Source organism: Phalacrocorax aristotelis, chromosome 8 (genome assembly GCF_949628215.1).
Source record: "Phalacrocorax aristotelis chromosome 8, bGulAri2.1, whole genome shotgun sequence".
NCBI classification, from domain to species: Eukaryota; Metazoa; Chordata; class Aves; order Suliformes; family Phalacrocoracidae; genus Phalacrocorax; species Phalacrocorax aristotelis.
Window position 1 is genome coordinate 10217991 of NC_134283.1, and position 288358 is coordinate 10506348.

Genomic DNA, 288358 nt, shown 5'->3' on the forward strand with positions numbered 1-288358 from the left:
CCCCAAAAACCCCACAAAAATTACAAAATAAAACACAGATGTGCAATATCCAAAGTCTTATATGGTCTTAAAGTGCCTGGGAATTAAGTTTTTATCACTCTCCATAAGATCTTATATGAAGTTGCTGGCTACTGCAAAGGACCCAATTAGATCTTTCATCGACTCATGCTGGGAGAACGTGGCAATCGAAATCGTGAGGGCTGAGACAGATAACTGCTATGCCCAAACCTTGCTTTCAGTTGCACAGATATCTACCTTATCATCAAGTCTCCAATACTGAAAAAGCATACTGAAAAAGACACACATATGAAAAAAAGAACACAATAAAGGTGACAACTTTGTGATGAAACATGTATGCACATATATGTGTATGAAACAATACCAATAATTCCGTTTCATAGCTATGCATATTCATATATTTAATAAACTTTAAAAAATGAGCAAAGTGATGAACAACTGGATAGTTAAAAAGGATCAGTATTCATTGCACAATAAAAGTCAGAGCTTTGGACACACTTGAATTGTGGCAGACTACTGCAGTTACTGGTCATCTGACATCGTAAACTGCACACTGACATAGTAATTTTTCAGATAATTATAGCATGGGTTACCAAGACCTTACATATGCTGTGTTAAATAAATCCCTGTCTTGACAGATGGGTGATAGACTGCTCTCTTTTGAAGCTAAAACGGCCAGTTCTGGACTCCTTGCTGACGGCAGCTCTGCCCTCTGCCAAGCCTGTCATGTGGCAATGCTGCACAGAGCACCACGTTGGTAGTGCAGGGCCACAGCACCGGCCTCTGTTTGAGAAGGGCAAACAAACAAGTGGGGAGGGGGAAAGACATGTTTGAGACCAAAAATTAAACCAGCTATGAAGAACAGATAAAAATGTAAGTATCAATTTCAAGGCCTGTTCTTCACAAACTAGACAGTCCTCCCATAAAACTATGCTGGTTATGCTTTAACTCCCACTCAAGTCAACAGTTCAGACAGCACTGCTTTCTACATTTCACATACTTTCTGTTAAAAAGAGAAAGTGGGCAAAGTGAACATGGAAAAAGCAGCTTACTGATTCCTCAACATACTGCCAATGAATTTTTAATGAATAAATTTTAAGTTTCTTCTCTATGTTGCAAAGCTCTCCCCACTCTCACCTTTTAAAATAAAAATAGTAATAATAAAAACCCCAAGCAAACAACAAAAAAACAAACCAGGAAACAGAATTCTATTATTTCCTACGACTTTAAATTATAGGAGAAACCTCTTTCACTTTGAAGTACTACAGATGCATATTATATTTTGAACAAAACCCTCAGATTTTATACCATTCCTTCTCATTTATGTTGTCAGATGCACCGTGGCATTAGGCTTAAAAGCTAGACAACATTACTGCTCCAAAGGCAGCGTAGCAAACAAGAAAAACAATTAAATTCTGTATGTTTACAAGTGAAAGTCTGCTGTAAATAACCATGTCAAGGAGATCTTGCTGTGGGAAGGTAGGATCAGAATATCGATAAGAACTGACTGTGAGAAGGAAGGAATAGCGATCAGCAACAGACTACAGAAGGCAGAGCTGAAACAAGAGAGAAACCTAGATTTAGCCAAGCTATGGGATAAAGAAAAATAAACAAAAGTAGTAAAAGCCAAAGAAATCCTAGTAAACTGGATTGGGTGTGGCAGAAGGTGATGGGGTAATAGAATAGATCACAATTCTGTGATTTTCCTGCTGCTCTGCATGTCCTCTATGTTTTTTTGATCTTTCTTCAAATGTTTGATTCCCCATTTGTTATCTCATTTGCAGTAGGCTGCTTCACACTGCAGAATACCCCAGACTGGAGGTGTCTAGCTCTATCAAGCTTTCTAATCTACAATGGGAGAAAAATTATGCATATGACTGTCTGCAAGACGCAAGAAACAAGAACAAAGCAAACCAAGACCATGTCTATTTTGTTCCATACTCTGCTGAATAATTGTTGTAGGACTAAGGGATATTTCCCCCTTAGGCTATGTTCTGGTTTCAAGTAGAATAAAGTTAATTTTCTTCCTAATAGCTGATACAGTGCTGTGTTTTTCATTTAGTATGAGAATAATGTTGATCACACAGTGACGTTTTAGTTGTTGCTAAGTAGTGCTCACACTAGTCAGGGACTTCTCAGCCTCCCGTGCTCTGCCGGGTACACAAGAAGCTGGGAGGGGAGAGAGCTGATCTGAACTGGCCAAAGGCATATTCCATACCATCTGACATCAATCTCTGTATATAAGCTGACGGGAGTTGGCTGGGGGGGCAGTGAATGCTGTTTGGGGGCGGGCCGTGCATCAGTTGGTGGGTGGTGTGCAATTGCATTGTGCATCACTTGCTTTGTATATTATTATTATTACTACTGTTTTACATTATTTCAATTACTAAATCGTTGTTATCTGAACCCATGAGTTTTCCCACTTTTACTCTTCCGATTCTCTCCCTCATCCCACTGCAGGGGAAGGAGTGAGCAAGCTGCTGTGTGGGGCTTAGTTGCTGGATGGGGTTAAACCACAACAGCCTAATAATCCGAAGATACTTTTTCTCTGACCATGCCCAATGCTGAAAAGCATGCTAAACTGCCAATATCCACCACTCCAGAAGTGAGAATGTATCAAAGTACTTTGAAGTCCTCAGGGAGAAAGTCCAACACAGCCAGCCCAGTCTTTGTGATGTTCTCATTTCTCTTTCAAGTGTCCTCTCTTCAGAGAAGAGAGGATCTGATCAGTGATGAGCGTGGCCTTATTAAGAGTAAGGAAACTATAAAGTAATAGGAAATAAACAATGCCGAAGAGGAGCCAGACTGCAAGGTTTTTACTTTGTTAACATATTCTGGCATTTAGAAATAATATAATTATACAAACAGTATTATTCATTACTAAATGTTTTGTCAATAAAGTCCTTTAAAATAATCACTTTTTACTTTTTTTTTTTTAATACTCATAAGGGCTTTCATGGCATAAAAAAATCCCCACCAGTTCTACCCAAATCTTACACTGTCCAATAAAAAAAAAACAAATTAAAAAAAAAACCCCTCTCGCCATGAGAAAAAGCTGGCCGTAACTCATTCTCAAATCATTGGGTGGCATTAAGAATTATGAGAAATCAATTATAATCACTATTAAATAAGGGGTCATCATCAATATGCCAGTAGTCTTGACAGAAATGTGTGTTAAGAGCACAATCACTAAATATAATTTCACACGGATATCTCTCCTGTGATCTATATACATGTGGAAAGCTAAAGGAGGAAGGAAAATGTTCACTGCATGTAAGACTACAACAATGAATAAAAGCTAAGTTGATTTAACAATGCCTAATATGACAGCATCACTGCAATTAAGATATTCTCCATAAATAAAGAGGAAAAATCACTGAAATCTATGTAATAATTTTTATAAGCTTGCAAATCAAAGTAATCCAGCAATTTTGATGCCCAGAATTAAACATCAAATGGCAGTGTCTAAAGCATCACACAGCTTTGGCCAGCTACACTTCATTGAGAAGTCTTAATTTAGCCGTTTAAATTTATGTATTTTTTCCTAAAACTTCACTAAAACAGATATTATGTATTATAATCTCTGTGTGTGTGTACACACACATCATGTACACACGTACTATATACCAACTGCTACTGAAATAAAAGAAAGGGTGACTGAAAAATACAAAAAAACCCCTGTGGCCTTTATTCCCCTACCTATGTTCCTCACCCACTGTCCCATATTACATTTGCTGTTAGGTTTCTTCACAGAAGCCAGGCGCTAAGCTTCTCCCCATTCACAGTGGAAATCCATATAATTTCACTGGTAAATTCAGTTTTTGTTCATCCTACTGTTCACAAAAACCTTAAGAAATGGCCATTCCAGAATATAAAACTATGTCAAGTGCCAACATTAATAAAATAAATTAGTTCATTTTAGTATCAGTCTTAGACTTTCACTGATATGCTACTATTTGAAGCCTTGAACCTGCCTCAATCCAAGAATGCACCTTCAGAAGAAAACAATGAAAACCAAAGAATTCTACAGACATAAAAAACTCAAGGGCTTTATGTCACTTCAACTTTTATTTCCAACGTACTGTTCTGAAATGTTGCTGGATTTTTTGCATTTGGGTTTTTCTTTTAAGAGTTGAAATGACTTATACAGATAATGAACTGAGCAAGTAGAAAGAAAAAGTCACAGATTTTAAGGAACATTTAATTCCTCTTTATATATGCATGTCAGCTGACTAACAGATCCTATGAGAAAGCCTCAATCCCTTTTTCTGATAGCAGGTCACCACAGTAAATATTTTTCTCCAACATATGACCCAATACAATCGTGCTGTTTACCCTCCTCTTGGTATTATACTGATGTGATAGCTGACACATGCGTAGTTTCTTCTCAAACTTATGTCCACCACTTTTCAAAACTTATTCTCTGGAATGAAATAATTGTTCATGAAAACCTAAAGGTACTTCCTCATACTCCTAAATGACAGAAATACTTTCTGCAGTTCTGCCATTTGACTCCTACATAAATTCTTGATATTATAGTCTTGAGATACAGTTTCATTTGTAGAAGAAACCACCCTCAAAAGGCAGCAATTTAATTGCAAATAGCAGCACTTGTAGTGCCAATCATCTTCTAAGAAAAGCAGGATTGAACCAACAGATGCTGTCCTCCTATTTGAATTCTGGCTCTTGAACAATTAGGATCTTAAAGAACTAATTCTTACAAGCTCCTCCTGCACAAAGAAACAGCAAAATACTTCTGTGCTCATTTGAATCTCAAAATGGAAGCATATTCGTTTATGTTCTGCAGCTGAACATTACATCTCCTTAGTATTTGACAACCACTGTAGCAGATTAAATGGTCTGTGCAACAAGACGTACCTGCATGCAAAGTCAGCAGAGGGAAGGATACAGGAAAAAGATAGCCGCAGGATGCAATGATAGCCAGACCTAAAGAATTCTGTGTATTTGAATTTTTTTCCAGCCATCTGTATCTTGTCTTTACAAAGTAGTACTATTGTATTGTTTGCCCTTGATGAGATATAAATTAAGAAATGTTGCTAACACACGTTCTTTTTAAACAATTGAGTAGATTCTCATTTCAAAGGACATTTTAAAACCATTCTCCCTTACAAAACATTAGCATATGCTTCTTACGTGCTTCTGAAATAAAATTTGTATCACTACAGTCGCATGGTGTTATTCTCTCTACAATAGCTAGTATCAGCTGCCTTGTTGTTGAGACTTGAATCAGAATTTCCTTGCTGCAAATGTTTTCTCTCAAGGGTATATAATTTCATCTCTCAGTCCTCCTGAAAATTATAAAGCGATCTAAAAGCATCCTCCACTCCTGTTCCTCATATAAGTATCTCTTTTTCACCAGCTCTCCTTCCAAAAAGAAAATCAGCATTAATTCAATAAATAGATTAAAACAAAACTCCCGATTTCTTTTCAGTAAGTAAAAAGTTTTATTTTTAATCAATCTTAAAAAGTAGTATTACTTTAACATGTTCAATAAAAGCAATGAGTTAACAGAACAAAAATGAAGGCATTACATACACATTATAATTTTGTTTTCATTTGTTGTCTTTTTTTATTTATTTTGATTGATTGGGGTTTTTTGGTTTTTTTGTTTTTTACAAGCCCTATTTAATAACAGTAAATCTTGAACTGTTATTGTGTCAACACACACAACTCGTGACCTTGAAACCTGTAATGTTTATCATGGCCTCGCTTTTAGAACTACCATCGCTACAAGCATGTGAGATCTTGTATTTAACTAAATCAACGGATCAGTGCAAAATTAACAATCATTTTGTTTTAAAATAACCTAGTGTTTCATGTTCCAGTATACAGTTGATTGATTAAATAAAGGTATCCATATTCATAATAGTACTTCACAAGGTAGGGATAAAACCAGGTATTTACATATTTTTAGACCAACCTCTATTCACCTGAAATGCCTATAATGGACTATGTTGGCTTGAATTAAACTTCCATTTCCCCAATAAGCTCCAGTTCAGGAGAGATTTTGTTTTCATATGCTGCAGAATTATGCACCTATAATTATTTAAAATTCTTACATAAATAGGCTTAATTTCAGAGTCCCAAAAGAAAACAAGAGCACATTATTTACCACATAGTTCAGCAATAAATGGAGGTAAGTGCAGATCCTGCTAATACTAATTCAGGATTCTGACAATTCTATTAAAAAAAAAAAAGGATATTCATTTAAAATAGGCAATCTCCCTTGGTTTTTGTGCCAACCATCAGAATGGAATGGATCTATTACAATAAAAGCAATGCTGAGTAGAGATTCCACCCCAAATTTAGGTTTAATCATACCTGACCGATTGAAAACAACAGCCTTGCTATTGAAAATAAGTGTTGGGGGAAGGGGAGGGACACAGCTGATAAGCAGAGGAATAATAAGGTAGTATCCTTCTGGGCACAGAAAATCATCTTTCTTTAGAATAAAGTGATTTTGTGCTGTAGATTTAGCCTGGATAGGAGAGTTATGCAAGACTTAGACTTAATAAATAGGTGTCTTTTATTAGGATGAAGAGACATGGCGTCTTAACCACACAGGACATGTGAGCCATTCCTCATTATCCACCATATGCATCATATATGCCTTTGAATCTGTCATGTGAAGCAAGCTCCTGCATTTCCCGAAATACTCCACTTCTACACAGTGCTATGGCCATATTGATTACTGATAAAACTTTGCAAGGAGAGTTAGCAGAATGCAGCAAATATAAATCAAATCAGCAGGACTACTTCTGATCCAGTGGAAAGATTCTAACTGAGCCTATTTTGCAACTAATAAGGCCTCATGTGAGTGAGGCTCCTCCTTTTTAATTTCACATTTAGGTAATGTACAAACAGACAAATTCTTTCATTCATGCTAGCGTATCTGCTGCCTCAGCAACATGCACACCTTTTCAAAATCAGAATTTGGAATATTGAGTTTATCTTCAAATACTGTTTTTCAAAAATAACCATATTTCAAATACCATCAACTTCTGAAGTATTTAATTACCATCACATTGATCCGTAAAGTCACTGGAATACCGAGGCTTAAATTCAAACGCTTTGGCACAACAGGAGAAAAAGTTTATGCCAAACTTGACTCATGAACAGGGCATATTTTTGAGAACACTACAAATGGCAGAATAAAGATATCGGAGATCCAAGGTCTATTCAAATTTCAAAGTGAATGTTAGAAAGTCTGCAGTTCTGCAGATGAGCGCACACATACAAGCCCAGAACGTGTGAGGATTCCTCCATGCTTCATACATGCCCACTCAGGTACACCAAAAATCTCTTTCTTTAATGATAGTGATCTCAGTTCTACAGTTTACAGTTTTATTCCACAAAAAATCAAGCAAGGCACCATACAGAGTAAACAACTGGTCATCTTGCTAGGACCTTAAATGTCTAAACCTTTGCTTTTTCTAATCCAGTTTCACTATTTTGCTGTTGGAAGACTCAGTTTTCATTTTTATAATTTTAGTCCAGATGGATTGCAGGCTTGGATAACAACGTAAAACTGGTTAATCAACTTTCATGCCATATTTATGCTGCAACAGGGAGATTTTACTGTTGCCTGCAGTTTACCCATGCATACTGTAGAATACAGCCAATGTTTTATGCACCCTTAAAATTGCAAGCTGCAGCCCATCAGTGACCCTAAGCCTGCTACTAACAACAATTTCTTTTCTTTGCTGAACATAGATTCAGTTAAATTTAATTAAAAAAATAATCACACCCCATCCAGCAAGCAGAATTATATTTCACCAATGAAATTTGTGACTTCTCAGTCCTACTAGCTATCTTGTGTCAGAGAGCCCAGCTGAAGTCAAGAAACACGTATTTTCAAATTAATTTGTTATGGCATCACTATCCCTGTTCCTAACAGAAGTTTTTGGCCAAATGAAGAAATTCCTTTTACAGAAACTGCAGTGTAACTGTAGCTCTGATCATCATATTTTGACAATAGTGCTGCTTGGTTTTACTGGAGTTATTTTCCCCAGTATGCTAAGGGACTTGCATGGAGAAAACTGTCAAAAGCTGGTATGGTATTCTGTGTTTTATAAATCACTTGTGGACATTTATGCAAGGCAAGGAACATAGTAATTAAAATCAAATTCTATGACTGTTCAGAAAAGTCAAGACTCTGGTAGCAGTCAATGATTAACAGCAGATATTTGAACTATACTAATTACATATAGGTTGCAATTGAGATTATTACTCATAAATTATAGTGTATAATGTATTTTTCCTAATCACATGATCAAGAAGCAGAGGAGTGGGAAATTACTCATATTTCAGCAACTAGCTTTACTGCACCATGATCACTGAAGCACTGGGACCAAGCCAGTTTACCCAAAATTACAAAGGCGATACCAGTGGACTTTAACCAATGCATTCAATTAAAGTTAGCCCTTAATAGCTCATTTCACCTATACATGAAATCTGGATGACAACATTAACCTATCCCACACTGTGGTTGTGGGGTTTTTGGGTTGGTTTTGGGCTTGGAGGTTTTTTCGCATAATTTTTTTTTGTGTTTTTGTTGCGTTTTGGGGTTTTTTTCTGGGGTTTTTCATTTGTTTGTTTTATGATGTAGTGTAGCACAAGTCAAGTTCCTATGGAGATTATATGTGGCAGATAATTAATATGTTATTTAGATTAATAAAAGTAGAATATCTGAAGGCTTCATGTAATACAGAAATACACTTTATTTATCATAAAACAAAGGTAGTTTATTTCATTAGTTTAAAACACAGAGACAATTGATACCTGTCACAGCAGGCAACACAGTTTCTTCTCCCAGTAAGAAGCATTCTGCCATTCCCAAGGTAAAGGATAAAACTAAAATATTATAGTTTAAAAGCAGTTGTAACATGGGAAGCTATAAGTTCATCAGCAAAGCAGGACTAAATATCATCTGCGGGTACCCTGGATTAGTTTAAGGAGAATGGAAAGGCACAAAAAAACCCAACCTACAAACATGTGGTGGGGGAGGATCATTTGAATTGGCTCAAAATTTGGAAACATTACAGTGAGTTCCAGCAGCAATGGTTCAGCAGAGTACAAATGAAGTGACTAGAAGAAATATCTTCTCGGACAATTACAAACTACTTTAATCACATGGCTCTGAATCTTGAGAGGGATACACTGCTATCTACAAATTGCTTAACCCCCATCCTACAATAGTAGTTCCTGAAATTTCATTTTCCTGCTCTTTTTCTTCGTCCATCAATCTCTTTTGTTGCACTTTTTAAAGCCAGACAAGGCCAGATCATAGTCTCTCAATACCTAATCTGAAATTTGTAATATTTTATTGTCACAACTAATTTTGGCCTTTGAGCTTTCCAAGAAGCTGCATCTGTTCATACCAAAACAGTTATTTTCATAACCTCACTACTTTTATTTTATTACGTTATGTTTCAGTTCAATACTTTTAAGTACAATTCAATTAATTGTTGATAATGCCTTTTAAAAAAAAATCTTAATTGAAAAGTTTGTTTCTTATTGAATAAACCACACTCTAAGTAATAATAAGCTGCTTTAAGTTTATCATCATGTCAGCCACCACAAGCAATATCTATTTTCTAAAATAATAAAACTATGCTGACCTCTCAAAACCATTCCACACTGTGTTTTCATTCCTTCTATAACAATGCACTCAAATGCACAGCAGCAACAAACACATCTGGGATTTAGTAGCATAAACTGTCCTACCACCTTTGTGAGAGGACTCGCCTGTAGTGCAGGTCCAGAGCTGACTTTAATGAAATGCAGAAATATGCAAGTTGTTTGGGTCCCAGGAACATGAAGGAGTTGAGTGTCATTTACCTTCCTTATAAGGTAAATAAGCATGATGTGTGTATGTGCGTACCTTGCTGATGTGCCTACCTTGTTACTGGTACTGAAGTTGATATGGCATTCATAACTGCTACACCAGTCGCTTTTGGGACAGTAATACAATGTCGAAATCCTCTGACACAAGCAAGAACTACAGAAAGCTTCAAAAGGGTGAAAGTAGTGTTAATTTAATCATGGAGAAAGGTCTGCTTTGCAAAAATACTGTACTGAGCCAAAAGGTGATCTGTTTGCAACAACATGGACTGGGATACTACTCATAGTGGGCTGAACACACAAGCCCCAATTTCCTCTTTTTAACAGTGACCTCAAAGAAAGGTACATAAACTCCCATAACAGAGCAGCTAGTCCACTTCAGCACGTTTTTGTGATTAGTTAATGACCAAACCAAGAACATTAATCATGCATTTATTATTAAAACAAAATACATTTTTGTCAGAGTTTGAGTGATGATGCTAGACCGAATTAGACACTACTGCCACATGAGGCAGTACTTTTGTTTCAGAGTATGTAGGCCATACCAACTCAGCACAATTCAGCTTCAAACAGGAACAAAAGTAATAAACATTTCTTCAAATCTCACCTCCCTCACCAGTCACACTGCACTTCTTTGTTGTAATTCTGTCTGTCTCTGCTTGTCCCTCCATTGGTGTTCCACTCTTCTTCCATGTGTCTCGCCTTAAAAACAGAAGAAAAAAAAGTCTTTCAGTCTTTTATAATCGAAGGTGTGTTATTTTCAGACCATAACAGGAGATATACAGTACTACCCTCCTTTTGTCTTAGCAGTTGAGATGGTTAGCTCCTTGCACTGAAGAACCTAAATTTGTGCAAACCCATCACAAGACCCTAATCCTAGTAACTACCTTCATGTTATTAGTGCATACTTACTAAATTTAGCGGCGTAATTGTGTTTAAATAAGGATTCACCTTCAACTCAAAAAATAAACTCATTAGATGTATCTTATCCTTGTCTGTGAAAGTTAAAAATATCAACTGTGTGCTCCTTTTTGAAGCCTTTTTGCTCAATGTTCAACAGCAAGGAGCTGATGAGAGACTTCCAATTCCAGACCAATGGTATTTCCAAGACTAGGATTTGCAGAATTGTTCAGCTTTTGATACAGAGAGAGGCATCCTTGCTGTCAGTTTTCATTTTTTACTGATCCACTGATACTAAGAAATCCTATTTGAAATAACAGAAGACACTGCCTTGCAAAAACCTGTTCTCCTATGCCCAAACATCCTAATTTCCACAACTGCCTCATTAAAGCATTTCATAACAAACTCTTTACAACCTTCCTGGGATAAGATTTCTCTGTTCCTCTGTAAATGAAATTCCTGGGTTTAACTAATATTGAAAAGAACGGGTTCCATCATTACTTGATAAGGAATGAGAAATGCTGTTTTTAAAGCTTCAGTAGAATTTCAACTATGGTATATGGTTGCTGCCAAAGTTTCAACCATGAGTAGGGAGAGTATGACCACCCTTAGTGCCACACAGATGTGACTGTCACAGCTGGTAAATGGCACAGTATATTAAATCTGGCACTACAGAAAACCAAAAGTCATATCTACAAGGCTCAGCAGAATAAGCCATCTTCCTTCTGTTAAAAATCTCTTTTGTAGAATTAGACCAATAAAATATACCTTAACTTCAGTATTGTGTATATCTTAAATTCTTTTTTTTTTTTTTTATTTCTGCTAAGATATTTCTATAATCATACAGAATACAATATATTTTGTGTACCTGAATGGTAAGAGAGACTTAGAAAGCTCTCTAAATCATATGTACCTCTAAGGAACCCTTGATATTGTAAAATGAAAATAAATATGATCCTGTAATTTTACAGGGGTTTCTCCAGTGATCCTTAATCAGCCTTGTAGTATATAAGTAGATTCACCAAAAAATTAAAACCTAAACTCATGTACCCAGGCTCCATTATGATAACTACTTTAAGTACCCAGTTACACAGTATTAAGGGTTGTTCCTCCTCCTCCTGTCTGAGGAAAGGATCAAGGCAAAAAAAAAGTAGCCATACAAGTAGGAAACTTAAAGGTTTTCAAAGCATGGTTCTTACAGGAACATCATATTAAGCCAAACAACTCTACAGGTACAGTTTCTTGAAATATCCTCTAAGAGTCTAGGTGCCAAACTTTTCCACTGAAATCACATGTATTCTGCTTTAGGTTCAAACTAGATTCAGGATTGAACTTTTTAATGGCAACAAGCATATTACAGGAGCATAATACCTAGTGTGATGCTGATTTCATTCATTTGAGCACCAGAAATGATACTTCAGTGTCGAGAGTGGAACACTGATGCACAGTCACACACAGAAATCTGAAAAGCAATGCTTTTTGGTTAAGCAGGTTTAGCAGCTCACATTTATAAGGAGAGAGAATTAGAACCAGAAAAGAATATAGGCCTCCCCAGTGGTGAGGAATAACCACAACATTTTGGGTGTTCTATAAAGCAGGGGAATTCATAATTAAACATCTCATAAGTTGCTTTAGAGCAAACAGGCTGCCATGGGAATCACTAAAGAACATTAACATGAAATGCTGAGACTTCTCTTATAATCCCATACCTCTCTAGGAGCTAAATAATTTATTTTGGGGTGCAAAGCAATTATTTTTTTTTTAAGAGTTATAATTCTGTCAGAACAATTTTGCAAAACAATGATGATAATGAAAGTATCAATTCCTTTTTATTAAATAACTGCTGATAAGTGCAGAGTGTATAATATTCAAATTCAAATTCCAACAATTACCCAATTCTAAGGTAGAGTATACTAAGCTATGCAGTTGCTTGAGTACCTAGGTTCTCAGTTTTTGATGCCAAATATTCTGCTATTTTATATAAGCTTCTCATCTATTCAGTAATTACTATGAACCAAGTTACTAATGGAAATGTCCTCCTTTCTCTGTCGGATTTCTAACTGAACAGAAAGCTTTTGCATAACACAAACCAGCTGCAAATGGATCATACCAGAGCCACACAATGACACAGCTCCCCATATAATCATTTCCTATATGAGTATGTCAATATTAATAAACCAAAGAATTTCAACTATTTATAACCAATTATTTTACCATGCTTTATAGTCCTTCCCTTGACATCAGTGCCACTGTCAGGCATTAACTATGTGGTAAGTCTTTTGAGATGAACGAAGTTTCCCTAAAACACCTCTGTTTTTAATTTTAGCTATTTATTACCACCTTCTTCTCTCTAGATCAGGTCTATCTTTGCTGAGAACATCGCACAGCTGTTAAGAAACACCGTGTAAGGTGATTGCTGTTTGCAAGTACAGAATCTGTATTTTAGAAGTTCAGCATACAGGTATGGGGTGGGTTTTAATACTTTTTTTCTGCTTATGTCTGCAGATGGGTCTCAGTGTGCTGCAGATATCCTAGCCCTCAGTTTCTTTGGAACAATCAACATGTGATAATCTGTGCTATACTTCCATTAACTATCCCCGACACAGTTCAGAGTTAGTAAGCACCAGATTTCTTTCACCATTTTAGCCAACTCAACTGGAAAAGAAATTCAGTCTAAACCCCTGCTTCACTGCCAAGTGATGAAACTTTCCAGAGGGTTACAGACCTAGAGCCTATTATAACTCTTCCATTATTGCTCCCAGTATTTCCTTCAATTGTTTTCCTCCTGGTATGATATACAATTCACAGTAGTGGGACTATTTTGAATGAAACATCTATTCATAGCTGCAAGGCCTCCATAAAACCAATGGTGACTTTTAGTCCTACTTGCCAATGTCCTAGGTTTTTACACATATATCTAGCTTGCTAATGAGAAGGGAAAATAAAATTGGGAAAGGAGTAAAATACAATGTTTTAGGATTTAAGCCATCATTAAGTGATAGAAGCATGGAGACAATCTTCCTTTTAAGTGGAAAGGCCCATATTACATATTCTTATAGAAACACTTCTGAACCTGCCCCTAAAGCACAGCTTATTCTTCTCAGCAGCAGACATACATGATTAGGTATCAGAAGACACATCCAGTGAGCCCTAAATGTCATCAGAATTTTTTACAACCCATCTGTCCTCGACATCAAACATATGAATGTCACAGGAATGACCCACAGATTTAAGACATGTAGTTTGGAGAAACAGGGAAAAAAAAAAAAAAAAAAAAGGTGGCCAAGCCTAAGTTGAGGCAAGACCTAGTTAATTCACATAGGAAAAAGGATGAACTTTTAAGAATTGCCTACAGCTATGGATGGCATCACCTACTGATTTTTGCCAGGCAAGAGTGATATTGAGGAGTTTGTGGTTTTTTAGGATCCTAATGTTATTAAAGATTTAATAGCTGTAGTTTCACATAATGCCTACTTCTATTTGTGATTCGTCAGAAAAATCTTCATTCCTCTGTCAGGAACAGCGATAACAAACTTTGGTGTTGATCAGAACACTGTCCTGACCCATGCTCACCCCTCAGGCCGCGGGAGATGCATTCTCTAAACATGGTGTAATGAGGCTGCAATTCAGCCAGAAAACAACCCTCATATTTTCTAAAAAATGATGAATATAGTGTTTTCTAACAAGTCACAAGGTATTTCCTTAGATACTGTGTTTTTAAGTGTAGACTTTCTACTGGCAGAGTCCACAGTTGACAGTGAAATTAACAGCCCTGTATAAATTTAAATTGCACACTCCTTTTAAAGAAACCAAAGAGCTTTGGATAACCTTTAAGTGTAGTTTCTTCATAAGAAAGAAACTAAAATTTAAGACATTTAGAGTGCCAAGCAAAACATAACCCATACACTTTCTCCTAAATATACCTTGTGTATTTTTACAAATCATGCTCAGACAAAAGAATATTGTACACTCAGAGGATGCATTACCTCCCAGAGCGGAGCACAGCAGAACAGACATGAGGCCTGGGTCTTTAAACAGCATTCCATCACAAACTCCTTCCATTCCCTGCGGGGAGCAATTTCCAATCTGCCTTAAGCACAGGAATGGAGTCTCTCTGACTATTCTATATATTATTTTTTCCAGTATAGTCAGGCTATGAATGATTGCTTAATATTTTTCTTGCACCTATCTATTTAGGAGATGTGGAAGTGGGGGAAGGTAAGGAAATCCTATTTTCACTAGAAGAAAGCTATTTTAGGTAGCATCACCAACATTCAACCACACAAATTTAATTTTATAAATATTTTTAACATCAGGCAGTGTATTCTGATCATTCCTATTCTCAATTAAAAAACAACAGCAGAGGGCTAAAAGGTTTCAAAACATGCATTTCACTGTGCCATGACGTCAATTCTCTTACCTTCTCTGTAAGAAAACTCACAGAACAGCTTTCAGAATATAAGATATCATTCTCTCACTCGTGTGGTTTTTTTTCCTTAGCTGAAGAGCTTCCACGACAAGCAACCTTAAAATAGGTACTTTTAGAAAGGTGCATCTTGGTGTGTACTTGTAGCTCCATAATTGTGCACAGATTTTCTTTTATTCTGATTGTTAATGATCACGGCAGTGCTGATAATACTAAGTATACAGCAGTGCTTGGGAAGTAGGTAGCTAGCATCTGCTATTAAGTACATTAAGATTTTCTGCATGTATTGAAAGAGTCATAAAAAGAGGTTCTAAGTCCCAATACCGGAACTATCTATACTTTATACTACCAGAGTATAAAGAACATACTTAATTTGCTTCAAAGGTATTAGTCATATGAATAAAACCTAAAACACCTAACTCTACAGAGCTTCTAAAATACTTCGAATCTCTGATCAGTAAATAAAATATATGTAGCCAAACCTCAATCTTTTCTTATTTTTCATACATATATATGGGATTTATTGGGGAATGTCTTTATTTGGAAGAATGTTCAGCAACTTAAAGGATTTCAGAAATAGAGCCATACAAAAAGAAAAAACCACTTTAGTATGAAATCAGCAGCATTTTCAAAAGTAATTTGAAATTCTACTTATACAGCTATGAAGCAAATACAGACATATTGGCTTTATGTTCTTATGACATGCATACCACTATGCATGAATGAAAAAAATCATGCCTTAATTCCACACACTCCCAAACCTACCAGTATTAGCAAATACATTTGCTAATTCAGATAACTGAAAATAGGAAGTGAGCACAAATTATCTGAAAACTGGTTTTAGGAGCACCTAGCTGTCAAGATTTTTGGTTTTGTTCTGTTGCTTTGGGTTTTTTTTTGTTTGGTTGGTTGGGTTTTTTTGTGTTTGGGTGTTTTTTGTTTTTTGTGTGTGTTGTGTTGTTTTGTTTTTTTTCTTAAACAGGAGTCTCGTTCATTAAAGAAACATACCTGACAGTACAATATACTTCATGTAGCACTCATGACAATTTTGTAATAGAAATCAGCTGCTATGATTTCCTGTAGAAAGCATGATTCATTCTGGATCAAGACCAACTTAAATACTTTCTGCTTTCAGTTAAGAGTTAGAAATTTCTAGCGCAAGATGTTTAAATTGATTAGTAGACTGTTTTACTGCACTTTTAACCCTTCTTCTCAAACCAAAAAGCCCTGAAAACTCAAGATGCCACCTACAAACCTGGTTAAATCTAATTAAAAAAAAAATATATATATCATAGGCAATGGGGCTTTCATAGCAAAGTTTATATTTCATTGGAGGTTCCAACACTAAGAGTTGTGTACTCCTATAGATGGCAAAACATACACTGCAAAATTTAAAAAGTACTCAGCTACAGAAAGGTTGTTTCATCCAGCCAAAAGCAAAAAGACAAAATGTAATTATTTGGCAAGGAATACACTTCATTTTTACCTTATGGTACTGAATGTTATTAAAAATGTTTTAAGAATCACATTCACCAGATTGCTTTTGAAAGCAAGCTATATAGCAGTATAAAACCTTTACATTTTTACACTCAGTCAATATTTAGCATTCAATCTGAGGAATCACACCCCCACACTTGTAAACTAGAAATTCAAAACTCTTGCCTGGTCAAAATCCAATGTAAAACTTGGGACCTCTTCCTTCAACTCCCAAGAGGAAACACGGAGAGCAAAGTGCCACAAACCCCTCAAAATTTGTCCCTATCATTACAGGGTCAGTGAGTGATTTTGCAAGTGGGTCTTCTAAAATGTTATTGCCATGTTACAGGTAAGAAAACAAAAGGCAATGAATGGACTTGCTGAAGATGAACATCTATAGAAGGAAAAAAAAAACCAAGAGATAGAGACCTACTAGCAAACCCATCTCTCTCTCAGATTGGTTTCTGGTTTTGTTTTTAATCGTCATGGCCAAAACATCTTTCACAGCAAATAAACTAATTATACTGCTTCAGGTTTCCACAGAAATATGCATGCATGATCCAAATATACCAAGTCTTCATCTACTAAGGACTTTACCCCTACTAACTGAAAATAGCTACTACACATGGGAAGAATTATTTCATTTTTTATGTAGAACTTTCTGGTTTAATATTTTCTATATCCCCTTTGATTATTTAAAAAAATGTATTGTTTTATCTTTTTCAACATTTATGGTTTTCTTTAGTATCAAAGGAAGCTGAAGTCTAGGGATCTGTATGAAAAGATTTTTGTTCTCACACAAGCATCAGTGCAGTCACAGGTTTCAGCTATAGCCCTGCTGTTTTTATTTATCACCTTTGATTAAGAAATAAATATGATATTCTCCCTTTATGCAGGTGGCAAATCTCTTCTGAAATCTGGAGCTGTGATGATGCAAAAGGAAACAAAAGCACTGCAAGTTTATTGTAAATAGACTCTGATTTGTGAGACAGTTCTCTCAGGTTTTAGAACTGTAAATTTAACCCACTGGACTCAATAAATTCTGAATAAGATTATGTTACAAGTAAAAATACATATGATTTGACAGATATCCATCAATCTGTAGAGTCTTCATTTCATTTTATTCTCTGTACCATTTAAAATATACTTGATTAGAAAAACTAAATTCTGCTTTTAGTAACAATACAGTAATGAATAAAACACTATTTATAGATCTTTAAAAAGTATTTGGAATTTTTTAAATACAATAAATACAAAAGAAATAGTATCTTCTTATATAAAGTAGGTCAAAGCCAATATTTTTTCCATCTTCTCTACTTTAAATATGCTTTGAATCCTTCTGGATTTGATCAAAGAGCGAAAATATCCAAGAAAATATTTGGATTTGCCCTCATAAATGAGTTTCACAAAATTAAACCTCCATCTTTAAAACGTGCCAATACCACTCAAAATATTATTTATAACACCTTTAGGAAACTTTTCATGGCAAACATATATGGTATGTAAGTTCACTGTTCACAAATTTGGTTTGTGGTTGGCATGCCCTTGTCAAATCTGGCATTCCTAATATCAAGTGAGTCTCTACAAGAGATACTCAGTGAAAGTCTACAGGAATTTCTCAATAAAACAGACCTTTGGTAATCATCAAGTTCTTCCCATTTCAACCACTAAAAACCCAACACATTTCTAAGTTGGCAAGAATTAGAAAAACTGGCCTTGAAATTAAGTATCAAAGCACTTAAGATCAAGACACAACAGTGTTTTGCATTTGTAGAAGTGAATCAGAAGAGGACTTAGGCCACACAATTTCTACACAAAGAGAAACTTCTTCTCAGCCAGAAGAAGCAGCCAAGTATCTGGCCTAGATTCCCCAAAACCACAGAAGAGGCATTGCTTTGATGATGAGATTCCATTATAAGATTCCTTGTGTCATAGGCTGAAATTAAGCTTTAAATGCTTTAATACTTGGTTTGATTTACACAAATGGATTTCCAGCTAACACCCCCTTAACTGGATGCAATAATACATTATCTTTGACTCTTCTTTCCCTGAACAAAATACAACATCCACTGTTTGGTAGCCACAGCTGATGAACACCTCTTTGTCAATAGGCTACTCATTTGTTGGTAACTGATGTTGGCCACAAACGATGAGACAGGAAAATTCCTCTGGCTGTGTCAAGAAATAGACTAAGAGCAACTCTTTTTTTGTGTGGTTTAGTTGGTAAACTCTTCGCATTATTCTATATAGTTTGGATTAGTTTCAAAGTCCCATTCAAAGGTTCCATCTATGTGAAGGAGGGAAACAAAACAGCCAAAAAAACCCAAAAGCAACCTTATTACCTTTATTTTCCATCATTGATGAACATTGACTTTTGGCCTGTACTTCAAAAACTAAATTTAAAAAAAAATTTAAAAAGTGTTCTTAGGTACTAAGAGTTATTACTTCTTTGTTAAGGACATTAATGTTTATTTAGGCTATGTAGACAACCTGACAGCCTATATACATATCCTAATGTTTAGACATCCCAAGGCATTGTAGTATCATAAATGAAATTAAATTTCTCCTCCTGTGTCTCATAAAAAGACCTTTGTTTATACCACTATCATCATAATTCTTTGTAAGCCATATTACTTGCCCAGAAATAACTACATAAGAAAGAAATGAGTACACATTTATAGTGAAAAGATTCTAGAAGCTTTATCTTAACATTTCCTCACATCATTTGATATGCTTGGCTGGACCTCTGAATAAAAATAAATTATCACTTTAAGTTTGAAGGTGTACTTTTGTAGTGGATTAGAATTCCTGCATCTTTTCATTTGATGACTGCTTCAGGCTTTCTTTTCAGGCAGCTTCAAAAGGGGGAATATAGATACACTTTTTTAATGCTGAGCTGCCTTTTTAAGCTGGACAAATAAGAGCTACAATGTGCTCCAAGGGAAACAAAAAAAGGAGCACATTAAAAACTGTCATTTGTATGAAGAAAATAACTCCTGAAAGAGACATTTCCACATTTCCAGGACAAATTCATCACTATCCCAAGCAGACTTTTTCAATATCTTATTAAGCTTGCTGTGAAAGTAAACCATCTACAAAAAATCCCACCTACTTTCAAGTTTAAATACCACTTTGTTAAACTTCTAACTCATTATTAAGATCTAATGACTTAGGAAGCTTACATAGTCATCGATTTTATCAACAGAAAAATTATTATTTCATTATGATTCAGCAGAATTACTGAGATATCCAGTCAGAAAATGCCTACAATCTTCAACTTTGTTCAGAATGTAATTCTGTGCATAATATTTAGTCATCTGTACCGACAGAAAGAAAGTTGAAGAGAATTGTTACATAGTATATATAGCTTCTAGAATCTTCATTTATTTTGCTAGTAGTGTGATTTTTCACTATAGTAGTGACATCAGTATAGCTCCTGTTCTGGTTCCGCCCCACTATCAGAATATAGTTTAGTCCTCTGAATTTACTAGAATATCACTCCAGCATAAAAACTTTTTCTATAGAAATTACTGTATCCAGGAATGGAAAAGATGCTACTTCAATTGGGCTGTTACCTGACAGGAACACAGACTATTATGTACAGAAACGGTTTGAGAACCTTGTGCCTAATCTTCAGGATTTCAATTTATGTCCTGCACAGGCACAGAGAATTATGCAAGGCATCAAAGAACCAGGGCCAATGACCAAATTCTCTTGTAACAAAATTAAACCCCACTTTGACAATTAGTTTGTGGAAACGTTTGGAAAGGTAGACAGGTCTGATTCAGTAGGGATTCATGCACATTCAGCAAAAGTATTAAGGTCTGTGAGGAGCAAAACAGGAGAAAAATTCTGAAGGACTGGACAATTGGTAGATAGATATGGATTCAGCAGAATTACTGAGATATCCAATTTCAAAATGCCTATAATCTTCAACTGTTATGCAATATTACTTTTAATGGCAACTAATAAAAATATTTTGCTTTTTCAGCAGACCAGATGGAAATTTATCATCAAATTGTTTTACAACTTTTTTTCAAAGCAGACTTTAGAATATTACACAAAATGCCATTTTACAAGACTAGGAAGAGCTGTTTCTTTCAGTGCTCTACAAAAAAAAAAAAGCCCCCAAAATATTAAAATAAATACATAAAAATACTATTAACTTCTACCACCACTCAACCCTGGTCTAAGTCCTGTTCAAGCAGACAGTAGGATTGTCTGATTTAAGAACTCAATTTTTACAAGCTCTTCAGAGGAATCACAAATAGATGGCATAGATATCTTACAACTACAGCAAGGGGACGGAACTATAACATGGTGTAGAAAACCGCTACATTCTGTAACTCTTTGGCTAAATGGAACACTTAGTTTTGTCTCTTTACTGGTGGGATGTTTCTAGGAAAATATTTAGCAAGACACAGGGGCAGAGGTTCTAGGAATCTCTTCATAGAGTTTTCCTTTCAGCAGAGCCGATGTGCAACAACCACGCAGCACAGAAAACAGAGAGCTGTGCAGAATTCCCATTGCTGCACATCTAGTAGCAATTACGAAACCTTAAGAAATTCCCAACAGCATCATTTAAAAATAAAATTTAAAAATATCTTTGTAATTACTGTGTTTCAATTCTTAGGAAAATAAGCTGCCTTCAACAGAATCACTTTACAGAAGTTGCAGTCTAAAAACTCCAACGAAAAGGATTGTTTACCATAGTCAAGATGCCTGATCCCGTTGTATCTCAGCTGCCAACAGCACACAAAGAGCTCATATAATTTAGCTGAGACCAATTCTTTGATCTGGCAGGGAATCTCCATATTACTTTTCCATCATCTTCACAGATTATGTGTAACATTTTGTTGTTTTGCTTATAGCTACTTATAAAATATAACAACATATAACTTAAATGTGCAAATGTTTATTACAACAATTACAGGTCTGGCCAAATGAAATACCTAATGCTGCAGTCATAGAATACATGAGCAGGCATCATAAATCTAGATTCAATTCTGTATGCTGGGTTGTGCAAATAAGCTCAGAACAAACACAAAATCCTCTGAAATTGAGAGATTCAGAGTAAATGAGGCTTTTGGATAACACTATAGTAGTTTAATGTTCTGATTTTATAAATGTTGACTAGCAGAACAGGGAGACAACTTGCTCCTGACTAATACATTATCCCAGGAGTAATGAAACAGAACTGACAGATGTGAAAGAAAGTCATGCTGATATTTTCTAAAGATGTATTGCTTTTTCCTTAGTAAAAGAAAAATAACAATGCTTTCCAGGGAAAAGCCAGTTGTATATAGCCATATTTTAACAAGGTTCAACCAGGACAAAATATCAATAGGACCCAAAAAAAAAACCAACAAAAAAATCCTAAAGCAGTGATAAGACAGGCATCTGAAGTTGATAAATTAGTTTTACCAGGCACAATAAAATTCTCTGCTCTGTACATCAGACAGTCATTTAGGGCCTACTCCACTGTAGCTCATTAAAAATTTCTATTGACTTCTGTGATCTTTGGTATAGGAGCTGAGATTTTTTTTAACTATAAAAGAAATCATTCCAGTTTGCACAGGTGCAAATTACAGTACCAAGCAGGAAAAAAATAATTGAGACCCTAATGTATCCTTTTATGGTATAAATAAAAATTTAAAAGGTTGATCTAGTAACACCATGCAGACAGCTGTTAAATGAGACCTTCTCTGGGTTGCTGAAGGTGAAGAGCATTGTGGAAAAGTCCAGGACTTGTCTCTCCATGCTGGAGACCGCAGTGTCAAATTGTAGGACAAACTTAATTTCACTGGCTCAAAAAGCACTGAACTCCTCTTTTTTGATATATTACCTTGATAATGGTACCACTACAATAAGCTATTTTAACACCCTTGTCTCATTTTTTTTAAATACATACTGTACATATTTAGGCCTAAGGGAACTAATTTTCTATGCTAGCTGCAAAAGCTAGTTTCAAATTTTTGTTAAAAAGTGCCAACCATATAGTGATGCACCTTTTTCTTATGGTGCGCAATGTTGGGCTCCTTTTTGCAGCATGACATATAGGCTAGAACTGCACTCCAAATCACAGAATCATAAAATCACGTAGGCCAGAAAATACCCACAGAGGTCACCTCATCCAGCCTCCTGCTGAAAGAATGCCCAGTTAGAGCTGCAACCGACCCACATTTTTCTTAGCCTTTTTCTTTTGCTGCCCATGTGCTCCTATAAGATATCATGGTTGCCTTTCACATCCTTCTTTTTTTTTTCCAGCTCCAGATAAGCTTTTTATTTCCTTATTCTACCCCTGCATGCTCAGGCAATGTCTCTGTATTCCTCCTGGTTAGCCCATTGCTGCTTCCACTTTCTCTGCACCTCCTTATTGTGTTCGAGCTCAAGAGTTCCTCACTTATCCATGCTGGCCTTCTACCATGCTTGCTTGATGTTCTAAACATTGCAATAGACTCTTCTTGTGCTTTGAGGAGGTTGTTTTTGAATATCAACCAGCTGTCCTGGGTCCATTTGACCCTCCAGAGCAGTCTTCCATTAGGTCTACCAAGAAGATCACTGAGTAAGCAAAAACCTGCTTTCCTAAAATCCAAGCTTCAGATTTTACTCTTACTTTATCTTACAGGATTTTAAATTTCACAGTCTCATGGTTACTGCAGGGAAGAATGTCCCTGACCTTTATAACTTTGACCAGTTCTTCGTTGTTTTTGAAAAGGAAATTCAGCAGAACATCTCCCCTACTTAGCCCACCATTCATCTGCCTCAAGAAATTGTCTTCTGCTTGCACCCAAGTCTATTATGCTTCCAACAGATTTTGAGGCAGTTGAAGTCTCCCATCAATACAACAGCCTGTGCCTTCCCTACATATGTGAACATTAAAATTTATTTTACTTTCACCAACAGTGCATCTCAGTGCCTATTGACAATACCACCACTATATCCACTATATGCAGCAGTGCTACCACCTGGCCCTGTTTGTCCCTGCAACGCTGCCACTCAGTTGGAGGATATACTACTACATATACCACCTCCTGAGAGTTACAGAGGAATGGTCCTACCATCAGGAATGAGTTGAACGATAAGCATAACAAAGTGGCAAATTAGTACAGTGCATTTTTTATTTTCTATTGCCTTTCACTGCTTATCTTCCTATTTTCACCGTTAGATTGTAACTATGCTCTGATACAAGATGCTATTACTAAAACCGAAAGTACCTTCTCATCAGCTTGACCCTCTAACTCCTATATCCAAACAAAGGTATACAAGTCACCCTATTTCACTGCGGTTACAAACAGTGTGACAACAACAATTCAGGAAAATAAATACCATAGGAAATTGCTGCCTTTGCTTTTAGAAGCAATCAAAACAAACTCCGTTTGCTCACAGAATTTTTTGAACAGCATAAACAAGAGACTCGCAAGCCACATGATTTTTCCTTTTCTTTTCAACTCAAATAAGGAACATTTTTCACGTCTCACTCCTCTTATCTCTTCATGATATAGTGACTTTTTCCTCCTTCATGCTTAAGCAGCGCAACTGAATGCTGATGAGACAAGACTAGGTGCAACACCAGACAGTCACTTCTAGTGTGATTCCCTGAGCTACTTATTACCCACCCAACTCAGGATGTTGCAGAATGAAGACAAAAATGATACGCAGTGAAATAATACAAAAGGGTGGGGGAGCAGGAAAGCAAAAAAACCAAAAGCAAATGGCCATGCTTAGCGCTCATTAAGAAGGTTTTTTTATTATCACAGTATATATATTTCTAATGCATATGGTTTAAAAATAAGAGGAGTAAGATTTGAAGAAACACTTCTAATTTAACATCTAGATATCAGTCTATTTAGACTGATTGATCATAAATAAGGAATGGAGTCTAAGCAAACTGTATCTTTTAGCTAGCAGCACAACTGTCTTTCAAATGTTAAATATTACAGGGAAAAAACTGACCATTTTATACATGGTGAACCTACCCAGCATGAATTCCTACAAGTACATATCAATCACCATGACCTTACTAACTCTTAAATGTATATATATGTCTATGTGTGTTTCTATGTAGCAATATATTAAGGTGTTCAATAGTCCAATTCCTAGTCAAACACTTCACCCACGTAATTCCTGGGGTCTGGTCTATAGGTCAGGAGTTAAGACTCATGTTCAAACGCATGCACAGCTGTCACACATTCTACACACTTCCCTGTTAAACTAAAATGGAAAATGAGTTTGGAAAAGGCCTCCCCTAAAGATGGGAAATAACACGGATGTCCTATTGCTTAACACAAATGGACTCATAAATTTCATATAAGCCAAGTGTCCAATGGTCTCACAGTAACAAGGCTGTGGAGGAGTAACACTAGTCGTCTTCTTGATGAAAATTATTTAGGAATTATCATCTGTACTGTATGAAGTTCAGCCAGATAGTTCCCTGTTACTTAAATTTCAAAATTTATGCCTTAATTAAGCTACATTCCTTCCAACTGGCCTTCTTCCCATGAGTCTTAGACAGGAGGGTATTTCTTTGCCTCTAATCTTGAACCAAGGCCTGAAGCAGCGCAAGATTCTTTAAGTATACTGTGCGTCTCTTCCGTATTTACCAGAATGTAAATGTAGTATGTATGTATCTGTAATATATCAGAAGACAGCCAAACAATTTTATCTCCATTTTCAGAAACACTATATGGCTGCTAAAAAAATCTTTCAAAAGACTTTCTATTGTTTAACAGCTTGCATGAGTATTAATAGGTTAAGATTAAGAAAAGAAGCTTGAAGAAAGTATATTTTAATTAACACTGATTAAAATTTAAGACATGAAGCAAGCGCATGAATATGAATTACAATTCATATGCGGAAGAGTTGTCCTTTGCTAAGTATGAATAATATACACAGAAAAATATTACAGGAGAAACACATATCACACCTTAGCTATTATGCAAAGTTAAGGACATGAAAATAACCTTTTTGGTTTGTTATGCCTTCCTAATTCAATTAAATGAGAACAAAATTAAGATGAGGATTACATTTGCAAAGACATTTAGCATCGTTAACAGTGTCTGCCGAAGAGCTTTTTTCCTTTTTATTTCCTTAAAGATAAAACAGGAGCATGGCCTTTGAAACTTTCTATTTTTTTAAAACAGAAAGGTTAGTACTTAATAGTGAAAGAGTAAAAGTGAAAATTTTAAGCCATAAACAGCTTATTAATTCCATTGATAAGGAACTCATCTGACATGACACCTGCTTTTCCACAATGGCATTAACTCACATTGCCAAAAGAAAAAACAAAAACAGTCTCAGTTTTAGCGCAACCATCTAGCAATGTGACAATTCCTCATTACCTTTTTTGTTGTTAAAACAAAACAAAAGCTTGCCCTCTTCCAATGACGTGTCCTCAAAACAAATACAGAATGAAATCCAGATTTACATTAATTTAGGGCAAATTTCAGCCCTCCACAGGTACAACAGACAACGCTCTTAAAAAAAAACATGAATATGAGTGCACAATAAACTATTACAAGTACACACAGCAAGCTCTCTACTCCACCATGCAGGGGGGTGTGTGTGTGCTCCCAAAGAGAGCTTAACACACTTCAATTTGTGCACTAACATGAGACATCTAAATCATCCCTTCTAGGAAAAAAGCAGTATGTGTGAGGAGCAGGCTTACCAAGCATGCTCAAAAGAAAGGCTAAGCTCATAGCACTGAAACAGAGCTGTACTGGTGTCTGTCTGCAAGGAACCAAACTTCTGTGTGCCAGTCTCAAACACAGCTCCTCCAAGCATCTAAAGCCAGTTGTGTAAACAAAACAAAAACAAACCCCAAAAACCCCACAACAACAACAAAAAAACACAAAACAAAAAAAAATTCTGTGAAATACTGTAAACAGAAACCTAAAACAAAAAAAAAAGGCAAACCAAAACAAACAAAAAAAAACCCCCAAAGAACCCACAACCACACACCACAACATCCACACAACTCCTAGTCACTGAAATGAACAATGTAATTTTTACTAGAGAGGAAAGAGCTGATAAAAGACTCCAGACAAAGAAAAAAAAATATAGTTTCTTGATCTCTAACTTAATAATTACACTACTTCCAAGTCTGAAATGGAAGCACTAGATCTTTATTTACACCATTTTTCTCTTACTGGCTTGTCACAGATTCTGTAGAAGAACATCTATCTGCATATCTTGTTAGCAGTACCCAGCACATTGTCTACAGACAGCTTTCCTGAGTGTCAGCTTCCACACATGAATCTGACACGAGCTCTCACTTTCCTTTTATTATACTGAATAGCTTAATTTCTACAGTGGTTTTCCCATTTGTTGAAGATTCCTGTAGAAACCATATTTATAACCCAGATACTTCAAATTAAGTGACATTACATTTCCATTCCTAGAGAACAGAGACAAATAAATAGCATCAAAGAATTTCCTTTTACATTATTTGCTGTTGTCTCTATCTTCATATTGATGCGCAATTCCTACAGAGTAGGTTGCATATTATGTAATAGCTATGTGTATTTGATAATGCTGTAAACAACCTGTAAAAAAACCTTATAAAACTTGGTCAGGCAAATCTGTTCTTCAGAAGGTTCAGAACCAGGCTGGTGACCCTGCCCCCCCACCCCGCCTGAAAAAAAATTTTAAATAGCTAATGGATACTTAGCCTTATTTTGCCACGCTTACATTATGAGCTAAAGGACATTTTCTTGTTATTTTATGTGAAAATACAATAAACACCATACCCAAACCATTCTGCCTTTTGATTCTCTTTAGACATTTCAACTGACTACAATGTGTGTTTTCAGACTTGCCAGGTATTTCTCATTACAGAAATTGCTAAATAAAATTTCATTTCCACTGATAATGAAAATCTGTTACAAACTTCATATTCCAGTTAGCATTGCCTACAGCATGCAGAGGCGTGTCCAAGCTAAACATAATATATGCAGCCTAGGCTCTAGGAAGATGATGCTATTGGCTGCCTGAAAAGCACTACTCTATTGTCCCACTCCCCGCCCGCCGACCCACGCACACACCCCCATTCCCAGCCCTGTCCTTTACTCCTCATTCACTGTAGGCATTTGTCTGCTGAGAAAATAGAGGCTGACAGGGAAGGTCATTGCGACCAATTGTAAGTCTCAGCATACAAATGTGCCTTTTAGCTGTTGGCTCCACAAACAGTGACCGTGTCGTATTATTGATAAATCCTTGAAAAGGCTCTAATGCATCTTCATTTCAGAAAACAACTGCCTTCAAGGTTGCTCCAAGAAAATAAGCAGCCAGAATGCTGAAGAATTCTCAAAGTTGGCATTCTCCTGAAGATTAAAAGATAATAACACTTCTATTAGAATCACTCTGCAACGCTGTATTGATCTCATCAGGGAGGCCACTGCAGGTCTAATATGAACAGAGCAGTTTTAGAATTAATCACAGGGGTTTTTATTACGGTTCATAGGGCTCCTCATTCAAATGGCATCGTTTGCAATATTTATGGCCTAGATTGGTTGCCATTATTAAGTGCAAGTGTGCCACATGGTGTCTGGCCTGCTGTGTTAAAACACAAAGTCATTCTTCAAAAGTAAATCTTATCTAAACTATGCACAAAAAGCCAATTACTTTTTGATTTACATTTTAATTTCACATTCAGCTTTCCCCTTATATACAAAACCCTTACTTAATCTTTGTTTTGGATTAACTAGCACAGGCATACAAGGTACACTTCATAGTTTTAAGTAGACCGTTACAGCATATTAATGCACTCTGCCCAGAAAGATATACATTTGGTCAATGACAAGCTACAATTTCTCTGTGAGAGAAACAAATGAAAAGGTGGAACAAATGTAGCACCTTGGAAAGTGGAACGGCCACTGATCTTCAAGATAAAACTGACTCATTAAGGCTCTCAACTAAGACTGTGTATTTGAAAATTAAGGACGTGTTCACCAATGTTATAGCAAGCCCTCACTGACCAGTTAGAGTAGTAACTTAAGGTACAGCTGTTTAATTTCCATGGTCCCTGCTTTTCTCTTTTTTTAAATCTTTGCCACTTCAGGAATGATCTAACTAAGCATTGGTGTTTACCCACCTCAAAAGTATTTTCTTTCCATGCTGATGACAGAAATTCGATCTGAACAAAGGTGAATGGCTATATGCACTCCTGATACAAAGTTAATAAATGACATGAAGTCACTGAGTGAAATGACTGAAGTCATTAGGAAAATGTTTGTGTGTGGTTTTGGTGGGGGGTTTTTTTGGGGTTGTTTTTTTGGGGTGGTTTTTTGTTTTGTTTTGTTTTTGTTCTATCACAGAATCACAGAATCCCAGGTTGGAAGGGACCTCAGGGATCATCTAGTCCAACCCTTCTGGGAAGAGCACAGTCTAGACAAGATGGCCCAGCACCCTGTCCAGGCGACTCTTGAAGGTGTCCAACGTGGCCGAGTCAACCACTTCCCTGGGGAGATTATTTCAATGGTGACTGTCCTCACTGTGAAAAATTTCCCTCTTGTGCCCAGTCAGAATCCCCCCAAGAGCAACTTGTGTCCATTCCCCCTTGTTCTCTCCATGTGACTCCGTGTAAAAAGGGAGTCTCCATCTTCTTTGTAGCTACCCGTTAAGCAAGAACCTTAGACAGCACCCTCCTTTTCCTCGCCAAATGCCAAGATGGTCAAGTGAGCTCCAGAAGCCTGCAAGCATACTAAACAAACAATTAAGCCCTACCATGCTCACTCAATTTGTTTTACATTTATACCCCTATGATAGGTTTAACTATCTCACTGTCATGTTCTTAAAATCATCCTGTACTAAAGCAAAGGATAGTCTGCTGCAAACAGTGAGACCGGGAGGTGAGGGAGCTGATTCAGGCTTGTTGCTGTTGGCTGGCAGGAAGGGTAGTGGTTTTGTCACTGACTTGGTATCTTCTCCAGCGTTTATAACCCCTCTGAGATGAGCAATGCCAGCATAGCAGAGCTTCATCTTTCTTTGTGGAAATTACACAAATTAGTAACCTTTGCATAGGCTTCCATGACTGGCAAAGCAAACTCTGCAAAGACTCTATTATAATGAAAGATGAAACACTTCAAAACACCTCTCTTACCATCACAGCTTCTCTGGGATGAATAATTCTGACATTTCAGCAACCGACTGGCCTACTAAGGATGCAAAGAACAGCCACACACAGAGTGAAGGGCACCTACTGGAAGCCGCCAGGGCCATGAGGGCAGCCTGAGCCTCACAGCTCCCTGAGGGGTGACCGACCGCCATCCTGACCCCACAGCTGGGATCCAAGGCTGAACTTCCACAAAGACTAATGGCGAATGTAATGCTTTGGTCAAGAAACACACTGACAGAAGGGGCTGAGGGGGGACGCCTTTTGGCTGCATCTTTTGTCAGTGAAGAAGAGAAGCAGGCCTGCTCGAGACCACACTTAGGTATCAACGTGACTTATTTACAAATGTATTCCCAGGTGCAGATTTAGGCTAAATCAAGTCAGAAATTGCATTATATGCAAACAGGGTCCTCTTTCACAACTGAATCCTTTTTGTCCCATAGAAACAAATCCACACTACCATCTGATTTTCCTCCTTTGTAGTTTTTACCACTTTCTCCTTTATTTTCTAATCAGAAATCTGACTGAAAACATTTAGCTTTTGGTTTTATTCTGTTTTAGCTTCAGTTTGATTCTGAAGATAAGCCTTACTGTATAACTACCCACTCCAAACCCAAAGTTTACATTGATGTTTCCATCACATCCAGCTGCACAGCGAAACAGGTTTGGAGAACATGGGAACACCTCAGATCTTTCCCCACAAAACACAGCATTTCTCTAACAACCATGAGCACTAACTGAATGTGCAAGACTGGCATATTAGGTTTTAACCATTACCAACATTTCACTAAAAAATAAAGTCCTTTCTGAAAAGTAATTATTTAAATAAATTGTGTTGTTCAAAAGGGTTTCCAACATTCCTGGTAAAGTATGTCAATAATTTGTGTCCTAAAGCTGAGTCCATTGAATTTTTAGTGATTTTTGGGCAAGAAAACTACACTGACCTTTGCAAGGCTATGTAAGGAACCTACACACTAATTTCCCATTAAATCTAATCATTAACCTAAAATAAAATGAATAAGAATTGCTTGTCTAAATATCTCTGTTGACTTTAAAATCCATCATATTTTCTTAACTCTGTGTACAAGAAAGCTTTCATTACGACATTCATTTCATTTAAGGGACAAATTTTATGTTGTAAGCACATATATAAATGCTTTAAAGGATGGAAACACATTTAAGGAACTTAGAGAATAATTGTATTAATGTCCTTAGTCAATGGAAAAGAAACAGGTATGCTGCTTCATGCTTGTTTTTCCTGAAATCACAAGGTATGAAGCAATAACACAGAAAAGACAAAATATAAATGAACCTGCAAGTGCCTCCCAACCCCATTAAGACTGCAAGAGGTGAATGGTTACAAGCTCTTAATTCTGTAGACAAAACCAATGCCAAGTTCTGCTGAGATACATCTGCTTTCTAGTCCAAACCTATTCACAGCATTCCCTGTCTCAGTTTAGTCCTTCCAGGATTTTTCTGTGAATCATCTCCACATATTTTTTGATTTTTCTAGACTAAATGACCTGAGAAACAAAGTAACCCCTATGACTTTTAAAACAGTAGCTTATGCTTGATTACACACACATGCACTTATTTTCATCTTTCACCTATACTGACCCACTCATAACTTCCATGAACAACTTGTACTCTAAACAACTCTCTTAATGGCTACCAATGAATACATTGGTAGCAAAGAAACCAACCCATCTGAATTTCAGCCTGATAACCAATGACAGTGTATCACAACATGCTATTGAAGCCATTTGCTTCAGCTTTCTATTTTCTACACTTAGTGGCTTATTCATATCCTTGTTGTTAATCACTGTACTATAAAGCCAACTGCGTAGTATATGATCTCTCCTACATATGCACAAAATGAAAAATGAGATTGGAATACAGAGGTCTGAACACCTTTCCTCTCACAACATCCTAGGGCATTCACTTATGCTCTTATTTTCATAGCTAGTGAAATATGTTGTTTTGTGGGGTTTTGGTTGGTTGGGTTTTTGTGTGTAGATTTTTGGGTTTTGGGGGGGGTTTTGATTTGGGGTTCTTTTAGTTGGTTGGGGGTTTTTGGTGTGTTTTTTGTTTGTTTGTTAACAATACATATTCCTATGTAACAGAACTTCTGAAAATGAGCACTTGCATCACAGCACCATCTTATCTACCCATCCTTACTGGCTAGGCTCCTGAAATAACATATTGACTATCACTCTCACCTATGACAGATTCAAGCCTAAGTCTCCTGGAGTGAAAGATTAGGAAGTTAATCCATTCTGAAACCTTGCTGCAAGCTATTAATGCTTTAAAAAACAAAAGTGATGGATGAATATTATTCAGGTCAAATAAAATGAGAGTGCTAAGAAGAGCTAGCCAGTTTTCAGTTCCATCAAACAGTGTTAAAAAAAAAAACAAACAACAAAAACCACAAACCAAAAAACCACACCACAACACACCACAGCCTACCCAAAACATAAAATAGGGCAATTAGAATCAAAATGTGAATTTAAAAATGGATATTATTACAGGTTTGTGTCCACTTAAAGGAGATATTATAGTATTAAATCAGTTATATAGTTATAATACAGTTTTTAATAAGTTTATTTATTGTCTGTTATAGCATGTTTTGGGGTAGACAGCTCTGGTAATAGCACTGTTTTCAGTATCTTCCCATAATGTCATTTTCAGTAAATTTGCAGCCTCTTCCACATGTGTATGTTTCTGCGTACACAGTGTGTATATCTTGATACACATATATATTAGTGCAGTATCTTTTCCACCATTAAATCCAGCTTTCTCATATATATGTGTGTATATATTTGTCTGGAAAGATAGCCTCCTGAAGACTCTAAGTGCTGTATTCAATACCTGAAATTCATGTTTCAGACTTTATTGCATTTATGCATTTTTTTAACTGAAATGGCCTATGCGATACTGTTCAAGTGGTTGTCATTAATTATACACTTGTATTTATGTCATAATTTAGTATGCACTTGAGAACCATAACTCAGATTCACTTAGATTTAGTTGCCCAGCTAAAAGGAATGAGACTAATTGATACATGAAAAGGGTGACACTTTGACTGGCTAAGATGGGAACTCCTAAAATAGATATGACCAGAAAATATCTCCAGAGGACATCAGGAAAGACTGGATATTTCAGGCTGAATACATGGAAACTGTCCAGAGAATATGAAACAGGGCAGCATGCCTTATTGGGGCGAATTACCCGGTTCCACCCAAGATGCAAGAATTCTCTGTGCTTTTACACATACTTAAGATGCCCATTGAAGATTTAAGAGGTACACTACCTAGGAGCCACTGCTATGCTTCCTGTAGCTTTCAAATGAAGAACAAAAAACAGGGAGGTAAGCAGGCAGGAGTTCCTGAAGAATGGGAAAAAGAAATACAAGCCAACGTTTTTTCTTACACCAAGTTTTAAATAATGCTGCACTGAAAGTGAATATATTTTGACAGAATTTTATTAAGCAGTAAAGAAGTCGGCAACCAAAAAGCCCAACTCAAAGTTTAACTCTTAGAAGAGAAATGTCTCTAGGAAGAAGTGAGCCTTGTGAATGAATAAGGTATGATGGGATACAAACTCTTGCTCTAAAATCCAAATTCTTAATGTCCTTGGGCACCCAATTACTTGAAAGGCTATGCAGACTTTTGCAGACAGGGACCAGCACCATTAATTTTACTGTTTAGCTCGCAATACAAAGCATGCATCAACAGCCTACAAATGCATCCCAGCTGTGACACAGCAACAAGTGTGAATGGCACTCTCTAACGAGAACTAATCTCCCCATATTGTGCATTTGCTTAAGAATCCTTATTAGTGTAAAAACATTAAAGATCAGCACCAGAATGTTGCTGTAGTTTGTGAAATATGACTCTCTACCATACAAAGGCATTTGTTTTGGAGGTTGACCCAGATACTATAATGCTATAGAACCAATCTAAAGAACAGGTATGTCACCATTTTTCCTTGAGTTTATTTTACAGATAAAATGGTAAGAAACTGCAGCACAATTATAGAGGCACCCCTTCAAAATACTTTCTTAATTTTACTTGTTTTCTATCACACGTACTGCACTAGAAACTGCATGTGACTTCCTTAGCTTGAGTAAATCCATACAGCTCTGTTTTCTATAATGATTTTCAAATCACCAACCAAAAATTACTTTTAGACAGAAGCTGACAGGCAAAAATCAACCCCTCATGGACACATTTTTATTTTACTGTCACTGAAAGAAGTAGGAACTTGATAGTAGTAACTGTTTAAATATGGCAGATAAACACAACTTCTCTTGCATAAAGATACCCTAAACCAGCACAAGTTGCTGACCTTCCATCCAGCATAGCCATGACTTACAGTAAGTCCACAGGTAGCAGCATCATCCTACAATGAATTACAAACAGTACAGCTATGTTTAAGTAGGAACGCATTCAAGACATACTTCTAACTCTCAAAGCTTGTTAGTTCAGGCATGCCATTCATGTGGCAGTATAACACAGAAATCCAAGCTGAGTCACAAAAATTCAGAACAAATATCTTCCCAGACCTTCTGGTTTTGCAACCACTCCAGAAGCAAGTCTGGGTTTGCTTGCTGTTACCAAATGTGTTCCCATGGCTCTGAAAATGTAATAGGGAAATGGTTTGAATCCTGCAACCAGCATAAAGCTTCGAAGTATTAGAGTGCTCTGATCCTAGGCACTGTCAAAACACATAACGAAAAGGCAAGGATGAGCAGATCTGCTGAAACATGCTTAAAGATGCATGTATATGCCAGTGCAATGATTAGATATTTTACCTGACAGTGTTAGCTACAAGCCAGCTCTGTAGCTCTAAATAGCTCAGGCCTTCCACACAACCGTGTAAGCAGTTCAGGCATAACAGGTACTATCACAATTAGGCCAGGCCAACAGTGACACACACAGTCACTGCTCAGCTGCCTCTGCCCACCTGTAAGCAGCTGGGAAACCAAAGGGCTCTCCAAAGCACAATACCACAGCCTAACTGCTTTGTCCAGACTGGCTATCTGCCTCTTCTGCGATCCTGTCCCCTGCCTCCTGCCTTTCTGGGGTGTACTTCGAGATCCCAGTTTCCACTTTTTGGCAAAACACCACCCCCCCACACACAGGAAAACACCTGGAGTTAAGGTAAAATTTCAAATGTGGAGTTAACCCCCAGTTTCTTCCCAGAAATGCTGTTTCAAGGAAGATATAAAATATTGCAGTAAAGAGCATCACACACATACATCACGCTCTTCTATGAGCTATCAGCTTTGATTTTGATGCAAAAAAACCCACAGTTGTAGACATAAGTCAACAACCACTTTTAGACATACTTAGAGAAGGAAGAAATCCCCCGAATAAGTCATCTCCAGTCAATTGACAATGCACCATTTCAGAAAAACAGTTTTAAACTCTCAATGATATACTTATTATATGCTTCACTAATTCTTCGGACAGAAGAAAGCCATGCATGACTACATAACAGATGTAAAAGGCAGATGATAGATGGACATCCTTTTGATGGCATCTGATTGCTGGATTGCTGGTTTGCATAAATATGAAAATATATTTTTGTGATACAAGCAAAGGCAAAAGGTGACTTCGCCTCCTAGTCTATTTGAAACTGCAAAGTTTTTTCACACTGAGAAAAAGCCTGGACTGTGCTTTGGGTGGAATGATGAACTAATGTCCCAAATCCCTATAGTGTAAGTTTGATTATATATTTCTAACTCCCGTTCAGGGCTTTAATATGGCAGAGATTCACTGGGAATTCATGGACTGAGATCCATTTTCTGGGAGGTGTTTACTGCAGAGAAGCTCACCTTTTTGTATTGCATGTTGACATTCCCCCTAATTATTTTTGATTCGCTATGCCCTCATCAAGTCCCTGAGATCTTCATCTAGGGACCACATCTAAAACCCCCCTCTTAATCTTTCAGATCAAAGTGTGGACTAAATACAATCGAAGTCAACTTATGGGATAATCTCTTTTCAAAGCTAGAATCATAAATAATAGACAGGAAGGGTATAGCAGGGGGAGGTTACATAGCACTTTTCACCTGAACAACATGAGAGTTTATATGTATGGCTCGTTGTTAACAGAGCCCACAAATAACAAGTCAGCTTTAGAGGGGAGAGTAGATACACTTGGAGATGGAAGAGGATTAGTTAGACTTATCTTTACCAACTCACAGAAAGTTTCGAAACAAGACTCAACACGTTGGCTTAGAAATTAGATGCTCTTTTACTTAGGATGACAGCCTGCCTATTCACCTTCCAATGAAGAAATATACTGGAAAAGATATTTTATTGCTTATTAAACTCTTCACAGTTTCCATGCCCAGAAGCCACTAAGAAAACCCAGGTTACTGCAGTACAATAACTATACGATACCTCCCCTGTGGCCCACCACACACCTTGCCACAGAGCAGTGACACCCAACATGTTTACACAAACAGCAAAGACGCTTTCTACACAAGCTGCTTAGTGGCTTGGAAATGTCTCTCCACAATGCTCTACTAGACCATGCAGGCGTGCCTAGCATAACTCAGGTTCAACTCATCTGAGGCCACTAAACCCATAGTGTTCATTACCCTGAGTAACTATCATCCAAGCTGAATATTAAGATGTTTCTACATCAAATCAACTCTCAGTCAAGCACAAACTAATAAAGTCTCCACTACCTGTAGTGGAGCTACACTATTTCTACCAGATACAGGTTTGGTGCTTCTGCTGTAATTATTATACTTTTTTTATATGCTCCCCAATTCACTCTCAGTGTAACCCTATTTTCAGAAGCCAATTATCATATCCTAACACATATTTCTAATTACTAGAGATGGGGAAATTGTTATACTCCATCTACAGTTCCTGACAACAGTACCACACCTACTTAATTTCAGCTGCCCATATTTGTCTGGTGTAATGAAAAGAATTCACACACAAGAAATGCTGCGCCTATTCAGTGCCTAGCTGCATATGTCAAATTATCAACTGCCAATTCATACTGGTTGAATTCCTTTCATCAGTGATAATGAATCACTTCTGTTAGCATATGGTTACACACCATGTGTCTGACTATACTTTTGCCCTCTGAAAAATTATCTGAAGAGCTATTTACTGAAGTTTTAGATATGAAGAAATTCAACATTAAAAATTATTGATGCCCACCATTATCTGTTTGCATACACAGTCGGCAGGCTGGGCATCGAATGTTCACATAGCAGCGGTGCATTAGTATTTTTAAACTATTTCTATTATTGACTTAACCACTTGAAGCTGCTGGAAGCAGAGTTCCTGTTACAGCTGTTAATGCAAAAGGCATTAGGGAAAATCCCTACTGTGAAGGTGTGCAAAAATGTTCACACATAAAATGGTGAGATTTCACTTTTCATCAGCATCATGTACAACTGAAAACCCCCATTTTTATTCAGCTCAGCTAGATAAGAAACATGAAAGGGGAAAAGCTACTATTTTCTTTTTCTCATTTACTTTAGACCTGTCTAAATACCAGATCCTGCAGTCTACCCAAACTGCGTAGCATTTTTTTCTTAAGTTGTTCCATTAAAGCTAATGCAACCACTTGCAGAGCAGGGCTATTCAAAGAGAAGAAGGATATCAGTGTAGCTCTGCGTGATCACAAATCCATTAACAAAATCCCTAAAAATAAAGAAAGTAGCTTTGTCAGAACTTGGAAGGGACCAGACCCTGCAACACTGTTACAACAGCTCTTTGCCAATGCAAATAGCAAATTATTTTCTTAATCAACATAAATTAAAAATTACTGAGTAAATAACTGATTTCCAGAACATAAATCAAGAAGAAAAAAATCCACTTATTTTTAAGTTTTGTCTTCTCTGCAGCTTAAAATTTATTCTGATTGTGGCTGATTGTCGAGTCATATTCCAAAAGCTACTAGAATAGTTCCATACTTGGCATGTCTTACTTTGAAAACTCACTCTCTTAATTAGCTATCCTAAAACAACTCCGGTGAAGACAAACTCTTACAAGGTTCATGAAGGAAACACTTCAAATAGTGTAATGATTTTCATAGTCACTGATGGACATTACATCCTTCACTTATTTTTCATGTTAGTGAAATCATTCATTGCCTTGATAATACTGCACTACAGTTCTGTAATCTGAAAACTAAAGAGTACAAAATTTTGGAATTTGGGCAAAAAAGTTCTAAAATACAAGTAATAGGCCTAAGTATGAAAGAACAAGCACATACCACTCTCACCACACAAATCCAGGTGTATTTCACTTGTGCAAAATAAGAAAGCAACGTAATTCTTATATGTAAGTGCAAAAACCTGCCCTATAACTAATTCAAAACACCCTTGCATACTGAATATTTGTGTGTCTGTACACTGTGATTAGCCACTGATTAGCGTGCTGAACTGCTTCAACTAGTTCACCAACATCTAAGCATCTGTAGCTCCGTTGACCTCAAATGGCATTCAAAGCATCAGTAGTCACACTGGAACAAGGGACATTCCATTACCTACAGACTTAACAAAGCACAGGGGAAGCACTGAAACAAGTTGCCTTTTTAAAACATTACTATTCTATTCTGGTTTTATAAACAAAATTCCTCTGATAAACTTAATGGTTCACTACTAAGCTACTAGCATGCTTTTTTTAACACACTTGGCCTATGGGTCCAAGTGGTACGTAAAAAGTGTCCATTGCTGCTTTCAAATACATATCTGGCAGAACTGTGAATTTGAGGAGAATTATTTTCTATTTGAATTGAAAACAGGCAAATGACAAAAAAAACCCAAAAACAACCCAAAACCAAACCCAAAAACACAACATCCCAGAGCAGAATGAGATAATTGCACAAATCCAGATTCTAATCAGGAAAATTATTATAAAGAACTTTGGCCTGTAAGAGATCCAAATGTCTAAGGATACAGCACAAGTTAAACACAAAAATTGTCTTGTTTGCATGCAATATTTCAGTGGTGCTGATCAAAAAACACTGCTTCTGAAAAGCAGTATGACTTAGATTTATAGTCCAGGAGAGAGGCGATAACGTACCCACTGAACCCATGGCTCTGCGGGTATATGCCACTGTTTGACACCCTGTTGATTATACTCATTTTCTACTTCAGCAAGCAGCAAAATTTTATGAGATCCACCCCTATAGATGTTTGTTCCCTGACACAATCTGGTCTACAGTTACAGAAGTTGCTAAATGTGATTATTGCCTGAGAAGCAAGGAGGAAACAGAAATATTATAACCAAATATGCTAATCCTGGCGATTCCTCTTCTGCCCTCCCCCGCAACAATAATGTCAATATGAGGCACTGTCAGTCAAACCCTGCAAACTCTACAGGGAAACAGAAACCAGTAAATTAAGTTAATGAGTAGAAAGACTGTCTGTTTAGTTATATTTGAAGATAGCACATCGATGATATTGCTTTATATCTTTCTCAAAGAGTAGTTGGGTTTTTGTCTGTTTTAAGCAAAGGTAAAACTGTAATTACCTAGCTGCCAAAGTGTTGCATGGCTGTAAATGGGGACAGACTATTCACTCCTGTTGGGACCCAAAGTTTATACCTGTAATAACAAGTGTCTGATACTGTACAGAATACAAAATAACTTTTGGTGCAATTCCTTTATTCATTATTTCTGTATATAATGTTTCTGAACAGTCTGGTCTCATCCTGTAAACAAACTTATTCTCTTCTTTTGCTGCTTTGCCCCTCAGAATAATTTAACTGAAAGCAGGGCACTGTCCCCTCTGCCCCACTTCCCTCCAGTTACTTCTGATAAATTTGAGGCATTTAACTCCCTGCATCAAGCAGGTGTATTTGTCAGCGATCATTCTCCCTGATGCATTAAATTGCATCCTTACACCAGCAAATATTACCAAACAAAACAGCATTCTGACAGTTTCTTATTTCCAAGCATATTGAAGGGTTACATCTTAGACCGATTTTACTGTTACAGACTTAGATTGAGTCTCCGTCTGTAACGTTGTCCCATTCCAGGCTGATGATGAAAACTGAGCTATCCATGTGCTTAATGGTACTCATAAATGGAGCTCTTAACAGTCTGTGGTAGTGATGGTGTTACAGTTGGTGTTTATGGAATTGTTCTCTAATTCCTTTTTTTGGAAACTGAAATATTTTTTCCTAGGACTTGCACACATTCTGACAGAGAATGGTATTTCTCATGAAATGTACTTGGCCTGCAAACAGCAGCAGAAGGGAAAGGGAAGGCAAATGAGAAACAATGGAATGAGGTAAAAGGTAACTATGTGCCCAGCCGGAGAGAATATTATCCTAAGTGTGATCTCAGACACAACCACGGTCAAGAAAAGTGGCATCAAGTTATCCGAGCACACAAGGAAGACGTCTGGGCCCATTTGTCTTGTGGTAACCTCTTTCCAGACAAACATTACCTGCTAAACTCCTTGCTGGGGCATATCCCAGCTGCCCAGCACCTGCAAGGTGGTAGGAGACAGTACACAAGCCACAAAAAGAGATCCACACTACACATTGCTCTCATTATCATGTCAGCAAGGGAAGGATTCAGTTTTGTGAAGAGACATGAAGAGGAAAATGTAATGATCTTTGTTCATGAAGTGATTCCTTTAAGGTAAATCATTCACATCTAGGATAATGCACTCAGGAAATATACAAATCTATATGGATACCAAAACTTTCAGCCATAATATTTATGCTTTCTTAATATTCATTGACATTGAAATCTTTCTTGACTTGTTACTTGCTTTTTAAACTTTCCCCTGGTGTACACACGATGTGTAATATCACCTATGCAATTTCTTAAAACAGCATTTCAACTGACACTTTGAAATTACATTCCCATTTCAAATGGGACTGAAATAATTTCAAAATGGCAACAAAGGTTCCACAAATAATGAAATAAACAATTCACTTAAGCTAAACCATTATGCCTCAGGTTAACCAGAAAACAAAACTGCTAAGTGGAAAAACTCCTGCTTCGGCTGGGGAAGGCAAGCTTGGAAGATATTGTTTATAACCAAATAAAGTGAGCATGACTGGGTGGCTTAAAACATTTTATGAGACCTTTTTTTTTTATGAACACTCTTGTCTGAACAAAGTATTTTAACTCTTGAAAAGCAGTCTTAGAATCAAAAATCTTTACTGAATTGTTTCATCTGATCGAAGTGCTGGTTTCAAAAATTAAAAAAAAAAATCTTCTTTTCCCTCTGCTGCACGGACTGTCCCCTTCCACCTCACTATACCAGAATACACTCTACAGAATTTTATCAATTTGGATGTAAATATGTTTTTTCACAGCTGATGATTTCTTACAGCATTAATGCTTTTTTGAAGTAAGATCTCTTAAACTATGTCTATGGCATATCTGATTCTGTTACATCTCTCACCACAAGTACCACTTGGCCAGAGGTGATTGGCCAGTAGTATTTTGCAACTATAAACACTAATATTAATAAAATTCTACTCTTGATTATATTGTGACACAGCTGACAGGAAGGTTATCTGATATTTGCAAACTGGTTAAAGCCCCTCACCCTGTCACTGCAACTGTGAACAGTCAAAAGAATATAAATATAGAAAGACCTTCTGTATGCCACAGAGAAAGTACTTTAATAATTTATAAGCTGGTCAATGGGGTTTAAAAGCGCTCAGACATGCTTTAAAATGTGTCTAAGACAGGAGCTTGAAGTCAATTTTCAATTGATTCTGTCTAGCAAATGCCGCTTAAGAACCTCAGCGTGAGTTGGGGGAGGGGGGATTGGTTTTAGTTTTTGGTTTGGGGTTTTTCTCCCCCCTTTTTTCTTCTTTCTCCTCCTCCAGAAAGCAAAAGGTTAATTAGAAGGATATCATTCTGGTTTACATCCCACAAAGTATGTAACTGCAACATTTCAATAATTATTTTTACGTGTGTACCATACTTGAAGTAACTTAAAGAATTTAATTCCCAACAAAGAGCTGAGAATTATGTAATATAGTGCACAAGGTAGATCATAAAAAAGCAAAGTTATCATTGTTTCACTTAAGTCTGTTTTACCTTACAGGTTTAATGCTCTTCTACTAAGGAAGAACAAGTTAGGGAGAATCAATTTCACAATTTTAGTTTATGAAGAAAAAAAATCTGCCTACACTCTAAGAGGTTGGAGTTGTATTGATTTTTCTGTTTTTCGAAGGAATGCAATATCAATTCTGTCTGCAATTATCTTGCATTACTAATCAGCTCATTACAAGCCAGTAAGACAATGTTAGTTTATGGTACAATACACTTGTGGTTCATTTGTCAATACTAATAAAATTTCACAATGTATCAGGTAAAATTTTTTTGTCATTTATGATATCTAGGGGCTCATCTGCATATCTGCTTTATTGATAATGATACATCTACCAGAGATGGTAAAACCATGTTGCATATGAGGAAATACAATATTTACAAAAGAGGAAATGTCTTCTTGACTGTAAACTGAGCATCTGTAAAGCAACAAGGAATATCCAATTAAAGGTGCTTAAATGGAATAAGTATTTAACTAGCAGCCTAGTTTTAGTAGTAACAGTATATGTCTTCACACTGGGTCCATAGTTCTATGATTCTATAATACAGAGATTAAAGTAAAAAAATGACATGTAAACCAGACTATCCCATCCAAGACAAGTAGGACTGCTACATGCACTCCACATTGAGTAGAACTACATGTATACCAAGCTCAGTTACAGTAAAGAAGACCAAGTAACATTGCTAATAATACCCAAACTGTCTCAAGCCAGATACAAGCCCCCAAAAACCCCAAACGCACTCATACACACCTGAAAACTCCCACACTTCAGCAGTCAAATTCCTCCTCTCTTCCAACAGGCTGCCTGCCCAGCTATTTTGCAATGTCTACTCTGCACTTGAAAGTTTTTATCTACATCCTGAAATAAGATCAAGTTTAAGTAGACAGTACTAAGAGTTGCAAAAGCTAGACCCTGGTAAGTTTCAAATCTCTGCTGAAAAGAACAGGGGCATGAACAGCTTTCAAGAAAAGGCCGACAAGCACCTATTATAAATAAATAAATAAATAAATAAGTTTTCCTAGCTTGGTCCTAAAAATACATCTGCACATAAATATGTCCATTCAGCTTAAGTTTTCCAGAATGGTTCAATCTAAGCCCATTCCCAAGCAGATGAAGACAGATATTTATCACGGGAATTGCACACAGACTCAGTAGAAGGCTTTTTTATCAGCACAGGCTGTTAGGTTTGTTTGAACCAGATTGGGTGAATGTCAGTAGTTTTGAACACTCACATAACAACTTAAGGTTTTATACTAAAATTACATTACCTTTTTTCTTTTATTTATTCCTTTGTCCAGCCTTTTTTTTTTTTAACACAAACACTTGCTATATTTCAGCATCCTGCTTGAACGAGATGTGTAGTGAGGAACATCTCTGGTTTTCCATCAAACTAAGTAATTAGAATGCCAAAACCATTTACCCAAGTCCAAACAAACATCCCAGCTCTTAAAAGAAGAAAGAAGACACAAACCACATCTTTTCAATCTAGCACATTGCTATTACAGTCTTCAGACAAAGCCACTAAATACAAAAGCTTAATAATAAAGTTTATCAACAGGCATTTATTTGGAATTTCTGATCATGTACCTTCCACTATTAAGATATAGTCTTAAATGGAACAATAATAGTAACTTCATGTTTTACATTATGGTTACATTTTTTTAACATCGTGATATTATCTGCTGGATATCATCCTTATTAGATATTAGGCAGTGTATTTATCATACTTAAATGCTTCACCCTGAGTGTATTTTTATCAATAGCTACAAGTGATAAGAAATACAGAGTACAGCAGAAATTCAGCTGAACACCAACATTACCATCCATCTCAAAGTTCCTAATATTTTTATCCATTGTGAAAGGTGATTTGCCCTGAAATGAAATGTTTATCTTGGATAGTCTACCTCACAGCAGTAGCCCTTCTAAACAGTCCTTGAAAATACTTTCAGATATTATCTCACTCTTATTCCTCCTTCTTCCTTCTTTCCTTTCCCTATTAGATTCTAGGCAGAAATATTTGTTCTTCCTTTTCTGTGCTCAGTGTGGGTAGACTGGTGGTGTGAAGAATTTCTGTTCTGTATATTATACCATGCAAGAGGCACCCTGATGTTTTTCTAACACTGAACTCCATTCAGCACAGCAGTACCAATAGACTAGCTAAAATACCACTGCTTAACCAAGAAAGGAAAGTAGGACTATGGTAACAGTTATGTTTAAATTTGTTTATGCTCAATAGACACAGAGAGAGAGAGAGAGAGAGAGAAGGATTCTACAAACAATCTAAGGAAGCCCTGTATATTATCTTATTAACTTGCTTTTAAGCAAAAGACAGCACCTTCATCTTTGCACAGAACTTAAACATTAAAAAAAAAAAAAAAAGCTGCTGCATAAAAAAAATGCCTTTCAAAGACTATTTGCATTGTTGTGAGGGAATGAAGTATTACATTTATAGTGGAAATAGATCTAGTCACTAAACACATGGCTAGTAACACCCACACTTACCAACTACGCCAAAAAAAAATTTTTTCCACACAGATTTTCACAGTAAAGGATATATTTGTAATTTTCACATCTTACTGACTATCTTGGACCTGATTTCTCTCACTGTCTTCTTTGCACTGTAAATCTTGGAGTACACATCTATTATTTAAAAGGCACAGGGCCCACAGGTTTTATACGAGAGGCCTATCCTCACTCACCTTGCCAATTCACATAAATATACCAAGATCTTGTTTGTATTACATACCTTAGGTCTTTATATGACAATAAAATAGTACAACAAAGAGACCAGAGCAACTGAGTTCATTCCAGATCTATGAAAGAAAAAGGTAATTTTAACTTGAGCATAGTACAGTATATCAACTGGAAAGTCAAAGTTGGTCAGGTGCAATGCTAACCAGACTTCTCTGTGTAGCAACCACAGAAAATTGGCACTCTTTAGACTGGTCTATGATCACACTACATGGTCAGAAAATAATGTTTTTCCATAATCAAAATAAAGACTACAGTCTAAACACAACAAGCAAACTCCCTGGGCAGTGGCATTTACCTTTGCTGTAAGCCTGTCTTATAATAAAGAGGAGACAAATTAATTTTCTGTTGAGATGTTTCTACAGGGTATTTCAATTTTAAATAAATTGGAATATCACAGTAGCTGCACCAATGCGATCCATCAGTGTGGCTAGCATAGCTAGAATCAAAAGAACAGACCATGCCTACGATCACACAGCAAAGCACTGCCATCAAACATGCACTTTTGTGAAAGGGTGAAATGTAGACAAGGAAGATCAAGTTGACACTCCCCAAAACATTCAGCCATACCACCCCTAAAGGCTCTCAAAAGAAAGCAAGTTGTCTTGGGATAAGGAAGTTCTCACAGGACAGGAATAAAGTGGTACATATTCTCAGTGGGAGGAAGAGTGTTACGACAATCAGGGCCAGTCAGCAATGTTCACAAGGAAACAGGAAAAGGACTGGTTAGGTAACAAAGTTCTCGAGAAGTTGCACACAGAAACTGCAGAAAGCCCTCCCAATACCTAGTGACTGTGTGATAAAATGGCAGACGAAATATGAAGTATAAGTAAATGAGGAAAAACCTTAATTTTACACTTAAAACGTGGGCTAAGTACAAATTCTAAGAAAAAAGCACTTGGACTTAAAACAGATCCATTCCATGTTCCACAACCATGACAAAAAGATAAATCAGAACCTTAGAAATGCGTAGTCATACCCTGAACACTGTTTATTGTTTTCTTCCTCCACCTCTAAAAGACTACAGATTTCCTAGACACACAAAAATGGACAAAGAGCAGGAAAACAAGCTAAAGATGTGAAACAGTTTCAATGTGAGGAACAGCTCTATGTGTACGTGTACGTATGTGAGCGTGTGTACATGTGCATATGTTGATATATACACACATGCATACAGTAGAGTCTTCTGACTAGAAGACAGAACTGAAGAAGGATATGACAAAGATCTGTGAAACTCCACCTAGTCTGAAGAAGCAATGATCAGCAGATCCTGTCCCTGCAAATGGAAGACTAGTGGCAACAGAAAAAATTTGTTGTGTTCAGCATTAACAAAAAATATTTAACTTCTTCACTCAACATACAGTTAAGTGGCACATTCTGCCCCTGGATTCTAGGAATGCAAAAAATTAAAAAGAAAAAAAAAACACCACACAAAAACCACACCAAAACCAACCAAACAAAAAAAAGCCCCAAACATATTCCAAAATACATTAAATCAGCAAAAGAAAAATCTGTCAAAGTCCTTTAAACACACATGCACAGTAAATCTAGCGTGGAAAGTCTAAGTCACAACACACGGGAGCCTGGGAGAACATTCTGGGGAATTATCGCTACATTTCTACCCTACTCTTCCACAAGCATCCTCTGTAAGAGAGCAGGAAGCTTTTGGTATAACACACAGCTGCAAGGTTAGAAATTTAACTAGTTTTCCAAGTCCAAATCTAGACAACCATTACTGTTTCTCCTTAATATATTTTGTGATAATTCAGGAAAACCGCTTCGTACAATTAAACATGGCTTCACATTCCATATTCTGTTTTTATTTACAATTCATATGTTCCTATATCTGTGCGGGCAGGGCTGCCCACTTCTTACCCAAATAAAGCAGAAAAATGGAAGGTCTAAAGCAATTAGTCAAACTACACTGCCAGTACTTAAATGAACCATCTGTTCAAAGGTATATAAGACCAGAGTGTTTTTGAGCCATAAGGCAGCTCTCTCATTTCTGCAATAGCTATCTGATGTGGCAATATTCGTCCTTGATTTGGAAAGGTTATTCGTGTTGCTGTTTTGTAATTAAACATTAAAAGGGCATTAATGCCATCCTCTTATGTCACACAAAGATATAATTCTGTCATAGGTTGGCTTGTGGGGACTTGTTTTTGGCAGAGGGAGAACGTGCATGAACATTTAGGGTGGGAAAAGCCACTCAAAAAAATTTTCAGAATTCATTGTGCCAACTGTCATGTAAAAAATAAGGTCAAGACAATGGACTTAACAGTATTTCACCGTGCCACAATGAAATTCCTCTTGAATGAAGAAATTTGACCCTGTCTTACTGCTCAACTAGAGCTTTTATTTTAGATGGAAAAGGGAAGCAAAGGGTAGGAGATTGCTTTTTTGTCTCCTCAGAGCAGATCTAAAGCACGACTACCTCCAGCATCCAATTCTAGAAGTATTTTATTAGTACATCACTGACATTTATATATGCCAAGACTGAACATGCTCATTATGACTGTTTATTAGACAAAAGGCTACTAGTAGAATGATAATTAATCAGTTGGCATTGATTGAAATTCTTGATGAAATGAAACATGAGCTGTTGAGAAATAATTGAATGTAATCATAAAATCTATGAATCATCCATAGAAAGCACTTTTATTAAACCAGAATTCATAACTAAGATATTTTATCTAGCTGTTTTTCTCCTCTTTGGATTCTCTCCTGTTGAATAAAAAAGCCAGATGTTCCTATAGCAAATCTGAAAAGAACAGACATCAGTTAAATATCCATGCACTAGTAGAATATGGGTTTTGATATGTGACTTATTAATGGACTCAAAGAGCTATTATGAAGCACAAAATTAAACCTGGTATTTGCCATAATTGTTCAGGAAAAGTGAAACACTTATGTTTAAAAAAAGTTGAAGGCTGCTATGGTTTTCCTAAAAGAAGTGACCAAAGTAAGTTTTCATTCTACTGTAACTGAAAAATTTAAAATCAATTCAGGACACATCTAGCTATTCTTTCTCAGTACCATTTTCTGATGGAAGAAATACATAATGCAATGTCACAATTTCAAAAGCATTGACAGAAATTTCGTGTACAAAGGGATACTAAGTTGCTGTCTGGTTGTTTTTTTTTTTTTAATCATTAAATGAGTAAGGCTCCCAGTATTAAAAATTGCAGACTATATTATCATGAAACAGATATTTAAGAATCAGGATTGAGTTAAGGCAACCTCATTTTCTGAGACTGTAATCAAGTAATTTTATATAAATTCTGCTTTTAGATGTCCTGAGTAATGATCAGCGCATCCAGTATATGAATTAACACCCCTTACACTCATTGATATTCAAGTAAAAACAAACTTTGCCCTGACAGAAGTTAAAATATTTGTATTACGAGCAAAATTGGAACCACTTAATCCTAAATTTTAGATTAGACAAGAATACATCCTTATTCATTTAACTTTATATTAAACAAACTAAAAATCTCAATGTTTTAATAGAAATTCAATAAGAATTTTTGCTTCTGCTCACTAAAATTAAAGTCTTTAAAAAAAAAAAACACCCCAATTTAAATGTGTGTTGTTACTATCATGAAGATGTGAACAAACACAAAAGGTACAGATATATCTATTAAATCACAGAAACCTGTACCAGAATATTGAGATACAGAAATATTTCTATTGCAGTGGATCATGCATATCAGGATTTCTTACTTATATCCTTTTTCTCGTGTCCACAGAGAGCAGAGAGTAGTTAGCAAGTCATAAGAACAATTCTTTCTTCAAACAGCAGGTAGTCACTATGTGAAACTGCAGGTGGGACTAACAGGTAAGCAATGACTAAAAACATCTTCCGATTTCCAAAAGCATTTCTTTTGGATGAAGAAATATATTCTTTACACAGCACTAGCACCCATGTTCACTACAGCTAATGCTATAAATTCCTTAGTTAGTATCACTTATTCACAGCTAGACCAAAAAGGAAGGCTAAATTATGCAGCACAACCTCTGAACTCTCTACAAGCATTATTTTAGCATCCATCTGGCCATGCAAACAGAGTACTGACCTAGTTCTCTGGGGGGGAAAAAAAAAGGAGGAAAAAAAAAAAAAAAAAAAGAGTAAACCTTTGCAAAAGTCCCTTTAAAAAAAAAAGGTAAATCTACATGCTAGTTGAATTAGTGGGAAAGAGCAAAAAAATCACATTGTACAAAAAATTCTGCAGCATATGATCCCACAGCCACCACCATCCCCTTTGCTATAGATATCAGCAATGCTCTAAAGGCATTCATCAAGGATGTGTCAAAGACTATGACCAGGAGTAAGATAAACTGGTTGCATTATCAGACTTTCAGCCTCTGTTTTCTTCCTAGTACTGTTTTCCTCTGCCAGAAGTACTTATTTAAGAAGTCTTGAGCTTACATATTATAAATGAAACTAATAGCAGAGCATGGGCAGCTTTTAATTATTACATTAAATACAAAAACCACCACAATCAATTCCTTTAAAACACAGCTGAACTCTACAGAGGTAAAATAAGACGCAAACTTAAAGAATCAGTACATCACCCAAAAATGCTTTTTAAAGCAAAGTCTTCTGCTTTTTTTTAATATACATTATGTTTACATCACTCAGCTGCATATTCTCTTGCATACCCTCTCAATTCTGATGTATGTATAAACCTTTAAATAGACAAATATTACCGTAATGACATTATTTTATTAAGGCACTCAAAAATACCTAAATTATACCCAAAATGTGACACCCATGGAACATAACTAAATTGTTAATTTTTGTTGACGTGGATTTTCAATCCCCAAAACTTTCCCAACAAAGAAAGAGTGATTACATGGAATGCAGAAATCTGATTTAAAGCATACTTGAAGGGAAACTACTGCTTTTGTGCCATTACCAAAACAGCTACAATGGCAGCAGAAGTAGTACAGCAATCACTGAAATTTTGATATCATTATGTTATTTAGATATTTCTCTGAGCAGAATGATATGACAGAGTGACTCTTGCTACCTCTGATAGAGCATCTATGGTAAGAAGACAGTACAAGATGGGCACAGGCACAGTCTGCATATTACAGATAAAGACAATACAAATGCAAGCTCTAATAATAACCTCTTGTAGTAGAATTTTATCAAATAGATTTTTTTCCATGAATTATTTATCCACACCTACATTTCACCAAAAATTGCCTCATTCAAATTAATTGAAGCTTTCCTATAGTATATTTGTTAGAAAACACTATTACACATACCCTGGTTTATGTTATAGTCCAGCTTTGTATCATCGCAGGTATCCAGTAATTATAAGTTGAGTTATTTGAAGTAAATAAATAGCTAATAAAGTCTTCATTTACTTGTTTAAATCATCAAATAAATGTGGGTTTTTTTTGCAGAAGTCTGAGTAACTAATTACAGCTTTTTTGGTTCTTTCTCTGCTATTATTTCTGAACTAGTGCATTTATTTAAGATGGAGTGTTCTACAATGTTAAAAAATAAAATTACTTCATTCAGAAATTAAAAATTTAACTTGCAGAAGATGCTGCTATAACTAGAAGCCATGAGGATTTAATGAAAGTCTCAAAATTCTTTTAGTATGACAACAGCAACCATTCCTTTTCTTCCTCATCAGTGATCTTCCCTTTACTTCCACATTCTGTGTATTAAACAAAGCAACCAGGGAAAAAAAGCCCTACAGGCAACCTCATCACAGCCTTAATGGTCCCTGTGAAACTCCATTGCTTAGCTCCTCTCAGGTTCCCTTCCTGCCCCACCACAGGCAAAAGATTAATGGCATTTTCCCCATGCTTTGAGTTTATTCAAGCCAGACAAATGACAAAGCTGCAAAGTGTATTCCAATTTCTGACCAGTCATACCTGATGTCCCTCAAGAAAAAAAGCTTCAGCGATGTCCAACATTGCTCAATTGTTTGGTTGAGCAAATTTGTTAGTCTCTGGTTGCATAGCAGGGGAAAGGAGGCAGCACTGCTGGAGTTTAAGGAATAGTTCTTGTAAAATTAGAACTGCTAAACATCAGATTAGAGACAGACATAAGTAAAAAAATAAATCCATGTTTACAGCTTTTAAAGAACCCATATTAGAATGAACTTATTAAATCATATATGACTTATGTTCATGGCTATGTTCTGATATCCTACAGTGCCACTGTGCACTACCTTAGATACTGCAGTTGCCTTATGCTTTGCTAGGAAGAGCGAGGAAATCTCTGTGGATATTGCTGCTTAGCTTACCATGTAAGGTGCAGCAGCATAGGAGGAAAGCAGGGAGTGAGTGCTCCTGTGGGTATGGCACAGACAGAGCACAGACGATTATGAGAAGACAAAAGCTGGAACAGGAGAAACAGAAGGGCTGCACCGTCCGCTAAGCAGAGCAGAGGGATGAGGCTCAAAACAGGAGGATGGGGTTTTATATGCTGTGGGATATCTTAGTATTATGTACATAACCTTTAACTGTAAGACACAAATGTTAGATATATTTTGCATGTGCATGGTTTCACAGTAGTATCAGAAGTGGGTTAATTTAAGGAAAACAGATTGAGGAGTTTTAAAGGTTTAAGGCGGCATTGGTAGGAGGTGACTACCACATAATGATTCTTCATAATGCCTGCACATGTGGAAATACTCTGCATTTATTGCCAGCGTTCCCCTCCCTGCAGCAAACATGCTGCCTTTACTTATCTTACTGCTTTTCCCCTCACTTCCTGCTCAACTTTTCTATACCCTCTGAACTACCCTTCCAGTATACAGCGCCATTTCTTCCTTCATTTCCTCAGGCTGCTCTAAAATGGTGCAGCATACATAGTGCAGGAAGAAGTGCTGCTCTCATTATACTATTTCCAGCCTGACTATAGATGTCTGGAACTGAATGGATCTACTGTAACATCAGTACAATACTTTGTGGTCCCAGTACTAGAAAGCTGTATGTATTTCCCTCTAAATAAGAGAACAAACTCCTACTGTGGACTTCCTACACATGAAAGCTAGCAGTTCTAGCCTAGCCCCCTCTGCTTTCACACCAGCCTGAACCATATTGTGACACTGCATCTTCCATACGGAACAAATATAACCCAAACAGTTTCAATTTTTATGCTTCTAAAAGGAATGGATCTCATGATAAATACTACATACATCTCACCATCAACAGTGGCAAATATAAGGTGTGTTACTTGTGTTTCAAACAGTATCTATACCCAGCAGGAGATCAAACAGTAGGAAAGGATGTTTTCCTTTGCTAGTTTGTTAAACCAAAATGGCACATAACATTGTCCAACTGAAAAAATATCACCCTGTGTTTTCTGGAGTGCATCCTGTAGCACTTACTCTGAAACAGCTCTCAGCTGCTTACAGGATGCTATCCCCAAACACAAAACATGGGCTTCTGCCACTGATGGTTATGAACGCAGACTTAGTAAGGTTTGTCTACCGTATCATCTTCCCATAGATGATTTGTTGCACAATGATTCAAGGTATTGAAGGAAAGTCCTGACTCCACGTTTACAGAGGTTGTGAAAGCTGCTGCCTCCTAGATAAGGGTATGGCCTCTAGGTGGAGGAATTATGCCTCAACCAATGTTGAGGTCCTACTGATCAAATAAAGGAATCCTCACTGTTCCTGAAGATTATCTACCTTCTGCTTAGCTCAAGTGAGGATTTAGTACCATCTTTACAGGTGTCTTACAAACTGGGAAAGAATGTTCCTTTACAGAATTGATTTTGATCACATTTTAAAAGTTTTTTAAAAGGAGGGGGGAGAGCAGGGGAGAGAAAAAAGCAGCCCCTGCATTCAGCAGTGACCGTGCATAACGAACAATGCTCTTATTTAAACAAGGTCAAAAGATGATATGATGTTAACCTTAGCAATATCAATGCAGTTACTATTTTTTCCTACTTTTTATTTCAAAGGCCAGGTTCCTTACCGCCAATAAACTCCAAATCAGACAAAATAAAAATCACATGGTCAATACTATTCATTCAGTTATATATTTGTCTCAAAGTGAAGAATTTATTCCTGATAACAGCAGATCAGATCATGAAAATAAAAGGCCTAATTTTGAACTTGTTCTCTTTACAAGTATATTACAAGAAGATAACTCTTGTATATTTTTCAGTGGTAGCAGCACTGCTCAGAGCAAAGCTATGAAAGTCACAATATTAACCCTGCTGCTTACACACCAATTTTCATGTCAGAGTCAGATCGGCAAGTGGCCCAGTCAGAGAGAAGATGCTATTGTAATTAATACTTCTATACCCAAAACAATGCTAACTATTTAAAGTACTTCTTTCTGAGTAGATATTTTCAACTAGTGGGCCTAACAGAACTGAGAGAGCTCTTCTGTGCACAGGTTTGCTCAAAGAAAGGTTATTCACTGTCAGATAACTTCAATTTGAACATTTTAAGTTGGCGGTATCCTTAAATACAAATTCATAGTTCCTTTGCCAGTAAGAAACTGATATGAAGCACTGAACTTGTTATCAGGCAATGAGAAAGTTGAACTCCCACACCTAGTTCCCAATTTCAGTCATATTTTCCCTCACATTGAATTTTTCATTCCCCAGTTAAGTGAAGCAACCAATATCGAGAGTATTCATGAATGTTTGGAAAACTATTTCTGTTCTTGAAAATAAGTATTTGTTTTTGCCTGACCACCCTGTGTGTTTTCTGTGATAGCGGGAGAAAAGAGAATTAAATGCAGAAGCAAACTATTAATAGCCAAAAGATTTTGCTTTCAGTGTTTCACGTACCTGAAAGGTAATTTTCAATCTGGGATCCTTGCATGTAATCAGCGTGGAAAGGGGAAATTTCAAGTGTCTAAAAATTCCTTAGGCTTATCTCCTGCTACCTGTTTAAGTGCCAGAAGGTCCTTCTTCCATTCCAGATGGGAGTAAGAGGCCCCTGACTTGCACAGAACCCCCCTGCTGTATAGAACAGGATATACAGACAGGGACCAAAAGCAGTCTCCCATAGCAATTTAGCTCGGTAGCAAAAACTCAAGCTAGAATGCCTGTGTCTTATCCAGAATCTCATTCCTTCAGTGCGTTCAAGTATCAAATTAGTTTAGCCTATAAAGGTAGTGGTCACTTGTCACAGTAAAACTGGTGACAAGGTTCAGCAGATGAAGTTGTTCTAATACAACTAATTCAACCAACTGGCTACTTCTTTACAAGAAAATGTGTCATTTTCGCAGATTGCACTATTCTGCAGTCCCTCACTTATCTTAATATTAATCTAGAAGGAATTCCTTATTTCAGGTCTCTTTGGACTGAGAAATGTCAGTCGCTAACAGCTTCTGAACCATTTTGTTTGTTCTTTCAGCAACAGCTAAGCAATGTCCAAAAATTGCAGCATTTCAATGATCCTTACTCAGCTTTGCTGCAGTGACAACCAGAGTATGAAATAAAAGCTCCAGACACTCTTATTAGCACATATATTATACTTACTACATTTGCAAAGGACTTAAACTTACCTAAAACCATCAACTTCTGCTTTTTGTGTCATTGTGTATTCTGCTGCACAAGACTATATACATTTAGGCAGCATCAGACATGCAACATCAATTCTAAACAAACAGGAGGTCACAAAGCTCACATTCTCAAAGCTATTATAGAAATTGCAGGCTTCATCCAATCTCAAATCCCAGCGCTCACTTAAAAGCTCTAACCATGTAATTAAATGTAGGTCAGCTTAAAAGTGGACAATTCTTTTCAGACTTTATACAACACTCTTCAGTAAAGCCTGCAGCAATTCTGTTCTTTTATCTTGGAGGGCTGACAGATCGTTGTCAAAACCAGCGTCTTCCAGGTAAAGAGTTTTAACGCAGAGAAAAAGGTACAACAGTGTAGGAGGAGATGCTTAAAAGAGAATAAATCTCTAGCTTGCTGTCTTCAAAGCTAAAATTCTTCCCCTGTCTGAGACATACTGAGGACAAGTTTAACCCAGGGTAATGCTTCTGTAGTCTAATGGCCTTACGCCAATGAGTATTTTGACCCAGTCTGTCTGAGACATGCCTGGAAAAATAACCTTCTATTTTCCTCATGGTTCTGCTGCACAGAGGGAAATCTTTCTTGTCACTCCCTCTAGCTCTCACGTCTTCAGTTTTGTCTAGAAATTCTCCCCTGACTTTCTTCATTCCTACTAGCTATTCTTCATAAAAGCAGGCCAGATTAGATTGTCCTTTGCTCCACTGGATTTTATTCAGATATATACTACTACAAGTGTTGAAGAACCTGGCCTTGGTTTCTGGAGTCCTGTTTTCTAATCAGAACAGCGAGAGCTATCATAATAAATCAATTGCTTGACTTGAGGAAGGTATGTTTGGACAGGTTTTCACAGCTACTGTGTGTTTTTAAAGCTAACTAACACAAAATGTACTCAAATTATTTTTCATAAAGAAGGAAAAGCTGTTCATGGGAGATGAAGGGGCATTGGACACTGGGAAAACAAAGAAGAACAATGAAACCCTAACATACAGGTAGAAGCTGCCTATGCAGGAAAGGAAATATTGTCATGTAGCTTTACAAAGCATAAACCAGCTTGTTTTTCAACTCAGCCTACATTCTTTTTCAAGTTAGATTTATTTTAATGTCAATGGAACTACGCTCACTGAGGCTTTTAGCACAACTAGATCTACTCTATAGAATAAATGGAATCATATTCATTTGCCTTACTTCTACATATGAATTTAAGTACATTTAATACTTTTAGTCATTATACTATTCTTGAAATTGTTTCAGTGCGAAAAGAATATACTCATTTGCATTCCCATTCACAGTTACCTATACTTACTTTTTTCTTATCTTTCAAAGAAAAAAGAGCAATGTGTTCAGTGTTAAGTAGTCACAACATTCATTATCAATCTATTCTAGAAGACATCTAAGCATCTTAATCTTTTGTTGTGAAATCAATTCATAATTTCATTACTGAAGATTAAAGACTGCCTAATCTAGATGTAATTTTTTTCAGTAAATGTAAAAGTCAGTGATACTGTACCAGTAAATAAGAGAATCCAAATCATGACAATAACTAAGAAACATAATTCAAACCAAAACAACAAAAACCATATAAATGGACCATTAAAAACCTCATATTTGGACAAATTTTCTACTTTAGATGTTTTATCACTATATCAATATGAAAAGGCATCTTCTACCCAGTTTAATTTCATGTAAATAACATGCCAAGGGAAACCAAACAAAAAACCCACAAAACATACCATACCGACACCAGCAAGGTCCTTTTTACTGGACAATTTTCATTTCCACAAGGAAGGCCCGTGTAATGGCATTATTCAACACATTTTGAGCCAACAGATTATTCAAGATAAATGAGCTATAACCTAGAAAAGAATCTGGGTTTAAGCACTTGTTTCTCTCCCCCCAACTTATGTTTTTGCAGGACATGGCTCTCCTTCCCCAGCACTAATAATACTGCAGTAAAGGTTTCTGCTGTGGATCTAGTGCTACTATAGCAATCAATCCACATTATTTCTGTATTATTCCACAAACAGATCCTAAACTCTGTTTTTTACATATACCGACATGATGCAAACCTCTGACATCATCATTAGGATAATTTAACACACATTCAAACAAACAGCAGCTTAATTTGTTGATTCTTGATATGTCTCTTATTCATGCAAACATATAAAACTTAAGGAAAAGATTGTGGTTTCCACATTTCTGTTCAGGGCTTTCCAGAAAGACATGCATACAAGTTTGTATAGGTATACATGCCTCATTTATCTCATTCTCGTAGTAGCCTGATGATCTGGATCGATCCATCCATATATAAATCTGCACAGCAGGCTCTCCTTTCCACAGTATTCCTGGGTATCAAGCTATCCACCATAGAAATAGAAACACTCAAAATCCAGCACCACAGTACACAACTGTTAGTAATAGCAGTATAAACGTTTTGCATACTTGACAAAAGCAAGTCCAAATACTAAGAGGGGGATGAAATTTTATCCTTCCACTCTAGCAAGTTTTGACAACTTTTATTACTTTAGAATTAGACTCCACCTCCCTCCCCTCCTCTTTTATTCGTATTAGCATCAAAATATAATATGGAGCGTTCAGCCATTATGAACTAAGGTACAGCAAGATTTATTGTACAACCTGTGCCATGAGTAGGATACCTGAAGTGACACATCATACCTTCAGTCTCTGATATAAAGCTGACATTTGATACAGGTCTTGAACAATGTCTTCTTCTGGCCCCAGAAGAGAGATCAGTTGCTCTCTCTTCACAAGTTAAAACCCTTTACACCCACCTCTCCAGCATACTGAAAACAGCTAGCATTCTGCTACTACCATGTCATCCCTTTTCCATTCCTCCTTTCCTCAATCGCATGTTGAATTGAAAGGATTAAGCTCTTATATACTTGATTCCCAACTGGAGAGAAGGTGGTGCTTCTTAGACACTGAAAACCATACGTAATTCAAGTCATAATTCTGAGCAGCCCTTTCTAATAAAAGTTTATGAACGTTGACATGAAAGATATTTTTAATGTTGAGCTCCAATTCTCCTACTTGAATGGACTCCCATTTGTATGAGTGGATGAGAACAGGTCTGCCAAACTGGAGCTGGAACTGAAACAATTCAGTCAGTCCGAAGTTAAATACACAATTATTTATGCTATTACACAACATATGTAATTAGAGGAATATAGGTCAAAAGTACTAATGCTGAACCAATGCATTCTGTTTATTCTTCCAATCACAAATTACTAATATAATTTTATGAATAGGTAATATTATCTATATGCTTAGAAAGCATACCTGTGCACAAGTCTCTAATAAAGAAAGTTAGATCCTTTTTAATAAAGCAATGAAACAAATTAAAAGCATCACCCATTTCTTCCAAGTTATTATTTCCACTGGAAACATAGATGATGAAAAACTTTCTAATGCTGTTTGTAAATACTGAACTTGAATTTCAAAGTTAGGCACTAATCCATGGAAACAAATCAATGCGGAACAGAAATACTTGTGACATATCCAAACATCATGCAAGTAGCATATGTCTTCTCAACTGATGTAACATGATTCACAGACTTACAAGAAAAATCCTTCTTGTATGATGAATATGGGAAACAATTTAAAACATTTGTTATATTAACTACCCACGTGCTTTCAATTCTACATGTACAAGGCCATAGGTACATGTGGGAAAGCTCTGAACACTAAGTGTTTGTGAATCTGAAGTCAGCTGAAAGCTTAGTAACTGGCAAGCAAGAGGTAACAGCAGATATAAATCTTATTCTGATCCCCAGAGAATTAATACTGAAGAACGTATATTACTAAGAATTGCTAATTTGGGGATTTTTTCTTTCCTTTTCTTGGTCCTTCACTATTCTTCACCTAATCTCTTTGAATAAAGACATATTCTTCATGTCAGGTTTTGTGGTTTTTTTTTTTTTAATAAAATAATCTTTGTTTCAGCACAGAGCTGAAATTATCACAAGGGCAGTAAATTAAAGACTTAGATTTTTACAACCAGAAGGGAAAACCTGAACATTCAGTAGTAAGATGTACAGCTCTTCTTGCCTCCCTCTCTTCTATTTAGTTTTTACTTTTTTGTTTTTTTTTTAAAGACAGAACAGAAGCTTCTATAGTCTTTCATGCCTTTTCTATTTATGGAATAGCGTTTGTCTCTTTAAACTCATCCCTTTGGCATTCTTCTTGGGACACAATACATCTGCCAAGAACATAGAAACCTCATTAGGAAAATACTTCAGTTTGTGGAAACAAAAAGTCAGATGCATAGAAACACAAACATGAGCCTTATCTTTGTATTCTAGCAGCCAAGTAGGCTTCAAGGAAATCTCTGAACCAGAGTAACAAAGGTAAATGAAAATTAGAAAGTGGATTTAGTAAGTAATATTTTTTTTTCAGAAGTCTTGAGATTCTGTTCAAGGACAAAGCAGCCTTTTTTATTTAAACTACTAAATCCTGCACGTGACAACTCTGTTCCCAGGTCTGGCCTTCATGGTTGAGTAGTTATGTTTTCCTCGCACTGTTGCTATTACTTGGTCTCTTGGAATCTTCTTAAAAACTACTGGGAGCTTGATAATATTAGGGAACTGGTTTTAGTATTAAGTGCTAACAGTAGAAAAATTAGATTATGATTAGGTAAATATAAACAAATCATAAACTTCACTCCAGCATTAGCTGGTGTGTCTGCCTGCCAATTTGCAATCAATTTTTAAGTAGTCTCACTGGGCCTTTTGCAAGGCACCACAATTTTCCTAATACACACAATGTGTAGGCTGTATGCCTGAGCCTGCTAGACAGCGCTTGTTTCACTTTCAACAGGTTACAAACTTTTTTACTGATAACATATATTTCAAAGTGAATTATGAGAGCATTCCCAGATCCCACCATATCTGCATCAAAGGTGGCAAAGCCAGCAACAAACCAAGGTAAATAGGTAACTGTAGGTTCTCCTAGCAGAAGGATATTATGCAATCCCTTCACATAGGCCCAATTTCAATAGAACATGAGATGCATAAAAAATGTCTAATTCAATCTTTAATCCTCAAAAATAAGGAACACAATTTTGATGGTGTACAAACCAATGAGTGATTTATATTATATATACATGCTACAAATATGAAGGGTGCCACCTGCATTACTGGTTTGTATACTTCTTGTATATATCCTCTCTCTTCTTAAAAAAGTTTGAGATTGGTGCATCAAAGGGGAAACATCTTATTTTACATACAACCTAACTTTTACGTATTTGATTAGCTTGAATTTTCTTAGGGAATGACAAATTATTCTTTCTGAGGACAAGCAAAGACTATGAGCAGGGTAGGGTAATGATAACGTGAGACAGAGCAAGCTGGGCAGCAGAAGCGGAAACTGCCACCTATGGAAGCCTCTCAGGAAAGGCAAAAGAGAAAATTACAGCAATTTAGCAGACTTAAATAACTGGACTGGAAGAAAGGAACCATTCTAAAAGGGTACAAACATGGGAAGATTATTTACTTATGAGTCTTACTTCAGTCTATCTCAACAGTTCTTTGAAAGCTTTCTGTGGTCTACTTCCATTTCTTTTGCTTAGAACCTGAGACATTTCAGTAGTTTCTGTCTCTCGACATCAAGGAAAGATATTCTACAATTCTACCTTAAAGTTCTGGTAAATTTGGGTTTCAGTCATCACGGGGAAGAACTTAATTTATTCCCAGGTGTTTTTATAAATACCAAGTTAAATGAGCACAGGACGCACTTAGAGAAGAGATCAATAAAATGGCCTTCATATTAAGTTTTGCTAGAGTCTATTGATCATTACCAATAAATGACCATTAACAGAGTCTCCAATTAATACTTCAATCCAGCAGAAGCAAATGTTCTTGCCACTGCAAGTGAAGAAATCCCCTGTATCATTCTGTTTGAAGAGCAAAGCACAGAAGTCTAGCTACAGATTATATCATACAACGTTTGAAGTAGAAAGAAAAGGAAAATACATGATCTCCAAAAAAGAAGAAATTCCATTTTTATTAAAAAATTATTCACCAAATAGTCTGTTACAATTATTAATACACTCCAGTACAGCCAGTAATAAAATTACTGTTATAGAGCAGAGAATTAAAAAATTAAAATAACCAGCTATACATAATCAAAACAAAATTATCAGAAATTAAGAATTTTTTTCCAAACTACATTAAAAAAAAATATTAAAAGTCATACTAAAGACTCCATTCAGCAGCCCCCAGTATTGCCTGAGGTTTCTGCTTAAATAATGTCTGGGGCAGGTCTATGGATGTCAACCCGCTGAGAGCTTTAAAAAGCCCACTGAATAATCCTGCACAACTCTCTCGCACTTGACATTATCCTAGATGTGTATCACTGTGGCTAACGTAAACTCTATTCTATAGTTATGAAGTGTCAGTCAGTGCTACAAATCAGAAACTTCAATATCCAGCAGACCCTTCCAAACACAAAAACAACACAGAAATTTAATATAACGGATCAAAATAAAAAATAATACCACTGAATGGTATTGCATACTCCAAATCATTCATCTTCAACACTATGCAATCACCTTACTTTACCTGGGACTGATAAATATTGGAAAGTAAAGCCAACTACCACTTTTTTTTTTTCTGATTTTAAACAATAAGTTTAATTGAGTTTTCAGGATAAGACAAACACTAAAAATGGAACAACTTTGAGTATTTGGTGTTAAGTACTGAGTTTGTCACTCACTATCAGTTATCATTCTTGTTTCCTGGTCTAATACCAGCATAACTGACATTTTTCCATTTCCATAACATCAACTCTGTCATGCTTAAATATCTTGTGAAATACAACACTCAAAATTTTCAACTTCTAAGTTATCAGCATAAAGGGAAAATAACGCCTGTGTCATCAGTAACCTTGTATGTCATATAAGGGTAAAACATCCGATGTTCTTCCTTTTTTCTAATTATTCGATAAAAGTTGTAGGTACTGACCATCAGCTTTCCAGAATTACTTCTCTCATCTCTATCAGCTGGCTCAAGTATGGGAACAAGTTTTAGAATTTTGGATACTGCAAACAAACGTGTTATCAACTGGATCCACTCTGACATCTTTTGCTGCTGGATGATGCAGCTCTGCTTTTATTCATACCATGTTCCTCCCACTCAAACCCTGTTCTTCACTAACATAGCACTGCGTGATAAGCTGAAAACCCATTTTCATTCTCCAGAGACTGGACTTTAGCAACCAGTCCCAAAAGCAGAGACCATATAGACCAGTCCTCCTGCCATCAGTCCAGTGTTTGCTCCTTGGACTGCTGGCAGTAAATTGTTTAACTTGAGTTTTCTGGTTTACACTTCAACTGCTTGGTTGAATACATGGAGACCTGGCACATTAAATACACAAGACTGACTGGCATTACTCATTTTTTCACAGCATAATAAGTAAAGTTGCTTTAGAAACTAATAAACATCTTCACCTACTTTTCCCTGGAAAAAGAGCAAGAGTGCTATCCCCGTTGAAGGCTACTTTCCTATACCTCATCAAGCATTCTAAGAGGTTTATGGTGCATTTTCATTCATCTGATCTCAAGCAGCTTGAAGTCAACATTTTGTTGAAGGATGCAGATGGCCAGGAGAATATTAGGAAAAATTTCTTTACTGAAAGAGTGGTCAGGCATTGGCACAGGATGCCCAGAGAGGTGGTGGAGTCACCGTCCCTGGGGGTATTTAAAAGACGTGTAGACGTGGCCCTTCAGGGCATGGTTTAGGAGACATGGTAGTGTTGGGTTGGTGGTTGGACTTGATGATCCTAGAGGTCTTTTCCAACCTTAATGATTCTATGATTCTATGAATAAGAGGAAAAAAAATTAAGAAAATTAAAATGAAATTATCATTTTCCTCCAAAAGGATTATCACTTGACCTTCATACAGAGGGAAAAGCTTGTTGAGGGCAGTGTATTTCATAACCAGCAGCTTATCCTGTAAGACAGCCACAAGCCTGCAGACCGAAAATTTGGTCTCTTCCATGTAAACAGGATCCGGTCCTGAGCAGGGCTGAGTACACTGAACTCCTGGAGACTTCAAATTGCAAATAATTGAAGCCAGACTTTTATTCTTTTTAATACACAGTGCTCGTTAAAGCCTGTTTTCTTGCTAACCCATTTTCACATTAATTCTACTTGTCTGCACTACTATTTGTCATTCAAAATCAGATAAGCTGTCTAACCACCTGATACCAGATAATGGCTCTTAAATCTGTTTCAAAACTTTTTTAAAGGGAACAGAAAGCATTTAGAAACTAAAAAGCCAATAACAGTCTCTTCCTTTGCATCTACAGTCACCAGTGAATGTCCTCCACCTCTGCTCCTCCCTGTGTATCTCAAAAATGTGCCATCTCTTTCAGAGTAGGAAGTTTCACATAGGAAGGAAGTTGTATGCAGCTTAAAATGTGACCAGTACAATTCCCTTTTCTCCTCATTCCCCTTCCACCAAACTGAGTGTAGCTCAGTGGGTGTCAAAGGTGCAAATGTATCAGGAAAAATAATTAGCTAACGCTGTTCATGCATTGAGTACAACTACTTTCAAAAAATTTTGTTTATGTCTAACAAAAGATCTTGAACAAACATCCCCAGCAAAAGCATCTTCTCTGAGTCTTCCTCTGAATACTTGAATGCTGCATTATGAAATCTTTATTGTACAGTGATCTTAGCGACACCAATGACAAATTGCCACCGAGAGGAAGGAATATAATGTGACGCTGTTTATTTCAGCATACCAAAAAGTGCTTTTTAGGAAAAATGGCAGGAGAAGGTGCACCTTGAAACATCATGCTAGAAAATAAATACCCTTCTCTGGCAGCATTAGGTAAACAACAATGAAAGCTGAATTTCAGCATAATTTAAAATGAAAGTAAAAAATTATTACTAAGTAATTATTACCAAAATAAATAAATAGAAAAGTATTATGTCTGTTTCAGAGGTCCAGGTGTTCTGTAATCTTTCTCTTCTGAAGTCAGGCTACTTCAATTTACATTAGCTGATGACATAACACAGCTTTAATACTTGTAGGAGATTGAAAAAGTTTTGTAATACACAAAAAAGGCCATTCTGTGTCAACGTGCAGAATCCAGGCATGTTCAGATCAACAGAACTGGCCTTTGTCTAGAACAGGTTTTTATTACTTAATCAGAAATATGTTAAAATTCATGAACACATAGTAAATCCTCACTTTGCCGAAACAAAGGACATTTGTAAAGTGGTCTTCCCTGAGTTCTCCAACTTTCATACGGCAAGTTCTTTTTGCTGCATGGTTGTATTTGATGACTCAGTTTCCCACAGTTTTGCTCTTTTACGTATGGTAGCCATAATTTCACAATTTACATATAGGTTATAAGTTTTGGGTTTGTTTTTTTTTTTTTTTTTTAAATACTTTGCACAGAACCAGGATCCTCTAAAAGAAACACAGGAAAGCACAGTTATTTTGCTTTATTGCTTCCAGCCTAACCAGGGTGAGACTTTATAAGGACCTTAAGAGGAAAGAAGGTGACAAAATGCCAATAAAAACCAAACAAGATAATCTTTTCAGGAACTCCTTAAAAAAAAAAATCTTCAAAAAGATGTGAAGACATGCAACTCTATGATAGGTTTATCATGAAAGCCAGGTTAGTGAACAGGAAAACAAACTGGAGACAAAAGAAAACAAAGGAAATCTGAACAAAACCTCCTGTCCCATAGCTAAACAGCTGCCTATCCTCACCCAGGTTATATTTCAATATTATTTTTAACACTGAATGGCAAAGCAGTAAAAGTCAAACACATATTAACATGTAAGCCTAGCTTACAGCTTTTGCCTTCAGTAACTAAAAGGCTGAAGGTGTTAGAGAAGGCGGCCATGCGATGGCAATCAGGATGAATGTAGGTAGCAGCTCCTCTCCAATGTGTGCAATAACACTGTATTTCTACATTAGCACTCTGCAGTCATGAAGAAGTGGAAAAACGAGGAAAAATCTTGGAGATCCTGCATCACTGCTGAGCCCCAAAAGCTCATGAAAGCTTCTGTGGCCCAGGAGCTGTGGAGGCCGTTTATCTTATTGAAATGAGTCTCATGGGAGTACATTTAATTTAAGTCCCTGAAGTTAACACCATTAGAAGATACATTTCATTTCCTTGATGATTAAAAATTAAATACACAAGTATTTCAAAGCTTTTGAAATAACTTAGAACTAATGAAAGACTAATTGCTTCACTACATGTCTTCATATAATGATGTATAAAAAATTGGTGTCAACTGTCTTATGTCAACTTTTGCATCAGTTAATTACATGTTTTCCATCAGTCATCCATAGTCACAATTAAAACATTAAAATACCCTTGTAATTAGTTTTCTGTTTTAGGGAAAGAGAAAAGCAAAGGAAGTGTTAAAACTTAGTTGGTTTTTTTTTTGTTATTAAGCTGACACAATAATTACCACCATCTTAGAAATCAACTCCATGGCTAGCTGGCTAATGGCTGAGGCTTGATTCACCATTTGAAAACTCTGGACTGGGGTACATGTAAGTCCACTAATTTCAGTTAGTTCTTCCTTATTTTCTGAAATATCACATCTAGTTATTTATCAGAATAATAAATATTGATATTTCTTCCAGAAAGAAGTCTAACATATGAAATTCGTAGGCAACCACTACCCCTGTCTTCATGGGAATAAAGAACAAGCAGGACTGGAGAGAAGGTACCTTCATCACATCTTTTACATTCTGTACTGACGGGGAGAAGTCTGCATAACGCAATTAGGAAACTAGTATGTAGCAACTGTAGAAATGCTGTTTGAGACCTAGTTAGTGAGCAAATCCCATGTAAGCAGCTGTATTGACTTATTCGAGTTTCTTACACAAATAATTAGCTTAGTTTTGAAAGATATTTTTAAAAGAAGCATAAAGACATTACAACAGCTCTATGTCAGAAGCTTCCGAAATACAAATGAGCAATTACAAGGAAAGGCTGATTTACTAGAACTAGAACTACTGCTTTCTGGCTCCAAACTAAAGTTACTGCTTCAACAAGGCCAGGAAGTCAAATCAAGCTGACATTAAACAGATACTGGAGAGACAAAGAGTATACCAGAAGCTGTTTCAGAGATAGTCAAGTGATATTGCAAGGCAGTATCTCAGGCTTTGAGGTATTCTGTCCCAGCCTTCCAGAGAATGAAATCCTTACAAAAAACACAGAAGAAAGTACACACAGAAAAACAACAGAAGAATCACCACCACAACGAATGTACCTGTATCAAAATATAGATGTTTACCTATGGAGCCAAATATATTTTTTTCAGAAATACCTTGTTCTAAAATTTTAGTTCAATTCTGCAGGGAGGCAGTCAGGAACAAAACAGAAGTCAGTGAATCTTACTCAAGCCATCTGAAATAAGCAGGAAAACTTCAGACAAAGTCTTCACCGGAGCATGCAAGTCCTGTGATTTAACCCAGAGAGGTACCCTGTGGCACTCCAAAACAAACAGTAGATACATTCAGAATGTTAGGCTTGTTAGAAGTCCCAGAAGCTTATGAGAAACTTAATTTGATTATTACCCAAGAAAACAGTAGTAATTGGATCCAGCTGTTCCTTAGGATGCTGAGGATTATTTTTGGATCATAGTACCTCAGGATTACTACAGGTAGTCCCATTCCTGGTAAACTACCAGCACAGCTCAGGCAAACACTGCAACTGACAAGAACCAGACACAACCACGTAACACTGCATTTTCACAAGTGATAGAAAGTTCTTTAAAGGGCATCTGCAGTTGATCACAAAAATCCATGATCTGAGGGTGTGGTTTTGAGATTAATGGAAACTAGAATCTGGATATCAAAAAAAACTACTGACACCAGTAAAAAAAAAAATAAAAATTAAACAGCTAGCTTTTTTCCAGTTCTCCAAAAGAGAGTATTGAAGTTTAACTAAGAGCATGATTCCACACAGCAAAGGCATTTCAATGGCAAAGTTAACTCAGATCTCTAGCACAAGTGTTCCTGCCTTTGCTATAATGAAATGACTTCCACATCTCTCAAATCTCAGTTTGTACATGTCTGAACTAGGTCTATTAAATTACCTCTCAAAAAAAGGAAAAAAAAACACACAAACAAAAAAAACCTAACTCATAAAAATATCTTCCCTCACCCCCCAAACACTACATTGCACTACCTGGAAGATTAAAATGAAAGAGAAAGGACTTGAACCAAGTCAGGCACCAGAACCCTGGAGACTTCAGCATCTCAATACAGGCAGGATTTATAAAACAAACAAAACAAGTCAGGCTTCTGTTTCCACACACCTGGCTGCAAGCAGAGGGACAGAGCACAAATCCATCCACTGCTAAGCCACAGCCCTAACCTCTTCTCCAGGAGCATGTAGCCACGTAGCAAGTGTAACCTCAACGACAGGCAAGGATGATCCGATCCCTTCATCCTGTGCCGCTAGTGGTGCATCACGCTGGAGCTACACCTATCGTTTGCCATACCCAGCAGAAGGTCAGACAAGCACAGCTCTGCTTCGAGTAGAGACGGATCTAAATGAAACACTTTGTCTAACAGCATTAAATGCATCCTAACCTTCAGTGAGTTAAGATGAGTGCAATGGTACCTCACTTGAAAGAGTCACAGGGGCACCTCTCACTTCAGAATGATTTCTTGCCTCTTCAGAGTGTTTTACAGATTGCTCCTCAAACTTCGAGAGTGGATCCCTTTCAACTGCCATTTACTTCCCTGGAATGAACTTGAAATATGATGGGCACAAAAAGGAATAATAAATTACATAATGTGCAATTGCCAAAAGGGATGTGCACTCACAGAACCCTGTTGTGTATGTTCTTCTCTTGCATATCTGACCTTGAATCACACCCTCAGATGAGACACACTCAGTAAGGACAGCCCACCCTGCTCTGTAATTCATTGCTCTACAGAATACCTGAATATACTGAAGTAAGCTTTCACAGAAACAAAATTATTTTTCCAAGCTTACAGGAGTGACCTGCTTTCTGTAGTGAGGACTTGACTCTCTCCACTAGATGCAGTCATGGAAAACGCTCCCTACATGCATACTCCCAACCATGTCTAACTGATAAGGCAATAAGCGTTGGCAAGCAGAGCCTGTTTCCCATTTTAACCTATCCTCATTTTATATCAACAGAAAGACATTTTATTACCATCTGTACATAAAGAAACTTGTGGGCATTAGTTTCATTAGACTGTAAGACTTAACACTTATTCAGAGCTTATTTCACCACTGCCTGAAGTACATGAGCTGCTCAGCTGGCATTTTCTGCTGCTGCTGAATTTGAAACTCTTCAAAAAGGCTGAAGAAAAATCACTGGAGGGTGGGGGGTAGCTGGATGCCAGCATCATGCAGGGGGAAATCCCTGGTGTAGGTGACTGAACTCATGAAATGTATAGTTGCATTCCTCAGTCCACTCTTGGTGGTCACTGTCTAACACACTTTTATTGAAATAAGATTTTCAAATCAGAAACCAAATTAGAAGAGCTGCTTTCATTGTTCCTCTTATCCTTTCCTCATGTATTGATTAAGCTTCCCTCTAAAAGGGTTTAAAATAATAGGAAGCTTTAAACACTAAACCCTGCCTCTGTTTAGAGCTACAAGTTATTCATTTTATCTTCAAATACGACGTGCATTCACCGTGGGAGTGCAATATATAAATCACTAAGAAATATGCTCTTATGTTGCAACTTTGAAATGAAGTAATTTTAATTACTTTTAGAAAAGTATACCTCTTTTTTTGTTAGCAGGGTCCCAAAGCAAATGCCATTTTAAAATTTGCATGTAAAATGTTTTTAAGTTAAGAAGCTGAAGTGATTTTCTCTTCTGTTTTGCTTTTGTCTTCCTTCTCACAATACACTGTTAGCATCCCTGGCTAGGAGCAGCCCATATCTGCCCATCCCATGGCCCAGTAGGACACAATGGTGCCAGATATGCACCATGGACTCTTTGGAAAAAAACTCATAGTTCTTCCTACAGCCAGACAAGGAGCATATTGGGGCAGTTCAGTTCTTTCAGAAGTAAGTTTAGGAAAAAGTCCTTTGAAGTACAATCTGACAGCTGCATAAAACCACTTCTTAAACAGAGAACCATAGTTTAGATGTCTCTGAGACAGAGCAGCAGTCCCAGCCCTGTCTACAATTTGTACTTGTCACAGAGCAGTGGCAGGGGCGGTGTTAATTCCCTGAGAGGGCACAAGCACTGACCTCCTTTTTTTTTTTTCTATTTACGATAGAACAATCTAGAATGGAATTTCAGATAAGAGACACTGGTGAAAATTCTGTATTGAAGTATCTAAATATCAGAAGTTGCTTACATATAACCTCTCATGACTGATGCTGCAACACTGAAGTTGGTGAGAGTTTTGATATCTACATTTATGAGCCCAAAAGCAGGTGTGGCCCCCCCCTTTTGGTTTTTTTGTTTTTTTTTTTTTTTTTTTGATTTTTTTTTTTTTTTTTTGTTTGTTTTTTTTTTTTTTTTTTCAATGCAAGTCATACAAGTCTTGCCAACAAGGGGGGCCAAAGAAGTATGCTGAACCAGTCCTGGCTCTACAAATCATCCTGGAAACTGTAGATATATTATTCAAAGTGGTTTTCATAAGCTGAGAATACAAAATTGAGGGAGGAGATAATAGGCAAATGAATGTATTTTGTTACTGCTTGACAACTTAAGAACCTAATGAAACCACAGCCAAAGTGCCAGAGATGAATCAATTTTTGTAAGAAAACCAAGAAAAGGCACTCTCTTGCTCTCTTTTATAAAAAAGTGAAGAGATGTTAATAGCTTATGCCATTAGGATGAAAACTCATATTCAACAGATTTTAAACAAAACAAACAAAAAATTTTCCCTGACACTACCATTGGCTTAGGTTGGTAGCAGGTACAATGGAAGCACTGTGTTTTGTAGGACTCAGGGCGGCTGATAGCATTTAAAGCTCCACATCATCTAATGCTGCTCAGAGCTTAGGCTGAATGTTGGAAATGCCTCATAGTGCCAGTATATCCACAATCGCTGCTCATGTGAAAGTGAAGCTATGAGTAGAATTACGAGAAAAAGCATTTACTACATAGTGTGTGCAATAAACCATGTTAAATTGACATACAGTATTTCCACTAGCAAAACTTCTTTTTTTTGTAGTGGAGTGACTTACTCCATCTACTAATATTCAGTAACTTGAATTTTACTGCTACTTATAAATGAAGTAAGAAACCAACGTATCAAGAGGGATGTAATAAATTAACCAGGAAACACGTCCCCAGAAATAATACAGTTCACAGATGTTGTAGATGTTGGAAAAAAAGGAGAAAATACATTAGTCATTTAATGTCCTGTATCAGAGTAATGAGATGGAGTTGTGGAAAAATAAATCTAAGATAGATCATTCAGCTAGCCTGCTTAAAAATCACAATAGCCAATACAAGAGTTATCCCAACTTGCTTTGTTCTTAGTGAGTCCTTCTGAGTAAACAGCGACAAACAGGTAATATAATTTCACATATATTTCCTCTGAGGACAGTTTCAAAGATCTGTTTATTGTTAAAGAATAATTTGGTGACAAAAGATCAAAATATATAGCAAAATTATGAATACAGGCTTTTTTCCATTGTGATTAGGTAAAATACAAAATACACACTATCTCAAAGTATCTCCCCCCAAAAGCAAACTCCAAAACAGCAACCCCCACAAAAGACCCAAACCTGCAATATTTTTTGTGTTCTTTTATATACCTGACTGCATCTGCTGTCGTATTTCCACCCCCGCCATCATCCCCCCCTCAAAGACACATCTGCTCCCTCACGTCTGGAATTATAATTTACAAGTATAAGTGCTCACTCTGTCAAGGGACGTAAAGTTTAAAAGCTACAAGTATTAAGTGATATTTTCTGTGTCCTGCTGTCAAAGCTAAAAGCTCATCAGTAAAGACATAATGTGGATTTTATCAATCCAGTCCTGGTAGATCTTTGCCTGTGTATTAAAAATTACTGGCCAAATACTTGTCCTATGGAATTCATTGAGGACTTTGAGGCTGATTGCAGTGGAAACAAGAAGCCATAGTCTAGTTACTATAGTTTTAGTAACAGTCTTTGCATACACATAGTGAGCAAGATTTGGCCTACATTCAAAATTGCTATATTCCCCAGCGTTCACTGAAGTTGATTCAAATCTTTACATTTTTCAGGCAAATGAAAAAAATATTCAGCTTCTTACCAACTTTTTCGATTGATGCTCAGAAATAAGACATAAGAAGCACAAATCCTTACAGGAACAAGGCTACTTTTGCACCATAATTTTAAGAGCTATGCGGCCCCTCTGTTAGCTAAATCAAGATGTACCATCATCAGGCCAAGCAGTGTGGTGACAAAGGTTCCTTAGCTGTCTCCCAAGAGGTGAAACAAAAGAGTAAACACCTCAAGTGTATGTACATGAATGCACACAGTCGAGGTAACAAACAGGGGGAACTGGACCTCCGTGCCCACTCAGAAGGGTACGACATCATAGGAGTAACTGAAACATGGTGGGACACCTCAGATGACTGGGGGATCACAATGGATGGTTACAAGCTCTTTTGTAAGGACAGGCAAGGTAGAAGAGGTGGAGGAGGTGCACTCTACATCAAGGAACACCTTGAATGCATCGAAGTGAACTATGGTGATTGCGACTGCTCTATTGAATGCCTCTGGGTTAAAGTCAAAGGGGTCATCTCCAAGCAGGACCTCACAGTGGGCATCTGCTATCGACCCCCTAACCACGGTGACAAAGCCAACGAAGTGATATTTGGGGCACTAAAGCAAGCTTCTGGCCAACAGAACCTGGTCCTGATGGGTGAATTCAACTACCCAGACATCTGCTGGAAGAACAATAAGGCAGCTCACATGTCATCCACCAAGTTCCTGGAAGGCATAGAGGACTCTTTCCTGATACAAATGTTAGATGCGCCAACTAGGAAGGAGGCGCTGCTGGACTTGCTATTCACAAACTGAGAAAGCCTGCTTTGTAATATCTCGGTTAGCGATAGCCTTGGCTGCAGTGACCACAATATTGTGGAGTTCGGGATCCTGCTGAGTGTGCTGAAAGTCAGCTCTAAGACAAGGGTTCTGGATTTTAGAAGAGCAAACTTCAGTGCACTCAGGGCTCAGTTGGGAGGAATTCGATGGGAAGCTTCCATGGAATAAAAAGGAGCTAGTGAGAGCTGGGAATTCTCCAAGAACTCTCTATTGGAAGCACAAAGCCAATTTATCCCCTACAAAGGAAAAGGAAGTAAGCGGAGCAAGAGGCCCCCATGGCTCAACCATGACCTCCTGGGTCTACTCAAATCCAAAAGGGAAGCACACCAGAAATGGAGAAGTGGAGGATTATCCGCCAAGAACTACAAGGGCATAGCCAGAGAGTGCAGAACCGCAGTCAAAAGCAAAAGACCAATTTGAATTGAAACTGGCTGTAGACATAAAAAATAACAAGAAAGGGTTCTTCAGACATGTCAACCACAAGCAGAAAAAGAAGAAAAACATAGGCCCACTGTTAAACAGAACAGGAGAATCAATCACCAATGATGCAGAAAAGGCAGAGGTCCTCAACACCTTCTTCACCTCGGTCTTTACCAGCACTGTCGGGTCCCAGGCTTTGGGGACAAAATTGCCGATTGAACCAAACACCGACCCACCATCAGTGAAGGAAGAGTTAGTATATGAATTACTACAGGAGCTTGACCCGTACAAATCAATGGGCCCTGACAACACCCGCCCGAGGGTGTTGAGAGAGCTGGCTGACATCATCGCAAAGCCACTCTCCATAATCTTTGAGAAGTCATGGAGAATGGGGGATGTCCCAGAGGACTGGAGGAAGGCAAATGTTAACCCTGTCTACAAGAAGGGCTTGAGGGAGGATCCGGGTGACTATAGGCCCATCAGCCTTACTTCAGTCCCTGGGAAAGTTATGGAACGAATCCTCCTGGGGGCCATCACAAGTGAATTGAAGAACGTGATTGGGAAAAGCCAACATGGCTTCACTAAAGGCAGATCACGCTTGAGAAACCTGGTGGCCTTCTATGACAAAGTGACTTGCCTGGTTGACATGGGGTGGGCAGTGGACACTGTTTACCTGGACTTCTCCAAGGCCTTTGATACGGTCCCACAAAATCTCCTCCTGAAGAAATTGATGTGTTATGGCCTAGACAAGTGGTCTGTGAAGTGGGTGGGGAACTGGCTGACAGGCCGTACCCAAAGGGTGGTGGTAAATAGCTCTTTCTCAGACTGGCAACCTGTCACTAGTGGAGTCCCCCAGGGATCGACATTGGGCCCAATGTTATTCAACAACTTTATAAGTGATCTGGATAACGGCATCAAGTGTAGCCTGATGAAGTTTGCTGATGACACCAAGTTGAGTGGGGAAGTAGGCACTCCAGAAGGGAGAGCTGCTCTGCAGGAAGATCTGGATAAGCTGGAAGAGTGGGCCAGCAAGAACCTTATGAAGTTCAACAAGGACAAGTGTAAGGTCATGCACCTGGGAAAACATAATCCGGGGGTGCAGCACAGACTGGGATCCACCTGGCTGGAGAGCAGCTCTGTGGAAAGGGACCTGGGGGTCCTGGTGGACAGAAAGCTCAACATGAGTGAACAGTGGCTGCTGCAGCCAAGAAGGCCAACAGGATGCTGGGTTGCATCAAAAAGGGCATCGCCAGCAGAGAGAAAGAAGTCACCATCTCACTGTACTCAGCGCTTGTCAGGCCACACCTGGAGTACTGTGTACAGTTCTGGTCCCCGCTATACAAAAAGGATGTGGACAGGCTGGAAGGGGTCCAGAGAAGGGCCACCAAGGACTGGGAAGCCTGCCAGATGAGGATAGGCTGGGAGAACTGGGTTTGTTCAGCCTTGAGAAAAGGAGGCTCAGAGGGGATCTCATCTCCATGTACCTGTACTTAAGGGGTAGCTACAAAGAAGATGGAGACTCCCTTTTTGCAAGGAGTCACATGGAGAGGACAAGGGGGAATGGACACAAGTTGCTCTTGGGGAGATTCCGACTGGACGCCAGAGGGAAATTTTTCACAGTGAGGACAGTCACCATTGGAATAATCTCCCCAGGGAAGAGGTTGACTTGGCCATGTTGGACACCTTTAAGAGTCGATTGGACAGGGAGCTGGGCCATCTTGTCTAGACTGTGCTTTTCCCAGAAAGGTTGGACTAGATGATCCCTGAGGTCCCTTCCAACCTGGGATTCTGTGATTCTGTGATCTGTTCACCCATACTGGTGTTCTGGCACTTCCTGCAGTAGAAAAGTAAACCCAAACACAATATACAGCTGCAGCTCTGCATTATTCCTTACTCCAGTAATTAAGCCTCATCCTTCCCCTTAATAAATATTGAACTTCAGAAAATTTTAATATGAAATTAGAAGTAAAATGAACACAACCTTAAGGGACATTTCTTCATATACATTTAAGTTTACTGCAAGACCAAACACAGACATCACTAGGAGCACAATCCCAGTTTATTTGACTAATAAATTATCCTTTTAACAAGAACATGTATTTGCTTCCAACTGAGTCACGTTTAAGAGAGTCCCAATGTGATGTAGCTGCATGCCTTCAGGTACAATTTCTTAACCTTTCTGAAGTGCAAAATTTGAATCTGAGATTGTTATTCTGCAATTAAAATAATTTAAAACAGCTAACATATGTGCACAAGGAAGCAACTAGAGGTCACAAGGGCAACCTAAGTTTTTTTCTACTTTTTAGCATTTGTGTGCTAACTTTTAAAAAGCCCATAAGGATGCAAAGCAGTATTTTGACCTTGATATTATGAAGACAAAAGATTTTTCCTAATACGTAGAGTTTGCAAAACACCTATATTCAAGCTATCTTCTACAACTCCAAAGAGAGGCAAGACTCTCTACATTACTTGAATGCTACTGTATTCTACAAATAAATGCTGGAAAGAGTGAACAGATCGCATAGCTCCAAGTATCAGATTCATTTTGAGATGAGTACTCTGGACCAAAATGCCCAAAAGAAGCTGGAATGTATCATGTTGACAAGTGACAGACATTGATCTGGTACACCGGCTCAGAGACTGGCAATTAAAAGGGCAGACCGCCCATCTAGCTGCCACTATTCAGGAGACAGCAGCCTAATTTCCAGTTTGTTTTCCATAACTTCTGCTTCTTAGAAGCATTTGAAACCCTCTTCAATGACTGAAAAGGAGATGCTTTGAGCTTGGCAAGGGAAAACAATAATAAGGACAAACTGTGATTCCTGTTCTGCAAGCTCGTGTGGGGACATACGGTTACACAGGGAGCTGCTTTACTCCGCTAAATTCCCTTTCACAGATGACAGTTTGGGGAACGGCAAGGGAGCTGCTACTCGCGCTCTTGCACAGATGGATGGGAAAAGGACACAGCCGACACCCCATACAGCAAGCTGAATTAGGAGTTAAACAGAGCCAAGAAGAGTGTTTATGGTGTTTACTCCCTCCCAGTAACGGAAAATAGCTGAATTCTAATTCTCAGGCTGAAAATAGCTGAGTGTAATTGAACATTCAATAGCAGTGCTACCAGATAGCTGCCAGGGCTCAGTCTCTACTCAGCCACACACTCTTGTTTCCCTCGCTGTACTGGGGCTGTGCTGGCATAAAGGGCACAGCCACACAGAGATCCAGGTTAGGGAAATGATTCGGCAGAAAAACAACTCATCAGCAAAACATTATCAGTTAGCCACCTCCCTGATTTGGCTTAACATACAACAGTACTAATTCCATTATCAACAGAGGTGGAAGGAAATGACAGCATGAGAAAGCAGAAGGGAGAACAGGGGCATGGCTGCCGAAGCCAGAACTTACATCATAAGTTATTTGTCCCACTAGGCTTTAAGCTGTACCCCTGCTTAGCCCTACTTGCTTCTGAGCCAGGGGAACTTAAAGTGTCTTAACCGGTCACACTGCAAGGCATCACACCACCTATCATACACCAAGGCAAAGCACACTCAGATGTGACAGAGTATATCCCTTTGGGAGAGGACAGAAGACTTGCTGGCAGGGTGCTGCAGTAACCTCCACCATTCAGATAAAAAGGACAGGAGGCCACTCTTCTTGTAGGGTCCCTTTAACGAAGAGGGCAAGATTCTGTTTTACAAAGGACAAAAATAAAAAAGGAAGACATAACTGCAACCTTGAGATTAAGACATGCGAGCTGATGAACGCTCCCGAAAAAAACTTAACTATGCTCTAATCGTTTCCTACATCACAAGCTCATAAAGATCTGGTAAACTGTGTGGAATTACTATATTTCAATAATATTTCTTGAAGCATGTAACTTTGAAGGGTGTTTGTCATGACGACCCAGATCCGAATTCCTGGATGAAAGTTTGCTTTTACCTGTGCTCTTAGATTTCACACTGTGATATTTAAACCTAAACATCCCACAACAGTCAGGAACAAAACACATCACCTTGAACAAAAGCTGAGTTTAGGTGATCTTTTCCATCTATATCTATTTAACATCAAGAATTTTTTTTTAATGCAAGAGCTGCCATATGTATATGAGCTGTATTAATCATACAGTAATCTTAAAGATTTACAAGTTGTAATCTGAGCACCCTACAGCTGTGAAAAAATCAGTTTCTTAATTTACGTCTCCTACATAGTTTTTGTAATTTTTGAAAGTACCTTCAGTTTTGGTGGTTCTGTTCTTGATTTGGTTGCCTGCTGGCAGACCTTGTGCAGATTAGTCTAGTATTGCAATGTTGGTATTTACACTAGTGCAAACAAATAGTAAAATAGGACCAAGCAGCTGCTTTCTTTTTAGTTCCTATGCAAATGAAAAAGAAGAGCTTAGCCATGTCAGGCTCCTTGTTCAATCACACGACCCAGAGTCAGTCTTTTCAAGGTAAAACTGCCTTCAGCTGGCACAAATCCCAGTGTCTTATTCTGGCTTTATGGGGCTTTTCACTGCTACAGCTGTCAAATTAGTGACAGTTCAGTATGGCTTGTTGATATGCACTCTCGAAAAAGTACGAGCAAGGCTGAGACCATCTGATCTCATTTTTACCTCTTATACTGTTCTGAACTGTCATACTGGATGTGTGTGTCTCTAACACTTCAGGGTAGTGAGAACTCCACAGTGGGTCTGAGAAGTTCAAGATAAGTTCATTAAGCCAATTTGTTAATCATCTCCATGAGTTGTGCTCCCATTTCTTATGAGGCTTTGTGTAATAGATTTAATAAAACCTTAATGAAAATCTAATTAGAGCCGAAGGTCTTTGAAAGATTTCTTAGGGTTTTTTTTTTTTCCTTCTTCCCCATCCCTCCCCCCTGCTTTTTTTCCCCTTTTAATTATGAACAGTAGGAAGAGACAAAAAGGGACAGTAAGGGAAGTGACAGTAACAAAGAACACTTCAGAACAAGCTATATATTTTCAGGGATTTTTTTCTTTCATATTAGTGTGCATCCACAGCAGACAACTTGGTAAAATTCTTGATGTTTCTAAATACTTATATTCCACCACAGGAACTGGTATAACAGGAGGTACTCAGACAATAGTTACAGCACTAGACCTGCATAGCTTTTCTTCAAATAGGTCAGTCTTCCACACCTCTATGACTTTAATCCCACAGCTCAATGTATGTGTCTTTGACGAATTATCTCAGTCTTTCCCAGATCTTCATAATTTTTTATGTACACACTTTGAGTTAAAGAAGGCAGTACCAACTGAGCTAAACTACCCATAGCTTTTGAAAAAAATTTTTACTGGTTTGTTTTGGTTTTTTAAATTATTTTTGGTATCCTGAATACATATATATTTAATACTTCTTGTGTTTAAACCACTTTAGAACACAGAAGAAAGCCGATGAAAACTCAATGGATAAATAGAAACATTACTATTCAAAGATGCATTTCAAGGATGCCATAGCTCTTGCTGGTACTGGCTCCAACAGCTGACAGGACAGCTGAGGATGAGTCCCATTTCAAAGTCATCTTAGTCATTCACCCTTTCCTCGAGCCATAAATTCTGCGCCTAGCTTTAGGGTGGATATCTAAGCATGCAAACACATACTGTGGCTCTCTAACTGCTGTGGCATACGCATCACATAAGTAACCAGGTTGTTTTTAGGGAGGTAATAAAACCAAATGTTAGGTTACTGTTCTATAAGTCTGTACAGCTCAAAGAGAATATTTCTATATGGAAGGTAGAGTTACACATTTCATGTGTGTTGTGTGCCTCCCTCTCCCCTCCCAGTTATTCCTCCCACAGTCTATTTGAACAGGTGATTAGCTACACTGGGAAGAGACAGAGTTGCTGATTTTACCTACAAATTCTCAAGAGATGCCTTTGCCCTGCCCCTCTGCCCCCTGCCCAGTTGAGTGAAGGGGGGGAAAAAAACAAAACAAAACAAAAAAGCAGCACAAAAGGTGGTGGGGGAGAAAAATTGCATAGGAGTCAACTCAAATCAGACAATTTTACTTCTTAAAAATACATATTCAGTATCTTATACTGATGTCGCAATATATCAGTATTTCACAGTTTATTTAAATATCAACAGTTCAAAACATGATTCACCAATGCACATATATATGCTATGAAATACAGTTACTTCAAATATTTGTAGGTTTCATGTAAATATGGAGGGAAAAGGGGTTCTATATAACAATTCTATATGCCGTCTTACTCAAAAATAGAAGCAAAAGTAATTATTTTTCAACTCTTACCTCTTTCACTTAATACCTTTGTTTCTAAATATGTACACATAAGAAGTCTTTAAGAAAAAATGGTTTGGGATTTTTTTTGGTTTTGTTTTGTGGGGTTTTTTTGGTTTGGGGGTTAGTAGGTTTTTTTTTTTCTTCCCCCAGAAATATATCTGTGTGATACAGGGATTTGTTTGTTTGGAAGGTTGGGGTTTTTTTCCACCTCCCTGAAAAAACAATGTTTTTCAGCAAGTTTTACTGATGAAGAAACTAAGCTTGGCTACTAAGTAGACCCTTTAAAATATCCAAATTTGCATTTATAATACAAAACCAGCAACTTTATTATTGCTTGTTATTAAATAGGAGGAAATAGAAGGGAAAAAAGAACTGCAAGCCATTACACCTCACCTAAACAGTATGCAAGATGTCAAAGACCTTGAGGGACTAAAATAATTAAATCAATTTGTACCATGATTCAATAGAAACAAATGACAAATAGTTTCAGCTGAAAAGAACAAACAAGTGTACCAACAGGGAACAAAATCCTCAGGTCTTTGTTCAGTCTTAATCTGGCAACTCCCACTGAGATCAACTGACTTTTCTGGAAGATGCGACAAGTTTAAATTGAACAAGGCCGTTAGGATTTTCCCCGTGAATAGACTCTGTACAGGAGCATCACAGAGGTAGAGCTGTATGTCATACTGGATAATACACTGAATGTGAGTTAACAATAACACACTGTCACATAAAAAGTGAATGCTATTTAGGTCACAGCACTAAGTATGTAAAATAAGCACTATTATCCAAGTCCCATTAGATCTCTGGCAGAGCATGTGTCTTTTGGAGCAGATGCTTAGGAGATGGACAGATCAGAGGGATTTCAGAGAAAAGCATCTAAGATGATAAAAGGTTTGGAAAATAAAAAATACTCTGAGAAAACACCACATGCTAACAAAACTTTAGAAAGACAGTAAATAGAAAAAGTAAGGAACTCACTGCAACGAAGTTGTCAACGTTGAACTAGATAATTGTATTTCCTAAACCTTTCTAGCATTAAAAAACACTTGTGCCATGCAGCAAAATATATAATGCTAATAACATTCATCCACTGCCCAGACTTCTGCAGTTTGGTGGTAAACTTGTTAAGACTATTACATTGTGTTTATCTTCCCCATCCCACCCAAGCCACCAATACTACAAATTGAGTAATAGAACATTTTGCTGGAAATAATCCTACAGAATACTAAGGGTAGTCGATTGGAGCCTACTAACTTCACTTCACTTCCTGCCACACTACCCAAATTTTTAAGATTTCTAAAACCTCAGACATTTAAAACCTCCTTTGAGCACATTTTTCAAAGTCCATAACAAACAGACGCACTATGGTAGGATATTATTTGAGTGCTGGAAAATAGAGCCTTACATTTACACTTAAAAAGTTCAACCTGTGTAACTCATCAAAAAGGAGTGACTCTGTGCTTCAGTGCTGTCACTGAGCAATACAGCACTGTGCCATTAACCCAGCCTAGCTCCAGCTCAACTCTCTAAAGACAGCCATGCCAGCACAGTGCTGCATCTGAGCTAATCAAACACAGAAAAGGAGGAAGGGACAGAAGACAAATTAGATCAGGAGGAGCATCCCACTGACATGTCAATACTGTTTCCTGGACTTTCACAAATCGCTCTACAGAGATATGCGTTGCACAATAAAACCGCAGAGAGGCTCCTTTTCCAGGAATAAAATGACGGGCAATAAGAAAGCATTCTAATGAGGTAAGCAGCAGCAAATGGGATGCTGAACCCAAACAAAAAATCAAACTGGATTAAGGCACAGATTTTAAAAGTAAGGGCAAGCAACCAGCGGAGCAAACTAGCAAGAGAGATGATTAGAAGACTTCAATACATGATTTCCTCCGCCCCCCCAGAAAGAGATGCAAAATCACACCCAAATATCCAGCTGGGTTCAACACAGTGATAACTTATGGACTAAGTGTAAAAGGTCATCTTTTCTGCACCCTTCTGGCCTTAATAACCTAAATTAAAAATGTATTTGATGCTATACTGCAGGTCTGGAAAACATACAATTTTTATTACTTTGACTACAATCATGGATGAAGTGACATACTGCTTTGTAAGTGCCCTTTCAACTGAATACAAGAATACAACTTTGTGTGGGAGGAAAACTGAGAACACTGCAATATGCATGATAGGAATAAACAGCAGCTGTCTACACATACACAATACCCATCGCCAAATTATAGCACAGGATACCAGGCTCCCCCTTTCCTTGCTGTAATTTACTTGCTACGCGCAGTAGCATGAAACGAGGAGGTACTGGAGGACAAAATGTTGGCAGTGCACAAGCAAAACATTTATTTCCCTAGGTGTGGATCAAAATTGTATTATTTATACAGAAGTGATGACACAGAAGGCATTGTCATAATAAGAGACTATTTTAGAATATGTGCAACCCAAACAAAACTGCACTATGGCCATACTTTGTTACTTAACTGGAACTGGAGTGGCTGAGGTTTGTTAAATCTTTCCTCAGCATTTCAGAAAGTATTCTTTCTTTATTTTGTGTAGACTTATATTGGCACCCCCAGCGGGATTTTAATTTGCCGTGCTAAATTGGACTGCTTGTCAGGTAGCTTTTCAGTCACCAAGCCAAGCAAGCGAAAGTCAGAGGAAACTGAGCACCTAACTCCCTCAGGCACAATAAAAATAAATAAATAACTTAGAACTTGCTTTTCTTCTTAGGTTAAGCCAGGGCTGCTACAGGAAGGGCATTGGCCATAAATACTGAGTCCCAAAACCTGTACCCTCTCTTTATTACATAAGGTAGGCAGCTGCAGTTCTTCCAATTCTTGACTTGCTTCAAAAGCAGATGGTTGTACTATGAAAAGAGCAGAACAAATGGTTTTGTTTCCCTGGCAGCATTTTCTTTAACCCACATTCATAAGCACAAAAGTCAGGACAGAACATTCAACACACAAAAGCCGGATCACTTCTCCAATATTATCATTCATGTTATTCCTCATTTCTATTTCTATTTCTAGGTTCAATATTCAGAAGAAATACACTCTTATTCTGATTTGTCTTCTGGAGTAGTTTTGGGAAAAGGTCCACAAAGGTACAATTGAGAGTATCTTCATCTTTATTTGTACCTACTGTGTGATAGGCACAAAAAAACATAGCTTACATTCCCAAGTGACTGAGTGGCAGAATAAGTCCAAGTTTTAAGCTTGAAAGCTACATTCATACAGGGAAATCTGTGTTGAAGGATTTCCCATAATTCTGTTCATATAGTATTCACTCAGTTCTAAAAGTAAACCTGACCTAGGCCTCCTAGCTGTCCTACAGTATATGTCTTGTGAAACTACTCTCTCAATTTTAGTAAAGGACTAAAGCCCCTTTACCAAAAGACAGGTGTTCCGTATTTCCTGGGGATGCAAATTAGCAATTTTACAGTTCCTTTAACATTTCAAGTGCAAAACCGAAGGCTTGGATCCAAGGAAATATATGTCATTATTTTCTTTTTATAACCAAATTAAAATATTCCAGGTTATGATCCATAAACATCTTTCCTATAATAAACAGAAAGATAACAAAATCAAGTCCTCTGGAAAATCTTGCAAGACAAAGAAATCTCACTTCAATTACATTAGACAAATGTACAGTACATACCAGATATGCTACATATAGATTAAACACACACAATCAATGTAGCAGAATATGGAATAAGAAGTTTCAGTTTTCCCTAAACAACCAGCCTCATGGTAAGAAATATAAACTTTAGAACAGTATTAACTATAACTGTCAAGACACAAAAATAGTAATTCTATTCTCTCAAGTAGGAACTATATGATTTAGGAAAATAAACCCAGAATTAAGTAAATGACTTAAGGTACAAACATCTGACTTCTCCAAGATCTGTAGTTTTAGCATGAACATCTCCAGCCCAGACAACCTACAAGATTCCAACTGGCACATTTAGGCTAAACTGGTACCACCACAAAGGACTCAGGGAGCAGCCTACGTGACATTTCGTCATGGCATTGGTCTTGAAATTGGACACACAAACTTCTTACACAGTGGAAAATGAGCTGTAGCAGGTATCATGACTGTTGCACAAGATGTCACCTCTGCTTCTGACAATACTATTTCCATGTCATTTTTATCTACATACTGTTACTGTTGTGCAGTTTCAAGAAGTAAACAAAACAAAAAAACACACCAGCCAAACAACAACAACAACGGCAGCAGTCCGAACTATTTCCCCTATAGCTAATCCTGTAGGGCAAGATCTGTAACAGCTGGTATTCCCAGGTTCATTAAAGTCTAGAAAGCAAAATAAAACAAAAATCAATACTAAAATGCAGTTTTAAAAAGGGATGGGAGTTTACCTTTGCATTTAAGATGATTACTCTTTCTTGGGGTGGGGGTGGGGGGGGAAGACGTGGCAAAATTTGGTTCCTTACAGTTCTGAAATACGTCAGAGCCTGAGAGAAGACCCAGAATACATATCCAGGCTTTTCTAAGATTCCAAGATGCACTTAGATTTGTACTCTCTTCTGCTAGCAGCATATATTTTCATTTTAATAAATATCTTACCCATGTGCGTTCACATGCATGCATGTATCATGGACAGTTTCCCTATTTTGATTACATTTTTTTCAGTCTTCTGCAAATTAGCAAAGTATACAAATACAGAGGACCTCTATGAAACAGATCCAAAACCAAATGAAACTGAAATCTCAGTGAAGATGCGGGAAAATTTTGACTTACATTTTCTCCAGACAAAAAATAATAATTCTCATTTTTATTCTTAGATATTAGTCAAACTGTTGCATAATTACACCTATTATTTTAGTAATTTAGCACTGGAAAGCCAAAGGGCCAGGTAACCAATATCTCTGCTGCTTGCAACTATTCTCAGAGGTAACATCACACAATGTTATCAGTTAATACTGTATCAAATTATTTTAAAGAATACCTGCTGGTACAGTATCTCCCCATTATTCACAAGACATGTCAGGTAACATATGATGAATATTTCACTAGTGCTTTTTTTTTTTTTAATATCAAAAGTTTCCTGGAAAGGTCTCTTGACAAATTTTATATACTTTATGGTATAACTTAAGAAAAAGTTTAGACATAAACCCAGTTTTCAAAAAAGCAAAACAAAACACTGAATTAATAAAAAAAAATCATTTCAGAAACTCAGTGAAGTGCTTGTTGTACTTCAGGAGCCATAATCTCTATAGGTGGGATCAGATGTTATAACAGAAATGAGCGTCTCAAAAATGATGTGTCATCAAGCTAGAAAGCATTTGTTAAGGACAGGGGAAAACACAAAATTGAGCAATCTAGCAGAAAAAGGCATATCCCAAGCTAAACAAAACTGTGTAATATTGTTTTTACTGTTATCAATATTGTGTAAAAGCACTGAAGATGTATTAAAACACTGCAAATGGGGAACAGCAGAAAACTAGATGGACCACAATGGTAAGAGACAGCTACATTTAGACATTGGCTGGTGCCAATTTTTGAAGCCTAATTTTTAGGTTGCATTGAGCTACAGTCTTACAGATATAGCTCTTGCATGTGACGGCTGCTCTCTGTAACCATTCAGAAGGTGAGTCACCGCTACACATGAAGAATCAATAAGATCCAGGAGTTCACAGCATTATTACATTTTCAATTTCTGTCCAAGTAAAAGTACGTGATCCCATACCCTCTAGATTTCAAAAAGCCATTACTTTAAATCAAAACCCAAAGAAAGCAGATTAAATATAAATAACAAAGCATTTTAACAGAACTCTAAAGGAGGGCAGAGTGTCTTGAAATTTGTTGTTTTCAGTTGTCCAACCTGTCACTCAAAACTCCGAGTCAAAATGCAAAACTTACTTGAGTATAGCACTGCAAGTATAGCAGCAACAACACAGCAACTGCTTAGGTCTACTAAACAAAACCTGGCAGAAATAAAGAAAGGGAGCACCTTTTAACTGTAAAATGCTATGGAAAGGTATCAACTACTTCCACAAACTGATGTCTCTCATTAGCAACAGCATTGGTGACATGCATCAGAATTCTTGGTGGTATTCACTTTGTTAACTTGATGGGTTTAACAAATTTTGCTGCAGTAATATCCTCTTATCCCCATAACAACATTAGGATCTCATTTTATCTAATTTATCACTTATTTCTTAATTTTCAGGCCAGCTGTTGCAGTGTCATAGCTGATAATTTATTGTTCTGTGTTGTCTAACAAATCAACTTTGGACACTGTTCAACCATTGCAGCAAAGGTTGCTCATGCTTTACCAGTCAGGTCTGTTGCTCCGACAGAGAATAACCAGATAAAAAGGAGAAACCTGCAAAATGTCTCTGTCCCACTTTGATCCAACTAGAGAATGGCTGACATGCATCTCTGCAGACTCCTCTGTGGGATACTCTGAAGCACATTTACTCTTTCAAACATATTCTCTTAATTAGGTGAAACACTACTCCTTATGAGAAATCTCTTTTGAAACCAGGAAGAACCCCTCTCCTCATACTCTCACTATAGTGACCATATCAGGCCAGTGATCTCCTGTAAGCTCTGCAACACTGGCTTCATTATTTTGTCACTAAAACACTGATTAGATCTGCACCTGAAGTTGTAATCCATGTGGATTTACGAAAGATAAAATAACTGGGAAAAATAAAGCAAAAGAAATGTTGACAGAGCAAAGACTACAGAAAACAGGAGGTACGCTGCACCCTATGTACAATCTAAAAGCTATATGGAGCTCCAAATTATTTTCTTTAGGGTTGATTCCTAAATAATCCTGTGACTGAGCACACACCAAACACAAAGCAACATAAACATAAGAATATATATTGACAGAATTTTTCTGAGATATTTCAGAAGGCTGTGATTTCAGGGGGTTAGGTTGGGGGTGAGTGTGTGGGTGTGTGTGAGCACTTCCATTATCAGGAAGTCTTACACAAGAGACAGTGTGGCACACATTATAGTCTATAATAAAAATTGCTGCAGATTTTTATTTTTAGAGAGGGCACCACCTGTTTTGACAAAGAAACCTGAAGGAATGAGAGATTCTGAGATGCTGTATCTATCCAGTCAGAAGTTCTTCTGGGACTAGATTTGAAAGGATCTTCAGAGAATTAATCTGTAGTATCACCAGATGCTTATGCAGGAGCACTCTGTACGGATGGGAGAATGCACAGAAACATGACTCCTATACACATAAGTACCAACATCTCTTTCCTGGGCGTTTTGGACCAATAAGCCCACAGCAATGCAGCAGATAAATAGTCTAGCTTAAAATTGCATGAAGGAATTCTGGTAGATAGAAAAAGCGTACACATCTGACATCCTAATCAACCTGCTCAAGATGTTTTCTGTAGTGACTGTTGCAAACATGAATGAAACAATGAACAAAAAACAACTGTTGAGCTGGTTTCTCCTTTTGCCATGCATCTCGCAGCTGGGTAGATAGCCACACATGAAAAAAGTTACAGCCCTAACACTCTGCACTACTTCCTCCCCTCTCTGCTGTTCCCCAGCAGATTTCCTTGGGCCTCAATTCATTTGCTGCCCTTTCACTTTTCCAGCTCTCAGCACCATCTCAGCCCCTACAGCTTTCTCTCTGCTGCCTCCCAAGGGCCCCTTGGCCTCCCAGGTCAATCCTACACACAACCCCTGCCTCTTCTGTGGCTTCTTGCTTGTGTTGTGATTTCCTCAGGAGCAACTGACCCAGTTATAAACTAAGCTCTCAAAAGGCAAAAGAAAAACTAAACCCCCTTAATTTATAGACAAGCTTCTAAAGAGTTTGTCAGGAGAGCTGATGAGCATACAGCACGTATTTCTGAGCAAATACAACATTAAACAAGTGATCAGTTCCCATTTCCAGGACACGGTTTCCCTGGTAGCACTGCTATAGCTGCATGTTACTTGCCTATCTCGCACTGCTGGCACTGCAGCAGTGCTAACAGGCTGTATAATATTAAGCATGCATGGCTGAGAATTTTATGAGGTTTAAACCCGAGAAAGATTGAAATGCTACTGATTGGTTCTGGGTGCTCGGTAGGTATGACAACGTCTTTTGTGATTAATTTTAACAATAACTTAGTTTTAGGATCCTCTGACATAGAAGTCTTGGCTGCTACAATATTAAATAAGAGGCAAATCCAAGGAAACGTATCTGTTACTAAATATTTTTTTTTTAACATCATCTTCATAACATTTCTAGATTAAGATCTCAATTGAGAAAGCACTAACGTATCTGGAAGTGTTATTTTTGTCAGGACATAGCAAAACAATTTTATGATTCCTAGAACCAGTTTTGGATAACTGTGCGCAGTAGTTTCAGACTAAAATTCTCCAGGTAGTGCACATTAAGGCCAAAATTTTACAGCTGCTTCACAGCTTGAGCAAAATTCCAAAAGGGAATTAGCTGTAGCCATCACGAGTCAAGACCTTCTTCACCAAGCACAGACCTTGCGTGCTCGTGCCCATCCTCTCCAATATTGTAATCTGAAAATTCAAAGCTGACCACACAGGTTTATACCTTCCTTAGAGACTTACTGCCCAAACCATAGCAAAATTATAGGTACAATCATGTGCAAATCATATTATAGGCATCAGAGAGCACAGAACTTCAGTCCTGAAATAGACAGAGATTCCTTTAGATACTGGCTTACCTGTTTTCACCTTTCTACTAGAATTTCTCCGTATAGAGACTATCCTCATAAACACTGAGTATAACAATGCCTTTCCTCCCTCTGCATGCTGACATCTAGCATTCAACTTCCAAACTGAAAACAGGAACTGATCAGTGGTTGAGAAAAAAACACCCTGTATTGAATATCAGAACAGAAGCAAAGATTACTCTTCATTTATAGTGCTTCCAGTCAGTAAATAAACACAAGTCTGAATCACTGGAGGCAAAATTAAAACACAGTTGTTTAAGACAGATTCTGGGTGGCACAAACATACTGGCAAAATTCAGCTAGGAGCAAAATATCTAACAGCTTTGACAAGCATTCTCAAGCTGAAGAGGCTGAAGACGTTACTAATTGTAGGTGCCCCTGTATCTCTACTGTCATCTAGAGTCCGGCTTAATAAAAAACCCACAAAAACTGGGGTAGCTGAGGCCCAAGGGAAGGACCCCATCTACCACCCTGCAAAGAGGCAGTAACCTGTAGTGAATGGCAGAGCTGATAATTGGCTTTAGATGTTTTAAACCGCACCAGTGAGACTTTGCAGAGGATATCCATTACAACGCAAGGTAATAGGACTCACATAGTGCAAATTTAACAGGGCAGAGCACTTTTACAGTTAAGTTTCTTAAGAACTTATGCTATCACACTGCCTGCACTCTCCCTTCCCAGTACCTTCCAAGTCTGCTGGCCAACATTAAATATTATAACATTACATTACCTTAACAAAAGAGATGGTTATGAGAAACCCTGAATCTTGTAATATTTTAAATGATAAAAGATACTCATCTATCTGAACTATTATTTGCTGTCCTGCAGAGATAATAGAACAAAGAAAGAGAACTGGAGAAAAAAGAAAAAATGTATAATTAATAGCTCAAAGCAATTTCTTGTTCAGGGATGGTAAGTGCACAGGAAGGTTTATTAGGCGAAATTACTGCGGCAGAACCACCATGATGATTGAGGAAATTTTTGGTTTATATCCCATAGTTTAGAGATAACAAGAAATGAAATAGGTAAGAAATGGTTTCTTCCATAAGTTTTCTTACTTACATTCTTATCTATATTTCTTAAGTAAAAGTAACCAGTGTTATTCAAACTTAACTTGATTTCTTAACACATACAAGAGATGAGTTGGTTTATTATGACAAAGTAGTTAACTGTATTTTGAGGAAAATTAAGTTTCTTCCTTTATACTTTAATAAGAGGTAACTGAAGTATGAACTTCTGTCAGAACATGCTGACCAAGGCATGCTGTCTTTAAACCATTTTTGCTGCTAAATGAATGTCCAGTTCTTTTGAAGCCTACAACGTACAGATTAGTCTCGTTTGTCAAAAGAGTAGAGTGCAATTGAGCTGTTGTTACCCTGAGTTCTGAACACTCTTCCTCTTCTTCCCAATTTAAATTGGAAGTGCAATAGGGATTAAAATAAATAAGTGTATTTATTTGACTCCAGTGCAACTACTGAGCTAGGATACTTCTTGTGATATATTCTGGGAAGGGATTAAAAAAGGCTTTATCTGAAAACAGCAACAAACAGAAACAGTAGTTACTAACGGCTTCCTCCTTGGCATCCTGGTAAGCTTTAAGTTTCCTGCATTGCATGTTTGTACTTGTCTATGCTTTGACTCCTGCTGCGTCACCAGGTTTCAGGTCACAGCAAGAAATGTTAGTGTCACCTGTAGAAAGGATGTGTGCTGCCAATGTTTAGAGAAGCAATGAAGCTCATGAACAAAACAAGTGAGGGGCAGGGGAAGAAATCCCTTAAAGAAATTGTGAACACTCCCTTGCAAAGACAGAACAACAATAATTATATGCTACAACCTGTATGAAAGAACAGGATCAGTACTGCAAGCCATTACATGTACATTTAAACCTTCTACCACCTGAAGTAAGCATGAATGGAACTGGTCATGCCATCGTTTTCAGCAAAATCAGGTATTTAAAATTAAATAAAATTCAGCTTTTTTGTAATAACCCAACCCATTCATGTCCAGAGCAAAGAAAGACTATTTAGAGAAATTAGTAAAGCTTATGTGATAACAGAGGATCACCTGTGATCAGAGCCAGCAAGAGGAGGAGGGAAGCGTGGCAGGGCAGGAGGAAGACTCTGGGAAACTTTTAGGAGTGTGTGGGGTCGGTGCTCACTCTGCTCATGGAGGTTTATCTTGCTTGCAGAGCTACACTATGAGCCTGCCTACTAAAAGTCTTCAGTTTTGAAATTGTCTTCAGTGTTTGTCTACTACATTCAAGTGAGTGAACAGCAAAACTTCAGAGCCAATGTTATACTGCTCCGAGTTTTTCTAAGGAATGTGTACTGGCTGATCCCCCCCACAAGAACACACAAGGATAAGTAACTTTTTTTACCTCTGGCAGATTAAATACTTTTCTGAAATAGTAAACATTAAGTAAACTGTTAAGCTGTTCACCTGTGCTTTCTAATGTCCATATTTTAATTTAAAAGACTGAAAAGAAGGTCTCTCTATGCCTTTCCTCAAAAAAACCAAACAAACAAAAAAACACCAAAAGAAATCCCCAAAAAATGCAAAAAATAAAACCCCAAACCCAACCAAAAACAAACCATCCTAAAGGGAACAATAACAACAACAGCAAAAAGAAAAACCTCAAAAAATCCCAGCACCAAACCCCAAAAAAGACAACCCTTAAGCAAGGGTTTTATGTTAGTTGTCCCATGGCAAATACAAAGCATTGCAAGCTGGCCCAAAACCTGCAGAGGTGAGGCACTCCACCTTGTTTTAAACAGTCTTACAGGCTTTAGACCTAAAGAAACTATTTCATTTCCTATTACTAATACAATGCAGTTCTTTCCATGTCTTTAATAAGATGAGAATTGACCAAAACACTGCAAGTTAGTCACATGAATTTTATTTTCTCCCAAACTCCATGAAGCAGCTTATAATCATCACTTATCACTGTATAATTCATCAGGTTTGTTACTAATATACAGGCAATAACACTGAGCTCCTATAACATTTTCAAGAGTAGAGCTGAAAACTTATTGCAAGGAAAGCCAGCGTCAATATCTTCTTGCTGTAAAAAGAGAAGTGACACAAGTGGCTTGCCAATAAATAAGCAAATAATGACCTCACCCACATTCAGGTGGCCGACAGTACTGCTAGAGCATTTTGTTCTATTACAACTATAATTTGTGTTTTATTCACCACAATAAGCTGCATTCCAGCTGTGTGTTGCTTTCTAGTCAAGCACAGGCTTCAGCATCCGTACAATTTAAGAGATGTAAAGAAAAAGCAGTTCCAAGGGGATTCCTGTGATGAATGACACCCCAAGCCAAGAACACCCCCCAGAGACAGAAGGTAGACGGTTCAGAATTCTTAAGCTCTGATATGGTTGTTGAGAGTAAAATGGTTTTGACCTTTGAACTCAAAACTTAGGTAATCCCTCCACTGATAATTGCAGCAGGGCTTTCTCAGGCATGGACTCACCTCCACCCCTGAATGCCTAGAGAGTTAAGACATTCTGCTTCCCAGTTACCTAGAACTGCGCTTCCTCCTTTTGATTAAGAGACTGAAACCTTAATATCCATATTTTTGTTATTTCTGGCAAGTCTCTGCGTTACATCTGACCAGCAATAATGATCTTAAGTTCATGTAAATTCTACAGCAGGAAGATGCTCCTTTTACAACAAAGCAGAAATCGGTAACAGCCTGCTACATCAGCGCTGTACTAGTTAATGCCGCTTACCTGTCCAGTACAAAATCCAATACTGAAGTTCAAAATTGCTAATTTCCCATTGCTTGAGGCACAAAGACATTTCAGTGAGTAGAAGCAAGATGACAGATGTAAGCACATTCTTCTGTGGCCTCAGGTATTTAGTGGCTTGTTGTGTTTTTTTGCTGGGTATTTGGGCAGTTTTGGGGTGGCTTGGGGTATATTTGTTGTATTTGTTGGTTTTTTGTTATGTTTTGTTGGGGGGGGTTTGTGTGGTTTTTTTTTTGAAAGAACAATTTTTTTAGAAGAACCTCTTTCACAACTGGCTAGGTTCATTTACATCTTACAATGTTTGGAGCAGAGCTGGACTATATTTCGTAGTCAGCTAATGCAGCAATGTCAGATGGTCACAGAACCTGACATCAGGCTGTGGTCCAACAATGAGAGTACACAGTTGAAAACATGGTGATGGATTCTTTAAGGATATATACATTTGTATCAGTAAATGCAAAACAGAAATCTAATTCCATGCATAAGTGTGTAAAATACCAGTAATTCACTGAACAGTAGATTGTGACCTTATATGTAAAATAAGTCATGTTCATCCATTTTTAATGAAGCATGGTAGTATTTGCACTCCTCCTCTGCCCCAGAGAGTGCTGTGGGGCACTTTCTCACGTCCTGGTAAAGGTCATTTAGTTAAAATCAGACTTTTCCTGTTTTCTGGGTTAGTGGTTTGGTTTTTTTTCATGTCTGGCTCTGCTTTTTTTTTTTTTAAGGAATGGGTGAAATTTATGCTTCCTATGACTTCTCAGGGAAAGAGATAGTGAAGGTTTTTGTGCAAGTAGATGAGGACAGATGAGTTACATGGTATAGGCTTCATGCTCACATATTATACGGGGGTGTTAATCAGCAGGGATCCTTTACTGCAAAGCAGAGATTTCAAAGACTTAACAAAAACTTCTGTTGCCTTAATCATTGACTTCTGGCAGTTGCTTTTTCTCAGATATCAGACAACTGGAAACACATAAATGAAGCAGAAGAAAACCTAGAAGATCAAGAACATTTCCACAGATTAGTTGAGAGCTACCAATATTTTACACTTTACACATTTTATATGCCTGGCAGGATTCTTTTCTTAGAGTGCAAACACTTCCACTTTCTCTTCGCAGTGTTGCCAAATGTCATCTTCCCTTGGTTCCCAACTCCTCCATCTTCCTCACAACTGCAGCTTAACTACACCAGCAAATTAATGAATCAACTGTGTTTACACCTACTACTCAAAGCACATCAGACATAAGGGACTTTGAGTGCTATACAAAGATTCCCCTTACACACACAAAAAAACCACCAAAAAAACCAAACTGTAAAATGCATACCCATTATACCAAAGCCAGTTAAGGTTTCTAAACAACATAGTTGCCCACATCATTAACCGAGCATTTAACTAAGAATAATAGCACTTAAGAAGAAATATACTGTTCACATGTCTTTCAATTTTTAAAGTCAAAACAGTGCATGTGTTACCAAGTCTTAACTTTAGCCTAAGGAATTATTATATGTATATGTGCACCTACACATTTCTCTTGAAGCTACTCTGAATTATGATTCGATACCAGGTCTGAACATATCAGATGTGGGGTCAGAAGAGAACAAAAACATGCTACTTCCTTCTGTACTGTCCCACTCCTCTTTTAGTGTGACATGTACTCTATTCTCTTTATTTCACCTGCAGTACGTCCCTTTCACTGTACCAGACCGGGCTTTAATAAACCTAGCATAGTGCTTTTAATGAGTCCTACATGTGATTACAACATGGTCTGATTATAAAGGCATTAGACAAATTCTGCTTATTATCATGAAGAAAGTGTCTTTTGTCACCTCTTGCACTTCTAAACTTTTTCCAAACCCTGAATGGATACAAGTGTGTCTGAAGGTCCCTAAAGCAAGGCAGCCATTTAACACTTGAAAGCAGTTATCAGTTTGAAAACTGAATCCTCCTAAAAAGAAATCGATGTGGAAATACTTATTTCCAAACACTGTTATTTCTAGCTGAAAGTCACTTCTGACACCATGTCACCCATCCATAAATCTCACAAAATTCTGATATTAATAGCACAGCACTTATATATTAATCGTGTATATACATATGTATGCTTGCCTTATTTCTTTTACATTAGAGAGGCAGCCTACCCTTAGCTGCTGAAGCTATGGAGTGTATTAGCTGGGCAAGAAATTGCATCTAGGCTATTTGATAACAGCCTGGATGTGTTGGTGTGTTTCCAAGCGCAAGGTATTTCTAAAGCAGTGAAATCTGGATTCCTTAAACATAAGCCAACACCATGCTTTTGAACTGTCATCCTATTAAAACGCAGCTGCTGAAAATTTAATATTGTAGGCAAGCCGCATCACAAAGTGACTTAACATTGCTGGTCCTGAATTATTTGAAGCAAACAGAGTTAATAATAGAAGAGGTTTCATACGGTTACACCAGTTCAACAGAGATCAAATGCCTGCAAATGTATCCCAATTTGCTCAAATGGCAAGCGTTTCCTATCTGCCTGCTGGCTGAGACTGACCAAAAGAGAGAACTTCCTCATGTCAGAAGTCACTCCTGCAGTTACTCATTTTTATCTTTGCCATATTAAAAACACTTCCATTCTTTTGACTGTGAAAAAAGACACCAGCATTAGCACTACCTAGTACTTTAGCTAGGAAAAAAAACCAAAACTATAAACCCACAAACCTCAAATATCCCATTCCTACATGGGGCCTGAACTTACAACTACCAGCCAGTTTCTGTGCCTCTCTGTACCCCAGCGCAGCTTCAAGTACTAAAGCAGCATCCTCTTCAGCACTCTGTACCAAAGACCAACAGCCTGCTGACATCCTGCAGAGCAATGCCGGCGTGCAGAGAGAAAGCCAAACCTGCTTTTTCTGTGGACAAGTCTTAAGCTTTAACAGACTTAAAAGCTAAGGTATAAAGATCTTTAGAGGCTTGACAAATGTTTGCAGGAATTATGGCACTAACTCTTCCCATTCATTTACATCACAGACATCTGTTTAGTTGGAGACTTGTGGCTTGATGAATTCGTTTATTATTTCAAATGCCTTCCAAAACAGGATAATTGACATTTTACATTGTAACTATTCACCAGTTTGTCATTACTATGCATTTTAATTAACATGAATACCTAAAGCTTGGGATTGAAAAGAGAGCTAAGTCATATTAAAGTCAATAACTGTCATCTTTCAGTTCAAATTCAGACACAGAACAAAACTAGACACGTCTATCAAAGCTGACATTTCAAAGATACTAGTTAAAAGGGGTAGTACCAATTCAGTATTTTTAAAGATGCTTGCACCAAATTAAAGAGCAGTGGTCAATACTCTTTTTAAAAAAATTTAAAATCTTAGGTCAAGTACAGTACTGGTACACATTAACTAAGTACTGTTAAACTTCACTTAAACAACATAGTCAAGAAGTAAGCACAACTCCATCCAATTTCCAATTAACCAATGCTGAAGTCATACAGGCCTTGTAACTTGGCTGTATCTAGCCCTTTCCACACAAGGTGTTCTCTTCTTCCATGGCAGTGAAGTTAGCTCTGAGCTGCCAGATTTAGATTAAAAAAATCAAACAAAACAAAACCCCACCACACACACCCCATCCTACACCTTCTGAAGTGATGCAGGAAGGAATACTGATTATACGCTTTAAGCACAGTATGTTTACATCTCACCTTTAGGTTGTCCTGAGTCAGTCTTCCTTTGGTGAAAACCAAGTATATCCTTCAGGAAACCCTTTAGCTTTCACTCATGGATAGTTCAGTTCCACTCCAGATAGCTTTTCTCCTTCAATTACAATTTATGAGCACAAATCCACCTCCTATTTCCTAACTTTGAATTAGACTGAATAAGTTTGAATTAGAATTCATGCTTTGTCACAAACCATCTTTAAAGATAACTTGATAACAATACCAATTAAACTTTGCAAGAGAAAGACATATATGGCTTCATTTACTGTTCATTGTTTAAAGTAGGAAAATAGAACTTTTAAAATACAACTTATAAATAGCAAAATCAAGAAATTTTTTGTTAAGAGAGTGTTATGCTGTCATTAGGTTTCTCATGAAAATGTAACAATATACTGGAGTGAAATTATAATGCTAAGGAAAGAAACACGCAGTGGTGGATGCACAAAATTTTCTATGTAACCAACCCCTATGACATCTAATAAATTCAGATATACATTAGATAGCATGTTTTTAAAACATGCTAATGATTAAATATAAACAAACACACACACCAATTGCTGAACACAACAGGGGAGAAAGGGAGATCAAGGTGGTTCCTTTTAAATTAAGTCCGCAACTTTGTAACGAGACTGAAGAACAATTCTGCCTGATATATACTGTCTGGAAAACGTAACAAGCGGTAATCTACTGTGCATAGTGCCAGCTTCTCTTTTGCCTAGCAAGCTGTAAAGATACAGTCCCAGCACCCACCCCACTAGATGCATATCCACACAACGTTCCTTTGTATCGGTGCGCTTACAGCACACAATTAAGACAGAAATCACCACTTTAATGAGCCATTTTGATGCTGGACTTAAAAAAGATAATTATAAAAAGAAATAATCCTGAGACATACCAAAATTTAATTCTCTTGCGAGAAGCACAAGAGTGCAGGAGTGCAAGCCAAGAGAGGGTTTATAAAGTAGAGGCGGTATCACAATCAGTATAGAGCCACTAAACATATGCCTATTTCACACGGCCAGTAACTGCTCACACTATCCATCTTCACTTATTCCTGTATCTTCTTTCTGCAAATATCTTATAACGTTTTCAAAACCAGAAATATTACAGCCAAGTAGTAGTGATACCGTGATTATGACAGCAGCTGACATTCACACTGTGTGTTATGTTTTCCTCTACTCACTGTTTCCCCACAGTAATAATTGAGGTGGGCTATCTTTTACCATTAAGAACTGGTAAGCAGGGTAAACAGATTTCTGCATTAGAGAAAGCTAATGGAAATGCTCCAGGTATATTTTCTTACCTTTTATCTTACAGTAAAGATTTATTATCTAATGACATAATCTTAACGTTGTAACTTTCAGTAGCCCTGACCTTTTAATGTTTTTTACTTTCTGCTCTAAACTCCAGGTTTGCTGTCCCTGACCCCAGGTTCGGGTTTTCTGTTTTTATTATATTTTTTTCTTCCCCACACTTATTTTTTTCTTTCAAGACCGCAGAGCATTTTCAGACTTGTTATTATCCATTCTGCTACCAACTTTGTTCAATAAGAGTGCAAATCACTTGCGGGCAGAAAGGTTGGCTGAGAGCAAGATAAAACATGTTCTCCAAGGCTAACTGATTATGGTTTGAAGATATTGTTAATGAGTATCTGACTCTCTGTCCATTGGGTATACTTTATACATGTTTACTTCTACTTCTTTCTTAAAATGACTAGATCCTCACAGTGCCAGTTAAACACTCGCATATTGCAGTGATGGGTGCTACAGAAAACCCTAAAAAGGTAGATCTGGGAGCTCAGATATGGGTTTTCATACAGCAGCTATAAAATTCCATGGTTTTGTATTTCCCAACTGAGGGAAGTTTGATAACAGCAACAACACATCCTAAAAGAAAAATCATGCAACCTTAGCATGGAAATAATTGAAAAAGTAATCATGGAAAGCAAATCCTGTGGGTGGAAAACAGGTGAGGTGCTTTGTTCTAATCAAACAATGACAAATAACCCATGTTTATAAGCATTTCTTAAATAGTTTACCAGGTAATAGCCCTGTGCAATTTCGAGCGCTGCAAATGGAGTTATTCCTCCAAATCCTTCCAGTCAGTCCATTTAAACCTAAAAACACCTCATGGAGCCCAGATGGAAACCTCACCACCAAGCGACTGCAAAATCTGGGAGTAAAGAAGTTGTCATTGCTGCTTACATCAAGGCCAGGCATAAGGTTAGCAGTTTGCTCACCTTCCAATTAATTTCTTCATAGCCACAGGCTGTCAGGTGATCTTTGCTTCTTTGTAAGGGAAGACACTCAGTCTCGTGGCAATAATTCTGTGTTCACCCCAAAGCCATGTGTCAGTCACAGATATACCAGAGCTGCCAGGGCTGGCAAGCCTCTGCTTTCACCAACGGCTGAAGGAACAGTTTTCCTCCCAAACCAATAGTTATTTTCCCCTTTTCTCCAGCTGTTACAAACACATGTTCATTGGGTATCTGGGCTTGCCAGGTGTGCACACCACCAGCTGCTTAAGTGCCAGGCAACAGTGGGGAGCCTGCTCAGCCACTGCTACCGCAATGAATGCCTCACACTCAGGCCAAGATTAAATTCTGTTTGATGCATAAAATGGGTAAGTTTGTATCAGTGACATAAGCTTCTCACAGACACACTCCATTTAGAAGAATCTAGTCCACTGGTTTGACCTGTATATTTAGTTTACTTACATTTGACACCAGAAGCTTACAATTCCCATAGACAAAATGAACCTGTAAATTAGCAGCCTGTTATTCACCATGACTGTGTTCTTCTCTCCTCAAGAAAGACCTTTAGTTAAAATCCTGTTCATCATGAGTGAAATGTAATCCTAAATCACCAATGGAAATTGAACATTGAATTTTCATTTAATGGTCTACTAACCTTAGTTGGTAGTTTTCTTTTATGTACACCTTAAAGTATAGATATAGCAGAACACCACCCTCCAGTTAAATATTGGCTTAAAGTGTCCTCTACAGTCTTGCATCTTATCAACAGAGACCCTGAGAAAGCCATACAATGCATAACCTCAGAAGCATTCGGCACCAGAAAAGCACAGCCATTTTTTCTCATGCTATTTTTCACTGGTTTGTTTGCATCACTGTATAATGCAAGTCTAAAGAGAGTTAGCTAAATTAACCATCATAACACTATAGATAACTTGCGGAAATGCAACATATTGCCTTCTTTTAAATCAGAATGTTATTTAAAATTAATTGGGTTATAATAGTGACACTATGCACTGAGTAATTGAGTGAAAATTGCTATTAAACAGCCATTGCCATCACCACATAATTAGTACACTAGCAGCCCCTACTTAAGGCATGAATCTTCTGTCCCTGCAAATGCAGGGGTCAGGCAGTTAAAGTGGCCTCTAAAAACCAAGGCAGCACTTCTCTCCTGGCTTACATTAATGTAACCAAACAGGCATCTTCCTGGTGAAACAGAAGGGGTGGGGTGGAGGGCAATCAAGCAGCAGCAGCTCCAAAAGCCAAGCAGTCAAAGCTGCCTGGTGTGCTCCCCTGCCCTGCCTGCTGCTGTGAGCTCAGCACTCCCAGCTCCGCCATGCAGCCCTGCCCTGGAGAACTGCCTGTACTTTCTCTCTTCTAGCTGCCCATGTAACTCTTCTGCCTAAACGGCACCAGTTTTTGGCTTAAGCTTGTTGTCTATAGCTTTGGATCTTCACGCCTGCCCTGCCCTCATGCTATTTTAAATGCTATTTCTTCTTTGGAATAAAAGATATTTCAAAATAAGTCTGAAGTCCCAAATGAGGATGAAACCACATCATTTAATCTCAGCATTTTTGTTTTGACAAAACATGTTAATTTTAATAGCGTGGAAGGAATTTTCAATGCACCTAGCTCAAAGTTATCCAGCTCTGTTTCATCTCAGGGTAGGATAAATGTCCAAGGCATTTAGATATTTCAGCAAAGCTGGCATTTGTTGGTACTGAGCTGGAAATTATTTGAGATGTCTGAACCCCTTGTTCTACATAGTTGTGCATGAAGCATGAAACGAAATCTATCACTGTTCTCCAATTCAGCTCTCACAGAACTCACTTTAAAGTGACCCATGTTTTTAATAGAAGCAGAACAGGATGCTGGAAAACTCATGTTTGCCCAACCTAGGCTCCCGTTGGATGTATTAGAGTCCCATTGAGATCAAACCATTTGAATAGCATGTTATTATTCTCCAATTTATTTGTGTATTTTCAAAGAACAGCTTGGATGCTACTTCACATTCTTTCCTGCTTATATCAAACCAAGATTTTGCTTATCTCAAAATAAAATAAAAGAAAAAAAAAAAAGAGAGAGAAAAGCCACAAACTAATTCCATCATCCTGAAGCCAGGAAAAACAAAGTGGAGTGATTTTCACAGGAAGAAAAGCTAATGCATTTTGGAGCATAGAGCACTTCTCTTAATCGCAAAAATACAATACCTCAGATCACTGACCCATTTGCTAGGAGTGGTATCAAATTAAATAAGTACAAAAATACTCTCATTCCCAAAGCACTTTTTTTTCCAGGGTGATACAGCAGATTAAGCACAAATTCACTTACTCCCTTACTCTATCAATATAGCAATTATTATACACAGCAGGAATTTAATTACTCTCATGACATACTCAGGCTGTTCAAACCGCTTGTTGGGTTGACTTCCATGGCAGCTACACATGGATAAGAAGTCCTGTCACTTCCTTCCACAGGCTGGTCAGTCAGTCTAAAGCAGCGCCTGCTCCCACACGATGCACAGACACCAGCAGCCCCAAAACCAATATGCCCGGCAAACTCATCAGAATGAGTGGCAGCAGGAGGGGCAACAGGTTACTGCTAAAAACAGCCATGCAGCAAGTTATTTCTCAAGAGGCACAGGGTGAAGGAAGGGAACGGTTTCACGTGACGGATGGCAAGAAGCACTGCTGTCATGTAATCACAGCCTGGCAGGGTGCAGACTGGCCAGCTGTCCTGGGGCTGGCTAAAGTGTAGTACAGGTCTTCATCCACAGCAAGGATCCTCCTCCATGCCAACACAGCATGAGTGCTGAGCAGGAAGACACACACCATGCCTAGCTTCCATTTTCCCAAGCTTTTCGCTTTGTGTTCTCTACACCAAATGGCAGAAATATATTTTAAAAGTTTTTAAACCTTAACAGAAAGACCTCAAAACACATCCTCCCCCAAACCGAAAAAACCCACAACCAACCAACACCCCACCCCCAAATTAAGTTACACTGTGGAAAAGAGAAAAATTTGGTAAACACCTACCTGTAAGTGCAATTAAAATGCCAGTTACTCATTAAAATATGCATCTTAAATAGCTAAATAGTTTCTGATCTCATTTTCAGAATAGATTTGTTGCCAAAACTTGCTGCTGAAACCACTGGATACCATTCTTCAAACAGAAGAGATTCAGAAAATTCATATATGCTTTTATGGACATTACTGCCCTTTAAAATCATTGGATATGCTCTGTATTAAACCATATGCAAGTATGTCTAATTTTCATCTTTGCCAACACCCTGAGGTCTCCAAACAATTAGAAGGGTTTCAGTGTTTCTAAATGAAGTGTGTCCCATATAGTCAGAAAGAGTAAAAAAAAACACCAAACAAAACACCACTCAGCAAAATGGATTACCTTCCAACAAGCTAAATCCTTCATTACATGAAAAATAATTATATCATGGAAGTGACGAACAGACTAATTTGTACCTAAAGTGCTTATCTACACAAAATAATTTCTGTTTATCATCACAAAAAAAAAGTTCTATAGCTAAAGGCTACACAAACTCATGTGGGTATGGCACAAATCCTTCTCATAGGAAAAAGACCAGAAGCATGAAAACCCACCATGAGGTTTTAAATACACCAGCAACCCCCCTGGTTTTTGTAAATTGACTCTAGTGTAGAGCTTCAGCTGTATAGCAGATTCAGGGTAATAAAATTCTGTCAAATGAGACCCACTGAAATGCTAACCAATAAATGTAGATTAATGAAATCACAGCTGAAGAATTATTATTTATATCAAAGGGATACTATCAACAGTGATTACACTGATGCTTGATCTTGAAACAAACACCTCTGCTATAAGTACATGCCAATACTGCTTTTATTTTCTAGTCTCGATGAATGTTATTTTCCCCACTGTGCATGTCTCTTGTTTTCAGTTTTGCAGTAGAGGAGGTTATTTCTGCTCAAGCACAGACTTTAGAAGTCTCTGGTAGCCCCAAAACACTGGCCTGCTTGGTTTTGCTATAATAATGTAAGCACCTCTCATCTTATTTACTTGGAAGCTTACTGCAGTACGCTTTATTACTTCTAGAAATACCATTCTTTTCATTTTTCCTTTTGATCCTACAGGTGTGATTAGAATGGTGAGACAGTAGTACATAAAGCCTTCGTGTAACTAGAGAAAGACACAGTGTGCAAAATAGCACTGCAAAACACCCAGTAACTGCTGCAAGAGTTCTACAGCAGCTTGCTGTGCTTCCAATGTGGCAATTAAAACGACATATTAAGGCTGGTCTGGAGAATCAGTTAATTGATTATAGATAACCCTTCAGAATCAGCTTTAGATGCTATATTGCATTTCATAATAACGACTGGAAAGTTTTAAGGTGCGTATCTGGCAAAAATATGTATGTATATGTATATAAGCATATTAAAGCCTTCCTAAATGCATTATCCTAGCTACTATTTATAAAACAAGAGCCCTGTGGACTGTAAAAGGTAAAATAATGAAAATCGACATGCAAGTTAAGTCTTGTTCATCTTTTTTCAATTCTGAAAGGAACATCATTACTGTATCAATAATCCATCTATAAACACTTAAAAATACACATACATAATCAGTAATGATTTGTGGAAATTGTGAAGTAACCCTCCTGAGTAAGTCTTTCTTCTATAACTATGCCTTGGGGCCATGATAATCAGCATAAGAAGCAGAGAACGGATTTAAGAGCTTTCATCTTGAAGTTGATTTGTGTTCTTCCACTTACAGTTCCTACGTAGGTCTGCATCATCCTGTACTGGTGTGCTACTGTAACGCATTTCTCCAGAATTCAAAGCAGATAACCCCATCATCTCCAAGCAAGCCTTCTGAAAAGGTATTGAGGAGCAGAGTTCACTGTTGCCTTATTTTATCCTCCTTGTTGCCCTGAAAAGTTGCTCTGAAACCACACTTGCCTAATTCTTCCACTATACAGGAAGTATTGTTGGGGGGGTGGGGGTGGGGGGGGATAAACTACTGCATAGTAATTTGCAATAAATCACTCCTGAACCCATCAATGTAATATTCATTTCAATGTATTACTACAAATATTTCTATAGCATGACAGAAGACTTACTGGTATAAAGATTTGCCTGAGGGCTGAATGTAATCAGAGATGGGACAGAATAAATACACAACTAGCTTGTTAGTACTGCTGTATAGAAATATATAAGGAACTCTTAAAAATGGTGAAACTCATGGGAAAAGATGGATTTTTCTCACTAGCTCTTCTCAGGAAGTCAAGACCTTGCCACATTCAATACATTTTTCACAGTGATATTCCCACTGATTTGAGGAAGACATCTGGTTTAGCCTACAGAAAGATTTTATTCCCCAACACCTGCTTTTTACCAAGTCCCATAGAATTTAGTATGGTTTATCAGGGAGGCTGAAGGATGAGCAAACGGTTTGAAACTGCAAAATTACCTTTTCCTTATTCTTTCAGTAAAAATGCCCTCAAAAATAAAACAACCCAGAAACAACAATAGAGGGATAGAGATACACGGATAATCAAAAATGCTAGTGCTTTTGTGAAACTAGAGTGTTTCTCTTCCCTTCTGCAAGTTATATTTCATCACAACTGACCAAACCAGGTAAAAAGAGTGAAGAATAGAAAACCTCCTGGTTGACATATTACAGGTTGGTCCAAAGCAATATGTTACATCCCTGTCCAATGATTGAGGACCTATGGTTTTGTGGGATCTTAACATGGTTCTCATTTCCTTTTTTTTTTAACCTGCCAAATGAAGTTAAACATTTATTTTGTAGCCCATACTATATTTGTAACATGAACTGTCTGCTTTTATTGACTAGATTAAAGTGATCTGAAAACCAAGGAATTACAGGCACGTACCAAGTCACAGTGAATCCTGATATTTACAAGTACCTGGTAAATGCCATTTGCTGTTGCAAAGTAATTCTCCACTTCAGCTAAGTGCAAAATTAATAAACTGCTGATATGGACAAAGATCAGTGATTCAGCTAGGAGGCTGTAAAAGTCCATGACCACCAAAAGGGAAGGTCTATCTCCTCCATCCCTCATGCTATTCTAACTTCCGTCTCAGTTAAGCCCTTTGCCCCACATCAACACTCTTGCTCACAGCACTCCTCACTGACCTAACTTCTTTCATTAACCCAGCAAAAGACTATTCCTTGGGAAACTGTCCCAGTGTGGGGGAGGAAGCATTTGAGGTGAACTGGCTCACTGAGGAACACTATGTGAGAAACGCCTATAGCACAGGGTGGTGAAAACACACTACCAGAGCATCTCTCAGCCAAGCTGAGCCCAAAGATCAGTGTACGTTCTTGCAAATGAATTACATACAATTTTCAACTAATTTTTTTTCTCCAAAAACTAGATGACTAGTCTTTTAACAATGCATCAAGTGGGATGCGAGCATGGATGAGGCTGAAAACAATCGAAGGAAACAGAAGAATGTGAAATACTGTTTACCAATAGAAAATACAGAAGAGGAAAAAAAAAAAAAAAAGAAACAAAATCTGACTGACTTTAGTCTGCTTCAGGATTCCTCATTCTTCCTTTAGTCTAACACCTTTTAGTTACATAAAGGTCAGAGCTCCCATTTGTTTTTCTGTGCTGATATGCTGCTGACTCGGATGGCCAGAAACACATCTTCAGCTGCAGGTTTGTGGGATAAATTGCAGGCTTACAGCTAAAACATTCTACAATGTGCCAGAGATTGAGAACTGATGAAAATTTCTCTCTTGCTTATTGCCAGACAGGCCTGGGTTCTCACCTGAAGTGCTAATCACAGCAAGGCAGCTATCATGTTGGAGCTACAGCACCTATGGGTCAATCTACAGTTGCAATGACAAAGTTTATTTTCCACATAGGCTTATAGCCTATTAATTGCTTGCAAATTGCTACTCCTTCTGTAATAGTCAGTACCATAGGAAGAATTTCATTAACCAAAGTATTTTTACTCTGTTCAAAATAGGCCAATACATTAACATTCACACAGACACTTCGAGTTTGCACATGTATATCCAAACAGATTTTTCATTAGATCTAGACCTCTCAAATCCTGTTTCCCCCCTACCCTGTTAAATTCTACTGATTTCTTCTTCTACTCTACCACTTCCTGAATGTTTCTGAGCTATTTCAGAAGGAAACATTAAAACCACTGTCAGTTTTCACACATCCGAACTATCTACAACTTCATTCTTTAAAGTGGTCAACTTCTTGTTCCTCTTTTTTTTTTTTTTAAAATCCTCTTGATGCGTACACAGCCTCACCTGTAGATCCCCATCTCTGGGGACAGGCAGGGGTTGTGTCCTTCACTGGCATTCACATCTGCCTCAAGTTATGTTTAGTCATGTGTTGTCCCCCAGTCCCCTCCCCAACTCATTACATTGCCATGGATTGAGCATTTCTTGGAATACATCATCTCATTCCTATCTGTCAGCCTAGGCTGCCTTCTGCTTAAGACATAAGGAGAGGCATTCTTTCTCCTTGAGGGGTGACCAAGCAGACAAGGCCTCTAGTGCAAACCCTCTTCAGAAAAAAATGCTAGGAATTGCATGGCTACAGAATAAGCTCTGGGGAGCTGAAGTGTATAAAATGGCAAAAGCATTTTTCTCTGGCAATACAAACAATGTTTGCTGAAGCTGATGACTGATATTGCTCCTTAAAACAATTTTTTAATCATGAATTTTTGCTAATGAATTTGGGCTGTTGGGGTGGTGAAAGGACAGCTGCTCAAGACAGTTGACTTCCAGTTTACAGTTGGAACATGTCTCCTCCAGGTATGCAACCAAAAATATCCAAAGTTCAAGAATTTTGCTGCTTTGCCAGCAAACTGATCCAGCCAACTGTTAATCTGTTCTTCAAGATACCATGGTCATATAAGATAACATTCAGAATTTCATTAACCTAGAATATTTCAACCACTTTTTCCTTCCACCTCACAAATAAAAGTAAATGAGATCAAGTTTTTCCTCACATATTATTCTCACCACATTTGTCGTGTTTCAGGTCTATTTCTTGTCTGAATCATTAAAGTGCCTTGATGCACAACGGATTAAGTACTTAAATAAATAGTTCACTTTTCCTCTAAATTGCAAAAGTTATTTCAATTTTTTAAGCTGTTCACAGAAAACATTTTAAAAAGGTAAATATCCTATTCATTGTGCAAATAGAGAATATATTTTCACAGCCAACTTTCCTAAAAATGTCTATAAATGCCTGTAACGAGACAAAAGTGGTAAAAAATATTTTTTTTCCTATTCTTGTTTTAAAAGACATAATAACTGTTTCAGATTCAATGGACACAAGCTTGAACTACTCAGAACCACACTGGCAGGTCAGCCAGGCATTTTCAATGACCCCACTGCAAAAAAGGTTTATGCCAGAGCGAACAAGCCCTGCCTGTTTGGACTGTAAACACTCCTGGGAGAAAAGAGGAGCAGCTCTTACACTTAGTTCATCTGCTGCCTGGAACGAGGAAACCTGGGTAGCAGGCTGCCTCACTCCTGTTCTAACACTCTTACAACAGTACTTGTCTGCCTTTAGAAACAATACAGAAATATTTGTTTAGATACTGTTTATTTCAGTATGAAAGATGCTGGCCAAACATTTCCCTTATGTTATTTTTATGCTCCAGGGCAGTCTCAGATGGGGATTGATGTCATTTGATTGAAATATTTGCTGTAAAATAAAAGATGTTTATTGTTCATCTAAGAAATCCAACATGAGAAATACAGAGAGGCTGAACTTAACACTTTCTCCTGTGGGCAGCACATCCTGCTCTCTGACTACTCTTCACATCTGTTTTCGCCCTGCAGTCTTGCCACAATTTACAGAGTCATATTCATAATTTCTGAAGTGTCTGGAGCCTAAGTTAGAAGCCTATCACCCTGGGCTCTCTACAGAGCTAACTTAGAGAAACCATCATCTCGAAGAGGCAATTCAACCCATGGGAGCTACTGACCAACTTTATTTCTTTCTACCATCTTCACAGAGCATGTGGACTCCTAATTTGGGAGGTTTATATAGGTGCTTAAGGTTAGACAAAATTAAATCCATGAAGCCAGCCCAAATCAAGTACTAGGTAAGTCAACATTAGACCCACTGTGGCCACAAAGGGACCTCTGACACGGTTAAAATAAACCTCTCTGCATAAATCTATATGAATAGTCAATAGGGATCATTCAATAAAGATCCAATTTCCCCTTTTATAATCCTGACCTGAGTTGAATCTCTTGCTCAAACTTACCCTCTATTGCTCCTGCATTTCCCAGCTAACTGTACTATTCCTGATAAAAGTATCTAGCTCATATCCCATCCTGGGCTGAAAGCAGCACCAGGGCCCCACATCTTCACACCAGGCACAAGAAGTCCTGGTACCTTCCAACACAGGGCTTCCATGCAAGCCAGGGTTCAAATCAGATGGATGGTCTCAGACAACAGGCTCCATACACAGACAAGTGCTTCTTACTTCCAAATAACTAACATAGAAGTGCATCTTGTAATGAATTATAGGTACAGTTCAAGCTCACCATTACATCTGCATCTGCTCACTGGTGTTTGCCAACAGCGTATCATAAATACTTCATTGCTGACTCTAGCAGTCATTTCCACAGTGAAAGCACCTTTGTGCTTTGGATTGTTCTCATCTATAGTTTGGCTAATGAGGACAATTCTTCACCACTTTCTCCAAATATGAGCTTTAAAAAAATGTTACAAATCCACTATAATACAAATCCTCACCCATTTGAAAAGTTTGGAAGTTTTAAATGCAGTATCAGTAGCCTACACCTGCAAATTTAATTTTAGAAATACCACTAAAATAACAAAGGAAACATTTGTAAGCGTTCATACTGAGAGACAGAACCTCTGGAATCAAGGAATGGAGGAAACTTTTTCCCTGATAACCTGAGCTGTCCATGTTGTAGAGAGAAAACTGAACTCTACGATGGGAATAGCAAAGTAGGTTTGTAAATGCAGTAAAAGAATTCAAAGTTCATTTCAGTTAATGGAACACAAAAACCCACTAGGAAGAACAACAAAAAAAAAGGAAATAGGGCTTGGCTTGAGCATGTGCAATTAGGCAGTAATGTTCGGGTATCTCAAACATTTGTACATTTTTATTTATGTTTCTATATTTTAAGTTCAGAAATTTCTTAACCCATGTGTAGCTGGTACATTTAATGACATCTATAGATCTTCTTAACCTTTTAAATATACATATATAGCTACCTCTGTCAAACATATCTAAAGTAATTGAGGGCCATTTTTCTCCCTCTAAAACATTAGCTAGAAAAGCAAATACTTTCATAATAACCTCTGTCATACTACACAAAAAAAAAAACCCAAGGAATTTAATTTGATGGAGACTCACAGACATGAAACTCATCCAACTGTCTAGATAGGAGAGACAGGCTATATAACACATATCCAACATAAAGAAGTAGTAGGGATACTCCTTACAAAACTGATTGAGTATTTATTGCTGTCACAATACTCCTCAAAGTGAATGACAGGATATAGTTGCTGGTTTTAATAACTTCTCCTTACATGAAAATAATTCACACAGAATCACAGAATGGTAGGGGTTGGAAGGGACCTCTGGAGATCATCTTAACCAACCCCCCTGCTTGAGCAGGCACACCCAGAGCAGGGGGCACAGGAACGCATCCAGGTGGGTTTTGAATGTCTCCAGGGAAGGGACTCCACAACCTCCCCAGGCAGCCTGTGCCGCTGCTCTGGCACCCTCACAGGAAAGGAGTTTTTCCTCATGTTCAGATGGAACTTCCTGTGATCCAACTTGTGCCCATTGCCCCTTGTCCTGTCCTTGGGCACCACTGAAAAGAGTCCAGCCCCATCCTCTTGGCACCCACCCCTCAGATATTTATAAGCATTGATAAGATCCCCCCATAGTCTTCTCTTCTCCAGGCTGAACAAACCCAAGTGTCTCAGCCTTTCCTCCTAAGATGCATGCTCCAGTCCCCTGATGCTCTTTGTAGCCCTCTGCTGGACTGTCTCCAGTAGTTCCCTGTCTTTCTTGAACTGGGGAGCCCAGACCTGGATGTAGTATTCCAGATGTGGCCTCACCAGGGCAGAGCAGAGGGGGAGGATAACCTCCCTCAACCTGCTGGCCACACTCCTTTTCATGCACCCCAGGATACTGTTGGCCTTCTTGGCCACAAGGGCCCAGTGCTGGCTCAGGGTCACCTTGCTGTCCACCAGCACTCCCAGGTCCTTCTCAGCAGAGCCGCTTTCCAGCAGATCAGCCCCCAGCCTGTACCGGTGCATGGGGTTGTTCCTCCCCAGGGGCAGGGCCTTGCGCTTGCTCTTGTTGAATTCCGTGAGGTTCCCCTCGGCCCAGCTCTCCAGCCTGTCCAGGTCTCGCTGGATGGCAGCAGAGTCTTCTGGTGCATCAGCCACTCCTCCCAGCTTGGTATCATCAGCAAACTGGCTGAGGTTACACTCTGTCCCTTTGCCTGGGTCACTGATGAATATGTTGAACAGGACTGGACCCAGCACAGACCCCTGGGGAACACCGCTAGTGACAGGCCTCCATCCAGACTCTGCTCCATCGATCACAACCCTTGGAGCTCTGTTGTTCAGCCAGTTCTCTGCCCACCTCACTGTCCTCTCATCTAACCCACACCTCCTAGGCTTACTTATGAGAATACTTCACTTCCGTGACTTCACAGGTATGCTACTTTTTCATTTTTCTGCTAGGAAATGGGCAACCTGGAAACACAGAGGTTTTCTGTAGAAGTAGTACAGAAAAGATCCAGTAACTTGATAAAAAGATATTAAAGTTAGTATGCAGAAAATGGATAAGTGTGTTGTGGTCTAATAGAAACCAATCACTACCTGATAAATCAGCATGAGAGACATCAGCATAAAGAAACAAAAAGTTTACACAACCTAAGCATAACATGGGAGTACGGAGTTATCCTAAAGAACATTAAGAGCACTGAAGAGGCACTAGATTATTGGGGATGCAAGGGGAACAACCACCACATACCCCACGGTAACTGCAGAGGGTATTTTACAGTTTCAGACAAAAATGAAACTGAGCCAGACATGCAATAGAGCACACTGATGAAACAAGGAATCCTTACATTTGAGAAGGTACAAAGGAAGCATATTAACTAAAAGCGCAGCTCCAGGAAAATTTCTTCAGTGATATTTCTGTAGTATGTACAGTATTTCTAGGTTGTTTCTTTTTATTAAAAAGAAAGGAAAAGAAGGGACGAAACAGTGATTTGCCCTTAACCCTTTAGAGCCACTAGTGTGTCCTTGGAATACAATTCTTGCTCTGCGTAATACCAGCAATTCAGAGCAATGCTATGGAGGGAAATTTCTCTTATTTTCCCTTCTCTGATAATTAGACTATTTTTTAAAAGTGCTTACCAAAATTAATGAAGAGACAAGACACTGACCATATAACTATTAAGTCTGTACCAAAAATGCATATACTGTAGCAGAGTGGCACAGCTACCTGCTGTACACTGCTGACATGAGATGTGTGCCTTTGCTATAACTGTACCCAAAACACAAGGAAAAAGGGATTTCATTTCTCAGGGCCCTGAGCTGATTATAATATATGAGTACAGACAGCTCTGAAAATTCAAGACATTTTCTCAGAGGTCACAATCATATTCATACAACGCAGCACAGCTTTTGTTTGTTTAACTTCACTTGTATGTTTTAGATCCCTTGTTTGTCAGCCATAAAAGTCACTTGTGTAACAATAATTGTAGTTAATAGGGCAGTTTCCCCAACATCAGACAGGTTTCATTAAATTTACAGGTTTTCTGTGAAATACATAGTGGAAAAGATGATCCACAGTTTGTTTTTTTAATGCCTAGCAGACCAAGTACACTGAACTATGTTAATTAGTCTACAAGTTGTACAGGAATATCAGAGAGGCATTTTTATGAGATATGGTTATTATTAAAACATAACCATATGCATATTAATTACAACTGTTCATTAGAGGACATTCGAAATATTTTTCCTCCAGACCGTGGAACAATTATCACGGGAAAACACTTCATTGTTTTTCTAGTCTGCTCTGCCCTAGTGCAGGGGTTACATTTATTTGTTGTCAGAGGCGAGCGCTATTTTCTCTAATGGATTGGCATTTCCAGGTCAGATTAGGTCAATCTATAACAGCAATGTTTCAGGGCTGTTACTGTGTTATGCAATCAACGTTGGGCTAGTTCAGCCTGGAGCCATTCAGGGTTTGGAGACACGAGTTTAGCTGACTGCCAGGGAGAAGAAAGCAAGCTTGCAGAAAGAGATTGATTTCAATAAATGATAAACTCACACCCACTAAATAGCTAACTATTCTAAATCAATTAGAGCACAGCAGAGATGGAATGATACATGATGTCTGCTAGCAAAGACTTTGAAACTACTATTTTCGAAGACTTAATTTCCTTTTACAGTATACTTGGAATAATATTTGCTTCCTTGAGACTAAACCATCCAAGTCCAGGGCAAGAACATTAAGTCACATGAATACTTTTGACAATTTTCACCGAGACTGTTTCTGTGAATGCAAACAAATTATAAAAGTACACTCAGGCTGTGAGAAAGGTGAGTTTGCCTTCTTCCCATTTCTGGTTTATATAATCTTCCTTTTACCCCCTGTTTATACAGAGGCTGTGATCACTGCAGAACTAGGCAGGGAACTCTTTTGGTTTTCTTGAAGGGTCATTTTGCAACACGTCTTAGATGACTGTTGGGGTTTTTTTTCTTCCTTTTTGGTAAAGCCTGAACTTTCACACAGATACCAATGCCTATATGAAACTTCACAACAACTGAAGATGGTTCTCTCCCCTCAAAAAAGAAGTCCTCAAGAAACTGACAATAATGATTTTTCTACATTTATCTTTGCACAATAGCCAAGACCTCAGGCTGACAACTCTTAGTATATGCTGTATAAAGCACCAGCACCCCCTCAAACAGCCCATTTCCACCCAATTTGCTCACACTTCTCAAAAAAGGTGTTAGTAAGATTTTGACCTTCTGTTCACAGTGGTGATAGGCCATGTATCTTAATTCAAATATATCTCCATTTATTTCTTAGTCTAAGGAACAAGTTCTTGAGAATAAATATTAATTTCAGACCACTTCAAGTGGAGTCAATGAATTAATAACTTAAGTCAGAAAGATATTCAGATCTTTAGAAAAACTAGACACCAGAAAAAGAGAGAAGCCCTTTCTTGCTGACACAAAGAATGATTTATTCTTTTCAGCAAAAATCTTGTCAATAATCCCTCTCTTATAAACATACTCTATTTTAAATATTTTTGTGCAAAATCTAGAGACGCAATCCTGTACACACTAAAGCACACATCTCAGTCAAGTAGCACTGAAGTGTTGATACTAACTTAACCCATCTTCGTAGAGACTCACATTTTTCATTCTGTTTATAATTCTGCAAGGTAACTTCAGTTCCCCAAAGTAAACATCTCAGAGATACATAAATCACTTCTTAACAAACAAATACACTATCATGTACACACAGCTTACTATTGCCTTCATATAACATTTCCCAGGATGCTTCTGACCTCTGCTTCTTCGTCTCCTAAGAGGCCCATAAGAGGCATAAATATTCCTCAAGATACCAGGGGACTGTTTAAAACCCTTCAACAGCTACGATGAAAGCAAGAATAAAACAAGCAAAAGATCAGCTGTCCAAATGGCAGAAAAGAATGAGCCAGGCTTTTCATATCAGTCACGAATCTTCTATCAATGAGATACCACATGAAGTTTACAAAGGTAACCTAAATGCTAAAAAGCAAGTTTCAAGCTGACATGACCTAAATGAATTTTTAGGTTTCAGTTGACTGCAATACAATGTGTGCTTCCTCTATCATGTAAAGGTTAATAACGTCGTCAGTGAACAATCCTAGTATGCTTGCAGAGTGCTAACATGGTGGGAGATGCAGAAGATAGCAATACAAGTACTCTACCTCTTCATCTCACCACTGAGGATCACTGTGTATTTGGAAAAATTATTTGGAGGCTACTAATAAAGCCTGTAATAGTCACAGCACACGATGAGGCACTCATACTCCTTCTTCTTGCTTTTCAGCAATGGAAGCACACAGAACTCATCTTACATATTGAAATGAAATGGGAATTTCAAGCTACAGCCTGATCATCTCTAGTACAAGTCATTGCACCCTGAATAAACAGATACAGGCATAAGGAATGAAAAACTATGGTGCTTGTACCGCTTTAACTGTGCTAACAAAGCAAGTGCTACCTCATGTTTCTCTGTTGACAAACATAAATGATACACCTTGGCACAACATCAAAATGCGAAACTCCAAACAAGTGGAACTAAACGGTCAGGGACCCTTGGGTAATGGACAGTCCTCACTGTACACAGCATCTCCATGCAACAAGGGCAAGCCATTTTTAAAAAGGAAATTAAAATGCTCACTACAGGTAATTTAGGATTATAGGCTAACACTAATAAAATCATGATAAGGTTAAACAGCTGGTATGACTTACTCGGAATTTATCTTTGGAGTTAGTAACTGCAATTTAAAGTGATGTCCCAACACCTGAAAAGATAAAGAAACTATTCCTCAGTTATAAGGCACAGCTGGAAGGGCAAGCATAAAAGATTTATACCACATAGTTTTGGTGGAGAAAAAGGTGGAAATATATTAGATTAAGAAAGCAAATGAACACATGAGGAAAAAAATTACTAGTATTTTGCTCTGGACAAATTTATTTCAACTAATTCTCAGCCTAAAACTTTATCAGCACTGAACATGTGCAAAATTCCACTGAAGACAATAGGACATAGTTATATTTTCAAGTGTTTGTTAGATCAGGGCCTTACCTCCCAGGGAGAACTGTTTGCTCAGAAGTCCAATTGCTTACTGCTGGGGAAGATACTACTTCTTTCCTTTACTGCAGCTGCTATGGTCTCTTTTATACTATTAAGCTTCTGCAAACCTGCTATCACAAATGTTTTGTGCCATCCAGCACACACACACTATCACCTCAGTTGGCCCAGTTTGGTTTTTAATCAGCACCCCCCAAATACATTCCCTACCCTTTTGAAATTAGAAGCAACGTTGGGGTTTTTTTGACAAACAAACATGCGTGATGACAAATACTAAGTTGATGAACTAAAATGGTCATTCTGACACCTAGCCCTAATCAGCGTCACACTGTGTAAGTCAGTGGAGCTAAGGCAAGATAACCAGCTGAAAGTCTAGCTTACATGCAGATTTTGAAAAAACAACACTTAATTATAATTCTTCCCTTCACCTTTGGGCTTCAATACAGAAGAAAATTACACTTTTACCCCAAGCTACCTGAACAAAATGCTTTCCTTGAAATATATAACAAAAATATGTTAGAATAAACACACTGTATCATCTTAGAGTTATAGCAGTAGAACAGCCACCAGATTTCAACTGTATGACCCAAGCAAAACCTTGAGATGCTTTCTTGCACACTGTACCTTGGAGATTTCATAAATTTCTGAATTATTACATTCTTCTTGTGTGTTTCCTGTCTCCCTTGTGCCAGCACTGGCATGTGCATTAGGAAAAAGAAAAATAGAAACCCAAGAAAAAAGGTTGCAGTTCTAAAGGATGAAAAACCCACAGTTGTAAGGAATGCAAGTCGATTCCAGAGAAGTATCATATACAGAGCCTGCAAATAAGGACGAAAGCTTCTCAATGTCCATTTATTTTTGTTCTAAAATATGGATATCTGCTGCCACAGAAATTTCTCAGTTCATTCAGCAGCAAACAAGTAAGACACCGGGGGGGGGTGGTGGGGGGGTGGTGGTGGTGTTAGCTTATTGTTTGCGCACATCAACCACAAACTCACTTCTGAGGGAAGAATGATTTCACGATTAAAGCACTGGATGGGGACCCTGGAGATTCGAGTTTAGTTCTTTTCTCTCTCACAGACCCTTAAGCATGTCCTTAGGCAAGATGCTACCCTACCTTTTAAATGGAACCAATATTTTCCAGCCTCTCACCCCTAGTCCTCTTCATTTCTGCAGCAGCCTCCTAAGGACAGAGAAAGCTCATACTTCGCAGTACTTGGCATGGCATGAACATTTCCTGGCCTAGCTTGGGGCACCAGCTCAGGACCAGGGCGGAAATAAGCCGTCTGAACACACAGTGCTGCTGTAACATCTACCACAGCATCTTCAATCTGCTAGAGAAAACCTGGAGGCAGAAGCTTAAGTTATCTATTTTTAGGAAATCATACTATCCTGTGGTATACATATACAGTTTTGTTTCCTAATCACGAGCCCTCTTGCTAAGTAACTCCTTTTGATAAAAATTCCTCAACTATTAGAAAAAGGCTCAAGAAGGTGGACTGATTATCAAGAGACACTCTGTCTCTAAGCATGCAGAGAGTTGAGCTTAACTCTGAAGAATATGAATTACCTTATTTATGTAGTGGCCTCGCTAGTCATGCTCACTAAAGATGGTTTTCGATAATACAATGAAAATTAAAAACAGCATAAATAAATTGAATTTCATATAAGACTGAATACTACAATAGTTGCACTATTAATCTGATTCAACAAAAATGTGAATTTGAATCCGACTTCCTGTGTCCATTGCTCAAAAGCAGCAACAATTCATCACTAGGAGAAACAGCATCTCTGCTCCAAATTTGAATCCCAGCACACTGCCCTGGAAGACTCTGTTTAGTTCTATTCTGAAAATGGGGATTTGCACAAAAGATAATGTATTTAATAAAATATATATGCAGTAAGTTATTAGGATCTTCAAGATCTATGTAGAACATATGAAATGCAGTAACACAGCAAACATACATTTATCCAGGAAGATTCTTGCTATATCAACCACATATCCAATTCACTTAATGGTTAAAAACACCATCTGAAGAAAAGAATATACTAAAATTAATCCTGACTTCATCCTCTACTAACTGCCTTTGTTTTCTCCTGCCTTATGGTCTATGCATACAATCTTATAACTTTATTCACTGTTATTTGAAAAGAAATTTTAAGCCTCTTCAGCTGAGTGCAGAAGAGCACTAAAAGTATCTTTAAAACTCCACAGAGATGACTATGTAAATATGGAACGTCTTGCTCTAAAATCACATTCTGTCACAGAGCTTATATAAAACTAGATAGGTGTACTTTATTTCAAGACTTAAATAAGAATATAATTTTACTTTTAAGGACAGAAAATATCAGTAGATATTTTCATATATTATACACATACAGGTGCGTGTAGATCCATAACATGTTAAATGTATTTTGCCATATTAGGACTGATTTTTCAGTGTATGCTGTTGATGTTTTCGTTAGCATGTTTGAATTCACAAAACAAAATCAGAAGTCAAAGATGGAAATCTATTCAAATATTGTCAACAAGCTTTGGGGTTATTTAATATAACACGAACATACAACTGAAGTGTATTATTTGCCATTTATAGTAAAAGCAGTAGAAGAGGATTCACCAGCTTCCCATTAGGGAATAGACTTAACTTATCTATAGAGTAGGTTAGAAATTGCACTAATGTCACTGCAAATGCACTGGAAAGAAACACGAGAGAAGGAAAATAGCTGAAGGAAGCTGTTACATCATAGCTTTACTTTTTTATTGTTTCTCTATTTAAATTACATAAAGCAAAACCAAATGTTTTGGCAAATTTTTAAAAGTAAAAAAATGTGCTGTAAACTTCACATTTTAGTTTTGAATGGGAAAGAGCTTTGAAATCCTAAAAACCTCTATAAAACAGAATTTCAGGTCTCCATATAGCTCTGATGAGATATGTTTGTTCAAGTTAATTATATCTGAATGGCACTTAGCTGTGTTTTTATGGCAAACACTTAAGATCTGAGTCACAAGGCACATTACTGCAGGGGTGCTGTTAGGTTGGTTTTGGTTTGGGTTCCTGTTTGGTTTTGGTGGTTTGGGTTTTGGTTTTTTATTTGTTTGTTTTTTCCCCCCCTCTATAAATACCATTTAATCACTAGCTTTTAAATACTAGTAACAGATTACTTCATTTCCCCTTCAGTACAGTTTAAAGACTATAAATTAAACTGATCTATCCCATAGGAATCCTAAAACCTAACAAAAAAACTCATCAAGAAGCCCAAGTTCACACAAGAACGACAGAGATCCTAAGTAGAATTCAACTTAGTGAAACTGTTTATGAGCTAATTTCGCAATACTAAAGCTAAGGAAGTGTTTCAGAGGAATTTTAACCCCCCTAATTCATATTTGAGGCTTAAAATATCCTCTTGAAAGAAGGAGTTAGGGGAAAGGGTTGAGGGAATACTGGTGAGCAAATGACTGCAGCCACTCAAAAATAAAAAAGCTGTCTTCTCGAACAAAGGCAGAGTTTCACATTACTTACCCAAGTTTGAAATACTATTTCCCACCTCAGAACGTTGAGCTGTACCATTTCCCCCCTTCCACTAATGAGCTAAATTAAATTAAGAATGACCAGAATTGCCATTTCCTTTCTCTCTTTCACTCCAAATCCTTGTCATCTATGTGCATGCGTGCATGCACATAAACCCCTGTCCCCTCCAGTCTTACGCAACTTTAGAAAACATTCCAAAATGATGGAGACAGCTTCTGGGATTTTATTTTGAAAAAGTCATTGAAGCCAAGAAACTGCTAAACTCTTTCTTCAGAGGTATTAAAAAAAAATGCCAAAGCCCACATTTTTTGGAGAAGCACTTTCATAAATTCTAACTACAGTACTTAGGAAAATTCCTAGTAGTGTGACGACAAGTTCAGTCAGAAGCTGAAAATAGGTTTGGCATCAAAATGTAGTGTAAATAACAGACAAGAAAGTTTAACCATCCCTCTTTGCTTCCACATATTACATGCCTCAACTCTTGCCCTAAACATCAGTAACCCAACCACACTTCCCAATAGTTGGAAAAATTTTACATCTCTAATATCACATACACTCACACAAAAAAAACATACAGTTATAAAGAATTTCCTATTAATGACAGGGCTTCTTCAAAAACACAGTTCTGAAACAACACAAAATCTGAAGTTTCCAAATCTATAAGATAAAGGCCTTCATGGTAACAACTATGACAACCTGCATTTACTGTGTTTCTGTAAGTACAGGCTGTAAATGTACTAGTAAGGATCACCTCCATAGACAGGATAAAATACTCTGGGTTTTCCTATAACTTTCCAGCCTCTCACCCCTACTTTTTTTAATTTCTGCAGTGGATGCCTAAGGACAGAGAGACCTCATACTGGACAAGAGGAAGGACTTCATTTCTGTGTTCAGGGATCAGACCTCTCTTAACAATCTCATTGACATGGACCCTCAGCCAGACAGCCATTGATCTATCTAGAATTCTATCTATTTTGACAAGCAAATTAAAGAACGTTCTTATGAAATATAGTCAGACATACATTCATTTTTGCCTTATTTTCAGTGATGGGGCAGGGGGGGAATCACGAGATCCCTTTACTGCAAGGCATAATGCTATTTCAGATGCAGTTTATTAGCAGATTCTTTATTACTAGCTTTTATGTAGTTCAAGATCAGGCTATTAGCTGGAATATATCACTACTCAACCTTTCCACCATCTTCACTTTTAATTCTGTTCTGCTTAGTGTGCTATGTTCTGCTTAGTGCTATGTTAGTCACATAGGAATGTATCTTTTTTTATTTTCTTATTTATAAATACTTTGGATTCAAAAAAAACCAAACAAATTCAATTACATTCTGGAATCAGGCTAATACTAAGAGAAAATTTTCAATTTAAAATATAATAGTAATTTAAGCCTGTTATTAAAAGCTGCTGTAAGAGACAGTTGCACTTCCAGTTGTTTCATAAATTTCATTAAAGCAAGGCTCTCAATTGCAGTGTCTAAATCAACTAGATGCTACAGCCATGAGACAGACAAATCCATTGAACAAATCCCAAATTTGTTGTTCAAGCAGGAGTCCCCTTCAGAGAGCATCCTAAGCTCTGTACTGTTTCATGAGCGATTTGTATAGGTTATTATAACACAAGCCATTAAGTGAATAAAATGCCTCATTTATTTGTTCTTCATGATGATACAATTTCCTCTATGAAGAATCTTCACAAATAAAAACTGGAATTTTAATTTTGCCTTTTTCTTGAAGCAAAAATAAGGACAAAACTGAAGCGGGCGTGGGGGCAGGGCAGGGTGGAATGACACCCAACTCAACCGCAACAAACATTTTTTGAAGAATCACATGTAGAGGTCTTCCCAACAAATCTAACCTTTTTAGTTCATTACTCAAATAACATGATGGTCATTGACTACCTCATTTTAGAAATACATGTGTGCATGTATATAAAAATGGAATGAACACAAAAGCAATGGTTTAAAATGAGATGCATCAATAAACTATGGTACTGACCTACAATCAATTACAAGTTTCTTTTCCAACTAATTGAAACTTATAAAGCCAGCCTACAAAATACATGAAACAAGCTACTACAAACTTAGAAACTGCTCAGGTAGCTAATACAGCAATGTTAGCAAAATTAACAGATTTAAAGATGTTTTAGTTACAACGTACAGCCCTAAATAGCCAAGTCCAGAGCCCAACAGGTTGCTTAATATGGCTAAAAAAGACAAGGGGAACAAAATAATAATAATAATTAAAAAAAAAAAAAATCACATTCACCGAGTTATCTTTCCGATTCTTTTTCAAGTCAAACTTTCTAACCAATGATTAATCAGCTCCAAGCCAGAGAAACTGACTAACTAAAGCACTATCCGAGATATACCAGTTGGGGGATCAGCACTTGCTCGGATGACAAAAAATATCTGACACATGCAGAACTGGAAAAAATGCCTGAATATTTGCAATATCCTGACAGACTGCATATATCCCAATACATGAGAATAAAACTGTAACTACAATGTAAGTTTGCACTGAGGAACACAAAGATCTTTTTCCCTTCATTATGCATGCACACGCTATAAATACTGGGCTTATCTGTTGCTTACAAGTCAGTCACAAACAAACTTCGTTGAGACAAGCTTGTTTAGAGAAGGGCAACTCTAAGCATCCCAGAACTTCAGCTTCGCGTATTCTCCATGCTACGTCCCCCCCACCCTGGGTGTAGGCTCTCTTTCCAATGCAGGATACACAGGGTTCATAAGGATCCAAGGGGAAAATGACTTCATCCTTCTGTGCATGGTGATGTACATAGCTGTCATATGTCTGTCAAATCCTGGCAATTTCATAGTTTCGACAAGAGACAGAAACGCCTTGCAGGCTTGCCGAATGGTTCTGACAACTCTTAGGAGCACTAATTCAATATTAAAGTTTCAACCAATTCCATTCTACAGGAAAGGTCATATTTCAAAAACAATTTTATTCTAAATCAGAATGCAAGCTGGAAATGCTGAGGATTCCCACCCGCCCAGCTGCCATGCAGCAAACAACAACAATGAAATGATATGTTAGCCCCGAGAGTTGCAAGTCTCACAGCTGGACCATTTCACAAAAGTGATTTTGAAGCAGGAACACAACATTTGAGACACCTTAGCGTCAAAGCCAAAGCACATCAACCTTCCTATTGGCTCATGGGGGGGGAGGATTATACACTTGTTAAGCGCATAAAGGTCAAATAAAAATGTGGATTTTAGGACTGCCATCATACCTGACCTTTGCTGCTCATATGATGCTTCAGGAAAGAACATTTTTCTATAAAATATTGATAAGGCAGGCCTCAAAAATAGCTTAGCAAAACCTCAGTAATATAAGACTAATTATTAAGTATAAATCCAGTAAGGAGAGAGCAGCTTTTTCTCAGAAAAACTTCAATATGCCTATGTTACTCTTGCCTACTCTGCAACACAAGGGACAACTGCAGCTCAGCTAAACATACATTATGTCACATGCTGACAGCACCACAGCTGGAGTAGTGCATTTAGGACTTGTAACTAACCACCACATAGCAGGACATCACAGTGAACTTGGTGTAACAAGAACAAAATTTCAAGCGCTATCCAAAGTGGGTAACTGAAGTTTGCTTGATGACACCTATAATAGTTATGATCACCCTTCTATTTTTCTGGGAAATAGAGCCCGAGTGGCACTTAAAACTGCTCTACCTTTAAAGTCTTGTCCTAAGGAGAAGACAGAATTTCAGGGCATACAAGTAATCTCTAGAGATACTCCGGTTACAAATCTTGTGACTGTCAGCCTGGGTGCACACCAGGGTATAGACACCAACTGCCTAGGAAGACGCTCAGTGAAGATGATGGCAGTTATCTGTGTTATCTCAATTGTATGTAGGTATTCAATGCTTTTGTATACAAGAAGTCTACACCTCACTGGAAAAAAAAAAAGATCAAAATGCAAAATTACAATATTCCTAATTAGCAAACATAGTGAATAAAAAACCCAACCCTCAGAATGACATAGGTGTACAGCAAATACTTATGCAAACAAAGGAGTACCGTACCAGGGAAGTCAGTCACACAAGCCCAGTTATCTAGTCTGGCCACTTTGGCAGGAGAACCTTGATTATCATTATCTGTGTCAGCATGTCAACAGAAAGAACTTTCTATTTTCTAACTGCTTTTTTGAGATTAGCCTTTTTTCTTAGAATGTTTCACTAATTGTTTTTTTTTTTTTTCCACTTGCATCAGCAGGAGGCCCAATTACAGCTCTATCTTCAATTTGCAATAACCTCCTTTTAAATAGTATAAGTCACCTTTTCACCTTTTATTACAGAGATAGCATAAAGGTCTAATAGAGAAATAGTGCAAATCCTAAATTCCATTTTTCAGAAAAATGATTTTATAATCCTTGGTCACTTTTCTCGATTTAATTTAAATCACTTTTACATCCTAATATGACCTAGAAGAAACTATTTCACAGTCATAGTTCTCTATATCTAGTTTTAGGTTTTTAACATTGTATAAACTACTTCCTGTTTTTACCAATTAAATACATTTGTTTTTTCTCCAGAAGTCCCAGCATCACTGAATCTATTGTCATTCACTAAAGTGATTTTTTGTTTTTTTAAAATACATAAGTAGGCCATCTATCCTTGGGCATGCAGACGGTTAACCTTGAAAGCTGCTGTATGAGGTTGACTGATATGTATTCGTTGCAGAGATGAACAAACTGGGGCAGTATTTAGTTGGAGTAAACCCCCGAGATGCTATTAGTTGTGATTTTAAAAAGACAGCTCTCACTTCCACCTGGAAAATGCAATTATGCCATAGAAGCATAGTTCAACAAAATAAACAACAGCTCAGACCAGCAATTTACAGAACGATGTGCACTACATACTTTAAATATATTTGAGAAACAATGACAATAAATCAAAGGAAAGTGCTCATTCATTTTGGGAATCGGTTCACCAGAAAACCATGCAGTTTCCACTTTGAAACCACCTTATAATCAGTTACTAACATAACAAACATTGTAAAATAGCTTATGTAAGTTAAATCTTTGACACCCATTAACAACAATTAATATAATTGAAAAAGAGTTTTGTAAGCTTTGAAGAAAAAAAATGAGCCTTACTTAACTCCACTTAGCACAAACCCTTTCAACTCAAGACAAAAAACCCACTGTACTCACTGGAGAAAATGAAGGTTAAAAAGGAATAGGACTGAAATCTTTAAGACACCAGAGGAACTAGCAGGCTAGCGCTGCTCTTGCTTTTCAGAGGATAAAATGCTCTGAAATAATGGTTAATGCCAGAAGATGACTAGTAAGGTTGGCACATATTCACTGAAGTAAATGAGTTTACACCTGCAGATAATTTGGTCCTAAAATGTGAGACTTGCTTCCAAAAGCAGTGTTTTCTTTTTAAACTAGTGATGAAAAGCAGCAAGGCATTTCATAGCTAGGATTTGGATTTTCTTGTGAAAGTAGCCCTAAGGCTTTCCTTTTCCACCTTTCAGACTATGAATCTGACTGAATAATCTCAACTCTTCTGCTAGCAAGACAAAGTCCAAGATGAATGGACCTACCAGAGACTGTTTATAGAGCAAGAACTGTCATCCCAAGCTCTGCATTCCCATCTCTGATGGGCTGGGGCCCTTTCTGCCATTCAGCCATCTTGCCCCTCAGAAGCACAGAGTGCTTCATGCAGGGCTTTCTGCTGCCTCCCCTCAGGCCATCAGACAGCTAACTGTCTCTACTCGCTACAGATCTTAGCGGCATCTTTGCAACTGGGCATGGTTGCCAAAGATTTCTTCAAGTTACACTTTGGTGTGCTTCCTTCCTAAGGATATGAAAGTGCAGCAGAATCAAATTAAAGTGCCTTCAAACAGGTGCATATTTAAAGTAACTAGGTAGAGAAAGAAAACAGGAAGGAAAAAAAAAAAGCCTTAAAACCCAGTTTCTGATATTTAACTTGACCTACTAGGAATCACAACTTAATTTCAGCATTAAAACAGTAGCTATGAATAAGTATTTAAATGCATTTTAGAAGAAGAAAGCTAATACTTTAAACAAAAAAAAACCAAAAACCCAAAAATTTAAAACCCACAGTAGGAGCATAATGCACGCCATCCAAGCCAAGGATCGAAGAACTCACAGATGCTTCCTGGTTTAGCTGGAAAGAAATGAAGTATCTGTCCTGCCACACCTTCTGTTACAGCCTTACACCAAAATACGTAGCGACAGATTTGTAGGAGGAAAAATAATCCTGCAGACCCTACCATTAAAGAACTTCATCATTAGAGCCGCACTAGGAGTATAACCCATATACACTGAGACTTCGCAAAAGAAAGATTACTTTAACTCTAATTAGATTAAAATCTAATAACAATTTAAAATATTTCACTTTTGTGAATCGCAGTTAGGGAAAGAGGGTGCTTTTTAAGGCACTCTACTCTGTACCAGTTACCTGGATTTCTTCTTCTGTTCCAGGCCAAAATAATTTCCCTGATCACTAGTGGGCAGCAGTCTCCAGCAGTTTCAATGCAGCTGAGGATCATGGAAACAAATGTTTCAGGCTCCTTGCTGACTCAACCAAGACTAAAGTTCTGGGAACAACCCCTTCATTTTCCTCAGGAACAGCCAAATGCAGAAGGAGCTTTTGATTCAACTGCTGTATTGCACCTGTTTTCCTCTTTGAAGAGCTTTATTTGCATATGCTGTGCAAAGATAAGTTAAATATTAGTGGAAATACACTAACAGGAGTATGTATTTCTTGTAGCTGAATTGTCTGTACTGGCTATGGGATTTGAAAACACTAAACAAGACTTGAGAGCACAGTATATGGGAATCAGTTGCTATACATGCTAAACCAAGATAGATGTTATATTCCAACCTGAAAAAAAAAATAATTTTTACTGCCACTGTCAGTATAATTAATAAGTAACACTTACCACACAGTGACACAAAGACAGAAGCGGTCAGCATAGAGAAAGCAACACAACTGGCAGCAGCACGACAGAGTCTGTCCTCCCATCGGGATGTAAACACCACCATCGAGCAGTGAAGAGATAAAAACCGGTTTCTGGACTACAGTGCCACACTGATTGACTAGCACAGCACACACACTAGGAACCACAATAAACATTATAAACCAGAGAAAAACCCTGGCCCACTCCATGTCTCCAGGTGTCCTGAAGGAACGATGGTTTTGTAGGCACCGCCCTCCTGAGGTAGCTATTGCTGTGACTCATCTACGTTAACACCTGAGCTGATTAGAACCACAGTTACTACTGACAGGAAGATTTTTGTTGACAAGTTTCCATACCAGCTTCAGGTAAGAACAGACACTGCTTTTACCACCTTTGGAGGCATTGTCAGCCGTTGGCATCAGCACACACCGAGAGGTACCTCAGCACCACAGGTTTGCTCTGGGGAGGCCTGGCCTGGGGGGCTGTGCCAGGGGAGCCACTGCCCCACCGAGAGACACGAGGACCATCAGGCTGCAGCTCTCCTGATGAGAGGGACAGGGATCCTGCAAATACCTGCGTCTAAGGATCACCACAGGTGAAAGGAATTAGGCTTCCTGGCCTTTGAAAGGGAACCAAGCTTGCACAGATACTAGATAGCATATGTGACCCTGACTTGAAATCAGAAGGGAGGGTGAGAGAGGTATAAGAGCCAAGCTTTCTCACCATGGGGAAAGAGGGATTCCAGGCTGAACAAAACAGGGCGTTTAATATGAAAAGCAATAGGTTTGGGATTACTGTCATACCTGCAGTAGCTATGGCCCAAAGCAAAGAACGTCTGGGGCTGTGTGGTAACCTGGCACCTGCACTGGGGGGGGCCTGCTATGCCCACAGACCCTAGCACCCCCCTTGGATTCTGCTGCCTCATGTCTTGGCCACAGCAAACCATAACAAGAAAAAATCCTTCTCAAGAGGAGCTCAGAGCTAGAGGGTGAAGAAGGTAATGCACCAAACCACCCATATATCATCCACAGGAGAGTGCAAATTGTACCAGTCTATCCCTCTGCTTTTATTACAAATACAAACAAAACTAAAATATTTTGGAAACTATGAAATTTGGAGTAGGCTGCATTTTATCTTGGCCAAATTGTCAGTCAAATTTGATACAAATTGATTAATACCTTCATATATCCTTACCTGTAGTCTTGCAAGGAAGCAATTGTGAGTTTCTAGTCAGAGACATACACTGCAGCGAACACATCCTCTTCTCTTCAGCACACAAATAATAACCTTGTAATAAGCTGGTGAATATGCGTTTGGTTACTTAGAAGAAGCACATTCTAAACAGTATATGACAAAAAATAGACAGCATATTGCTAGTAGCCAGTAAACACTCCCTTTTTGTCCAAAAGCCTGCATTTATAGAGAAGTCATGTCACCGAGCCATCCCTGTTGCTGTAGTGTTGCAGGAGGGACAACAGTGAAATCCCGATGGCACCTTGTTCACAAAAGCTGTGACACAAGAAATTCCTACAGAAGTAGACACAAGTCTAATGGGGACCCAGTGCATCTGACGCAAATGAAGTTGGCCATTGGTAATCATAAACTAGTGGTTTCTTAGGTTAGTGATAGCATTGTTGTATGTGCAATAAATAGATTAAAAGAGGTGGAAAATCTGCTGAGTCTAAGCAAAGTGCTGCATATGCTGTGGAACCATTGACAGCCATAGATGAGCTACGGAGCCAGGTAAGTTTATGGGGTTTTAATGTGTGATTAACTTTAGACTTATACCAAAAGGAAATTTCTGTCCAAGGAATTTCATCCATGAATTTTCCAAAGAATTGCTTCAGAACCGATGTGTCTGTGTTGTATTTTATTTCCAAAGCTCCCTGCACTGTTCCTGTAATTTCAGCTTCCCCTCAGGGGTGCATTTTCTCAGGAGATCTCCCAGGGAGTTTTTGGGTTGCATAGCGCTCCCATTTTTCCACTTGAGAAATTTGGAAAGAAATGTTTGAGTGAGCGCAGAGTTTATAGTGCACCATGAATAGCACCCTGGGATACACTGTGTGACAGCCTTCATTCACATGGCTCAGTCCCTTAGCATATGGAGGTGCATTGCTCTCCCTGCATCACACAACACTGCACGTGCACAGGCAGCGCTTGCCAAGGATGTCTGAAAAGCAGCATTCCAGGAAGAGGGACTTGCTGAAAATCTAGAAACTACCAGCAGGCCAGGATCTTCTCAATTTTTTTCACTTCCTGGGTCAATGGAGCTCCATTATTTCCCCAGGCCTTATTTATCAGTCTTCAAAACCACCATCCCAGGATGGATGTCTCTTCCTTTGAACGGCCAGCACATCAGAAATGCCAGCAGGCAGTAGCTAGAGAATGCTGTCAAACACACACGCATGCACGATGTCTAAACAAAAAACCCAGGCCCATAAGGTGAAATCCTAACCACGATGCTGTCATTCTTGTATTCTTTATCTGAGATTTAGCAGGTGTGCAATCCTCTGTTTTTTTTTTTAACAGGTGGAAAATGTCATCTTGTCATGAGAGCTTCAACGTAAAACACACTAATGCTGTATTGCGGTGGTGTATATACCTCAACGTTCATCACCTCACAATGAGAGAATAGCTTTTTCTATTCTCTGAGCCATAATTTAGTTTGTCAGTTACTGGCAAATATATTTCAGTGTTGCACCCCGCAAACATGTAAAAATATCAAATGCATTGTATTGTTAATAATATGGTTGTAAGTCATTCATGGCAATTAAACTTGCATTACAATTAAATCTCTTCTGACCATAATGATGTTCCCGTTATGCCACTTTATTATTGCACAGTGAAAAGTACAAATAAACGTACGCCCTACAAGAAAATGTAATGAGGTATGCCCACTTCGTTTAAGTGCTTTTAAACATCGCCCTTTAGAAATATAAACTGACATAAAAACATATGATATGAAGATCACACTGAAAATATTTTTTTCTTTGTTTATATTTCTCGACCAATATGCCCACTGAGTCCCAGTTGTATTCCAGTACTCGATATTTTATCTAATGAATACTTTGAGCTTTGGCAGGAAATTTTTCACTGTCATTTCCCAGTTGAGGGAATCAATGAAATTATAGTACTATCAGAATAGCATATCTGATTTCACACCCTCAGCAAGCATTATTTAACATTCTGTTGTTTCTGTCTTCATCATCTACTTTCTGCCCTTAATATATTATGTTGCCTATGCTAGCAAAAAGTAGGGAACAAGTAAAACACTTAGCCAATGAGATTTTGAGACCAAAACTCCTATTAGAGGGATAGAATAAGGAAGACTATGCATTTCACTAGACTTAATACCAAGCCTATCTTTCCAATAGTTCTGGTATTAGATACATAGAAGTTTCTGGCTAACTCCCATTTGAGAAGGAAGGAAAAGTTACTTTTTTAAAGAGCTAAACGCTTTTTTTCTTTTTTGTACTGGAATTCTAGTGCACTTTAACCCCACATTCTGGAAAGATGAATTTAAACCAAAATAAGCAGAGACAAGGAATACCAGAATGATGGAGGAGCTATTGTAGAAAATAAAACCTTCGCCATGCTTAGTCTTAGCAAATCAAAGGCCAGGAGTGTTATTTATAGAGGGCAGTCATATCTGACTGGAACACTGAAACCCAACCCTCCAAATACTATACTTTAAAGGTGGAGTTGGAGTTGGTCACAAAAGGAGCTAAGATGTCATGGCTGCTAGTTATTGCCAGCAAATATATTTATTGCCCCACAAGGCTTCTTGTAGTTCAGTCTTTGTCCATTGCCATGATAGTGGAGAGCTGAGCGATGAAGTGGTCATAGTGGGTAATGGAGGGGACTGAGCCAGAGTGCAGTTTCAAGGTGAGCTACCCCTGCAGAACAACAGCCAGATGATGTCTTACCACTCAGGTGCAGGCTTTGAACAAAACGTTCTTTTTTTTCCTAAATTGCATTAATTGCCCAGTCATGCCTTGCAGGGAACATTAGTTAGTCACTAAAGCACAGTGACAGGAATCATAAGGTTGGATTCTCTCTTAACTCTTTCAAAGCCTTTTGTGCTTTTCCCTAATATTCATTTGCACCACTGTAAACAGTATTTTGCTGTCTCTCACAAGGGAGCTAGCAGATAACTAATGGATTATTGAAATCACTTTCGGAAAACTCTCCTGGCACCCATCTGCATCTGTAGATGTCTAAATGCATTTAAAATCTCGCCTTAAAGTTCTCCAGGTTGGCAAAGCAAGGCTGGAGAAGTGTTACGGAAGTGCAAAATATTATCTCAGTTATTAAGTATACATGTTTCCTTGGATACAAGTCAGGCTAAATCATGCTTTTTTTGCTTATGCTAATAGGCTTTTGCAGATTAATTAATGAAGGAATTGGGTATACTAAAAGAATTACTTGACTGATGCCTGAAGGATTACTAGGTTTTTTAACTTCATTTGCTTGAAAAATTGAAAGTAGGCACAAAATGTCAAGTTGTGTGTCTGAGTCTTAATACTGTAAAAAAAAAAAAAAAGTAGAAAAAAGCACCTTTTTCATTGTACAGAAACAAGGAGAGATCTCTTCAGCATTCCACATTATTCCTGTTGCTAAGGAAACTTTCCTTCATCTGTGCTCAGTAAGGCATCCTCAATAATTTGTCCACAGAAGGATGGCATTATAGATCAGTGTCAGAAAAATCAGCTGACAATTAACCAGAAAACTAGTCACTGCGAAGTTTTAACAGGAGAGTTCCCGAATTCTTTTAGAAAGCCCAGTATGATATGTATTTGGGAGAAGCCTGGAGGAACTATAGCAAGCCTGTATGATTACTCTCATCCTGACAATTTCCTTCAAGAAGCAAAATAGAAAAAAACAACAAAACTAATGGTTTGGCTTGGATTTTGTTGGTGTTGTCCCGTGCTTACATCCTGTACACTCTCGATTTTACTTTCTAAAAGAAAATGTAAAAATATCCCTTTCCAAAAGGCGTACATATTCTTTACTATCATCTCTACTTCCGTCACCTTAAAGAGAACAGGAAATAAAGACATCATCAACATTTCTGTACTTTGTACTTCCACTGTCTCTGTTGCATGTGGTCATTTTCAATCCATTACACACGCACTACCATGGCTTTCAATACCGTTACTCACAAAACAAGGTACCACTTATGATAAGAAAGAGAGCAGAGTTGTCTCTTACAGAAATAATAGATGAGAGTGTGCTATCTAATTTATGTTGTAAGATTTCTTATTCTTTTCCAGCAAAGGTTTACCTGCTTTCATTATATAAGTCCTGAAATGCAAGCCAGCAGCTAGCTTTATTATGCCCTTTAATATACATCAAATATTCTAAAAATATTACATTTCCTGGGGGACTTTGGAATCAGGATTCTGCCACATTTCATGACACAGTAAGGAAGGGGGTCTGCTGCTTCGGCAGAGCCCAGCCCTGCCTAGCTGACCTCCTTTCTCCAGCAGCATTTCACCACAGCTATGTCAAAAAAGAGTGCAAGAAACGGGGCTCATACAGCATGACCCTGCTCTGACATGCTTTCCAGAGAAGGCAGCTTCCAGCAGTCACTAGTTAGAGAGGATTAAACCTATTGCTTTACCCTGTCCATTTTGTCTAACAGTCACTAATGACCTTATGTTCTATGCTTTTGTCTAATTGCTTTTTAAAGCCATTTACACTTTTACCTGGTGTTAAAATATGCATACTATTGGACCCAGTAGCATTGCTCTCATAGAAAATGTGATATAGGAGACAGTAGACCAAATTTTCATTTGATGTACACTTATGCATGATAAAAATGAGAAAAAGGAAAGACTGTGAGGCCCTTTCTCTTTCCTGAAGGGAAGCAGTGGCTGCCTTACATTTTGCCACTTGTAGTATTCACTTAGAAAATACTATGCCTCCTGAAAAGGAGAAGAACCTTGTATGCTTTACCCTCCTATTCCTACTCCATGGCATCTCTCTGCTCTATGAGAATTTCTGGTCACACTGGGTCAAAGTCTATTTCCAGAACAAGTTTTTATTTTCCTCTTTGAAGCCATTTGTTTTAACTTACAATTCCTACCTGTTCCAGAACTGAGACAAATGCAAGTTTCAGCTGAGATGTATTTCACTTGTACCCTTCGTCACCCAATGTAACCCAACGTAACCCAACAGTATTCATCCTAGGAGATACACAACTCTAATGCAGGCAGAACTGGTCTTTCATCTTCAGATCTGGATGTGGACTCATCTGACACAACTTAGGAAAAAGGCTTACCTTTCCAGTGGCATACTTCCAGAAGGGATTTCACTCCATTTCTATAAGGGATTTCAATAATAATATTTTCCTATTCAAACTCCTTTGTTTTCCAGGATCACAAGGTTTCTTCTTTAACAATGTGCACAGCCTTCAGTAGGAAGTCTGTGTATGTGATTTCAGGCCATAAAATCTTTTCTTGTTCCTTCTTCATCTCCTGGATGAGAGCCCACAAAACAATCTGAACATCTCCAGCACCAGTGCGTGACTTTCTATACTAGCCCATCAAATGGGACCACAACATTACTTCTTTGGAACCTGCCAAAACATGTCTTATGCTGTGGTGTATAAAACTGTATGTAATTCCCTATCTCCAACAAATTGAGAACCTCAAAGGGATACCATTTCTTTTCAGATGGCTTAGGTTTTGCTCACAAGACCTTAGCTTTCATCTTGGTTAGCAGTGAATCTGAAGGAATGGAAAACACTCAAGTAGTGTGATGTCTGGAATATGAAAGATACAATCTGTTGCTTTCTGTGATGTCTCATGGAAGAAAACTGAAATACAAATGCAGTATCATTAAAACGCGTTACTAAACCAGCAGGAATGGAGACACCTGTGCATTATAAATTTTCACTCAATACTATTTCAAACTATGATTTGTAATCTATTGAGGAAACTGTCATGAATAATGCGTTTCAAGATGACAATAAATTTTAAACTTTCTTGAGTGAAATGTGGATGACAATTTTTTTACCACCATTTTGAAATACCTTGAAGAGGCAGTTGCTGGTTAGAGAAGAAAAAGCCAAATGGCATGGTTTAGATACACAGAAAATGGAAGATAATGATGCATGAAATAACCAGAGAAGAACTGAGGAAAAGACTGGAAAGTGGAAGTGCAGAAAACAGTTTGACCCACCAGTGAGCCTACTCCTATTTCTATGGAAATGAGCTCATTACTGCTAATTTTTTTTTTTAAGCTCCTAGTTGATTCGTGAAGTGCCTTTTGAATTCCGATAAGGGCTTCATGAATCACTGAAAAAAAACATTTGAACAAAATATCCAGAGTCAAATGATTACCAACTCCCATAGATTAATCAGCTGTCTGAGTACTTTATATAACAGAGCATGCACTAGGAGAGCCAGCTTTTTCCCCTGGTATCATAAGTCTATAATGTTTCGTTCTGCAAAGAAAAGGGATCATGCTTCTGAAATCTAATTCTAGATGGTTACTCCATCCAAGAGGCTGTATTAATAGGAAAGACATCTTTGATTTTTTTCCCCCTGCTATTTCCATGTTTAATCTGTTTTAAAAATCAGCATCTGGAGAATTGGCCATAGAATTGCTTCTCGTTCCTCAGAAATAAGAGCATCTGTGGTATTCATACAAATGGTGCTTTCACATTTGCAACCAAGTCAGTATTGGCTGTAGGCATTTCTGAGCAGACAAGGGAAATGCCTGAGGGCCAAAACACTGGTTCTTCTTAAACCTTCAGGATGCTGAAATAAAAATCAAATAAAGCAATGGATTTAAATAGGTGGTGAGCTTTATTTATTTTATAAACCCAGCAATTTTTAAGACTGTCTATAGGCTTGAACAGAGTACCTGTCTGTGACAGTCGCATTTTAACTGAACAATGCTGCCTGACTTCACACGTTAGACACACAGCATCTACACCGAACACCTTTTATTCATTCTCCAACACTTCAAAAAGAATGCCCGTGGCAAATTCTGTGACTCTGTTAATTTGCCTTGTACTAATTTTCAAAGTGCGCGTAGGTCACGAGCTTTCTCCAGCATGCATCTTCTAACAATGCACTTGCTAGAAATTACACAAAATAAATCTAATCCTACTGCATGTAAGTGCATTGTGTCTCTTTTCCAAAACCTTTTGCATTTTAGAAATTACTCTATATATCATACTTCAAGCATGACAAATAGAACAGAAACAACCAGTCCTCACACAGGCCATGCTGTCCTGCAAATCTGCATTCTTTAAACAGTTACAGGACTCTGCACTGTTAATTGCAAACAATGGGTTAATTGACATTTGAAGTGCAAGTATTATCTAGAGATGGATGGATGGACAGACACACACCATTCTGCAGTTATGACTGACCTTATGATTTTCATTTTAAGAGCAACAGAAGGTTGAAAGATAAATTTCACAAGGCATTACATTGGTCTAAATAAGAAAAAAATTGGCATATATAACCCTGCTGAATTGGTACAGATTTATATCGATTTAATTTTCATGGAATTCAGAAATAATTTTGGAAGAAGGTTATAAAGTTATAAAGCATTATGCTATTCAGTTAATAACATTATTAATAATGCAAAGATGGTACTTTCATTGTATATATTCCCATACATTTTGGCAGGATGTGAGACACCAAAGCGGCTTTGTTAAAATACTTCCAAGGTTTTCTTTTTGCATCTTGCTTTTCTACATTTCTCAGGGCACCAGAAGCATAGAGAAATCAGCATTTGAAGAAAAACAAAAGACAGAGGATTGATGTGGAAAAGAAAAATATCAAAAGCTATTTTTCTTAGCTGTGAAATCTTATGACAAAAGTTGTAGAGGTGAATACAACTTTGGAGTAAAAGTTTGTGTGCTCTGCTTATGAAGCGCAAAGTGAAGGTCCAAAAGCCCTGTGTTTATTTCTGAGGCCTTATACTTCCAGGCTTTTTAATTGGATCTTGATTTTTGACATTATTGATGTCTCATTTCATTTCCTATTTCCCTCAAGGGAAGGCTATGGTGTAGGATGGAAGAACAATTTAGTATTTTGGATTATTCAGAAAAAAATAATAACTAAGATTATTTTCTCTTTGTTATTTATTTCCACATATAGTAGGGAATAATGACACTTCTTCCTATTCAGCTCTTTGAACTCAAGATGATGAAACTCCTATTCAAACTAAATTAAAATATAATAGTGTCATTACAAATGTGGTGGGTTGACCCTGGCTGGATGCCAGGTGCCCACCAAAGCAGCACAGGGGATGGGGAATGGGGGTAGCTGTCAGTTCATCACACATTGTCTCTGCCATTCCTTCCTCCTCACAATCCACCCTGTTCCAGCATGGGGTCCCTCCCACAGCCGACAGTCCTCCATGAACTTCTCCAATGTGAGTCCTTCCCACAGGCTACAGTACCTCATGAACTGCTCCTACATGGGTCCCTTCCATGGGGTGCAGTCCTTCAGGAACAGACTGCTCCAGCGTGGGTCCCCCATGGGGTTACAAGTCCTGCCAGCAACCCTGCTCCAGTGCAGGCTTTTCTCTCCACAGGTCCTGCCAGGAGCCTGCTCCAGCATGGGCTTCCCATGGGGTCACAGCCTCCTTCGGGCATCCACCTGCTCTGGTGTGGGGTCCTCCACAGGCTGCAGGTGGGTATCTGCTCCACCATTAACCTCCCTGGGCTGCAGGGGAATCTCTACTCTGGCACCTGGAGTGCCTCCTCCCCCTCCTTCTTCACTGACCTTGGTGTCTGCAGGATTGTTTCACTCACATAGTCTCAGTCCTCTCTCTGGCTGTCATTGCCATTGCACAGGGTTTTTTTCCCCTTCTTAAATATGTTCTCACACGGGTACTCCTACCATCGCTGATAGACTCAGCCTTGGCCAGCGGCAGGTCCATCTTGGAGCTGGCTGGCATTGGCTTTATTAGACACAGGGGAAGCTTCTAGCATCTTCTCACAGAAGCCACACTTGTAGCCCCCCAGATACCAAAACCTTGCCACACAAACCCAGTACAACAAATTTACAAAGATCAGTACTCCCTTAAGCTAGGTGCAAAACAGATCTAGACCAACAGGTAGATGTCATTCCAAAACGTAAAGGAGAGGTGATGCACAGTAAAATGATAAAAACCAGAAGTATCTTGTTAGTGCTGCCAATCAGAAATGGGAAAAAACTTACATTTTCTTTATTTTAATTATTTATATGGGGTTATTATAACAGAGACTAAGAGGATATAAAGACAAAGAATTCAAAAAGTGAGAATTCAAATCACTGGAAAAAGAGGGAGATAGCCCTCGGAAGGAGGTGGAAAGTTTGAGGTAGAAATACTGTAAAGAAGGCTGCTGAAAGCAGTAGTAAGTCAGCACAAGGGAGAATGTCCAGAAAAAATAACGAAAAAGTATTGCTGTTATGCCTCAAATCATGCTACGCTCTCTATGTCCTCTCTGATTGTTCTGGTTAGCCAAAACTATCCTCTTTCACAGCTGTGCTTCCTAGCTCCAGATAGACAACTCCATCCAGAGAAGTCAGACTTATCATGGAAACCCACAAAGTTTTTAAAAAGGTACATGGAATATTGAGTGTTTTAAGTGTTTGTAACTGTATTTATGCATTAAAAAAAAATATTGAGAATATTGTATCACTTCATGTAGTAAAGACAGTGTACAACATGCAAAGTTGAGAAAGAAGTTTGATTTATAGATTGCAGAAACGCTATTTGAGTGACAAGGGTTACCTGTCCTCTCCTTACTGAAGTTCTTTAAGTTCTTTTGTATAATTTTGTTTTAAGGCTAAGAACTATGTAATGCAGAAAATTCCAGTTCTGCAGCTTCTTATAACATATAAGACCACAAAAATGATCTGAGGATGGAACACCTCTCCTACGAGGACAGGCTGAGAGAGTTGGGGTTGTTCAGCTGGAGAAGAGAAGGCTCCAGGGAGAGCTTATTGTGGCCTTTCAGTACTTAAAGGGGAACTATAGGAAGGATGGGGTCAACCTCTTTAGCAAGGCCTGCTGTGACAGGACAAGGGGCAATGGTTTTAAACTAAAGGAGGGTAGATTTAGACTGGATATAAAGAAAAAATTTTTTACAGTGAGGGTGGTGAAACACTGGAACAGGTTGCCCAGGGAGGTGGTTGATGCACCATCCTTGGAAACATTCGAGGCCAGGCTGGCCGGGGCTCTGAGCAGCCTGATGTAGTTGAAGATGTCCCTGCTCACTGCAGGGGGGTTGGACTAGACCTAAACCATTCTGTGATTCTCTGATAAGGCTCACTCATTACTACGGAGAACAAGATAGTCCAGTTCTGCTGAAGAAATTTCATCAGCAGAAACCTACTTCATGGAATCCTACCCAGCACAATACAGTAACTGGAAGAACAGGATCCAAGCACTCTTTGCATGGTTATTTTTCTCTCCAGAAATTTGAGTAGCTCGACCTTATTCTTTTATTTGCCTTCACTTTTCTACTGATATTATATCTTAGTTTGCCTTTTTTAACAAGCCATCATTCAACTGGGCAGGCATCAATCATACTTTTACCATTTTGGTTTCAGTCATCATAAAAAGTTATATTCAAAACACTTTTGTTTTCCCCTAGTTAAAAATAGTTCAATCATACAGAAATGTAAATGGATCATAATTTTGTCCCTTTTTCTCTCCAGGCTAGAATCTGAACAGGAGGCAAGCTCATGTGGGGACCTGAGCTTTGGCCAAACGAACTATAAAGCTGGTTGTGACATGGGCCGAGACTGACATTCTCATTCAACTCCCAACAGTGGCATTTAATTTCCTTGAAGGGGCAACACAGTTGCCATAATGCAGATGTCCAAATCCACTGTTTTCTGATGGCTAAAAGTATTCTCTTGTGTTATTGCTTACCAATAAACATTTAACTAACCACAGAGCACTAGTTTTGCTTATTTAGAGCTACTAGGTGACATTAAGATACTTGATGCAAACAGCATAAATGGCTTCCTAAGTACCCTTTTTCTAGGAAAGCGTTTCATGGACACTTCATGGTTACAACACGCATTCTAAGAGACATGAAGCCTGGATAACAAAAAACCCCTTTGTGTTAGAGTGTGGTTTGTGCTGTAACATATTTCATGGCTCTGCCATCACAGGTCTCAGTAAAGAACCTCTGGTTGCTTCAAAGAATCATTAAAAAAAAAAAAACCATCCGTGCTACATTAACATGCCACAAAAATTACACAATAGAGCTACTTATTCCCACTGTTAGCCAAGACAACACTACTTACGTAACTATAAGGAGCAGCTGTAATGCTTGGCCCATCTGCAACATTCAAGTCTACTACATGCTGTACAATAAGCCAGAAACTCTTTATTGAAAGAAATATTTACAGAGATGCCTGAATGCTCTTTCCTTGCTGTGTGTATGCAGTATATTATTCTTCTAGATTAACTTTTTTCCCCCCAGGATAGACACATTTATGTTTACATTTTAAAAAAAATCATATAACAATCAATGACCAGTCAATATAAAACCACCAGAAAAATAATATCATTGATCCAAATACACAGTCCCGATAAAGTCTGTGCCCTGAGTGACTACAAAGACTAAGCAAGCCAGTACTCAAGTGGTTTTCCTTGTAATTGTACTGTGCCTTCTCTATACTCCTAAGGAACCAAAAAAAGAAAATAAATACTGCAGTGTCAGTCTCTCTGCCCTTTCCCTTTGTGGATTAAAAAGCTCTCCAGTAGTATATTTACACTTCTTAACCAAGCATGCTGAATTAAGAGCATTTACTCAAAACCTTTTTTTCTGTAATACTGATTAACAGTACTTTCACCTAGAAAATTTTAAACACATGTTTTACTTTTCATCATATTAATGTTGACAGACCTCCTTTATCAGTACTTTAATTAACCGCAAGTAAGGGAGGCAAAGTGAGTGTGACATGCTATTACTTCTGCTTGATTTAAAGTCTGCTTGTGAGACTTTCTCTCAACTCGTAGTTGAAATTATCTTATACATTCCCTGGATTACTGTTTCATGTAAATGTCATTTTTGCTGTCCAAAACATTAAAAAAAACCCACACCAGTGCTATATAACTACTGTCTCTTTCTGAGAGACATGAGGGAAGCTGTATGCTTTTGATCAAAGACAAGATCCTGACTTCAAAGTAACACCTCATCTGTAAATATATTACACAGTACTCTTAGTAAAGAAAGGGGGAGTCCTTGATTTCAAATAACCTAAGGCTAATAGTGTGAGATTTGCCAGCATTCACAGAATTTAATCTTACCCCTCTGAATACTTACACAAAACTAGACAAAAAGATTTTAAAGACCCTGGGTTCTCTCCTCTTATATAAATGTCTGGTAGACTGTAGTCCAATACTTCATTGGAAGAACATCCTGGCTATTGTGGACTGAGACAAGAATGTGGAAACATTACAAATTTCAGAAGCATCAGAGATTTTTTAAAAACCTAAGTCTTCCTTCCAGTGACGGAAAGCAGTAGCTATATACCTGCGGATGCTCTACCACTAATTTGATTGGGATCTTCTAATATTTTTTTGTATTACCACTGGAGGTGTTTGCATTATTTCTTTCACTGCTGCAGTCTAGACAAGCAAAACTAAATTCCAGATTATCTTCAATGGCTTCATCATTTGAAAATGTTGGGAAAGGACACTAAGTTATTCCATAATATTCTAATCAGTATGGAATATGGTGGTATCAGATCATAGAAATAATATTAACTATTTAAGATCCAGCTACAATGCTAATATTTGCCCATGCAAAGAAAAAGTTTTGAGCGGGCACAGAGGGTTCAGTTTTATCATCAGCTGATAGCATAATCAGCAGTGCCAGAGTGCAGATATCACTCTTGTCTGTACGTAGACAAAAAGAAGCAGCTTAAGACACTGAAATCAATGATGCTTTTCTGCACAAAACCTTTTTTCTCCAGGAAAAAATAAACCACCACAATTCAGTGATCTATGGTTTATAAATCCTATTATTTTAATTACATCTTAAAAAAATAATGCAGCTATCTGAAAGAAATAAATTTTGGTTTTCAGAATTTTAAATGTTGAGGTTATTTTAAAATGTCCTGCTGTTTTACTAAAACTTGTGTCTCTCAAAAGTAAAAACAAAAAATTTCCATTTACCTGAAGTGAATGTTCAATATGATAGAGCACTGTAGAAGCTGTTATTTCTAATTAGGGATTAAAACCTCTTGAACGCTCAAGACCGTTAATAAGCTGAAACAAGTTTTTTTCTCTCCCATATTTACTCTCAAGATGTCCATCTTCTCATTTCACTAAATATATTTGCTGCAGTAAATGCATAGCAAAAAGAGCTCAGAGTTCCTTCTTTGGATTTGAAAAGGAACAGTTCCTCCTAGGTTTCTAAATGAATATTTTCACTACCAACCAAAGTATATTCCTTAGTCAGAAATTTAGTGTTACTGCCCATGATCTCCTTCCTTCCCACACCACTTACAAAAGGTTATCACGATGACAGGAAAGAAGGGCAAAGCTCTACATATGCTCTCCAAGGTGTGCTAGGCTGCATGCATCCACACTGCAGCCGCAGCATTTCCTAGCATCTTCACATCACAAGTGAATGCTTGTTTGTGTTTGTGCTATATGTGTGTCTGAGCATGGACTTGTGTCCAAACAACAGGCCTGTCCAAGGCAAGAGACCTAAGGCAAATTTGCCCCAAATAAGGTGGTTCCCATCCTTTCTGTATCAGCACTGCTGATCTAAAGTAAAACTTTCCTCAATGTGAAAATGAGGTTGTGTAGCAGGTTTCTTGTTAAAGGTCTGCTGGAGACTAACAGCCATGGAACAAGACAACACAACACGAGCCAATAAGTCCTACAACATTTAAATAAAATGTGAACCCACAAAGATGTTCTCAATTTACACAAAACCAGATCAGACACTTTCCAAGGACTCGTGCTGTAAAGACCTGACAGTGACTGTTTGTGCCACTAGCACAGAATATGTATCCTTTAATATGCTTGGCTGCATCTTGCCATCTCTGTACTACTGTCTTGCAGTGAAACTCCCACAACTTCTTGACGGGTGAAAAATTAAACAGTATAGCAGGCATAGAGGGAATTTGCAGTTTGTACAAGCTCAGACTTAACTGAAAGCTAAAGGCATACCTGGAAACACTTTTGAAATATATAAAATTCATGAATACTTTTCCGTTTGCAGCTGAGACATAAATATGTGTAATGAGCATGTAACAGACATCTTACCTCTCCAGCATGGATATATATCTGCTGCTTCACTCTCCCTTGAAAGCAGAGTGATTTAATGTGCTTTGCTTGGTAAGTCACCCTCCAGCAAAATAAATTTGATTTCTGCTGCATTGAAAAGAATTTAAACAAAATGACCTATCAGCTCTCCCTAGGTTCATTTATCCAAACGTCCATTTCAGTCTTTATTTTCAATAGAGAGAAATTAAACAAGGTTTGTTTGAGGCAATCTTTATGGTTCTTTATGGATAAGTGTGAAGACTAGTCTTAGATGGCAACATCTTTCATATGCATCATATTTCCTGAGTCTATGGTTATACGCAGCATTCTGCAAATAAGTCACTTTCCCAGTTACACTCCTTTGCATCTCCCCATCTTCTAAAAGCAAAGGTCTGGCAAGGAAAGGAAAGATAGGGGACTCTCTGTGTTCCCTACCACTCTCCCACCATGCCCTGCACATGCCATAGTCAGAAATTTCCAAACGCATCAGGCTCTGAGTAAACAAGGAAAAAGAGTGGCAGTGTGCTATGAGGCAAATTCAGCTTTTAAAAGATATGTTTTTAATTCTAAGCCTGTAGTTGAAGTTTTAAATAATTGCTCCAGCAAATCTGTAGGCCCTGCCTTGGTGATCATTCAGCAGCAGTGTGGAATTCCAGAGGAGCTAGACATTCTTAATTTCCCTTTCCTTGTACTATGGCTCACTGCTCTGTACATCACATGTAGCGCATGAAAATAATTGCAAACCACACCCTTTTGCTCAACAAAATACATTTTTAACCATTCTGCTTTTTAGGTAATACTCAAACCATGAAAGCTCCTGCTATGTAGTTTTGTCATATGATTTATTAAACAGTGGAATCTGAATATTTTCTATGGAAGAGAAATTGTAAATCATACCTTTTAATTCAGACAGGCATCTTAATTTGTACAAGCAGAATCTGCACACTAATTAATCCAGTGTAATAGTGTCACGTGGCCATGATTTTTCACTAGTCATTAGTGAAGAAAATTGTGCAGCAACCACTGGCTGCTTACACAGAACAGGTCATGATACCTTTTTTCATTAACACACTTCTGTCATAATGTTAAAATGCCAAAATCAAGGACATCCCAGTGGATAGTCAAGAACAAGCTTCTTTTTTCATCTAAATTACTAAACAAATTAATTTTTCCACTCTTCACATAGATAATTTTAAACAGCATTTCTAATAAATTTTAGACAAATATGTTGAAAATCTTGTCTCCTGTTTAAAACTGTACAACCTTCAAAACTGTCTAAACTTAGCAGCTCCTATCATTATACTTGTTGACAAATTTTCAACACAACCCACAACAAGGTGCTCAGAAAATACTTATTCAGCAAATGTTTCACAGCACTATCTTAATTTCAGCAGATGTACAACTTCAGGATGTACCATCACCTATTTTACTCCAGAATGAGGGAGGTTTACCTGTCCAGAGAGATCATGTTGTGCAGACAGATGGAGGGGGTCAGAGTCTAACTCTAAAGCAAGGAATCTGAATCTGGAATCTTGCACTGGGATTCTCAGGATCTGGTGTCCGACAATGAATTCAAAAAAAGGTATCATCAAGATCATCAAGGAAATGGGAGCTAAGGCTTTTGTAGAATCCATCCACAGAAGAAATATCCTCTGAAATCTGGGAAGCTGTCTAGGCTTTGCAGAAACTAGAGACTGAGAAGTAGTCTATGAATGCTGAAATCAGTCAACCCTGTTTCAGTTCAGAAAACTAAAGCTGAAGTAGCTAGAGTTTTGTTTGTATGATTGTTTGTTTGTTTAATACCTCTTATTCTAAATGTTCCCCACACACAATTCTTAACAATTCCAGGTGATGTTGCGGATCATAATGGAAACCTTTCCTAAATTAATTTTCCCCAGAAAGCATCTACAAAAGTTTGGAATCTCTCCTTCAAAGACAAACACTATATCGGAAAAATGAGGTCACTGACTTGTTTCCTAGTTGAACGTTGGAGAATCAGGCTTCCATTGCCTAGGAATTCAATACCAGTCAAGTAATTTTTCCCACCTCTCAAACATCTCATATTCCATCTCACTGTAACAATTAAATAAGAATGTACCTGACATTTTTCACAAGCATCTGTTTTCATATTATATTTTACCTCCAATATGGGTTACAATTTAGCTTAATTGTACCAAATTATCAGCAGGCCATCTTTTGCTCAAAATCTTTTTCTTCTCTCTACTGTCATTTTTACAGGCAGCTCAGCAGATAATTTTATGCTACTGCAGTCACACAAGGCAGATTCTAATATTGATCTGAATTTTCCCCTTGAATATGATTTGCATTCTTAGCCTGATCTATTTTTTTTTCTTCCCATAGAACATGATTTACATTCATATGTCTGGCTGCTTCATTTTAAAGCCATCTTGAAAAAAACCCTTTCTAATCATCCTTCTAAATTCATATGGGAATAACTTTTCCCTCCAACGCTTAGGAGAGGAAAATCTCAAATAAATCGACACTATTCTTGCAGACTATAATGATGGAAACAGTATTTGTTGATGAAATTAGAGACTTTTTTATAGCTTACTAATAATCTAGCTCTGGGACAGCTAATTGCTAGGGATTGTCATGTCTGAATACTGAGGAAGTGCTTTCAATCTTTCGGCTGGTCTAAATAGGAAAAAAACAGCAAGATCAGCCAAAAAACATCCTTATGTAGTCTCCAGTACAAAAACTTGTTTTGCATAAAGCAGAAGAGATACATTTTCCTCAGATTAAATGTAGGTAGGTTGGCAAAAATTAATCTGCCTCCAACCATGGCCTATTTCTACTTGCCTTTCCTGCTCATTGCGCATGTGTCAGAGGGGGCGTATTGAGGTGTATGAATGTGGCCTCCTCCTTTTGGCCTGTTAGACACCCTCTGGACTTGCTTTCCAGGCTAGCTCCGCTTTCATGAGACACAGAATTGCACCATGCCAATGGCACAATCCATTATATCTAACTATCAAAATGAAGGGGAAACTAATAAAATCGAAGTGTTTAAGTCTCATGGATTTTGCCCAAATTTAAACGTACATCTGGGACAAGGATGGGTGATACTTATATTCTCCGTTGTTCTTCCTAAGTTCATTCACTTTGCTATCTCAGTTTCTAAAAGCACATGGTTTTTTTTATTTTCCTTTTAATATGAAAAAGAAAGGTGCCTTCTCAAAATTATTTCTGCTAGGTCTGAATGACAAAAATTCATTTACCTTTCTACTACATTGTTATACCTTTACCATTATTACATTCATGTTTTCCCACATACTCTTTATTCACTAGAGGTAGTAAATATTATACTTACAGTTCTTGAACACAGCTGACATATGACAGTTGTCCAAAAACACTGGAAGAGGAGGAACAGAAAACCTCATTTCCCTAGCATTTTTTGTAGTAGAAGTATTGTATCACACTGGAAAGACAGAATAGGGAGGTTTACTACTTCACTATTCTACTTGGTTTAAAATTTATTATTGCAGTGCATCATATGGGAAAGGAAACTGTCAGATTTTAGGAAACCAGATAGGACAGACTGAGGCATAGATACATGTTGAGTGCCTCATCCAACATCAAACATCTGACTGGATGTTGATTACTTAAAAATTCCCCTAAGATGCCAGAGTAAGAATTGTAAGTATACTCTAAAACATTGTATTTTGCACCATACACAATATTTTCCTGAGGCTGAAAGCAAGACAGTACTAATGACAGAGGCCAATACACATTTAAGTGACAGGTAAAAATAGGAAAATCTAGGGGGTATTTCCTGCTTGTACTAACTGAGTACTACATTTTCCAAGTCATTTGAAGTTCAATTCATCTTTAAATTAAGAAAAAAAAAAAGGTATTGGTACATTTTACTAAGTTCTCCAACTAATTTAAATAATTACCATTCATACAAATGCTCCCACTGAGCTCAGTTCCCCATTCATACCTTCCTTTAACCACAAGTAGAAAAGATGGGTGGGCCAAAGAGGAATTGTGACTCTATACTTTGCAAAAGGAGGGAAAATCTGCCCCAGAATAGTGATCTTGTGGGACTGGCAGAATATCTTTTGCATCATTGTAAGCTGCATCTCAGTGGTGGTCCTTCCAGTCATAACCTCTGTCAGGTCTCCCATCCATCAACACTTTGGTACCATTTGGCAGAGGAACCTGCAAATCCAGAGTGCTTACCCTAAATAAGCCACTTCAACTGCGGAACATGCCCTTAATCAGACCACAAAACTGCAGCACATGCATTTAAGTGCGATTTCTTCATAAAAGAACAACTCTGGGCATTTACAGGACAATTACTTTTGCCATAAAACAATTATACAATGCAAGGTATTCAGAATTTAGTACATCACTATAATTAATGAGGTGATCTTACACAGCACTGCAATCTACAGATTACACATTAAATCACATTTGCCTGTGCTATAATTTATCAGGCTTTGGTAACTTCCTAGGCTTTGTATTTGCCCAAATAGACCTAAAGCCTAAAGTTAATAGCTTAGTGACCTTACACTCCATATACAGTAAGTTAAGACATGTAGAAAACTTTAGAGGTTGATTCAGACCTATGATAAAACAAATCACTCTCTAGAGAGGCCTGAATTACCTTCTGAAGACGTCTGTCTCTTCATTGATTATATACCGAGTGGAAGATGATTAGGCTCCTAACCTGTGCAGTTAGAAGGGACAAATCTCTACCTGAGCATTCTCGGCCCTTTACCAAATTGGGCCTTTTAATCTGTAACGTATTTTATATCTCCACTTTATTAATGATCATGTCAGAATGCTCAGAGTCTTTACTGAGACAAGAGAAAAAACAATGAGCAATATCAGAGTATGTCCAATGGAGTCTGATTGTATCATATATGTAAGTTCTTATTACTGTTGTTCTGATTATTGATCTGTTTCTTTGTTGCTGTTATGCTTTTCGACCTGTGTTCTCGCTTATGGAAGTCTTTCTGCTCTTTTCTGTTCTTCCAGAGCAGTTTCTTGGTGTTCTTTAAGCTGTGTAATCTGTGCTTTTGTTTCTTGGTTCTGTGCTATCTCTTAGGGGATGGAGGTCATATAGATTTTTTATTTTATTTTATATTTTCAGATGCTGGCTCATTATTTTAAGGTGTTGAGTAATTACTCTCCTCTTCTAGCTATCATAACACAATTAATGGGCTGATTTTCTACAAAGGTCAGTCATTTTAACAGTGTAGTACAATCACGGGGATAAAAATGAGGCAAGTTAGCTACCCTGATTTCTCAGTCTAAAGAAACAGGGTATTTCTGAAAAGGCTTTCAACCTGTTAATCAGACTACCAGAGGGACTAATCCTCTGAAATACTGATTGCTCCTCAATACTTCTTTTTTTACACTCCATACTGCCCCATTAGTGTCCTTTACTGAAAGTGATGTCATTCAGCATCCTCCTTTGTCCAATAACACCCTCAAGTAATTGATTCTTTCCTGTATCCTGTATTTTAGCAATGAAAATATTGCAGAGCAGGGCAGAGCAGGAGCCTAAATATACACTATTAAAAGGAAACAGAAATCCTATCATAAACAGATAATCTCTGGAATTAATTTGTTATGAATATAAATTTAATATCATCCAGAGCTATATTTTTATTTGTGCTTGTATCATGTGAGTATTTATTTGGCACTGGTGTGAAAGATTAATTTATTATCAGCTTTTATCAGCTATTTCAGTTCCTTTAAGCATCTCTGGAAGATGCCTGTGATTTATACAGCTAAGTTCTTTTGTTCATCAGTGAATTCATATGGCATTTCATACATGATTTTTATATAAAATACTAAAAGTCCAGCAGCTACTTACTTTAACCTGGCAATGTACAGTTGCCATTTGTATTGTGTGCATTGGTTTGTTAGGAAATCCAGGGACCCTGGAGGAGTTTTAATCCATGCAGTCAGTAGTCTCAAGTGTCAACCCATCTGCATCAGTCGCACACCAATGCTTTACAAAGAATTAAAATGCCGAAAGTCTTATGGCACTTCTGAAACCATCACCAACACTGAAGCAACAGATTTGGCATTTGAGATTACAACTGCAGGAGGGAAAAAACATAACCCTTTTCAAGATGAGCATAACGTAGGAATAATTTCAGAAACAGGTCTTAATTTTATATGACCCATGCATTATATGTTTATGGAAGGAAGATAGGGTCTAGGCCCCAGTAACTAAATATTCATTTTCAAGATTTTGAAAAGGCTTTCAAAGTGCTCAAAACCCTGCTGCCGTTCACCTTGTAGGCTGTATGTGTCTATGTATTATACAACATGACTATATTAGCAGCCCAAGGGCAGACTAAAAACTGTCAGCTGAAGGAGTGAATTATCTTCTTAAGGCAAAAATATAACTGCTGTTAATATCAGGTTTCTCACAAATACACCACAAGAAAAAGGGTTGACTGGAGAAGGGAGGTGTGAGGGACAAGACATAGGGTTATCTGTAAGATATGCAGCGATAAATTTTTTCTTGCAAAAAGAGAGAAGAGAGAAGAGTTAGGAATTAGTAGATTAGAGGATGTTTAATAACCTCCAAAGTAGGAAAGAAGAGAGTATGTAGAGGATGCCTTCATTATGAAAAATAAATTAGGTTTGACATATGAAGTGGTTAAGGCATTGAAAGATAACCTACTTTAATTTGGAAAAAGGTGTGAACTCTGGGTATATTCCCTAAAAATCATTTAACTCTGCTCCAATGGTAGCAAACATGCTTCTGGGAGGTGCAGTTAGATCTGTCAGTTTCAAACAGCTACCTTCTAGTGCTTGGCCTCCTCCTTTCTTACCTTCCAAACGCAGAGCTTGCTTGTTTGCACACATCCATCACAGTGCAACTTGTTCTGGTTCTATTCCTAAATTTCATCCATATGTCCACAGCCTAAGAATGACAGAGTATTAATTAAACAAGAAGATAATTTCAACAGTTAGTCTAGTACATGAGGTCAATCAAGGACTCCATGTGGGCTTGTATGACCAGAGAAAGACAAAGGAAAAGAAACACCTGGCTTCTGACATGAAGGAGATTTTGTAAAACTTCAAGAGATTGAAAGGAGGTTGAGGGAGCTTATATCTGAACTGCAACACTGGACTAATGAATGCCTTAAAAAATACACAACACAAAGCAGAGGTAGGCACAGAGAGTGTGCAAAAAAATGTTAAAATGTTCTCCAAATAAGCCCCAAAATAATGAATACAGAGCAACAGAGAATTTCATATTTAGACTTATTCAAGTTTTCTGAGTCACAAATTAGCACTTTTAAGAGCTTATCTTTTTCCCAATTGACTTTAATCAAGTGTTTCAGAAGCTGGAAAATGTTTTAAGTGAATAGAGCTCTTAACCAGAGAGCCCAGGGAACAGAATAGCAGCTATTTTGTACTCTCTTTCAATGTTTTTGATTTGCTTTTTTGCTTTGTTGTTGCGTTGTTATGGTTTTCAACACAAGTGAAGCACCACAGCTGTAGGTTTCACAAATAAAAACAGAGACACAGGCAGAAAGAGACCTTTGCGGGGACAAGTTCAAGCAAAAATATAAAATAATTTTCTTGACAGTGTCAAGCTGATGATCTTTTAAGTGTTCACTTTGCTATGATCTCTAATGCACTTCATGTAGACAAGAGACTGATATTCTCCAAATGACAGAATCCCTTTGTTTTCCAATATATTGTATGAAAACACAGTCACTGTTACGTATTAAATATCTCAGAAAAAAAAAAATCAACACACTTCATAATATATGCCTAATATATAGTACATGCCTTAAAAGGGCTTTAGCCAAATGAAGTCAGGCAACCCTAGCTAAATTTTATGTCAAATGGTCTTAGAAAAATTGATTAAAGTCTCCCATGAAAAAAACACACCCTGTCTATATCTGTATGGCAATGCAGGAGGCAAATCTTGGAGAATGTTGCATCATAGCAGGCTCTTGAAGTATTTGTTCTCATTATCAAATATATTGAATTGTATCTAAATATGATCTTTTTAACATACTGTCATTAGATCTTTCCCACAGTGCCTTACAGTGCCTGTTTAATTATCATCTCACACATCTGTCACATCCCTGTGTCACCTACTGTAAAATACCACCGCCTTCCTCTCCTTTGTTCTGGAGCTGGACGCCATACGAAGCTGAAGCCATATGAACCGTCTTTCTCACTTTTGCCTCTAAATGACTGTACTTCTACCATAAAGTCTTAACAAATTTAATTAGTATCAGCAAATAATGGGAAATTAATGCTTGCTACTGATACATAATGTGAAAGCAATCAGCCTACTGTTTGCTCAGTATGATGCTGTGTTATGATCCTTCAAACTAAACTAAGCCGATGGGAGCCAGCCTAGGCACTGGTTGGCTGGATCCAAGAAAATGCTCCTGGGCTTCTCTGCACACGTTTCTGTCGGTGTCGTGATGGCCTGAGCTCTCACTCTCTTTAAAACGTGATTCCTCAGAACAACTGACAGCAGCACACTGATCGTGCACATAAGTGCAGCCAGCTCAACTACTGAATGGAGATCTGGGTCTTGCCGCTGTGCTGCTGCTTGCTTTTCCTCCAGCTGCCTTGTTTCAGAAAGAGCAAAATCCTACCTCCCTTCCTTGGTCTCCTGCACTGACAGCACAGCCACAGGAAGCTGGTTTACCCACAGATGCAGTGCTCACCAGTAGCACCCCACATTTTTTTTTCAACGGCTCTCAGAACTGTAATATATGAAGGTGGAGTCTGTCACTTCAGCTAAAATAGACTTAAGCTAATTTTGGATGAGACATGACAGGTTTCCACACATGTCTGCATGCTCCTCTGCATATGCAATCGCTTTCAGCATTTAACATGACAGATCAACCTCCCAAACCAAACTCTCTCTTTGCTCAGATGGTGTTTTGCCTGACCAAATTATTCGGATTTTACCTTAGTCTGTCTCCCAAAATAGCAAGAAAGTTTAGAAATCAGGTTCCATCACAATTCCACTCACTTTCACGCTATTTGAGCATTACCAGGACACAACTCCTAAACCTAAGGAACTAATAGTGAAAAATAATTCTTATTACAAAACAACTGTGTCTTCTAAAACCTTACCTGTAAAACTACTTTTGAAAAGACTACTTTCTCAAAAAATATAGTCTTTCATTAACTTATGGGAATAAAAGTAGGTACACACATGACAAGACTAATGACAAGGCAGCTCAATGCAGTCACAGTGCCCAATGGAGATTAGGTTATCAGAGTTCCAACATTGACTTGAGAAATGTCTTTTGAAGCCACTATGATTTAACAATTAATAGAAAGATTCGTTTGATAGCTAGATGTAGCCAGATAAGAAGAAGACATTCTGTTCCAATTACCCATTATTTTGACTGTAATACATTAACAGCATACTTTGAAGCATTTTAATACCCAAAGCTGTATAACTGAAAGTTAAAAAATTCAATTCACCAACTTCACTACATTTAAAAAAGAATACCGAGTTCTTTTTTAGTAACAAATGTGCAAATAATCATGACTTTGAGCTGAAATGATTAAAGATACAAGTCCAAACCTGCAAATCAGCGATGATAATTTTCTATTTTATCCATTTTAATACTTACACAATATTTCTTTGATGGTTTTCAAGTATTTCATATCACCTGCATTGGTGTATATTGAACTAGTTAGTAAATGTTCGTCCCACTGAAGTCAATGGCAAAAATCTTTTTTTCTTTTTGAGAGTTATTCTTTATTAATTGGGTCTCTTGATCCTGACCCTGTTAATTGTTAACAGTAAAGGGACTGAGAGACCTGAGTCTGTGTTTGATCTGAGTTATAGCTATTGAATGTGCTCTGAATATTTCATGATAAGACTTAGTTGAAATAGCTATTATCTTTTCTTACCTGTACTTCCCATTTAATGTTTAATGCTTCTGTCATTCCTTTCTCCAAAAATGCCTCAAATCCACCCTCCAAATTGTTTTTGAAACTTTCCTATTTCTGAAAATTTAGAATGGACTAGATATTTCTATTGCACATTTCACTTAAAGTGCCATTATTAGATTATTATTAAAGTTTTATAAAACTATGGAGCTTTTAATATTCTAATAATTTATGTATTTTATTTTTCCACTATGCACTCTGTATATTTCATTATATATTTTTCTGGTTTACTATTTTTATTTTCCAAGTGCTTCCCCTAGTAGGTTTGCTTGGGGTTTTTATTAAATTAAAAAGTAATATTGTTGATATGTAATTTGACTGGCTGATTATAGAGCTAGCCTTAATTAACTTTTATTCAAGTTCAACTTGTGAAAACTAACTTGCCATAGCCCTCAATAGAAGCCGCATTTCTTTTTTTCCCCATACAGACCTTGAGAATTACTTTGGTGAATGAGTATGTGCCTTTAAAGAGAAAAAATATGATCTGTGTAGTTGTAGTGGATAGTTTTTCATAAGCATCCTAAATACCTGGTAATATGAAGTTGTAGATAAATCCATGTGGGCTGAAAATAATGTCCTATCTGGCAAGTAGTAGAGGATGTGGAGTTACAAACACAAATTTTTCAAATTTTTCAAATTTTGGAATTGGTTCCCATTAATTAAAATAATCTTTTATTACCTTGCTATTTGTCAATATGTTAATTATGCTTATATTTTTCCGAGTAAGTCACAACAGCTATACATTTCCTTTGAAAAATAAAAGTTGGTCTTTTTTTTACACATTTGTTTGCCTCAGGTTTGAAACCTTATAGAAAACATCAAATATTTCAACACATGACAATAAAATCAGAAGTGGCAGTCTGGAATATTTATTCTAAAATAATCAAGAGAGTTCTTTGATGCATACCTCAATAATTATTTACTACATTTTACTCTTATAAATATGTTTCTTTGCCTTACAGATGCAATGAAAAACTCTTAAAAGATATTTCAAATGAATAATTCAAACAATGACTGACAATATAATTGTTTATATTTTTCCATGTTGGTACATTCACTTTAGTCCTTCAATTTATAAACCAAGTTATCACTCTCTGTGATATTTATAGAAGTTGAATAAATAAAAGAAACTTTGTAAAGATGTCTTGTCATTTTGGTGGGTTTTTTTTACACTGTATTTGCTAATCTGCTACCATTATTTTAGTTCTTTAGCTGAGAGCTTCTGGTACACTTGTACACCACCTTTGGTGGGATTTCAGCTATACTAAGAAAATACATAATCACTGGCAATTAAATTGCCTTATCAATTTTCTGCAGCTTATTAAGTTGTTTTATTGTAAAGGAAGATTAGTGTCTTCAGCTGAAATAGGAAAATACCTAAGCAGGAGTCCATGAATTAAAGCTGTGATATCTTGTACAAACCCACCTTCTGAATGAATTCTTAAAGAGATAGAAGTAAATTGAAGTGGGAATGTAAGGAAATGAAATGAAAGAACAAGCTGAACAAACAAGAATTAAAATACTAACATGGAATTGGAAAATCTTTCTTATGTGCAGCAGAATCTCTTAGGGAATGAATAGGTATCTTGTGAAGGAAAACAGTCTTATATTAAAAAAAAAAAATCATCTTAATAAATCCATAAAAACCAGGACAGCCATAAAGCTACAAAGAGAGATTAGAAACTCACTCAGAATAAAAATCTGCTTGAGGCAAAACAAAAAGATATAGGCAGATATAAGAACAAAATAAACAACAGTAGCAAAGGAGCAGCTAGGAAGATAGGAAATGGAGACCAAGACACAGAATTATGGCTTACAAGGACAGAAAGGACTTTGAAGTTATGAGCTTGGCAGCAGCAGCAGAAGCAGCAGCTCATATAAAAAAGGAAATATGGATGGAGGTGCTTTCATGTCAGCAAAAGCAGCCTGTCCTTTTATCCTTATTTCCCTGTATTGTATTAATGGCTATGGATCAAATTCCATTCAGGCTAAAGGGTAATTCCCAAGCTGGGGATGCAGCACACACCTCCTATAACGTACTTCTCACGAAGCCTGCACGACTAGTGCCATTCCTGACATTATATCTTAAATTACATTTTGAGTCTATAACTACTTGAGCTTCCCACAGCTATCCCATAATGCAAGACTGGATATGAGAAATATACGGGCTAGCTTAGCTAGTTCGTGTGTGAAGCAGTACAGGTATCCAACACAAAGATGTGAAGTTATGAATTAATGTTACTCAGAACATAAAAGTAAGATTCAAAATTGAATGCTGAAATCACTAAGTAAAAATTTGAATTAGATCACTATCTAAGTCTATGAGACAGGCTTTTGACAACAGAGTTTTTAAGTCAACTGTCACAACAGTGTTACTTGCCTAAAAAAATTTAACAAGTATTTCTGAAGTTACTTTTTCTAAACAATAGCCTCAGCTTGGAAAAACAGAGACAAGAAATGCTTGACTCGTTAACTATTGGGATACAAAGTCATACACTATGGCTGTGAAGAAGTTGAATGAATAGTTGAGTTTCAGCAAATCAATTATGATTAAACCAGGATGAAATTTTAAAGGGAAAAAAAAACTCAATACAAAAATATAATTCTCCTGGGATCAATGCCACCTTCCTAGTTTTCATCCAGAGCCAGACAGTTATGTTTAAAAATATTTTCTTCAGAATTCAGACATCTGCTTTACTATGTGTTTGTTTTGCAGGTTTTGTGGTAAAGGGACTGGCAAAGAATGAGGTCTGCTATTTAAAATTCTGGGCTGCCTCTGTCTTCTTTGTTTTCAATTTATTAACTTATTTAACTGATTGAGAAAGATATTTAAAAATTTGCTAAGGTCTCACTGTAATTCCAAATAAAATTAAGTATGTGCTTAAGTACTTAATGGAATGAAAGGAACAGTAATTTTACTATTTGCTTTTTTGTTTACTATAGACTTGTACTGAACACAGTTCATTGCTTTTCAGAAAACTTTCAAAATTCAATTAAGGAGCTGAAAGCATGCAATAAGGCGAGGCAAAACATCATCCACAAAATATGTAACTTTTTTCTTTTCATTGCAGCAGCACTCCAAGGCAAAAGGACACACATGGGCAAAGGGTGGCTATCATTTACAGTACCACTGCATTCTAGGGAAAAGCCTTTTATATTGTCTTGAGTTCTGAGAGAAAGTAAGTTCAAAGGGCAGAAGGTTGCTTAAATTGATCTCTAACTACTGACACAGGAAAGGAGGAATGTACTGGAGAAAGGGAGAAGTCAAAACAAATCTGAATCAGAGGGATTTATATATTGGTAGCAAACTAAGCTGCCATAAAACCTTGCCTAGTAAGGGTATTAATATAAGTGCATATTGCTCTGTTGGGGAGCAACATGTTCCTCTCTTAAAAGCTAAGACCTTCACAGCATTTATATGTTCTGCTGCTCCAATAAATGATGCTTTGTAGCATTGATTCTGTCAACACTGTTCCTAATCCTGACATTTTCTGACATTTTCCATTTTGTAAAATAAAGAGTTTAAAATTTTTAGCTTTGACCTTGACATAATGAACTGATGGATCACAGCAAGGAAATGGAGATAGCATGATCGTATTTGTTCCAATCTTTCCTTCCGGTGCTATCAAAACTGAAGATTGAATTATAGTTTTTATCTGAGTTGCCTGGAAAATGGATATTCTTTTCTATGGTGGTGGCGGGGGAAATCCCACGTAAAGATGCTTCACCTTATATTGGGACAGAAGTCCAAATTTAAAATAATTCAGGAAGACTTTCCAGAAGAAAATGCATTTAGAGACAACAACTGGGTGCAGGTTTTTTTAGAGCCTGCCCAATTTAACTACCTCCCTACAATCTAAATGAATATCCAATCTATGATCCAGAGAATTTCCTTTGGTGCTATGAATAAAGCAAGCTGTTCTGCTGTCTCCTGGATAGGCAAGAGCTTGGTCCTTTTAATACTTAGAACTTGTTTCCTACTATTGCTAAGCCAAGTCTTATATTAGCTTTGATGTATTAAAGCAAGTCTTGTGTTGCCAGCAATCATTGTGATCCAGGGCAAGTCACTGGAGTGCTTATGCAGATAACACTTCTCATCAAAAAATAATAATCCAGTTAGGAAGAATTTGGAATAAAATGTTAAGCTTTAAAATGCATACAGTACTAAGAATTGTCTACTCTGTGATTCAGGGGCCAATCAAGACTGATGATAGTCAAGAGGCAGTGGCAAAACAGTTTCTCTTCTCTCCTTTAATCCCTCTTTTACTAGTAAAAGCAAATCGTAAAAAGAGCAGTGACATATAAAAACTTTAAATGAAATCATAAAATGCACAGATGTGATACAGACACTCTCTTTTCTGCCTTCTATTAATTAAAACAAATGTCATTGCTTGTATTGTAAGACCTGTGATTAATCAGATCAACTTGGCTGACAGCACCACTTCATATAATAGAATCAACTGGCTATATTATATATGTCTTTTCTTTGGAAAATTTCAATAGTAAAAGGCGTATGAACTGAGAATGGGAAACAAGTTTCTTAACTTGCTTATAATACTGTTTCATCACCATATTGCTACGCATTCTCCTTTTGTTCTGTCTTTACTCCCTCCTTCTCTTAGAAGATCACCTCAGAAGGGTTTTGTGTACTGAAATTTAAGATTCCAGTATTTTTTAACAAATCATACTGCGTTCACACATTATACAGGAGGAGAACAGTCATGGTCAACCCCTAGACAGAACAAACAGGCAGCCAGCCTGCCTCAATCATCCAGGTTTAAAAGAAGGTAAGGAACCTAAAGTGTGTCTGGGGAAGCATCCTTTCTGACAAGCAGTTAGTAACTGACAGCATAATTTATTCTTTCAAGGCAACATCAGGAACCATAGCAATGGCCAATGATAAACCATCATCCTGTGGGATCTGTACTGCATCTGGTAGTACAGCTTACATATAAATTGGTCGTGAGCCACGCTTCACCAGAGTACCTTGAAAAAAGGTTTTGCAGAGATGTTGATGGACTCATATTTCACCTACAAAAAGGCCTTCCCAAATCACTGTGGCCAAGCTGCCATGAACATCTATTCCCGGTGGGATTCTTCAGGAAAGAAAAAGGGAATGCTGAGGCAAAAAGACTGACAGGGGATAGATAGAGCAGGGAAGAGAAAGAGCTGAGTAACTGGCAGGTGGGAAAAAAAGAGTAGGCACTACAGGCTAAAAGGAAGGAGCTAGGACAAGTGGACGTTAGCAGAGACAGGTGGCTAGTAGGAATGTAACTGGAAATTAGATGGTTGAAAAAGTTTAAAGACTTGTACTGTCATTCTAGCTATTTTGAGTTCTTACGTGGGTTTCTTTGGGCTTCTTCCACATCAAAACCTAATTTGAAGGATTAAATCTTGGCTTGATAACATAGACCTCTTTTTGCTTCTGTGTAAGACTACTTGTCCCTTTCAAATCATTTTAGATAAGTAGATGTTTGCAGATCCCATATGCACAAACAGAAATACACACGACTTACCCAGCTTAGGCCAGGCATCCTCTCTGTCCCTGTCACCTGCTCCCTCCAGGAAGGTCAAAGCAGTGCCCTTCAATTCGGCATAAACCTCAGCACACAGAGCTGAAGGTTGGCAACAGGTCTGAACGGATGAGAGATGTATCAGTTTTATAAGTAACCCCCTCCAGAGATGCATTCCACATAAATGACCATAACCTTCTGACAAATGGTCTGGGGCTGAGGTTATCTGTAAGTTCCTTTCATGGAGAAATCTACAGGATTGAAAAACTGAAACAAGGCAAGGATCTTAGAGCCATTTGTCCACTCTCTCACCTCTCAAGACAAGCCCAAGGACAAGTCTGCAAAAGGCTGACAGTGCTGGTTTCAATGTTGCTTATCTTCAGCATGATCCATATTGGCAGTTTTAACTTAAATCTACTGCTTTGTCTTCCGAAGAGGGATAAGTGCTTTAAATAAATCTTCTCTTGCGCTCTGTGTTAGCACTTCATTTTCTCTACACTGAGTAAAGAATCTATCCTGATTTAACAGACATCTGTGAGAGACAGGAGTAACAACATTGGTCATGAAATCTTCAGGACCGCTCTAGAATACCTTGTAGCAAATGTCTTGGGTCAGTAGTTTAAACTACACCCAGAACAAAGACAGATGTTTCCATGTTGCATACTAGCCTCTTTGTGTCTTAGTCAAATCTTATTGGAGTCAAAGAAAATGACCTGCGCCGGACCTTTTGCCTGGCAGAGGCGGCTACTTTCCCACACTTTACAAGACTCATATTTCTTTCTGGTTCCTAGATGGCAATGAGTAAGTGAAATTTGAGGCAGAGAATTCAAAACAGATATGTCTACTTGCATTTTCTCAACCAGCTTGGCTAACAAAAACATTTGTTTATAGTCACCATATTCCATTTGTAAAAACCTAGTAACCAGTGTTGTGAAAATCCCTGAGTACTATTTCTCTTTAAACTATATTCTATGTAAAGTTCAATGTCCCACAAAGAAAAAGTGCATGACTACGTCATGAACATGAGGAAGACAATGACATTGTGTTGTAAACAGCGATGTCAGTGGGAAAAGGCTGTTTGCTTATTTTTATTTTCCCTCTAAAATTGCAACTGTCATGTAAACTCTTTAGTAAAAAGATCAGAGCTAGTCACTAAAGTGCTAGTCAGAAATGCCAGGCACTGCAGAAATCAGAATTTTAATTTGAGTTTTGAACAGAATGAAGCCTTAACATAGCTCTCAAGCTATTTAAATATGGAAAAAATTAGCTGAATGAATGAAAGAAAATAACACAGCTGGTGACTTTTTAAAAAGGAAGAGCGAGACTGAGTTTTTGTAAGTTCAAACAGGGATGTTCAGAAATAAGTTCTTATAAAACATGCAAAAAATAAGATGTTGTACAAATATACAACTGTATATCTATTTATCTCTCCAGATAAAGGTTTTGAGAATAATTAATCATAATGAAGGCTTCTCGAAGAAACTCAAAAATACTTAACCCTGAAAGAGGCTGTAAATGTTTGGTTAAGTTCATATATATATATTATTTTTTTTTTTTTACACACACATTGGAAAGGAATTTACTGCAAAGTTCTTGTAGAAGCATCTTTTCTTTCTGTATGTTATTTATCTTCACTGAATTATTCTGTAGCATCTGGGAAGACTAATTTAGGCAAAGAAAATTTCCAGCTAAAACCAACATCCAACTTTTTTTATAGTTTTTGGACTCTAGCAACATAATAGGTATTCAGAGAGTATACCCAGACTGCTCCACCTTCTTGCTGGGCTGACTTGCAGCAGCTGTCCAACATGTCTCCGAGTGCTTGAGTAGTTTATTTTGCCATCAGAACATTACAAAATGTAAAGTTTTTCCTCTGCAGGAAAAAGACTTAAGTGGGTCAGGATCAGCATATTAACCTGAGCTCCTTAGAATCCTGCACACTCACAGTTCTACCTCCCTGAAGAAATGTTTTTCTTTTTGTACAGAATCCCAGCATTGCTCAGTAGAATTCATCTGGCAGAAACGACACATCTAATTTTTAAAAAGAGAGAGAGAAAAAATAAAAAGGAGGTATAATAAACTCAGGAGCTGTGCAGATGAAAAGCTCCAAGCCGTTCAGGCACTGATAAAACTGAAAGGCCAACTGATATTTATGCATCTGTCCCTGCAGTCCTACTAGCTGTCCTTTCTCCCACTACTGCCAACACTATGGATAATGCTGCACCTTTTGTTCTAATAATATCCATAGTAGCTCTCTTTGCTTCATATTTTCATGGCTTGCATATGTCTGCTTATTTTGATGTCAGAGTCTCTTCTGCAAGCCAAATAATTTCTTTTCATGGTAAACCCTCCTGGGATTTTTTTATTAAAAGAATTTCTTTTTTAAGTTTGATAGGTTTGTAAGAGTATTTTAATATATCTGATTTTCCACTTACTCCTTACAGGTTAGCATGGCCCCACAAAATCCTTCAGTGGTAAACATCTGGACTAACTCCACTCTAGATCAGCTAAAAGATGAGCAATGAAGGAGAAACTAGACTGCTAAAGTTAAGTCTCTGCTTCTGCCCTGAGACAGAAGTGCAGCCATTCCCTTTCCCAACACAGGCTCTTGCTGGACCATTGTCTGGAAGGAAATCAGGAACACACTTGCTGCCCGTCAGCCAAGGACTGCACTCTGCTGTGGCTGGAGGCCACAGTGTATTAACTCATCTTGAAGATGTTAACTCACCTCTTCTTTAACAAAGCAGAGGAGCATTATGTAGGAGCCTCCCAAACTAAATGGGAGGTCTAGTCTACCTAGTCTTCCATTCACCTTCCACCACTAGGAGTATTTAGGGCACAGTTGCTTTTATTAAAACCTGTGCACATTTTGAACTCCAGACTGAAGGTATTTTTCCTTGCCAGTGTTTTTTAAACCTATTCAACAGGTAGAATGTTCCAATATATCACAGCTTTAAAAGCCCAGGTTCCTGTTTTAGATTGTCATTCCTGCAGTATTGAGTCTAATCATTTCCAGTACCACTGAACAACTTAATAGGCTGCAAAAACTTGATAAGACAATGTAATTGCCAGCTTTTATGTATATTCTTAAAATAGCTACGTTGCTCATAAAGGTTGTACAGGATATAAGTGTTAGCAGAAACAATTAAAGAACTGAAACAATAGAAGCAGATTAGAGAATTATAGCATGCAAAAACTATAAAACATTCCAAATAAAATGTCCTTATTCCTTGTCTTGCATAAACAATAATTTCAGATACTGCAAAAAACTACTCCAACCAGAAAATATCATTCACTATGAATAACGAAGATAATATTTACCAGTGCTACTAGAAAAATAGATATAAAGAATCTTGTATCAGTTCAGGTAACTGACGCTCCTGAAATGAATGAACTTCATCTTAAACACCTCAGGTATTCAACCCAGTGGAAAAATAACAGTAATTTAATTATTCCAAATATTGGTGTTCAACACATCAACAATTAGAAGGTACAATCTTTATTTTAAGTTATTTCCACTCCCAGTGTTAACACCTCGCACAAGACAAGACACCTCCTGCTTGTGTTAAAGACCCAGCCTTCTAAATGTAGTGCTGAAACTCATTATTTCAAGTATATCAGATATAGCCTCAAAATAAAACGCATAGTAGCACTCTTGCATCTACTTTATACTAGTAATACTATCTGAATAATTTCAGGGCTCACTTGTATACACTCTTTGGCAGATGCTCCCCTTTCTTATCCAAAGCCAAAAAAACTCAGCTCCCTTAAATAACAATACAACTGTGAAAACACAAACAGGATTATAGAACCGTGGTTTTCCTCTAATCTTGACTGCTATCATTAAAGTATATTCTCTTCTATATATCTCTTGATCACATTTTAATACATGCTTTGTAGCAATATTGTCATGAAGTAATATAGGTTATCTGTTCTATTATGTGTCATATTAAAAAGACAGCAAGGTTTTTTCAGGGCAAACAAAGGGTAAAATAAAGGATTTGTAGCAAAGTGATTTGGAAGACACTAAATTAATCTTACATTCCAATCAATCTGCAAGCGATGAGATACTTGACTCCATCTGTCAGCAAAGTCAGACAGGCATCTGATCAACTCAATGGAAATCCTTTTATAAACTCAAGCTATGATGAATACTGTAACCTTACTTGCAGAAATGGCATGCCTTATACTCACATGCATGGTAATAGGGATGAAATTTGAAGTCTTAATACCTGATCAAGGCATTTCTTTATTTCATGAGAGGAATCGCTCCATTAAGTGTTTAATCAAACAGCACAGTTCTATGAAAGGATGAGACCTCTAAAATAATGATCTTGAGAACTCCCCATAACAGAAGATTTCAAGATTACATGACTAGACAGATTATGAATATCTGCTCAGTGCAAAAAATCTCAATAAGAAGAAAAATTTTCAAATTAGGAGATTTCTGACCTGACCACTATTCCGGCCCATTTCCTGCAGTATAAATTTATGCTGTTGAGATAATCAGCATAAGATATTATGCATGTAAGTGCAGCAAAGACAAAACAAATGGAACTGCTTTGTAGTTCTATATTTGCTCACATGAAAGCCCAGGTCAACTTTCATTTTCCCTAGTATATTTGATTATCAGATTCTTCATTACCTTATACCTCCAACTGCTACATTACAGAAGGCAATAGGGTAACCTGATACATTAAGGATGTTAAGCTTTTATTTCAATCACATCCAGAGGTTGCAAAACAGCTTATTCTTAAAACTCAAGCTGTAGATGGACCGACAATACTGCAGTCAAAGCTAGGGCTCAGCTCTATCCACATTAGCTTTTACTATCAAGTTCAGATACTGTTGAAATCTATTAGAAAGCATCATGAAAAGCAGCAGTCTAACTGGATGTCTCATTCAAATCCCAAACAGGCTTTGCAGTCCATGCTTTGCTCAGTGGTCCTGCAGTCACTATCGTACTGAATCCAAAGAATTTTCACTTAAAGCTGCCTCAGCTTAGTCCATCCTGTAGCTACGCTACAAAGTGGGCCAGTGTGAAACAGGGAGCTTCGCCATTTTTCCCTTTGAATAATGACTTTCCTCCTCTGTAGGAGAGGAAATCTGGCCCCGAGCCACCACAGAAGGGTGTGGGGATTCCTGAGGATGCTGCCCTGCTGTGCTCCTCTGAGCACCATGGCATGTTCTGCCTCTTGCAGAGGTGACATCCTAACAACCAGCCACTACTGAACACAAAGCCACAACAACAATGTTGCTTCCTCCCCTTCAGGCGCAGCCTAGATGTGCTTCATTCTAGCAAAGCAGACATTCACTTCACATTTGACAATTCTGCTTTTAGCTGGAAGCTGTTCAAAAGATGGCACAGAAGCAGAAAGAAGACAGAGGAAATGGAGGACATTAAAAAAGGTATGGGGATATAATTTAACGGTTGAGGACATTCTTTCCCACTAAGAATGAGGACTTAATATTCCATATTAAATACATATGCTAAAACATACAACTCATTTGGGAATGAAACCTCACAGAATGCTCCAGGTCTTTAGTAGAAACGGCTCACTGACTCAAGGGCAAAGTTTTGCCTTAGTTATGTTGAACAATAAGGTTAAAAGCCTGACAGAAATAATGTTTTGTCAGATTATATCAATCCCTTGGCTTAGTTTATGTTGGAAATTGGGTGAAGCAGGTATTCTAGGGAAACATCACCTTCATTCAATATTAGGAGGTTCTGGAAACTCACTGAGACACACAAGAGCACAAGCACCTGCTGTGCTTTTCCTGAAAACTTGTCATTTGCCACATGGAAAAAGGAGACAGACAGAGGGAGGGGAGGTGTTGAGTCCTAGCGTGGGTAGTTGTATTGCTGACATTTAGCAACAGTAGGCTGACTTTCACTGCTGAAAGTGAGCCAGAAAGGCTCAGAAGAAAGTTTGTAGTATCTGAGAAATACTGCAGAGAGAAACTCAAATATTAAGCAGAGCAACCTAGCAATTACTCTTTAAATGACAAGCAGATACTGAGTTTGGAACAAGGTAACTATGGGAACCTCTCCCATTTCTAAAAGATGATTACAAATCAAGGCCATGGCCCACTGCTCAGTACCTTTATGAAAATTTGTAGACCAGATGCTCAGCTTATGTGCTGACTTGGTCCTAACTGAACCCATCTTGATTTGCACCATCCATGACTGTAGCCTTAGCACATTATTAGATTTACAGAGATAAAAGATACATGTCACCAGGTTAGAAATAAATCAGTTTATAAAAGTTAAAATGAATAAATAAATCCAATTTCAGAGCAGCTCCTGATCTCTGAAGGGTATTATAGCTACAGTGATTACGATGGCAAGCAATGATAAAACATGCCAGCACACACAACAGACATGTTTGAGATGACAAAACAAAAATTCTGTAATTTAAGTTCCCCCATTCCATTTTGATGCTGTCTACTCATGCCTAAACAGGTGTTGTAGGAATCAATGATACACCGAAGGCCTCTCCATCTATGAATATGTGACACAAAATGAGCCAATATCTTAATGAACAACTTTTCAGTTTCAGTACTGAAATTTCTATTCCCACTGCCAGAGAGTCACGCTTACTACAACTAACCACTCTGTTGTCCAGCATTTAAAATATAGCTTTGCAGGTATTAAAACCCACTATCATTGTTTAGTTTCAAGGCACAGTTTTCAAAGATTTGTAATTTGGGTACAGCCCAGAAAAGTGTCACTTTTCTTGGTTTGATCTAGGTTAACTTACCATGGTAACTTTCTTTTCTTTGTTTCAGTTGTGTGTCGACTGTTTTACTCATTGTTCATTGTGGATGCTGCTCCTGACACGTGAGAAAAGGATTCTGAAAAATATCAGTGAGGACCTGAACAGGAAAACCTGACAAAATCTGATATTTTGAAAGCCACATCTTTGTTGGCTGTAAGGATTCAGCTAGATAAAAACTGGAAAGAGAAGAGCGCATTTTTTTTCTAACCTGGCTGGTGAGAAAACACATACACATCTGATGACTGTAGACATTATAACAGTAACATGGGGTTCCACTGACTTTAAGAAAAAAAAAAAAAAGACACACACACAAATAAATCTTTGAATAATTTAAAGAAAGACACACATAGACTTTAATAAGATACAGCTCTATTGCCTATAGCCTATGGCTTCCCTCCTCCCCCAAATAAATTTTGGGCCTTTTCTTGTCGAATAGTGGCCATTGTCACAAGAACTCTGCATTAATATTCTCATCATAAAGGCACGACTGTTCTAACAGACAGCTTGCAGCAGAATAACTCTTATCTGCAAAAGGGAATATCATTATGGGCTCCAAGAAGAAAGAAGGAGATGGAAGGATGTTGAAGAAAGAACAGAAAACCACTGCAAGAAGATAAATTATTTACACAGAATTCCACCTAGGAGCAGAAAAATCTTTTTTTTAAAGTCACATTCTTTTAAACCATTGATTTCAGAACAGAAACAGAGAGGTGCTGAAAGATAAATTATAGTCTAAAAACTACACACAGTGCACTTAGCAAAATAAGGGAAAAGTAAGGAATATAACCAGTATACAAAAGATGCTAAAATCAACAGATTCATCTAAGATTCATCATTTATTGGCATTAGTTTTCCTTTATAAAAATGTACAATTGCTCTTTTATCATAAGCACTTCACATTAATCCAAGCTGTATCTTGGGAGTTTGTTGTGTATGTGCCAACTTTCATATAAGTGAGACATGGTTATTAGGCTTTTAAATAAAATATGCGAAACTCAGAAGATGGTTGAGATCATTTGTGCATTTTAATTGAATGACTACTGGAAAAAAAGGTATTTTTATCACATCACATCTTAATAGAGCCTCTGGATTAAATACTAATTAATTTGCCACCAAAGTTTGCTGTTAATCAGTTGCATGTCAGCATACATTCTGAGTGACATTTAAATTATAAAGTATAGTGGGATTATCTCCAGTCTTGCAAATTACCTCTTTATAAAAGTCAAAGTAAACATTATGTGCTCACTAGAGGTATCATTAGTCTCCTGTTTACTCTCTGTATGGTTCTTTGGATTATAGGTTGTCTCAGTCTATAGATATAACACATAGATCACCTTAGAAAAAAGGAGTTGCAAGTTTTAAGGCTGACCTTTGAAGATCCAACCTCCAACAACCAACCTTGTTTGCAATTGTCTCATTAGGTTTATGTGTAGCTGACAGTGTTTCTCCACAGTAGAAACTAAACTGAGCCTCCCATAGAGCACCAAAAATGCTGACGAATCCATCATCAGTGCATTGGCCTTGACTCAAACTCTTAGAAATAGTCTAAAAACTACAGGAAATGACAATCCAGTTGGCAGAGGTATGAATAGAAGCTCACTTTCTATCTTACCTCCATATGAAAAATGTCAATCAACTGAAGAGAACAGCTGATGAAAGATATATGAAAACAGATGGACTAATGGGCGGATGAAGCAATTAAAAGAAATAATTGATGTAGTATCTGTAACATTTCCACAAATAGTTACTGTGGTCTTATATTGCAAAAAGTATTAGAAAATCAATTCAGTAAATAAGCAAACCATTTTGCTGAAAGATGAATAATTGTGACAAGGAAGGAGAGAATTAGTTTTTAGCCTTCGTCATGTTTGAACAATCTATTAGTATTTTATAAAAATTCTAATTGAAGTGTCAGCTCCTTTATGTAATGTAAGCTAAGGAAGGAGGCTGTATAAGGGGATTGAATCATCAGGCTGATTAAAAAGCCATTCACTGAGACTCAGTGTGTATCATATATATCACCATATATGACAAACACATCCATTAAAGCAGAACTTCAACAGTAGAGATAAAGACGACAGCAAAATTCCAACTTTGTCACAGCACAGAAGAAATAAAAACATAATTTCTACTGAGATGGACAGATTCCAGTGGACTCAAATTTGTCTAAAATATTAAGCAAAAATATGGAAAAATCTTGAGGTTTGACTCTCAAAACCTTGATGAATCCTTATTTTTTTAGCACAATGACAGAATATTAGTTCTAAATTATAATTTTGGTCTTATAGTCATACTTTCCAACAATCTTGAACTTGGTCACTGTTCTCAAACCAACAATTGACTCTAGGTATAGATTTAGGGATTTGTCAAATGTAATCACAGGGGAAATGAAAATGTCTTGAGAAGACAAAAAAAATCCAAACTTCCTGAGCATCCACATATTTCAGACAAATTCTTCATTTATCATTGCAACTGTTAATACGTAAACTGCACACAGATGGAGCAAAAATATCAAGTATGGAGGAAAGCATGCCGTATGCAGTGTCTTTTCCCTGTCCTTACCTAATTAATGTAATCCTTACACGACCCACAGAGACGCGACCACTTGGAATTTGTGCGGAGGGTTTTTGTACAGTAGACTCACCTTATTCCTTCTTTTTTGGCTTCATCGTCACCACCTAGCAGAAAGAAGTAATTGTCCTTATACATAGGTGGGAGAGTGAGATAGTTACCAAGGAAACGGGCTTAGTTTGACAGAGATTTGGAAACCCAAACCCAGCTGGAGATAGGAAATCTGAGTATCCTCCCCCAGAAAGCATTTGAAAACTAGATGCAATCTGCCAGCAATTAAAACCCAGTTAACTCCTACCTTTCTTGCCTTTGTGAATCCATCTCTCATTTTATTCATCTACTTTTTAATAATTCTTTTCTTTGGCTAAGCGGACCCTAAGCCTAAGAGAATAGTAATGAACACTCCTGAGAGCCCACACCTAAAATGGACACACATATATATCTTTATATTTAGAAGGACAATTACTTTTCCGTATTCAGGTGAGGAACGTCCAAGTTGTGCCCCTAGGTACACACACGAGACTCTCACTTTAAACAAAATTCAATCAACATAACCAAGACCAGAATTTCTCCTAAGGCCGTGTGATGGACACACCTGACCCATTAACCAAACTAGCAGTAGTTTGGTACAGGCTCCAAAGGAGGTAAAGGTCAGAGCCATGGCTGGGCCAAGAACTCCTCTGGTTCCACTCTGTTCTCTGAGAACCCACAAAGGAGCCGAGTGGCACAGAGGGCATCAATGCATATGAGCTTGGAACACTGATCATGCAACTGACACATGAATCAATGCTGGCTTTTTGAAGACTCACTTATCAAGGAACAAAGGAAGTTGTGGGTACAAGGAGCCTCATGCATACCTTTCCCATTGCATATAATTTCACTGTGAGCCATCCACTTTATTCCATAAATATGACAGCCTAGCTGAGCTTTCTTTGAGCTTTCCCTGTTAGGCAGCATGGCCGCATGGCAGTCATCTCCCCTTGAGCTGGGACACCTCTCAAGGTTGCTTCTTGAGGCGGAGAGACTTTTTTCCAATGGCAGAACTTTGGTAAGTGAAAGATAGCATGCTGAATTAATACTAATGAAACATTATTCATCCATGTAGCTATTAAATATTACTATAAACTTTGTATAGATAATTCCATTAGACATAAACTGTTGTCCAAGTCTGAGACTAATATTGGACCTAGCCACACCTAAGCTCCATCAGGAGTTTAGAAAGCAAGGGGATCCACTTTGAACCTCGTGACTCAACAGGAAGGTCTTCCTTACCCTTTTTGACTCTGGTTTCTGTGTGAATAATTCTAACTCGATTCTAACTCAGTTTTCCTTTGTATGTTTCTTCCATGCAGTAATTAATAGAGTGAACCTTGCCATCAAACTTACTGAACCTTGGCAAACCTCAGTTAAACTTTGTTAAATTCCATCAAATTCACTGAACTCTGTCAAATTATTATTTTACCTCAACAAAACATATTGCTGCTTCTCTCTTTTGAGTGAGGCGCATTCCACTCATTTGCGACAGGCTGAAGCTCAGTCCACAGTTCAGTACAGTACAGACATGCCATTGATTACTTGTAGAGGTGCTATAAAAATGATTAAAAGCACCAGGATAGATCCTGAGCTGGTGTAAATCAGTGGCAGTCCCATTGATTTACTCCTAGCCAGAGGGAAGCTAATCTAATTTACACAAGCTAAGGATCTGAGGCCATCACATTTGAAGAAGTAGATAGAGGAAAATGATACTGCACAGAGGAGATATATCAGTGAAATGTAAATATAACACCAAAACAAGGATAGGGAGGAACTGTTTGAGGTGGTTCGGGGTGAAAAGTCCAAGAGTAATGGCCGCGAGCTAGACATAAGATCCACTGCAGAGGGTAAAGATGCATTTTAAAGGATGGACTTACAAGAGAACCTTTTCTTCAGAGAAAGGACAAATTAATAGTATCTCCAGATGCTTTACCTAGAAAGTTACAATTGAATCTGAATTTTACCTTAACCTGAATTACTCAAGTTTAAAAGTGATCATAGTTGTGTTTCATGTGGGAATCCATGACTACAATTTCACTTTTACAGAGGGACAGCAGAAAAAAAAACCAACAAAACAACAAAAAAAACCCTACAACATTTTGGAATAATATAGAAATATACACCCAAAAATCAAGGATTTTTTTTTCAGGCCAAGAATCTATTATTTTTATCTCATACTGAGATACAAGAAAAACAAAAGAAGTCCCCAGAAAAGTCACTGTTGCAAATGAATAATTAGCACTTTTCATGATTTAATAATTTTTTGCCATATTTCAGGAAAAAGAGGTGGTGCAATGAGAGAAAAATGGAGCCATAGCTTTGGTGCAGTGAAACCTTCCCAGCTGAAGTCACAAACAGCCTTTCTAAAATCACCTCGAGTGTCACAATTCTACATTTCAGATAATAGTAGATGAAATTTATAAAGTATTCTAAGCTAAAAACTCATGAAAACAAACAACAAATTGGTATCATTGCAAAGCAAATTAAATTTAATTATTTTAACAGCTGCAATTGTCTCGAAAAGGAACTCTGGCTAAACCTTCTGGGATTTTGGTAACATGTTATCAAGGTTGTTGAAAATGAAGGTTGTTGTTAGTAACCACAGTTAACTGACGGATGAACTTTGCATAATGCCTTCCAGGGATGCCCAAGCCTCATGCAGAGTAAGCTTGTCACCTCACAGAGTCCTGACCCACCCTCCCCACTGCAGGAGGAAAAGGGTACGGTCCAGCCTGAGCCAATATGGGTGGGCTTCACTTGCTCTGGGCTGATTATGCTTGAAGATCCAGAAGAATTCTCCAAAATCAGATCACAGCCCTACATGCTCCCTGCCAAAGGGACCTACCACATATAATTTGTTAACCCCCTTTTCCCTAGTGAGCTATTTCAGCAGTCATCCTCGACGTGAGGTCTAGCAAGCACTGCTTTTGTGAACCTGTGAGTAACTGGAGTATGTTCAGTGAATCTGTCCTGTTGCAGTAGCAAGAAATCTTTCCCCCCAAGAAATAAAGATAACACCAAAACTGAACTTTCTATGATGCACCATTTAACCCATCTAGGTGATGACTTGGAGGATGCTTTTTGTATCACTGTGAGTTCTGCTGGAGGTCTGAACTCTCTAGATTTATCTAGTCTTCTGTTATCTAACATACATAATTTTCCACTTTAGGAGCATGGGATTTAGAAGGAATATTGATCAGCTTGTTAATAACTATTCTTAATAATTATAATTAATAACTAGACATACACACATAGTATCTTTCTATTATTTCTCCCCTAGCATTCTGGCAATTCTACAAACTTTATTTGAAAGCCTGAAGAAGCCAAGTATCAGGCAGAGTGTGGTTCTTCTGAAACTCTTTATTTAGAGTGTTCAGTGGTGAGTAAAGGGATGGCAGAAGAACAGACCTGCATTCCCAATGCCTGTCTGAGATTTAGCTCATCAGCCACGCATTGCTGGTGGATTCCAGGAATGGAAAGAAGGAACCTACAGTACAAAGACCAGAAGCTGTGCTGGCATATACAGTAACAAAGCCTAAACTATGGCTTTCTACTTAATTTTCTTGGTTTTAATTATTGACTACAGATGACAAAGATTGTATTTTATCTTTTGTTTGTTCAAATACTTGCAGGTCACACGCATCTGGCTAGAGGAGACTAAACAAACGGCCTCTTTAAGTTGAATAGAGTATTATGTTTTTGTACAGTGTCCGATGCTGTTTCTCCTATTTCTTGATTTCCTTTCTTGACACTTATTAGCCTGAGTCATATAGGTAGTTAAGGGGTTTTTCTTCACATTTCTATAAAGCTATCCATTCATGCATATTCTTCTATTATTAATACGTTTCTACAGGCTGGCTTGATAAACACAGAAGCCACTTGCTTTGGGGTTTTTTTTCCCAAAAGAATGGCTTGGTTTTTTTCTAGTCAGATTTTGCATTTTGTTTATGGGCTTTACTAGCAGAAAGAGAATTTTAAGAGGGTTAACTCTCAACAACTGGAAAGGAGGACTGGAAAAATATGGATACTTTTAAAAAAATGTTTCTGTAGAAGCCTGGGCCCAGCAGATTGCACTTCAGTAGACTGAAGCCAGCTTCTATGTATAGCATAGTAAGTGAATCATATAGAAATAACACACTTGGCCCTGTTCCTAAATGTCAGAACAATAGCTGACCTATTCCTCCTTCTAGTTCCACACATGACTTTCACAGAGAGGTTATTGTTTCTGGTAAACAATTTCTTCCTCTTAGAGACAGTTTTTGACTGAATTGAAAAGTTGCAAGGAATTTGGTTTCTGATTGACCCAAAAGGCTTTCTTCTTCTTCCTGAAAACCAGTGAAGAGGTCTGGAGGTACTACAGGAAATCTTTTATGAGATGTCGATAGGAAGCTTTCAGGGTATGACACAAACTGGGACTTGCTAAATATCCAGGATACCACTTCCATTTTATCTCCAGCTAATGAGCATTTCACTCTGCTTATTTAGCCATGTTTTCTGACAAAAGTATAATTTGAAGTTGGATTCTGAGCTATAATTCGATACATCAACTGTAAATTTTCTTGTTTTTCCCTAAGCCAGCCAGTTAATACTATTTACAGTAATGCCATTGTCTGGCATTGGTATACAGTAACATAACACCATGTCATGTAGTTTGACACATTTTAAATTAAAATTGAGCTGACAGTCCCTTCCCATACCAAGTTCCACTATCATTAATCAGCCACATATTGTTCCTGAAATTTAATTGTTTTAAAACCGTGATGTTAATTCAGAGATTTACGGGTGGAGATTGCCAGCTGGCAAGCACTAGATGAGAAATGACATTGACCTTCAAATGTGTATCCACCTCAACCCTCTGAGAGATCACCTTTTTCAGATTGGAAAGCAAAAAACCCAACTCTTTACTGGGAACAGCCAAGAACCTTGAGATTTGGTCTGACTCAGAAACTTTACGAAAGAACAGATACACTCTTCATACTCCAAGATGATTCTGACTCCCGATTACAAAAGAAGACTACTTTGGTTGGTTCCCAAAGCCAGGCTAAGATGCTTTAGGCTTTGTCTCAATAGGCGGTGGCATTGCTTCTTTCCTTGACAAATCTGACGTGCCTCCTAGGTACAGGCTCTCTACACATAGAAATAGGCCATTGCTGACCTGGACAGCATGATTAACATTGGCCATCTCTTATGTAATGACAGAAGGTTTTGGAATTGGAGGAGGAATCTCAACTCAAATCAGACACTAGCCATTAAAAGTTTCAAAAACTGGAAGCTCTGGGGTACACTCTTACCAAGATGCCACAAAAGCCAACATTTCTTACTTAATTTTGAGGTTTGGAGATAGAGACAGAATATTTATTACTATTTGATTCTAGTTTTTCTGATAGCAACTAGATTTGACTAGCATCCAAGCAAAAGAAAGGTATCTTCCTCAGATCAGGTGAAAATTACATGGACTAGCATATAAATATAAATATAATAAATCCATTAAGACCTGAAATTATGTGCTGCTATAGTCAAATTGGAAAGACCTTTACTGAAACTAATAGAGGCTATTCCTTTATTTAAGTTGGAAATGTGTGTACCGTTGCAGGATTAAGTGGGAAATAATTTGTACTGAGGCAGTAGTTTCTAGAATTTACCCACATTCTGGAGTCAGCAACTAGCTTTCAGATTTCCATTCAGTTCCAGTTACTGTACGGTCTTAAGAAAAATATTAATCTTTGGTTTAAATATTTGTTATTATATCATATATCATGTTGGAAGTTTAACATTCTTGAAACAGAGAGACAAAATTAGAAACATCTTGAGAAGAGCATTTTTGTTATCAATCATGTCATCTTGAACATGTTTAGAAGCTTGCTGCTGGTGCCAGGAATGGATGTTTTATTCAAAAGAATGTATTTAAAGAAAATGACAGTGCTTTTCAATTCGCTTTTCTAAGACAAGAAATCTTTCAAGTCTTCCAAGCCATGTGGATTTCAACATTCCAGTGATTAAGACTATTTTCAATTATACATGCTTTTTCCATTATTTTTTCATAGCTTTAGGGTAGATTTTCAACACTCTGAATGAAGAATTAGACATACAAATCACTCACAACTATTAATGGAAATTGCACAGACGGTGGGAGAACTGGTACAGAACAGGAAAAACCAACTCATACCATCAAAAACTTGAGAAAAACCTGTCATGAACTCTGCAGAGTGGATAGATTCATCTTTCCTGTTTCTCATCTTGCCAAACTGCACACTTCCAACTTCTAGCCCAGGAAGTGAAAATGTCAAAGAGCCATAAGAAAATTAGAACTGGTGAGAGTACCTCTGCAGTTTCATGTCTCCAGGATTTTCAGAAAGCAATCTTTCAGTCTAGATAAGCACAGAGATGGATGAGCCTGTGTGGTCTACACATGCTGGAGCTTCTGGGTAAGCAATGGTGAGCTCTCCATTTGAAAGAAGAGACAAATATGATGTTCCCATGTTTGGGCACTAGGAGACAATATGCAAAATTCTTGTCTGTTTTGATTTGAGTCTTCATTAGAAAAAGAGCTGTGATACTTAAACAATGTTTGTGTTGTGGTTTTTTTTTTTTTTTAAATCAAGGGAACCGTTAATGAAATCACAGAAACTCACTTCATTACACTCCTCTGTTGTTTCGGCAATCCACTTTTCTCCAAGAAATTACCTCTTTAATCAATTTCATCAATATAACGTCAAAAATAACTTAATTAAAACATTCATTGAACCAAACACATTTCAGTCTAATATTTCTTAGGCTTTAATACTGTGAAGAAAGGTGCCATTTTCTTTTAGGTTTTAATGACAGCTATAGACAGAGAGATTCCAAGAATAGAAAGGCTTGGGAAGATGACATGGAAAACGGTTGAGATAAGTCCAAACTCACTACTGCACTTTCTCCCCCCACCTCATTTATTTTTAAGTGCAACAAATGGTGTTTGATTTTGTTCGTTTTCTCATAGCATTGCAAATAGACTTTGAGGAATGCTCACCATGTTTGTATGAATTCAGAGTCATCAATCATGCAACGAGCATCCAGACCAGCAATTACACACCAGGATATTTTGAATTACAATACTGCATTGCGAATCTCTTACTCCCCACATAAACTCTTTACTGCTGTTTGTAATATGCAGTTTCAAAACTAAGCTCAAATAATTTTGGATTTGCCCTCAAGCATGTGTGTAGTTCAAAAACATACAAGCTAGTTTTTGTGACCAAAGTTATTCTCCTTTTGTATATTCTCAACTAGCAAAATATAAAGGACAATTGTTCAGTTTAAGCTGAAGAAATGTATCATTAAGTAATGTACAAACAGGGCTCTTCATTATACTGTCAGAATTTCCTTGAAAGGAATTTCATCACAATATGATTTGGACTATCTAGCAGAATAATATTAAAGCAATAAACTATATGAAAGTGTATACAAGTGTATAAAAGTGTGCACTTGATAGATAAGTTGGACATCCTGAAAAAAGTTATTGCCATGTTCTCCACTTAGTATTACATATAACTAACTGCAACTCGTAACATTAACTGTTCTACTGTTTAGTCATTCTTACGGCTCACTGGAAAAATAAAGCTGTCTGCTGTCATTTCAGATGTTTCTGGGTGGTAGTTTGTTACCTATAGACAAATACTAAAATATTAAACTTATGTATATACATAATACCATCATTTTTACAACCCAGAGACTTTTAAAGTTAAATTAAGATTCTTGCTCAAGGGCTAGTTTCTGAATCAAACCTAAACCAGCAAAATGGTGAACATAGGGAAAGTTTGCAGCTAGAAGTTATGAATTACGCTTTCTTAAAACTGGCTGCCTGTGTTTCATTATTTACTTCTCTGAAGTTTTCTGTTCTCTGGAATTTTCCTAATTTCTGCAATGTTACTTATTGGCATGTCTTATCCTTCTGCAATCACAAAATACAGTATTTAAAAACGGTAAGAAAGCTATGTACTTTACAACACACCTTTAAAAGGTATTTGGAAAATATTGACCTTTGCCTCTTAAAACACCCTACTTTGCTTGCACATTGTCATTCCCAGGTTCTGCTGGGATACAGCGAGCATGCCCACTTGCTGCCAAGGTATCCAGCTTCTTAGCCCACCCTCTTGTGGAAAACACAGATCTGGAAAGAGCAAGGGAGCAAGCAGCAGGGACACATGGAGCCTTACCAGTAGTCAAAGCTGGAGGAAAGGCTTGACCTAAATTTACTTATTTCAGGGATGACTCAGGGAAGTGAAAAGTAGTTTGCGACTTCACTAAACGAAAAGTGTCTTACAGCTATGAAAGGTAAATTTAAGACAGGTGTCAAAGACATAGTATATCTTGCCAAGGAGGAGGAGATTTAGTTAGGTCATATGAGAAAAAAGAAAAAGAAGAAAATAAAAGAAAAAGAAAACAAAGAACCAAGAACTTTAAAGCAGTCTGTTTTCATACAAGGTGTTTCTAAATAGCTGACCAGTGTTCACTTGGCAGCATTTCTTGGCATATAAAGATATTTACATGAATCACAAATAATTTATGGCTGTAAGTACAGAAAACTCACTAATGTTAGGTGTTCACTTACCTTGCTAGAACTGTAAATGTTTACAAAAACTAGAAAGAAGACATCTGCTAAGCCTAACACATTGGTAGTTCAGTGAAACAGTTTAAAAATTTATACTTACTGGAATTTTAGTTGATTTTTTTAATATGATCTTTGCAGTGTTGATTTGTGTTCTTATCTGAGAATTAGGAATATATATATATACTTCATGACATAAGGTCTACTACATCAGAAAATCTTGATAATCACTAAAAAAGAATCTAGACAATATCCTAGCACACACATCTGCTCTTTCCCTTGACACCTCTTGGAATAAGGCTGGCAAAGGAGGTAACAGCAGCATTCTCGTCCTTGTAACATTTCTGGAGCATAAGCTATAGTTACACTGCAAGTGAACTCTTATTGCATCATATAGCCTCAAAATGAACAGTAATCTCTATTTTTACTTAGGAGAAAACAGACTGCGTGTCTCATCTGTTCGGCTATATTTTATTCCCAGCTGCTTTTTATGTCCTTGTTTCAGATAAAAGGATATTGGAATCTTTCAAGTGCCTCAGAGAGCCCATTTTGTCAACTCTTCTGAAAAGAAGGCATTCAAAACCTGTGCACTAAAGGGCTAACCTGCATTATGGAGGACACACAACAGCTCTTAGGTCTGTGCACTAGCTCCACACTGACATTTTTCTTGGGGAAAAAAAGGAAAAGCCAAAACCCAAACATAGCTCTTGCCTACAGATCTTTGAACATATGACAAGACATTAATTAAAACTAAACATACAAGAATAAAAGTTGGGCCAATAAGCACATACTAGTTTGAACATATGAGCTGACCTCAAACAAGATGACCTTACAGTGTCTTAGAAGTATACCTAAAGCAAGTTGTCAGCTCTGACAAGACAGCTGGTAATGATCTGTTTTGGCACAAGTTTATAAAAGCAGTCTAACATGACAGAGGTCTTTGAGAAAGTGCAGATTTCCACCTTCTCAAAATTTTCAACACAAGCAATTTTCAATGTCATGATGCTATTTTATGCAGCACCAAAAGGCTCTTCCTATTATTATTATTCTGTATTTTAGTATCAAATGCACAAGAACAGATTTTAAAAATCCATTCAGATTCTAAATAAGCAGCCACATTTTCAGAAGTTCAGCTCCCATTCAGCAATGAAGCAAACAGGCTTTGAGCTTCCAGATCCTATTCTCATTGAAGTTTAGAAATCTTCATCTGTATGCCCGTAAGCAGGAGCTAAAAATTACCCAGTATCCAGTTATCCAGATATCCAGTTCAAGAACCAGTTGTAGGTGCCTGTTCACATATGGTACATGACTCAAAATCAGTCTCCTTTTTTCTCTCTTCCCAATTTCAGCCCTCTTTACCATAACACATTCTTCTACCAAATCACTGGCAATTGACGAGAACTAGCAACCTTTTCTTTATAAGTAAACACTATTTTACTCTGACACTGAGGACCTGGGATTTACTTGCAGGTTAGCAAAGACATGTTGATATGCTGTGCCACACAGTGTCATGATGCACCTACACAGTAGTTTGAAACATTTAACATTTTAAGTAACGTTGCAGATCAGCATTAAAAAGGGGACCTCTTATTTTGTCAGAGTGTTGTAGCTTTACTGAAAGACTGCCATAAGCGGACTACTTCTAATATGCAAATGTAGGAACCCTCAAGCAAAGACAAACAGCACTTCTGAGGGGAAATGGACAGTATCAAAGAAAAGGACATGGGGTAACAATGTAAGTCACCAAAGTGCAGTCCCTGAAGCTCTGACCCTGCCATTCCTGCACCATTTGGGAATTTTTAACGTACAGAGTATGTGCAGACACAATCTCTACAGGCATTTAGAGTACTTCTTTACTTAAAAGCTCTCAGACTTAGAAGACTAAACAGGAAATAAAAATTTGACAACAGGCTTCCTTTTCAATACACATGTAAATTCAACATAGAGATTGGGAAAAAACAACCCTGTAAGCAGTATAGGAACAACAAGGTCACAGGTGTCATCTTTTCCTGCAGAATTAGAAATGAGTCTCCAAATATCTGGATGAGTTAAAAGCCACCTCTTTTCAAAAAAAAAAAAACAAAAACAAAGAGAGAGAGAGAGAGAGAGAGAGAACACTGGTCAAAGAGCACCATGGACATCAACAGATCCAGGATGCAGAGAATATGGTTAATCATCAGCCTACCACTCAGGAACAAAACAGAGCTTATTAAGAATATTGAATATCAGAAGAATAAAACAGAAAAAAAAAACCCTGTATTTTTCATATTACTGAAAAAAACTACTTTCCCCTCAGCGAAAACTGTCTTATTAAGAAAATTAGAAATTAAGTATATAACGATTCCTAGCACATCCCATGTGTAAAAAGACTCACTCAGTAATGTACAATATAATCTTTCATTTAGGTCTAGAGTATCATAACAGATGGGGTCCCAGTAGTCAAAAATAAGCACATTATGATCATTGGCAGCTATTAAACTTATGCTAATAAATTACATAATGAAGCAACACATTATTCCTAACGTTGTACAAGTTCATGATTATATTTTAAGGGGAAAAAAATATTGAAAAATTTTGAGGAACACCAAGACGGAACAGGATGGTGTAACATTTAGGCAAAAGAAATTCCAAGCCCTTTTCAAAATCTGAAAGTTACCGTTTGTGCTTACTTCAAAAAAGACTCTGGATAAGCCCGATTGCACTTTTCTTAATATCTTAACCAGCAGCAACCATTCTATATTAATGTGCAACAAGTGCCTTGAGACAAAATAAGGCAGCTATCTTAAAAATAAACCATCTGTCAATCAGACAAACCCAGGCAGTTACCTTGACTTTCTCTCTTCATTTACTTACCAATCTTGTGGTCTCATTTATGTAATACTAACTGTAGGTCTGCTGACTCACAAGTAAGTTCAAGCTGAACATACCAGGTGATAGTAGTTTCAGGTCTGTTTATTTGGCCTTGACCCTTATATTCAAGTACACACCTGGTTGGAGGTAAGCAATTTGTTTAACATGATTCAAGCTTTATCAGACATTTGAGATTTTTCTTCCCTTCCTATAGTAATTTTCTCAAATAAATATTTATGTTTTTCTGAATAGCTGAGGGTCAGTGCTTATAAATATGTAGTTCAAGGTTCATACAATATTTCTGTATATTTTTGTTATTATTTTTGTTCTTAATCATTTAATGTGAAAGTTGGTTGGAGTTTACTATGCAATTTGTAAATGCTTTGTGCTTTACTGAAGAGTGATGCAGATACGCTAAAATGAACAAAATCAATGAAAACTTAGTTACAAAGACCACACTAGGTATGGAAGATATACCACCTTTTCTGTTGTCAGTCCAGTTCTTGCTGTCCCTGTGCTTCTGCATGCTCAGTGATGCCATGTGGCTGGACACAGGTGTTATGCTTTCAGGACCATGCAAGATCTATTGGTCGGACTGAGCTCTGCCAGAAGACTTAGGACATGAACATCATACGGCATTTCCTATACTATGCCATCAAATCCTATGGGCTGCATAAAAAGATGCAACTTTATTTTGATTTTAAGATGAACCAACCACTTTTCCAGATCCTGACCGCTCTTGGCTGCAACACACGTACAAATAAATCCTGAAGTGAAGGGACATGATTCATACAGTGAGTCTCTGGGAATGCAACAGCAGTGATTAACGCTGTGTGCAGGGCCTCCAAAATGCTTAGGAATGGTCCACAGCCAGCTGAGCACATTCCGTTAGTAAAATACAACTCACAAGAGTTTAGGAAAGCTGTTGTTACTGCAAGTGCTCATCATCATGGGACTCATCTAATGACTGCTGAAGTCAATAGAAATACAGGCCAAGGGCAAGGGACGTTGACTTCATTAAGACTCCCAGTCAATCTTACAGGATACTCCGAAGATTCTTCTGCAGTCTCTTGTAGCCTTTGTTCAAACAGGTATTTAGTCAATAAATTAGGCTATCAACTGCAATCCTTTAGAACGATCACTTCTTTCCAAATGAATGATACAGCAATTTCTTAAAGGCAATTCATACTGCTTTTATCTCTTGCTACAAGAAGACAAGCCATGAATAAAATTAGTTAATTGGAATAATGAAAGTTTGACATAATTTTCCAATATTTCTCTCTCTGAGGAAAACACCTTGTTAAAAATGGTATCCCATATCTTCCTTTTCCTTCCCATTGGAGAGAATTATCAATTATTATAATAAATAATCTGGAAATATAATAAACCCAAACAATGTGGTGAATGATCAGATATCCATTTCAAAGTCTGCTACAGTCTAAACTGTACTGCATCAAATAGGATCACCTAGAAATTGTGCAATAAATCCCTGAAGCTCTAGATACTGGTTGAAGTTCTGTTTGCAGCAGCAATAGAGTATTTTACACTATGTCACGAAACAAACAAGAACACATACAAAAAAACTTATAAGAAGCACATCTACAACTGAACTCTTGTTATCCTTGGTTATTCAAAGAAAAGCAACACAATAAAGAAATATATTTATCCTTAAATAAAGCATTTTCCTCCTGAGCTATCCATAATCTTGGAGAATATCACTGTAAGACACATTCAGTCCTTCAAGAAACACGATAAGGTTTAATGATCAATACATTGAAAAGGAAGTAAATCTTTCCCACAAAGACAAACTGAAAGCAAGCTAACAACTGGAAATACTGTGGTGTATGTCTTGAAATCTGAAAGTGAGCCCAAGTACGATTATACAACCTTATAGAAATAAGGAATATTAATCCCCAAATCATCTATAGGATGAAGCAGGACCTGATTTACACCTATGCTAAACGCATTGTTTTCTACAGAATGTTACAGGATTAAGTTCAGACTGCATTTCTCCTGGTGAGATATTTCTTGCATTGTATGAGCACAGATAATACTTTTTAATATAAAAAAATTTTCCTTGGTCTACATGCTCACTTATAAATTTTATGTCTTTTATTTTCTCACAAAAATTGTGCCTCTTTTCAGGGCAGCCTAGCAGAATTCCAGCTTACAAATGTATTTATTGAAAAAAAATACAGTTATAACAACCTTTCTTTTGTCTCTGTGAGAAAAGGCTGCCTAGAGCCAATTATTGTTTATGATTCCAGATACATATTTTATGATCACTGTGTTAAACAAAAAAACAAAGTTTCAGAATAAGGAGCCAATATAATATCTTCAAGTCCAATCACATCGGAAAGGATCCTTTACTTGTATTTTATGTTGCTCAGTCTAATTGTCAGGTTTTATTAATTTTGCATGCTAAGCTGGAAACATTAGGCACGGGTTTCTCCTTGGGAGAGCAGCAAAGCTAAAAACAGCACAAGCACCAGAGGAAACTGTGTTTATAATTGCTCTGTTTCTTAGTTGGACTTTGTCAGCTCAACTTGGGTGGCAGAATGACGTGGAGAGAAAAAGCTTACTTTGATTTGGAAAAGGTTGTTTGCAGGTGTCAAAACAACGTCTACTAGGAAACCAAGGGAAAAATTAAATGCTGTGAGCCATTATTGCAGGTGTGCTCTAGTGAAAATGATCGTCCTTTTGTTTTTGTCTCAATAAATATGTTGTGCAGTTGAGGCCAAATGTATCTTGGAAGGAATTTAAAATACTATAAGCTTACAGTGAAGCTCAAATTTAAATATCTTGGTCCAAACACACAGATTAGAAATTATTCATCCTTCTCACTGAAGACAGGGATACAATGCAGGCTGATAATGAACAAGCTCTGAGGACTAAATATGCAAAAAGAGGCATTTCTGACACTGCATGGATCTAACTTACAGCATTTAATAAATGGCCACCTTACAGGCTGTCTGCAAGCAATTAGTGTGCATTGGCAATACATCTCCCCATGCAAAAGAAAACACGTGCCATGGTCTGGGGGCACATCAGTGGCTGCACCTGCTGAAGCTGCCCCACAGCAAGCAACCACCAAGGCTGATGCTGGCTCCCCTGCCCCAGTGCTGCATGGCTGCTCAGCCAGGCTCTGAAATGGATCGAGATCACAAACTTCATGGAAGTCGTCCCTCTGCTGCCCAGTTCAAGTCTGGGCTTAGGTTTGGGCCAGAATGACTCCTGCACTGTTTTGATCTAGGACCCATGTTGACTTGAAAATGGAAAACAGCTGTCTGCAGATTTTTTTCAGGACATTGGCTGAAAGAGTAATTGCTCCTATCATCCCACAGCTAGGCTTTGGGTTAGGACAGAGACTATCTTTTCCTGACAGTTCATCCTCATATGTATACATTTGATGACAACACAGATTTTATCTGGGGAGAGAAAAAGATCTTCAGAGCACTTCAGGATGTGTAATCTACCCTGAAGTAGTATCCCCTGTAACATCCTGGAACTAGGATTTGGAGTCTTTCATGCATTCAGATTTATATTGATTCAAAAATTATTACATGATGAATATTGAAATTGCTCCTCTGCTCCCTCAGAGTCTGACTTTTTGATAAAATATCCTCATCTAGTAGATCTGCTTTGAGGTTACTGGATGAGGTAGGTGGATTCCTAACAATCTAGGTGACGGTGTGAGAAGTCCATAAAGGAAATAAGGTAACACCTCTGGTCAGCTGGACACTGGGTTACCAGTTTTGGGGGCAAATAAAACCAATCCAACTACCACTGGAATTATCTTTAGAGAAAAATATCAGCAGAAATGAGAGAGAGACAGTGCAGGATCACGGGACATAGCCTATCGCTGGTATGAATAGGTATGAATGTCGATGTTCTGCAACAGTGATATACTGTAAAAGGGGATTAATGCTAAACAGGACACTCTCAACAGAATTCCCTGTGCTGTTGGAAACTATTAATTCTCAGAGAAAATCTGGGAGCATCCATGACTTTAATGAGAGAAGTGCCCGAGTCCTTTACAATGTCTAGGTTCTCAGAAGTGCCTTTGGAAACTGAAGAAAAATATGAACTCTACAAAACAAGGCTGACCAAGAGAAAATACTTCTCACAAGGGCAACTCAAAGAAATTGAGCCTATTTACCCTACTTTGATATAAAGGCAAAGGAACAGGTTGGTAGGAGGTGAACGTGCCAATGAAACATTCTTACGGTGAAAAAGTTTCCAGTTTCAAATGTGTACGCCTGTAACCAAAGTCAGTAAGGGCATCTGTATGCTCTCAAAGACAGAAGTTATTGTTTCCTCTAGAGTGTTATACTTTGTTTTTACACATTTATAAAAAGTGGTCTAAATGTCATGATATTAAAAATTGTTAATTTCTTTTTTTTTTCCTATGGTGGAAGGCTAGCTATGCCACACCTGTTACATGCTTTGCCTCAGTAAAGCTCAGACCTCTCAAGAATGATTTTATGCTGAGTTGGCTTCCATAACATCTAGCGGTGGATTATAAAATACATGCAGGCTTCTGTGTGTGAAAAATAGAATATATACTGAATACACTGAACAATCATTCCCAACAAAGATTAAATACAAATATACTTCAATAAAATGAAGCATGAGACCTGAATCCACAGGTTCAGAGTTGAATTAAGTTTTAAGTTAGGGTTGTCTTTCTGTGTTTGCTTAGCTCAAGATACTTAATTCAGTGCAGCACACATTGACTCTCCAGAGGTATTCATAACAGCAAATTACTTTAGTTGTCTATAATGCTGAAACTGGAGGAGTTGATATATCACAGGTGTCCCTAAACTCCTTTCCCTAAAGTACACAAAAACTGGAAATCCACCGTCAGCTTCCTTATCTGTACCACAGCCATTGTACTAGCCCAATTCCATTAAGTCTAAACTGATAGCTTTAATTCAAAGTACCTTTATATAACCTAATTTACAATAAAAGAAAATGGTCAGAAAAAAGGGAAAACTTCATTTCTACAACCCACCCTTTCCCTAAACTCAAAAGAAAACCAGAACAATCAAAGCATTTAACAGGTTCTCTTCTGAACCAGAAAATACATGCCAGTATACAAATTCAGCAGCAGCAGCATGTATACCAAGCCAATGCAAAACCCTACAACAGCATTTGAAAGGCACAGCATAATTTCTGCATATTTTGATTTAAAATTTGACTTACTTTTGCTATAACATCGCAAAACTCAAGGTAATCCCCACCATAGCCCAGGACATTTACATCAAAATGCTACGTATTTGTAATTATAGGATTTCCTTATATTAACTGGCAGCTTTACATCATATTTTCTACATACCCTGTTATCATTAGGACAGCTGCTTATGGATTATTGCTTTCCTAACAGAGTTATCATTTATCTGTTGGTGAGTGACGTGATTTCTAGTTTAGAAAACCCCTGAAATTGTTAATATTGTAGTTGGAAACTCATATGGTGCCACCTTAGTGTTGCATTATGGTAGCCACTGTGAGCACCTGTCCTGGTTTCATCTGGGATAGAGTTAAATTTCTTCGTAGTAGCTAGTATGGGACTATGTTTTGGAGTTTTGCTGGAAACAGTGGTGATAATGTCGAGATGTTTTAGCTGTTGCTAAGTAGCACTTACCCTGGTCAAGGACTTTTTCAGCTCCCCATGCTCTGTCAGGTGCAGAAGAAGCTGGGAGGGGACACAGCCAGGACAGCTGACCCCAACTGACCAACAGGATATTTCGTACCATATGACGTCATGCTCAGTATATAAAGCTGGGGGAGGAAGAAGGAAGGGGGGACATTGGGAGTGACAGCGTTTGTCTTCCCAAGTAACTGTTACGTGTGATGGAGCCCTGCTGTCCTGGAGATGGCTGAGCACCTGCCTGCCCAGGGGAAGGAGTGAATGAATTCCTTGGTTTGCTTTGCTTCCACGCGCAGCTTTTGCTTTACCTATTAAACTGTCTTTATCTCAAACCACGAGTTACCTCACTTTTACTCTTCTGATTCTCTCCCCCGTCCCGCCAGGGGGGAGTGAGCGAGCAGCTGCGTGGTGCTTGGCTGCTGACTGGGGCTAAACCATGACAGCACCACAGCTTATTATTGACATTACATTTTCAAACACCTTCACTGGCATATCAGAAATCAGTATCAATAATCTCAGAAAATGTAATAGTTCTCAGACAACACTGATACTCTAGCATTTCGCTTTTAAAAATTTTGCTTACACCTGTATTAGAAACATGCATTATGCCCCTATATAGAGAGAACCTGAGTCACCATTTGCCTAGAAAGGATTTTTGTGCCATGTTAATAGCTTTTTGTCATGCAGCAAAGAAAATGATCTATGACAATCGAACCACAGTTATGACAGGTGGACAACCTGTGGCATATTAAAAAGTGTAGTTGAAAAAGCTTTAAAATTTATAGCTTAATTATAAAAACACAATTTAAAGCTCATGAGAGGGAAGCAAAGGTAGCCCCTTGGAAGTTATTTTCAGTTCAGCAAAATTTACTGCAATTAAGATTGCAGAAATAAGCTATAAAGAAAGTTCAGTAGTACTTTGAGGTCTACATTTATGTCCACTAGCTTTGTGTATATTTTCACTCATGGCAACTGCCATGAAACTGTAACAGCTCTCTACAGCCTTCTAGGCAGCTGGGCAGTCATTGCCTGTATAGAGCAGTAGGTTCACTGGTACCCCAGTCACACAGTGCAGCCATGGCTGTGCCATGATCCAGCTTTGTAGTAGACTCCGATCAAAAAGTCTTAACCCTTATGCTTTAAGTTTTTATACCAAATTCTCCACTAAACACTACAAAGAAAATGTCATCATTCACGCAGAATTCATGCAACTGGACAGGATAAATATGAAAGCAGCCAACATCACATTGCAAGACCTAGTTCCCACCGGAGCCTACACTATTACCAGAAAGTTCTGAAAATAGACAAAGCCTTGAATTTTGGGCACCAGCCATGACAGTATATTCCTATCTTCCCATAATTCTCAGGAAAATTAAAACACTGCATAAAATGGTAGATTTCAAACAGCCTCACAAATAGAAAGTATTAGAAGTGAAATATCAATAACATTTTCTAAAAAGCAGTCGAGTGTCTTGGTTTATGGAGTAGAACCTTATTAGTTAGAGAATCCTCTCATCACTGAGCATAGGACTTTATGGAAGTTTAGATTATAATGCCCATTGTTTTGTTCCTGAGTTTTGTTCCACAGCTGCTGCCTTCAGTAGCATTTCAGGATACCATATTTTGGTACAAGTGCTTAAAACACTGAAAAGGTCCCTTTTTGCTCAGTAGTAATGCAATGGGGAGATGAAGAGCCCAGGAATTAATGCAGGTAAGTTTTTAGGCCAGGGGTCTATAGAGGACAGAACATTGCTTGCAGGGAAGAAAAAAGGGGAAAACAGCTACTTATTATGTTATCTGGTTGTTACTTTTTCCTGAAGTTTTTATTTGGTTGCAATTTCAGAAATATAATTAACAGTCCCCAGGCAAAACTGAAGAGGTGGAATACTAATGGAAATTTTAATCTTCACCATAAGAAATCAAAAACATTTGAATAGCCTACATACACACATATCCATTATTTAACACTTGAGACCAATTCAAATGTAATATCTTCTTACCACCTAGGTCTCCATTGCTTTCTACAGTAAAATCATTTTACCAATTCCATTTCTATGCCCACCTGTCCCTCTGAGAGACATTATATTGGTAAGTGTCATGTTTGTAGAGGTTAAGAATAGTAATCTTAAACCTCTGGGGTTGGTTTGTAATAAGTATGGGGCAGGTGGAATATTTCTATATCAAATTTATTTATTTAGGTTATGGTCCTTACAAGCAAAGTAAAATGAGCCTGGAATCCTCACACAAAAGTTCATGCTGCCTCAGAGAGATATTTTATTTGCCTCTTTATTTCTTTCTTTCCAAGGACAGTTCCAAGATTACTACAGCTCTTCAATGTTTTCCAGCTATGTTTTATCCTGTCTATCACAGATATTCCGCAAAAACAGTCTTAAATGTTCCATGATTTGATGACTCAGTGAATGAATCAATGAGTCACAGATAAGGATTAGTTCATGGAATTGTCCCTCATTGGACTCCAGTCCTATGCCATATTTTGGAGGATACTATGATATCATGTAATAGACTGTGTATAAGAAGGGAGCTCTTCTCTAAATTTCACAGCTCGTGATGTGATTTGGGTCTAAGCTATATATATGGATTATATACACATACATTTGTATATATACTTCATATATCAGCCAGACGCATTTAAACTGATTGCCCAACAGAAAAGTACTCAGTTACAGCTAGGGTAATGCTCATTTGATAGCTAAGAAAGTACCATTGACCATTTATCCTTCATTTCAGGTTTAAGGGAAGTGTCAAGGCTGACACTGACACCCGTCAAAGAAGTGGGGGAAGGAGAGGCAGGGAAGATTAAAAAATAAGAAAAGAAAAATGAAACAGGAAAAATGAAGAAGGATAAAAATAGAATAAAGAAAAGAAATGGGAAGTATAACAACTTCACTGCAGGTGTGAATTGCTGTTCCTTGGTGTTACATCTCAGTAAACAGAATAAATGCTTGGTGGTGTGTGACTGTTTTCCAATCAGTGAGAGCAACGTGCTGTGACTAGTAATGGGTCATCTTTCAGCCTTCCTTTCTATGGGGAAAAAAACAATGACAGTGATTATGGTAGACCAGGACTGAAAAATGGATGGATGCTCCATGCATTAAGTCAGGAAACTCTCTAATTTCCGAAGTTAAAATCATCATTGCAGTCTAAACTGGGTTTCACAATCGGTGTGAGTTGTTTATAAAAAATACTATAGATATTAATTAACCCTTTGCCCACATCCTTCAGAGGTAGAAGCACAATCCTTAGCGTTCCCTCAACAATTTTTCTTATTGTTATTTATGCCATACTATAATAAAATCTTAGCAGAAACAGTGTGTTTCCTGACAAAGACATGCTAGAGGATCACAGTTAACGATGTCTGCAGGTGCTCTATACTCTCGGTAACTATGCAATTTTGCAAAAAAGGCATTTAAATAGATGAAACTGGCAGAAGGATTTACATGCTTAAAAAAAACTAATATGCACTAACAGTATAAACCATCAGCTACAATAACAAGCATATTGCAGAGAGCCTGATTCCATGGTCCTCCTTCACCACAGATGAGTTTCACTGTCACTGTTTTTTATTTCTGGTAACAGTGAATTTACATTTCCTAGTGGAAGGCCACTTTTTTTACCATGGAGAGCTGCATCATTGTCTAGAACAGTTACTGCCAGCTCACATTGCCAACAGGTGACACGAATTTACAGAAAAGATTAGTTTGTATATTTGATTCCAGCTTGAGCCAACTCTGAGGACTCAGAAAGTTGTACAGGGATCAAAGGAGGTAGATGTAAGTTCTATCTGAATATTGAACAGTTACGAGCTGTGCTATCACTAGCAGTTTCTGATCTGCTCAGAGAGTCCTCACCCCCATTATTATACTACTTAAAGTAGCAGTTAATTTCTTCTCTTACAAAAAGAAATTGCAGTTACTGCAGAGCTCTGAATGATATTGAATCAACGTCAAGCGCTCAAGTTCTTTTTCATACATCAGCGTGACAATAGAAAGAAATTAAAATTTCCTTCTTGTGATCTCACCAAATCCTGATCTTGTTCAAGGGCTACAATATTAAATTTTGTGATTTTACTGTTGAGTTTTAAGTCCTTCCTATAGACAATATAGCTCAGCCATTCCCCAAAGCCTGCAGAAAACTTGGCAATCACTAGTCTGCTGCAGTATTAGGGTACTTCTTATGCTGCTGAACAGTATTGTCTTACTATTGCTCTCTATTTATGTTTGCTTGTTTTGTTTCTCTCTATCTGTAAAGGTAGACATAGAATCATGTGAAACCAGATGTTTATTTTTCCATCATGGAAACTTACTCCCTCAGGTTGCCACCTTAGAGAGAGAAATTGTATGTAAATAATGTCACTTAATGTACCAAATAACATTTATATGCAGTAAAACCCTCCCTTCAGATACTAACTGCCTACTCTCTTTTATAGGCTAACACTTAGCAATTAAGCCACTGAACATCTGGGCTCCTGATCGCTCAGTAATCATTTAAATCAAAAAGAGGATCCACTGAATGCCTCTATGGGTCATAGTGTGGAAGAAAAGCCCAAAGCAAAATATCTGTGGCACATACAGAAGGGCACATTTTGAAAGCAGCTGATGCCTCTTATTCAAAATTTACTAAAGCAGTGTAGGAGGCTGAGCATCCTGATGATTTATGTGGGTAAATAACTTAGTGAGATGCAAAGGTTTGCACATCTTTATTACAATAAAACAACACCTGGTGCCCTTTTGTTACCATCTGCATGTTCAAAATAATTTGGTCAGCATTACTGGCTTGGAAGATAGCCAGGGAGTCAAATTATTCACTAAATGATGTGTATGAACTGAGGAATTACAAGCAGGTTTTTGAGGTATGCTAACAACAAAACTTTACCACATGTTGCCCTAGATGACAGCCTAACAGCAGCAGGAATGGAAGGCCTCCATTTATCTATGGAGCTTACTTAATAACTGCTCCTTGACATACCTCACCTCTCCAGATTGCCCAGGAAGGGAGAGGAAGACGACACTGCAGTCACCACTTGCGCCTTACAACTGTATCAGCTGTTTGTAAAGTATGTCTACCCCAATAAGATCTGCATGTCCACACTTAAGATTCCTAGTCATTTCAGAAAGAAAAAAAAAGTACTAATTAAAGCAACATTTTTTTTGATGACGTTTGTTACAGCCAAAACCTATTCACAGACCTTTACTATGCGGGCAGATTTGTTTGGAAAGGAGGTTAAGGAAATGGCAGTACACTGAATGGAGGACAAGCACTACTCCAAAGTCTCATGGAAACAATACTTTTATGTTATGAGCAAGGTGGCTAGAACAGAGGAATCAAACAGCACACCAAGCAGCTGCTCATACTACACAATTTTTCTTCAGAAATTGTGAACGGCATACTTCCTTCTAAACACATTTCAGTCACTTGTTTATTCAGGCATTGATCCTAATCTAATACGGATCCTCTTTAGGACTCAGAATTCCACCTATTTGGACTGGACAGATGGAATTTAGGCATTTCTGTTCCTCAGCACCTGTCACTGTCAGAAGTTGTGAGCATTCAGAGGAGCAACTTCAGAAACCACCATCCAGGGCCGGTGGTACTGTTCTGCACCTCTCCCTTATGATTGCTGTTTCATTAAATGCATCTTTCAGCAATTTAGCAGATTTTCATGGAAATCAAATGCAAAATGGTTAAAAGAGTCCATGAAATGTCATTAAAACCAAAATACTTCATTTGACCTATAACTATTTTATCAATTAGACTGAGAAAAATCAGGAAATGTACAGAAGTGGGGTGGCCAGTCTGGGATCTGCATCTGGCTGACCATGGTTTTATTCTCCCTTTTTCACCACAAGTAAATTAAGTAGCTGTGGAGCAACTCCGACCCTTTCACAATCCAGCCACAGTCAACCCAGTTTATAGACATTACAGTATCTGTAAAATTGACTTACCTTTTCTTTTCTAAACACTATTACTGCCCCATCTGCTTCAAAACGCATTGGCCTGAAACATGGAATACAAGTTAGTAGCCTAGAAGAAATGTTTCATGTTCATATAAAAAACAGTGTAGTGAGGCTATTTTAGAGTACAGAAAACAAAAAACAAATCATAATTTAGGTTTCCTTCAAGTGCTCTTCCAGCAATCACTTCATAATAAGAGGTGCATTTTTACATTCAAAATCTAATTCCATAGTTCAAAACTTAGTGTTGGCTTATCCCCTGAAGTATTTGAACATAAAAGAGATCTAATATGAAAATTGGCCTCTGTGAATAAAATATAACTTCCACCAGATTTTTTTTTAATTGCTGAAAATACTGCTGAAAAGGAAAGAATGCTGCAATATCTGCCTTTCATATCACAATGGAATTCTAGAAATTTGATGGAATCAGAAATTAGCTTATAGTGAACATTTCCCGTAACTATGAGCCTTCCTTTATTAATGCAAAAAGGTTATTTACAGTGAATGTAAATAGTAACAGAAGAAGACATAACAACAGAATTCTTGGATATCCTGGGGATAGTTTGCTTACACAGAATTATTTTAATACTCTAACAGGAAGCAAGAAAGGAAGGAAGAAAAAGAGAAATGCGTCTTTATTTAAAGCATGGCTCCACTGCCCAGATGGAGGATGTAATTGAGCAAATCCACAGTTAGCATCATTGTAAGTGGGCTTATTTATACCAGCTGAGGATTGGTACAATAAATAATACATATCAAAGACTCAGATACTGTTGGACTATTCAAATTTCATTGATTTTTTTTTTAGACTTCTAAAAAATACAGAGTGGAAAGAAAAGAGCCACAATCTTTGTTGCCATGATGTTCTGCATAGGAAGCTTGTCTCTCTTCCAGTAGCTCCACAGGAATTACATTTAAAAATGCTCAAATCTCTGATCTTCCTTGTTCATTTTCATGAGAACAGACAATGCTGGGGAAATTTGCCAAAGACAGAGTTTGCATTTCCTCTTTTTTGTTGTTTTGTTTTGTTTTACCCTTTGAAACAAGGGGCAATATCAAGCAGTGCTGCCTGTCCAACACTGTTAAATCACACTGCTAAATACAGTTTGTGCAAGTTCCCAGCACTGCAATGATCCTGCTGTGCGTAGTGCCCACAGGCACTTGCTCTGCTTGGAAATTAAATTCTCTAAACCAGATTAAGGTAAATTTACAAAGTGGAATTCACAAAACATCAAAGCATATAATTTAGACAACACCAGTCTCTAAACAATTATAAACTTAATGTGAAATATATATGCGGAGGAAGAATTCTCAAACTTAAGCAGATTCAAAATTGCTTAGAAAACATTGACAGATGTACAAGTAACATTCAGTAGGTGCAACTTACTCATCTGGGTACAGAATACAGCCCATATGTGTTCACTTGAGGTTAAGGGGAAAGTCTGGACTCTAGCTTTAGATTAGCAAAACAAATGAGATATCTACATTGAAACTGGAAAGGATGTATTTATTTATAATTCTATTTCAAAATCCCCTCCCCCATATTAATTTGTCACATAGCAGTTTTCTTTTTACATCAGCAATCCTATTCAGGACATTTAAAGTATTTTTTTTAATTGGTTGTGTACTGAGTTTTTTAAAATAACCTTTGGAAAATGAAAGTGGTTTTATGTCTTCATACGAACAACAGTAAAACCTGCTGCTAATTTTTCTTCCTATGGTCATTGACATCTGAAGGTTAACTTCACCAAATTTTGTCACTTGGTTTATTGACAGGTCTGCATTGACAGAATTAAAAGCTTGAGTGATTCACTGATGTTTAACATTATCAGAACCAGTCCTGTGTAATAGAAGTGAGTACTTTTTATTCCCATATCAATGACCATGACAACAGCCTGTAGGATGAAGATGAATTGAGAATATGAATAAAGACTTTCAAAAATTTTTTATATTAAAAAGTGTTTGTGTCTTGAAAGCATACAGTATGTCAAATGACATAGTAAGCAGTTCTCAAAACTGACTATACCTAACACAGGCTTCCACCTTACTCTAAAAAACAAACTGACATTTTCATACTAAAATTGCACACAATATTCTAAGCCCTGCCAGCATTTCATTGCTATCAGTAGGGTTTCTGGCTTCCAGAAGGATTATTTATGGAGATCTTGACAAAATAGGCCTAGGAATCTTAAGATACCTATTTACTCATGAAAGTAAAGATAATACTATACTCTCTAGCATAGGTTTACCTGGATGAGGAGAAGACAAAGATAAAGATATGTTTACAGGATCAAAATACATAAGGACACCTACCACCTACTCGCAAACAGTAAAACCACTGTGCTTTTTTCCTATTTTAAAACTATAATACAATTCATAAACATATGACTTACATTATAGAACAATGAATCTCTGGTGTCACGCTAATTAAAAAGCTAGTATTACATTACTTCCTCAAGGGCTCATTTTATAATTTTTAGGATTATAGCACATTGATTAATTTATACAAGTTTTTAATCCCCTAGTATTTAATGAAGTCTAGGAACTTGGGAGCGTGTGTATAATTTAGATTTGTATAATTTTATTACATAGGAGAAAAGTTAAACTGGTCATGTACTACTTCATGTAGAAAAGTGTCTGAGCACACCAGTTCAACCATCAGCCTATTAACCATTTGCAATGAAAACATTTGAGTCTAAATTAATTCTAGGGTTATTAGATTATTTTTCAGCTTGCTAAGGACTCCAGCAAGCATCGCTTGTCTTATGTGCTTGTCAACTGCCTTTTAATTAGCTACTGTGTAACAACTGAGCACAGTGGGAAACTAGTATCTGTTCAAGTTATCTTCCATATCATTTAGAGCGCCTTGAAAACGACATTGTCATTATCCTGTACAGCCTCAGATTTACCCATTCTGGCACATCAAGTTAAAATAGCATCCTGCAAATAGAAGTTCAAGAATGCATTGCAACTAAACACAATAGGAACTAGCAAAATAAATTGTTGAAGACAAAATATTCTACAAAGATAGAATGCTGAACTGTGTTTTAGACTGGTCTCTGGTTCGTTTTACAGCCTCAGAAATGCAGTTCGATCACCTAATTGTCAAACTGTTAGACCCACCCACAAATCATAGGGTCACAAACAAAAGAAATTTATTTTAAGTCTTCTGTATACAGTGTAAAAATGCTCAAAAGCTACAGTTTCAGGAAACATAATCCTGAATCTAAAACCAAGCCTATACTTCATGGGGGGAAACAAAACAAACAAACAAAACAAAGAAAAACCCCTAGGCACTGACTCTTGAAGTCACGTTTACCTGGACCTTATAGTAGGTCAGGGACAGACCCCAACTCCGGGCATTAATCAAGAGAAACAAAAATTTCTGGATGCTTAGAGCATATTTTCTGGTCAAGTGATGGCTACACAGAAACATTACAGAATCTCCAGATCTCCACAAAGTGGAGATACAAAGGAAGGAGACTGATTATTTAAAACACTGAAATAAGATTATTATGGAGGTGGAGGGGGGGTGCACAGTTCTATCTATAGTGGCACTTCCAGACTCTGAAATCTTTTCACTTAGCATGCTCCAAGTTGTGAGAAATAAAAAGGAGGAAATAAATAAAGAAAGGAAAAAAAAAAAGGAAAGGAAATAAAAAGGAGTAAACTTGCATGGTCACAGGTACAAGTTGAGCCTGACCAGTGAATCTTCTTAAAGACAAGGTTTATGAACAATCCCTCAAATACATGCTGCACGAAATTTTTCTTGTTTTTATAATTTGTTGGTTTTACAGACCAGCCTTTTCAATTTTCTTCTTCTCCTTAATTTGGATTTACTAGATTTAGATGTTTATAAGGAATTAAAGAAAGACACATGAATGTTGGTTAAGTAATAATTAGAACTGATCAGCACATTGGTCTGTACTCTGAGAATTTGGGATTTGCATTCTGCATCACGTCACTTTTCTATTTGGCAGCATCTCAACACTTCCTTCACGTAAATGTAACCAACTAAACATGGCATCTGTCTAGATGGGTATTGACAAAGACATTTTCTGTTGTATTTATGTTTTCCAAACAAGATAGCATGATATAAACCACTACGTAACACCTTGCATAGATACAACTGAACATTGTTGTTACTCAGGAGAGTACTTACAGTAAGATAGGAACAGCTACTGTGTTGGTAAAGGTGGTAAGTTGTCTCTAGTATGTGATAAAAGATGTTGCAAAGCCTAATAATTAACTTGAGTTAGCAGACTATTTAAAGAAAATTCCTTTTTTTTTCCTCTTTTAGAAAGATCTAACACTGACAGCAATGCTAAAAATTAGACTTTGGTGCTATAAAGTACTCAGCCATAAAACATTTATCACCTCTTGCAGAGGAAACACCTTTAGATTATTAAATATCTAGGTTTATTTCGATGCATAGCGTAGTGCTTGCAGAGAGGTAATTACGCAGCAGGGAGAAGTGTCTCTGTGAAGGCAATGGGAAGAAAAGGTCTTACATATTTCAACTCCTCACAATTATATTCATTTTCTAAATGTTTTTGAAAATCTTACTGGCCTGTCGTGTTTCTACCTCAGATAGCAGAAAATGATTACGGGTATGACTAAGAGTCATGTTTTTCTTTGACAGTGAGGTGCACAGTGTGGAGACAATGATAATGTGGGGCTCAATGACTTGGGGAGCTTAGATACAGCACAAGTAATGAGGCTTCCCTGTACCAGCTTTTAATTGTTTTTTAGTACTTTTAATTTGCAATATTTATATAGATTAAAAAATAAATTCTCCAGATATTTTCTCTCTTGTTTTGCATTTTTCAAATGCAAAATTAAATGCAAATAATTATTTTTCAAAATAATTGTTTGTAAGATGGAGTATGCAGAAATGATACCTGAGCAATACCATAAATCCTTTCAACACCTACACACACTCACAGGAAGGAATCGCTTTCTGTGGTGTAATTTAGCAAATCAACTAGAAGGAGTATCTCCTTGCACAATCCCTCTCTGATTCAAAAATTATTCAGCATTATTCTTTAGGTTTCCATTAAAAATTCCAGACAATCTTTTGTAGTGCTATTACCATGACACTTTCAGAATCACCATAACTCACTCTTCTCACTAGTTATCTACCCTTTTGCTACCTCTTTTTGTCCAGCCACATCCAGTTCACCCCAAATACACATCATGGTATCTGTTGCACATCCTGTCCTAAAAAGCTGTACAACAGTGTGCTTCATTGCACATGTGAGATGTAGGATCCCTTATTGAACTGAGCAGCTCTAAGTCCCTACTGCACTCATAGCAATAACTAATCCCATGTTCATCCCTTTGAACTAAGTAACCATTTCCCTAAGTGTATGGGACATTACAGTAGCTGACAATTTCTTTGTTTTAGTATGTGTAACTTAGATTATAACACCTATACAAAGGTAAGTGACACTGGCTCTGATGTTCAGCCAAGACTGCCTGGATACCTTCTGTCATAAGACTCCGCTTTAGCTGTTTATAGGTTTCTACACTTGAATTGCTCTGACTGACATTTTCCATTCCAGGTTGATATCTGCCTCAGGTGCTTTTTTTGCTTTTTTTTGGTTTTGTTTTGTTTAAATTTCAGAAAAAAATTATTCCGCTTTTTTAGAGAATAATTTGTGTGGAAAATACATTGTTCTTACCATGGTAAATTTTGCTATTTTATTGAGAAATCCTAGTACCCTCTGTTTCACGTCAAGTAAATGTATTAAGAAGCTGGAAAATTTATCCAAATTTAGACAACTTACGAGTTTGGGGAGAATTGCAGATAGCATGCTTCAAAAAGAGCAGATTGCTAACACTGTAAATTGAAGCATTGAAAAGTCAGAATTCAGAGTGGCAGAACTAAGGAATAAGCAGCAGCTTTGCCCTGCTTGTAGGCATTGTAATTATATATCATATAGCATTGTATTTCATAATTCAGAAGCACAGGTAATTGAATTAAGGTTGCATATCTTGGACTTCCCAAGTTCTGAGGGTTTTGTGTTGGTTGGTTTTTGCAAACTACCTCATTCTTTTAAACACTGGTTGATTTTGTTTTGTAGTTTGCAGTAAAATAGAGCTGAATGCAACATATACTTACTTCAAAATACAAATCTAGGGTTCTCTACATAAACTCTGCTGAAAGCACATAAAGGTTTCATGCTAGAAAAAAATCTAAAGCAGACACTTGATCAAACAAGCTATTGTTGGGGTGGATTGCCTGGGAGGGCTTGTATAGCTGAGTTTAGTAACATCAGGAATCCTGTCTGAAAGATGTGTTCAGCAGGATGATCTCTAAATGATTTATGAACAGCTGAATCAATAAGCAACCACTGGTGTTGAAAATGTCTTTTGAAGTAAGGTATCCCAGTCTGCTTTTACAGTGTCTGTCTAGAGTCCAAAATAAGGAAGCAGGTTGAAGATTAACATCTCAACAGGCTCTTGAGGAGTAGGATTTCCTAAGGAAATCTTTCTTAGTCATTTAACTGCTATTGCCCCTCAGACAAAGGTTCTGTTAGAAGAAAATTGAAGAAAGTGTCATGTTAGAAGCTATGGGATCTCTGTAGCGCTAGTGATACGGGAGTTTCCCGTCTGCAGCTGAGAAGTCCTGGTTATTGCTTGTACAGGTGCAAACAGGATTATTTTCAAGAGGAAAATGCCAGAGTTTTGAAATGCTTAGATTTTACATCATGCATAATTGTTTTGCTTAGATTCTGAAAAAATAATATTCAAAAAATAACCCCACTAAACATATTAGAACACCAAGAAAACTTCCTTTCCTGTTTCCAATTTAGAAATGCTACAGCATTTGGCTGTGAACTTCAGGGGCTCTTTGGCTGTCCTGGAGATACAGGAGTAGGCTAAGAGCACTATCGCCAGAGCCAAGGACTCCCCACACACACAATGGTAGCTCTCGGCAAACTGGTGGAAATTCAAGGCTTTGGGCTTGTTGTTGAGGAGGAGAAAATCTGTCACTCCTAACTAGAGTTAGGGGTCCAAGAGTTTCTGGGTTCACTGATACAAAGCAGCAAACTCAACATGAAGACAAGTCTGTCCAGCATGCAAGATTCCTTATGTAAAACTAGGATCAGGCTCCCAGACTTCTGGGCTACTAACCTTAGGACTAAGAGCATGGCGCAACCATTATTACAATCTTATCCTTCACCTGTAAGTTCTGCGAAAGAGGACAGCAAGATCTATCAATGCACATTTCCATCCAGAACAAGGAACTGAAGTCAGAAATTCTGAGTCTTGACATTCTTCTGCTAAGAACGCCCATAAAATCTGCTACTAGAAGTTGTATTGCTCCACTACCAAGAGTGACAGAATAGCAGCCTTACAGTGCTAGCAAATGTGTCATATATTCATGGTTTCAACCAATAAATTGTGACAGACATCCTTCTAATCATATTCTGAGGAAAAACTTGCTGAGTGAAAATTCCTGACCCAACCATAATAATTACATTCAAAGCCACAAGAAGTGCCAGGTATCTGAACGGACTTTAAAAGTACTGAACTTCACTGACTATCAACTTCACAGATTAAAGACTTTCTCTGATTTTTTTTTTTGTTTTTTTTTTTAAGGGGGAGATAACACCAGACATCTGGCTGAATGTTAACATTTCTTAGTAGGGACTTGACAAGACAACAGATTCACAGTTAATGAATTCAAAGCTTCATGAATATATAACAGCTCTAGCTTTGCAAGTATAAGCGCTACCTCCAGAGAGCTAAGCTACAGCGCAGGGATGCTTTATTTTGTCAGGAAGGCTACCCAGCTATGTCACCATAAAATATCAGCTGATTTCCTTTTGGATCGCCACTGGTTCAGAACAGCTCTATCTAGTTAGGATAAAACATACCAAAAACATAAGCAAATAACATAAATCTGATTATCTTCCCTTTCAATGAAGTTTCAAATTTCTCATGACGTATCAGTGATGGATGCAGTTTTTACAAGACCTTGTGGCAAGAATGAAAGCACTCAGAGTATAAGGACGAAGGAAAAGCTCATCACAGCTTACACACAGAAAAAAGCTGGCACACAAAGAAGGGGTCTCTGACTTGGTGTCTGAACAAACTATTCCAAATGGCAGATGGATCACTGAAAACAGAGGAGTTTTGTGCTGCCAGCAAGTATTTTTGCTTAAAATGTACTAGAATCTGGAAACAATAGGAAATAAACCAGAAGATCTCAAAATGTCATGAACAATGTAGGCATATGTTATAATTAGGCTGCATGAATATAGCAAAAAGTTACCATAAATATTCACTCTGATATTTATAGACATTTGCTATGGTCACACTGACTCACCTTGCCATTAGCATTCAATAGACTGGCACAAATATTTGTAGAAAGCAATTTAGAGCCATGGAAACACAACTCCATCTGCCTGGGTATGTTCCCTGAATTTTTTGCGGAGTCAGACATTGTAAAGAATCAGTGTAACAATACACAATACGACACAGACAACTCACTCCTGGTCCTCTGCCATAGAGACCAGAAGCAGCAAGAGCACAACCCCACTATGCATTGCCACCATTTGCATTTGTGTTCAGGCAAGTGCCAAAGTATATTGGGACATTGCTATTATGAAATACTCCTAGAAAATTAACTTAAATCAAGTGTGGCAAATGAATAGTCATAGTAAACACCACTTTTGATATCTAACCGTCACAGAAATTACAATAATAATGTTAATAGCATGGGGCAGAGTTCAGGAATACCAGATCTAACGGCATTCTTGTCATTCCTCTTTTCCCTTTCAGAACAGGGAAAATGAGAAGGATGGTACCTGCAACACTAGTTCTAAATGTCTTCCCTTTAACTGTCCCCTGTAAAGGAGAGATCCTTCACTCCTATGTTTATTCTGGATGGCAATGGGTTACACAGGGAGTGAAAGGAAAACCAGATATAGAAGCCATGTCCCAAAATGTTTAAGCTAGTTCTGTGTGTACACATCCCTTCACAATGAAAAAATAAAACAGGAGCTGCCAACAAGATTATTTTAGAGGAAATCAGATAGCAAAGCATGAGTAATTACTCATTACCTCACTAAATCTCTTTAATCTTAAATCTTAAAAGGAAATTTCAAACCTGCCTTTTAGCAAGCTTTATTTCAGTTTCCATACCCAATTTAGGTGTAAAAAAAATGTTTGGTTTTATTTTTAAGAAATGCTTAGCAGGACTGAACTCTGAAGACTGCGTCTTGTTGGGTGTGAAGAAATTATTTAAGACAAATTATAGTGCTGTCACACTCATACCTCATAGTTTAAAATAAATCTTGTCATCTAATTATACAAGAGCTTGAGTTTGTTTAACAAATTGCTCAGAGGTATTTGCGTGGCACTACATTTCCCTTCGCCTTTGATTATAGCCTATCATTTCAGTCTTTTCCCTCTATAGCTTTCTGTTTTATTGTGGTGTTTAACAGGTTGCATTTATCACATCTCTTCAGCTGGGCTAATGCAGATAAAACCGTGGTGTCTCAGTACAGTTCTTGACAGTTCACAGTTAAAGAATTATTCAAAAACAAAGTCACCCCAAAAAGAGATTTCTGCTCCCAAACTAAGAACTTCAACAGTAAGAAACTGGTTCTCTGAAAACAGTTTTGTTGTCCCACCCACAGGTCTACGGAGAAAATTAAGGGAAAAGGAAAATTCCCCTTGTGTTTTAGTTCCCATGCTACATTCTCAAAACGTCAGGGCAAACTTGACTAGAATCAGCCGATTTATGATAATTATTTCAAGAAATTATAGTCTGCAAAAAAGAATCTGTCTCTTCCCTTCTTGTTTATCGTTGAAGTCGAATAAGCTGTGAATTGTTCAAGAGTAGTCTTCACTGAGGCAACAAGAAGAGGAGGGGCAAAGAACAGTCATCAGAAAAAAATTAAGTTAAGCACATCTCCTTGGGAAGTGCTTAACCAACTTGATGTTATATCATTGAAAGAATTTAGTTGGCCAAAACATTAAAGACAAGTCTAAAAAATACAATAATCAGCCTCCATAGGAAATATGAAGCGCTTCAAAAAGTTGGCAAGGGTCTAAGTAACTAGGCCTTATTTTGAAAGATGACATGTCATCTCACAGATGTTATTTACAGTAAGCCAAGAATAATATTTATGGCTTAATCACCTGATCTTCATAATCTTGTTTCTTAGTGATTCATAACTGCAAGTACTTGTGAACATATGATTACACATCCAGAACTGGAAGGCTGCATAAGCCCATCTTAAAACAGGTCAATTAGTGCTTTCCAGTCCTTATAGTGCCAAGCCACGGGAAGATATTTTGTAGTTCTCTGACCCATCTAATGTTACCTATCTCTTGAGATCAAACTCCCCCACTGGTGGTTCTGGACATATTGTATCATAGCTTGGTCCATGTGCTTACTAATTAAAGTCACCCTACAAAATACCTCAGTGTTAAGCTGTGGTTGGCATTAACAAGCTGACAAAACTGAAGTTTGATGCAGTTTTGAGGCCTCCCCTCAAAACTCAAATCAAATGCACCCATTTCATTAAACAATTAGGACTATTTGAGCTCATAGAGAGGGGAATAGCAATTTTAAAAGGGCAATTGTATTTGCTTAATTTTCTTCCTCAGTATTTTCTGACTGCTGCTTTTCTCTCCAGCGGAAGAACTATGCTGCATCATCATTCTTTTCAGACAACTATGACACTTTCCTATTAGTGGATATATTCTGCAGGTATCCTAGTCATTATATCATTGGATTCAACAATATCATTGCTGAATTCTGTAGTTTATTTTATCAGGAATAAACTGACTGTGGTTTCTTGCTACAAGCTGAAGGCTTCCAGTATTGAAATTTAAAACAAAAACTGAAAAATAAGAGAGGCTATAACAGCCCAACCTGTTTAGTCTACAGTTTAATAAATCCATCAAAATCAGATTTTGATGGATATATTCACTGTTTCTATTATACAGGATCTAAGTAAAGATCTTTTAAAACACCACCTTTATTCCAACACTACTTCAGAATCAGAAGTAAATGCAAACTTTACTTATCATAGTGATTCTTAGAACCAGATCTTAGCAACAAAAAGAGCAAATAAAATCAAAAGCAGCGAGTCTTACTGTACTACTTCAGGAACTTCGAGTTAAAATAATAAACAAAGGAAAAGAATCTGTGTATTTTCAATAATCAATTATTCCTCAGTAAATGTCTTTAGTTTGTAAAGACTTTCCACTCAAGTCCATCTTCATGTTCTAAAGGAATGAGAGCCCAGCTAATGACTTTATTTCAGAACAAGAAAGATTTGCCTTTTCACTTTCTGTTCCATGCCCCTCCAAGAGACTTTCTTCTTGTTGTTGGCCATGATGAAAGAAGCTATTTGCTTGTGACAGGAACAAGAAAATCTTACTGATGAAAAGTGAGGCAGCTTTTTTGTTTGTTTCTCGATTAAATCAGTAAAACCCAAAATGTGCCAGTTTCACTTTCCGTTTTGAAATGCATTGGACAGCTGCAGGGCAGAACGTTATTCCTTCATTATTCTCTCTATTAGTCTTCAAATAATGCTATTTGGGATCAATGATCACCTCAGACATGCTAATATAAACACAATTTGTTTCCATAATAATTGGCATGCTGCTATTTAGTGCATTATAAACAGCTGTATAAATTAATCACAGATTCATACACTGGCTACGTGCACTGCAATTTGTCTTTACAGAGTTACTACTGTCAGATCAAGTTTTTATCTATTCTTAATTTTAAGCATTTAATTACATTAGTATTCGCACTATAAAACATACAAAGGGGTCTCAATTACCATTGCCCTTCATGAGATGAATTAATTTGTCATAAATCCATTCTCCTGTAGAAAGGAACATCCAAAGAATCACTGTTTAGCTCACAGACTATCTGGTGTTTTCTTTCTGTCTAAATGAAATATCTTCACTGTACTCTTACTGGAGTGCACAAAATGTCCATTTGTCATTGCGCTTTTCATTTGCTTTCAAGTCAGAGGAATGACCCTTCATCTATTAGTTTATTTAAATGTCACTGAACCTTTTTGGGGATTCTGCCCCATAAGTAATGGTACATATCCTGTAAATCAAACCTGTAAAAACACCTCTGGCCTTCACGTTTTGCTAGATTGCCCGTTAAAAGGAACCTTTTCTCAAATTATTGCCCTCTGTGTTTCAGCACATTTCACTTCCAGAAGCTGTAACCATGATGGAAAAAAAGCAAAGGAAACAACCAAAAGAATTCAGCATTAGCAAATTTTACAAATGGATCTTTGACTCTAAAGTGTCAGAGTGCCAGAGTCAGAGCCCAGACCAGACTCTGCACTTTGTCCTTCCCCCAACTGCTGTTTTCTTTTCGATGACTTGCTGTACGCTCCCATGCACTGACTGACTACGTATGGATTAACAACTGCAATTTTCACAAGCCACCAGACCACATTCTCAGTATATGTTTGTCACTGCTCGTCTGCCTGTGCATTATGAGATGCCTTCACCTTGCACTAAGTGCTCATTGCCCTCTGCCTCCCTCCATCCCGTTAGGCAGCTGCCAAACTTTAGGTGAACTTTCCTTCTGTGAGTGAGTATATCCAGGTGCACATTCTGTTCGTATACACACCTTCACCTGCCTATTCTTGAGCAGGAATACCTTGTCATGCCTCCTCTTATAACGACTACTGGCCTTCCTGGGCAGGGCTCAAGCCTACTACTACTCGTTCTTCTACATCAGCCCAGGCTTAAAAGATGCTGACTTTTCTAAAGGGACTGATGGAATTATGTCTAAGTTAAGGAAGGGATAAAAATAATCTTCCTTCTCTTGTGAGAGAAAGAAGAAGGGATGAGTTTCTAATGGTAAGAGGGAAAGTTGTGCAAGACCAAACAGAACTGGTGAAACAGATGCAGGAAGGGATTAGGGAGTGCAAAGAAAGGGTAGAGTCTGGAGCTAGCAATATGGTAGCGTAACTTCATGTATTGGCAGTGAAGCCAAGAGACAATATTGGCAGATAGTGGAAGAGAAAGGAAAGAGGATATGAAAGGATTATTAATCCAAAGTTATCTTATAGTGGCTTAGTCTCCATGCTCAAGATATAGATAGAAATAGTGAACACAGGTGGCTCAAAAGGTCACAGAAGTGCACTTGTCAGATACCACAGAAATGTAGAACAAGTATTTCCTCTTGACTTCCTTGTGCAGCTCATAAAAAGGATTATCCAATGAATGGAAAAGTTTGCTAACCAACAGGTCTATTCTGTATCACAGACACCCAGCAAATACTCCAGAGCATATCTAAGAAGGAGAACAGCAAAATTATTGGATGCAGCTAGAAATCTTGCTCTTTGAATGGTGGTTCCATGGCTGCAAGTAAGAGGGCTGCTGAGCCAGGGCAGGTCCTTAAATGAGCAGTGTGACAGCTCTCCTCCCCGCCTTAGCAGGAGTAAGAAAATAATGTTCAGCAAGCTCTCTGCTCACTGTATATGAGGTGTGTTCTCAGTACCATGAGGTTAATCCAGGTGCCTTCATATGAATTGTATAGTTAAGAGAGCCTTTCACTGATGTCCTTACAAAGAACTTCCCTACTTTGAAGTCACACCCATTCCATTTCTTCCAAAATCCCTCTAGGCAGCTATTTTGCCTCTGCTCTGCTGAGTACTATTAACAGGTTTGCCATTAAGCAAGGGGATTAATTTCTCCCCCAAATAGGAGACATTGATCTAAATTTACATATAATTTATGTAGTTACTAAAGAGAGAATGCTGTAAATATGATTCATGCTCTGTAAGCCAAATTAATAATCTGCTAGCAAAAGGATTCATGCTCTCTCCAGTGGCTACTGACAGTGCATAAGAAAACAAGACTCCTTTAGGTGTCTAAAGTAAAGTGATAAGAATCTTCAACGTTACTACCAAAGTCACTCTAAAATTTCAGGCATAGTTCCGAAATTACTCCAGTAGTCCTAATCATCCCTTTGCAGTTGGTCTTCAGGAATTTTCAACCTAAGCAAACAAGAAATTCAAGCAACAATAACAAAACCAGCTCACAAATAAAGTAGCCTAGAAACGTGTCTCGAACAAATTTTTTAAACTGTGCCATTTCCTCATTTCCCATTGTTCAGATGCCCTAGCCAGCCATAAGAATGATATAAAGTATCCTCTAGCTATAAACTCCATCCATAGTTAAGTCCTGAAAAGAAAATATGTATACTAATTTTCTCATCATTAAGTCACTAATTAGATTGAAAAAAAACCTGCAACACATTGATTTTTTTTCTTTTGCCCTTGGGGAAATAGTTTGTATATAATTATCAGTTGCCTAACTCTTTACTTGCCCTTTTGTTTTAATAATGAAAGAAACTCTTTCATCTGCCTGAAAAATAGTATCACAATGAGACAGGCTGGAGGAAATATGAAACCCAGCGATGGTTCAGGGCTCTGGAGAAAACAAGCAAAATCTATTCCTAACCTCTTATTGACCTATCACTGGCCTTAGACAAACAAGTTAAACATTCAATTAGTATAAAAGAAATGAACGTGCTGTTTATTAATTTAGAAGAGACAAAATGCAATGTTGTGCATATTAATTCACCAAATATGCCACGCAGCATCTGAACTTCTGTTAGATAAATCCCATCCAGTTTCAGATACTCAGTCCTAAGAGGCAACTTGGTAGCAAAATGTCTTACACACAGGTCTCTGCATATTTGCATTACATAGAAGAAATCTGGAATTAATGATTTCTCAATTTCAATATGTCTTGAACCTTGTTTATTTATCATAGATCGAAACCGCTTAACTCCCTGATATCTATTCATTTTAACTTGTTTTCAATCCTGTATATATCTTCCCATACTCCCTCATTCCCTGCTCTTTGCTTTGATCTTTAACTTCTATCTCTCTTCTGATTTACATCTGATTTTACAACCACTGTCTTATAACCCCATTACAAAAAAAGCCTCTTCAGCTCACCTGCCTATCGAGCTGCCTGTCAAACTGCTCTCCTGCCCTCAGTCACCAAGTATACTGCCTTGCATCAACTGCTCCACATCTCCATTGGGCCATGCCCTCGCAGTGCAAATGCCACCAGTGCTACTCGTGCCCCCCTCCTTCCTATCTCTCATGACAGGCTGGTGTCCTTGAAGAGGCGATATGGGCTGGATAGGTGGAGTGGGCTACAGTGGCTGTAAAACCTGGCTGGATCATTGGGGTCAAAGAACAGCAGTCAGTGGTTTGAAGCCCAGCTGGTTAGCAGTGGTATTCCACAGTTGTCTGATAATGTTTAACATCTTCATCTGGAGCATGGGGCAGAGCGCATTCTCCACCAGTTTCAACATGGAACCAAACCAGGGAGAGGACAGGGCTGCTGGGCAGAGGGACCTCAACAAGGTGGATGAATAGGCTGATGAGGACCTTGTGAAGTTCAACAAAGGCAAGTGCAAAGTTTGCCCCCTCCTGCTCTCCATCACAAGACTAAAAATATAATCTCAATGCATCTTATGCATACTGTTTAAAAAAAAAAAAAAAAAAAACCAAAAAAACACACAACTGCATGAAATTTTCACTCCAAAGAGTGGAATAGACTAAAACTTCTGTAACTGCCGGGTAAGTTGTCCCTTGGCACTCTAGCAGCAGTGTTTCACTACTGCTCAATCAAATATGGATATGGCTGATTTTTTATTCTGTTGCCTGACCTTGAAAATATCTGATCACCACTCATCCACACAGCCTGAACAGAAATCCTTTTCCAATCTGTTGTGAACTGTTGAAGTTAAGAAGTTAAAAAGCTCAGGCTGGTTAATTAGATGTAAGAAAAAATGGGACATAGAAATCTAAACTCAATATAATTCTTTTCTGGAGACAAAGAGGTCAAGTGTGCATTACACTTGAGAGCTTATACAGCTTTTCTGGGTATTTATTCAATACTCTTATTATGAAGCTTCAGGAGGTAGGCAGCAACATCGCATTTCAATGATATGCTAGGAACTGCAGGTACTTCTGGAATTACACCACAATTTACATTGGACAAAAGACAGTTTTAACACAAATAGCTCTGTCCCACAGCTGGAATTCCAAGTATCTGTCAGCATGAAAGGGAAGCTGAATGAACAATATACATTTCTTCCCTTGGCCTCCAAGCAGAATTAAAAAAATAATCTGGTTAAAATATATTTATCTATCTTGTCTAGTTGGTAGCCAGCATTTGGAATATCCCACTTGTTTTCACACAAACAAGATGTACTACAGGTAGACTACGCTTGGGGCCCCATTTCACACCACCTTCTCAGTTTTAAATGTTCAAAAATAGTTCAAGAGCTATACTTACATATGATACACAAAGTCAGGCTGACTGTCAGTCTTTGAATGAAATCCAGCACCCCATTGCATTAGGAAAGGTAGGAAGTAGAGAAATCTGACTCCAAGACACTAAATACATTCATGTATTGACATGAACATTTTTCACAGCAAATATGGAATCTTTATACAATGACGGATGAATAATAAAATTTTGTTTGTTCTTTCCTATTGTATATAGGTGTTCTCTATACTTGTGATCACGCATATTTCACTGCATCACCCTGTTATGAATACTAAGCTGTTTTGAAAAAGATGTATCTGCTCTTCTTAGCCGTAAATTATTGTAACACCCAAGCTTTTTGCTCATATTTTTTAACTGCAGAACAGCATTTTCCCAGACTCCCAGTTGCATGTTTCCTTGTAATGTTTTGATATGCAACCATTCATTTCATTGCTATGTTGCTAATTCACATTTCCCTTAGGAGGAAGGTCTGAGGACATTTTTGTGAGAACAGATTGTATTAGCTAAATTTATATTTTCCTCCAGAAGACAAAAAAAAGTACTGCAGGTGGTTTTGTGTATATGGTTACAGTTAAGACCATTTTTCTTATTATATCCTATTTTTGCAGAGAAGCCGAGTGGTCTTGCCTTAAATTTAGAGACAATGCAGAAACCTGTTAGTTTACTCGAAACTGTAATAGTATACACTAGCTGGCAAGGAGTTTTACAGAGTGTCTGTAACAAAGGGCAGGAACATGCAGCTTCAGAAGATCTAAACCTGGAATATTTCAACTTGACATTTCATTTGTTTGTATAAATCACTGTGGAGGATAGTTGAGCACTCAAGTTAAAGCAACACTTAGATTATCACATTCTGAAATCATGAGGAAGAGTAATCAGATTGCCTCAACAATGTGAAGCAGTCTTATTTAGTGCTATCCTAAAGTAATTACAGTGCCTAGTTGGTAATCTTCTCAATGTAGTAACCTCACAAGCAGCAGAAATCTTTTTTTCATAAAAAAGCATACATGGAAGGATAACAATCGGTATTTTGAAACAAAATCTACTTGCAGGAATATTTATAAGCTGCCTGTATTAACACCTCTTATTTATTAGCAGATTGTCTATACAGAACAATTTGGAACACACAGTTAAATTTCAAAAATCTAACAGTCACATTTGCTTTCTGTTTTACGTTTCATTAGGTTTTGGGGCTTTCGTTTCCACACTGTAAGTGAATAAGGCTACTTCTGGGTGTAAGAACAAGACAGAGTTTGAGTGAGTAGGACTCACTATGTGAAAATATCTGCTTGATAGTAACGTCTATAGTACAGGAACTATTAAAAAGTGTCTTCAGAATATTTTCATTTACACTTGGGCACATTCTCTGGGAATCTAATGCTGGGAGCCACTGAAAACCTTGGGAAGGAGGTAAGGAAGGAAAACTGACCCATGCAGCTGCTCCACAGCTACTTGGCGGGAGAATGTCAAAGACGGCAGCACAGATCCAAGCACTAAAACACAAGGATGTGATTATTGTCAGAGTATTTTATCACTACCTCTTATCTTGCACAGACAAAATTACAGTTTGAGAAAATCAGGTGGGAGGAAGCGGGAAAGATGAAATTACTTTTGCCTTATGGCAAAACTGTCTTTTGTGACAATGCATTTTTGACTATGTGATACAAAAGAAAAAAAAGGAATAAATAGAAAATTCAGGTTTTCACAGCTTGGCTGTAGATGAAACACATCTTGTACAGCCATGAAACACTACTGGAATAAGTGCCACTGGGAAAATTAATAACAGGAACAAGTGATCACATGAGCACTGGAAGTAGTGAACCCTGTTTTTATAGATTTAAGTTGCGTGCTTGAATTCACACACAGCAGAAGCTTTGCTTGCTTGTCTGAAGCCCTGCCTGCTTCAGCTTTTCCCTCCATGGTGGCATTACACAGGCTTCTCAGTTACTCCCTGTCTACATTCATGACATCTTTGGAACCTGCTATTTTTGAGAATCTTTTTTTTTTTATTAAATTTAGTTGAAGTTATCTGACTGGATAGACAACCTCCCTACACCTGCCCCATGCTCACAGTGAGATGTTGTAAGACTAGATTCCTTTACAAGCAAGACTAAAAAACCACCCACAAGCACCTTCCCATTCTACCACAATTGAGAGGAGCTTCCATAAACATCTGCCCAAGTAATGCATTATCGCCCTTCAAAACCTGCTTTAACATTCTTCTTCTCTGCAATGCTGACAAAAAACCTGACAATGATTAGTTTGCCAGTGTCCTGAGACCACTGCTTATCTCACAGACCAAAAGTGCTTCATTTTTTCTTGTAGTTTTCAGTTTATCTGTCTGTCCACTGCCTCATCTTGGTTGGATTTAGACTGCAAGCCCTTTGATACACAGATCACCCTTTTATCCCATTTGTTTCTGCAGCAAGAACAAAATCATCCATGTCTATAACCAAGATACCAGAATACTGTATTCATTCAATTAATAGATAATAATTATATTAATAAAATGCCAATTGAGCAGGATACTTGTTAGAATCATATAGTACTCGTCACACTGACCTGCTGTCATTGATAAGGGACTGCCAGTTGTTCTAATGCACTGAATGAGATATTATTCATATGACAAACAAATCTGTCAAATGGCTTTACCAACCTGCCCAAATTCTAACAGCATTTATCCAAAGCAAACCAATGCTTAAAGTTGGCAGACTCATTATTTTTCATATTAATATGTGTACCAACCTGAGGGTTACTACTAAACTATTCTAGGCCTCCCTCTACAGAAGGATTGATGATTGTGCTTTGATTTATGGCTCATCACCAGGACATTATTCACAAGGCCTTGGTAACTCATTTATATCGGTCAGCATGTGCATTTGACTTGACAGAATCATTATCCACATTATCACCAGAACTCACACATGGACCTCTGCCTTTGCTCTGGAATTGATATTGGACTTGAAATCACTAAACACCATTCAATCCACTCCCTCTCAGAGCCATGCAGTGCTGCTCACATTGCACTGTAGCCACATAGTATTTAATGCCCATCACATTCTTTTTTATGTATCTAATCTATGAACAACACTAACATTTTACGTCTGTCTACATTACCTGTATTTGAGATGTTACACCTGTGTTTAAAATGTCCAATGGTAAAAGACAAAACCTTGACATCATAAAGCTCTGCCACACTATCTTTATTTGTAGTGAATTTAAAATCTTATTGTACCTTCAGGGCATATTGTATTTTTGCATTATTTTTTGAAGACCACCACACTCTCTGAACTCACACTTGGTCATACCTTTCTAAATCACAATAAAAACATCATTTCTCAAAAACAAATTTCTTGAAATCCAGAAAAAACAGAGTTCTACTCTAGCTTGTGAGGCTTTGGCTTCCACACTCATAAACAGTTCAAACAGTTAAATACTGAAATGGAGAGCGAGCAGAAGAGGATGAAGGTTGTCCCTCTTCTGCTATTTAATGGATTGCCTTACTGCTTTAGATCACAGGAAAGAACAAGACATTATAAATAGGGTCTCATAAGCACGTATATTTCATGTTAATGCATTTTGTCAGACAGCCTAGTAAAGGTAATGTTATCTTTAAGCAGTTAGCAGCAAGAAATAACTAGAGAGATTTACTTGGCTTTCAGGCATTATTCACATTCTGTTATCAAGTTATTCTGTGCTTAAACAGAAATACAAACAGTCAGTAAAGATTCGAGAGATCATGTGAGAAATTACCTTCAGCTGAACTACTAATTCTAAGTGCTCATTTGCACAACCAGAACGGTCATTCTTCTGTTGCTTCAGTCCTTCCCCCTGCTGCCTCTTTCAGTGATACAAAAAATGAGAGGTGAGAGAGCGCCAAGTTCATTATTTCTAATTCTGAATGTCACAAGATCATTTCCAAAATTCAGATGATCACATCATCACTTCAGCTTCTAGAAACTCATTTATTTCTGACCTGTTTTGCTATTTATGTAAAAAGACGAATACTGTTACCTTAGCTGCCACTGCTTCTGTGTATCTGTGCATAATATATATTTCAGTTTCAATTTATTATCATAAGCCCTAGGATTATAAAGATTTTGTTTCATGTGACAAGCTTTGCACCCATATATTTTTATTTATTGTGCAAGTTAAACTATACAGGGTCTTAACTAAGTATACATATATTTTCATGAAATAACCATGGCAACTGAACATACCCCACACTGAACATATCCATCTCTTGAACATCATCTCCCACTAGATCTTCTTTAGCTAACTCAAACATCACTGTGACATTTGTAGTGTGCAAATAAACTATGTATCATGTTAGTATATATTCTTAAAGTTCTAAGATAGAAAAATGTAAAAGCTAGTTTCAAATTGCAATCATACAGGTATCTAAACATTCATTCAAATATGTTTAAGAATCAGCACTTCATCATGGTAACAGCTCAGTCTGAAATAAAGATACATGACAATTACAGCAATGGGATTTACAGAATGTCTGTGTTGTTATTTAACAGCACAAACCAAAAATGCCAGACATGCTCTATACTGACTATGAGAGGGTCTTGCCAGACCTTATAAAACATAAAAATGCAATACACGTCAAACATTGTTTACTTCTCTTACCGAGAGAAATTACTAATTTAGATCTAGTATGTCTAACTGTTTTAATTATTTTACTAGTGACTGCTAGGAGAGTCCACCTAAAGCTATTAAGATTCAAAAGATGTATTCATCACAGGGCACTTCAGCAACAACCTGAATTAGACATGCAAGGCAAAACCTCTGCTCATTTTTGGAAAATTGTAGTAATGGGGAACAATTGTTTTTCTAAAAATGTTGATGTAAACAATCCTGACTATAGCTGACTAGAGTAACGCTTTTTACTTTTATTTTTTTGTGACATTCAAGACAGGCTCAGAAGCAAAACCCCTCATGATAAGTCCAATGCTAACTTCATATGAACCTGTTTTCTACAAGTGCTTTTCTCTTGCACAAGGTTATGCCCTTATATCTGGGAAAACCAAAAGAGAATTGTTTTCCAGCAGGTTGAGCCATTAGGATGAAAATCCCATCTTTTGAACAAGGCTGGTACATAATCTTTATCACTCTCTTGATTGGACAGGTTCGTGAGATTTACCCATATTCAGTTTAGTTGCCTGGCAGACAAAACAGAAGAGGAAGGAATCTATGTCAATCAAAAACATTTCTTATGAAAAAAAACCTAATCTGAAATTAAAAACTGAAACACAATATTTTGCTTGTATAGAGAGAGGTAGAAATCCTGGAAACTTCATTTTAGGAACTAACAGGAAATTAAATGCCAGAATTGTCAAGTTAGTAGTCTTTCTTAGTCCCCAGCTCAGCAGGTCACACGCTCAGGATATAGACTCAGGAAAAATTTCTATGACAGGCGGATCTGCTAAAAAACTAGTATACGTAATAAAAATTAGGGAGTGGGAAAAACTCTTTTCTCATTTGTGTTTCAGCCTGAAGCCTCCCTATTATCTTAACACTATGTCAGTCTTTGAGAAACCGCCAGCTAGACTGGTTTGGTAATTAGCTGAAAAGACAAAGGCTAAAGGTCAATTAGCCCAGGAGGCAAAGGCTAATTGCACACTTGTCTGTGGAAGACCAGCTGGGAAAAGTTAGATCCAATGGCCACTCAGAAGTGCTCGTCCAAAGTTTGAGAGGGGATTTAGCGTAAGGAGAAAGAAAGGAGTGGGAGTTTTTGGTGGGTTTCTTTTTCCTACTTGTAGAGTTAAGTTACACTGGGAATTGAAAAAAGCATGACTCATTTTGAAGGATTATTTTAAAATGAGACAGAATCACAGCTCAAACCAATCTTATGACAATTCCTTTCTCTGCCTGAGGAGACTGAATCTTGAATGCCTGAGGAGAGCTTCCACCTTCACAAAAGTGTTCTAATCATGATTTTTGCTAGTTTAAGGGATTATAATCTTCCCATTTGTTCTTAGGCAATCAAACATTTACTGGAGCAGAAACTATAAATTGAGTATTCCACTTCTTAGGTGAGAACTCTTACTATATGCCTGCAAGATTCATTCTCTGGATCCAGACAACCCCAAGTGGTCCATGAAAAGTAGATCATGTTGTACTTGAGCAAGAATTAGCTAAAACACCATGGGGATGGAAAGCAGGTCCCAGAACTCTGCTTGTTCATTTATAGTGAAATTGGTACAGTGAAACCATTTCAACAGAAGAGTTTAAGAGTACTGAAAGCCAATATCCTGTACAGTCTAGAGGGTTAAGCAATAAACGTTGGAGTGCCCTTAATGCTGACTTGTCGGATTCTTTTCTTAATCTTGACCTCAACATTTTTTCCCACCTGAATTTATTTGGCAGGCTCAAGTAGTCTCAAGCTGAACAATACTTCATTTTTAGTAGGAATTTCCTATTCAGTGTGCTTAACTTATTTTGGACCGCTGTATTCCATAGCCTACTTTTCTATACTTTCTAAATGTTTAACTTGCCTGTCAGACCTCAGATGTCACCAGAACAGTGGAGTCATTTCCACAAGAACATGCTCTTCTATTGAGGATAACACTGCCTGCATACCCAGGGAAGAGGGCATTATCAGAGGAAGGTGTCCGCTTTGTTTTCTGGGGTTTTTGTTTTTTGTTGTTGTGTTGTTTGTTGTTTGGTTTGGTTGGTTTTTTTTTTTGTAAGGTATCACCTGCATGATTTTGTATCAAAACCAGGTGTCTCTGTTGGCATCATCAACATCATTCCTTTTCCGGTTAAAGAAGTAGAAGATATTTTAATCGGGAATCTTGGTCACCAAGATCTTCCCTGTACTGTGTGAAGAACAGATTATATATGTAGCCATTTTAGTTTAAAATCAGTGAGCTTCCACATCGTCCATTTTGTCTACTGAAAGTTTTGATCAGTTCAACATTAAGCACAGTCATAGAATCACAGTATGGCTGAGGTTAGAAGGAACCTCTGGAGTTAATAGTAAGGAAGAAATGTACTGTAACATCTGCCAGGTTTCCCCTTCCCTTCTTTTACTGTATGATTAGTAAAGTTCAGTGCGTCCAAACCGGCATGAAGGTGTTTAATGTCAGAGCTTAATAATACAGCATACATTAAAAGTATAAATACAACATTTTTGCAGCTAAGAGAAAATATTTGCCCAAGATAAGTTAAAACTGTGTAGCTGTATCATTTAGTGTTTTGCTGGATATAAAATGACCCTTTAAAGCCTTCTGACATTCTCCTCGAAGCTGAGGATTGAGGCTATGACCTTTTCAAAGCCTTCCAAAGAGCTTCACAATCAACCAACTCTTATAGAGAAAGTTTCATTAGAAGCCAAAGACTTTTTTGATAAACGTGGGTGCACAGTTGCCCTCTCTCATGAAAAATGGGCAAAACCAGTTCTTACTCTTTGAAGAACAAACAGCTGTGGGTGCTGAATAAGTTCAGAAGACTTGTTTTGTAATTTGAATCCAACCCACAGCACAGGAAATTGTGATTAAATGCAAGGGGGGAGAAATTACTATAAGGGGCCTGGGAAGGGTGTGGAGTCTCCATCCCTGGAGTTACTAAATCACTGCTGCATAAGTGCTGAGGAACCTTTTCTGGTTGGACCCACTTTCAGTAAGAGTTGGACTAGGTGGTCTCTAGAGGTCCCTACTAACCTAACTTAAACCACCAGCTGAAGTTAGCATCCTTCTTCCTCTTTTATTTCCAGTGCTAGGAAGGGAGAAGAGTACTCATAGCTGTTGAGTTGCTAAGGATGACTGAACTGCAGTAAATGAATCTGTCAAAAATAGGATAGGATAGGACAGCACAGGACAGGATTGGATAGATCTGAAATCTGAAACTTGACACCACAGATGTCATCTGTCAAAAAGGTAGGGGTTTCCTCCCAAGTGGAAATATAACAGGGTGATGAGGCTACTACTATGTTCTAGTACAGATACCGTAGAAAGGCTATCAGCCTCCAGAGTAATGGGTAGGCTTTGACTATATGCTGTCACTCCCAATGTACCATCCTGTTTTGCAAGTACTTACAGAACTTTTTAAATTGCTATTCGCATAAGACCAGGAATAAATTGTTATCACATGGGTAGCAAAAGGGAATACAGGAAGGAAACTGAGTCCAAATCTCTATATGATGGGTTTGTTCCCGTGAAATTTACAGCCATCTGTTGCTCAGGTCCACCCTAAAGGCATGAATTCATCTCTTCTAAATACACAACAGATAGTTACTCACACGTACGGTGGTACTGCATCTTGTGGTTAACAAATAAGGAAAAGAAGTTACCACATGTTGCCAGTTAAACAAATGAAAATAGTCATTCTCCTACACGTGGGGATTTAAACTTCCTCCCTATATTTATCATTGGTATTGCCTAAAGCATTGCCCAAAACCAGAGCCCTAACGATGGCCAAAAAAGGGAATCAGATCATTCTAAACAAGAGCTGCTGAAGGCCTCAAGCACTAAATCTACAAAGTAGCTTCAATGCTTTAGAAGGCATTCCTGTGGGCTGCTTGCTTAAATATCAAAAATAAGCTACTTCTCAAGAAGAAATGAAACAATCTATTTGGTAAAAGACAGTGTTCAGTAAATAAACTTATACAATAACACCGAAAATAATCTGGAAGATCATGATGTAAATATCAGTTCTCTTTCTGTTTATTTTCTCTCACTTTCTGAGATCTCTTTTGCTCTCCTGAAGACTTGTTTCCATTATTTAGTATGCATCAGACAAAGCCTTAGATCCCTAGGCTTTAACAGAGAAGCCACAGTCTCATTTTTCTATTAACAGTATCATTTTTGTTTTTGTCAGCCCTTCGGTCCTGAAGATGCCAGACCAGAGCCATTCATTTTCGCAAAGTCGTTTGTGGCGGCACAGACCAGCCCACTAGGCACAGCACGCAGTGTTTGCATGCTAATGGCACTTTGCAGGTATGCTGCTGTGGCTGCCACTGGCGGCAATGCCATTTCAGAATCCCCTTTTACTCTCTACTGTTTTGTCAATCAAAACAGTCCATTCTTTGCCATGATTCCAAGTGCCAATCTGCCTGGTGTGTTAGAAACCTGGCCAGCAGTCACCTCAGTGTCGTTTCTTGTGCTAACATCCTAGAGAGGCTTCTCCTCCTTGCCTCACTGATGGGTTGCCAACTCAATTCCTTTTCCTCATGCAGGGTATGTATCTAAAGTTTTTCCCCTCACCAGTTTTTTAGAGGACAAGTGCTTTTATCAATAGGATACTGTCATTAGTGGTACTATCTAGCTGTATCCAAGTGTAACTTCCCCAGGTAGGAAACATTTTCCAGCTGGGGATTGCAGGAATATAGCATATTATAGCTGCTTCTTGCACATGCAGAGGTCCCTATGTAGATGGTGGAAATAGATTACTATGGTGCTGCTCCCATTGACAGCAACAGCATAGACTCAGGATAATACACACTCACTTCTTTTTATTGGCATTACTAATTGTGAAAGGGAGTTGATTAAGCAGACAATTCTGCTCTCTATGTTAGTTCAACCCTTAATAAATCTAGTGAGAGTGGTAAAGCAAGCACCGATTCACTCATAATAATTTCACAACCACTGTCTTCTAGAAAGAGAACTACGGCTGCTTAGGGGAAGAAACAATCATGGTAACTTTTGTTCAGTGAAATGGCTATGGAAAATTCAGCTACAAATTATCATTTTCACGCTGTGACTAACTACATCAATCTTCATGATAGTGCCCTGCCCATCACCAGGGAAGGCAGGGGCAGTGAGCTCTCAACTCTGCTCAGACTTACTGCTCACAAAGACCTTTGAAGACTGACTGCTTCCACAACAGAAAAATACCTGTCATATGAACATCTTAGAGGTCTGACCAAAGAAAATAATTGAAAAAGAAACCTAATATGAAAACATTTATGTGAGGAAAGAATTTAAACAGAGAGCTTCTCCATTTATTAATAGGCCTTGTTGTGTCTCCCTGTTTAAATAATCTGCTTTACATGTTTCAAAAATACCCTTTCAAGAAAGGCTAAAACTTTGGAGGCAAACAGAAGGGGTTCCATCAGAGGAGAAACACAGTGCTCAGTAGCTCTGCACAAGGGCCAAGCGCAAAATCACAAGACTGCCCTCAAGCACGGCCAGTGGTCTCCTGTGACCCACAGAGACTAAAAAAAAAGAGCAGATTCAACTTCTGAAGAAGGTTGGTTGAATTACTTAATCCCTGTTCCCTGGTTCATGATCAATGGGGACTAAGAAGAATGCTTCAGGTAGTGTTAGGGAGGTTACAAAGTCTGGGGTATTTCATGGCAGTTGATTCCTCGCTGGTAAACCAACTGTGAGATGACAGAAATATTTTACAGCTTCTTTTCTCACTTAGGCACAGAACCTATCAACATTCAGGCTTTCTCCACATTGCTTTGTCATCTGCCTAGAACAGGGAGGTTCCCAGGAGTTTTTCCTTCTTGCACAGCAATGGATGACATGGTCACGTACCAGTGCAAAGGCAGAGCTAGGAAGTGTGAAACATTTACTGAGGCCTTTAGGACTGGTCTGATCCAGGCAGGCCCACCCTTAAGACTCGCTCAACTCTTTCACGTTGTTCGTATGATTTCCGAAACCAGATTTAATCAGAGTAGAGAAATAAGAAAAGGAACATTTCAAAAGGTTTTGAACAGTATGAGGTTCATTCTTCTTCCCCCCTCCTGCCCTCCCCCACTCCCCCCCACCCCACCCCACCCTGATTTAGTAGTATCAGAAGAAATTTCTGTAAACAAGAGAGATGTGGTAGATTCTGTTAAGATTCTGTCATAAATTATTTTTTTTTTAAACTATGAAAGTTGTATGAAAAGGAGAGTGGCGCATAATTCCATGAGCTACTGGCTGACACTGAAACCCAGGACACTGATCCCTAAATCCCAGACTCTCAGACTGCCACAGAAAGCAGAAATGCCCTCCTGTGGAGGCTGACACAGAGGGGACTGAGAACTTCCCTTCACCTAAGTTTCCAGTACCCTAGACCAGCTCCTTTACAGATACATGCATATCTCTGTATTGCAGTCTGCACTTTAAATATACCCTAAAGGCAAATTTAATCTCTCTGATTTAGCTTTCCCTCAATAATTTAGTCACACACATCCTTACACAGCACATCCACTCACTCACTCACACACACAAACAAACAAATGAAGGAATGAAAACCTATGAATTAATCAAGCTATTTCCCTGAAGACTCTGAAAGAAGAAAGCAAGAGAAATTGTAAATGGTATTTCTATTTGGGAGGCAGCTGGATTTTATCATGATGGGGCCATCCAAACGTATAAATACCTGACATGAGAAGGAAGACGATGAAATGAAATGAATGGAAACAATTGTGCTGTCAGTAAGATGAAAGAATAAAGTTGTGGGTGCAACAGAAACTGATTCTTTAAATTAGACCCATATCCTCAGCATCATATTTAATACTTTCCACTAACCTGCCCAGAAACTATTCCTGCTATTCTCAAACTTGAACGTGAGCTGCTCTTTTCTACAGCAACAGTGCTTCAATGCATACTAAATGTGTTACACCCAACAGTTAACAAGTATGGTTGACAGCAGCCTAAGGTGAAGCTAGGATTTGCATTTCATTTGTTATTTGACACCACTTCTCACTTGAACATTGATATAGCTATTTACTGACCATTAAAATGGTTATATATATTATAATTATAAGCCCATGGCTTCAAACTGGATTTATAAAAAAGACATTAATTTCTTTTCTATATATGACCAATTTAGTCCCAGAAAGAAGCTCCAGGCAGTTACTGCATTTAAACACAATAGGATTCTGATTCTTTAACTCAGACCTGTCTCATTTTATCAATATTCTCTAAACGGTTATTTTCTGCCCCCTACACTTTTAAATTACAGGTACACAATGAATGTTTAAAATGAGTGAACAGGAGTCTGAACTTGTTTTTCTAGTAAAGCACTTCCTGAAGAAAGAATAGTAATCATTTCAAATTATTCTCAGGAAGCTAAACTAAAAAAATATAAAATAAAAAAAGGGAAAAAAAAAGTTCTCTGAGAATTTTTACAGACTGCATAATTCACAAAATACCTCAGAAAAATGGATTTGGGAAAAAAAATCCCCATGTATTATAGCATTTTTTAAGTGATGGCGAGTGTGAAATAGACAATTTCTGGCATATGGTATATGCTTTGGAGATGGAAAAAAAACCAACTTTTTTGACCAAGGCAGTTACAGACTTTTCTAGTAACAGAAAAAGACACGTCATTGGAAAGGCAGATTTCTTTTTTTAGGTAGGTAGAAGACATAATTTCAAAACTGGCACCCAGATGGGGTGTCAATTTGAGTGAGCCTTCTAAAGGAGCCAGTACTGTGATGTCCACTGACCACCTATTTTCTGATCTAGAAATACATTTACAAATGTTGTATTCAATTTCTGCCTGCAGAAAGAAACCCAAGCATTTGGGTTTCACAAGCATTGGGTATCACAATTTACAAATAGACCCCCCAATATTTAGTCTAAAATTGCATTAGTCTAAAATTGTATTAGTGACTTGTTTGTTGTTAAAAAAACAAGAGCCAGATTAGCTTAACAGTTCCATTACTTTTTTTCTGCTTCTACCGGACTACAGAAGTGAGCAAAGGTTATAATGCTTTGCATCTGACTGTTTAGAAGTTCGTTTATGGAAATAAGCCAAAATGCTAACAATCATGAGAAGTTCAAACCTTTAAAAAAGATAACACTCACTTATCTCTTTACCGTGCATGCCTCTCTCTATCTCTTCACAGTCCTTTCCCTCTATGATCTGCAGAGGTGATCTTTTCACCCTGTTAAATCATCCTTATCCAGTCTCTTGAATGCAATAACCTCTTTGGCACATTACCTATCTTTTAGGATTTGTATTTAATATATTGTGTTCTTCTTTCTTTTTTTTTTTCCTAGTAGGTTACTCCAGAGCTCAGAATTGTTGGATTACTGATTGATTTCACAATTACTTTGTGCTATGGGTTGTTTTCATCTGTGTGACTCTCTTTGTTGCAAAATTAACACAAAACATTCAAAAAGTAAAAGAGGAAAAAGATCCCTTTCTCACACACACACACACATATAGACAGACTTTATTTAATTAAGCACACCTTATTTCAGATTGAAAAAACCTCAGCTTCCTAGAAAGTTTTATAAAACAGAATTATGCACATACCAGGTTCATCATGACCTTAAATCCTTTCTCTGTCCGTCATCCATCTTGTTACAGTGGTCTGGGATAAGATTTGTCCACTATCTCTGGAATTAAGACTGTCTACCAATCCCTAACAATAAATTGTACTTTTATGAAGTATAAAAATAATGCTAAGGACTGTAGGGAGGTAGAGTACACCCTTAAAAAGTGAACCCTCCTGTACTGTAGTGCTGTGGTTTCATATATGTGGTTATAAGGAAAATATGACCCCATTTTCATTAATGCTTAATCCACTTCACAAGTTTTGTCTTCTCTTGATTTGATGCAGGTTTAGGAAAAAGAAAAATCTAACATCAGTCTGGGATTGGTATGGTAGGACTCCAGGAGAGTCGGGGATGTGTCCAGTGTCTCATTACTCTCTGCCTCTGTGCTGTTCATTATAAACAGAGCTAAGGAGGGATGCTGTGGCGTTAGAGAGTGAAGGTCAGCATGAATTCCCCTCGTGAATACAGGAATCAATACCTAGCTGGGTGAGATGAAAAGTTGGTTCTCTGCAAAAACAAGATTTCAGACTGCAACTAGTTACCTAAAATTGCTATTGAATGTTTCCAGCAGGAATATTTTCTTGTTATTTTTAAACACTTAATTGGCAATTATAACATCAAAAACATCATAGAGTTTTTATTTGGATTCTTACATGAGGAAAAAAAATAGGTACTGGCTTTTAATAAAAAATTCCTTTCTACCAGAAGCTTGATTATATTTTCAAACTATTAGTTTGAAACAGCTAAAATAAGGCAAATAGAAACAGATGAGCAATATATCTAGCTACACTTTCTTATATATATGTATCTTTCTATATGGATATGCGTATAGGCAGTTATGTGTCTAAAGGCACTCTTATCCTCCAAACTCTTACGCACATGCTCCATTTTAAGAAGGTAATGAGACTTAGTGACTCTGTGACTTTCCAAGACTGCTATATAAAATGTTTAAATATAGATGACTGACAAAAAAAGGGGAAGTGAGCTGGCTAGTATGAGCATGCCATCCTATGAAACTTTGCTTCCGCAGTGCTTTCATTCCACTTCCACCCATAAATTCCTAAAACCCTCATTAGTCAATCGACATTCAGCTTGCCCACCTACCAACCCTTAATTTCTACAGTACCATCACTCCTCAGCCATCTGTTGTTTAACAGTGGACCTGACTGCTGCTCAGTATCTCTGCATAATTTTTACCTATTTTCTGATGAAACACAATCTTTACCCTTCCCTTCTTTAGACGATTGATTTTGGACTACAGTATTATTTTAAAGACTTGATTGTCAGTTGAACATCTGTCTTTACAAGAGCTCTATCCCAGCAGACTAATTTGTTTCCAGTTAAAAAAAAGACACTTAATAATAATACACTGCACAAAATCTCCTGATACAGTAGGATTGGCACCAGCTTTTAGTGAGTGCATCAAAGCTATTCTTTATAAAGCAGTGACTCACCATCGCTTGCATTTATGAATCCCTCCACTGGAGGGAACCTGTTCTGTGCTTGTGATAGTAAATTTATGCTGGCCAGGAGAGCCATACTTTTAAACCACTATTATTCCTATTGTTATTGACATCTACAAAAAAAACATACAGTAAATTTAGCTGTTGAGAATTAAGGAACATTTTAATACAAAGCCTGCTTCATTGTAGAAGGGTCAAGTAAAGAGTTAACTGAAAAATCATGTATACAAAATAACGGTTAAAAAACAGAATTAAAAAGCAGAATTTCTGAGAAAATCACATATTTGGGAGGAAAAAGAAGGGGGATACTGGGAATAAAAAAATATTGTTAACACTCAAAATAGTTTTCTGTATCAAATTTGCCCTCTCCTACAGGCAAAATGGGGTCTCTCCACTGGCAGATAAAGATGGTCACAATCTCTGAGCCTGCAAATGAGCACTGCAGAACATCAGACCACTCCAGTCATCCAGGCCCATTTCCAGGAACAGGACTTGACTTAAAAGACACCTTAAGGCACTTGCCAGCTCCGATGCAGCAGCTTTCATTCAGCGCAGCACCAGTCCTGGATGATCCACATGCTGCCTTCTGTTACCCACTAACCAGTGATAATATCCAAATGTTTAGGAACTCTCTAAAATTATAGGTTACTTTGTATGGATTTAATTAGTCCTTCTATGCAGTGGAGAGATTTTGCCCCTCATCACAGCCTCATAATGGCTTTATCTGACCCCATGAATGGAATGCAAAAGCAGGAGAGACGCCAAAGCTCACACACTCGAACCATATGAATTGTCTCATTGACTTCAATAAATATACTAGTATGAAAATAAATATTAAGAATTTGGCTCAATACATGGAATTTCCATCCAATATATTAGGCTTTCCTGTTCTTTTAAAACAAAAAAACACTTTGGATTTCCTTAGTATTTATGATAATACAAGCAAAGCTCAACAGCTCACCAGAAGAAATAAATTCTTTATCTTTGCATCCACAAAGCTATAACTAGCATTTTTTTAATTCATAGACAGGTATCCTATGTGATTAATTAATAGCACTAAGAAATAGAATTTTGGTATTTTTACTATTTTTGTGTCATGTTCTACAGTGAACTGTAGGTTGGTAATACAATAATAATTTAGAGATAAATTAGCATAATAATTAGAAGCCTAGAAGTCTTTATAGTGTTTTTAATATTTATGCTTGATAAATATTGCTCTATTTGTCAGTTTATGCTGTATAAAGTGAAGCTTAATGTAAGAAGGTTATTAGCATAAAATTAGCATAATGACTAAAAAAGCAAAACACAAAGGTAATCAAAAATAACAGAGGTTGTTTCCTCTTGCCTCTCTCAAAGGACATACCTTACACCCAAAAATCTGTGTTATGGATAACAGATTTCATTTAAATTAATTATGAGGTTCTATTATAGCTGTGAAAAATAGCTATCTTTTAACAGTTCTTCCAGAATTTGCTTTTTTGTCTCTTCAAACTTCTTTCACATAGTCTAGCCACTCAGAATGAGATCATTTTGGTTACATTGCTTAGGAAAAATGACTTTTAAAAAAGGACGTTCATCCAACATAGCAATACCATTTAGCTCTGAATTAGGGATGACATGAAAATGTCATATGAAACCAAAGAGACAGACCACAGATTCATACCTTTAGACAGTAACAAAAATGGCAAACAGCAATAGGCAAATGATAGTGTTATCTGTATCGAGATCTATCAGCCAAATAATTTCTTTTGGGCTTCTAAAGTTCTAGGTGAACATAACATTTGAAGCCTGGAGTGGCATCCTCAAAGTTCATGGAGCCCAAATCTGATACCAGATACCTGACAGTTATTTTTGCTGACTTGTACAGCTTCCTAGTGAGAGATCTAATATCTCTTTTCAATCTCCTTTGACTGCAGTTTCCAAAACTTTGTCCTGTACTAGTGAAACCCATGGCTTTATAACAACCTCTTTGAGACAAGGACAATGACCTAGCAGGGATGAGAGCTGCTAGAGGTGAGAGAGAATGGAAAGACTCCAAACCGTTCCTTGAGCTGCTCCGATATGACCTGCATCAGGTTCATGAGGGAAAACGTATGAGAATGGTTAAACCTGGGTAAAGGGGGCTTCGAAACTATTAAGCCATTATTTCTTGGGAATAAATGTAAAAAGCAGTTAAGCTTCTTTTTGATATCAGAAGTGGAAACAACAGCAAACACCTATCCAGAATATACACCAATACTCAGAATTAAGCCCTGAGAATTGAAGAGCATCGCTTGGATGGGTTTTGAGATTTGTTTATCTGTGAAAGACAAAAGAGGGGAGAAGCTGTGCAGGCAAGCATCTGTAGGCCCACACATTTAATCCTCTGAGACAGGTTTCTTGAACTCACTCCGGCACAGCAGTGCCACCCCTACACCCTTTTTTCTTCAGCCCTGCCTACTGAGTTAGAAACCAGGGAGTAGCACACGGGAGTCACTACAGCAGCTCTGTGGTGTCTGGAGATTTCTCAAAGCATTCTGGCAATTTCTCCACTTTGATGCCTTATGAAAAAGACTGATACAAACACATGATTGTGTAAAGCGCTATTCTGGGGGTATGTGTCCACTTGCTACTCATCATGTGCAAAAGACCACAAAGTGCAAAGCAAGAAAGCCATGTTTGAACACTCAGTGACTCCACTCCCTATGTCATCTTCCACAACTCAATCCTCCCTATTGCTTGAAAAGAGCAACTAGCACAAGCACTCACCTACAGCTGAAAAGTCAGCAGCCTTCTTTAATCTCCATCTCCAGCAATGAGAATACAGATATAACAAGGTGAATTGCATACATGAAATCTTTTTCTAACTGAAAAAAATTATCACATTCTTGACGTTTCTGCCGTAGTTGGTACAATGAATCCAGGTCCTGAAGTCACTCAGAAAGTCAGATCTCCTTGGCAACATATACAGTAAAACACAACTTGGAATTATTGCTTTTTTCTAATACTATTATTTTTATGGTACCCATTATAGTATTACTCATCAGAAGGCAATTCTTAGTTTATGCTGAAAATTTATGATCCTTTTCACTCCACCAGTATGTGTAAGATCTACTAATTACTGATGCAAGGATTTGTGGAAGAGATCTGGAAATAATAGAAATGAGCCTTTTAACAGGCACAGTAATTATGCAGACACAACAGATGCTAATAACAATTTTCATTTCTGTGGAAGAATGATTATGGTTTAAAAGTACAATAACAAAGAGGCCTAAGAAGAGTATAAGGGGGCGTCGATGACATGAGACAATGTATGTGTGATCACAATTGCTAATTTAAAAAGAACTTTCACACTGGAATAATCTTAAAACCATCTCTTCAACAGCAATCTGTTTGCCTTTCATCCTATTTTCCTACTTCCTGTTACCCTGGCTCGGCTATTTACCAAAGTTATTTCAATCTCCACTTCTGTTTTCTGTCACAGGCAAAATGTCAGACCAGGTGTAGAACCAGATTCTTGGCTATCTGCTTACTAATAACTCTCCCACAACCCTTCTTAATGCTCTAAATATTTGTCTCTGGCATCCTGGTGAGCTTAAGTAATTACATATCAAATTTTTTTTAACCGCTGCATGTGGGTAGCGTGTTGGTTTTGACCTAGTGTCTCAAACCACTCTGTGAAGTGTTAAGTTTCAGTGCAGAAGTGGTTATATATCAGTAATGCCTAAGTGGACTCCTATGAAAATACACATACACAGAACAAGAGCCAAGTCTTCAAATTACCACCAGGCTCAGTGTTTAATATAACGCATGGTGGAATTAAAGCTTGTAGCTCCACATGTGTTAGTGGTAGGCTTCCTGTTAAGTCCAAAAAATCGTTCATTAAGATAATTAAAGTTCTGGGCCATCTCACCCATCAATCAATCTTCCTTCTGAGCACTTAACAGTTATTGCTGAATAGACTCTGAAATAACCCATTAACTCAGCACAGGTTTGCCAAAAATTATAGATACTTTGAGATCACTAGGAATGAAAGGTGGCTTATAAATCAAAAGCGTTGTCATCATTTGATGCTCCTAAAGTCTGCACTGAAGTTACCTTAATCATTAAGGGTTGGTACCGCAGCCATTTGCATTGGAAGTCAGGACTACATTTTCATTCCAAGATCAAAAAGGGAGGTGAACTGGCTGGTGAGGTGATGAATCTGACATTACAGCAGTGATCCTGGCAAGGGATCCCAGAGACAGAAGTATTTATGGAGCTAGCACCATTCAGAACAAAGCAGAGAGTAATAAACCTGTTAAAGATGTTTTCAAATCAAGCCATTTCTTCCCCAAATGTCCACACAAAAAATAGCTTAGCAAATTCCACTACAATGTGGAAGAAAGATTTGACCCCTATGCATGCAATATTTTTTGAGAATGATGCACACCTCCTCTTCACACAGTATGCCCCAGAAGCTACTGAAAGAAAAATTACTCAGTCCATCCTGTATTTAAGTGTGCTAGGTGTTTTGTCAATTATTTAATGAAACAGTGGGTATGCAGGCATGACAGCATACAAGAGTTAGCTTTAAAATAGGCACTACCAGCAATGTGGCTATGGTAGCTTTGATTTTAGTATGAACTAGCCCCTTGGTATTTTTTTTTCAGCTTCTTAGGTGAAATTTGCAGCTTAAGGGGATTCTTTTCATCACAGCTGCCCTAGTAATGCAGACAAGGTTCTCCAGCACAAAGTTGATTTGAATAGAGATGTACAAGCAATGCCACAATCCAGATGCCACCTCATGGTAAAATTCACAACAATTTAAGGAGTGCTGTGTTCAGTCATACCTGCTTGGGGACTAACCTTGTGAGGGCAGATCAAGTCCCTGAGTGCTCTCATATTGCGACTTTCCCACCATCTAGTGGCTAAAGAGTTACAGATAATAAAAACTCAAAAGTCACATACCTCATGAAGGGTTGGGGAGGTGGGGGGGTTGTTTGTTTGTTTTATTAATAAGGCTCCTTGCTTTTTAAGGAAAGGATCAAACAAGGCTACTTTACAGCAGCCATTTTCTGCTTCAGCATCCAAGTTTTCCTGTTAAAAAATATTCTTACTCCTAACATAACATTTACAGTAGATAGGACCCCAGAATAACCCCTTGCAGTGGTATTTGCCAGCAAAGGAAAACAAGAGTTTACTCCGAATGTGGTATCAGCCTCAACAACTTATGGTACTTTAAATTAAGGAATTGGTGCCTAAATCACTGCTGACTGGTACCCTCAAGAAAGAGGGGATGAGCATCACAACAGGCAGATCATATTAGAAATATCCTAGTTGGACAAGACTTTGGGAGATGTTAAGGTACATTTGAGAGAGGGTCACTGTGTGCTTGGCCCTCCCCTCTTCTGTTACAGAAGCTGGGACAACACCTGGACACGCAGGGGTAAGCTGGAAGCTGTGGTTTTCTGCACTGTTTGCTGTTAACATATCCAGAGATATTTATGGAATGAAAAGTTCAATCACTGCTCAGTACTTTCAGAAATGTGTTCTAGAGATGTCAAAAAGGACGCTTTTAACTTATGGTAAATGCTTGCTTTATATATATCCTTCAAATAAGTGCCCTAAATCTGTTCTGTGAGCATATACAAAGACTAGATATTAGCATTTCTGGTATTTACTGAGATTAATTTGAAGAGTGTTTACAGAAAGTGATGAAAAATAAGACACTGATCTAGCTTTCTGTTGTTCTCTGGCAAAAAACAGCAAGAGCAACACATGAAATGTTCAGTCATAATCTTTCTGTGACAGATTTTTGCAGGAGTTAAAAAATACAAAAAATAATGTTGTTTTCCAAAAATGTTTGAGTAGTTTGTAATGTAAGAAACAACCAGTGTAAGTAAATAACCCCTTTCTTTTTTATTACCAACTAAACAGCATCACACTATTAGCTCTCAACTGCACCTTTGTGGTGGAAGAAGCAATGTAAGGAGAACATATTTTTCATGGGTCATGTCATCTAGAAAGGCTAATGCTACCTAAGTGTTCAGCTCAAGGAGTTAAGGAATGGCTGAGAGAGCTTGAGAAGCCAGAGCAGTATTACAATAAATACACGTCCTCTGCTAAATATATGCTAGCCATATTAGGGAAAAAAAACAAACCCAAACTTTGAATTGGTTTCAAAGTTCTGTAATTTAACTCTTCTTATAAGATAAAAACATCTAGCCACCTTACTAGTAAAAAAGCAAAAGTTTTGCTACCACTTTTGGATAGGATACATCTGCATCTTCCACCTAAAGCATAACAGGTAAAATTGTACAGTGCTGTTCACATATCCCACCAGTTTAGGGAAAAGTTTGGATAACTCATTTTGGGTATATTCCTCCACCTGTCATCAATACATATGTACTCTGCTCATCATTTTCAGGTTCAAAAGTAACACAGGATTCTCCTTTTCTACTTGAATATAGCAGAGTATTTGAGTATTTAAGGGTACACATCAAAAGCAGTTCTTAGGAGTTTGAGCTGCTATAGACTCATTAGTAGAAGTCATAAGATTATTTCCTGTGGTCAAACTGAACACTGAAAAACTACAATTAAATATCCATTTGTCCCTTTCTCCTGCAGATTTTTTCCAAGTCTATAGCGTAACTTGTCTGCTTTGCCAATGGAATCACTTGTACTTTTAATTATCTACTTTAGAATTCTCAGAACATCAGTATCTACCCTTACATTCAACAGAACATACGTGGATCCTCAGCTCCTCCTGCCCTTCTTCCCATCTATGGCACTTCCATTTACTTTAATCTACATTTTCTTTCACTGCAATGCTCTGTGCTAACATATGTGGCCAGCAGGTTGAGGAGGGTTATCCTCCCCCTCTGCTCTGCCCTAGTGAGGCCACATCTGGAATACTATGTCCAGGTCTGGGATCCCCAGTTCAAGAAGGACAGGGAACTACTGGAGACAGTCCAGCAGAGGGCTACAAGCATCAGGGGACTGGAGCATGCATCTTAGGAGGAAAGGCTGAGACACTTGGGTTTGTTCAGCCTGGAGAAGAGAAGACTATGGGGGGATCTTATCAATGCTTATAAATATCTGAGGGGTGGGTGCCAAGAGGATGGGGCTGGACTCTTTTCAGTGGTGCCCAAGGACAGGACAAGGGGTGATGGGCACAAGTTGGAACACAGGAAGTTCCGCCTCAATATGAGAAAAAGCTCCTTCCCTGTGCGGGTGCCAGAGCAGTGGCACAGGCTGCCCAGAGAGGCTGTGGAGTCCCTTCCCTGGAGACATTCAAACCCCGTCTGGATGCGTTCCTGTGCCCCCTGCTCTGGGTGTGCCTGCTCAAGCAGGGGGGTTGGTTGAGATGATCTCCAGAGGTCCCTTCCAACCCCTCCCAGTCTGTGATTCTGTGATTTTTTTTTTTTTTTTTTTAAATTGGTTTTGATGTAAACCCCAGCCCAAAAGTGAGAACTGGGCAATGAAACACGTTCACTTTCTCACAGAAACAAGGGAAGAAGAGAACAGCCAAATAGGGTCCTTAATTTAGGGTGATGAGGGCCATGTTTAGTACTATTTTGATTTATTTGCAATAGAAGATTTTAAGCATTCTCCTCCAATAGCTATGGGGATGTGAGGAAAAGAAATATCAGAAATTATTGTAAATTAAATATTATAGATAACAGACATAAGGCAATCTCTTACAGACAGATCTTGGTATCTTACACATTGTGTATCATAACATCACCTCCTATGGTAAAAATACGTCAGGATATCAAACCCTTTTGTAGCTATAAACCATCACAGAGATATAACTGAAACAATTCCACAAAGGTATTAGAAAATCATTGAAAGAACTGATCAGCTTTGAGATACTTCTTGAGAACTAGCCTATATAATTTTTTTTTCTTACTGCTTTGTGCTGTGTATTTGTTTCTTTCTTTTCAGAGTTTTGGCATTAACTGGCAATACATGGCAGAGAACTGCTTGCCTCAGCATAATGCTGCAACCTCAGCATAATGATACCGGGTCAAGAACGCAGCATCTGGTGCGTAGAATAGGGACCTCAGTACTGCAGCACACTGGCAATTACTAAACACGTATCAGGACTGTGGCTACACTTTGGAACAGTCCAGTTATATTTTCACTCTGACTGTCCCAAGGTTAGCATGACATAGTTTCCTTCCAAAATCCAAAAATCCACAGTGGTACTAAGGAAGGGACCATGCTTCATGAAGTATGCAGAAAATTATCTTAAAGCTTATAGCTTTCAGCTTATAGGCTGTTTGCTTTACCTTGCCAATCTGAAGCAAAAGGTATCGATAGCATGTTCAGAGAAAGACCCATTTTGTTCTCCCTCCCGGTACTGGCAGTTTTGTCACTGGGCTGAGAAAAAACAGAATCTGGTCTGAAACCACCAAATACTGAAAATTCACAGACAGCACCAGGGTGAGCATTCATAACAAAGAAACTTCTAATCTGGGAAGCTACCACGCAACTCACCGCCCCGTCTCCACTTCCTCTCCAGGTTTTCAAAGTAGCAAATGCTAGTTATGAACGGCTTTTGTAACTCAGGTTCTTGTCAGCAAGATGAGGAATTATTCAGCAGTATTCACTGATTTAAAATAATGAATAAAGAACCCAGCAAGTTGTTACAGATAGTTCATAAACAAAAAAGTTGCAGAGCTCATTTCATAAATTATTCATTCTGAATTCTTTTGCTAAATCTAATATACAGCACCTATGCATATGGGAGGGAAAGAGAGAACATTAACAGCTTTTAGACATATTTTAGAAATGTTCATGTCAATTGTATGTAATTTTCAAGGTTAATGGCTTTTTGATACATTAAAATGGACCTCCCATTTATTGTACATATCCTAGTTGCAAAACCTGTTTCATTTGCATAATCATAAATTGCAGTTGAGCAATCCTCAGCATGTGGTTATTCATTTGATGAAAATGTAAATTTCAATTTTATTTTTGTTCAATTGCATACGCACTGCATTTACTGAATATGAGAAAAAGCATTTTAATTTAACCAATGAATTCAGCTCATTACAACCTACTAAGAACATTGAGCAGCACAGAATTTTGTAATAAAATGCATGTTTAAGCATTGATTTACAATTAACTTATTGGGGTTTTATGTTTCAACACCTAGAAAAAGTTGTTGTCTTTATTTTTATGCAAATAAATTCTCTTTAGAATGTAATGTTGCTCCGCCATTTTAGATACAAAATTAGTGTAGTAACGTTGAAAAGAAAAGCATTCAATTAAAAAAAATAATTAAAGGAAGACATTTAAAGCTCACACTGACTGAAATCTCTGGGGGGGGAAAAAAAAGGTGTCTTGTGCTTGGGACCTAAAAGAGACTCTGATGTAAAAATGAATACTCAGATCAACAGATCTGCTTACACAAGCTGAGAATCTAGGCCTGGCTGCATTGGAAAAGTAGCTAAATATAATTCTTTTTTACTTGTAAACTTGATATATTACATAGAGGCATTCCTGAGAGACAACAGCCATAAACTATCTTGTAGAAGTCTTGCATACAAACTTGGTTCAAGAGCCTTAAATTACCTCTTTTAAAGTCAAGAAACTTTGGAGATAGAGAGAAACATGGAGGAAATGAAACTTTTGTCCTGCCTCCTTCAGTGATGTTTTAACTTTCTATTACTGATATTAGTGTTCATCACTGTGATTGAGCCAGTGGAGCAACTCTCATCATATAGTTAATGAGAGCTCACTCATCATCAGAGCGTGGGTATTTCCAAGCTACAGATGAGAGCAACAGGTGGAGACTGTGATCCTCAAAGGGACCGTTTAGTTGACTGAAATTAATTTGCTCTGACATTATAACTACTACTTCTAATTAAGCCAAGTTCATGATCTTTATAGAAGAGAAGCAAAGCTTAGAAAGATGAACAAGTCCAAACATTTTGAGATAAGTAAAATTTCTACTGAAGCAACTTTGGACTTAATTAAAAATATATCTGATAATCACACTAATGGGCCTTATTTTAATAAATAATTTTATTGCATATCTTGTGAAGATTAACCTGGATTCTATTTCTCTTCAGAGGTAGCACAAGTATAAGTAATTAAACTTTACAAATTGACAAAATCTAGCATTAGAATTCCATTCTTGTTTTGCTTCCTCCAACCATTCTCTCTCCCCCTCCAAAACACGGGTGTATTCTTCTGCATTGTTTAGCTGCAGTTATTGCTGTCTTCTGGCTTCAGAATAGATTACCTCTAGAAACAACTCTATGACAGCCACAGACATATAAACATACTCCTCCTTTTCACCCAGAAATCCTGACTGGATAGAAAAAGATTTGGGACACTTGTCCATAATGTCTTGACGTCCCACAGCTCAGTCAGGCAAATAGCTGGAACATCTAGAAATACCAGAAACATTTAGTGCGTGCACACAGATCCACTTGATGGTGATAAAGGCCAGCCAGTGCGTGCATAGTAAACCTTCTCTACTCATCACAGACAGGACTTGATGTAGCACAGCATATGTTCAAAGCTTTCTGGCCGTCCAGGATCTGCTGTGAATGTGCTCCATCTGTGACCCACACATATGTCCAACACAACAGGAAAATGTTGGACTTCCTATGCATGCTTTGCAAACTGAAGGTCATCACAAAACTACAATAGTACAAGGCAACTGTAGCCTTTGTTATATCTGGTCTGATAATGTCTGCTATGAATGAGAGGAGACATTTGGATTACAGCATGTGCTACAAGCCAATACTCATAACGGGACCATGTGTCCCTGCCAATTGCTAGAATAGCTGGCTTGGACAAATGAAAAACATTCAAAAAAGGAGAGTGAAATATGTACTTTGTTATGCCTTCACTCCAAAACTGAGGAGATTCACAGTCATAAACCCCTGTGGTAGTAGGTGCTTTCCTTTGGGCAACTCATTCCTGAATTTCATTTTCCTGACCTATCTCATGAAATTCCAAGGTATATTTCTGGCAAAACGGATGGATTTTGATGACTGCTGTTTAATCCAAATATTGATTACATATATTTTCCTGGTAGAAAAAGTATCTTCTTTTTTCTTAGAAGTTATAGTTCTAAGCAGAATGGAATGAATTTAGAAAGTCAAAATCACCACTGAACTCGTCTACAGTATCTTTATATATATGTGTATTGATATATTTAGCTACAGGATTCAAAATCCTAATCTACTATGTAGTATGGTGAGTTCACTTATTTTCTAAGCACCTAAAGTAAATTGAAAAGAGATTCTAGACATACAACAGGTAAATTTCTAGAAAGAGGCATCCCTCCTAGAAAAGAGAGATGAACACCTTGGCAGCTGGCATTTCTTTCAAGTGATCTGGCATAGTACCTACACTAGCTAATTTTCAGGCCCTGGTTGAGGTCTTTGCTGAGCATTTGTACCAGGGGAGGCTTAGGTTGGGTACTAGGAAAAGATTCTCCACCCAGAGGGTGGTGGAGCCCTGGAACAGGCTCCCCAGGGAGGCAGTCACTCACAGCACCAAGGCTGGTGATATTCAAGAAGCACTTGGACAACACCCTTAGAGACCTGGTGTGAATTTGGGGCTCTCCTGTGCAGGGACAGGAGTTGGACTTGATGATCCTTGTTGGTCCCTTCCAACTCAGGACATTCTATGATTCTATGATTCTCCAGGCTGCTGTGTTAAGCCTCACACTAGACTACAGGGCTCCCCTCCATCAACACGGTCCCTGGCTTTCAAAGCTATGGCACACATTTGGACACAGCCTCCCTTCAGAAGCAGAGCCATGCTTTGTCAAGAATGTAATGCCTTGAGACCAAGCTGGCAGTAGCACTACCATAAGCAGGTACACTGAGTGGCACCTAAAAGCTGAGTGATTCACACCACATTATCCTGTAGAAGTTGAATTGCTAAATTTCACAGAAAACAGTAAGGTGAAAAAAAAGAATAGTTCATAAAACCTACTAACCTATCACTTTGGAGGACAGCATAATTTGGTAGATCAAACTAAGAGCTCTGAGTTCAGCTCTTTGTGTTCTAACTTTAAGTATCTCCTTGTTTGATTAAGACAACTCAATTAATCTGTATTTGTCCCAGTTTCTGTTATGTATGAAATGACAGTATTATTAGTCTGGACAAAATGGCACAATATGAAAATACGGGTTAAAGACAAAATGAAAATTACATAAAAATAATGTAACATTGTTTATGTCACTGCCAAAAATGAAACAAAAATATTCTCTTGGTGTTTGCATTAGCAGTTTCAACTATGACCAGGGGATTAAACAGCATCCTGTAGGAGTAAATCAGCCAGTGGTTCAAAAACATAACTGAGCAAATATGTTTAATGCTTAAGTTTTTCCATCCCATGAAATAAATACACATTTCCAAGCCAGCAAAGCTTCCCAGGTGCCCGACTGAGAAGTCATGCTGTTGCTTCCATCCCCTCCTGCTGGACCACACCCTCTTGCCCTGTGCCCCCAAGGCACTGGTTTTGCTCCATATGTCAATGTGCTAAAGCCATCCTATTTGCTTGCATGGCACTATTTGTAACAATCCTATTTTGATTTGCATGATAATGACATAAAAAAAAAACCCAAACAAAACCCAGACCACTAATTGCTGCATTTCTGACAAATCTGACTAGGAAATTCATTGTGTGCAGCTACAGCTGCAAACTGAGAGCTGCCCAGTGAAACAAAATGTAATTGTTTCAGTGAAAATGGAGGCGACATTCTCATATAAGACCACAATGAAATGCTTCAGCATCTATATGCATAATATACCCATAGTGAAGTTTTGTCTTCGTTACTTTCAAGTGATCAGGGATTCTATTTAATTATGTACATAAATAACGGATAGTATTCCTTTTCTTGTACTCCATTACCATTATTTGTTTGTTTGTTTATAAATTATTTGCCAGATTCATTCTGGAAAGAAAAAGGATGGCCCCTCCTCCAGGAAGGTTAGAAACTAAGAAAGACAGAAATAGAAAATGGAGGGAAACTCCATTCCAGTTTTACTATTTTGAATCCAAATCTAATGGAAAAAGAGGACAAGGGTATAAAATTTGTTCCAAATTGAAAGGCAGATCCTCAGCTGGTACCAAATGCAGCTATGCCAAATGACCAGATCCAACTGATGATATAGCCCTGAATTTTCATACATCCTATCAAACGCTGTCAGCAAATTCATTACACTAAAAAAAAACGCAACCCAAAAAACTTAAGTAGTAAATTACCAATGAAATAAAATGGAATACTAAATCCCATATAGTATATCACCTACACATTTTCATCCCTGTGAAAAGGCAGGTTCCAATTCTGCCATTAACAGCAGTTCTAACTTCCACACTGCAAAGCTCTGAAAATGTTCTAGGCTGATATAGTCCTTGTTAACTACGTCTTGAAATATCACAGATATAAATTTTACTGTTTCTTTCTTCTACACTCAGAAATAAATCAAAAAGCTTGTTTAAAATAAGAAATTAAATTACCAAAACAAGCTTACTTTTTAAATTTAATAAAGAGTATTCTATTGGTTATTACCTCAAAGAATTTTTATGCCACAAGACTACGATGGTAGTACGATCACAATTCAGCATTAGTTACAAGGCAAGCAGCACAATTATTCAAATGTGACCTATTTTTATCTTAGAGACAGTTTTTCAATTTTGAATTCTGCCTTTATTGAAATGAGAATGAACTTTTTATAAGATTTAAAGATAATGTGCTAGGTAAGACCATGGAGACAAACACATTCCCTACGGCAGCTCACGTTTCTTGCTCTAACAGCACATAAAATACAGCTAACCTTTATCGTCAAATCTAAGATGTTTGGAGAACTTAGGCTTCCTTTAATATACCAGTATCTTTCATCCCTGAAGGAAGATAATACAGCGGATCTGGTTATGTAGCCCAGAAGCTTCAACCAGAAAAAAAGAAAAAGGAAAAGGTAATAGAAGATGCAACTGGCAGAATAATTTTAATGACGTTGTTTCACCTTTACCCTGATGTAAAAATGTGAGGCTCTTGAATAACCACCTGGATTTACATACTGTGAGTCGGAATACAGTTATGTGACCTATTCACAGCTTCACAGCATCTAATCAATTGCAACACTCTCATGGATCAAACACTTCAAACCATACTCATCTCAACTGCAAAAGCAGCTTCACCAGGTAGCGCAGACAATTGAGGGTATACAAGGTAAATTTCATGTTTGGATTAGGGCTGCAGAAGAATCTTTCACAGTCTGACTCCATCCAAAATCTTCATGAATAAGGTGCTTAAATTCAGTCATCATTTTAATAGTGAAACATAAATGGTTCTCAGATTCTTTAACACCTTCCCCCCCACATAAGGGTTCCAAGGCACCTTCATATAAAACAAAATCATTACTCATGCATTTTAAGAGATTTGAACCTTCTCAGGGCCAAGTATAAGAAGCAATGACTTTCATATCTGAGAAATGCAAAATCTAAAGGGTTGTACGCAAGAGGACTTAGGTTTTCTAAGTTATTGGGAAAAGTTATCATTCAAGACATTCTGAGTTAAAACAGAAGCAGGTATTAGCAATCTATGAGAAAAAAAGGCCAAATCAATACATTTATTACAGTTTTCATGCAAGTTCATCTCAGAGACCTGATTTCAGAGCTATTGTGCTCCAAAACCAGAGAACAAGTAGAGCTTCCAGCCAAAGAAATATGACTCAACAGAAATTTATGCAAGGATCATTTGTCAGGCATTAAAATAATCATATAGACAGATTCATAATACTTACCATAGGCAGCAAAGTTACATATTCCAAGAGCTAAAAAGCAAGTTTCTGGCCCCAGCTGAAGTCACATGTTTCTGTTCCTCTGACTGAAAAGAGACAAGCACAGAGACTTCCAGAAAAAGCAGGTATTTTTGGATCTAAATTCAGAACCTATGAGAAGGATCTGACTCGTGGAGATGAGTTCTCTAGCTGCTCATACTTGCCCTTGAGATGCACATTTTTCTCACATTTTATGGAATTTGTGAGCAAATATAAAATTACCTATTAAGTTCCAGAATCTCCTGGTTTTTTGATAGACGTTTGAAACTTCTCTAAAATGTTTCCATGGCTTCTAACACTTAAATTCCATAGAAGGGTAGTAGTCCTAGGCTCAGCACTAGACAGTCTCTACCTTAAATCCTATTGTTGAACTCCCCCAAGACTGATGTATAATCTCAGCATGGACATGTACAGACCGTAAGTCACTACAGGAAGCTCTGAAACTGTAAGTTTTCCTAATTCCATCTGAACCAGTGCGTATTCAAATGAAGTTGAACCTGAAGTCAATGACAGCCAGAAGTGTTCAAGTAAAGACAAGGATTCAGATGCTAACGGTGTATTGTTAGAAAGAAAGAAACCGAGCAAACTAAAGAAACCTCAAGTTTCTAATTAGTGAGGCTATAAGGCCGCTGCAAGAAAACAGCCAAATGCAGGGTCTGTAAAATAACACCATGTACTTTCCAGCACTTTATATTCTCAGTGGGCCTGATCCAATCCTTATTCAGAAAACATTTCACAGACTTCAGGCACGTTGCTATGCAGTGATCTGCGATCTGTTTCATTAATCCAGAAAAATTCTAACTAGCAACACAACACTCTTTAATAATCCCATAGCACAGCAATGAAGAAGAATGTTTACTACTATCTAGCAAGCCATACATAATATAGCTTATCATCAAACTTCCTTCCTGCAGCAGCAGTAAAAGAAATCTGCAGCATCCCTTGAATCTTCCACAAATATCAGAGCTCTAAGTACAGAGATAACAGAGTCAAATTAGACGCTGTGCCACTAAAATAACAAATATACCCAATAAGGATTACAAAGCAAGACAACCAAAAAGCTCATCTGTATTTTTATACTCAGTGCATAACAATTTCCAGGCCAAATAAGTGCTGTTTATATGCTGCAGGAAGGTGGCCCAGCCTCCTTTCACAGAACAACTGTAGGTGCAGAAGAAACATCACAGATGTGTCCACAGAACAAGCTGAGCTTCAGTGCTCTGCTCCTCCAGTACAAGGCCAAACTGTATTATACCCCAGGTGGTATAACACACCCATCTGAAAAAGAGAATCATTCCTAGGGCAGGGAGATTAGTATTGTGTATGGGTATGATCTATTCGCCTATGTAACTTTTATTACTATTTTGATATCAAGACTGTTTCTGCTCTACAGCACTGACCATGACATTTAAAGTCCAGACTAATTGTGACTGGCAGGCTGATTTAAATAAGAACTGGTCACAAAAAGATAATGTTGCATTTTGGGTATTTAGCACTGACCATCTATCTTTACAATTGCACCTTTATAGTATTTTTGCTGCACTATCTCTGCAAATCCTTTAATGCTAAACTGTATTAGACGATCTTCCCTCAGCCTTAAATGTATTTCGGGCACTGAAAAAAAACCTCTGTCTCACAGAATGTGGCAAACCCTTCCCTATAATGCAACCCTTTCCCTTCTAGTTTTGTTCATCTGCATAAAGGTAACTTCTACATCTGCCTCAATTAATTTTTATACACCACAGTGAATATGAACTTAAGCAAATAGTGCATGCAGGCAGGCAGAGCAGTCCGCCTGAAGGAGGAGGATGTGTGTTTTCAAAATAGCCCTCTCTGCTGGTGTCCAGCAAGTGTCACAAATCCTTCGTTCATTAAGGAAACCAAACACAGGAATGGTTCTCTGCAAGTAAGTCAACAAACAGAGTTTGAGTTTTGTAACCTGTGAACTATAAAAACATTGCAAGGAAGTACAGACACAGCTGAGCCAATATATTGTAACATCAGTCAATTATCTCTACTCAGGACAGTAACACAAGAGATGATGACTGCAGATATGTAATATGTGAGGCGAAGACAGCAATATACTTTAGCTTAGGTTCCTGCCTTTCAGTGCTCTTAGCCTAAAACAGCAAATTACAGATGCAAAAAGGGGAAGAGAGTCTGGCAATATTTCTCTGAAGCTACAATTGCATTTAGGTAGTCTGTGCTCACCTCTATTGCATTTACATCTCATGAATGCTCTAAGAAACAAATCTGCCAGCTAAGTGTCTGCAGAAACTGCAAATTTTGAGCAAATACTGGAGCACTTGCAAAAAATGAGTTCATGATTCAGAAAGACCAGATAATAATGATGGAAATCAAATTAGAAGTTTTATAGTCACTAAGATATGGAACACCAGCCACATGACTTCTGAGTTCAATCAAAAGAGCCAGTGCAATTCAATTTGGGTAAACCAAGCACCTGTAATTGATTTCTTCTGCCTTTAATTTGCAGATACAAATTAAGATTTGTTAGTTGACATGATTCAGAGAAAAATTAAAAATATATATTGGTTGCCGACAATTTATAAAGAGAAAAAGTGCTGAAAGAGAATAACATAAAACAGTCACTTTGAACTACAGATTAGCTCTAGAGCATCTCCTGCGAGGCATTTCTGGGTACACAGATAGTACAGCTTTGTTCAATAAAATGGAATGCGCTAGAATAGAGAACCCTGTATTAATGAATCCTGCTGCTTCCCACAATGTCTAGGTGGTTGGACACATCTTCTAAACTCACATATTATAGCTAGAACAAAGTATAGCTTTATTAAAGTTAATTCTGGCTCTGGTATTTTTCAAACATGCACAATACAAATATTTTCTGCAGGAGCTATTTCTGAATGATTATATCGGGCATCTCCAATGCTGACAGGTACTGAGAAGATTCAGGAAAATAGAATCATCCAGGCTCACCCATCTTCTGTAATCATTGGGACAAAAAATGTGCTTTTCCTATTACTGCTAAAAGATGTCTTTTTGAGTGAAAACTGAATATGTGTTATTTAAAAGGCCATGAGATAACAAGACATATTTATCTGTGTGTACAGGAAACTTATATATTGATATTCATTAACTATTTACTAGAAATGCTTGTTTTCTGATACCTTAAAGAGTGCCTTCATTCATGGTAAAGAAGAGACAATTCTGACACAGAAATTCAATTTATTAACACCAGTGAAGGCAGTGGTCTCTAGTGAGGAAGGTAATAGATGGGGACTTGAAACTTGGATTTAATTCAAACCTGTACCACTAACCTGCCACGTGACCAAAGGGGGATCACTTCCCTCTTCTGCATCCTGCACATCCCTAGTCCATTAGGACAGCAAACTTCAGGAGGGTAGAGACTGCTGAACTGGCCACAGAAGCCTCCCACTCTCTGTTGGATCCTCTAGACTACAGAACTATAGTGACAGTAATCAGGTGAGAAACACAGGAAATGTAACTCCATTTCCATCACTAAAATATATCTTCATCAGGAAAACACGGTGATGCAACATACTTTATTATAAGAATTTCTGTGATAACCAGAGACAGAGTCTAATCACGTATGTTAGCGTGTCCTTACACAGAATAATTGACTTGATCCACAATAACCAGGCATCAAAGCAATGACGGGATCAGTAATTCCTTGCACCAGAGGAAGGACACAGAGTGGAGTTTCTAAACTCCACAAGAAACATTTCTGACCTAGTACGTTAAAGAGTTAGCTATTGGACTCATGAGGCTACCAGCAGGACTTCCTGAATGGCAGTTAAATACCTCTGAGCTGCTTTTAACATGTATCACGTTAAAGTGGCCAGAGAGATTTTTATCAAAAAGCTAAAACACTCCAAGTTCTTCCATATAAGTGGACTCCAGACCTCCGCAGTTAATCCAATCTCTGCAACCAAATTCATTGCCGCCTGTGCTTTTTTCCTAACAGCATAGATTTTTCTCTGAAATAGAAAGCGTGCTCCATGCAATGTCATATTGACCACAGAGACCTTTCTATAATTCCCAAAAGAAAGCTACTTTTACAAGTTCCTCCTAAGGAGAGACTAAGTTTTGGAAAACATTATACTTAAAAGGTTGCACATATGCTTATGAATTTGGCATTTCCTCCATTAATGATAGTTACATTAATGAAGGCTGAGTACAGGAAAGGTGTTCCTTTTATTCATTGTTCCTTATCTGAAGTTTTAATTACAGCTTCACAACTCCACAACTGATTACTATGAGGTTGCGATGATTGCAAACCCAGCAGAGGAATAGCAGGAGGGATCACTGCATACAAATACTCTGTTACCCAGCAGTATCCTAAATATTTCTGATTTAACAAGCAAGGACAGAGGAAAAGTACATATGTCAAATAATCTGAATTTATCAAGTTTTCCATGAAATCCAAATGCCCTTAGAGGTGAAAAAGTTTTGATTAGATGTATAGCATTGTGAAGATGCTGGATATGCAACATTTCTTAAACTAGATTCAAAGTACTCCGAAAACTATTTTCTTTTTAGAAATTGTCAGAAACTCTGACAAACTGCACTGCAGGCATGGCACACTGTAAGTCGCTAACTGTAATTACCTGCTTTATAACACAGTGTGACTATAGTCCTCAGCTGTGAGATAATGAAATAAAACATTTCTAATATTACTCACACAAATATTAATATGGAAAGTGGATATATTAGCTTTCATGACATGGAAGCACTTGGGGAAAAAAAGGAAAAATCATTTCTTTTTGGCAGCAAAGAAGAGAGGTCACAGTATGAGAAGGTAAAACACCTGAGGAATACAAATTTTTTAATACAATTTGATGATAATTTCTTTCAACAGCAGTCCATCTTTATTTGCCTCTCTGTTCATACTGCTGCATCCCTTGAGCTGCATGCCCAGCCAGGCTGAGGAACTGCGCAAGGTTAAAGCTCTGCCCCAGCTTTCCAAGTCAGGAAGTTCAAAATCCACTGCAGCCCCTGATCCAGTCCTGGCCATGCCTCACATAACACAGCGGGCCAGCAGCGCTGGGCTGAGGGACCGGAGGATGAGCACAACCAGACTGCTGTGCTGGGCACAGGCAATTCTGTACCTTCCACCAAGCTGTGGCCTAACACAGGCACAAATCCGCCCCCAGCTCTGCACTGCTGCTCCAACTGCTGCCCCAAGCAGCTGTTTTGGACAAATGTGGACAAAGCACACGCTCCAGACTGGACATGGGAAAAAGATACTGCTGTGGCTGAGGCACTGGGCTGAGACTCAGAACATCTAAATTGCAGTTCTCTGATCTACTGTAGACTTACTGGTCTATCTTAGATTTGCCAAGAGGTCTCTCCATCTCTCATTTCCCTATGGGACAAGGGACTCGGACCATTTGACTATTTCAACCTCAGAGGCAGGCACACTCCTTTACTCCCTGTTTGCAATGTCTCATGCAGCAGAGCTGCCGTATGCTGCTGTAACAGAATAACAATAAGGATCCTTTTCAAATGGCACTCGCACGTATGCGTAGCTCAGGGTGAACATGACAGACAGCTATACACAAGTGAGGATTAGAAATTAAAAGAGTAGGAGAGAAACTATCTGCTAGCAGCTGATAATACTGCAGGGGGACAGTAGGAATAAAACACTGCAGGGGGACAGTAGGAATAAAACACTGCAGAAGAGTTTTCAACTTCCCTCTCTTCCTCTGTGGTGGGATTAGTAGAAAAGGGTAGACTATACATTATCCAAGAGTCATTCTAATGATGTATCACTCAGAGGTTTTCATAAAATTAATCTCTCAATAATAAGACATAATACAGGTTTCATGCATACTAGGTAATTAAAGAGCTTGATGAATAGATGAAAGAGTGAATGTTCTGGATCCTTAAACAAATCACAGCTTTAAATTTCATTAATTTTAAATTTACTCCAAGACATAATTTAAAATTGGCAAAGCTTCCTTACCACTGGAACCAGAATTCATTAAATAAAACTGAACTGTATTATTTATTGTTGTCTCAGGCCAATAAAATACATCAACTTTACAATATCAGCATGACAAAAATATGACAGAAACCCTACAATATTAAAAATTGTCTGAAAAATTCACTGCAGCTCCTGGTTGAAAATTTAAAGAAGATAACCAGTTCACAGATACTTCCTCGGCCTTTTCATTTTCTATCCTGTGCCTAGGGCTACCACACTGAAAGGTTTGTAATAATTTAACCATAATCTGTTAGAGTTTCGAGGGAGGGGAAGGCAAAGAAAGACAGTACTGCTTCTATCTGGTTTTTAGGCAAAGAAAACCATGCAAGACATTTACTAAGGTCTGCAGAGGATGTCAGAGTATGTGCACAGCGCTCTGAAATACCACAACCTGAGTAAAACAGACACTGCTTAAAGCAGTTCTTCAAGGTTTCAAATTGTAATCAGAGTAAAAACTGTAAAATGCAAATAGGGAAAACCACAAGAGAACAACAATTACTCATAACTGGGAAAATAGTGACTTAAAATATCTCTTTTACTGTGAAATCAGGGAAAAAAACCACTTCACAAGTGATTACAAAGTAATCTAAGAACACAGTGTGGCAATTAGCTGTCTGGGGCAGATCCTGTGGTTTGGTACCTCAGGCGCTGTGCTGGTTTAAAAGCCAGCCCCAAAACATGCCACCTCAACTCTCCCAGCACCTCGTCCCATCCCTTGTTCTAGCTCTGCTGCCGTCAGTAGCTCACTAAGTCACCAGAGAACTTTTTTCTTCTGTTGAGTTCATTTTCTGGTGGTTTAGTCAGCTAAGCAGGCAAGGAGCACCTTGTTCAACAGCATTGGGCTTGGCAACGTATGCTATCCCACTCTATTAACCTTCCTCTGATCCTGCCACACACGTGCACAACCCCACAGACACTGGGGCAATTTTTGCTCTGACTGAAGGCATATTGTTGAATTAAGATCTAGCTCCGAAGCAATTAAGTGTGCTCCTGTTTTTCAGAAATACAGGAGTGTTTAAACTCTGCCCTGGTGCTTTTTGGAATTCAAGTCCAATAATCTTCATTATGTTTGTTCCTTTTGAGATTAGTTGGCAATGTTTCTCCCACAGATGCCTGAAGAGAAACGCTCTACAAATATATGCATTTAACACAAGAGTGGGATAACATAAACTGCCCCTGTGCTAGAGTCCTGTATGAAATTCCATTCCAGATTCCGTGCACTTCTTTCTAAGCCTATTTTCTTTACTTGTTTTATTATTCTCAGCTATTAGCTTCTCATATCTTTGCTTTCCTTCACTAGGTCACCAATGAAAGTGAACAAATTTCTTAGTCTTTTCCTTATTCTCTATGTAAACCCATATAGTAAGATTATTTTTAACTGTTGACATAACTCTCACTCATGCAAATGCAGCAGATGAAGGAAGAAGTGCAGAGAGTCTTTTCAGAAGTGGCCCCTGCTGGCAAATATCCAGCTTATAGACTTCCTATTGTTTTGCTAATAATTAGAAGCTTGAATTATCAGCTTGCTGGAGCTGCATTGAAAAAAACATTCTGGATGTCATCACTGATAGCATCTTTTATTCGATGACAATTCTCATACCTATTTAACATTTTCTCTAAACTGTAAGACTAAAGGAGCTTAGCAAGGAAACTTCAGTGCATCACTGTGCTTTGGTGAACACCACTGTCTGAATGCAGCTCCCAGTTCAGCAGCTCCCAGTCTTGAGGTGTTCTTGACCAGAGCAATTTTATATCCTAGGACTGGAATAAGGCAGATTGGTTTCCTAATATTAAGAATAATTCCAAACAAACATTCAGACTGCCAAAGGAGTCAAAAGACACTGAAAAAAACATTGATAAACAAATAGACTGAGAATCTGTGATGCTCATGAGATGAGTAAGTGACATCTTGCTGAAACAGCAGAAGCTGCTGGTCATCTAAAAGCACTCAGAAAAGATATGTACTATCACTCAGAAAAGATATATACTATTAGCATGCTAAATAACCAAAAATAAAACACAATTCTGCTTAGAGGCAATGTCCAAATCTGGATAAAGAAGAACCAGTGTGTACCCCAACCTTTCTCCATTGCCATAAGAGAAGCCTTGCTTGGACCACTACTGCAATGCCTCTCACATATTCACATCTGACACCAAATTTCAGGGTCAGGGATATCTGAAGAGCCAAGGTGAGTCAAGGATATCTGAGAGTGACAGAAGGGAACATCCCATTACTCATGAAATACCATGAAACATTACTGTTGCATCTTGTCCTGGGCTGAAATAGATGGAGTTAACCATGTGCATTTTCATAAGGGCCATTATTCTTGTTCAAGTAACATATTATGTCATCAAAGGAATTGAATTCTGAAAAAAACACATCTTTAACTGCCTGATGAAATCCAATTCTGTATTTTTATCCTCTCTGACCCAGTTCATGAAATTCCACGTACAACGAAGCATCGGATCAAGACTGTACCTAGGTTACTGCATGTTGGCTTAGACTGAACCCAGACAACAATGTGGTAATAATGGTAGATTGAAATAAGCAGCTGAAAAGATTTTATCTACCTTTTGATGGAAGAGTACATCTTCTTTCCTTACCTCAGTTCAGAGGCTATATTAGATCCTCACAGCTGTCCCTCAGTGCCCCAGTAGCAGTTCTACTGAAGATTGATTTTTATCCATCTGAGTTTGATGAGAAAGGAAAGACCTTTGCTTTCCAATAATGAGGCCTGTATCATGCCTTTTATTTTTGCAGACAGTACTTCTTTTAAAAGTTCTAGCTCAGGATTATCACTTAAATAGCATGCACCAATGCTGTTATTGAGTTTGTTGTCTAGAAGTTTCTAAGTTGCATTTAAAGAGTTATATTGATTTTTAAAGGCCTCAGCCTGGCTGATGTGGCACCTATTTTGCTATGTAATGAGTCAGCAGTTAGAGCTAACAGAGGCACGTAATACAGTTAATCTCCTTCCTCAAGCAGTTGTTAAATTGTTAGCCAGCATGCAGTAGTCACATGTGGATGCTTATTATTCTACCAACAAAAACTGTATTTCATTCTGGTTTGCTTGGTATGAACAGTTCACAGCATATTCCTTGTCACTTAATTTCCTGTGTACATTGTGAACACTTAAGAAAGCTCAGCAGGGTACATTAGAGAAACATAAAGAAAGAACATAGAACATCAAATTACTATATTAGATGCTATTACATGCCTTCAAGTTGGAAGTAGTACGTACTGATTTTTACAGCTTTCTTTTTATCACATCAGAAGAGATCAAAATAACTTATTAGGTCAATTCATCCTTTTTGCTGCCTGTGTGATCATGAAGGAAAATGCAGACTGTGAAAGGGAATATAAAAGGGGCTATGCCCAGGCATCATTGGGAAAGGATGGGCAAGGAAGCACTACCATAGCTTGCAGTCTGCATCCTCCATCCTCTCGTCCCCATGGGGAAGCTGGGTTTACGCTCCCTTGCTAGCTGGATGTGGTAGCCCTAATGTGCCACACACCCCTCAGAAACACCATTTCTACTGAGGTGGTATCTGTCCCAGGGCTACCAAATCTGTCCCTTCTTTTCCTCTGTTGCTTCTTCCATCTTCCATTTTGTGTTTCTGGGGAAAGGAGAGATCAGCAAGTGTGGAGTTTGGACATTCTTTTTCAGGCAGACAAGGATCAGCAAAGCACTTCCAGTTACCACCATATGAAATAGACTTTCCTTGAGACCCTACTCAGACAGCTAGCAAAACAGGGACTGTGTTGGAGGAAACATACCAACAGTCCCTTCTATCCCATCAAAAGAAGAAATCTGAAAACTCCTCTGTTGGGAAAAATTTAGTAGATTTTATATATTTTGGCAAATAAATAAAGCAGTTTCAAAATTTACAATTAAATTAGGATACAGCCAATTATTCTCTATTCACAGCCTGCTTTAATTTCTTCACTTCAGGAGGCCTTGAGAAGTTTTATGCTCGCTGAATGCTCTTATGTGCTTTTATGCAACCAAATTCCCTTTGCATTTTTGTACTACTACTCTGCAAACATACCAGGACTACCCCAAAATTAAGATGAAGTAAAGCACTGTCAGTGCAAAGAGGTGCAAGAAAAGCACGTAGAAAAAGGAAAGATTTGAAGTCTTAGTACATTGCAAATATAAATTCTGTGTAAATGTCCTTTTGCTTGCACTGCTGTTCCCTGGAGTTCAACATTGCACTTCTCTACTGGTTGCAATGACTTACAGTCAGGAAATGAACAAAATTTACTGGTAATTACAAAATGTTTTGGAAAAGAATTGTACCACAGTTTCTCTCCATATTCACCTGGCTACATAACCAAACAGAATTCATCAGGCAATCTGTGGGAAGCATGGGACTAATAAAATAGTAGAAAAGGGTTGAAGAACATGCTTTAAAATACAGAATATTAGTCAAAGAAAAGATAGCAGCAGCAGATCAGAAAGAGACATGTTGGATTTCAAAGGTACCAAAGGACAACGTATGGCTAAAGTGCTGGAGTCTGAGCACACGCCTTGAAAATGCCCTGATTTTCAGAAGTAATAAATATCTATTGACATGTTGACTTCTTGACATCACCTCCATGCTCCTGGCTGAAAGTCACAACTCTTACCAAGGAGAATAAAACAAAGGCTTTTAGGGGATGCTATGTTTTAAAATCTTGGCCTATAACCCAATGAAAGAAATGTATAACCACAGTCTCTAACCTGTGACTCCAAGAGGTCAGAGTCCGTGGGCATGACTCTTCATATTTCATGAGAGTGAATATATCTATGAAAGTGGCTGGCAGTTCAGCCCTGTCCTTCTGTTTGAGGGAAGAGGGTTTCTCAGTGGGCTGGCCTTTATCTCCAGCTTTCACTTCTGTCATCCTCCTCAGCTAGACTGTACCAGGATTGTGGGGAAAGTTAGGGGGAATTTTTTTCTTGCATGGGTCAAAAGCAACTGTGTTTGCATTGCACCGCTTGGATGCGTTTAGCAAAAGGTGCAAAGAGCAACGTTAGCAAGTAATTTATTACATCAATTATTTACATTAAAGGCAGGAGTGTCTGTAAACCAGCTGGAGTAGGAGAGTTTATCCAAAAACCATCACTAAGGAATCTAGCTTTGAATTCAATCACTGAAAGAATTGGCAATGAATAATTTCAGCTGACAAGTATAGTGCTTTCTGTCAACAAGTTATTTGCAAACAGGCTATAAATTTCATTAATTTGTTCATTATTTGTGATCCTTTAACAATTACCTTGTATAAATAAATTTAAACTTACAATTAGTTGCTAAGAATGCTTGTTTATTACATGTTACTGAAGTGACATGCCTAGCTTTCTAATGAGCTTGAATTTTTGAATAAGTTCAATCTCCCAAAATTCAGCTTTCCAAAATGTTTCTTTTGCATTGACTGCAGTGCTATTTATAGAGACAAATGCTTATGAAGCTGAGCCAGAAAAAAATTATTCTCAAGAATAGATTGTTATAACATATAATTAAATTATAACTGTTTTCTGAATATACTCAGTATGTAAAATGTCCTAGGTTAGGTTTTTACAGGGTATAAAACTGAGTGTCACTGTCCAATGCAGAAAGAACTTACAGCTTTGAAGGAACAGGCTCGTTGTTCTCAAAAAGTGTGACACTTATTTGTGTTTTTTCTACCTACTTCCTAAGATAGGAAGCAATATTTTTTTGTTTTAATAATAAAACATCGTAGAATGAAAATTCTAGACAATTACTTTCACAATCATCATGGTTTTCCATCTATAATCTCAATGTGGAGAAAAAAAAAAATCCCTGAATTCAGATCACATACGTGACATAGTATTTTGTTGCTCATAATGCTGAGTTAAATTAGCTATGGTCAATAGTACCCAAAGAATGCTAAACAGTCACAGACTATATGCAATCTACAAGGACTGTGCTATTATCAGACAGCTGGGTTTTTTACAACATATATTCTAAAAGAAAGCAATGAGCAATGTCCATCATACTTTAGTTCATTTGAGTTCACCCCACTAATTCCACAGTAGCTCCTCCTTCCCCTGCTGCAGAGGTTTCAGACATTGCACCATAAGAAAATTGTTACTTAGTTTTCTCTTGGACTGCTTAAAACAAGAAAATGTGTACATACTGTCATTTTCTCCATTCCAAAAGTTCTAACTACTTAAGAACAATCTTGGGTAGAATTATTGCCAGAAACCACTGAATCGTCGTAGTATCAGCAAACATCTACAGCCCCAGATGGACTGGAAACTGCTACCAGGATTCAAACAAAGTTTAATAAAATGAGTTGAAAATAAAGAAGACCCTACACTATATCAATGGTAGGTCATGATAGCAAGTACTGAAAAGGCCACATACAGTCTGACACCTATAGTCCAGCAAGAATCTAGTATTATTTATACTCTTCTTGATTCAAGAAATCTTTTTACTTATCAAACCGACATATACCAGCCTTCCAAGTGTGACCAACTTCAAACAAAATGAAAAAGCCTTGGTGCGCTGAGCTTACTATGGTTTCTGATGAGTGAAAATACAGGATGAACAAATTGCAAAGACCACCAATGACCAGGGTTGTATTCTGTTGACTTGTTTCTATCTAACACAGGGTGGTTTCTCTACACATCTTTAGACCAGTTCAAAGATCATTTTCTCTGCATCATTGTCAGTAACAGGAAGAACAAACAGCAAAACAGGTTACAGTAAAAAAAAAAAACAACACCCACCATCCTGTATCATCTCTATATTTGTATCAGGACCCTGCACAATGTTAATCACTGAAGTTGGTACATCAGCTACCTGACAGGTGTCTGCAAAGATGAAGAGTGAATAAACTATACCTCTTCCAGAGCATATAGTTAAGAAATCTTTCATATCTGCATTTGAAACAAACTTCAAGATGTAACCCAATGCCATTTTGTCTGACCTGTGCTAACCCACTTAATGTTGGCCTACGTTTTACTTGGCAGTATAATTTTCCCAACTGCAATCAACAACAGAGGTTGTAATGCCATTTTGCACATACTTAATTTGCAAATTTTCTGTTTGCAACACTTTGCCTTTCAAAAGTGGAGTCTAGGTGAGTCACGAGTTGCTTGCTTACAGTAAAGGTTATATTCCACTTAAGGTTACAGTCTCTGCCTTGTACAGATGCCCTGTAATCATGACAAAGATCAAAACACTACCCATTGGTACACCGTTTTGAATACATGCTATTTACTTTTTTGTAGGTTCCTTACCACATAATGGACAAAAAGTTTAGTTCTTCAACTCAGAAGCCTGCTGAGGATGAACTTTCTTTGTTGCTGTACAGCATAAAGTCTGCCCCACATAAGAGTTCACTGCAACGATCATTACAACAAAGGTAAGGTGATCATTCCTTCATGGTTATAACTGCTTTCATGCAGTTATTTACAACAGCAATCCTTTCCTTGTCAACGTTTTAGCTGAAAAAAAAAAAAAAAAAACAACCTAGGTTGGATTTTGCAATGGAGCTGAAGTGAATTACACACCCAGATTTTCCTGAAGTTGGCAGAGGCCCTTCCCCATGCTCATTTGTAAATCCCAGCACTATCAGTCATGTCTACGAAAGCTATCTGGAGAAGAAAAATGAGATAAGCAGTAAAAAGAGCACCTCAGGAAAAGAAACGTAACTAAATCTGCTTAAGGCTCAGTTCCTGAGCAGATACTACAAAGGGTCTAAGGTATTCATGAGAGGTAGCAGACAGGTTGCAGAGGCATCAGGTAAGGGACCAACAAAGGTAAAGGCATGGTCTGTGGATTTGTTTATTTTTAGTTGTTGCATAAAAATTTTAATAGTTTCTATTTCAGTGCAATCTTCTGAAAATAAATTACATGGGTTACACACCCCAGTTATCCACCAGAACATATTGTCACAGTTAGAAAGAAAACTACCCTCTGACCTTTGGCCAGCTGTAACGATCACAGAACCCTAGGACTGTGCTTACAATTTTTCAGAATGGGGAAGGCAGGGAGTATGGGGAGGAACACAACCCAAAAAAACACCAAAGAAACACAACAGCACCCAGGCCCTTATTTTTAAGCACAAATTATGAACTTCGAAAGGTTATAATGATTCCTTTCAGTCTACTGTGCTATAAAAACCTGGGGGACGTTTGCTCACATTTTACGATGCATGCTCAAATGATATAACCAAGACATTGGGTACTTATGTTTATGCAGTGCATAAAACGTATTCCTTAAATGTATCCCAAAACAAATATCTTAACATAGCACTTCTAAAATAAATATTCTGTTGTTTTGAATGCAAAGAATTTATTTTTGTAGTCTCATTGGCACATAATGGACAAAGAGTTTATTATCGTAGACTCCAGTGCCCTCAGGGAATGCACCTTCCACACTGTTCTTAACCTTTTCCAAAAGAAATAGAATTGCACTTCTTGTAAAGTACATCATTATGCGACAGCAGTGAATGAAACCATAATTCTGTTTACTAGATATTACTTACACTGTGGAAACAAGAGAATTGTGATTTCTAGAGGGACTATGAGGATCACAAACCAGGCATTTACCTGGACATTTTTATTACATTTTCTTTTATTAATGTTTATCAAATCAAATCTGGAGATAGGAAAATAAGATAATGTTTCTATGCCTTCTCTCAATACTAAATTTTATGATTAGCTATTACACTATGACACATGTTGATACACACTTGACCACTGGGATATAATATATATGGTATGTAGTCAGAGCTACAGATAATAAGCTGTTAACCTCATGAAAAGTTTTACTAAAATGGCTCAATTTTTTTTTTTTTTTTTGTATATGGTGAATGCAAACTATCAGCTTTTGCCATTAAAAGTAATGTTTACAGGTTTTTATTTCAAGAACTCTGCTGGTCTGATGCTTTGGGCAGAAAAAATCTATTTGGCTTAAAACCCTGTAAGTGACAAATATGGTTTTCACCTGTCTATTTTGACAAAATTATATCAATTATAATTTTTTATTAGCTCTTACTTATATCTCGAATGAGTCAATATCGACGGGAGCACACAGTGCTGGGTACCAAATCCTTTATCAGACAGAGCGCAGAAAGAAAGACGACTGTGTTAAAAGGGTGAAGACAAAGTTATAGCACCAGCTGGAGGAACGGAGAGGAGTACAGATGCCGATGTACTGTAATACATTAAAAAGGATGGGTAAGCAAACCACCTCCCATGAAGTGCAAACGACAGTCTGGCATCTAAATGCATCTCAGGCCTCAGTCTAAACCCTCAGCTCTGCTGGGTGCAATTGTTCAAGATGGAGATCATCCAACTAATAATGAGGTGTCCTGAGATTAACTATGAACTGAATGACAAGACGTTCATCCCTTTAAGAGACAGCGAGAAGCAGAGCTGGACATATGTCACCCCTGAATTATCAGCTATATTACTGTGACTTATGTTTTCACTGCAATTTCAACCTTTTGCTACACTGGAACCGGGCAGCCTTTGTTGAAGAATTTATTTGTTGTATAATGAAGATGCATTTACTTCAACAGCAGATAATGTTTTGTTTTGCCTTTTTATTATTAACTTATCAAAAGGAGAGATATGATAATAATAAAATGACAAAATGTTAATTGTTGAAATAAATGGGATTTATAATACACCAGGTAATGGTAATTAATTATATGACTGATATACATAATGTCGGTTATTCATTACTACTCTCAAACACTCACAATTATCCATACTTAAATTATTGGTAATCATATAAATAGGCTTAATGAATTATAACAACAATGGATTCTAACAGTAAAAGGGGTAAATAGGCAAACTCTAAACCTAGTTAAGGGAACAGACTTCTGGGAAGCAAATTTTTTCAGAGCTGGAGGAGCATACATTAAAGTTAAGTCATATTTTTCTGCCAGAATACATAGTCCATTTGTAGCATAGTAACTGGTGAAGTTTTTAATTGACTATTAAAGCTAGTAAATAGTTTTCATAGTCTGTTCATTTTATTATTTCCAAGGTTCATCACACAGCTTCATCCTTTACTTGATCTATTTCTGAACTGTCCCTGAAGCTTATATTTAAATATGAAAACTTGAGATAGTCAGATATGTTATATAATACAATATGAAAAGGTAAAGTACTCTGATTATAATGGTAAACCATAAGATCCAGTTCAATCCTCCATGTTATCTTTAAGGCTTTACTTTTACTCATGAGATATATTGTAGTACATACACCTTATTTTCTAGATTAACTATGGCAGCACAGTACACTTAATTTTTAATTATATTTCTGCTGCTTATATATAGATTGGTGCGTAAAATGTGTACTCTGTCTTTTTAAAGTATGTTTTTATTTTATCATTTGGGCGCAGATAATAGAGTTCTTTGAACTGAAAGACTATTATGAAAGGTCATCTTGCAATACAAACATCCTGTTCCTAAACATCTGACTTAGGCAAAATTCCTGTGGGAAGACAAGATTGGATCCAAAAGCCCTATTTTAAAATGCCCCAAATATTACATGCTAGAACAGACCATAAACAAATTTGAAGCAAAAGTTTACATAATGCAGTAGAATAGCCCCTTGCTAGGAAGATGAAATAATTAGTGCCAAAGTATTTAACACATCATAATTACATACCTATAACATATGCCACTTCAGTAATGATCTCAACTGATAATTAAAAAGTAACAGCAGCTTTGTATTTTTCATTGCAATTGGCTTGACAGGAGGGGGGGTTATAAGCAAACTGCTAGTTTAAGTCAGGCATTGTTCCTTTCCAAATATGTATGCAAATTCATGCACCAGGGAGCAAGACTGTGTGTCCAGTGCCAGGCTTTCAGTTTTGGCATCTATGGCTTCACTGCTCCTGTTTGAAAAAAATCATGTATAAAATATTAAATTCTCTGAAAACATCATTTTAATTACTCTTGAAAGACTTATCCAGCTATTAAATGATCCAGGGTTAACCAAAGGGCTACTGCTATAAAACCATTTAAACAGACCATGGTGATTTTATCAAATTTCACAGCTGCTCCTGCAGCAAATGCAGTTTCTCAGAACACAAGATTTTTACTTAATCTGTTAACAGTAATTTTGGAGAAAATCTGCATCAAAGGAAAAATTGCTGCACAGGAACTGCCTGACTGGATTGGACCCGCAGTCAGCCCAGTCCAGAAACCTGTCTTCAGGATGAGTCAGCACCAGATGTTCCCATGAAAATAAATATATAAATACGTAACACCCAAATCTAATTCAGCCTACAAAAGGTTACTCTGCTTAATCACTTCAACATGAAAGCTTTTTCTCCAGTGTACTTTTATTAGCATCACATCATGCAACATTCTTGCTATTCATATAGAAATAATCATACTTTGAACATAAGTATCTTGGCTCAAACAATGATGGAATCCATAGTTTGATAGCATGGTTTGGAGATATATCCTCCTTTATTCATTCAAGATTTTCCACATTACTATTTTAGTGTTCTTTTATCGGGTCATAATTTCTCTGAATCCTTGACTATTTTACAGGCTCTTATCTTGCTCCCCTTATTCTTCATCCGTGTACAGTGAGCAGTCTCAGTCACTACAATTTCTGTCCGTGTGAGAGACTGTTTCTACGTCTGACCTGATTCTCAACACCCATAACTTCCAGCTGAGGGAAGCCATACAACACTTCCTCAGGAAATCCATGCCAAGAGAACAATAAAGATAGGGCCATTTATTTTAGCATCAGAATCACAGCTCAGCTAAACCATTGTTTAGCTGCATCTGAGATGCTGTATTTATGCTGTCTTATGAACTGAACTCAGAGGAGAGCACAGATCTTCCAGCCAAACTATGTGGAATTGGCTTGTGTCCACACTCCTCTGGGGTGGTCTGACCACACTCATTTTGCACAATACTTGGCTAAGGTATCCTTCAAGTCTCAGTCCTGTATCCATGAGATAGAGCAACAACAACAACAATAATAATAATTTTAAATTTTTCAGCTCATTGTACTCAAGATAAAGAAGGCAGTTGGGCTAAAGCTCCCAGGAGCTTTATTTTCCTAGCATGCTGTCAGGGCGTGTGCCAGGAATGGACTTTGGATGGAAGGCCTACTGAAATCCTGTTGATGACTTGTCTTGGTCAGAAGGAGGCAAAGCTTTTTCAGCTAATGCCCACCTGCCTGGATGTTGTGGTTTAACCCCAGTTGACAACCAAGCCCCACACAGCTGCTCACTCACTCCCCCCCAGTGGGAGAGAACTGGAAGAGTGAGAAAACTCGTGGGTTGAGATAAAGACAGTTTAACAGGTAAAGCAAAAGCTGCTCACAGAAGCAAAGCAAAACAAGGCATTCATTCACTCCTTCCCATGGGCAGGCAGGTGTTCAGCCGTCTCCAGGAAAGCAGGGCTCCATCAAGCGTAACAGTTACTTGGGAAGGCAAACACCATCACTTTGAATGTCCCCCCCCTTTCCTTCTTCTTCCCTCAGCTTTATATGCTGAGCATGACGCCATATGGTGTAGGACATGCCTGGGGTCAGTTGGGGTCAACTGTCCCAGCTGTGTCCCCTCCCAATTCCTTGTGCCCCTGGCAGAGCATGGGAAGCTGAAAAGTCCTTGACTAGTGTATGACCTGCTCAGCAACAACTAAAACATCAGTGTGTTACCAACATTATTTTCATACTAAATCCAAAACACAGCACTGTAGCAGCTACCAGGAAGAAAACTAACTCTATCCCAGCTGAAACCAGGACACTGGAGGAGGACCCTGGATCCAAAAATGCTGTAATAAGCATGGGGGTTTCATCCTGAAGTTTTGTCTTATTCCAGAAGGAGGCCTATTCACAATGTGGAAATGATCACTCACAGAAAATAGCAAGCAACCAGTCAAGGTAGAGATAAACCTTAGGATTCCCAATCCTTACACTTACCTCCAATGCCAAATGCAATTCCAGTTGGACAATTGGTCGACTGATAATAAAAGAAAATAATAAACAGCACCATGTCAACGTCTGACAGCTTTCTAGACCTGCAGACCTAGCAGAAATTAGCAGTGAACTTGGTTCATGGGGTTTATATTCCCAAGCCCCAAATCTCACCCAACTAAAATAAAAACCACAGATCTAGTTGCTACACTAAAAGAGCAAACAAAGCATTAGACCATACTTGCCCTATTCCTAACTGTGCAGTCCTACAGAACACAGCAATAAATTAAGCTTGCAAAGTTTTTATACTTTTAAACACTAACTGTAACTCCCCATCTAACTTCAGCCCTATGGAACACTCATCCTCCATCTATCTGTGAAAGCCTTAGGATCCAACAATAAATGGGGCTCCTGAAACTACCTCAGAAATAGGTAACATAAAGCAAAGTCTTTACTGGATTCTTTTGGGTCCTTAAAACTAGGAAGAGAGCAGGTGTCTTTATGCTTCATGTTCTGCTTTATGTTCTCTCTTACAATGAGAATGGCTATAAATTTCAAGATAATTCAAATAATTTCAAATAATTCTGCTTACAAGTATATATGAAAGCTCTTTCTGAGTTAGAAAGGTCTCTGGAATGGTACTCAGAGCATAAATTTTTCCTTTATATATCTGCTTCATGAAGTTAGGCTGCATTTGGAGACAGCGAGAAAAACTTCAAACTTCCATAATTTTTCTTTTAATTTACAGGACGTAATAGGATTATCCTTTATATTATGGCTGTGAAGCTGAAAACAGCTTGCATTCCAGCAGCTGGATGAGCATCCTCACAAAAGTTCAAGCTATAAAAGCCACCCACCCCATGAAAGGTCCTCTAGCTTGATCCTATGTTAGGTTAAACACAGCATCTTTTCCTCTTGTTATCTCCCTAGATCATGGTGGTCCATTTGAGAGTTCCCTTTGCTCTTACTTAAGCCAAATATTTTTGACCACAAAAAAATGTGAAGTGTATATCTACAGCTCAGGCTAGTAAGAGCACACATTTGTGTTAATAATCACATCTCTGATGTTGAGAAACTGCAGGTAAGTTACGTACACGTAAGACAGGGAAGTAGAATAAGACATGCTCCTGGCTTCTGAAACATGAAATCAGGCATTGCTTTTTTACCTCCTTTATGCTGCTTGTGTTTTGTTGCTTCCTATCACACAACCATATGCTTAGCAAACTTATAAATAAGCTCAACAGGTCAGCAGTTAGACCAGTGTATGCAACCAGCTGTGCAATAAGGTTTACAGGTGAAGCAGCACAACTTCTGTTTTGCCTCAACTGCAGCAAGAAAGGTACTCTGCATTTCCTGATTATTTATGGACAAACCATCTCACCAAGGGGACTTCTGATGACCAGAGTAATTGCTTGGGTAATTACGATTCTAGTTACCCGGACCTTACCCATGTTCTGCTAAATAAGCCTCTGCCTTTTCAGACAAGCTGCTGTCTGGTCTTCTGTGAACCTGAAAGGTTATGTCTGAACTCCTAAGTGGCGATTACAGTAGGCATGATGTCAAAACCTTCTGTCAGATTACTGTATAAAGTGGATGTTTCAGATTCCTGAGCTGTCAGTGGTTTATACCGCTTGCTCCAAACTGTTGAATATCTCTTCTAGTCATGCATGGTAACGCCAAAAGCCACTGTGATAAAAAATACATTTTGAACAAAGGGTAAACAACATAAATGCTTTTACTTTACAGATGGCAGTCAGAACTCAGCAGATGGTGAAAGAAATCCCGCAGGATGTTCTTCTTTCCCTTCTCCCCTCCCCCCCCCCGCCATATATATGAGCGCATGCGTGTGCGCACAGAACAGCAAAGTAAGTGTCCTGATGAAATACTCAAAAGGCTTTCACAGAATTTTCACAGATTAAGTATCTATCCTTTGAACAATATCTTACTGCCCATTTTTAGGACAGACAAGATCCAGCCAGGGTGTGGTACAAGAGAGGCAATCAGGAAGCACGTGTCTGCTCGTGGGTTTGACACTAAACTGTGATAGGTGTTTGGACAGGCAATCCTTTGTTCCTTTTTCTTCTCCCATGCTCTGCCCTCTTTATTTTTGTTCTAAGACAGGAAGAGAGGAGACTCTTTCTGTCTCCCTGACAGTTAAGCCTTAAAACAGCTTGTACAATGCTGGTGCACTTCAATCCAGGTTCCATTTCACAGAAAGCGATAGAGAAAGAGCACACTCCGTGGTATTTTTTGCATTTCACAGAACTGAATATAAAGCTCTCCATGAAAGGGAGATATTCCTGACGGAGGGAAAAATAAGGACAAGGATAAACCACAGAGAATCTATGATCCTCTTTTTGCATCAGGTCCTTTAAAAAGGCAGGGGATGAATTAAACTGGCACAGAGCCATGCTAACAGGCATGACTGCTTCCAGTTCCCATGGTCACAGGGTAACTCCTGCATGGCACTGCACTGTTCCATAGAGTAGATATCATTTTGCATTTGCATCTTGAGATTTTTACTGTATTATACTTATGTGTATTTCTCATGCAAATGCATCCCAAAACACTATACATGAACTCTTCACAGTTACCCCCCAAAAATCCTACCCGTTGTAGAAGTGTCACTCATGTAGGAAGCACCAGCAGCCCAGTGGTACACAGCAGCACCAGGCACCAGTCCAGAGCAAAGAACTCCATGCTCACCTAAAACTGCATGCGGGATTTCCAGAAGACAGCATTGAAAAATCCAGGCCATAGTTGGTATTTACCAAAACTGAACTCTGGCCTGAAGTTTTTCAATTAGCCTTTTACTTCTGAAAGAAAACTCCAAGCACTTTTAATGCACACAAATAAGCAGAAATTCTCTTTTACTTGTAGTACACAAGAACCCTCCTATAAAGCAGCATACCACTGCATGTCAGAGCATTGTCTAATATTTACACAGCCATACCATGCACTGACCCACCAGCCATACTCTCCATAACACTAGATTCCCTGGCAGCTTACTCTCCTGGAACAAACTGATTCATTTGAATTTATCATTATGATCACATTGCAACTCCATGTTGCTTCCGCACAAGACCCAAGACAGCACTCATCTGTAAAGCACTGCACTTTCTCCAAAAATATAAAGCACTCACATAAAATGCCTCTCCCTCACTTACCTTCAAGGGGGTGTACTGTAGCTTTGTTTAATTGCTTCAATTTTTCAGTCTCTGATATAGACAGTTTCTCTGATACATATTTGTGCTGATCTCTGTAGGAGTGAGTTTCACGTACAAAGGGCTGTGAAAACCTTACCTTCTGCAAATGGGAACTCACTTCTTTGGGCAGGTAGATTCAGTGTGGTACCAGGCTGTCATGGACATAATTGGTCAAACACACAAGAGACAGCGATATAGCACATGCCAATATGTTTAGAGATGCCAGTAATATCTGAAGTTGGTCACATAGTCTGAATGGACTACAGCAAGGGGAGCAGAGTGACAAGTTTAGCTATTCTCAAATTACTGAATCACTGAACAGATGGACTGATTTGATATAAACCTACTACAGCCTTTCCAAAATAAGGAGTATCCGACATATGCACAGAAAATTGTACACATAAAACTGCACTTGGCTACCTTGATGCTTACAATTTTGGCAAACTCATAGACAAATCTGTTGTTTAACCAGAGACAAAAGTGGTATTACTTTTCCCTTACTTTCACGGCAACCTGGTTGTCCATGGCAGAGATGATTTCTCTGGTAGAAAAATAATCAGGTAGAAGAAAGTTGTTGTGTGTTTACATGACACTGAGCACAGCGTGTGGTAGGCTGACAACACACACCAAGCACTTCACACCGTCTACCTCCCCAGCTCAGGAAAACGTTTAAAATGACTACATGTAGAGTCTTCCACTCGAAGGTAAAATAGAGAAGAAGGCCTGTTTGCAACACCGTTCATTAAGTCTAGAAACTGTTATGTAGGAGCACTAGGTGTACAAAAAAAAGCAGGTCCAGAAGTGAGAGCCAGGGCTACCTTGCTGTATACAAGAGGATCTGCCCTGAAATTGTATATTATTTCATGGGAATTCATATTTAGGAATGGCCTGGCTTTGGCTCTGAGCTTTTCTTTCCTCACCATTTCAGCCAAGAGACACTCAGATTTAGAACTGTGCCTTCTTCCAGCAATCATACTAGACAGGTTGGCTGTTACTTCCCACTCAAAAATCTTTATCAATCATCAGAATTTAGCCAAGCAGGTGAATTTTTTAAAAGTGAGCGATATCAGCTGTGATGCTTGATCAGTTAGTCAGCCAGTTCCACAATAAATGGTACATTTAAAACATTGTAATAGAGACAAGTAAACTTCCCAATTACCCTCTCCCACGAATATCATGGCCCAGAGCTAGGTATACAGTCCTGATCTAATCAGGACCTTCCTTTAAATGGAAATTCAAGCTATGCCAGTTCTGGGCTCAAGAGCCCAGTGAACACAAGCAGGCTGTTTGCTAGTGTTTCTCCCCACTCTTCTCTGTCAGCCTCAGGCAACAGAAGGGCAGCCAGGATGAAGAAAAATGCTGCAGTGCCAGAAGTGTGCAGTAGGAAGGAGATGAGAGGGAGCAAGGAAGAGGAGAACACAGCTAGAAGTCAGACATACCGGAGACCCTCACTAATGATCAGACCAGGAATCAAAAGACAGAAGAAAAGTAAGATTGGAAGCACCAGTAGAAATGGAAGAAATAAACACTGAGTATTACTAATTCAGGACTGTATTGTCTGGATACAGGAGAGGTTCAAACTCAGACTGTACAGGAAACCATATTTCTGGTATTTCCTGTATTTTGAGGGCGGGACCATGACCTTTATAAGGCTTTCATGATATGATTATTATGGATGTGGGTGTGAATTACAGATGATAAAGCTGAGGTATCTGAATTCTGACAGTGTTTGGAATTTGAAACTACTCAGAGCTCAGATCCAGGGGATTTATTTGGGCTCATTTCTAGTTAAAACACTCTCAGTTGAGGTCACGCAATTCCATGGGATAAGGGCAGTTTCTAAATCAAACCACTAAAGTATTAGTAATAGATAGCTCCATCTTTCTGTCAAGAGCCTTTTTATTTTTCCTGCCTCAAAGGAAACAACCAGAGCAGGTCCTGGATGCCTCTGAGACTGGTGAATGAGTTAGATGGTTAAACCTCTGTTGGAAATAGCTATGCCAGCTTGAACAACTTTGTTTCAGGAAGATTCTCACCCAAAGAGGCTCGTATCTCAGAAAAGATCTTGGAGTACTCTACATTAATTAAAGATAAGGTGATATCATTACAGAGATAGACATTGTTATCTTCCCCCCTAATGTTATCAAGGTTGCTTTTATGCCTACAGATGAACACTTCCAGACAACGGTATTTTTGAAAACCTCCCATTGTGTTTGAAAGCAGCTGCTAAACGGAATTACAAAGTTTCACAGGGAAGCATATTTTTGGGTCTGATTCACAGTTCATTGAAGTCAAAGAGAAGGCATGCAAAGTCATACTTAACTGTCTCTACTCTGGAAAGCTATTTTTTTTAGCAAGTGCATGTATAATATTAAATGCACTTTCTTTCATTTTGTTGGCTGTTAAATAAATGTTCAAAGGAGATCCTTTCAAGAATCCTCCTGGGATAAGCTTGACAATAAACCATTACTGGGGCAAGGGAGGGGAAAAAAGAGGCTGGAAAGATTTCAGCTGCAGCCAAAATTTCAAACTATACAGTACTGAATCACTAAGAACTCAGGATGCATTTATTTTTCCTTCAGCACCAAACTCAAGCAATGACTTTTTTTAAGTGTACCATGACTTCAGTTAGCACCAGTATCTAAAGATACAATTTAACTATCCTTCAAATGAGAAGTTTACACACAATAGCAATGATTTACCTAACTTTATGGGGAAACACAAGCAAGGGATTATTTTAAGTAGGTGAAAAGGGGTTGCTAGTGTTGGCTTAGCTGAACTCCTGTTAAGATTATTTTTATTATTTGACACCTAATACATGGTCAATCTCAATATATGCAGCAGGATCCTGACTCAGACATGTGCATGCATGCATTCTGCTGAGGTGCATATATGGGGGAAATGCCATTATGAAATATCAGAACAGAGCAATGAATCCTCCCTAAAATGGGGACCTCAACCCTGTCAAGAGATGGAATTGTCAAAAAGAAACAAGTGGTGAAAACCAGGTGGTGTTTATGTGGAACTTTGTATATTTATGAATTAATTCAGTTTTGCTTTATTGTTTTTCAGTTCTTCTATAACAAAGGAGAGCTCTGTAAGTCCTTAGCTGTATAGTCAGTAAGTACGCAGCATGAAAGAATCTCTACATATATATGTCTTCATTTATTTAAGGAAGATCTAGAACTATTGTGTGAATTGTTACTTAAGTGTACTAAAGCAGTAACGATTAAGCCACTTTATGTCTCAAAACTCAAAATCTGCATTTTCCCCTACAGTTCAGACAGGCTGTTAGGTGACACCTCACACACCTTTTGGGGTTTTTCCCGTCCTTCAGTGTTAATGCAAGCAACTACCATACAACTTCCTGCTTCCGGGGCTTAAGGGAAATTCAAAGGAACAAGTACTACCGAATTTCCAGATTTAACTCCTGAGTATCCTTTTGTTTGGAAAATTCCAATCATAAGCTTGAGTTAGTTCATGCCAATCCAGGTTCACAAGTAGGCTGGGGAAAAAAAGAAAATCACAGCAAGAGGAGTCATACCTTGGGAGATATGTTACCATGGTTGCTACAGCATACCCCCAGATCAAAGTGATCCTTTGCTCTCAGAATGCCCTGAGAGTTAAAAGCTCTTATACAAGGTAATAACAAACAAGCTTCATTTAGGTCTATGGAAACACTAAGAGTGGCACAGAGGCACCCCCACCGGGAACTGTACTGCATTCATATATAAACCAGGCTCTGGGCTGGATGTGCTACTGTGATTCCAAAGTACAAAATTCCTTCCTGCTTTATTTTCAGAAATACATGGCCTGTACCAGTTAACATGTTTCCAAACTGGTTCTCCTTAAGATTTAGGGAAGGTTTCCAATGAGCACAAGTTTGGTAAAATACTAACCAACTTCAGGCAATGCACTTTATGAAAAGGGTCAGACAACCATAGTAAAAGTGCTACTATCTTCAGCTGAAATTCCAATGCATGCCTTGCTGAGAAAAAATTCAAGGCTAACATTTAAAATGCAAGACGAAAAACAGCTGAAATTATAACCTTTCATTTTGGAATTGCAGGCAGATTTTTTTATACTTATGTGCTTTGTGATGCAAGTTAGGCATTGAGGTTGTTTTCCAACAGTATCTGAACACCTAATTGCCAAGAAGAAACACCCAGGCAGTACTAAAATTCCCCAGAGACACCTATTTCTACTTCTGGCCTAAAAATCTGGCTCTTATGGATTCCATCATTCTGTGAAAAAAAGGAGCCATGAGCAAGTGTAACAACCTGAATCTTTGGGATATTAAAAGAATTTGTATGCTATGTAATAATAATACCATGACAACAGTTTGTATGCTAACCTATGCTACAGGTGCATGTGGGTGGATCCTAGCAGCTTGGAATGCAACCGTGAAACCTTTTTAGTGAGATGAAATGAAAAGACAGACTAGAAAGCTACTGTAAAGTAGCTGAAAGAGACAGAGATTATGTTTCAACGACCTTCTTGAGATGTATTCCTTACTGGGAGTCATTTAAACATGTTTGCATCCACAAAGAATCTGGAACATAAATTATTTTGTGCACAGAGGCCAAGAGCTGACATTGTTCACCTGTGGAGTTGGTGAGTTCTTATTTGTGCTTTCAATCTCTTTTCCAAGATTTTTAAAAACTGAAGAGTCAGAGAGGTTAAAACTATTTTTTAAAGCAGTAAGTTCTTCACAGTCTCTTTGTAAATCAAAAGAAAACTGTTACAAGTGTTACATTGTTTCTTATATTGAACTCTAAAAACAAAGTGTAGAAGTGTCTTCTGGCAAATTTAGTCTGGTTTATGGGAAAATTTTTCTATGACCATATCAGCTGTATCAGTTTCAGAGCCACACACAGGGTCAGCACAGTATTAATGATGAGGAGTGCCTCCTATCAGCATTCCCTGCTTACCATTCCCTACCAAAACAGCTACAGCAATGTGCTGCAACTTTGTATCAGTACAATTACGCTCACACTAATGGCAAAAGACAGGTAGGAAAGGTGCTGAAGGGAAAGAAAGGACTACCGTATCCAGTACTACATTACTAGTAAAGAGAGAAATCTTTTCCTACAGCCATTCCCTCTATGGCATCCTCTCCTGATATTCTTTTACAGTGTTTGCTTAGGGAAGACCAATGCAGACATCAGAACCCAAACTGGAGCAAGGCAAGCTTGCAGAATTAAAGAAAATGGATGATACTAGCACTGTTCATCTCTTCTTTTTAATCTCTGAAAGCTTTGGGAAGGAAGCTTATGTTCCCCTGCGATCAGGCCCTGTACCCTGAGCTGCATCCCTACCTCAAAACTAAAATATTGCCCGTGTCCAGGTCAGGGACATCTGCAAGCAGTGGTAGAAGCCTGGTCTAAATCCCATGTGCACAGAGAGGCAGATGTGTGCTCCACTGCCCTCTCAGAGCTTTTCCTGCTCCACCTTGCAAGCAGGAGAGACCCATCAGCATTCGAACTGCAGGGGAAACCTTACCAATAGGCCCTGCTCTCCTCCACATCAGCAAGTGGCAGTCTTTCACGAATCAAGGACTTCTAGGGCAGGGATGCAGGAAGGGCAGGCAATGGGCTGTTGCTCTCCGATGATTAAAGGTTTTCAAGTGTCAAGAGCAATTTCCAAATATCAGTTGTTTTCCTCTGCATGGCTTCACTGTTGCTTTCTGTGTTTAAAAAGTTTAGTTATATATTTTGAGAAGCTCATCTATAGAAAAGGTAAATGCCTCAGATACAGTGAATCTCATTTTGTGACAACTGACTTCTGAAAATAGTATATTTATTCAATGAGCTTAAGCACAGCAGTCCCAGTTGTTGACTCTCCTCATGAAAATATTGATTCTAAGCTCCCTAGCTTATAATGTTTTGATCCACATTCTGGGCCTATTGATTTACCTTTGATACTTCAATCAAATTGCTGTTTATATCAACAGCAAAAGCATCTGATCTCTCCCAAATAATTAGATTAATCACAGGAGGATCTGTGAAAGCCTTGTTTTGATTGATTATGTCTTCATGCTCTCCTGGGGAAAACAGGTAAATTTGAAAATGTAAAAAAGAGACAGTTGTTAGCCTTTTCCTTCTAGCATCTTTGAAATGTTTTTAGTCCCAGTTTTCCTTTTATGATATCAGGCTTTTACAAGATTGCAGGCTTGCAGTGTGCTTAGTTATGATTTCCTCAGTGGCTGACATTTTGCAACACATAATGATTTAGCCCATCTGAGCAGAACTATCATTACACAATTTATTGTTCCCCAAAGCATTATTTGTTATAGAGACTATTAGGCCTATGAGTTACATTTTATAGAATTTTTATTAGAACTATTTTAAACTCCAAGGAAATTAATCTCTTCCTTCCACACCTCCTGCTCCAAGATTTCCATTTTGCAAAGCAAAGTATTCAAGCACAAAAGAGGTGGGGGTGGTAGGTACTTCTTCTAAAATCATCAGTACTTCTTCTTGCATAAAAAACAAGTGAAGACTCCAGGATTTTACTTTTAAGGGTAAATTCTCCTTTAATTTACACCACAGAAACACCAGTGTTGCAAATGGGAGTTCTGTGCAAGAGCTGAGCCCAGCTGCAAAAAGAATGGTGGAGGCAATGCCACTGTTCAGAAATGTATTTTCTATTTGATGAATGAATTGCTAAAGGGAAAAAAAAAAAAAGCATTAAAATTTTTTCCATTCTGGAAACAATGACTTTGTACAATAATCCTATTGTTCAATCATCACTGCAGTCTCTACTGGAACCAAGCCCAGAAGGACTAAACATTTTGTGCTAAAACTGTTGCATACCTTTTCTAGGGGCCTTATACATTAATCAATAGTTTTGATTACTCAATCCTATTATTATTCCATTTTTTGGAACAAACTGTTGGGTTATTAATTACACAAAGTTATTTATCTTCTAGCAGAACAAAAAGAGCTCATACTGTCACTGTCAGAGAGCTGTTTAATGCACTGTGACATGTTGAACTTCACTCAGCTTCATGCTCTTTCCCTCCCCTCTGATGGTGTCATTGAATGATAGGATCAAACCTTGGGTTATGGAGCCACAGGAGGCTTCCCTGAAGATCAGAATGCTGCTGCTGCTGCTAAAGGTCACTTCTGGGAATGTATTTCTCTATTTGAGAGGGAGTTCAGCTATTGGAGGCAGTGCAGGGAAAACAAGGCTTGTCTGATGTTGAAAGTAAGCTAGGCCAAGGGCACATTAAAGATCACTGAATGCATGCAAAAGAAAGGATGCATATAATTGAAGAGAAGGAGGGAGAAAGGAGAGACGGGGGGAGAAAAAGCACATAGGAGAAACGCCTATTTTTGGGGTTTGTTGTGCTCTTCATGCATGCATAATGAGGGGTAATTAGCTCTCCATGTGAAGTGAATTTCTGCATCTCAGTCAGGAAACAAGAAAATCTTGGAACTGCTCTTACTCAGAAAAAGTAGAGCAACATTACAGAGCAGACCAGAACTGGAGTGGACCAAGAAAAATCATTTTCTGTGCAATACAGTACTGAAGAGCTGAAAGAGGAAGCAAAAGTGCTGCAATGACACACTTAACGTTTCTTGAAGATAGAAAAAGAACAAAGGAGTGGGTGGTTTCTTAACATTTCCTTTCCACACAAAAGCAGACCTGTATTTATGAAGACAGTCACTCCCCTGAAAGGGCCACCTTCTCTTACCTTGCTAGTTATATAAGGTTCTTACAATTTTTATTAGCTAAGAAAAGAGTCTTTTTCTTTCACTCATAGCAAGATTTATCATATGGTTGCGCAATTCAGAACTTACAAGTGTAAGAGAGTGTGGGAGCCACCACCTAACAGCTTGTCAGGTCTCATGCATATTCCATGCTGGCTGCAGCAGTGTGCTCAGAATGACGTTATACCCTGAGCTGCCGAGCATCTGACATCACGCCTTCTGGAAGACTGTCTTCTGCCTGAAAATAGCATGCAAAAGCTCAAGCCAGAACGTTCAGTACCTATTTGAAGTGTACAAGTAGCACAGATTGGACACATGTGGGTTTCAGCACTGCTGAAAGAGAAGGAGGACATAATACCACATGTCTACCTCACACAGAGCTTACAAACTTCAATCCATTGGAAGCTGCAAGTCATTTTGTAGTACCTGAATGCCAGATAATGCAAAATACTACTGCTATTATGGTGGCAGGCATAAGTATTCAGCCTTCATCCCTTTGAGAACATTTCCTTTTTACTCGTCCAGGGATTAATTTCTCTTTCCCTATACAATTTGGTGGACAGTGTTCTGCCTTTCTTCTCCAAGTGGTTTGGTATCGACACTTCAACCACTGGTTTCAGGAACCCAGGGTACCTCTTTATTCTGTGTCTCTACAGTACACAGCATAACAGAAGCCCTTTCAATACTTCTAAATATTAATCAAAAGAGGATAGTATGGCACTTAACTTGGATGTGGGAAAGGTTTCATTGTACAAGATGCTAAAACCAAAGCTGTTTGTTCATTTCTGTCTGAAATAGTTTGAGGTTTGTATGGCTCAAGAAGTAGGGATAAATTTACAACCTATAGTTTTCTGAAATGAACAGAGAAAAAGGAAATTGATTAACAGAACTTTTGCAGCTGTCTTGGATTCACATCTCTAGTGTTTTAAACTAGTTTTCCCCTGCAATGTCTAAATTGACAAATTCACAAATTCACAAGTTGGAAATCTCAAGAAAGATATATTGATTTTTAGAGGGGATTGGGGGTAAACCACTTTTTCCTTATGCTACAATGAAAATGAATCTTAAATATTTTATGGGATATAAAAAAAAATCTCAACTGAGTTGAAAGTAACACTAATAGAAAGGCCCTGCTTAAACTCCAGTGAGCTCATTCAGGAGCTGGGAAGAGATGACTTTTCATTTTTCTAAAATTTTAAAATAATGGGAGAAGTGTTGAAACTAAAAGGCAAAACTCAAATGCTAACAGGTTTGCAGATTACCATGCCTTCTACCTGTAGCCACTGGCTGCTGCTGGGTCCTAAATACCCAAATCACTTAAAACCACAGCATTTTAAAGGCCCATTAGACAAATTACTTTCCCCTGAATAGTTAATGAAACATAGCTGTGCACATTCCTCTAATTTCACATATGGCAAAGAGAACTGAAACCACCAGCATATTTTAAAGATTCTGTTTTAAAATGTCATCTTTTGATACGCAAATACTAGGCCAGAAATAATACCACTTCTTCCACTAATGCTCTATCCCTTAAACCTAAGGAAAAGAAGAATCAAATCAATAAACAGCTTCAATTTCTACTCCTTCTGTCAAAGTGCTTTTAAAACAGTAAGCAGCTGAAGTCTCATAGTTAAATATGCCAGGCCAACATATTGCTTCAATTACTGTCATACAACCTTTTTCAACTTGATATCCATTATCTTATCTCTAATAGAGAAATACCTACCCTTGGGAAAGGGCCTGTGCATAATAAACAAGAAAATTGAGTCGTTCTCTTAAGACAGCTGTCACCTGGCACAAGAAGTGGCAATCAAATGATCCAAAATAGCACTCAAGCAGATCAAATTAAGGGAAAAGCCTTTTTTTTTTTTTGGTCCACAGATGTCACTCAACAGGGTCAGTTCCTCTCACCTGCTGTGCTTAAAAGAATTAGTTCCTAAAATGCAAGTCTGAAACAAATGTCCTTTTCCAGCAAAGCCTGACTCCACCTCAACAGGCGCTAAATGTGATGTGCTGGACAAAAGGAAACTAGGCAGTGTAAATCATATGTTAAAGACAGTGCAATCTGGATAAACAGTAGATTCCTATTCAAACTTGGCAAGAAAATCAGAGGGAGAGGCCTCTCCCTTTTGCAGGGCTCTGGAAAAAGTGAAAAGTCTATGGAAGACTAATAAAACTTTTTTGGCATACCGTCTGGAAGTATCAGCAGTTTCTGATTTTGGAAAGAATGCATTCTGCTTTTAACTTCACACAATGCCTCATTTCTGCTTTCATGTACTCAAGATGAAGAAGCCTCTTTACAAACAGCTCAGAAATCAATACGTGTTATTCTGTCTCACCTAAGTATGTGCTCTTTGAAAACAAACTGAGATATCTTGCAACTTAACTAAACATCACACAATATCTCGACCAATTCTGCCACCAGGAAGTATGAGTGCAATATGGTCAAGACCTGCAGACTTTGGAAAGGTTGTGGGGCACTGCAAATGAATGGGGGAGGAAAAAACAAAGGGAAGAAAGCCCTCCTTATTCTTCTCTCAGGGGACATAACCGGCAATATGACAGCTTTCATCTGTGACATCAGCCAGTCTGTGCTTCAATCGAACAGAGTACTTAACTCATACTTTAAGCCTGTGAATAGACTAAATTCCTCCCGATTTTGAATAAAAATTCATACCTATTTAGTTATGAATGCCTCACTAGATCAAGGCCCAAGTTACTGGGATGATGAGGTTTATTGCCAGACTGTATAAAGAACAGGAGCAAAGGTTATAGTTTCCTACTCCTTAGATGGAAAAAGGATGTCAAAGGAGGATGAAAGCAGGAAATCTTCCTTAAATGTAAAGCCCACAAACGACACTACCTCCTAACAAGCGTTGACACTGTAGTAACAGCTATGTAGACCATCTTGTGGCTGTAATACAATCAAAGTATGCTTTAAGAACTTACTCCATTCTTGCAAGAATTAAATGAAGGAGGAACCTGGATGAGAATACCCCATGTGCCTGAGCCAGATAATAACCATCTGATCCAGAACAAATGGCACAGTCCTCCATGAACCCAGATGCTCCAATGCTCTGGTTTAAATCCGAAAACAGGTTTTTCACCAGTTCAATTTACATGAGGAGTTCAAAAGGCTTATTTTTCATTCCAACAGAGAATTAACACAAATGTCAGAAGTTGCCAGGGAACAGACTGTCACCCTCCAACTGCTTCCCTCCTTTCAAATACTTGGAGAATATTGTACTTCACGTATCGCCTTTTAATCCTGTGTTCTGGTGCAGACTTTTCAATATGTACTTGCTGTATCTGGACAAAATCTGAAAATGCAGAGTAGCCTACCAGACAGAGTTTTGGCTTGGGATTTAGGAGACCTGCAAGCTGTTAAGAAGGCAGCGGTAAGTCACTTCCTTACTCTGTGCTTCAAGTGCTGCATTTTGGCAGCATAATATCGACATGCTTTGAAATTGGTAGATGAAAAATCTCGCAGACTTTAAAACACAGGAGAAAGCATAAACACACACAAAAGACAATCTTGCTAGAAAGGAAAGATGCAAGCAATCTATACAGAACCATCAAGAAGTCAGTCTGTTTCTAACAACTACAACACACAACTTCCATAGATCATTTCTTAAGGTACACTGACCTTGCAGCCAAAAGCATTACTCTGACTGGCAGGCCACCCCATTAACTTGCTTTAGGCTAACCAGTTCATGAGCTGCAGGGAGTCTCTCACCAGTAGTAGTAGAGTTCAGTATGAGCTGCAAAACTCATCTGAAAAGCTTTGGGTTTTCATTGCCAAGGCCACTGCACTGCTCTTAGTGTCCAGCCAAGGTCATTTAAAGTTAGCCCAGTTATACACCAGATTTCCATTTGCAATACAGACAAACACTTAAAGACAAGGCGGTTCAGTTTTACTAACACTGAGTCAATCTGTGCATTACCTGAGCCCCCCTCAAAGACTAAATAATCACAGCTAACACTTAAGGACATTGCTCCAGCAGAGTCTCCATTCTGGCCCACTTCATCACAGAAAATTGCAAACAAAGCTAAAATTTATCACAAGCATTGTACTAAATACTTTCCAGCTCTGAGGTACTCTTGTAGGGATAAAGGAACAGCATAAGTAGTTTATCTGTCTCCATGCCTCTGCCAACTGCTTCCGATGCAGGGCCCAGAGGACTACAGCATGAAATGCCCAACTGTGCTAGGTGGGCTTAAAGCATGTCGAAAGGTAAGTGCCTTCACAAAACACTGTTTTCAATTAATTATTTACTAAAGCTCAAGTTTCATAGGTGCTTTTAAGGTAAAACACATTGTAAAGTGTACAGCATAAAACCTGGTATGCAGCATTTAGACACAGGCAAGTCTAACTTTGCTAAATCCGATTCTTTCCAGCTCTCTCACATTGTTTCTTCTATCTTAAATACCCAGACTAAGATGGCAATTCTTCCCCATAATAATAGTTAGCAATGATAGGCTGTATTCTTATGGCTTGTACTGCCATAACCACACATTACTATTTCAAATATGAAAATACATTACTGGAAAACACATCTTTAAAACTGTATGCTCAATATATTTGACGTGCGAGCTTGGAGCCTCTAGATTGTTAATTTAAATTCAAAGCAAACTCATAGTGAAAGAAAATTCTGCAATCTGGCAGAAGTTAAAGCAATCCACAGTATGAGTGGGCAGGTGCTGACATCCCAAAAAGCCTGTCCCAAGGAGTAACAACTCCAGGCTTTCTTAGCTGAAGTACAAAGTCTGAGCAGGCCAGCCACTAGGCTGCTTATTCCTCTTCTGTAAGTGCCCAGGAGGGTAAAACACAGTGCACATGAGCAGAGCACGTAAACAGAACCTTTCAGTCTTCTCAGTGTACTTCACTGGAAATCAAATGAATGCTAAAAGGGGAGAAAAACTCTTTGTTGGTAAGATACAGGCTGCCTGATGTCAGTTCCAGTGACAATCACATCAGGCTGACTGCACAGATATGTGGAGAGTTCACATCCTCCCAGACAAACTCTGCACTTACTTATTTTCCAAAATAATCATACTGAAAGAAAGACATGCCGAATGAGTTGTACAGAAGGCGACTCCAAAATATTGTCTATGTTTTTGAAAACAAGGAAGAGAAGATAGACAGACATGGGCTAATTAAAAATTAGATCTTGAAAGCACTAGGTAAGTGCAATACCTGTGAAACCCAGGCTCTCGTCCTTCTAGAAAACAAGGTCTGATGGTGATGCCCTCATGAATTACTTTTCATCTGGTCTTCACCACAGCCTTGGCTAAACAAGAAAGCAAGTCCATTCATATATCTCATATCTAGATATTACACTGGAAAACCTGTACATGCCAAAAAGCATGTCTCCAGGACCATGTAGCACTTTTTCAATATAAACAACAAGACTGAGGAGCTTAGAGAGTCAGGCATCCAGTTCCTTTTACAAAAAAAAGGCTGGTTAACTCCCACTGATCTAGGAGCTTGGGTTTACACAGTTGGGTAAAGTTCTGCTTTATCATTTTGGGACAGTTTAAAGTCCATTAACAAAGCAGGCAATTTACCCCCTTTGGACTTCTTAGGTTCTGGGCACTCAAGTCCTTTGGGTTCTTTCACTGCAGGGGAAGCTGATATAGAGCAGCTTACTGACCTGTCACTAGGCATATGTATGTACACCATATGCTTTATACGTTACATAATTTACATACATAAAATAATATTTTCCCTCAACTTTACAGTATAATATGCACATTTCATGATTGCAATGCATTGCAAGCTGTCATGGGATGGCACAAACTGTACAGGCTGCACAACTCACCTGCCAATGCAACTCACTGGAAAAATTCATATTTCTGTCTTTAGAGATGACTGATTTTAAAAAACAAACCAACAGCCTAAAATCCAGCTCCATAAGGGCTTCCACACTAAAACCTCAATTGTACTAACATATGTTTTGTGTGTAAAGTGTGACAGAGCTGTAGTCAGCAGAAACTAAACTCTGAAGTAAATACTTGGGGGAACTTTTCCTGATGTTATTGGAAAAGAATGCTGTCTGGAGAAAGAGCACTGGGTGCATATTTATTCAGAGGTCAAGAGCATGGCTGAGCTCAGTGTTCTGCCTTCTAACACACTGAGAGAACACGACTTTGCTGGCCAAAGAAATAATTTCTGTACTGTGCATCTGGTTATATCAACAGTGCTGCAGCCTTTTTGTTATTCATAACAGGTTTTAGAGGATTATAATACTGTTTTCTTTTTATTTCAATTATTTTGGTAGATGCTAAGTCTGTTCAGAGAGTGATGGTTGCTTTGAAAGAATTAGGAAAGCTATGCCTTTTCATATATCTCAAGCCACTCCATAAATGTCCTTTTGAAAGATGAGGCAATTCTAGAGACTTTCACAAACAATCCAAACAACATATTTAATAGTAACTGAAATGGACCTGAGCAATTTGATGACTTTCCAGTGTTTAATTCCAATAGTGTTTATGTATGCATTATTACGGAGAGTAATTTGCTTTCTTCAAAAGACCAGCCTAGTTAGTTTGGACTATGATTACAAAGGGGTCATTGAAACTGCAGCCAGTTCAATGGTATCTGTACCTTGCATTCATACACACAGACTGCGTTATTTGCCAACTCTGAGATGAGGAAAGGATGTTTGCTTTGAAGGAGTATAAATCTAGCAGCTCAACAGATGTAATAGATGGGGGTACAATTTGGGCAGCCGTTTGTACAACCTAGAGACACTGCAGCTAGTTCTGTGCTGCAGGATGAGTGCTTTCAGAGGAAGCCAACTATTTCATTGCCTTTCTCCACATACTAAAGTGCCCCATGTCTTCTACTAGGAGTACCCTGAGGGAAATGTGATCATCTGACAAATATGTTATGCTTTCAAGGAGTTACTAGCTGTAAGAAAGCTCTTGCTTAAGAAAAAGTTCTCCCTGGGGCTCTTCAGGTCTGACAGGTTCAATGACGCACTTTTAAATGTTTCACTTGAAAATGCTGCAAATGCCTTCATGACAGGAAATTACATACTTAAAATAAAAAATTATACAAAAATCACCCAGACCTGCCTTACAATGGATCCAAAACAAGCAAGTTCTTTGCCAGTCCGAGTTCTTGCTGTCCCAGCTATGCTCACAGACTTTGTCCTTCCGTGTGACACCTCAGTATGCCAGCAGCCATTCCCATTTGTCTCTGACCAGGAGACAAACAGCTTGCCACATTTTCTGAAACAGGTAGAATGTGAGCTTTAAATGTTACAGCCTCTAAGGCTCCACAGTCACATTTTAATAAAACAATTTAAGGAAGTTCCTTGAGTAGATTAATGTTGCATTGGTACAAAGGGAAATGCTCACTCACTTTATTAAAAGCCCAAAGCCTTCCTCAGATATGTCATAAATGCAACTATGAATCCACTTTACATCTCTATATACTCAGTCTGGACTTCAGTTTCATCACAGCCACTTAATCCCTCCCACACACCATGACTGATTAGTAGGAAGCACAGGCAGTAGAGACTTGGATACTTTTCCCACTCAACTAGAGGTGTGGAGAGCCACAGGAATAATACTTAGAAAATGACCTTGATTCTTTTTTTGTTTTGTTTTGTTTTTGACATTTTTGTCAAAGTACTAAAACTTAAGTCTATAAGCCGAAACATCCTTTGAGAAGGGGAAGGGAAAAAAAAAAAAAGAAAAAGAAAAGGGGAAGAAACCCCCTGCCCAGGGTTGCGTGACATGAAAATGAGTTCTGGTTCCTTCTAACCAGAAACGGGGCCATAATGATTGGGCAGAGCAATGGGATTTTGCATTACGGCTTCATTTTACAATTTGCCTTTTAAAAAAAAGTAATTTTCCCAGATTTTTCACAGTAGAAACTTTTGATATTTTCCTGGTTTCAGTCCTCCTGAAATGTCTGTCTTTGCATTTTGCCATGTACCCTCTTCCACAGCAGTTTTCCCTCCTCCCTTCCCTCTCTACATTTGGAACATTTTGGCCCTTTACACATTTAAAGGGAGAGTACTCTTGCTTCTCTCTCAGGCACCGCTTGCTCCCTGACTATTTAAAATGCCCTGCTCCTTTCATGAGCTGTGAGACACCTACATCAAGGACTAAAGAACCTAAGCAATGACCCTGATATGTACATCTAGAAAGTTGTTGACCACATTCACCCTCAGCATAGTTTCACTGAATTTGAAAGACTCACATGTGGGATACATTTGGTCCTCTGTGTTAAGACTTTAGGGACTGATCTAGGGATACATAATAAGCAAAGACATTTGAGGGAGTTCAGCACCTTTCAGGGTAAGGATTTTTAGATCTGTACCTTTGTTCCCAAAAGAGTTAAATGAATAATGAAATCTCCCTGCAGTGAGAACCGCTGCACTTAATTCAGAGGAAATTTCTCAAAGCACTGCCTTGGTGCCTAGCAAATGTGCCTGTCAAAAAGGGTTGCTCCTTCCCAGGTATTTGTTTTAGAAATTCCCTGCCTATAGGATTACACAGAGTGGCTCAGGATAGATTTACACTTTAAGCAGGTTTTCATTTTGTAGGTTTGAAAATTATGGTTTTTATTGGCATAAATGTGACAGCAGTTTAAAGACCAAAATTCTATTTAACAAAATGAACATCAAACTAATAACTCTTCAGATAACCAAAATACAAACTTCTGAAGATCATCACAATTTCTTTGAGCAGTTAATCCTTTCTTCTCTACAGCAGAAACTGTCAATTTGTACAGTATCTGTAAGATTGTCACTATATCAGATTGGATGCTTCCATTCTTAGGCTTCAAGTGTTTGGACAAATGACAAAACTACCCAGATATCTGATTACACAACCCATACCTCAGGATAAAATTACATACTTTGCAATTTAGAAGGGACCAAGTTAAACCCTTTACAATCACTAAATTGACCTAATAGAACAGCAGAATTCTAACGTATCTATCTCAGCAGAAATACTAATTCTTACCTTCAATAGTCATCACACTATAGAGGAATCCTTGATAACTGCAGGCTGCAAGAACTACTGAAACTAGCATCAAAATTTGTAAGATACTTTGACTTTTAACTCTTCAGGAACCATAGTGCACATGTAGGCATTGTTTTAAAACACCACCAGCAAAAAGTCATTTACAATAGTGTAGCATTTTAATTAGATTTTTCAGGCCCTAAAAAGGTCACCTAAAAACAGGACATTTAATCTTGATGGTTTTGGTAGGATGGCTCATCTTCTAAGCAAGAGGGTAGGTGTAGAATAACAAGAGCTGAATCCTCCTAGTGAACCCATTCCTCCATCAATCCCTGGTTTCTATAAAGTTTCAGAGATTATTTCCAAGCTATTGTTTACTTTTGTATTTTTTGTCAGCCAATCCACAGAAGGAAAACAAATTGGGTAGACTAGTTCTAAACAGACTGCCAATAAAAAATTTAAGCACCGCTATCTAGAAGTAGAGTTTAAACAGAATTTTAAACTAAATCAAAATGTCAGAGTAAAAAAACATCAATGTAGCAAGCTCTGATGCACTGCACTTTACCTAAGATATTGCAAAAGAACTTCCTCCTTCCTGAATTTGAGAAACCATAATTCAAATGTTGAATCCTTTGTGCAATGGTGTGATGCTCAATGGCCTATGGAGCACATAAAAAGTAGCACGCCATTGCCCGTGCTCTGAATAGATGCCTCTTCAGCAGAAAACGCAGGCAGAGGAAATGGATTTATTTAAGAAAAAAAGCCATGTTGAGGCAGGGGAAGCCTCAAATTTCACTGTATGTGGAACTTGGCAGAGTGTCTGGGAAGAGCACTTTCTTCTTATTGTCAGTAGTTTCTTTAAAACCTGGCATTTTAGGCCATGTATCTGAGGTTTGTCTACAGAGGAAATTTCCCATCAGTCATAACTATATTCTGCCAATTCTGCTACGCTATTCTGGTCTATCTTCCAGTATAAACATAGCACAGAAAAGGAATTTTATTTTTTTCCCCAGTCTGGATTAATCGCGTTTATTCTGGAATACAGTTTCTAAATGGAAAGGTATACAACAACTTTGCGGCATGGACAGGTCTTCAAGAGTTAAAAACAAAATTGTTCCCAAGGAACTTCCACATTTGTACAAAGTGTCAGTGCCAGCTATATGAAAGCCAACAGCAGATAAAACAACTTGGATAAAGCAGGTTGGGGAAAAGGGTTGCTTCAGGTATGGCTGTGAGACTGAAAGGCGGTGATGTGAGAGTTATGAATCTCTCCTTGCTATAAATCACTCAGTGGTGTTCCAGCTGAGTTGAAAAATAAAAAGAAAAGCGCTGGGCTTTACAGCACACTCGGCATTGTTTGTTTTGTCTGCCAAGTCTATTCCTCTTCCTTCAATGGAGTGCTTGTGGTTTCAGAATGACTTTTTAGCCGGTTCTGTCTGTCTCTATCTGAGGCCCCAAACTTGCATTTCTGAAGTGTCATATAAGCTGAAAGTTTGTGCTTCTGTTCTCCAACCCTTAGCAAACACGGCAGTGTTTGTGTCTCAGTATTTATGCCATTTCAGCAAGTACTTAGAGAATGAAAACATCAACTCTTTCATATAAGCATAGAGATTCAGAAAACAAAGTTTAATTTTGAAAACACAAACATACAAAAGAAAGCAAGCTACTCAGCAATGCTGGAGCCTCCCACTAATTGGAACCATTCCTTTCCATGCTATTTATCAACTGTGGATCCTGTTTCCTACTGCATCGCCTGCAGTCAGCACCACTAAGCTTGGTTTCAGGTTTCTCAAATGTCATCATGCCAGGAACGACCACGTTTGCCCAGACACTTTCCTGGAGTTCATTAACAGCCTTTCCCAGTGTGTAAAACATTGCTTTTACTGTGGCTTAAAGAAGAAATGGGGGAGAACAGGAAAGAAAGACATTGTAATAGTTGTCATGCTCAAAATCCCCAAATGGGTTTGGTGGGAGGCACTGCAGAGTGCATATCAGCCTGTTCTGCCAAACAACCACGCTCCAGGGACCCTATTTTTCCCCGTCAGGATGGAAGCAGCAATGACACTGTGAGAGAAACAAAGCCTCACGAGGGTAAGGTCTGGCAGAAGGCACCCCTGGCAAGTGACAGGAAGATTATTCTTATATCTTTTTATACATTTTTCTCTTAGTAATGCAAAAAAAAAAAATCTTTAAACCAATATGATTCAAAGTGTTCCGTTTTCATGGTCTGGAAGGGAGCAGAAGACTGAATACAAATCCCGTGACACGCCAGCTTCTACCCTGGCTGTTCCCATTGCTTAGGCAGAATGGATTACTCTCAAAATGTATTTTGTAAGGAATATCAATAAGACTCACCAGACAACAGACGTCAGAATTCCAAAGATTTGTCAAACTGTTCTCCCTCTCCATCCCAGTGGAGGGACAGCAGGGAAAACCCTTAGCCACCTAAAATATAATGACTGATCCTTCTTTATGTGGCTTTTGTCAATGCAAGTAGAAGCATTTGTTAAAATATGGAGTATGAAACATCACAATTCAGAACAATTTGCAAAATTGAAGGAAATTTTCAATTAAATTTGATCATCTAATCAGAGGTTATTTTTAACATTTTTCCTTTGAGAGAAGATTTAATCCAACAAGAGGCACATAACTCATGGATAAGGGAAACCTCTAAGGAAGAGGTAACACAGATCCGCTTGGATCTCAGATCCTCTTGGTTTTTAATAATCCTCTAAAGGACAAATTAAGGTATGCTACCATGATTCCCCTTGTCCAGGACGAACTGAGACTGGAAAAATTCATTACTGCTTTTGACTATTTTCATTATGGTTCTTAAGATGGTAACCTAATGGTTCTATTTTTTCCATACTTCTCTTGAGTACAGTTAGTCACACTGAGAAACACTACTCTCTTCTCTGTCAACCTTAAGGTTTGTGGATGCACACACAAAGTGTTTATGATGTTCTTGTTGTGAGGAATACCCAGGTACACACTGTCCCTTTTCAGGTGACCAGCCTGACACAACAGTCAGCCTTCATGCAGATTTTAGTATTAATGTCACTGTTTAGACATGAACAATTTACCTATTTACATTTTTTGCTCATATGGATTTGAATCACTAAAGTGCTTCATAAGTGATAACAAGATAAGGGTTTGAAACTCCTAGTACCATCGGTAACTATTAGTAGTATGATTATCTGGCAGAGATGACACTGAAAATTGCCTGAGTTTAGGCTGTGCTTCAAGAAAATCAGCAGATCTGTGAATTTCTAATTCCTGTCTTTTATGTTTTCTGAATCTAATTCATTAAAGCATGCTACTGTGAGAATTCACAGCACTGTGAGAGCACAAATAACTCTAATAGATGAAATTTGGCCCCAGTGAACAGCCTGATGGAGGATCTGCAACTCAACTCAGGGGAACCCCTGACCCTTCTATAAATCCAAAACAGGCTTCCCCTTCAAGTGCCATCCTTCCAGGCCCTCTTCCATCAGGGCAGTTCATATGTCAGCTGTAGTAATTTGCTAGTAATTTGTTTCTCAATTATTTCATACTTTGAGCAAATCATGTATCTGAAATTAAAATTAATATTTCCTCATATTTCACATTTTGCTTTCTGCTGTTTCTACTTATTGATTCTATTTTCTACCTCTAATGGCACAGCTCAGGGTCTGGGCTCTATTCCTCCCATGTGCAGAAGGCTGCACAGGGGAGCAGACCAGGCTTCCATGGTGCAGCTACCCTACAGCAGGCTCACCTTCGCAAGATGGACATGTTCATGTAAATGCTAGCATACAAAGAAACTGCTTTCATTTTGTAGAACAGCCTGCATGTAGAAATATGCTTATTTGAGTTTACGAGCAAGGTTAAGCAAGCATATTACACATAAAATGCTGCTTTTATGTGAACTGTATGGGAACTTAACCCTAGAGTGCTCTAAAGCCTTCTGTTAACTTCTCTCTGTGGTGTGCATTTAATACTGGAAATATTCACTGATATCTCACTACTTTGGAAAAACATTATTTATTTTAAAAGGCTTTTCCAACAATTGTGTTAGAAGTGCGTAACTTGAGACAGGTTCAAACTATAATTAAAACACTCTTTCCAAGATTGGCAAGACCTTAGACATTGCTAAGAGACCGAATAACACCACCATTTTGCTCCTTACTTATTTACTTAAGATTTCTATAAGTGTTACTAACTACTAATATGCTTTGTGTGCAGACTTCTGTATAACACCCTCGCTATTATAACAAACAACTATATTAGTAAGGCAGCAGCTAGTGTTAAAACTGGTATTCACTTACAACCTAAAGCACCAGTCCTTACAGGCACCTCTAATGTTACAAGAGCAGTATGATCGACATTAACAAGCCCATCCACATGTGCACAATTAAATATCCAGGTATGTGTTAGCTGCAGGCGGGATACAGTGAGGTTTGAACTACATTTAACTTCCAGTGAGCCAAAGGTTTGACACTCTTCACCTCGCTGATATAAATTAGCTTGTGAAGTACTTGATTTTTAGCTCAATTCAAATCAATAGAATTCTTTCTGGTAGTTTCACTGGGCCCTGTACCAATAATGTAACAATTGACCAGTATTAAAGTAATTTAATCTAGAAATTGTTTCCCCAAAATTTGATAATGATTTAAGGTACAGTGACTCAGAATTTTTTTAAACCTGATAAATAATAGTTCAAAGGCAGACATCTCAAAAATTAGTTGTTATGCATCACTGAGGCTGTCACAAAACCCAGAAAGCTTGTTCTCTTTCCTGTATTGCACCATACAGTAGGTTTCAAAACAATCTATACTTATTTTCTTGGTCTTTTTTCTATTAAAAAAAACGAACAAATTATTATAATGCACATTTAATACATTATTAAATTAGATGTCACCTGCTCTTTGAGCGAGAAGTAAAGATCGAGTTCTGTCTAGTCAGAGGCGTAAACTCAATCAAATGTTAATAGCTGAATTACTTCCAGCAATAAGATACTAAGGCCAAGCAAAATATCCAAGGTCACTACACTCCAGATGGTACACTAATATATTTACAGGACTGATGCCTCCTGGCATTTTCAATTTCTTATGTTGGGTTGTTTTTGGAACCAATCAAATTGAGGAGCTGGCAGCTGCAATTTGCCCACAAAATTAAATTTAAAGGATTATAACTCCAGATTTAAGCAGTGATTTGACTGTATTGATGTGAAGCCACTATTCTTAGTTCTTGATTTTCATTGAATGATGACCGCAGCATATCATAAATTCAACCGGGACAAAACAGACTGGTTGTCCTTAGATCTTTTTTTTCATGTTCACAGCCATTGATTTAAGCCTTAGCTGACAGAGTCAACAATCAGGAAGATAACAAAGGACCCTACATGAAATAACTGCTTCTGATATGGGTGCCTGAAATATTCTGCATTCCTCCACGCTAGGGGAATTTTAAATTACAGGGTTTTTTCATATGGGCAATTATACTCAAGCATTGCATATACACACATGATTATACATACTGATGTTCCTACCTACAGGTGTGGAATAGGTAAACACAAACTTACAACTGTATACCAAAATTTTTGTATTTGTGTACAAGTGAATGTACTCTTTCCTAACTGCTGTACCAGAATCCTAAGGATCTTTTGCCAATACTGCCAAAAAATTCCTAGAAGTCTGTCAGTCAGAGATGACAGTGCCTACAGTGCCGATCTTTGCATCCATACAAGCAAAGCCCACCTAAAATAACAGCATGCTCTAGAAAGGGATAGGCACTTATCCCAACAGTAGCCTGAGTAGCCTGCTCAGGTTAATGATGATTTGTGCAGCACAAAGAGCTCAGAGGGGCTCTAGGGTATCCTATGCTATAGGATACTATCATAAACTAGCAGGAAAGGGGCGGTGGGGGGGGAAGCCCAACCGATTACCCAACACAAAAATCAAATGCTTCCAACTCTCTAGAAGTAAACAATGGAAGATGTATCCCCAAGCTTCATTACTTGAGCTGAGCAGTGTAGCCTGACCTTTTATGTTTATATATGTATGTGAATAGTCTGTATGTGTACATACATATATATATATAAAAATACATGTTACTGTCAAATTTTAAGTTGGAAAACCACTGTTCTCAACTTGTTCCTAGGCTTTCTTAGGCAGTAAATCCTGCAGGCTGCTTGTCTTTAAGCACATAGTTTTGGCTCTTAAGTTTACAGTCTCAGTTGTTTATATTGGCAGCAAGCAGAGGAAGGGAGCAAGAGACTGTCAGGCAACATGACTTCAGAAGCAAAAAGATGCAGAGCAAGAACTTTGCTTTCTGTGCTGTCACAACCTTTCCCAACAGGCATCTGAAGTTTCCACTGATGATCTCTACTGAGAAGTCCTGTGCTTTGGGAAATTCTCAGCCCTTCAACAAGTTTCTGAACTACATTCAGGAACCAAGACAGCATACTCCTTCAAGGCAAATTTCCTTTACCCACTGGCATATTTCAGAGCAACCACTGCAACTCCTGTGTTGATATGCCATCAAGTTCTTCCAGAAGATTTACCAGGAAGCCAAGTAAAACGCAATTTAAAACTTCCAGTTCCTCCAGGTTATTCTGTATGTTTTTTGTAGTATAATATGGACATTTGATAACGTTTTCTTCCTATCCATCCTTCCAGTGACCTTACTGTGAGTACCCATATTTTGCCATATTTGGCTTTTGTCCACATCACTGTGGGTCCTACCTCTCTGGCTTATGCTTCTGACCTCCATCAATTCCAGTTTAAAGCTTTTAATACTGCATTAGCAAATCTGTGACCAAAGTTGTTTCTCCCTCTAAATTTTTTATCTTGATGAAACCCTTAACTGTTGCAGAATGATATTGATGATCTAAATATTCCAACCTTCATAAATAAGTTATCAAGAGTGTTCTATTTATATTTCCATGTACGTATACACAAATACATAGACTTAAAACCAGAAATTACTTTTAAGGTTTTTGTAACATTAAATATACAGTAGCTCCTGAGCAACTTCAGAAGAACTGGGTGGGGGGGATCTTTAAAAATACTTGTGCTCAAGGTACTGGTTAAATCAGGATCCACAACACACCCAGATGGAGCTGGTGAAAAGAAAATGGAGGCATCAAGTTTTTTCTTTTGTAAAAGGCTCCTGAGATTTGGAAAAGGAGGCTGTACTGAACAACCAGCAATCAGGCAGTCTACACTAGATACCTTCAGACAATAACTGCTCACACTCTGAGGAGAAAAATAGCAGTAATTTTTCAATTGGACTTTTTAATATTGGACAGAAAATGAAGCACATAATGATTCTTAAATTATTTAACTGAGAAATAATTCCCACACTTACAGAAATTAAGCCTTTACTAGTGATGTCTCTCCAACCTCTTGCTTTCCAAGCAGGAAAAGGAAAGCAAAGATCAGAGCAATCTGCTGAAGACAGACAACTCAAAATGTTATTTAATAATACATAGCTCCTCTCGTCAGAAATCTCCCTAACGTTACCTCAGGAGAAACAGACGTTGTACACAAAGAAACACCATTTGTTTTTACCTCAGAACGTGACCCAAATAGTGCCTTGTGCACCCACACAAAGTAAGAGCCCCCAGTGGTTTTGGCGGGAAGCCGGGCAGTCAGCGGCCGAGGCGGCTCCTGCGTGAGGCGGCAGCAGCATCGCTGCGGTGCGCTCACAGCTCTGGTCACAGCAAAGCCTCCCCAAGCAGTACATTTGGGACCCTCAGGCACTTTAAATGCTTTAGTTACTCACATGTTATTTTTTCCCCTGTGGTGAGAGCAACAGGCACATCAAAGCAAGTAACATCTCTCTTTCAGAGTGGAGTTATAAAACAAACAATTCTGAAATGGTTATGCTCTCGGAGATTAAAAAATCCTGGATGACAAATTAATTCCTCAAAGTGACGAAGTGACATGTTTTCACAATTTCTTTGTAGTAGATCAGGAGGCACAAACCTGACGAGGCTCGAGCATTGGCAGCACTTGCATAAGACTGTGATATGTCTTGGCCCATTTGTATAAATGGCTCCCATGGAAATAGTCTGTTTTGAAATGCAGAAAGCCAAAATTCAGCCATTTTCCACTTGCATCTGCAGCACCCTTAAGTCCCAAATTCAATCTGAAAGTGAAATATAATCTACAACTATTCTGAAGAGAACACATTGATTATATTTGTAATGCCTCTAATACAGCACTCATTTAAGAATTCAAATGCTTTCTTTAAGGAGGTGTGATATTGAGCTTCAGTTTTTTCCTGTATTAAAAATAAAAAGCTATATTGCCCAAGGGTGAGTGGATATAGGGATTTTACTAAGATTTGAGGTCTCCATCTAACATACACTGCTAGAGCTGGATTAACATAAGGATAAATGTGGGATACATCACTGTATGGAACAGATTTCATGATCTCCAGATAACAAAAGCTGAGGAATAACAGCTGGAAAAAAGGAGGTTGGGAATGTTTCTTTCCAAACTATGGGTGGGGCACCAGACATTCAAACAGGGAAATATTCTTGACCAATTTAATTAATGATGGAACATCATTAATCAGATCAGTGTATAATCCAGGTTCAGACCTGTGAGAATCCATGGACTTCCAGTGACAAAGTTTAGATGTCCAAACCAACTTTGCTAAATCTGTCAAAAGCATTTGAAATATGAAAGGTCTGTCAGCCTACCCTTTTCACTATAGTATCTGAGCATCCACATCCAGAAAATTTCAAAACTGCATTTCATATTTACATGGAAAATGTTTGTGTCCATCTGCACAAAATTAAGCCGCATGGTTCAGAGCAAAGGATGAAGGTCAGGAAAAACACTAAATAACATATATTAAAGCAACTAATAAATATGGAGAAATTGCAGAATCTTTGACTAGAACAGAGAAAATGCCATCAAAGAAGTGTTCCTTTGTATTTTCCTGTAAATTATTCAGTTGTTGCTGCATACTCAAGACAAGGGTCCTTTGTCATGCAGGTGCTACAGGAGTCTTTTGTCCAGCCTAGTCAAATGTAAGAAAGTACCTGAAAGGAAACCTTGAGAATTTGGTGTTGCAAGACCAATATAAAAGATTCCGTCTCTTTTCCAGCATATTTCCCATCTTTCCCAGCACCTGACAATGATAGACTTCCCCACAAGAATCACCTGTGATACATTACTTTCACTGTGCAAATCAAGGTATGCACATTTAAATTCTGTCTTTATTGTAGTTACCAGTATCTCCAGATCTTACGCTATGTATTGTAAGAATCAGCAAGGAAGCATTTAGGCTTTGACAGTTGTTTGTGTCTTTCAGTCCTCGCTTTGTTTCTGGATTGATCGACAGATAGCTGTAAACAGATTTTTGCAATGCTGTCTTACAATTACAGTACACAGAATTGATTGACTGTCTACAGGATAGGCTATTTTGTAAAGGTAAGACCCTGAAAGACAAATCTGAATCATAGTTTATGATGTTTGGATAATGCAGAAAGCCAATCACTGCAAACTACTATCCCTTGAGAATTCAAAATGAAGTACTGCATCACTTTTTTTTTTGAGATTCTGTGCAATGGTGATAGCTACTATTTATAGGGAAAAAAATATTTTCAACTATGTCATGCACTTAAAGATCAGGTTATGCTGCATTTTGTCCTACTACCTTAAAGTGAGTGAGCCAGGAAAAAAGTTAATATGATGCAGTATTTCACAACACACTAACAACACTATAAAATTTTATAAAATTTGTTCCAAAGTGTTCCACACTTTTTTTTTTTTTTAAGGAAATCTAAAGGAGCAAATTCACACACTGGTAATGAAACTTTCAGCACTCAGATACGCAAGAGACAAATGCTTTGCTATGAGCAGTGAAGAGCTATTTTGAATTTTTAAGCCTTCAGGAGATTTTAATTAGATGATAACATAATATTAGAAGTTATTTATACATATATAGGTATATGTAATCATATATATAAGCAAAAAATGGATGTAAATAACTATGGGAATTTTGGAGATTATGCTACCAAACTGATTTGAGAATTAATAAAACAGAAGTCAGTTGGTATTGTGACTCAGTGAGTTTCTTTGAATAAAATAACCTTTCAGTTTTAAAAATATGCTTTCTCTCCACCCACACAACTAGGTGACACAAACATGGAATGGAGGAGAAGCTTATTTTAAGGGACAGAGTGTGTATAATCCTACCTCAGAGGATTTGCCCAAAGTTGAAATGCTGTATCCCCACAGTAAATGCTTGTTTCTTCCAAGAAATGGTTTCATTACCAGACAGTAAATTTGGTTCTTTAGACTGAAATTAATAACAACTATACATTCTTAAGCTTTTCAGTGACTCTGTATATGAATAGCTGATATTCTTGGTGTCCATTCTTTAGCAATTGACAACCAGTTATTAAAGCACTTACAAAGCTCCATCTCCCATTTTTATTTTGAGGGTATAAAAAGCTATACAACAATGACAGCACTTAGGATTCTTAATAACTAGGTTTTGCATGAATGCTTATTTTTCCTTAAGAAGGAGAAAATCATAAACTATTATCTTAATTGTAAAAATACAACTGAACAATCCCTATTTAGGGTCAGAGTTTTGTGGGCTGGGCTATTTTCTTTCTTACAGAGCACTGTATGGCTTAGAGTAATCTATTTTATTCAGACTTACAGAAATTATTAAAAAAAACAAACGACACCTATCTCTATACCTTCACTGCCTTTCACCTTACCTAGAAATATCTCCTTGTAAGTCTAGCCCTCTTCCCCCATGAAATCTTCAGGGTCAGCAGGATTGGCACGTGCCACCAAAGCTGCTGTGGCCTGTATCACAACAGGATAGGTCCTCATGGGTAGTTAACAGAGCTGAGAATCAGATACAACTGCCCTTAGATAACCACAAGTGCTCTTCTGATCACAGTCATAGTAAAAGCGCATCTGCAGACTTTGGCCATACGCAGGACCTCTACAGTCTATGTGCATGCTGGACATTAGCTGCACTTCTGCTCTTGCACAACTATAACTTGAAAGATTTCAGCAGCATGAGAGAAAAGATCAGCCCTTCACAAGTCACCTGAAGAATTGCACTGGATGCAGCTTGCATGCTGCATCCTGGGTGAGACCAATCAAGAGTAAAAGAGCCTGAAAAAATTACACAGCATTTACAGGCATCATGTAGGCTTTGATATAGATTCCTATTATGCAATCCTTGCACTATTGCTAGTTCAACTCATCTTTCACCCCAATTTATGTAGGAAAAATAAAAGTTCAATAAACAGGACAACTCTCAGCTGTGAAAGAATCATAGTTCCCTTCCACTTTTAACTTTCCCTCAAACCATTCTCACTCTGTATCAGGCCCCTCACTTTGGGAAGCAGAACGTCTCCATGCACATTTTCAGAAAGATGAGCTGTGATGGTTTCAGGAACTCTCTTTGTACAGTGTGATGGATAAGCCAGAAAAAATGATGCATTTTTAATAGGTTACTGAAACTGCTTTTACTGGGTATTTTAACTATTAGCCCTATGTACAGATGACCTGACAGCCTAGTTTTCCCAAAATGCTCCCGGGGAAGTATTTCATCTATCATTTTATTTTTATGGCTGCCTTCAGGTTGAAGCACCTTGGGGCACCCTACAATATTAAATAAAATAAAACGTCAAAGCATATAAAGCAAGTTAAAAGTGCAATCTAAGGTATAACCTAAGACTGCTGCCTAATTCCAAAAAGCTGCTAGTTATTCTTTAGGTCTTAACTATAAGGGTAATGAATTTCTTTGATAAAAGCATGAAATTTAATATGACTGGGAGCCAGAAGAGGTCACCTAACTTGTATTTTCAAGGGTCTTTCTGAGTGCAAGGAAATGGTTGTCAGTGAAGAGGAAAGAAACCTATAGTAATGGGTAAAACTGACTGGCCTTGAGAAAGTTCATGAGAAATTACAGTAACAGTTCACAGGAATCCTTTTGCTCTCCACAATAACAACTAGTCCTATTTGAAAACTACATGTTCCTTTGGCAAGCTGAAACAGCAAACTCTACTGATGACACAGCTCTTAATTAAGAGCACTTTCGCTGATGTCTATTCAATAACTTATCTGTTACCGTAACATTAAGTTCACTCGCCAAGTGCATAGGCCATATAAGTGGTGTGCCTGTTACTGCATTTCCTTACACAACTCTGGATTTTATTTTTGTACATCACATGTTCAGCTGGAAAGAAACAACCAACCAACCAAAACACATGCACACTTTTTATTCTTGTTCCTCTCAGACTGAGCAGATAGATAACATAACTCTTCCCAGAGTCACTTGTCATTTTTCTAGAAATGACAAAGTGGGCATTCATATAACAGATCCAGACTATATATATTACTACTAGAAATAATTTTCAGTGTAATCCATACTACTAAACTCAGCAGGTTTTCTAGCTTCTAAGACATTTTGATTTGTATCCAATGAATTAACTGAGCCCATAATCAGCTTTCTGCTGCGTATTAGTTTAAGCTGTCTCTATGTACTTCTCTATTCTTATTGTGCTTTGCTGTGCCAGAGCCCCAGATGTTGGTTCCCCTCCACAAAACTGTCAATGCTAGGAACACATGCTAGCAGAGCTCTTGCATCACAAAGCAAGGAAGACTGCTCACAGTCCTTCCTCTTCCTCATGTACACTATCCCTAGGGACTCATTCTCACATTTGAAAACATAAGGATTCTGTTCTACCAAGATGCTGGCAGATGGCTTCTTACCTGTGAGACTAACATAAATAAAACCTGACATTTTATTTCATGGGCAGCGCATCACTTCTGTTCATCTGAAGACATGCAGGAAAAGATGAATAGCAAAACTGTCCGGCTGGCTTATTTTTGATGTCTGCTATGCTTCCTGAGTGTAAATTCTAGGGGAACTGCAAATACACTTGACCATAAATTATGAGTAACTTATTAATGAATTGAATCTATCCATATAGAATTTCAAGTGCACAGAATACAGGCTGCAAAAATACTGTACATATGCAACCTGTATATGCAAGCACCGTGTCGCTTCACACCATACACTGCTCCAAACGCCTGAGCAACACAGAAACTTCAGCTAGCACAGCAAGATTATGATAGGAGCCTGTGAGTCAACTGTCACAGAAAGAGTGACTTATAATGAAATTCCTCATGATATCAAACTTTCTAGATTTTTCCATACTCTAAAGGAAAGATCTTTTGAAGTTAATTCTGCTCTTTCAAATTTGTTAGTACTCCCACTACGTACTCTAAATTCCTACACAAATCAGCTGCATTCATTTCACATATCTGACACACTGACTTTATGCTGGATCATAAAGTTTACCAGATTTTGTTTTTTATGTAGTCAACAAACTGTAGTAGGCACAGAAGCCTAATAACATAGAGAGATATAAATTAATGAAATTATGTAAGGACCCCTTTCTCAGTTTGATCTAAACCATGAACTTGCCCACATTTAAAGCCAAGCAACAGGAGAGTGTTGATGTGCCCAGGAACTCTCACCTGATTCTCCTAAGACAACTGAAAGTTAAAAACTCTTTAAAAGGCAACAGCACACACAACACATGGGCCTAAAAGATATTCTTAGGCCCTTGAAAAAGTCAACTCTAACTCTAAGGGGGAAGGTTTCCCCACCAAGACTCAATTCTCTGACAGATTCTTCCTACTTTTCACAACATATGCAACATGAAAGACACCCTTTTACTAAAGGATGTACACACCAAAAAAAGCACATTACAGGTATTAACTATTGATTCTGGACATCAGCTCCATAAATAACACTGTATTTATAGCGGTTCTATGACATAGAATCTCAATACCCAATGGAAGCCCTTTCTGCAACCAAAAATTAGTGTAAAAAAAATTAAATAAAGCAACAGCCACCAGGGAAATGGTGTGCTTTTGTGGGGATCTCATTTTAAACAAGATTCTGAGCAACTACACCCAGGCTCTTGTTATTTCAATTTTAAGAATAGCAAATCCTCTGCTGTTCTCCATGCATATCCCTAGCTGGTTTCAAATGTATCACACTGCTCACTGTTTCCAGCTCAGCTCCACTCTGACTGGGTCAGTTGCTTGGTTGCTCACTTCCTTCCAAATGCTATGTATCAGGTCACCACAGTTTATTCTAAATGCTATTTAATTTCATTAGAATTTTTTTTCCCAACCAGAAGAGAACTACAAATCATAAGGTTACCATGCAGCAGAACTTATGAAAATAAGTGTATTTAGTATAAGCCCCACTTAATATATCATATTCTATCACAAGTATAAGACAATGTTATTAGGTACTAAGGAAGATCTGTGCTTTCAACTCACTCTCTCAGACACGCACACAAAACATCTAAAATTACTAATCAGGAGAAATGATCAAAGGACTCACATTCTTTTTGCATCAATATAACAGGAGCCAAAGCAGCACTTTGGTGTATTTTTGACTCATTTTAATCCCAAAGTCTAATTGTTAAACAATAACCATTCAGTTGAAAGCTGCAGCATGAAAGTAGTTTTATATCCGTCCTTTGAAGCAACACAAGGAAAATTAACACAGATAATATTTCAGTGTCAAGGAAGAAGTGAAGATTCTTTTTTAGTTTGCTTTTGCAGGTGCTGTCAACAAAACAGACAATAATATAGTATTTAGGCTTCACTAGGACTAAAAGTGACAAGTTCTACAGCAATTGCCCACTACACTTGCTTTCTAACCATTTGTACTGTCCTCCACACTCTAATTTAGAACTGCTACAAAGCCTGTCATATTTGATGGGAAATGCCATGAAGCTGCAATATCAGCAGCTTACATCATGAAATGGGATGCTGTTTCACTGAGGGCCACTTTCCCTATTCGCTCAGGTTTCTTTCCTCTTCCATTTCAGACCTTGTTTCTCTTTCCTCTTTGCCTTCACTTTCCAAGCAAGAGCAGGAGATAATTTGGGAATGGAGCTTTCCTCGTATATCTTTTCCTTTTTCTGAAAATGAAAGAACTATTTGCAGTTCGTGGAGATTTTCAGACATAACCTTTCCCTGTTCTGTTTATGAAAGAATACCACATATGCAATCATACACGCACTATGTTATTGTAAGATCCTCTTGGGCAAAAAGGCACTGTAAAAGAGAAAATGCTTCCAGGTATTAACCAATACAAAAGTAATTATCTAGATTCCAAAGTTTTTGCATCAGTAGATTTGCATATGCCATTACTCTATATAAAAATTATACATGCAAATGAGCTGTGATTATTTCCACGCACAATTATCCCATCTGCACCTGCAAGCATGATATTTGCATATACGAATTAAGTTGGTGTACAGTTTCTGTTTGTTTGTTTTAAAACACATTGTCCATGTTTATTTACATTCCAGTACAAACCCAACATTTTGATTAATTACTAGCATACTCTCACAGTAACAGCAATAAAACACTACCACGTGTAACTAGCCTGTCCGCGCATCCTTCAAGAAACATAACAATGGAGCAGCAGTGAAAAAGTGAAAGAACAAATGAGAGACTGAGTTGTAGTGGCTATACTAAACACGTAAAAGTGCAAACAAAATTTTAGACATGGGTGAAATGGAACATTTATACCTGTTAAAAGCTAGGAAATAATCAGGAACATACCAAAAACCTCTCTGACTTATATCATAAGGCAGCGCCTCTGGCAGGTGGTTTTGACTAGTGACACTCCACACACACCTACTTAGCCATGCTCTACAGGCAGGAAACCTGCCCAGCTCCTTTCAGGCATCTCTCATGCAACTGTTTTTACAATAAATGGTCTTTATTTTTCAGAGACAGTATTCATCTTTTCTCATTTCTCCATTATTACAGTTCCATATACAACACTAGAGAATGGATTTATTATGATTATTTGAGAATTAGTTCTATGAGCCTACATGAAATCCTAAAGTAAGTAATTTCAGTGCTTTTCCTTTTTACAAATAACTAACTCAGCCATTAATTGTAACAGAAAAAAATGATTTGTGGAAATCAGAACTCATGTAGTCACTAGTTTATTTTGAAACACTATTTCACACTTGCAGCGTTGCTCACAGAATTTAAGAAAACCCCCTACAGTACAGTAAACAGATTATAAAACATTGCATCAAAGCCTGGATCTTCAGTTCATTAGAAATAAAAATGCAATCCCATTACCTTCCCCCTTGAAGATGCTCCCTCTTTTACACTAACCATGTGTAGCAGCAGCTTGGTCCAGCTGACCTTAATTTAATCTATTTTTCACAGAAGTATTGCTTCAGGGTTAAAACATTTTTGTTGCTAACCACTGCACATGTTCTAGTACATGGCCCTAAAGATCTTATATCTTTCCAAGAACACCATGGGAGTTATCATTTTTTAAAACATATAACATAATTGATTTGTAATTATCAACAGGGAGGAATACCAGTGCTTGTGTTTGCTAACCTAATTGTAAAATATATTGTTCCTTTCAAGTCTTAATGTATTGCCTCAAGTGATCACCACTTAGGCACCAACAGGCTAGAGTAAATACAGTGACAGCAGGAAGTCTAAGAGATAACATTACCCAGTTCTTACCGTAATAAATGATGTTCTCTTTCTGACTATTGTTCAGTCCATTAACATAGTTTCCAAGGGGTCTTCCCCCAGTGGGATGCATACCAGGTGTCAGTGCTTTAAAGCAGGATCATACTTTGTAACCTAAACCTACTTTGCCGGGAATTTTGTGCCATATGCTTAGTTAAATGTGGACGCTGCCTATTTAATGCACAAACATCACTTTGCATGCACCCATGGGTACACTCCCACATGCATGTGTGGGCACCCATATACATTATTGCCCTCACTGTAGAAACTTCCATATTTGAAACCATTTCAAACAACAATACTGAGCTATCTATCAGTCTGTATCTTACTTTTCTGATATTCTCTGTTGAGTGCTTTCTGATTCTTAAGGCAACACTAATTAGAGAGCAGCAATTTCCTCACAGCTAAAAATCTGCAGCATCAGCACCACAGTTAAACTTCAATACCTGTCTTTGTCACTAACAAAGAAAATAAAGACATTAAAAAAAACATAGGAATGAGTTGGCCTGAGGCAAGGCAGGGAGGTTCATGGGGCATATCCTAAGCTGTATAAAGTCAAAACAGTGCCCATGCTTCAGTAGGTTTTGGAGCAGTTCCTTGGGGAATGGTTCACATTTATATTGAGTCCCCACCTGATCAGAGAAAGTATGTCCTTAAAAAGTAGGACAATGTCCACTTTATTTGTAGCTTCTAGAATTTTTTCCTCAGTATCTCCATTCCTCACTCTTCCAGCCTTCATTTTTTGTATCAGCTAACACGTTTAATAGACCGACCTTCCTGTTTTGGGTTCCCATGAGGGCTATGTGAAGAAAAGTCTCCCAAAGGATCGATTATGAGGTTCTGTTTAATTTTTATATCCTTTTAACAAGACTTGAGCTAGAATTCTTAGGCAACACACATTGTTTGAGCTGGATTCTGATTTGAATTTGGTGAAAATGCAAGCTCTAGGGTTTAGCGCCCAGAACTGTTTTTATGTTCAGTATGAATAATTTTGGTACAGACTTTAAAAATACTCTTTTTTTTTCCACTTGCAAACTAAGTTTCCAGTTCACCAATAGAAAAAGCTTTCCATGGCAGATTTCAGGACATTTTCACACAGCAGTTTTTGCAGTCCTAAGATGCACCTGGCTGGATTCTTCCCCAAAGACTACTTCCCTCATATTTGCACGGATTATCAATATAGTATTTTAGGAAGAGACAGTTTTGTTTTAAAATCAAGTTCTTGTGACATCATAAAATAAATACAGCTACATGATTTATAGGAATTAAACATTTATTGAACATTTATAGACTAATTTACTGTAAAAATTACGAAAAGCTAGATTAAATTAATAAATTATTCTTATAAGGTGATTTTATATTAATAGGTGTTTTTTTTTTTATATGAATGGTTT

General features: G+C 37.9%; 1 long non-coding RNA gene across 1 annotated transcript; it reads right to left on the reverse strand.

Moving 5' to 3' along the window:
* Positions 1–8741: 8741 nt before the first annotated feature.
* Positions 8742–144819, reverse strand: LOC142060739 (uncharacterized). The gene is made up of 3 exons (XR_012661900.1): positions 144725–144819; positions 141235–141276; positions 8742–10584 (listed from the first exon to the last, which is right to left on the reverse strand). It is a non-coding gene; the product is annotated as an uncharacterized LOC142060739 (long non-coding RNA).
* Positions 144820–288358: the final 143539 nt, after the last annotated feature.